Raw genomic sequence first — 230,148 nt, forward strand, 5'->3', positions numbered from 1 at the left:
TTTTCTGCAAGCATCCCTGAAGCTGTAGCAGGCTAGCTTATTAGCCTGAAAGTACTATAACAGCTCACATCCTTCACAGTTCTTGACATTCTTCTGTCTGATAAAAGGCATCTATGAAAAACCTACAGCTAACATCGTACTGAATGGTGAGGGGCTGACTGCTCCCCCCACCTCCATTATGAATAAGCCAAGAGTATCCCCTCTCACCACTTCTATTCAATACTATCTAACCAGTTCAGTAAGGCCAAAAAAATAAAATAGAAGGAGGAGAAGGAGAAGAAGGGGGATAACTAAAGGGCATACTCCTTGGAAAGGAAGAAACCACCTTTATTAACAGACAACATGACTGTGTTGGTAAAAAACCCCAAGGAATCTACAAAAGGCAACTGGAACTAATAAATAAATTTATCAAGACCTCAGGATACTAAGTCAATATTTTCAAAATCAGTTGTACTTCAATATATTACCAACAAACTTGGAACGTGAAATTTAAAAAAATACCATTTACAGTAGTATACAAAAAATGAAATACAGAGGAACAAATTTAAATATGCAATTGTTGCAAAATATGTGCCAGACCTGTGCAATGAAAACTACAAAACATTGCTGAGAGAATATAAGAAGATCTAAGTAAATAAACAGATATATTGTTTGAGGTTTCAAAGACTTAAATATTGCTAAGATGTCACTTCTCTCCAGACTGATCTATACATTCAATTCAATCCCACCCAAATGTAAAAGGCTTCTTTGAAGAAATTGGCAGGCTGATTCTAAAATTTATATGGAAATGCAAATGGCTTAGAAGAGCCTTAAAAACAAAACAAAAAAAAGGAGTAACCTAAATAATTGCCAAAAGAAAAAAAAAATGGATGCCTTGTGCTACCTGATTTCAAAATTTATTATACAGCTATAATAATTAAACAGCATGATATTTGACATAAGTTTAAATATAGAGAGAGATGGAACAGCATAGTTCAGAAATAAAAGCTATACATATGTGAGCAATTGATTTTTGACAAACGTCCCAAGTTAACTCAAAGGTTTAAGGATAATTTTTTTTTAACAAGTGGTGTTGCAACCATTGGGTAGACATGTGAGAAATGACAGACTTTGACTCTTACCTCTCAGAACACATAAAAATGTATTGGAAATCAATGATAGACCTAAATGTTAAAACTAACATTGGAAGACTTTTAGAAGAAAACATGGAAGAAAATCTTTTTGACCTCAGAGCAAGCAAAGATTTCTTAGAACACACAAAGAGAAAAGAAGAGAAAATAATTACACACTGATCTTCATCAAAATTAAAAACTCCTACCTCTGAAGGACACCATTAAGAAAATGAAAAGGCAAACAACACATTGGGAAAAAATCTTCACAACACATATATGTGACAAGCACTTGTATTCAGAATATATAGAGAGCCTCTACAACTCACTATCAAGGAGACGCAAACCCGGTACAGAAACAGTAAAGGATTGAAACAGACATGACAGAAGAAGATATAGGAATAGCTAATAAGAGCACGAAAGCTGCTCAACATCATTAGTCATCAGGGAAGTGCGTGCTGAACCCCCAGTGAGGAGTTTCCACACATCCAAGAGAAAGTCTGAAATTGAAAAGTGTTAAAAGACAAAAGTCAATGCTAAGTGTTTTGTTGTTGTTGTTTTTGTGTTTTTTTTTAATGTGGAGCAATCATGAGACATATTGCTGGTGAGAAGGGAAAACGGCACAACCACTTTGGAACGCGGTTGGGCTGTTTCTTGTAAAGCTAAGCTTGCGGTTCTCATATAGCCCACTGTATCAGTTTGCTAGGGCTGCTGCGATAAAGTATCCCTGACTGGATGGCTTAAGAACCAAAATTTATTTTCTCACAGTTCTGGAGGCTAGAAGCCCAAGATCAAGGGGTCCAGCAGGTCTTGGTTTCTTCTGAGAGTTGGCTCCTCGGCTTGCAGAAGGCTGTCTTGCTGTGCCCTCTCGTGGCCTTTCCTTCGTGTTTGTGCACCCCCAGCATCTCCTTTGTGCTTCTTTTTGTCCAAGTTCTTTCTTCTCACAAGGATTCCAGTCGGATTGGATTAGGATCCACTCTAAATGGCCTCATTTTAACCTAATTTCCCATCTCCAGGAAGGAGGTAGGAAGGCCCTATCTCCAATACAGTCACATTCTGAGATCCTGGGGGTTATGCCTTCAAGATACGAATTTGGGGGAGGGGCTATACAGATCAGCCAAGAACACCCAGCAATTCCACTCTCAGGTATTGACCCAGGAGAAGTGAAAGATTTGTGTTTAAAGGTTCACAGCAGCCGTATTCAAGATGGCTCCAAAATGGAAACCACCTAACGGCTATCACCAGGTGAATAAACACATCGTGGTGAATTCAGAGAAGAGAGCACTACTCAGAAGTAAAAAGAAACAAACCACTGATGCTAGTAACAATGTAAATAAAACCGGTCTTAAAAGAATACAGACCACGTGATTCCAAGTACGTGGAATTTTAGAAAAGACAGATGGAATGATTCAAATGTTGCTCATAGTAAGAATTTTTGTTTTTACAAGAATGTTCAGTACAGCTTTGTTAATGGTAACATATTTGCAAACAACCTAAGCATTCATCAGCAGGTCAGCAGGGTGTATTTGTACAGGCAATGCTCTTCAGCAAGAAAAAGGAATGTACCACTGCTACTCGGGACAGCATGGATGAATCTGAAGAACATGCTCGTTGAAAGAAGCCAGTCACAAAAAGTCCATACGTATCATTTTTATGAAATTCAAAAATAGGCAAAATTAATCTATGGGAACAAATCAGCATAGTGGGTCACTTGCGGCGGGGAGGAAGGGGAGGAGGATAGAGTAGAAATTCGGGGCTGTGGTCTACACCTGCGCTGGTAATGTCATAGCTATTAGCTACATGCGACTAGTGAGCACTAGAACTATGGCTGATTCAAAGTACGACACGCTGCAAACGAACACACAGCAGATCGAAGCCTTACGAGACACGTAAAATACCACATGGATAATATTTTTAAAATCAATTCCAGATTGAAATGGTAGTATTTTGGGTATATTGGGTTAAATAAAACATACTTAAGTTAAAAAAAAAAAATGAAAAGACAGATGGAATCTATAGGGACAGATCAGTCAACTGCCCAGGCCGGGGTGAGCGTGTGTGGAGGGGGGTGTGGGCTAAGAACTGTCCACCTACAGAGGAGAGAAAAGCTGCTTGGGATTCGAATTTCTTTTTTACAAAAAAGTTCTGTTTGAACTGCAGAGTAAGGAAGATAATAGAAATGCGTTAGTAAGCAACAGATGAGAAGTTGAAATGCATTCAACAGCTCTGTTACTTTCAGAGCTGAGAGTTGAATAAAAACCTTGGTTTTGGCTCAGGTCGTGATTTCAGGGTCCTGGGATCGAGCCCCGCGTCGGGCTCCACACTGAGTGTGTAGTCACCTTGGTATTCTCTCCCTCTCTGCCCCTCCCACTTGTGCTCTCTCTCTCTCTCTCTAAAAATAGACGAACAAAAACAGAGAAACGAAAACCTTGAGATCATACTGATGGCGGCCACGTAGACTCTGACATGCGCTGGGAGAGAGAAATCTTAAACAGTTTTTGGAGAGAGTTGGGTAGGTGTGGGGGACCAGTTGCTAGAAGTTTAATGGCTCTTTTTACAAAATTAAATGAAGACCCACCTGAAGCTGATTTACTAATCTGTGAGGGGTCTGATCTGGAAAATTCTAACTACGGACTGAGTATTTTCTACTCAACAGCATGGTGAACACTAAGCCAAGCATTTGGATGTTGCTTGTTATCTCATTTAATCTTCACATCAACTCTCTGAGGTTAATGAGGTAAATGCCATCATTTGTAGATGAAGATATCCATACCCAAGAAGCTTAAAGTGCCTGTGTTTACACGCACTAGTAAATGGATTAAAAACCAAGTGTGATTCCTAAATGTCTGCCTGCATTGCCAGGTGTTACTGCCTCTAGTTTACAGGAATATTTAGGTGCAAGAAGAATGCTTGACCTTCTATTCATTTATTCCACACATCTTCACTCAGCACTTGTGAGATGCCCATCACTGGGTTAGGCCCTGGCGGTTTGCAGTGGACAAAACAGACAAAAGTCTCTGCCCTCGTGGACCTTACATTCTCGTGGGAGGAGATTGACAAGATAAAAATCCGAAATTCAATTTCTGTGGTGGTAAGTGCTCCGAAGAGAACTAAGGTGAGGAAGAGGAGGGAGAGAGGTGACAGCTGCTATCTTAGAAAGGGTGGACAGGGAGGACCACTCATGCAGATGGCCTTCCAGGTAGGGAACAGGGAAGGCTACAGAGCAGGGAGTGGCTGCAGCCTGGAGATGTTCCTACAGCATCAGCAAGAGGAATGGCGGGGGTGCCTGGAGCATCGTGAGCAAAGGAAAGGCTGGAGGAGACGACCTGAGGAGTGTTCAGGTGCCGGGCCGGGCAGAGCTCTGCGAATGCCCTGGTAAGAAATGAGTATCTCAGGCTGGGGGGTTAATGGGATCAAATGTACATGTTCAAAGGATCGCCATTACACCTAGAGATTTGAAGATTGGTCATCGCAAATCGTAGATACACATTCTTAATTAAATACCTTCAGACAAAATGCTACATTCTGCACCCTGTAACCTGATACAGTTACCCTTCAAGCCAAAATCTTCCAAACCCAAGAAATGGGTAATCCAGGAAGTTAAAAAAGAAGGGGTTGCTGTCTCTAAACTGGTACATATATGAGCAAGATGTTTCATAGGATGAAAATCTTACCACTTTTTATTAGTGTAAAGGTCAGCCTACATTATTGAAAAACCTATTAAAGTACATATTTATTACTTTTTTAAATGTAATTGGATCTAAGCCATCCAAGTTTTTTAGGATATTAAGGGAGTAGAGAAGAATAATTTTATAATTAGCCCTCTGACAGGTTTCATTAAGTAATTCAAGCATTCCCTTAAGATCTTGTTTATAGTGTTAAATCTCTTAATAGGTAGAGCAAAAGAAAATATAAAACTGGGGGCGCCTGGATGGCTCAGTCGGTGAAGTGTCTGCCTTCGGCTCAGCTCAGAATCCCCGGGTCTTGGGGTGGAGCCCCACGAACCCCACAGGGCTCCCTGCTCAGCAGGGAGTCTGCTTCTCCCCCTGCCCCCCCCCCCCCGACTCACTCTCTCCCTCATGCTCTCGCGCTCTCGCGCTCGCACTCTCTCTCAAATAAATCAAATCTTAGAAGATAAAAGAAAATATAAAACTGAACCTTGATCAAATTTTAGTACTATCAGTTCTCTATCACCATAATTTACTGCTACCAAGCAAACGCTTGAAGAACACAGGTGTTTGCTGTCTTTCTTGTCAAATGAGCAAGAACCACGTCAGCTGCAGAACTGTCCCCTCACGTGTATCAAGATTTCATTTAAAAGAATTCACACCCTCTTTCTGCTTTCATTTGCACACCAGTCTCAATTCGTAAAGGAAATTATTTATGAAATTGGTTTTTCCTGAATGTGTTTGACAATTATTCTGAGACTAAGTGTTGCCTTGTAACTCAATTCTGTGTCAATATGATCTTTCCCTTCTTTTAGATGAATTTTCCCCAGGAAATGTTCGGTCAGCTTTAATTCACTTTAAGAATAATGTTGATTAATCAAATGAGAAATTACAATATGCAATTACAGTATGGAATTGCAGCCAGCTCTTGGGAGAGGCAGTGGTGTACTTACACATTTCAGCTGACATACTACTGGTTCTTTATCAGTGCAGGTAAAAGCAGGGCCATATATAATTTATTAGTACTCCCTCTCTCTCTAATTGCTTTCCAGTAGAATTGCAGGAAGGAATTTGCTCTCTCCTGTTTCCCAGGGGGGCTTGCCTTTGTTATAGCTCAACTATAAGCTTTATGGGACTTGTAGCTTTCAAAATAGAGCATTAATTGAAAGCAATTATCCAATTATACCAGCTGTGACTATGCTGTATACTGAATATCTACCAAGAAAAGAACGCATTTAACAGATGATTTAATATAGCAGCCTGGCATAATGAATCTGCAACCGACACTTCAATCACATAGCTAATGTCTTCAGTGGCTGAAATAGTCAAGAGTGTGCAAGGAGCTCAAGGCAGTGCAAAAAAAGAAAATAAAGACCATCAGGCTTGATTTTCAAAACAGTGCAAACACGTGTGATGTGAATTTCAAAGGTAATCAAAGAACTTATGTTTGTTTATTATCTACAATGCGTGAGAGTTCTCCAACTGCTTGATTTTAAAAGTAGATGTGCTTTCGACTTTAATTTTCGACTTTTTTTTAACTCTTTTGATGCCTTATGTAGGTGCCCCGAACTCTTAGAGGGCTGTCCTTGAAACCGATGCTTTGGAACCACTTTAGGTACTTCTCAGATACGCACCAAGAAGAACCTGCCCTGTGTGAAATTCCACTCTGCAGCCAGTGGTGTGATAATGAGCTGCGGGATAGTCATTTTCTGCCTGTCATCTCTTCAGCTTCTCAAGTGCTGACCAAGTGCTAGGAGCGAAAAGGCTTCGGCGCAGCCGGCCGCTGATTAAATGGACTTGAGGATAATCCACAGTATCAAGGAATATTTTTATGGGCAAAAATCTACTAACCCTTGCAAAATGGGCTCTGCAAGAAATGGAGACAATGTTTCATTAAATGCGTTCGCTCCATATTAAAGGAACAAAACAAAGGAACCACAACACTTTGCTACCAACTCTTGAGTCTTATTGGTGCTGTCTTGACAAAGAGATGCCGGTCCTCTATGTGCTATGATGTCACCTTTGTCCAATCATAACCTTCCTTATGAGAGTGGGGGATAACTCTCTGGAGACAAGGTGAGTGACAGCAGCTAGCAATGCAGCAGTCACTAGGCAACAAGATCCAGCCTTCGGTGGAGGAGAATTCTAAAACATTAACCCTCACGCTGTCAGGACTTTCTGTTGCTGATGTGGCAGTAATCCGTGGACAAAAGCCCTAATGTGAATACTGCCACTTTTTTCTAAAGCTGTGCCCAGTAAAGGCAATTCAAGGACACTTCCTATTTAGAGTAAGGACATTATTCAGTTTGACAAGATTGGTAAAGTTGGAAATGTTTACAACCTCCTTTTCACAGCGGTTACAGTTTAAGCCACATGCTTATCTCCTCAGTATGTTGGGACCTGTTAGCTGATGGCTCCCCACAAGCTGGGCTGTCATACAGGTGTGTAGTCGTGCTGCACAAAATCATACCACAGGGAGGGTGAGCGGAGCCGAAATCAGCCTGTGCTCCATTTGCCAAGATGCACCCTCGTTCCGGCAGTCTTCAGAAAGGTCCTTTATCAAATGTGTTGCCTTGATGAGGCGCCATGTTGTAATTTGTCTGCCAGGAGATGCTGCTTTTCCCACTTTGCACAAAGTTGCTGTATGAGCTTGGGGGTGGGGGGCACGGCTACAAGTACCTCTTATTTTTCCAACTAGTCAGAAAATTCTGCAAGATTGTCCCTCCTCTTTCACTCGACTCTGCTAGAAAACTTAGTGCGGGTCTGGACAGACCAAGGTGCAGCCTGGTGGTATTGTTTCCATACTGGATTTCCATCAGCTCCTTCAGATGATTGTTTTGGTTTGTTTCGAGGAAAATTTGGAATTTTTCTTGTAAAGCTAAGTTTTTTATTGATTTGAAAGATCTAATAGTTTAACATTTTTTTCTGTAACCCAACAGTTACATAGTATAATGATTTCCTCAAGAAGAGTATTCCTTTTTGTTTTTTCTTTAGCCAGATACTAAATCGCTTAGCAGACAGTTTATGGGTTGGTTTTGGTGGGGGTGAAGGGGCTATAGTTTATTATTTCACTTTTTGTGTTTTGTTTTGGTTTTGTTTGACACACAATGCTACATTAGTTTCAGGTGTACAACATAGTGATTCAACAACTCCGTACGTTGTGCTCCTCACAAAAATAGCTCCCATCTGTCACCATACAGCGCTGTTACAATACCCTTGACTATATTCCCTATGGCGTGCCTTTTATTCCTGTGCCAAAGGGATGGGGGTGGACTGATGGGCCAAATGGGAGAAGGGCAGTGGGATATACAGGCTTCCAGTTAGGGAATGAAGAAGTCACCAGAATCAAAGGTACGGCAGACACTTTAAGTGAGTTTCTTGAGGACGGTGGGTACCATGTTTTCTCTAACAGTGCCTGGCACGTAGTACATCCACATATATCTTTGCGTGAATGAGTTAATTATTTAATTGATTAATTAGTTAATGGGATTCACTTCCGGGGGGGGGGACCCAACAGGAGAGTTATATATGTTAAAATTGTCAGACGCCTTCCACGTTATCTAGTACAATGCTTATTTTGCAGTTGAGTAAACAGAGACCCAAATAACTAACCAATCAATATATCTAGTTAAAAGCATAGCCAGGTTTCCACTTCCCTATAATTAGGTCAGTGAGGAGACTAATTTAGATGTCAAATAAATACTTAAAAGAATAAAATAAATATGTAGCTATTAAAATATAAAAAAATGTTGATCTGTGTGCCACCTAAAATTATATCAAGGCTTCAGTGATCATTGTAGCACTCTTTGGAAAATATTACATAGTTTTAGATGAACAATGATATTAAACAGAATGAAACTCTGAACAATGCTTTGGATTGTCCAAAAGAGGAAAAAGCAATGCTGACTACAGTTGATTTAATCTGATTCTAAGAAACCCTGCATGGAATTATGTAAGATATTATAGTCTCATGTTCAAATTTAGCTACTGGCTTGATGTTTGTTCCTAAATGGTGGTCCTTGCACCCGTGTATTTCCTCATCTGTCCTAGAGCAGATTAGATTAGACGAACTCTGCAGGCTAACATCCTATGAGCTATAATCATTTGCATTCCTTATGAATCCCTCCAGTTAGATAGAAGAGCCCTGAGCACAGGGAGATCCATATAATGTAGTAGAAACAGTGACCACAGTAAATGCGAACATATTAAATTCCCTATTGAAGACTTTCAAATGATTTTTTGAAAAGAGCAAAATTAAGTATGGTAATGAGACATCCTTAATTAAAAAAAAAAATTAAGTAGGCTCCATGCCCACAGTAGGGCTTGAACTCACAATCCTGAGTTTGAGACTCGCATGCTCTGCTGACTGAGCCAACCAGGTGCCCCAACAAAACATCCTTAAACAAAAACAAAAACACTGGGGTGTCTGGGTGGCTCAATCGGTTGAACATCCCACTCTTGGTTTTAGCTCAGGTCTTGATCTCAGGATCACTAGTTCAAGCTCTGTTTGGGCTCCATGCTGGGAAAAAAACAATCAAACAACACACACACTAAAAATAAAGAGCTGGACAAACCTCACACAAGAAAAAAAAGGTGGTAAAATTAGTATCAGACAGGACAGAATTTGAGGCAAAAAGGTAGGATAAAGAGGAATATTTTATTTTTACAAATATATAGTTCATCAAGATGTTATAATATGTTGCAAATATTTGTGGACAAAATAAAGCAAAAATTGGTAGAAATATATAATTTGACAAAATCACAGTTATAATGGAAATTTTAATAAATATTCCTCTGCCTTATACAGTACAAAGAACAAAAGGAGATAAAGTTTGGATTATATATAGTTAGAAAGCTTGAATTAATAGATACGTATAGGACTTTGTATGCAACAAAAATCTCTATCCTTATCAAGTAGATATTTGAAAGGTAAAAATTATACTGTCAGCTTCTGACCACAGTGAAATAAAACAAGAAATTAGTAAGGAAAAACCTTCCTCCCATCAAATTAAATTACTCAGAATTATTCATACAAATTTAAATCAAAGAGGATATCAAAACTGAAATTATAGATAATTTAGACAGTAATATGTGAAAATACACAGTAAAAGATATATTCAGGGGAAATTCATAAAATTAAATGCTTTTATTAATAAACATGAATTGTTGAAATAGAAAAAGTAGAAAGAACAAAATAATATGGAGGCAAAAGTAAGAATTAATAAAAAGATAAAAGAATCTAATTTATTAGGGAAAAAAACAACAAAAATAAGCTTAATATATAAAATCAAGAATTATTACTTTGAAGGTCAATGAAATAGAGAAACTTCTTGCAAGTCAGTCTGATTATGGAAATAAGCAAAACCACAAATACACAACATTAGAAGTGTAAAAGGGAGGCAACAAGAGGCACAAAAATTTTATAAGAATACATGCAGTTTTATGTCAGGTAATCTGAACATTTAGAGGGGTGCCTGGCTGGTTCAGTCAGTCAAGCATGTGACTCTTGATCTCAGGGTTGTGAGTTCAAGCCCCACATTGGCTGTAGAGCCTACTTAAGGAAAAAACAATCTGGGGGCGCCTGGGTGGCACAGCGGTTAAGCGTCTGCCTTCGGCTCAGGGCGTGATCCCGGCGTTATGGGATCGAGCCCCACATTGGGCTCCTCTGCTATGAGCCTGTTTCTTCCTCTCCCACTCCCCCCTGCTTGTGTTCCCTCTCTCGCTGGCTGTCTCTATCTCTGTCGAATAAATGAATAAAATCTTAAAAAAAAAATCTAACCATTTAGATAAAATGAATAATTTAACAGAAAAATTGAAAATCCAAAAAGACCAATTACCAGAAATTAATGGAAAGTTTGTCAAATACATTCCCACCTCCATTCCCCAAAAGAGTACCAGACCAATGGTTTAACAGATGGACTTTACCAGTCTTTCAAGGAGCAGATAATTTCTCTCTTATTTCAACTGTTCCAAGCAATAGGGAAAGAAGGGAAGGAAAGTGTCTTAGTTTATTTTACAAAGTTATAAAGCCCCAATACAAAAACCAGCAAAATATCACAAAAATGCTATAGATTAATCTCTGAAATAGTATAAAACTGGTAAATTTTTTGAGGCTGATGTAACTCGATGTTGGCTTGGTGTTGATAGGTATATACATTGGTATAACCTTTATGGAGAGCTGTCATTACAACTTGTTAACGTTCCCATTTAACCTAGAAATTCAATTTTTAAGGAATTTATCCCTAGAAAATAATAGGATAAGTGTGCAAAAATGTACACGTATTTTTTAAAAGTTCATTATGGCATAGTTTACAATTGAGGAAATTTGGAAATAACTCAAATGGCCATCAACTGGGAATGTTAAGATCAATTATATTGATTACAATAAAATACTATGAAATTTTCTTTTTTTTTTTTTTAAAGATTTTATTTATTTATTTGACAGAGAGAGACAGCCAGCGCGAGAGGGAACACAAGCAGGGGGAGTGGGAGAGGAAGAAGCAGGCTCCTAGCGGAGGAGCCTGATATGGGGCTCGATCCCAGAACGCCGGGATCACGCCCTGAGCCGAAGGCAGACGCTTAACCACTGTGCTACCCAGGCGCCCCTACTATGAAATTTTCAATAGGGACCAAATATATACATTGACATGGAAAAACATCCGTGGTCCACTGTTGAGTGCAAAAAGGAGATTATAGAACAGAATCTGTAGCACTTATTTATTTAATGTAAATTAAACCACCATGTTTATATATGTGTTCGTATACCCATTCAGAGAAATCTAAAGTATTCCTACAGAAATTGTAAGAGGTTATCTCTTGGGTGTGAGGCTAATTGACAGGAAGCTACTTTATATAGTTCTGTATTGTTTGAATTTTGCCCTGAGTATAAAAAGGTAAACATAAGATTAGCACTTTTGTAAATAGATAAATAGATAAATAGTAGGTAAGCAGGTAGATAAAAAATAAGCACATGAACATATAAATAGATAAAGGTGTTAGATAAAGTGTTCCTATCTCTCTTATTCTTACCCCTTGAGATCAAATGTAACTTTTGACTCTACTAATTTCCACTATTATCATTATACCAATAGCCTTGCTTTTTTTTTTTTTTAAGATTTTATTTATTCCTTTGAGAATGAGAGAGAAAGAGAAAGAGGGAGAGCATGAGCAGCGGGGAGAGGCAGAGGGAGAGGGAGAAGCAGGGAGCTGATGTGGGGCTAGACTCAGGGGCTGGATTTGGATCTCGATCCCAGGACCCAGGACCCTGGGATCATGACCTGAGCCGAAGGCAGATGCTTAACCATCTGAGCCACCCAGGGGCCCCACCAATATCCTACCTTTTCTCTTCCTTTTCTTGATTCTTCTTAGGGACACAAGGAAGAAGAAATAGCTCATTTGATGACCCACTTCTGAGAAGTGATCCTCCAACTTCTTCCTGAAATTTCTTTCTGTTTTTTCGGTTTTCTGATTATTTTAAAGTCATTTAATACCCTGTAATGCATTTTTTGTTTCAGCCAGTTAGAATGGATTCTGTTTCTTCAACAAGACCCTGCACAGTATTGAGAGTAATTAACACACACAACAAAAATAATGGTTTGCAAATTGGGCTTATTTTGCAGATATGCTTACAGTTGCATCATCACAATCAATAACTGAAAAACAAAATGGACTTATTTTACTCTAGGGGAAATTTGCTACACTAGCAATGAAATTTCAGAGCTGGATGAATGGTTGCTTGCTGCGATTGTGAGTTATGAGATTCCTAGAGTATGTGTATTCACTGAAATTACGAAAACAGTAGTTTAAAAAATAATGTCAGCAAAGTCTTTCCTTGTGGAGAAATTTCGTTGATCAATTAGTTTTTCCTAGAGACAGTGGAAGAGCCCAACCAGGGATTCAGAAACTCTTTGAGTCTGTCATGAAACATAGGTGTGGGAGGCAAAATAATGCCTCCTCAAAGACGTTTCTATTCTAATCCCTGGAACCTGTGACTATGTTGCCATTACGTGAGAAAGGGGAATTAAGTTTACTAATCAGCTGACTTCAAACTGAGAGCAGCCTGGATTATTCAGGTGTGTCTTCCGGGTCCTCCTGTGGAAGAGGAAGGCGGACGAACCTGGAACCTTCGTCGGAGCGGTGTGGTGGGAGAAAGGCTTGCCGGTCATTGCTGGCTTTGCAGAAGGACGGGGGCCTGAGCCAAGGAATGCAGCAGCCTGCGTGATTGTAAGAAAATGCCATTTTCTTTTTCTTTTTAAGATTTTATTTATTTATTTGAGAGAGAGAGAGAGCGCGCGCGGGCACAAGTAGGGAGAGCAGCAGAGGGTGAGGGAGAAGCAGACTTCCCGTGGAGCAGGGAGCTGGATGGAGCGGGGCTGGATCCCAGGATTCTGGGATCATGACCTGAGCCGAAGGTCAACGCTCAACCAACTGAACCCCCCAGGTGTCCCCAGTACGCGTTTTCTAAGCTATACCTGGAGAGTAGTCTGAAAGTACGGGACAGGATCCCTTCTGTGGTGATATCCTAAGCTTTTCTCCAGCAGTGCTAATAATGCAGACTCAACGCACCTCATCTGAAATAATCTATTTCTGTGAGTCTGGGCCTTAAAATGTATTATGGCATCAAGAAAAATTACTTGCATGTTGAACCTCTTCAAGTTTTTCCTACTTTCCGAAACTAATAATCTTCACGTATCAGCATCTTTCCCGTTAACCAATGTCAAAGGTTGCAGACCACCCCCAGTTCTTGTCAGGTGGTCATTGTAACCCCAGTGCTGGCGACCTGGATGCCCTTCAGTTCCCCAGTTTTTCTGAGATCATCTTATTTAAGTTATGTTAGTACTGAAGTAGAATTGGCCTCACTTCTACTGAAATATCTGATGGGATTCTGAGTCCATGATAGGTTGTGTAGAAATGTGTTTTTTGTTTTTTTGGTTTTTTTTTTGCTAGAAATATCCATCTCCAAATTTCTACTGACCTTTCTTGATCTCCACTTCGCATTTTGCCTCCCACACCTGTCCCCTATTTTATATACCGTGTGACCCAACTAGATATTTTGCTTTCCAATGTCTTCACCCTCCTGAATACCACCATGACTCAAGGCAACGGCCACGGCAAGCTTTATTAATAGTTTGAAGCAAAGGAGGGGTTGCACTGAATAAAACACAACCACTTCATGCTGAATATTAGAACTCCTTATCTTTAAATGCACATTGGCCGTTTTCAAGACGGTGGGACATCTCGTCCCTCACTTTTGCTTGTTCTGTGACTCTGGGTTTCCTCTCTTCTTCCTTATCCCCTTTTTCCTCTTTATTTATTTGTAAAGATTTATTTATATAAGAGAGAGAGTGCACTGGTGGGGAGGGGCAGAGGGAGACGGGAGAGAGAATCTTAAGCAGGCTCCACAGCCAGCACAGAGCCCGATGTGGGGCTTGGTCTCACAACCCTGAGATCATGACCTGAGCCGAAATCAAGAGTTGGACGCTCAACCAGCTCAGCCACCCAGGCGCCTTTCTTTTTCCTCTTTAATGCAAAGCTCCCAAGATGCCAAACGACTGCTCAGTTTTCAGGGAGCGCAGTTTACCTATGTCTCTGTCCCCATGAGGCCATCCAGCTACCTTAGAAGAACCTCGTCTTTTTAACAAAACTGTGCCAAGAGGGGACATGCTAAGACAAGACAGATCTCTTGCTGAGAGGAATTCTCTTGTCAGCTTGCTGCAACAATTGCTTTCTCCCTCTACCCAAGTATTTTAAAACTTTTTACATTTAAAATAAATGTCAATTTAGTAGAATATAAAATCCATCTGAATTTTTGAAGTAAAATAGGAAACTCAAATATCTTTATTGTATCGGAGCTCCTACTCACTGTACCCCGCAAATTCTCCTGGGGCAGGAGTACTTTTGCTTTCCTTTGCATTCAAAGGTACATACATGGAAGCTTAAGAAACACTGGTTTTTTTCTATCTCACCTTTTTCGTAATAAAAGTTTTCAAGCAAACACAAAAGTAAGGCACAAATAAATAGGATAATGAATTTTCATATATTTGTAACCCAGCTCCAAGAATTATCAACATATGGCCAATCTTTCTTTTTTCTCTAAGATTTTATTTATTTATTTGAGAGAGAGAGAGACAAAGAGAGAGCATAAGCAGGGGGAGGGAGAGAGGGAGAAGCAGACTCCTCACTGAGCAGGGAGCCTGAGGTGGGGCTCAGTCCCAGAATGCCGAGATCATGACCTGAGCCAAGTCAGACGCTTAACTGACTGAGCCTCCCAGACACCCCTCAACATGTGGCCACTCATGTCCCAGATACACCCACCTCATTCTCAGATATCCCACCCCCTCCCACACGGGATTATTTTGAAATGAATTGCATACATCATATTCTCTCCATAAATAACTTCATTATGTGTATCTAAAAGATAAGGAGAAAGATCTAGACAGTGTTCAAATACCCCAAATGGCCTCACAAAAGTCTCTTTACAGTTGTTGAGAAGTGCTGTTTCCAGACCTTGTCCCTGTTACAATCCAGAAACGCACATACTCATCAGGTGCTTGCATGAGAGTAGTTGCCACTTGGTGAGGAAAAGGACCTCTTGTTTCAGGGTGCCTGGGTGGCTCAGTGGTGAAGCATCTGTCTTTGGCTCTGGTCATGATCTCAGAGTCCTGGGATCGAGCCCACGTTGGGCTCCCTGCTCAGTGAGGAGTCTGCTTCTCTCTCCCTCTGACCACCCCCACTGCTCATTCTCTTTCTCTCTCAAATAAATAAATAAAACCTTAAAAAAAGAGAGAGAGAGAGAGATAGTGTTTCACTATCTCTGTCACTCAACAGCAGGGAAAGAACTTTGGGCTTTTAGAAAGTCTGTGCCTCTAGGAGGCAAAGAAGAGAGCTGTGCAAAGGCCAGCTGAACCAACTGTCTCCAGAGAGGCCGGGCCACCAGGTGGAGGCTCCTTTACCACCTGCAAAACTGGCCAGATGCGGTCCATTGGAAGTCCAAGCAGTCCTGACGAGTGGAACACACCCACCATTTGCTGGAAGCTTTGCCAGGCAGATACCGTCATGTTAGCTGCCATGTCTGCAGTGGCTAGCCCCACAATAGCACATAGCAGACCCTTAGGGAGGCTGAGAGGCTCCAAGTGCTGACCGGTGCCCTCCTGCAGCTGGGCAGGGATCCTGTGCACTGGAGGAATTGGGGGCCTTGCTGGGGAGGAGGTGCGAAAGGTGGTAACAAGAGTGGGCAACTTGAATTGGGCAGGCCCAGGGAGCATGACATGGGGGTGCCCTGTGGCTCCAGGTCTTTGGGGTGAGGCAGTTAGAGGTGAGATACAGATGCTAAGAGGATGACCAAAAAGATTCAATGACAAAGTTTGCATTTTAAAATGTGCCCTGCTTTGGCTAACCCTGCAACCAGATCTGTCGTCCGGATCCTGGAACACAAACCCACACTCTTGGTACTTGAGTTAAGTACTTTAACCTGGCTCTTGTGGGAAGACCGAGGACCTGTCAGAACCAGGGTGAGGGGGTTGGGAAGGTGGGTCACGTTAGGCAAGGTGAAGACTGGGAATCTAGACAGCCATGCAGGGGTAGTTAGTTGAGAGATGGGCAGATGTATGACTGTGTGTCTGCCAGTTCATCCAAATGAGACTGGTAATCAGTTAACTTGCAGGTAGAATTAACAAGCTACAAGGAGCTATCTCCGGGTGACACTTTTGGTGGCCTGTGGGAGGATGCTGCACACCCCTGGCCTCATTCACCTGCTGAAGGACATCTTGGTTGCTTTCAAGTTTGGACAATTATGAATAAAGCTGCTATAAACATCCATATGCAGGGTTTTTGTGTGGATAGAAGTTTCCAGCTCCTGTGGGTGAGTACCAAGGAGCTCAAGTGCTAGATATACAGTACAGGTATGTTTAGTTTTGTAAGAAACCACCTGTCTTCTGAAGCTGCCGTACCATTTTGCATTCCCACCAGCCGTGTATGAACGTTCCTGGTACTCCATATCCTCACCAGCATTTGGTGTTGTCAAGTGTTCCAGATTTCGGTCATTCTAATAGGGATGTAGTGGTATCTCATTATTTTGGGGGGGGGATTGGTTGGGGTTTTTTTTGAGGTGATACTCACGCTTTATTTAACATAAATATAATACATTTTTAAGAAATCAACAGATATTGTACAGTTTTTCAGAAATCATTACTCATATGCTGCTCCTTGGTTAGATTTTTAGAGTTACCCAAAGACTTCAAGGGTAGGGCAAGGGGAAGAAAAAGATTCTTTCGAGTAGCCTTTTTACATGTGTTTCTCACATTCTCACCACACATGTTTGCATATATAGGGCTTGCCCCAGTCCTGCCTCTTCTGGGTCAGTCATATGGGCTCAGGACTTTCTGTATCCCCAGCGTGTTGGCAGTGGCTACGCGCTCAAAGGTCCGGGGGTTTTAGTTCTTCTGTTTTTATTCCTCTTGATCTTTCTGCATCTTCTCTAGAGTCTCATGGTTTTTGGTCTTTGCTGGGAAGGGCAACAAGCTGGTCAAGGAAACATCATATCTCTGAATTCACCACGCCCACCCATCTCTACTGTGAGACTGCCAGGCATCCTTCACGGGAGCCACGCAGTGATCAATGGCCTCTTGGCCAACCCCCATGGGTTTGTCCCATACCATTGCAGGTGATGGACTTGAAAGGGGCTGGTACTCTCAGGCAAACGTGTTCCTGAAGTCCATAGAGCGGTGGATTGTCAGGAGCAGGTATTCAAAATGTCCCAAAATGTAACCACCAGCCAGGGCCAAGACTGTAAAACTGCCTTCTCTGAACTCAGGAGCTTCAGTACAAGGTCCCCGGATGTTGCTCAAGTTCTCTTCTTCCTTTTGGCATGGCCCTTCCACCAAATCAAAGCGTGGGCTTTGCAGGAATGAAATATCCTCAAAAGTTGGCACCAGGAGCAGCGTTATTAGGCCAGAGCTGGTAGGCGGGGCTGCCCCCAAATCAGACAGCGGTGCTCAGAGGAGTGGCTGCCCCGGCACAAGCCAGCAGACACTGCATGGCCACATGGGTCTGGCCAGTGGGGGTGGTCACAGCCACCGCAGCAAGTAAGTCCACCAGGGAAGAAGGCGGCGCCCCGAGAGCCCTGGTGGAATCAGCTCAAGGCTACTGGTATTATGTTGATTTAATTTGCAATTCCAGGGACGCTGGGGTGGCTCAGTCAGTTAACTGGCTGCATTCCGCTTGGGTCATGATCCCAGGGTCCTGGGATCGAGCCCTGCATTGGTTTCCCTGCTGAGCAAGGAGCCTGCCTGCCCCTCCCCGCCGACTTGTACGCTCTAGCTCTCTCTCTGTGTCTCTCAAATAAATTTTTAAAAACCTTAAAAAAAAATTGCCATTCTCTTTAAAAAATAATAATTTGCATTTCCTGATGACCTATGATGTTGAGCATCTTTTCATACGCTTATTTGCTCTCTTCTTAGATGAGTTGTCTCGTGAGGTCTTTGGCCCATTTTTTAAATCAGTTGTTTTCTAATTGAGTTTTAGGAGTTTTCAATGTATTTTGGATAACAGTCCTTTATCAGAGATGGTTTTTGCCATTATTTTCTCCCTCTCTGTGGCTTGTCTTCTCATTCTCTTGATGCCCTCTTTTGCAGAGCAGACTGTGTTCATTTTAATGAAGTCCAGCTTGTCAATTATTCTTTTCATGGATCATGCCTCTGGGGTTGTATCTAAAAGTCATCACAGTACCCAAGACCACCCACATTTTCTCCTGTGTTTTCTTCTAGGAGTTTTAGTTTTGCCTTTTACATTTAGGCCTATGATCCATTTTGAGTGAATTTTTGTGAAGGGTGTGGTATCTGTGTGTAGGTTTTTTTGTTTTGTTTTGTCTTGCACATGGAAGAATATTTTCCTTTTAAGAATAGTTTTTCTTTTAAAATGTGTTCAGTGCAGGTATGGATGAAGTACCGATAAGCACAAAAGAGGAAAACAGCTCTATGACCTGAAGATAACTGATACCATTTTGCCGTGAAAGCTTCAGAAGGTACCCGTCTACGGGAATGTAACAGGAGGTTAAAATGGGGCTGTTGTGCGTACTTTTGCCTGAAGCCCTAAAGGTTGATAACAGTACAATAGATAGCCAAGGACCCCATATCCCAAATATCCTAATTAAGGTGCTATGAGTTCTATTCAACTGACACAGGGTGAACTGAGAGATTATGAAACAGGCTCTCAGTTTTGAGCAATTCCCCCCTCTAGCATCTAACAGTGAGGGTTGTGGAGCAGTGAGAGAAAATTCCACGGAGAGCCTTGTTGGTGAGCTGTATTCCATGTCACCTCCCAAGGGGGGAGGAGTGCAGCCCCTCATCCCAAGGCAAGTGAGAAACTCTTGAGGAGACCCACTCAGAGAACTTGATGTGTGCTCCTAGAGTTTGGGGACTGGCGTCTGCCTTTTGCCAAGAGATGCCCATAGGTGAGAGACTATAGCTGTGCCCAAGTCTGCCCAACCACAAGGGGCAGGCAAAAATGTGGGAGCTTCACCGGGGGCCATGGGAATCTGAGGAGGAGCTGGCCCGGGTTGTTTTAAAAGGGAACCACACCACAGGACTCTTGAGGGGGAGGGCAAAGGGCCCAAAGGAGAAAGTCAGCGTAAGGGAGACTGCTGAGACCTCACGGGCTGAGAGAAGAACAGGAAGCTTCCAGCTGCGAGAGAGACAGCATGCTCTGCAGAGAATCCTGGGAGCAGCCTTCAAAAACACCTGCCAGACAAAAAGGCAGGAGCCAGCCATGGTCCAGGACTGTGCCTGCTGTTGAAGACTGCCTTTCCCCAGTCTTATCCCAGGGGCCCAGCCTTGGAGGAGCAGGTATGAGAAGAAACCCTTCCAAGATGCCGAGCTCTCAGCAGCTCACCCTGAAGGAGAAGATTCCCTTCAAGTAGAGAGAAGTTCAGATTGGACTGGACGTTTTAATTCTCAAAGTAAGACTGCCCAACTTTCTGCAAGGGACCAGAAATACGAGATCTGCCTGAGATTTCATCCATGGGCAGCAAAAGGACAAATCCAGAAAGCGGGTTTGACGTAAATGTGGGAGAAAGAAAACAGTTGCTTTATTTTTTGCACTTGTGCCTATCTTGTTCAACAAAATAGTAACGAATATAAAAATTATTTTTAAGCAAGCTTTGGATCATATTGTTTTTTATTTTTTAAAGATTTTATTTATTCATTTGACAGAGAGAGACAGCCAGCGAGAGAGGGAACACAAGTAGGGGGAGTGGGAGAGGAAGAAGCAGGCTCCCAGTGGAGGAGCCTGACGTGGGGCTCGATTCCAGAACGCCAGGATCACACCCTGGGCCGAAGGCAGACTCTTAATGACTGAGCCACCCAGGTGTCCCTATATTGGGTTCTTATATAAATAAAATGACTAATGTCTGTAAAGCTCCTAACATGATGTTTGGCACATAATACATGCATTAGTGTGTTATCTACTATTATCATCATTATGATTAATGATTTTGTAACCTGCCTTTTTCCATTTAATGATATATCCTAAATATATTTTCAGGTCAATAAATACAATTATGGCACATAGCCAGAATGTGAGATCCACATTATCTGTTTATTCAGTAATGTGCCCTTCTATTTTAAACGAATAATTTCAAGTGGATGCAGTGTTGTTGTATGGAAAGTACTATAGTCACTGATCTTTTATTATTGGTTAGAAAACATTGCAAACAGCCACATCTAGGTGCTTTCAGAGTTATAAACCAGACTCTAAAAATATCCTTGTTTTGTATCTTTGTGTATATCCTTAATTATTTTCTTGGTATAAAGTCTTAGAAGAGGAATTTCAGGGTCAAAGAGTATAAACGTTTCATTAAAACTTTGAAAATTCTTGCCAAATTGCTCTCTGGAGGGATTTTGAGGCTAGGGAAGAACTAGGAATTTCCAAGTACAGAGATTATTTTTTTTTATCTTTGCATATCTCTGGATATTTCCCAGTTCCAAGAGTTTTGGCATGGCTTCAACACAAGAAGGGTTTCTGCAAGGTTGAAAATAAAAACATATTTCAGAAACTTATTCTAGGGCATAGTTGACTGAGTGAAATGGAAGGAAAAACAGAGCATTTGGCAATAGAAGCGTGGTGAGTAACTCCTCAGCCTGGGAAGCCTCAGCCTGGAAGAGCTCGGATTCGTCTCCAAGCATCACAAAGAAGATGACAGGTCAAAACGCCACTATTTATTGAGCACCTACTACGTATAGCACTGCACTGACCACTTTGGAGTGCAGTGGCCTGTTGCTGCCATCCCTCGGTCCCCACCCCCCACACCCAGGCTGTCAGCTCTCCAGGGAAGAGCCGCTGTTGGCTTCATCTTACATCCTTGGCACGCAGCAAGAGAAAGGCAGTAGACGCAATACATGTTTGTAAGACTGAACAAAACTCTTCTAGGAAAATTCTAGAGGGGTTGGCACCAACTCTGGAAAGCAAACACACGTACACACACTCGAATAACTAATATCAAATATAAGAAACTAAACCACTGTCATATTGAGCTCTCACACTAGAAGCTCCGGCAGATTTTGGGTTTTGAGCCCCTGCTCAGATTAGTCTGCTGTCCTCAGATTTGTTCAGTACCAGTGTCTAGTCAGAACTGATCATTGTAATGAGGCTTCACTGAGCTCCCTTGGGTGAAATGGCAGACAAAAATGGAAGCCATTAGAAGCTTGAGACCCAGAGCCAAAGAACTCAAAAGGTTGAATACCTCTCTTAGGATCTGTGTGTTGAATCTGCATTTCGGCTTTGGCAGGTTCCCTGGATATTGTCAGTGGGTGAAAGAAACAATATGGCAGGAATGGCTGTCTGCCTACCCAATGTCTATTCACTCCTGCTTCTTTACTATAGAACCCAATATTATTATTAGAGACAGCAAAGCACCTAATTAAAAATTACATTTCCAGGCCAGTTTTGAGGGCAGATATAAAGGGACTTTTTGGGTGGGACGTCCAGAAACATTCCTAAAGGAGGCTTATCCTTCTTCCTGACTTCCTCTCTTCTTTCTTCTTCATACCCACATCGCAGACACAATAGCTGGAACTCCAGCAGCCATTTTGCAGTCATGAACTTGAGGTTGAAAATCGATACTAGGGAAGTTAAAGCAGAAAGGATAGGAGACTTGAACAGAGCAGCCCAACATTGCCTACTTTCAGCTTTATTTTACTTGAGAGAGCAACAAACCCCTATTTGTTTAACTACTGTCACTTGAGGACTCTGTTAGTAGAAGCTAAAGGTAATTGCTAATGGAATGACTTTCTATGGGGTAAAGGGCCCAGTAGTACCCCCTGGGAGCATTTTGCAGATTTTGGCAGGGGGAGGTGTATTTTTTGTTGTCACAATATATGGCACGACTTGTATTTAGTTGACAAGAGTCTGAGGTAGTTTGTCCCAGATATTCATGTAGATTTAAAACAACAACAAAATGTTTATAATTACAGGTGCCTTAAACATAATCATGTTTTATAAATAAATAAAATGTATTTTTTGCATGGCTTCGGACACACCTAATTTTCCAGGAATGTGACTGCCATGTAAAACAAAAATTTTGAGGATGCCTGGGTGGCTCAGTTGGTTAAGCATCTGCCTTCGGCTCAGGTTATGATCTTGGGGTCTTGGAACCGAGCCCCGAGTTGGGCTCCCTGCTCAGTAGGGAGTCTGCTTCTCCCTCCCTCCCCCACCCCCTCCCCAGCTTGTGTTCTCTCTCTCTTTCTCAAATGGATAGGTAAAATATTCAAAAAAAGTTTTTTTGTACTCTTTTTTTGGAACTTTATAAAGATTTGTTCACTATATGCAAAATTATATCACCAATGGACACACCAGTTGTATGCAGTGTAACACACTATACTGATCTAAGTTTATAGTTGTCCCATTCATGGTGAATGTATGAATAATTACAGCCCCGACTCCTTTGTTGTATCTCCTATTATAGTTGGGCCCAAGTATTCCCATGTTGAAATACATATTTCTTTATTACAAATTACCACCCTTTTATTTCTTCTTTGAATCTTTCCAGTCAAGGCATTATGCTGATTTTATTTTTGAAAAGGTATGTACAGGTAGGTTATATCATCTATACATTTCACGTCAGGATCATAAAGTATGTTCCATTAAGCGCCGAGGAGGGCATGGGTCTTGGCAGTGCCTGTCGTCCTAACTGATGAGACTCGTACACACGCAGCCTCCATCTGCCTTCTCCGCTCTAGTGAGAAGACACAGAAACGACTGGCAGTAGAGAGCTGAGTGTTTGGGGTCTGCATGTCAAGCTAAAAAAGGCGTGTTTTTTTACATTTATCAATTGCAAGCCTAGCTTTAGGCACAAGTGCAGAAGATGCACCATGCTCAGTGCCAGTGGAGAGCCAATTATCTCTGAGAGAGTCAAGTGTTAATCCATGATCCATCGCCGACAACTCTGGACACATTAGTTTTTCAGAGGACACAGAATTAGGACAGAACTCTGTTGACAGAGGGGGAGGGAGAACAAGACACAGTTCTGGAACTCCGGGGACTGAGAAAGGAGAGAGAGGGGAGGTAAAGAAACCACAGTGGCCATCTGGGGTAGGGGAAGAGTGCCAGGGGCAACAGCATGGCCAGGACCACTGAGGGGACCTGCAGCCAGCATGGCCAGCCCACGGCTTGCCTCAGTCACCCCTCTGGAGTGACTGAATTAACCACATCTCACACTCCTTAATTGGAGCAGATAATTGGCGAGCTGGCTTTGTGCACAGGAAGTGTGTGCAGTTAGATTTGGCGGAGCGGAACAGGAAGAATGGGGACCACCTGATTTCATCTTGTGCCAAGGAGGGCGACACCAAGCGGCAGTGTCTCCTGTAGAGCTTGGCCCAGGCCAAGCAGGGGGACAGAGAGCCCCGCGCAAACTGGCGGGTGAATGGGGTCTTCCTGGGAAGATCACTGGAGCAGATGACAGTCAGGAGCTCTAGGACTGGGCTCAGTGGTTAGGCTGCTTTGTGACTTCAGGCAAGTGATTTAACCTCTCTGTGTCTGTTTCCTCATCTGTAAGGCAACTGAGGAAATAAAAATCCCCCTTAAAATCCCATCACTCCATTCCCTCTGATCCCCAGATGTGGCTTGAATGCCTCCTCTGTGTGTACAGCTGTGCCAACTGTGCCCGGGGGGCTATGCCTGTTTCCTTGACACCCATGCACCCCTCTCCCCCCGCCTCCCCCTTTCCCCCTTGCCTGCCCACGGGAGTAGGAGGGGTGTGAAACAGACAGATATGAACAATCCTTGGTGGGAGGGAGGCTTAAATCTTTACCTTCTCCCCAGATAAATCTCAACCCACTTTTATTTCAGGTTGGGAGATATCTTGGTCTAACCTCCTGACCCAGCCCTTGGTGGGTCTTCTCTCAGAGGTGCCCTGATAGGCACTGGTTAGAGAGGGCTGTTGCCAGGACAACGGAAACCAAACACTGGCGGAAGTGTCATTATTTCTGAGGATGTGGTAAGTGAGGTATTCACCTGATGACCATCCCATGACTGTCAGGCTTGTTTTCTAGCTACTTTTTGGAATCTTCATTCTTAGAAAGCCCTTTGTTATGAAATGTGCTCAGGTCCGGAAAGGAAATGAGGATCAGTCAGCAATACCCGCAGTGTGAACTCTGGAAGAGCATTTCCTTTGGAAAGATTCATCCTCATTTTGCTCCTGGCTTTGTGCTGGTGTTTGATGACTGTGTTTCCTGGGGATTTCCAACCTGAGCAGCAAGGGGCCCGGGCCCCAGCTTGCTACCACACTGAAGACAGAGACGGCTGTATTTCTTGCGTGACTCTTTCTGTCCCATGGTGGTAGACAAAGGGAGTCAAGAGACCGTGCTTGTGTGACCCTGGGTGAGTCTCTTTAGTTCCCTGAGTATCAGTGTAGTAACTGAGGCATTTAATAATTTCTATTCTTGAGGGAAAGTTGAGGACAAGTTACCGAAGCACCCAGAATACCCATTTGTAACAGACATTATTATTTTTATTATTTTGCTTTTTGCTCAAAATTTATTTTTCATGACCTAACAATTATACAAGTGACCAAATGATTTTATAAAGTCATAAAATTTTAGTAAAACCATTTGGCCTGGAGTTATTAATGAATAACATTATTATTCATTAAAAATGTTTAAATGCAGAAATGCATTAGTATTGTTCTTATTAAGCTTGGTCATCCCACATAACTTGGTCTGAATTACAGACAGTGTATTCTCATAGAAGTGATAAAGTGTAGGGGCATCTGGTTGGCTCAGTTGGAAGAGCATGTGACTCTTGATCTTGGGGTTGTGAGTTCCAGCCCCATGTTGGGTATAGAGATTAATTAAATAAGAAAAGAGTGGTAAAGTGTAAAAAATGTGGCCTAGCTGTAAAAATCATCCAACATCTACAAAGAGAAAATGAATCAGAAAGCCTCATGTCATTCCCACAACTAGCCTGTAGCAGATTTATTAACCAGAGAATCCAAAATAACATTTTCCTCACTGGGCTGCTGTGAGGATTCAATGAGAATATCAAGTTATTGCTGCCCAATGGGCATCTAACAAATGATAATTATTAATATGTTTCTACCCTCAAAACAGACACAGCTACAAACAGGCACACATCTTCTCTTCTGGTTCTTTTACAGACTGTCCAACTGGTGGAGATGGATGGATACTCTCTTCAGAGTGTGAACACGAGAGGCAGTCATCTATTCGTTGCTTTTGGGGGTATGGGTCATTATCAGAGATGAATAAATATCCCTTAGTGCCCCCAAGAATCAAGTCCTGGCTAGGTCAGCTCCTGAACTCACACTTCCAGGCTATCTGGGGACACGAACCTTGTAAGTACGAACAACAATCCAAGAGTGCACTTGAGTAAGTAACAGCTGGATTTGGTGGTGTAGGTGGGGTTTGGACTTCATGATCCATCTGGAACAGTTTACGGGTCTGTGCTACACGTGCTGTGCAGAGAGTCTTTATGGAAGAGGTACACATGTGCTCTGGCCTTGTAGGAGAAGAGAGGCCACTCATGTGGCGGGAAGCAATGTGAAGGACAAAAAAAGTCCGCTTTCTCTGGGAAAGGTGGACCATGAGGCTGATGACGGAGGTTTATGGTGTTATAAAAAATGGTGTCTTGGGACAGTCTTACTATCACTTTGGTAAGAGACAAATCTGGGCTCGGTGTGTCTTGTGTTGTGGGCCAGTCACCAACATCGGGTTCCTTCTGCTCCCATCACATACACTTTAAAGTGTTACTTCAGTTGAAAGATTTGGATGTTACACATAACCCCAGCAGTGTGGATTTTCAACAGCAAACTAGTGGGTCAAGTTTATAAGTTGTTGTGTTCTGTCTACTCCCCTTTCCTCTGTCTGTCCTAGCCCAAAACTAATGGCTTCTTCTCCCACCTAGAAATGAGGGCCCGGTCTAAGGAAGGGCTCTGTGCTCTGTCATTTACACGGTAAAGTGAATCAATATGGCCAGTCGATAGGTATATTCATACATCCAGGGAGGTGCACAAATGTGTACAGTTTGAAGAACCTTTCTATGGGTACACCTGTGCAAACACCCCCTAAACCGAGAGTGAGAACACTTCCAGATCCTTCACAGGGGCATGAGCATTTGAACCCTATTTTTATATAATGAATGTATTTGTCCTTTGGAAAAGACATTTAACTTGTGAGATAAGTGCGGGGATGGGAGGAGATCTGTGAGGATAAGACTCACATCAGTTAGCTGATTAGTTATTGAACAATCATGGACAGAGTGCCCACTGTGTTCTGTGATCCACATACGTTCAAGGTTGGCTTTGGAACTGGTACCGCGACCCTCAGACTCACCTCTTCCTCTTCTCTCTAGCTTTACCACCACTGTCTGGATGAGACTCTCACGTCTCTCCTGGACCAGTGATACAGCTACCTAACTGGTCGCACTGCCACCAGCTTCTCTAGTTATTTTTTAATATTATGAACCTAATCACATACTTCTCTGCTAAAACCCCATTAGTGGCTCTCTATAGCCACAGCCTGGGTCCTGGCTTCTCTTTGCAGTGCTCCTGGCTGGGAGCCTCTTCTCCAGCCGTTTGCTGCCTCTGCCCTCATAGCCACATGACCTTGTTTCTCTTCCCCAAATACATGGCTTTCACATGCTGTTCCCTATACCTGGAATGCCTTTCCTCACATTCCCCCCCAAATCTTCCACTCAACCTCAGAGCCGTCCTGTATTGCTTTCTTTCCCTCTCGCCCCGCATCCAGTCTGCCAAGAAATCCAGGTGGATTTCCATAAATCTACTTCAGAATACTCCCAAAATCTGTCTAGGACTTGCGGTTTCCACTACCGATAATCTCTGAGACCAGCCCTCAACTTGATTGTGATGCTAACCTCCTGAATGGCCCCCTGGCTTCTATCCTTGCCCTTCCAGCCACCCATAGCCTGCTCTCAACACAGCAGCTAAAGTGACCTTCTTAAAACACGTGTCAGATCATGTCATATGTCTGCTCCAAACTGTCCAAAGCTAGAGTGGGCACAATGGCTTGTCCCAGCCGCGGAGAGTCACTCCTGCACATACTCTCCCTGCTCAGTGGTGTCACACTGGTAGCCTGGACTGGGCCACGGCGGGAGCATTTACACCACAGAAATTGGCAAATGCTAAAAAACCAAGATGACGACTTCCTCTTCTTCTTCTTCTTCCTCCTCTTCTTCTTCTCCTTCTCCTTCTTCTTCTTCTTCTTTTTTTTTTTTTTAGACCCAATCTGCCAGCACACCACTGCTCCAATGGTGACCCATTTCTCTCAGGGTAAGAGCCAAAGTTGTCATGACTGCCTTCAAGGCCTCTGCAGCCTGACCTTGTCTCCTCTTTCTCCTTTCTCCAGCCGCACTGGCCTCCCTGCCCTTCCTCACACACGCCAGCACCCTAGGGGCTGTGTATTCCTTCTCTTTCTAGAAGTCGTCGCTCACTACCTGACCTCTTCACCAGGAATTCTAACTCCCACCTTAGCTGTTCTATTCCCCCCCCCCCCCACCACAGCATTCTAACTACTACAGAATTTACTTGTTGCTTATATTTATTACTTACAGTCTGTGTCTCCCCCTCCCCCCGCGCGCCCGCGCCCGCACGCACGCACACACAGCCCGCAGAATGCCGTTTCCATGAGGGCAGGGATTTGGGACTGTTTCCTTCCCCGATGTGTTCCGGTGTCCCCCAGAAGGCAGTCAGAAAGCGTTCCTTGGCTGACTGGCTGACTCAATCTCCAGATGCCTACTCCTCTGTAATAAACCTTCCCGAAACTTCGCACTTTCCCCTCTCCATCCGCTGACGGTCCTGATTCTATGTCACACCTGCAGCTCCTGAGGCTCTTCTGTGGTACCGTGACGGTTTCTTACGGCCGCCTCCCCCACCGGAGGGCTGGCTGTGGGCTCTTCGAAGGCACCCGACACGTCTGCCTGCACACGGCCCCACTGCCAGCTGTTAGACGAACGCGCGGGCGCACAGGAGCGGTAAGCAGCGTGGTTCACGGACTCGGCTTCTCATCCGGAGGCCCCTCGCGCTGGCGCTGCTGGGAAGGCCTGAGGCAGGGAAGGATGGGGGCGAGCGCGGAGAGAGAAGCAGCCCGGAGCGCGGCGGCAGAAGGCAGTTCTGTCCTGAGCTCTGAGCGGACTGGGTATTATTTCTTTCTGTTACGCTCCTCACACCCTCCCTCTCCGCGGCCGTTTCTCTCAGCTTTCAAACCTCTGATCTTGAACCCCAGGTAGGGTCAGCTTTAAGTGCAGGGAGAGAAGACAGCTGCCTCGGCGATGCGATCCCGGGGCTTCCGGAACAGTCTTCACTCTGGGGCCGCTTTCCTCGGGTCTTTTCTTTCTTTTTCGTTCAGTTTCATTGAGATATACTTGATCCATAGCAGTGAATAAGTTTAAGATGCGCGGCATAATGACTTGACTTACGTATATTATGAAATGAGCCCCACAATTAGTTAAAATTCATCATCTCACATAGATACAAAAAAAAAAAAAAGGTTTGGATGTTTTTTCTTGTGATGAGAACTCTTAGGATTTACTCTCTTAGCAACTGTCCAACGTGCACAACAGTGTTAGCCGTACATTTTATCCCTGGTCCTTATTTATCTTATGACTGCAAGTTTGTGCCTTTTTACCGCCTTCTCCAAATACCACCTCCCCCTGCCCCTGGGTTAGCCACAAAGCTGATCTCTTTTTCTATGAGTTCCGTGTTTTGTTTGTTGTCTGCTTTTTAGATTCCAAATATAAGTGAAGTGGCCTAGAACCCACTGGTGTCTCAGCAAGTGGCCACACAGAACCGAGAGCCCGGGAGAATCGGCTCCCAGGGTTTCTAGAGTACATGGCAGTTTAGGGCAGTTCCCAGCCTGGGGTCTTCCCCACACAGAGCTTCTGAAGGCTGTATGCTGGTGGCCTCAGAGCCCGGGAGCAGGGAGGGGTGGAGGGAGACTCGTCTGTCCCAGTGAAGCCCTTGTCCACAAAGACCAGCTCCACTTCTGCTCTGCTGCCCAGCCTCCCCAGGACAACGAAGGGGCTGCCCTGTGGGGAGAGGGGTGGCTTGTCTCCTTTCCCAGCCATCAAGTGAGGAAGAAGGGTCCACACCCTAACTCTAAGCGTCAAGGGAGTACAGGATGTCCCAACACGTCCTGTAGAACGACTTAGTAATTTTCCAGTTACTAATTTGCCTTACCTGTTCTGTTCGAACAGGCTAATTGTTTCCTCAAAAAGGCTCAAGTGTAGTGGGATGAGGTCACCAGAGACATGCCTAAACAATTACATGGTCATGGGCGTGCCAGGAGACTGGTAACCAGCTCCTCCAGACTGTTAGTCTGATTTTATCTTTCCTGAAGCAAATTCGGTGAGGACGCGCCCCCTGGTGGTGACATTCGATTATGCCAGGCCGGAAGAATCTCCCGCAGTGACTCCTTCCCTGGATAGAATAACTGGGTGTAGGTGCTGTTTTTGGAACGTTCTCAGTAGGGCATATTAATGTTATTTCTCAATAACTATTTACTGATTGAAATATGAAATAAATGTGATTAATATAATCCATTCATACTTGTGATCTTGGAAGGTGTGAATTTTAATCAAAGCAAAAAATCTGCCAAGGCAGAAAAGAGGGAAAATTGATCTTGGGTCTGATAAGAAAAGAGAATATAATTTTGAGAGCTTCCATATACTTTCTGCTTTTACATTGTGGGTATTATATTCTCTGTTGACTTAGAACAGTTCAATTTTTTATTACAAAAATTGAAATATACCAAAAAGTAGAACGATAAATCCCCATATAGTCACTACCCAGGTTCCAGAGCTACCAAGATTTTGTCATGCTCACTTTTTATATCCCACTAAATGTTTTTAGTTACTTTTCCCCCTTAAATATTAAAACCCAGACATCATATTACTTTACCCTGAATATTTCAGTATGCATTTCTAAAAACTGGGCATTTTCTTACATAACCACTTGCCATTTTTACATCTACAAATTCATAATCCTTTGGAGTCATCTACATGCCCATACAGCCCACATTCAAGCTTCCTTGGATATAAAACTGTCTTTTTGCAATAGTTTGTGAATCCAAGATGTCCACACATTGCATTTGTTGTTTGGTTCTCTCTCTCTCTTTCTGTTTCTCTCTCCATTTCTCCTTCTCTCAATCTCCTTCACTTCTTAATTAACTTCTCTCGATACAGAGAGAACTGCACAGGTATTAAGCACACAGTTTGGAGAGTTTGGATAAATGCGTACACCTGGTAGCCCACATCCTTATTGAGATAGAGAACGTTTCCCTTATCTCAGAAAGTTCCCTCCTGTACCTCCACAGACAGCTCTCTCTTTGCCCCCAGCCACTGCTCTGACTTCTCTCACCATGGATGAGTTTTGCCTGTTCCTTGTCGTGTGTAGCTACTTGCCCTCAGCATAATATTTTGGGGGCTCATCCCTGTTGTTGCGTGTTCCTTTTATTGTGAGTTATATTCCGTCATCTGCCTGTACCACAATCTGCCTGTGTACCTTCCTGTTGCTGGACATCGGCATAGTTTCCAATCTGGGCTACTGGGGGAAAAAAAGCTGCTATGAATATTTTTGTATGAATCTTTCGGTGGACATATGTTTTCATTTCTCTTGAGTAAATACCCCGGAGTAGAATAACTTGTCACAGTGAGTGTGTATGTTTAACTTTGTAAGGGAACCCTGGGTCTCTTCTCCTGAGCACACCCTCTTTACCACTGTCTGGTAGTCTGCATTCTGCATATGGCCAGCAGCTTCCCTGAGGTGTCACCTAACTTGTCCCTCTCGCCCCTGCATTGCCTATAAACTAGAAGTTTGATTTCAGACTTCATCCTACCTCTTGTTGGAAGGGACCAAAGTGACACGGTTACTTCACTCTTAATTCAGACACTGAGACTGATCAGTGGACCCAGGGGGTGGCAGCCTGATCCCCCCAGTGTCAACTTCCCACAGCAACCCTTCATCTAATGGTTTTGAATGCTCTTTACCTTGTATTTGTGTTAGGAATTGCAAAATGTTGGTTTTTAAAAAATTCTGTCAACTCTCCACATTTTATCACATGGGATTCTTCGGCAAAAAGGAAACTTTCTTTCGCAACCTTCTCTCATGGTTGTAAAGGACAGGCAGGAAAAATACTTAACTATTTGTCTTTAATTTGCTAATGAAAATTTTTAGTTTGGCTTATGTGTTGTAAGAAACTTTTAAGAAGGCTCCGACAAAAAAAAAAAAAAAAAAAAAAAAAAAAAAAAAAAAAAAAGAAGGCTCCGACAAGAAAAGCTCTCCCAGTCAAGTATTACTCAAAGCATAAATATAAGAATTCCCTCACTTTGCTTGAAGAAAAAGATGCGTAATATAGAGGAGCACTGACATGTCAATGGACCTGGAGAGATTGTGAGCTAAGGACTAATAATTGTTGGGGTGCCTGGGCAGCTAGTGGGTTAAGCGGCTGACTCTCGGTTTCCACACAGGTTATGTTCTCAGGCTTCTGAGATCCAGCCCCATGTCGGGCTTCCCACAGAGCGTGGAGTCTGTTAGAGGATTGTCTCTCCCTCTCTCTCTCTCCCTCTGTCCCTCCCCTCACTTGCGTGTGTGTACGCTCTCTTTCTAAAATAAATAAATACATCTTTTAAAAAAAAGAGTAATAATTGTAATGATAATAGTTACTAACATTTATGGAACATTTCCTATTGATTTAATGAAGTAATAATGAAATTTCACTCATTTTCAAAATAATTAGTTACAGAGAAAATAAGAGTGCTAGTCATTGTGTAACCCAAAGAGCCTTATTCAGGTTAGGTTTCACTTTTTTTTTTTCTTTTTAAAGATTTATTTATTTATTTGAGAGAGAGAGAGAAAGACAGAGTGTGAGTGGGGGAGGGGCAAAGGGAGAGAGAGAATCTCAAGCAGACTCCACCGCTGAGCACCTGAGCCCTATGCCGGGCTTGCTGGGGGGTGGGGACTGATCGCAGGATCCTGAGATCATGATCTGAGCCAAAATGAAGAGTTGAATGTTTGACTGACTGAATCACCCAGGCGCCCCTACATTTCACTTTTAACCTCGAAGAAACCACAGATTCATCTCTTTATTCAGTTGACATTTATTGAGCACTCACTCCTTCAGGAAAACAAAGCTGAATTAGACCAGACACTGTGAGGCCTCAAGGGGCCTCGCAGATGAATTTTGCCTCAGTGGTTCCTGGGACTTGCCTTGCACAGATGTTCATGGCCTTTGTTACGAGACACACAAAGAACACACTGAAGTCGTAGGCAACACTCCAAAATCAGATACCACTTGCCCTTATACACATGTGGCAAATGTAACTGGTTTTGGTGTTGGGGGAAGCCCAGATCAGTAGTATCTGCCTATATCCCAGCATAAACTGTATCAAGCTACCAACATCACGTTGCCGAATGCAGAATTACAAACCTGTGTGTAGCACACCATTATATAGTAACTTCATCATACAGATACAATAAAAGTAAATAACTTCAAGAGCACAGGTAATAGTTAACTTTAATATAGTGAAATAAAGAAGTGATGAGTTTTAAGTATTTATCTTCGTAATGTAACTTATTTAATTATATGTTTATATAATTTAATTTCTATTAATGGTTGTATTTAATAACTGGCTTGCACAATTTCTGAAAATTTGACCATTGGCCCTGACAAGTTAGCATGAGTCGGCTCCAGCACACCACAGTTTTACACATGGCAATACTGCAGTGTAGCCTTTGTAATATACAGCATGTGCCTGAGAACTTGGAAAAATGTGGCTGGGACGATACTCTGAGCCCGGGATTTTCAATGGCCTCAGGACACAGTAGAAGAAAGGAGCTAAGTGTAGCATTAGGAGTTATGTCCATATCTCGGCAATGGGGGTTATAATTTCCTGTTACTGGTGTGACAAATTATTAGTGGTTTAAAATAATACAAATTTGGGGCGCTTGGATGGCTCAGTGTGTTAAGCATCTGCCTTCGTTTCAGGTCATGGTCCTGGGATCCTGGGGTCCATGTCGGGCTCCCTACTCAGCAGGGAGTCTGATTCTCCCTCTCCCTCTGCTCCTTCCCCCTTGTACTCTCTTTCTCTCTGTCTCTCAAATAAATGAATAAAATCTTTTGAAATAAAATGAAATAACTCAAAGTTATTATGTCACAGTTCTGGAGGTCAAATGTCAGAAAGGGGTCTCACTGAACTAAAATCAATGTGTTGGCAGGGCTGTCTTCCTTTTGGAGGCCGTAGGGAGAATCCTTTTTTTCCTTCCTCCAGCTTCTAGAGGGCTCCTGCATTTTCTGGTTTGTGGCCTCCTTCCTCCATCTGCAAAGCCAGCCGTGTTGGGCTGATGCCTTGTCACACTGCCATCTCTCTGGTTCTCTCTTTGGCTAGCTGATTAGCAGCCTTAGTTCTCCTTTGCCATGTAACCTGCATGTACTACAGACTAGAATGTGGACATATCTGGGAGGTTTTTATTCTGTCTAGTGCAGGGTTGTTGAGAGATACTGCAACTAGTTCTCCACAGACAGCACCCCTAGAGGTCTGCTAGAGAAAGTACGTGGAGTCCTACAAGGTGAAATGCAAGGTGGATTTCATAAAAGCTGCTGATTTGCCTCCAGTGATTTCAGGTAGCAGTTAATATTATAAAGAAAATGCAACAATAGAGCAGAGAGAGCTGGAGGGAGGTATTTTAGTAGATGGTCAGAGAAGATCTCTCTGAAGTGGTGATGTGTGGGCTGAGACCTGAGAGGCAACCACGTCCAGATCTGAGAAAGGCTGGCTGACTATAATGAGCAATAACACCAAGGAAGAGCTGCTGGGGGTTGGGAGCTAGCACACTCAAACCATCCCCAAAAGTACAGTGTGTTCACCGTCCAAATTCAACTTTAAATAAGTCTCCTATCCAGTTCCCTCTTTCAACCACATCTGTCCTCCTACATTCTTCCTACAGAGAAATTCTGGCATGTCACTGGAGAAAAACAAGTACAAAGTTTCTGAAGATTGGCATGTTTTGAGAAACAGGAAGAAGAGCAGTCTAGAAGATGAGGGGTAATAGATTGTTCTAATACTGGACCCCAGTGGATCAGGCTTCCCTTTGTCCACATCGCTTTGCAATGAATGTTCCTTCTCCTTCCCTCAAGAGGTAGTGTGTCTTTCTTCACTCCATGAGTCTGCTCTGGCTGTGTGACTTGGTTGTTTTGTTTTAAGATTTGTTTATTTATTTGAGAGAGAGAGAGAGTGCCAGAGTACATATGGGGGGGGAGGGGCAGAAGGAGAGGAACAGAGAGAGAGTGTCTCAAGCAGACTTCCTGCTGAGCATGGAGGCTGATGTGGGGTTGATTCCACACCATGAGATCATGACCTGAGCAAAATCACAAGTTGTACACTCAACCAAATGAGCCACCCAGGCACCCTGACTTGCTTTGATCTATAGAATATGGCAGAAGTAAGGTACAAATTCCAGAGCCTGGACCTTGAGGACCCTTGAGATTTTGCCATCACTCTTTTGGAACCTCTCTGTGCTGCAGAGAAGCTCACTAAGCTTACTAGCTTACGAAGAGGCCACATGGAGAAGAACTGAGGAGCCCAATCAATAGTGAACACCAACTGCCTGACAGACAAATGAGGCATTTGGACCCTCTGTCCACCACTGCACCGTCAAGATGACTGCAGCTGTATGAGTGGTCTTAGGAGAGACCAGCAGAAAAACTTACAGAATCATGAGAAATAATAAAGCATTACTGTTTAAAGTCACCAAGTTTTGGGCTGTTTTGTTATGCAGCAATGGATAACTGTTACATGAAGTTGGGAGGTCACAGGAACAAGATCATAGAAAGGCTTATTAGCATGGTAAAGAATCTGAATTTTGTCCTACATGCTCTGGGGAATCATGAGGGTTTTAAGAAGAGTGGTATGTTTTAAAAGATTACTCTGGGGGTGCCTGGGTTACACAGTTAAATCAGTTAAGAGTTTGACTCTTGATCTCAGCTTGGGTCTTGATCTCAGGGTCAGGGGTTCAAACCCTGCACTGAGCCTACTTAAAAAAAAAAAAAGATCACTCTGGGTGCTGTGTGGAGAAAAGATCGTAGTTGGGTAAGAATGGAAGCAGGGAGACCAGCTGGCAGGCTTTTTCAGGCATCCAGACAAGAGATGGGATAGTGGAGAAATTTGGGTCCTGCTAATGGATTGGCTTGGAAAGGAAATAGTGAATAACAATCTTCTTTTTTGAAATGCAGGGCTATATAAATATATGTACTATGTATGTGGCAAGTCAGGACTTTTTTTCTGGGCCATTGGTGGAGAGGGGGAGTTCTTGGCAAGCAAAAGTAAAAAGACAGAGACTTGGTAGCCTGACAAGCACTAAAGTTATGTTTTGGGATACAGTCAACGTTAGCAAATTTTTTCTTAAATAAAAGAAAAAATAGATTGCCTTGTATGTGCACCGCTCTGAAGAATCTGACAGGCCAAAGACTCCACGGAGCTCATGGAACGGAGTGCTTGCCCCAGGAGGATGGGCCTCTGTAATGGAACCAAGAGTGGTGCAGAGGGGAGCATGTGGGAACATGGAGGAGGGGCAGTGGAGAAAGGAGAGGAGAGGAAGACATCCCAGAGTGGGAGGGCAAAACTGGAAACCTACCCAAGGCAAAGTCTAACTGGGAGACACACAATGGGGAAAGTAAAGAAACGCTTTGTGTTTGTAGGAGTTTGATGGCACTGCTTTCCTTCTGGTGATGGACTGCCCTGCAGGCCCCTGAAGGTGCTGCAGGCACATCTGGGGCTAATCTGAATGTGTGTGTATTCCCAGCCATCACTGAGTGTGAAAGGCTGAATAAGATACGGTTCTTGTATTAAAGTTTTGCAGTATAGTTGAGGGCACATGTCTTAATACTTGATATAGTAATAATATAAAGAAAATAAATGCTGAGCTTTTGCTGGATTGGGCTGGTTGGCTCTTGCTATTGTGGTAGTGACCCACTTAACCCATCTTGCTGATGTTCTTTTTTTTTTTTTTTTTTTAAATAGGCTCCATGCCCATCATGGAGCCCAACATGGGGCCTGAACTCACTACCTCAAGATCAAGACCTGAGCTGAGATCAAGAGTCAGACACCTAACTGACTGAGCCACCTAGGGACCCCCCCCCCCCCATCTTTCTGATACTCTTACATCTTCATATTTCTCTAAGCTCTTCCACCTAGATACATAAACCTGGACCTTTCTTACAATCTTGCTCTTTCTTTGTTTGTTTTTTTCCCTCTACCCACAACTCAGTATCATGAGTGTGGATCCAGCTCGGCCCTAATGCCTGCCTGGCCCCGAAGCACCCAGTTCTAGGGACTCTTGCCCAATGCCTGAGATTTATGGGGTTGAAGAAAATTATGCATCTTTGCAAATGTCATCTGCGGAGATACCCCACATGGAGACAATCTCTCCTCTTCTTTCCTCAGTGGATCTGCTTATTCAGGACAGCCCTGATTCTTTCACCAGTCCCAGAGTAAAACTATGACCCGCTTCTATAGAGGAGAGCACAGTGAAGAAGGAAGATCCAGCCCAGGGGAAGAAACAGAAGATCAGAACCGTGTTTTCTCAGACCCCACTATGTGTACTCAATGATAAATTTTAGAGACAGAAACACCTCAGTCTCCTACAGATGCAAAAACATTCCAACATTCTGAACCTTAGCTATAAGCAGGTTAAGACCTGGTTCCAGAACCAGAGAATGAAATGTAAGAGGGGGCAGAACAGCAACTGGCCAGAGAATAGCAACAGTGTGACTCAGAACAGCTCAGCAACTACTGAAAACCCAGGCTTCTCTTCCTATCACCAGGGATAGCTGATGAACCTTCTGGAAATCATCCAATATGGAGCAACCAGACCTGGAATAACCCCAATTGGAGCGACCATTCCTGGAACAGCCAGACCTGGTGCCCCCAAGCCTGGAATAACCAAGCCTTAAACAATTAGCTCCACAACTGTGGAGAGGAATCTGTGTAGCCCCAGATCTAGTTTCGGCAAAATTTTGTCTGCGATTTGGAGTCCATCTTAGAAACTGCTGGGAAAAACCATAGTGTAGTGCAGCAAGCTGATAAGTATTTTAGTATCCAGCAAATAATGGATTTATTCTGTGAACATACAGCCTGAAGATATGTGACGATGAGTATAGTATTTAATCTCAATTTGGGCTGTGCTGTATTACTTCTCCTAGGATTTGTCTTCTAGGGTCCTGTGTCTCTGCTTTGATATTCTGTTTCTCACTATGCTTATTTTGTCAAATGAGGAGGTAAGATTGGAGTCTAATCAAAGAGGTTTCATTAGCATTGGCTGCTATGGGCACCATGATAAAAGATGTTTCTGGCTATAGATAACTAGATATAATACTAATTTGGATATCTTTAGGCTCCAGAATCTAACCTCAAGAACAGGAAGTAAAAATACAAGACATGTACTGAAGGATTATTTGCATTTTCTGACATTGTGAGGCTTTACTTGTTAATAACCTCAGTTGTTACCGTGAAGGGTTAAGCTATACTGTGCTTCACTGATTTCCTCTGCCCCTTGTGCTCTTTTACTACAACTCCTAATTTATTCAGTATTCTAGTATTTGTAGGAAGATATTTTGTATTTTAATTTATCATGGTAACAGTACCAGTTTGGCTGGTTGGTTTATAGGTTTAAGTACAAATAAGTAAAATACCCACTTAAAAAAAAAAGAAAAAGAAAAAGAAAACAAATGCCAATAGTGGTCCAGATTTTTAAGATGCTAAAGGATTTAAAAAGGATAATTAAGAAAGAGGAGAAGGAGTTAATGTTGTGAAGCATTTGTCCCGATGGTGGGGAGCAGGGAAGCCATTTAGAGTAAGAGGAGGGGTGCACACACAGACAGGAGGATACTGGGGAGGCTGGTTCAAAATCACAAGCAGTGAAGCAGAGTGTGGGAAAGGTGGGTAGGGTCCAAGGATTCAGGTGTTTTCCTATGGGAATAGGAAACTGTTCCTATTGCTATGAAGCTAGCAATCTGTGGCAATAAGAAGGGTGGCCTAGAGTCAGGGAGGACAGTTTGGAGGCCATTTTTAGGTAGACCGGTTGCTTTAGCGGAGGCCTGCTGATTGGTCCTATTTATAGAGCTCTACCCCTCTGAGTGACACTGGCAAGGAATAAGAGGGTGAAATTTGCAGTAGAGTATGCAAATAAACAATGGGCAAAGGTAAAGCATCTTTAAAAATTTAGGACATCAATAAGCACATGAAAGGATGTTCAACATCATTATCTTTAGGAAAATGCATATCAAAACCACATGAGATACTGCTTCCTACCCATTAGGGTGGCTGTTATTTAAAAAAATGTTTATTTATGCATGAATGGATAAGTATGGTGTGGTGTATTATTCAGCCTTAAAATGGATTGAAATTCTGACACATGCTACCAAGTGGATGAAACATGAAGATCATATGCTAAGTAAAATAAGCCAGACAAAAAAGGACAGACTGTAGAATTCCATTTATACGAGATACTAGAGTAGTCAAATTCATACAAAAAGAAAATAGACCGGTGGTTGCCAGGGGCTGGGGGAGAGGGGAATGTGGAGTTAGGGTTTAACAATATGGAGTTTCAGTTTGGAAAGATAGTGACGTTCTGGAGATGGGTGGTGATGATGGTTGCAGAAAAATATGAGTGTATTTAATGCCACTGAATGTGCACCTGAAAAATGGTTAAAATGGTAAATTTTACCTTATGCATGTTCTACTACACACACACACACACACACACACAGTGAGGATGCCCATACTGCAGAATTCAGGAGTGGACTTTCAGAAATGTGAAAGTTAAATCTTTACTTTCCACGTCTTCTACCTCCCCTTGCCAAAAGAGCCAAACTTCAAAGCTAGTACATGAGGTACCTGGCTGGCTCAGTTGGTAGAGCATGTGACTCTTGATCTCAGGGTCAAGAGTTCAAACCCCATATTGGGCATAGAATTAAAAAAAAAAAAAATCCAGTGCATCCTGTCCTCCCATTTCTGGTTTTAATCATCCATTGTTCCTCAAAATACATCTTTTGTTTTATAGCCATTGTATGGGCCAACACTCCAGAGAGAGAGCAAAATCAGAATGTAAAGGCAGAAGCATGGAGAAAGAAAAGGCTCCACATTTAAGCAAATGCAACTCTTTAACACCAAAGTCTAAGATTATCAAGATTAGCATCTAGTACATTATCAAAAGGATCAAGATTAACATGTTGCTCATATTGCCCTTGATGTGATATATGGTACGTTAAGAATGGCACCTTACCTCTTTGATCTTCTTTCCAAAAATCTAACCCCAGTCTAATCATGAGAAAACATTAGACAAATCCCAACTGAGGCACACTTGACAAAACACTTGACCAGTACTCCTCTAAACTGTCTAGGTCACCGAAAACAAGGAAAGTCCGAGAAAATGTTACAGTCAAGAGGACCAGAAAAAGGACATTAGGAGATGATAGCCACACTTGTGGGGAGCACAGCATGATGGATAGACTTGCTGAATCACAATGTTGTACACCTGAAACTAATATAACATTGTGTCAACTAGACTTCAATTTACAAAGATATGTATTTGAATTTGAAAACTCTCTTGCCAGAAGAGTAAATAAAAAGTTACAATATGAGGGCACCTGGGTTGCTCAGTCTGTTAAGCCTTTGCCTTAAGCTCAGGTCAAGACTTCAGGGTCCTGGGATTGAGGTATCCAGCCCCTTTTTGGGCTTCCTGCTTCCCCATCTCCCTCTTGATTTCAGCTCAAGTCCTATCTCAGGGTCTTGAAATCGAGCCCTGTGTTGGGCTCTGTACTCAGCATTGGGTCTGCTTGAGAGTCTCTCTCCCTCTTCATCTGCCCCTCCTGTTCATGCTCTCTCTCTCAAATAAATAAACAAATCTTTTAAAAAATAATAATAATACGACATATGGGATTTGTTTCAAATTAATCAAGTGGGGTGGGAGAACACGGATGGGGTTGTAGGTCAGAGTTGATCATTGTCAAAGCTAGGTTATGGGTACATGGGGGCTCATTATATTATTCTCTCTTCTTTTGTATGTGTTTTAAAAACTGTCCATAATGACAAGTTACAAACTTAAAAAAGATGTAATAGGTTAATTTATAGAAACCTGGGTGCTGTTCATGACTATTTCCTCCTATAAGACAGGGAGGCAGAGAAAACCAGTCTTAAGAGAAGGGAAAAAACAATAATGAAGCGAAGACACAGGGGAGCAGTGGTAAAGTAAGGCATGAGCAGTAAAATATTTCTGTTGCTGCTTCCCACCCGCACTTCCTTGCCCCCAGACTTTGCCCTTGGATTATGTGAGAAACCCCTGAATTCTTAGACCAGCCCCTGCCCCTTTGTTTTAAATAGCTCCAATGGTATATATTCCATGAAGGTACAAGTCCAAAATAAATACCAAGATGTATAACACACCTTTTGGCATCCTCACCCCTAATCTAGGACTCATTCACCTTCTGATTCTTTTTATTTTATTTTATTTTATTAGTTTAATTTTTTAAAAGTTTAAATTCAATTGATTAACATAAAATATATTATTGGTTTCAGAGGTAGAGGTCAGTGATTCATCAGTCTTATATAATATCCAGTGCTCATTATATCACGTGCCCTCCTTAATGCCCATCACCCAGTTATCCCATCCTCCTACCCACATCCCCTCCAGCAACCTTCAGTTTGTTTCCTAAGATTCTCTTACGGTTTTTCTCCCTCTCTGATTTCATCTTGTTTTATTTTTTCCTCTCTTCCCTGATGATCCTTGGTTTTGTTTCTTAAATTCCACATATGAGTGAGAGCATATGATAATTGTCTTTCTCTGATAGACTTATTTCGCTCAGCATAATATCCTTTAATTCCATCCGTGTTGTTGCAAATGGCAAGACCTTCCTTCCTTCCTTCCTTTTTTTTTTTTTATCACTGAGTAGTATTCCATTGTATATACATATACCACATCTTTTTTATACATTCATCTGTTGATGGACATCTGGGCTTTTTCCATAGTTTGGCTATTGTGGACATTGCTACTATAAACACTGGGGTGCAGGTGCTCCTTTGGATTGCTCCATTTTCATCTTTGGTGTAAATCCCTAGTAGTGCAATTCCTGGGTCATACGGTAGCTCTATTTTCAACTTTTTGAGGAACCTCCATACTGTTTTCCAGAGTGGCTGCACCAGCTTTCATTCCCACCAGCAGTGTAAGAGGGTTCCTCTTTCTCTGCATCCTCATCAACATCTGTCATTTCCTGACTGATTAATTTTACCCATTCTGACTGGTATGAGGTGGTATCTCATTGTTCACCTTCTGATTCTTTAAGTTAAATAGCAAAAGGTTTCTTACATGTGGGCACTTAACCTAGCTTACAGAAAATACAGCCTGTAGTAGAGACAAGGGACCTGGGTTCTGGTTATGATTCTGCCAGTGTTTGCCATGTGACTTTGGACAAGCCATGTGTTTATTCTGTCATTCTTCTGTCTTGCTGTGACTGAGGGAGGCAAAGCATTAGGGCATAGCCAAAGAAAGGAGTTGCAAAACTACAAAGTCCAGAATTCCTATTTTTAGTAGATCTCCTCAAAGTTGCAAATCATCAGATTCTGTTCAGATTTTGCCTCACTGAGCACTCGTTACAAAACCTGAACTTTGGAGCTAACTGCTCAAAAGAAAATCAAGTAGAGGAAAGTTCTTTTCTTTCTTCCCCTTCCCTCCACCCCTTCTCTAATTTTACTGTACAGTGATATACATTTCCCCCCTGGGTTAAAAATATAAGTAACACAAGGACAATATGCCATAAAAAAAGACCCAAAGTTTGCCTTCTTTAGTCCTTTCCTTATATCCACTCATGCAAACTCTGTTTTTTGTCTATTATCTCAGTAGTCAGGTGTGGTGACCAGCCATGGGGATTGTGAAACTAGACCAGAGAAAATTGTTACTTATCTTAATGCCTGTGTGGGGAGATGCAGGTGGGGCTAGCTGGTCTTCCAATGTCACTGTAGGAGCTGCTACATACAGCAGGTTATTATGAAGTAAAATGTATGATTTCAAAAGATAGAGCTTTGAAGATTGAAAGAAGCTCTTGATTTTCAGATATATGCTAAGATGGAAAACATATGACTCTATTGCACCAAGAAATAATGTGCACCTAGAGATTGACAATATCTTCTAAGTAACCCCATGGCATAATTGGTCACTGTGTGACCAAGGGAAGTTCCACGTTGTTCTCATTCTATATACATTACATTTGATTCCCCTTACTTGGCAATAGTTATGTTCTCAAATTGCCATACACACTGAATTAGCAATTAACGAGGTTAGAAAATACAGGCTTAGGTTCTTGCAAGAATCTGGTCACAACACTTTCATCAATGAATCAATAACTTTATTTTAGGTGTGTTTCTTTAAAGACCCCTTATTTAATATATAATTGTTTATTCATCAACATTGAACTAAGGGCCAACATCTTTGTTCTCCATCATTATCCTTTCATGATGTATAATGAAGTCCCAAGTCTTGTTTTAAGTCAGATCTTTTATTGTTCAGGATGGAGTTTGAATAGCACAAACCAAAACTTTTTCTTGCTTATGCTATGTGACCATAACTGACTCATGGTATGCTTAGATATGCAGAGAAAATGGAGCCTATCCTTTCTCTATGGCAGATCTGTTCTTCTCACAATCTCCTCTGCATTGGAAGGGGAAAGCCTATTTCATCAGTTAGTAATTTCCCAGTCTCTTCAGTCAAAACTGTTGTTTAGTTTGTTTGTTTGTTTGTTTATTTAGGTTTACAATAGTCCCCCCTTTTAGGAAATACTCATTTATTCTAAGTTTTGGCCCCTCTCTCTCACCTCCCAAGATGGCTTCTGGGTGTGCGGAGAGCACACTATGCCCTTGAGGGTGGGGCAAGGGACCTTGGATCAGCATCAAGGGGTCCCCAGTGTTGCTTTCTGGCCCTTACTGGTCTCTGTAGTCATGTGTCCCTTGCTTACCCTGGTGGCATCTGTCATAGAAGTCTTCATTTGGGGAAAGAGTGATCTAGTGTCTAGGTTTGGTCAGGGCCTAGGGGGTTTCCCGGCTGACCTGTCCATCCTATGTGACTGAGAATTCAGGTCAGAGCTGATGGAACCAAGGATGGGCATCTCACCCAAGCTGTCAGAGACCTTCCCTAGGATTTTTCAAACTGGAACTAAACAGCCTAGTTTCTCTTGGGAGGCAGAGTTGTGAGATGGGAGCCTTAGGACCAGTGGGCCACTTGGTTTTGGTAGCTCACAGAAGTAAAGGAAAATATGGGGAAGGAGTACATGTTGAGAGTGTGAGAGTTGCAAAAACAGATCCCTGGTCTAAGTTGTACTTGAGATCCTGTGCTCCTCTTTTCCCTGTTGTTCTGTGAGCTATTCACATACCTTTCTAGTAAATTCCCCCTTTGGGTCTAAGCTAGTTTGAGTTCGATTTCTCACACCTGCAACTGAAAAAAATGCTAAAACAATTACGTTTTTAAATAATTTAATGATCATCATAACACTTGCATATTTACAGTAATTCCAAGCAACCTTCATTTACACACCCCCCATAAGTATGTTATCTTTACAGGTTGGGAACTATTGCTAGCAAGCGTATGAGATAATTGAGATTTAAAAAAGAAAAATGTGCTATTGTGAAATGGAACACTCATAGAAAAAATACACAAACAAAAATGTACCTGATGAGGAGTTATCACCAAGTTAACACAGAAACAACCGTGCCATCACCCCCAAAGTCCATGTCATGCTCCCTTAGAGTCAGATTTCTCACTTTTGTGGTTATCACTTCCTTATTTTTCTTTCTAGTTACATTACCCCAGCATACATCCCTGAACCTTGTAATTGAATTCTGCCATTTTTTAACATTATGTAAATGAAGTTGTACAATATAATTTTTTGGGGGGCGGATCTGGCTTTCATTCTGGATTATATTTTGATATTCATCCAGTAGTTAGCTGTAGCTATAGTTCAGTTTTTTTTTAAATTGCTGTTTAGTATTCCATAATACGAATATACAATCATTTATCTATTCTGTTGATAGATTTTTTTTGGCTCTTATGAATAATAGTGGTATGAATATTCTTGGTGAATACATGCACACTGTCTTTTTTTTTTTTTTTTTTTTAGTGTATACCTAAGAGTAGAATTGGTAGATCATGAATATGTACTTTTTCAAGTGAGTAAATAATACTAAAATCTTTTCTTAAATGATTTTTCCAGTTTATATTCCTACCAGCATTTTCTAAGATCTTCTCCTGTTCCATATCCTCACTAACACTTCTCAATCTTTTTAACGTTAGCTATTTGTGTGGATGTGCATGGTGTCTCACTGTGATTTTAATTTCACTTTCTCCTGATTGCTAATGAAACTGAACATCCTTTTATATGTTTAATGGATGTGTGTATATCTTCTTTTGTGAAATGCCTGTTGAAGCCTCTTGCGTATTTTTCTTTTTGATTGCCTTTCTCTGTTGATTTGTAAGAGCTCTTTATATATTTGAATAAGAGACTAAGAGAACTCTGTTGGATATAAATGTTGTAAGCATCTTCTTCCACTCACTTAATGGTGTTGCCTTTTCACTCACTTAATGGTATCTTTTCACTCACTTAATGGTGTTGAGGGAGAGAATCTTTAATGTATTCAGACTTAACTGGGATTTGAAAACAGTACATCTGACAGAATAACTGGACCAAGCAGTGGAAAGTAAATTTCCCAATTCAGTAAAATGAACTCACACAGGTTCTCTAGCCAAAGTTGCACATTCTTTCTTTGGAATGTTGTTTCTGAAATGACATTTTATTTTTAAATGATTGAAAATTCCATTACGTTACAAACCAGAAAAATGCACTTAACAATATTTAATTCTGCCGCTTGGTGGTGTCATGGAAAACTAATAATAATAATTTAAAAGGATTGTTCTGAAAGTTTGCTGGACAGTAGGGCTTGGCTATTAGCAAATTTAAAAAATGTAAACAACATTTTTTAAAGTTCGTAGTCCCCTTATACACTACAATCACTGAAAAACACATACAGGCTTAGCTTTTCACTAAAAAATCCAAGGCTTACTCATAGCCAAACAAGAAACTAGGATGGCACAGTTTTGTTTTTTTTTTTAAGATTTTATTTATTTATTGACAGAGATAGAGACAGCCAGAGAGAGAGGGAACACAGTCAGGGGGAGTGGGAGAGGAAGAAGCAGGCTCATAGCGGAGGAGCCTGATGTGGGGCTCGATCCCATAACGCAGGGATCACGCCCTGAGCCAAAGGCAGACGCTTAACTGCTGTGCCACCCAGGCACCCTGGCACAGTTTTTTTAATCATGGAAAGTTTCAAGAATCCTAAAATGCCGGTATAACTAAGATCCCTGTACCTGGTAGGTAGGTAATGTTTACATCCTGTCATATTTGGTTTAAAAAATTAGTTTATGGCCCTTTGTTCTGCCGTTTCATTTCCCTTTCTTTTTCCCACTAGAGGTGACCACCCTCCAGAATTTGATGTGCATCTGTCCAGTTCTTGTTTTTCTATTTTTCGTACATGTTCACGTGTTCATGAACAATGTAAATGTTTCCTATTTTTAAATGTATCTTTTCATCCTACGGTGTACTACAATTTGCTAACATCGTATTTTTTCCTGTTGATACATACAGATATATACAGACATGGAGATCTAGGTCGTTAGTTTTAACAGCTGTGTTGTAATTTATGACAAACATATACTCTAATTTTATTTATTCATTACTCTATCAATGAACATTTTAATGTTGCAATAGAGGCAATACCTAGAACAATAGCGAATATACAATAGAATCTCAACAAATATTTGTTGAATGGAGGGAAGCTTTTAATTCAAGAAAAGCGGTATAAAATATCTCAGGCCGACTATTTTTTGCTTCAATTCTCCAGTTATTTGTTATCATCCACCCTATCTGCATGCGTGGTAGGAGGCATTTCCTGAAATTTCCTAAAGGCTTTTTACTCAGTCCACTGAAAAAGGCTCTGATGTGGTATGCGTATGGGGGCAGGGGTGTGTGGATAGAGTGGGTAGAGAATCGACACAAAGAAACTTCATGTCAAAATATTAGACAATGGTTTCTATGGTCTGGAGTAGGGGAGGGGGCAGCAGCAAGCGTTATAAATCTGGGGGAGGTCTGAGAGTTTGCAATGCAGGGCATGTCTGGTGCTAACATATCCGGATAACGAGATAGAGGAATATAAAGGTCTTTCTCCCGGTGTACCTTCTGAAAACTATAACCATCAAACGCCAGACGTTGCCATGGGAACCAGCAGGGGGAGGGGGAGAGAAGATCCGCCAGAATTCTTGATGCGCTTAGAATATTTCTTCTTCCGGTCCTCTGCTCTTTGCAACCACCGCCCCTCTCCTCGGTTCTCCTCCCCTCCCGGCCCCCCGCCCATTCTGGGGGCTCTCATCATTCTCTTCCTTTCTTGATTCTCTCCTTCCCCATTCTAGGTCGCCATCTTGGGCCATGCGTCAAGATGGCGCCTCTGGTCCCAGAGGCAGAGCCCTGGCGCTCCAGCGAGGCTGCGCACGGACGTGCTCAGGCGCGGGAGGGTGGGGCGGTGGCGACCAGACGCTGCCCCGCCCCCGGTAGTCGCCCCGCCCCTGGTCCCACTCCGCCTTCCTCCCACCGGGCGAACCCGGAAGTGGAGGAGGAGGCGCGGCGGCGGTGGCCGAGCGGGCAGGCGCTGGCGGAGCCCAACCGTGGAGCGTGTCTGGGGTTGGGGGCGGGGGGCGGGGCTGAGCGGCCTGGGCAGCCAGGCCCGGACGGGGCGGGGGAGGCCATGGCCTCGGCAGAGTTGCAGGGGAAGTACCAGAAGCTGGCTCAGGAGTACTCGAAGGTACCCATCGTGGGCGGGGAGTAGGGGGTCCCCGGCCCTGCGGCCTCGGGTTGCCTTGGCAGCTACTCGTCGGGACGGAGGGGAACGGCGAAGGGGGCACGCTCGCGTGCCCCTCCTCTCTGCCTTCTCTGTCCACCATTACCATGCCTCCACCTGCAACTCCCAGGAGATGGGGCCGGGCCGTGTCTGGGTCCCTGTGCGGTTCTGCGGGAAGGAGCAGGAGTTTGATTCCTCCTTCTCACTAAACTAGCGGGCTTGGAACTGGGGTGTCCGAATCCTAGCTTCTGCCTCTGGTGGTGGTCGGGAAGGGAAGGGAAGGGTAAGGACCAACCCCTCCACTGCTGCTTCCTCAATTTTCCTAGACCAGTGATGGGAAAGACCAAGCTTTCTTCCTTCTTACAGGAATGAGATGAGGATAAAGATATTTATGTGTCCCCAGGCAGTCAGTTCGGGAGGGTAGAGAGAGCCATTCGTGTAAACTGTTTCACTGGGGATGGGTGGTTACGAATGTATTTAGTGCGTTGGCAAGATGTTGTCTGGAGATGATTTTGAAAGCTTGAGTGCTAGGGCTGTGTCCTTTTTTCTGTCTTTTCCCTCGGTCACCTGGAGTGGGGCAGAACACCCAGGTGCTCAATACATGTTGAATTAAGCAAATAGGAACCTGCCCCTTTGTCATATTTATGGCATCCGTCTTTAAATGATGGAACCCTTTCCTTGGAAAAGGGCGGTGCTGCTTCTAAGGTGTTGCTGCCTTAAGAATATTCTAATGAAGTTATAAAAGAATCCCACATCCTCGGAAGTTGATTCAACAGCCATTAAGCTTAGTTTTCAATGATCTGGCATCATGGGAGCATTGGGAAGACTTAGCCCCCTTTTGACAATTTGGAGAAACGGATGCACATTTTTTCCTTAGGGTTTCACTTAACACATATTCAGCAAGGTAAAATGAACTATTGTTTGAAAAATAAAACCTTTGCCTAAACATACACACTTACGTTTTTTCACCATCAGATGGGAGCCTTTTGAGATACAATACTTATTCCAGCGGTGCTACCATCGGCAAAACTTCTTGCATTTACATTTGGAATTGTCTTAAGAGCCTGTAGCACAGTGTCAGTGGATGGCAAGTTTTCAGCCTTTGAAAGAGTATATTTTCTTGTTTGAAAGGGTCAGAAGTTGTTTGGAACAAATCCATATGATGAAGGAGAGTGGGTGGAGAATGTCAATACTCAAAAGTTGGCTCTACTGTTTTGGGTGAAAATGTTTTATGACTGTAAAGTAAGGGGACTGATTTTCTTCTCCAGAGAATAAACAATCTCAGAAGGCAATTCCAAATGGCAAAAGAGAGTTCTAAAAATGTTTTAAGCAGTAACTGCATTGCTGAAATAGTTGTATGGCCTTCCAAAAGTATCAAAAACTTTGGAAGATTTTATTTTTTTGGATATATATGCTTTTTTGTTCAACAGACATATATTATGTGCCTCCTGTGAACAGTCTGCCAGGGTCTGTTGAGTGAGGCAGAGTTCCAGTTTAAGGAGAATCCTTTAATAGAATGTTCAGACGTTGTACATAATTATGATACAGTATGACGAGTGTTAGTTCTGTGGGAACACAAAAGAGATGGAGGGTGAGAGTCGAAGTTACTCAGATTGGGAAATAGGGAAGAGGGGGGGTTGGTAGCATCCCAGGCGAAGGGAACAGTCCATGTTTGCAGTCATGAAAGCACGTTAAGGTACACAGCAGAGAGTGGTGAAGTAAGGTTGGAGAGCTGATTTGGACCTGATCATCATAAAGGGTTGTGGATGTCAAATAAGTTTGAACTTTATTTTTTGAATAATAGAGGTCAAAGGTTTTTAATTTAGGAGGGGAACTGGTAACTATGTGGAGGATGGATTGAAATTGGGAAAGATTGGTGAAAAGAAGACCAGACTGTAGGCTTTTGGAATAGTTTTGGGAAGTGTAATACAGAACTAATTCAAATTAGTGACTGTTAAGATGGAGAGGAGGGCCTAGATTTAGGACTTAGGGTTAAAGTACCTTTTTACTTACATCTTTTTTTTAAATTTATTTTTAAAGATTTTATTTATTTATTTTAGAGAGAGAGAGTGCGTGTATGAATTGGGAGGTGCACCGGTGGAGGGAGCAAGAATCTGAAGCAGGCTTGCACTGAGTGCAGAGCCCCATGCTGTTTGATCCCACGACCACGAGATCACAGCCTGAGCAGAAACCAAGTGTCGGTCGCTCAGCCCACTGAGCCACCCAGACGCCCCTGGTTACCTCTATTTTGTGTGCACTTTGTAGCACTAAACTTATGAAGAATATAGTGTATGAGGCACTCCTCCTTGTGTCTTATTCATTCTGTGGGATGTGGTGAGTGAAGGGAGACCGAAGAGTTTATCGTGCAGTTCTGAGATGAAGGGACATGACTGCCCCTGATGGATGCCACTGATGGGAAGGCGAGCCAGTTTAGAGCAAAGGGGTGTATTAAAGGTTAGATGCAATTATAGAATTTGAAGGTTGCAAGGCACATTAAAGTTATCTTGTTCACACAGTAACTTGAGGTATTGTTGGGGTAACTGCTGCAAATTTCTAGTGGAGATGGACTGGCTAAAAGTCAGGACAAAGGCCAGAGCTTTTGCAATAATTCCTGTGAAGACAAGTACTTGAACTGCAAGAGTTAATCAGGGTGGAACACTTTAGGTAGACTCTTTGGGGAACACCTGTGGGAAGGGTGTCAAGGAAGGAGGAGATGCTAAGGAGACTCTAGGAGGTCTGCCAGACTTGAGGTTATTTTTATCTCAGATTGGGCTAGATCATTTTTCATCCTTTTAATTGCAATGTGATGGAAATTTCAGAACATAAGAGAACAGAGATTGGTGAAAAGATTTCATGTGCTTTTTATTCTCTGTCAATTCTAGTGCCAAGCGATTTCTAGATAGCATCTATGCTACCTTCAGCCCTGAGCCTGTGGAAGGGGCACTCTAGCTTTGTGTTACCTTCCCTGGTGCAGAAACTGTGGGCTGATGTTGAAATCCAGTTAGGTCTTTTTCCTTATTTAGGATACAAAGACAGTAGAGTTCCTCATAAACATTAGAAGGAGGCTACGTATCAAGAGCAACAAGCATGATCCCTAAACGAAGGACATTTACAGAATCTCCTTGTTCTGATTTAGTGCAGATCTCAGCCTGTTTTCCAGGAAGGAGCCCATTTCTTGCTTAAGAACTGTGGTCATAATATTCTTTCCTCCCAAGAAGGAAAAAAAATGGCCTGAGGAGCTCCCATTTAAGAGACTGAAAGTTTAGTTCGATAAAAGATGGATCATGGGAGGCCAAAGTAGATGAGAATTTCTGAGGCATACATACCGCTAAAATGTAAAGTGTTATGGACAGGCCAGTAAAAGTAGAGATTAAGACCCTAGTAGGAGGTCATTGGAGGCTTTTGAAACTTCAGGTTTAATAAAGTTTAGGGGAGGGGAAAGGTGTATGCAGCTGGTTTTCAGAGGTTTATGAAGGTAATTGGTAAGCAATGCAAGCTACTTCTTTGAGATGTGAGGGAAAGCTAATCGGGACCCCTGTTACTGCACCCTGTTACTGTAGATTAAGAATCACAGATCGGTTCTTACATGGTGTCTGGGTCAGTGGTTCTCTAAGTGTGGCTCCTGGATCAGCATCATCTGTATCTGGGAACGAGTTAGAAGTATATGTTCTCAGGCCCACCTGGGACCTACTGAATCTGAAACTGGTGGTCAAACCCAGCAATCTGTGTGTAACAAACCTCTGCAGTGATTTGGATGCACGCCAAAAGTTTGAGAACCGTTGCTCATGGCATAGCTTTTTCTCAGTTAATCTTTTCAAAGCTCTTTTTGAGGCAGTGAAAACAAGTGGGAAAGTCAGACATCCAGTATTTCTCTTAACAGTTTACTTAGCAATCGATGCTTCTTTTAGTGATGAAGGAGATTGCCTTTGGGAGCTTTTTAGATTTACACTCTTAGGAAATAGCTGTTCATATTGGTGAAGGGTCAGTTTTGACTTGGTGTCTTTGCTTTCTAGATAGCAGAGCTTGGTGGAACCCGATTAATTGCCCCTTCCTGTAAGAAAAATTGACTCAGGAGCTGGATTAAAAATGAGTATCGTTTGAATTAAAATCTAGTATCAGCCCCCCCTTCCTCCCCCCCGCCATGTGTAGAGTTTACTACTAAAGTTTGATTGGAAAACAGCATTGTGTTCAGTGCTGTTCAATGGAACTTTCCATGAGAATGAAAGTGTTCTGTATCTATGCTGTCCAGCAGAGCAAACCACTAACTGTTTGGTACTATTGAACACTTCCAGTGTGGCTAGAGCAACTAGGGAACAGAATGTTAGATTTTATTTAAATTTGAATTTAAATAGGCACAGGTGGCTTTTGGCTACCCTGTTAGAAAGTGCTAGCTTAGCCCCTAGGTCAGTTCGTCACAGACACAGAATGTCTCTGTGACTCACCTGAAGACCTCGTTGAACTGCAGATTCTGGTTCAGTAGGTCTGGGGTGGGACCTGAGAGTCTGCTGCTCCCAGCTGATGCTGTGTCTGCAGACCACACTTTGAATAGTAAGGCCTTAGAAAAGCCGGGGGTGTCCGTCCTACTCTTCCTCTTTAATCCAACTGATCTAGTCATCCAGTCACTGGTGAGGCAGCTAGACTGCAGGGGCTGTGGATAGGGTGTTGTCCTAAGGAGTTGCCCTGGATGGGAGCAAGAGAAAGGGTTCTGTCTGAGGCAGGTCTGAGAGAAGATGTTTCCTGCCTCATTGACAGAGTAACTCCAGCCACTACTACCTGGTACTGCAGAGCCTACAGGTATTCCTCTATGTGGTCCTACTGGACACCAAGAATCCTCAAAAGGCCTGAATCTAAATTGCTAAGGACCACTCTGCAGACCGCTGTACGTAACTCTGGTTCTGGAACAGTCAGGCTTATCACAAAGCTATTGCTCTAGGGACAGAGAGTGGTGGTAAGTCAACTATGATCTCTCCTGCCGCTTTGACAATCTATGATGGGATAATGGTTCCAAGATTAGAGATTTACTGCCTTCAATCACGGACTGTTGGAAGAGTTTGTGGAAAAAGAGAGATGAATCACATAGACACATTTTCTCATCTTATCCCCAACAGTCTTCTGTGTTAGAACCACTCTTACATAACTGTTTCCTCCAATGGACATTTTGACATTTTACAAGTTTTACAACCCTATAAAACAAACTATTAAACATATAAGCTTTTCTTCATTACAAAGTAATGTGTACAATATATAACCCTAAACCCATTTCTAAGCCTCACCCAAACCCTGATTCGAAGCTTCAAAATACTGAAGTCATCTGCAGATCCCAGCTTCAGAGTCCCTGGCCTGGATGATCCCTAAAACTCCTTCCACTTCCACCATTTTCAGTATTCCAAAGTGCTGGGAATACCAGTTGGTCTTTCTCTCTACCTACTTGCTTGTACCTCCCCCTGGACGGGGATAAACTACCCGTAGGCTCTGCAGTACCAGGGAGTGGTGTCTGGAGTTATCCTATCATTGAGGAAGGAAACAAACCTTGGGGAAAGGTCAGAGAGGGACTGTTAGAGTAATGAAGCTTTATAGCTGTATGATGCATTATCTTCAAACACCTTTTATATACAGTATTTAATTTGATTGGTTAACTAAACATTTATTGAGTGCCTTCTCTATCCAGGGTTTTGATCTTTCACTGTAGGCAGGACATACAGGAAGTAGGCTGTAGTCTCTACCATGAGCTGCAGTTTTATTGGGAGATGGGAGATGAGTACAGAAGTCAAACATAAATTAGTAAATGTAAAATTTACTACTTTAAAAAGTAAAATTAAAGCTGACCAGTTTAATAAGAGATGTCTTCTGACTAGTTAGGTCCCAAAGAAACAGACGGGCAAGCTCCCTGCGGACCACAGGGAGTGGTTAGGAAACATGGACAAAGTAGGACCAGAGGCAGTAAGTAAGCTCCTAGAAGAACAGCTGGGATTTGGTTGATCAAAATAAGGGCTGTGCTTTCAAAGTAAAGTAAAGCGAATCAGAAGATTACAAGACCATGAAAAATGAGGTTTAAAAGGACTAAGGGTTTCAGAGCTGGGCTGCAGAGCTACTCTTCCTCTACTGGATGGAATAGAAGAGCTTGGTGCACAGCTGCTTGCAAGGGAGCGATATCATTTTCTGGAGAGTTTTTCCTAATGAAGACTTCAGGGCTGTTGTTTCTTAGTTAGGCCCACATGCATTGGAGCCTCCATACGTATCTCCTGGAGGCATTAGTGACCATCTGGTGATCTTGTACCTATTTCTAAAACAGAAAACTGTGCATTTGCTTCCCCACTGTGGTGAATGCTGGTGAGGAGAAAGATGGATCCTAAAAGACCAGACTGATCACAGCAGCATCAGCATTTGACAAGCTGCTGGTTCACTAATGCACTAGTGTGGCCATAGTGATGCTGAAATGCAGGGAGACGCCACATGCCAGGAAGTGTAATTAACATGGCAGTGGTGTGTGCTGAGCTTATGATTGTCATCCTTTTCTAGCTAAATATTTCTAAAGGAGCTGCATTTTCTGCGAAGCAGTGTTATTGAAACCATGTTTTTGTTGTTGATCAGTTTAGCAAATAGTATTTTCCAAAGGAATATCCAAATCATTTTTTGTTGTAATCAGATTGAATTCTATACAGCAGTAATTTAAGAGTTTTGTTTTGTGGGATGCCTAGTGGGCTCGGTTGGTGGACTGTGGGACTCTTGATCTCAGGGTTGTGAGTTTGAGCCCCGTGTTGGGCATAGAGATTACTTAAAAATAAAATCTTTAAGAAAAAATTTTGTTTTGCTTTTTAACAAAGTAGGCTGTTCAGTTTGCTTTAAGTAGCTTTTAAGTGTGTCTTAGAAATGAAAGTTAAGGTTCTTTTTTTTAAATTGTCGTGGTTCTGGTCCTACAGAAAACGATCAGTTCAGTAGATTTCAGGCTTCACCTGTAGTTTTTTTTTTTTTTTTAAGATTTTATTTATTTATTCGACAGAGATAGAGACAGCCAGCGAGAGAGGGAACACAAGCAGGGGGAGTGGGAGAGGAAGAAGCAGGCTCATAGCGGAGGAGCCTGATGTGGGGCTCGATCCCATAACGCCGGGGTCACGCCCTGAGCCGAAGGCAGACGCTTAACTGCTGTGCCACCCAGGCGCCCCCACCTGTAGTTCTTGAAGCAGTCATTAGGATCTTCTAAATACCCCAGAAAGAAGAGAGATGTAGGAGATCACAGGCCAAAGTTAGGACAGGGGCATGAAATGAAACCTGAAGCCCAGAGTTGTATTGCTGTCTTCTGGCTCTGTGGATTTGAAAGTATTTATTGAATTCTGTTACCTAGGTAGCACATTATCCAAGAGTATGGTGATCCTGTTGCAAAAGAAAATTCTATGTGATGGAAATCAATATTAAAGTGGTACTTCTTTTTTCTGAACTTGTAGAGCAGAAGTGCCCCAACTTTTTCTGTAAAGAGACTATTAGTAAATATATAAGGCATAGGGCCGTACATTTTCTTTGCAACTACTTGTCTCTGTCATTGTAGGTCAAAAGCAACCCTAGACAATAGAGAAATGAGTGTGGTTCTGTTCTAGTAAAACTTTAAATTAGGTAGGGGCGCCTGGGTGGCGACTGACTGTTGGTTTTTGCTCAGCTCAGGCTGTGATCATCAGGGTTGTGAGATTGAGCCCTGTGTCAGGCTCCATGCTCAGTGTGGAGTTTGCTTGAGATTCTCTATCCCTCTCCCTTTGCTCCTCCCACCCCCCACTCACTCACTCTCAAATAAATGAATCTTTTTTTTTTTTTTAATTTTAGTTATTTATTTGACAGAGAGAGAGAGTGCACACACACAAGCAAGGGGGGGTGGCAGACAGAGGGAGAGGGAGAAGCAGGCTTCCCTTGGAGCAGGGAGCCCAATGCAGGGCTTGATCCTAGGACCCTGGGATCATGACCTGAGCTGAAGGCAGATGCTTAAGGCATCCTTCAAATAAATGAATCCTTTAAAAAAATTGTTTTTTAAATTAGGTAGCAGGTCAATATGGCCCACAGGCCTTAGTTTGCAATACTTCTTGCAGGGAATTTAAGTAGTAGTAAGTACTGCTAGTTATCTTGTATCGTCCCTTTTAAATTTAAGCTCTTGGCAAACCACTGCTTTTACTTCTTTCTCTCCTCCATATCCTTTAGCACGATGCCTTACACCAGGCAAGTTATGTTATCTATTATCCCTTTGATTCTAGTGTAGTAATAAGAGTTCTGTTTCCATTTTGGGGGCCCTTTAACATTTAGAAAGTACTTTGACATAGGTTTCTTATCTGGTTCTCACAACAATGTCAGAAGAAGGAAGATAGGTTAGATGTATTCACCCATTTTATAGACCGTATAACTGAGGCTCAGAATGGTTAAGTGAATTTTTCAAGTTTAAATTGTCTACTAAATGGCAGAGCAAGATTTGGGTCTTCTTTCTGTCGTGATAGTGAGCTGTTATCTTTAACTTTCTAAAAATAGAAGAAACTCATTTTTTAATCTGTGTTTTGCTCAAGCTATTGGATTCTTAGATTCTTAGCTAAATTTTCTATTGAATTCCACATACTCAGTTTAAGGTTTAGTATTTAAATATTATTCTTTTGGCACAGAGGAGGGTCATTTCTGTTCTCAGGAGACAGATCTGAATTATGCAGAATTAGAAGTAGATTTTTTTTAAGCTCACAGATAAAATCATTCTATTTGTTCAGTTTCTCAGAGAAGAACCTGGTCTTTCATGGTCTCTGTACTGAACCCTCAGAATATGAGTCTGTAAACCTTTTGCTTTGGCTACATAGGACTTGTATATTTATACTTACATGCTCAGTGTTATCCTTGCTGAGAACTTTCCTCTTCCTACAGAAGTGGATTTTATCTTTCGAAATCCTGCAAGTGGTGGTTGTATATATATACACACATACATACAATTCATTTAGCTGTAGAATTCTTGATTTGTATACTTTATTTAAAACAAAGTTATACCTCAATTAAAAAAAAAAAAAAAAAGCCCACGTCCTGCCTCTTCAAAGACTTCCCCAAGCTTTCCAGCTTACTTTTCTCTCTTATACGTAGCTTTAGACAGTAGTAGCCAATATTGTCTAATGGTGTTACGACTCTGGAGTCAAATCTGCTGGGGTCTGAATCTCAGCATTGCCACTTCACTTCTCTGTACTTCAGTTTGCTCATCTGTAAAATGGACACAATTATAGTACCTACTTCATAGGATTGTGAAGATTAGTGAGGTAATACATGGAAAGCACTTAGGACAGTGCCTGGCATATGATGAGTTTTCAAATGTTACCTGCTACTACCAGCTTCTGGATTGAGTCTGCTTCTTTGTTGCTTTCATACACTGCCTTAGCTGATGTCTTATTGCAAGTCTAGCATCCTGAGGTTATTGTGGGGGATGATATTTGTGTCACTAATATTAGGCACCATGTCCTGCTAGGTATGTTTAATGTCCTACACTTTGATTCTCTGTAGAGTTCTTATTTTGTAATTAGTCTGATTCTATGTATTTTACAAATGAATGTGTGCCAGGGTTTCAAGGAAAATGGCATACACGGTACCCTATTATTTATTATATTAGTTTTTATTAGTTTATTGTATTAGTATTTAGTATTAGTTTATTGTATTAGTTTTTATATAAGGAAGAGACTTGGTTTTACAGAAAGAACCATGTCCTGGTTGGAAGTCAAGAGACCTGGATTTTGGTGTTGATTCTGTCACTGATTAGTATTATGTCATTGGGCAGCTCAGCCTCTGTGCTAATCTGAAAAATGGCAGAATGGTGGTATCTACTATTCTCTTCCATGCTAATATTTTTATCCTTTTATATATGTGAGAAGATGGTTACTCAGTGTAATCATTCCTATGAAGTAATGGTAAGTGATTTCCTTGCTACAAGTGATTGCTTTATATTAAAAATTAACTATTGCTTTGTACTGTTTTCAGCTTCGGGCTCAGAATCAGGTCCTGAAAAAAGGTGTTGTGGATGAACAGGCGAATTCTGCTGCTTTAAAGGTATGAAACAGGTTATGTGTATTGTGAGGGTTAAGTTAGTGTTTGGTGATACTCAAAGCAAGGAATTCAGCTGGTTTTCTGTGTTAAAGTCCCAACTATGACACTGATTCACTAGGGATAGGTGAAGGTAATATAGTTTTTTTGTTTTTAATTTTCTTACTTGCTTAGGTATGAATGTGATGCACTTTGATTTCCTTAGCTAAAAACTAAAAAAAGAACTATTTGATTTTTATCTCCTGCGTTTTTCTTATACGTCATAGCCTCTCTTTAGCTAAATTCATCGGGATTAATGGAGCTTCTTGTCTCTCTTCATCACTAGACAGCACTCTGAAGGGGCCTATGTCATATTCATATTTATATGCCCAGCATTCAGCAGATGGTTGTCCCGTAATGAATGGATTTGAAAGTGTGAATCATTTAGTCTATTAATCTTGCTTTTGGGTTGAGCTACTTAATAGTAATAACCTGTGTAAATCAGGCTACTCTGTTTGAGTGATACATTTTTATCATCAGCATCTTTACTGAGGGGAGAAATACAATAGGAGATGAGGAAATTTGTTTCTACCTCATTCTGGTAGGCATGTCATAAATTTTTTTTTTTTTTTTTTTTTTGCTTAGTGATCTTTTTAATTGGATAAATTAAATTAACTCTAGGATATAGATTTCTTCTTGGCCTGTTTCCATTAAATATACTGTCTTTGTCATTCTTCACCTTCTCCCTTGCGCCCTGTTGAGACAAAAGGGATTACTATTCCCTTTACTCTTATCTCTTTCTGAAATAGCTCCTAACCAGTGACCTATCCAGTGTGATTCCACTCAGGTAGCCCAGAAATATGTCCTTTTACCTAGCCAGTGTTGGGCCCTACCATAGAGAACTCTGTCTTGAGAATGTCCCCCACTCAGGTGCTGTTGCACAGACTTGGCTGAGGCGGCTCAGATCACTGTACCCATACTTGCAAAGCTCTCTGAGCCCAAGCCAAGATTATTAAAAATAAGCTTTTTTTGTAGCCAGGATTTGTTAGTCAAGTTATTATTGCCTTAATCATTGAAGAAATAATCATTATCTCTTAACTGTGTTTAAAACCTATGACTGGGAAAGGTATTTCTTAGTGTGTCTTAGTAGCCCACTATGGGTGTGTGACAGCGTCACATGCTGGTTGTGGTTGTGTTTGATTAACTCTGTGGTGGTGGCAATGGTAGTAACATTGGTGATGGTGACGGCAGGTTCTGTTTATTCAGTTCTCACTGTGTGTCAGGCATTGTGCCAAGCACATTACATCCACTCTGTCAGTTAATCTTCACACAAGTCTGTGAGGGCAGATAACATTATCATGGTCCCCATTGCAGAAACTAGAGTTTGCAGAGAGGTTGAGATAGCTGTCTTCTGAAATCAATGACTGGTTAATGGAGTAGGAGCATTAGTCAGTTGGTGATGAATTCTGAGGATGTAAAGAAATTACTCTTTGCTTTACTATTCATTGTGGTGGTCATTACAGTTCAAGTAAGAATGGCAATTTGCTGGTTTGCTCAATGGGAAGGTTGGGATGTCTTCTGTTACGGCAGGCACATAGATTGGGTTTGCCTCTTCAGTGAGTTGTTGGAGATAGTAAGCATTCATTGATTTGGATTTCTTTAACTTGAAATACAGGATAATTTGGATATGGGCTGGGTCTATATTTGCCATTAAGCTCCAAGCAAAAATTAAGGGCTTACTAAAAAACAATAGAAAAGAAAAATGTTTCTCTACTTAATGGAAACATTATTCTATCCTTCTGGCTGCTCTCAACATGCAGATAATGTCAGTAGCTGGCAGACACCAGCCTTTGGTTTCTAGGTTGCTGTTTCAATATACTTCTATCACTTTGTCATTAAAGCTTGACCTCGTCTTAGCTTTGCAGTGGTTTTTCAGTGAAAGTAATGTAACTACAGTTCTTTAAATATACAGTAGGATATGGTCATCTGTGTTTGATTACCAGTGAACACAAAGTTGTCACAATATCGTAGTAAAATATAGTGAGAATAATATATTTTTTTAAAGATTTTATTTATTTATTTGACAGAGACAGCCAGCGAGAGAGGGAACACAAGCAGGGGGAGTAGGAGAGGAAGAAGCAGGCTTCCAGCGGAGGAGCCTGATGTGGGGCTCGATCCCATAACGCCGGGATCACGCCCTGAGTCGAAGGCAGACGCTTAATGACCGCGCTACCCAGGCGCCCCTGAGAATAATATTTTTTTAAAAATAGAGCTAAATTAAATATTTCTCTAGTTTTCCGCTTTCTTACCTCATTGTGGTGTAAACGGTACAAAATGGGCAGTAGAAGATACATTGTGTAGATTTTAGATTTTGTTTCTATTTTTACTTAAGACTTTAAGGTGAATTGATGCAGCATCTAAAAATATTCTCGTGTTAGGATAATATTGATTTTTATCTTTGACAAATCAGAATACTTTAAAGTAAAATTAAGTATAGTGGAAGGACTTCATTTTGACTGACTTAAATTCAGGGAGGATTTATTGAAAAAAATGAATCCCAATAAATTGCTTCCCATTCTTACTGAAGGGCATCATCAGTGAGTAGGAGGTTCTCTTTCACAATTCAAGTTTATAAAATTGTAGCCTCAGGCATTGTGCCTCCTCACTGCCAGACACCCATATAACAACATTATGGAATAATACAGAGTTGTAGATATTTTACTTTAAGTTGATGAATGTCTGTTACTTCAGTAGATATACTTTTTTAAATTTACCTGTTTGCCCCAAAAAAATGGTTTTGTCACAAAACAGAGCTGAAAACATGGGAACTGGCATGATCAACATGCAGTGTGAATTCCCAAGAGGTTTGATCATATTTTAGTGAAACAAAAATAATTTCATTATTTGAAACCTTAAGGCTAAATTATAAGGAATGGTCTGTTTTCACTATGATGTAGGAACAACTGAAAATGAAGGATCAATCACTGAGAAAACTACAGCAGGAAATGGACAGTTTGACATTTCGAAATCTGCAGCTTGCCAAGAGGGTAGAACTACTTCAAGATGAATTGGCTCTAAGTGAACCCCGAGGCAAGAAAAACAAGGTAGGTCAAATAAAAGCAAGTTAGTGAGACCTTGTCTCCTAGGTACAGACATCTACAGGCCATCTGGTTTTAACAGAACACCTCCCCTCCAAATTCCCTAATGTTCCATTATTATGCTTGGATATGGGGTCAAGGAAACAGACACTTACAATTAATCTATGTGGTAATATTAGAGGCATTTTTATGCAAAAGTAAGTTTTGAATAATTTGTTAGAAGCAAACATGTGCATATTAGATTTAGTGTCTGAGAAAAGTGAAAGGAGTAACTCATACTGGTCAAAATTACTGATATCTCTGAGTTACACTAAGATGCCATTAACTCAAGGTAGGGCAAATAGAGAAACAGTGTGGAAGTGTATAACAAGTCATGTGAAAGTAGCAATTGAAATACTTATTCCTTAAGTTTGTAAATTTGCTGCAAATATTTCTTAGTGTTTATTTTTATGAGGCTGATTTAGTATTCTTGTCTGGTCATGTAAAAATAAACTTTTTCCATTATGGTTAATATAGTGAGACATGATTCTCATTCCATAAGATGGATGGTCTGGTATTTTCGAACATTCCGTGATTAAGAAGTTGCATTTTTTTAAGGGTAGGGGCTAGTGATTGAATCTTTAAATCTCATGTGTATAGAGAGCAGCACCTGGCAAATGTGTGGATTGAGGCAGTAAAAGTAGAAGGGGAGGAGGGAAGAAGAAGGCACACAGTAACTCTGAAGCAGCACGGTATGGAGGGAAGAGCACGGGCTTTGGGGTTAAGCCCAGGCTTGAATTCTTTGTCTGCATTTTAGCTTTGCAACCTCAGTTTCTTCATCAGCAACATGAGGATAATACTCTCAGTCTGTTGAGTATTAAATGGGATCCTGTAAAGGTGCGTAGGACTGTATTTGCCATATTATGGGCAATCAACATAATTCTATGTTAGTACCTTTCCATATACGTGTCCCCCACATAAAAGAGTTCTCTAGAGTGGTAATTTTCAAATACATGGGGAATAGAGAGGGCAAAAACAGGTATGTATTAGAATCACTTGGGGAATTTTGTCAAAATACACATGCTCTGGAAATTCTGGGAGACCTTTGGGGAAGGAATAGCCAGCCGTACGTACTTCAAATGTGCTCCCCAGGTTAGTGAGATCCTCCCCCCAGTGCTGTTTTCATAGAGGCTTGGGTGTAATACTTCTGAGTTAATGTTAATTAAAGTTTCCAAATTTGGAAGCACTAATGACCCAGAATGCCCAGAATATGTCATTTGGCTGTCTTCCTCGTGCAGCTCTTGTGTCCCAAATATGATGGAGGTTTAATGTTTTGTTTAGTTTCTATTTAGCGTTTTTTTTTTTTTTTAAGATTTTATTTATTTGAGAGAGAGCACACGCACAAGCGGGAGGGAGGGGCAAAGGGAGAGGGAGAGGGAGAGAGAGAATCTCAAGCAGACTCTGTGCTGAGCACGGTGCCCTACGTGGGGCTCGATCTCATGATCTGAGATCATGACCTGAACCGAAATCAAGAGTTGGCCACTTAACTGACTGAGCCACCCTGGTGCCCCTGTTTTGTTTTGTTTTTAATATAGCTGCTGCATTTTCAAAGGGCTTTTTAATCATTGGTTCACACTGGATCAGTAAGTAACTTCATTTTAAGTGAGGAGTGAGGGCACAGGAAAGGCAGAGAAGGGTGGTGACTGATGTCCAAACACAGTTTCATTGTTAGGCCATCCGTGGAATAGTCTCAGCTCTTGTATTCCATGAAAACAAATGTTCATTTTTGGCTCTCTTAAATAGTGCTATTCTTCTATGTAGAAAAAGTTAATATTGGTAAAAAAAGGAAAAGGAAGGTATTTCTCATGATTTTTGAGCTTTTTCCTTCTGTTCATTCATGGTAGCTTTATTTTATATGGTTATATATATATTTTTAAATTAGAAATTTACGTAAACTTGTGTATGAACTTATCGTTGTGAATTCTAATTAATTTGTTACATTTTCTTAAAGGAGTTTAACAACTCAGACTCATGGAATTGCTAAAGCTGATTGCCCAAACCAAAAGATCAACTTAAAATGATATATATTTTTTATTTTTCTAAATTTAAATTCAATTGATTAACATATAATGCATTATTAGTTTCAGAGGTGGAGGTCAGTGGTTCATCAGTCTTATGTAATACCCAGTGCTCTTTATATCATGTGCTCTCCTTAATGTCCATCACCCAGTTACCCCAGCCCCCCAGTCCCCTCCAGCAACCCTCAGTTTGTTCCCTATGAGTACGAGTCTCTTATGGTTTGTCTCCCTCTCTGATTGAAATGATATATTTTAGCATATTTTCATGGCTAGCTTTCTGGACCTGCTGTGTCTTCCAGTAGAACTATTCCTGAATTCATCTGCAAAGAATAGTGAGCCGTACCTGTTCTTTATTCTCTCTCTCTTTTTTAAGCTTTCCTGCCCATTCCTATATTTGCAGTTCCTACTTGTGTCAGATAGGAAAAGTTAAATGATGGATTGTACACCTTTTGCAGGATTGTTTGAGAATGGTGCACACGTAGAAGAGACAAGCTACTAAGGTGATAGAGAATCTGTGTACCTTAGGATGTTTCTCTAAAGGATGAAAGTTATGTGGACCTAACTTATTCTTTCTATCAGAAAAGTGGAGAATCTTCTTCTCAGTTGAGTCAAGAGCAGAAGAGTGTCTTTGATGAAGATCTGCAAAAGAAGATAGAAGAGAATGAACGGTTGCATATACAAGTGAGAAAATCTGTTTTTCCCATAAATTAAAAATGGGTCGTGTGGAATGTGGAAAAACCAATGCAGGATAGAGTGTTTTGTGTATGTGTTTTAATGTTTCCTGTGGTTGTTAGGTGTATATGTCACTGTCATTGATTCATTTCTTAAATCTCATTCATATCTTAATCTGCATGTGTGTTTTGAAATATGCATTTGTTTAGAGGACGGCAGAGTAACTTTGTAATTTAACAGTACAGAAATATACTAGGCACTGTTCATTTTATCTAGAAAATGATTAGATGGATCGTTTAGATGGGGGCTTATCAGTAAGTAGTGTTTGGTTTTTAAATTATTACTGTTTAGTTGGTTGGTATTTGTTCACCTGTTATTCTGTAAGGTCTATTCCGGTACACACCATGTCGGTTTGTATGCCTTCCCCCTGGACAGGGTCTTATTCATGGCGGGAGCTCAAATATTTATGAAATGTTGAATAATTAGTGTTTACCTCCCAACATCCAGCATATTTAAGAGTCGTAGTGTAATGTCTCCGACCATGCCTCCTGAACTTTTTGTGAAATGGTGAGCATAGTCAAATGGTGGAAAATAAATATGCATTAATTCTCAGTTTAACATTTTGCAAATATAAGAAAAATGAGCTTTTGACCTCAGTGCATTTTGTGTTAAGTATTCATTATTCTTAATTAGTGCTGGATTCTTATTTAGTAAAAGAGCTTTACCTGTTTTAGGGATAACCTCTGTTTGAATTTTGATTACTTAATTGTGGAAGTTAGCGTAACAGAAAAGTTATACCCTGGTCAGTTGAAGTCTCTGTGTGCCAGAAGTTGTTTGGAAGAAATCTTTGAGCCTGAGAGGAAGGAGGTGTAGGCTTCAGTATCGATCTCCTGTGTTCAGATCTCATTTCTACCTCAGGCAAGTTGAAGCTTTGGTTTCCCCATGTGGAAAGGAGGGATAACTATAGCACTACCTCTGACATACTGTGAGGATTCTGTGATATCATACCTGTGTGGGTGTTGCGTAGTGAGTGTATGGAACCATGTGGAAATTGCTCAATGAATAGTCACTGCTGTTGCTTTTCTCTCCATTTGTATATATTTGGATATTGTGAGAAGAGAAGATGATCTTTTCTTTTCAGTTTTTTGAAGCTGACGAGCAGCACAAGCACGTGGAAGCAGAGCTGAGGAGTCGGCTGGCCACCCTGGAGATGGAGGCGGCCCAGCACCAAGCCGTGGTCGATGGCCTGACACGGAAGTACATGGAAACTATCGAGAAACTGCAGAATGACAAGGCCAAACTAGAAGTAAGCCCCACTGTTGGGGAGAGCACGTTAAGAGATAGACAGGGTTCTTGTGAATCTTCTGTGTGCTTTACGGAATTCACAGTCAGTCATTCAAGGGGTGGCTTGTTACCTCCCAAGTGTGTATCCTAAGTGTGCCCTCATCTGTAGCCTGAGCCATCTGCTTTTCTTTTTCTTCTAAAATTCAGGTAAAATCTCAGACTCTAGAAAAGGAGGCCAAGGAATGTCGGCTTCGAACAGAAGAATGGTATGTGGAAACATGAATTCCAAGGGGTCCTGAAGTAAATATTAAAGACCTGAGTTCTGGTTTAGCAGCTCCTCTCTCTTAATCTCACATTTGAAGTGAGCTGGGAGCAGGCCATCTCCAGGGTCCCTCAGTTCTGTTATCCCTAAGGCCTGACACACTCTTGGTCAGCTGGCTTGTGCATTAATTCTCAGCCTGCAGATGTTTGTGGCCATGGCAGATGGCGTTCTGGGGCTCCTGTCCTGAGGATTGAATGCGTTCTGTTTCAGGCTACACTGAAGAGAGAGCTTTCTGAGAGTTCCAGGCAGGAAAACTGACTCCTTTTCACTGTGCCTTTTAGTGATACATTTTGATTAAAACAGAGGCTACAGGATCTAATTTGGAGATACCTAAATCTTAAAATTCAAATATGATGAATTGATGGGTGGTAAACGCATAGTCCAGCCTTTAGTTGATAAATGACGTAGTACTTTAGGTTTCAATAGAATCAGTCACGTGAATTTCTTCAGTTTAGTTGCATTGGTAGAATTACATGCATGGTTTAGGTGTATACCTACGCTCATAATTGAATCAAAAACAGAAAAATTATCAGATTTTGAGCCCAAGGGGGGGAATATCTGATACAATACTTAAAAAAGAACTTTACTGTAATACTTGAACAAACATTTATGTTGGCACATAAGAAAGATAAAATTTGTGATTTTGAAATGGCTTTAAGATTACTTTGCACTTGGGGAAGTAAACTGACAAGATTGTATTAGATACTGGGACTGTGACAAAGTCTGACAGTCTTAACATCATTGAACAGGAGTCTCAGGGGCTTCAGAATTGAGGATTAGTATTTTTCTTATCTTCATCGTTTAATAAGTATCTACCACCTAGAGTGTCCTGATGTCAGGCACAAGTCTCTGAAAGCTTGATACCAGCTGTTGTGGTAACAAGGAAGTGAGGATCCACTGTCTGACTGGTGATCATGTGGTTTTTTTTTTTTCTTTCAGTCAATTACAGTTAAAGAATCTTCATGAAGATTTGTCAGGTAGATTAGAGGAATCCTTATCAATCATCACAGAAAAAGTACCTTTTAATGATACAAGTAGGTATTATGTACAGTTTTCCATTATTTGCAACTTTGAACCTCTCTCTCTGGTAACGAACTAATTAAAAAAGTTTTTAATTTATTTGGCAAAGAATTTCATTGGCCCAACAGAGGGTTGCTTTCTTTTTGTTTTTTTGATTAGCTGTGGCCCTCATATATCATAGGGAGGCTGACAGTCAGCCTTCTTGGAAAAAGCTCTTTATTGCACGTATGGAGCATATCTCTAGGTTAAAAACCAACCTGCACATAAAGTACTTGAAAATTTGTATAAGAAAAGCTGTTCATGTTGGGAAAGTGGGGAAGGGCGGTGGGAGATGGATCTTCTCAGCCTGGTATCTCCTGTACCTTTGGTGATCTCCACTGATAGGGAGTTGACTTGGGTAAGTCCTCCTTCCTATTCATCCTGAGAATGGTCTGGTAATTTACATAGCCAAGAGTGAGGAAAAGAACTTAAAAAAAAAAAATCACCTTACATGTATAATAGGTGCCAATTTTGTAATATTTAGAGAAAAATTAAATCAGAACCTTGAAAATAAAGAATATGCTTTATTTAATTGCTTGGAATTTTGAAGTTTATCTTCAAACAAGTACAGATTTCCTTTTTTACAGCCACATGATTAACATTTTATACTTCCCCTAAATTTTTTTCTGGAAGACCTAAGAAAAGAGGAAAGAAAAGACACCAAAGAAAAACAGTTTGATCTGACAGTGAAATCAGCATATGTCATTATTTTATCAAAGCCTAAGTTCCTCTGAAAATAACACCTGTTTCTAGTTTCTACATTAATGTAAATAGCGTTAGCATACTTTGATCCACTAGACTTGAAATCTTGGCATTTCATTTTCCCTTTAATCCTTCTATCAATTAATCATCAGGTTCTAATAATTTCCTTCTGGATCTCTTTTGGATTTATCTTTCCTTTTCCACTACTAGTTGTCACCCTGCTTTAGATCCTTATCATGTCAGTGTGAGTTACTTTTAGTTCTGCAAAATTTAGAGATCATTTGTTGAGTGCCCAGATGGATGGGGAGCACAAGGGATATAAACATTTCTAAGGCAAAAATCTCTACCCTAAGGGAATTTATGTCCAGAAGGGGAGAGATAATGTATGGAAATGTCTAAAATATAAGTTAACCTGTTCAATAAAGAGACTCTTGGGGTTTCAGAGGAAGGACAGATTATTGCTGGAGGAGTTGTTTGGGGAAGTCTTCTGGAAGAGGTGTGCTTTGAGCTGGGCCTGCATATGTGAGTAGGTTTTATTGGGCAGAGATGCAGGAAAACGAACCAGGGAATTAAGTGGAGTGTGGTATGTGGGACATAAGGTGCGTCATGGTCTATGGAGCAGTAATTAGCTAAATGTGACAGGAGTCTAGAGTGGGTGGGGGTAGGAAAGTTCTGAAAGGGTGGGTGAAGCTAGACCCTAGAGTTATGGGCCAAGGAGTTGGGACTCAGTTCACAAGATGGTGGGGGCATTGAAGCCTTTGATCCAGGAAGTGTCACAAAGAAATCTGTGCACTCACAGAGTTAGTCTGGCAAGGGTGTAGACTGCCCTGGAATGGGGAAAGGGGACCAAGACTATTGTGATGCTAGTCCTTGATGTGCTGTTATGGAGGCTGGAGCCTGAGTTGTCAGGGAGATAGATGCAAGCAGGCAAGGGAGCTGGAGTAGGCAGTGTGGGGGAAAAGATGTGGTGCCATTGACAGAAATCAGAGAGGCAGACGAGGGGCAGGTTTATGGGAAAGATGATGAGGCTAATTTATTGTTTAATATTCTGACAGATCAGTTTATATCTGTCTTTCTGTTGTACGCATTTCTAAGTAAAAGCCTAGACCGTGGAGAGACTGGAGTTCACCCCATTGGGATGGATGGGCATTGAGAGTGGTGGGAATGAGGGGTACAAAGTACAGAGAGGCCCGTGCAGTGTCCTTGGAGAGTTCTCCCTCACAGGGGTCAGGAAGGAGAAGGGCTAAGGTGATGGAGGTGGTGAGGAGCTGGGGCAATGAGGTGCCGTGGAAGCCGGGGAAGGGAGTGTTCAGCCTGGTGGTGCTGGGCAGTTCTAGCAGTGCTGTGGGGAGCTCAGAGAGGCTGAGGTGACAGTAAAGGTAGCTGCTTTGGTGACTCTGAGGAGAGTGGTTCCATGCTGGTAGAGGTGGCCAGCAGGTGGCCAGCACGAGGGTTAGAGGTGGATGGTGCTAAGAAAACAGGCAGAGACATGCTGTTCTTTGAGCAGGTGGGAAAGGATGGGAGCTCAGCAGATGATTCAGTATGATAGAGTAATGGGGAAGAAGTCACGGTGGAGATAGAATTTAAAAAGCTGCAACAAATGCTTTTTTTGAAGGTAATTTTGAAGATATAGGGAGGAGGAGGGGTGGTTGGTGGATTAGGCCCTGAGGGGCCAAAAGGAGATATTGCTGGGGACCCAGGAGGGGAGGTTTGAGTGGCTGAAGTGGTGTGCAGAGATTAGTAGAGGGGACTGAAGTGTGAGATCAGGTGTCGGGAAGCTATCAGAGGTTGGGTACGGAGTCTGGGATAGAGAGGAGGACTGTGAGAAAATAAGGAAGCCAACCCAGAAAAGTTAGGATTGAGTCATTAGGATCAGCAGTAGCAGGCAGTGGACTGTCAAATATTCTAGTGTCATGAAAACCGTGGTATTTTTGGATGATTGGTATGGCAGCTGTGTGCAGGGCTATTTTAGAAGGGAGCATGACTGAACATGGCAAGAACGTCATGGGCCTTCCTAAGTAATCTTGATAGGCCTTAAGTTTTTGAAATGATTTCTTAGAAATAGAAACTCAGGGTTTGGTTATCCTAAAGTTAAAAAAATTGGGGGGCCCCTGGCTGGCTTAGTGGGTAGAGCATGCCACTCTTGCCTGGGCCATGAGTTCAAACCCCATGTTGGGCATGGAGCCTACTTAAAAAAAAAAAAAATTAGAAGTATTATTTTATCTGAGAAACAACTGATTCTATATAAATTCCGTTATTCTCTTATACTATGATTGTGGCCTTGATCATTTAAAATTCTTATGTAGAGCTGATTTTGCCACAAAGCATTCATTATTTTTCAGTTATGCTGTTTTCCTGTAACGTAAAATGACTTAATGTGCATCCATTTTTGTTTTGTAGAATATAGTCAGTATAACGCTCTGAATGTTCCCCTCCACAATAGGAGACATCAGGTAATGATGACGTTTTTATTTTCCGTGATGTGTATGTCAAACTTTTCAGAAACAAGAATTTATTGTTTGGGCCTCTGTTTAGTGCACTAAACCGTTGTGTTTAACTTTGGCTTTACTTTCTCATACATTTTTCAAAAAATTGCATCACTTGCTATTTATTGGATTCAGAAGTAATACAGACTTGCTTTCATCTGGTACCATTAGAACTGAATTACGGGGTACACTTACTTTGTGAGCCATATCTTTCTTCTAGGTGGTGGGCCTCGCACTTACACGGTCTAGGTTAAGTGGAGGAGGTCTGTTTGCCAAAACTGCTGGCTTTCTCATTTACTTAGATGGGAATATTAAAATCTGAGTGGGAGCAAATGAATTTAAAGTCAGGATTAATTATCTTAGAATTTAAATGTTTTCTCTAAAAGCAGACTTACGTGGAAGTTGCCTGAAAATAGTAATTGGATAGTTGACTTTATCTACTTTTCATTTAAAAGCTGAAGATGCGGGACATTGCTGGGCAGGCCCTGGCTTTTGTTCAAGATCTTGTGACGGCTCTTCTGAACTTTCACACCTATACAGAACAGAGGATTCAGATTTTTCCTATTGATTCTGCCATTGACACTATATCTCCATTGAATCAGAAGGTAAATTTAACTCAGGGTATGTGTTCTTTGCCCAGAACAAGTAGGAAGACATGTTCTTTCTTTTCAGACCACTACTATGCATCAGCCAAGTGCTATGGGGGACGTGGAAGAAAAATAGAATTCACGGTCTTTAACCTTAAGATAAAATGTGGCAAACATGGAGATTCTTAAGAAATTAAATGCCGGGGAAGTGTGGGTGGTGAGGCCAGTAAGGGATGTGAGGTCCTCAAGGAGGGGAGATTGCTGTTGGTGGTAGTGTCTGGGAAAGAGTCTTTGGGGATTTGAATGGGTTTTGAAAAATGAGCAAGATTTGAAGAAGAGGAGAGAAATAGGATTGGTTTTTTTTCCTCCAGAAGAGGGCGAGACATGAGCAAAGGCCCGGAGTAGGAAGGCATAAGGAAGCGGGTGGGGGCTGGGGAGGGAGCAGGGAGCAAACTGTTTTGGCAAGAGTGTGAAGTCTTCGAAGTAGAGGATTGAAAGGTCAGGTTGCAAAGAAAAAAACATGGCTCCAGACTCTGGAAGGCCCCTGGGCTCAGACCAAGGCCCAGACTCTCAATTTGTATGTAGAATAGGGGCCTTTTGTAGTTTTTTTGACCAGCATGTGACATAATGCAAAGTGCCATTTTATTGTTGAAAAAGTCAATTTGCTGGCATTTTTCTCTCTCCCTGTTTGTACTCACTGTGTAACTTTCGTCACTGGGTATGTTTAAAAGCAAAAAAAAAAAAAAAAAATGTGTGTGGTATGGTTGACCTTCCTGCTGGGGTATGGAGTAGGAGTGAAACTGCTTCTCTGGTTGAGCTTTGGGGCATTTTTAGGGTATGTGAAGTTTAAATAAGGAATAAGAAGAGGGTTGACTGTCATTCCCTTCAGTCCATGTGCTTTTTTGGGGCCTGGCAAATTTTGCTCCTTTCTTTCCTGTTTTCTCCCCCAGCTAGTTCTAAAAAAGGATTTAAAGTAGCTTGCAAGACCACATTTAACTGAAAAGAAAAAAATAGTGTATTAGTTCTGTATTGCCGTGTAATAGATTACACCAAAACTTAGTAGTTTAAAACAACAGACATTTATTATTTCACACAGTTTCTGTGGTCAAGAATTCAGGAGAAGAGTATCTGGGGGGCTTCTGGCTCATGATCTTTCATAAGCTTTCAGTCAAGAGTCAGCTGAGGCTGTATTCATCTAAAGACTTGACTAGGGTGGGGCATCTGCTCACAAGGCGGGTGCGTTAGTGCTGGCTGTTGGCTGGAAGCCTTGGTTTCTCATTGAGTACACTTCTCCATAGGGCTGCTCGAGTGTCCTCAAGACATAGCAGTTAACTTCCGCTAGAACGAGTGAGCCAAGAGAGAGCAAAGTGGAAGCCATGATGCCTATGATGACTTAGCCTGGGCATTTAATATCATCCCTGCCACCATCTTGTATTGGTCACACAGACCAGCCCTGAAACAATGTGCCAGGGTACTACACAAAGCTCAGAACAGCCAAGGCAGGGATCATTGGGGCCATCTCGAAGGCTGGCTCCTACAGGGAAGAAATTGAGGGATCTTGTTAATGTATGCTCTCAGTGTCCCATAATGTGGCATTCTGAAACGAATCTGCCACTCTTCCTACTTAGCTGATTCTTCTTCCCAGCTTGTTTTTGCGTACCATGCAGTGTTTGAATAGGGTTTCTGTCCATGTGTCCTGTAAGTACCTAGTAGTATAGCAAAAGCTATACTCTGGAGTCACACTACTGGGGTCCAGCCACTTCCTGTGTCCCCTTGGGCAATTTACTTAACTTCTCTGTGTTTCAGTTTCCTGGTATTTAGAATGGAGGATAGAGTACACACCTCACGGGTATATATGTTTGAGGATTAAGTAGTAATACATGTGAGGTACTAAGAATAGTGGCTGGCACGTCGTAAGCCCTCAATAAAGGTTGGTTCTTATTATCATTATACCTTACACATAGGAAACCCTCAGGAAGTGCTTGATTTTCATCAGTTTTGATCAGACTCCACGAATCTATTGAAGTTCATAATAATTAAACTTTGGGCCTTTGAAATGCTTTTTAATTTCACTGTGGGCAAAAAGCTTTCAGATGACTTGGGTAGGGAAAACAGTACTGCAGCATTTTAATGTAAAAGTTATATTTTCTCTTATACTTCCTATAATATAAAAAAAAATATTTTACTCAATACTGGTTCTTTGTCCCTTTTTGGAATTTTATTTTAGCTTGTTGCCACATTATGCCAACACAGTGAGAATCAAATATGTTAATCTTAGCTGAAACACTTCCATCACTTTGAAGAATTCATGTATTTCTCAATATTTTACCTTTGGTGCTTTGGCCTATGAAAGGTTCTATGTGGTTTTTCTAATAAGTCTTATTATTGAATAAGTCTGTATTATTCTGAGATTCAGAAACCACTTGTTAAAAGATGACCAGAGTGTTTAGACTTGTTCCTAGAATCATAAAGTAGACATTTATGATTTAAGCAGAGAGAGATCAAGTGAGTTGCCCAGGGCCAGATATCTATAATTTGTAGTATGGCCAGTTGAATCACATTTCTGCATAATGAGATCTTATATTTCTATACTGAGAAATCAAAATTTGAGCCATTATACAATACTTTGTTAATTGAGATATTTCATAAGTGAAAATTAACTCTTTGCTTCTAAATCGTCTAAATGCCTGTAAGATTTTTTTTTCTGAATTTTTTCTTCACACTGAATTAGTTCTTTATAAATACTAAGGTATTGGTGACAGTTATAAACATTTTTTACATCCTCATTTTGGGGATATTTATATGCCTGGAATTTGTTAACCCTGAACATTGTACACAGTAAAAATAAGAAGCTGTCTTCAATAGACTGTTTTTTTAAAAATGAGATACATAACATAAAAATCTTTCATACAGTTTTGATTTTCTTTTTCTTTCTTTCTTTCTCTCCTTTATTTTTTTTCTTTTCCTTCTTTCTTTTTTAAACTGAGACCTCTCTAGAGAAGCAGGTGTTTGGGGAAGGCCTGTTGGTGCGGGTTTTAATGCAGTGTCCCCTCCGTATGTCCTCCCATGCCTGGTTGTTACTGATGTCACCCCTCTTCAAGTTCCTCCTTTTGGAATGAGATGGGGACTTGGGGATTGTATTTGGGACTGTTAGAAGTGTGAACATCTCTGTTTTGTAAAAGCCAAACTTAAAAAGTTTCCAAAAGAATTTAGGTTTATAACTCAGCGAGTCCATTTACAAATCTGTTGATACTTGTTATTTTCCAGCGATGTAACTCACAGTTCTTTCCCTTCTCTGTAGTTCTCACAATACCTTCATGAAAATGCGTCCTACGTCCGCCCTCTTGAGGAAGGAATGCTTCATTTATTTGAAAGTATTACTGAGGATACTGTGACTGTCCTGGTAATTTTCTTCTATGTTTTACTTCTTGGAAATGGAAGTTCCTCTTTGTCAAATAACACTATTAACAGGAAATTATTTTTCTTTTCCAGGAGACAACTGTGAAATTGAAAACTTTTTCAGAGCATTTAACCTCTTACATATGTTTTCTTAGGAAGATTCTTCCTTATCAGTTAAAAAGGTACTTCCCCTTGAGGCCAAGGAGCTTGGGAAATTGTGGGGTGTCCCCTGACCTGTGCTGGAGTTAAAATAACGATGTGTGCCCCTTGTGAGCTGCCTGATTTTTCTGCACCACAGTCGATTTGGACTTCTGTGAAAAAGGAAAATAATGGCTTGAGCAACATAAACTTATACTTAAGAAAATTGAATTGTAGTGCATCAGTTAGGGTTTTTTGAGTAGTTCTGTAGTGTGGTTACCGCTATAACCACATAATGCTGTGAATCAGTATTTTCAGTGATTGTGAATCACACATTTATTGAAAGAAATCTTCCAGTTTTATTCTTTTGCTGTAAACGTTTAGATGAGAGTTATAGTAATTAGCTTCTACAATTGGATCTATAATCATTAGGTTTCTTTGAAGTGGTATTTTCTTGTTTTTATTATTGGTGGTTCATTTAAGTTATAAACTAAAAACTTTATCTGCTCCAGCATTCATAGAAGATATCATTTGGTAACCTTAAATTTCTTTGTTAAGTATTTCTGGATGGGAAAGAGAAAATAATCTGTATAACTGGCAATTTGATAATATTGCTTGTATGTTTTGATACTTTTGGTCTATACCAAGACTCCTGACTCATCTAAATTTTCATCCTAAGATTTAGCCTTTTAAAAAAAAATCAAAGAATAATACAACTGGAACATAAGAGAAATAAGAACATATATGTATTATAATATATTGCAAGATAAGGTTTAGAAAATATGTAGATGAGTAACTTACAGTTATTGAAAATATACAATTATGGTTCATAAATCCTTATAAAACTAAAGTAGTAGGTCTTACCTTTTCAAAAATGTAAACTTTCACTATTTAAAAAGTTTAGTATGTGTTAAAAGTCATTTTATTTCCTAATTCTAACTTGACAAGGTATTTCAATAACCAAATTTTATGATTTGTGGATATGACAGAGTTTTAGGAATCAGAGAATTAGGACTTAGATTAATAATTATGAATTATAGTTTAATTCAGATTTCTTACATGTTATGGTTCAATGTAAAGTTTTTTGAAAATTGACTCTAGAAGTTTAAATAACATAAATTGAATATATCTTATTGATTTGGCTTATGTTTAAGAGGAATCTGTTTGAGATGGGGCGCCTGGGTGGCACAGCGGTTAAGCGTCTGCCTTCGGCTCAGGGCATGATCCCGGCGTTATGGGATCGAGCCCCACATCAGGCTCTTCCGCTATGAGCCTGCTTCTTCCTCTCCCACTCCCCCTGCTTGTGTTCCCTCTCTCGCTGGCTGTCTCTATCTCTGTAGAATAAATAAATAAAATCTTTAAAAAAAAAAAAAAGAGGAATCTGTTTGAGAGCCATTGCAAAGGTGGTATTTACTACTTGAAACAGTTACGCATTTTTATTTTACCTTATTCTTTCACTGTTGCATTTTTAGAAACTTTGGATAAGTCCTTTCTTGATCTTAGGTTCCTATCTTGGAATGTTTTGTTCTCTATCTCATCACGTATTTATGTTTTTAGGTAACTTTTCATCATTGGTTTAAAAACCACTTTAATTGGGCTCCTGGGTGGCTTAGTCGGTTAAGTGACCGCCTTCAGCTCAGGTCATGATCCTGGAGTCGCAGGATTGAGTCCCGCATCAGGCTCCCTGCTCAACAGGGGCTCTGTTTCTCCCTCTGACCCTCCCCTATCTTGTGCTCTCTCTCTCTCAAAAAATAAATAAAATCTTTTTAAAAAAAACCCACTTTAATTGACAAGATGATATGTTTTTTTAGTAGCAAATGGCTTAGTATTGAATGAAGCTGTCTGCTATAAAGTAAAGAAAGAGGAGGAAAGGGATATGACTGTCATTCCTATGTTAATAACTTTCCTAGCTTTATATTATTAACATAGGAATGACAGTGATATCCCTTTCCTCCTCTTTGCTCGATTACTTGCATATTTTTAATAAACACTGTTAAGAGTCCACATGTTTTTTTAACCTTATAATTGTTGTCCTAAGTAACCATTTAAAATTGAAAATGATACAATGTATTATATGAATGATAGCCACTGATTTTTAGATTTGAGTGTATAGATTGTTTGTTTCAGTCAGCTTGGCTTTTACAAATACATATACTAAAAAGATTTCTTTAGGAATTCAGTGTATGAAATATCTTTCTTCTCAAAAATAGCTTTTATTGCATTTTTTTCTTTTTTCTCTTTCTCTTTTTTAAAGTAAGCTCTGTGCCCAGTGTGGGGCTTGAACTCATGACCCTGAGATCAAGAGTCACATGCTCTACTGACTGAGCCAGCCAGGCACTGCTCCTCAAATTTTTTTTTTCCCCTCAAAGTATTTTAAAGGGAAATAATTTTGTGCTGCCCTTAGGATGGAAAGGTAGTGGGCACCTTTTTTCCCCCCCTCCTATTTAGTTCTCTATTAGTTATTTGTAGCAAACAGGTGTATGTATTGTGGTCTAGAATATGGAACTTATAAATGAAATCATTTTTTTTTTCTTGGAAAGTTTCCCTTTGGATATAGTTGTTTGAGAATTTCGATGATTTATTATAGCTATTTCAAAATCATTAGGATGCTCACTTTTGAAAAATCTGCTCATTCCTAGTTTAGAAGAAGAATGTGAATCTTCTCTTTGCACATCTGCATTGAGAGCCAGGAATCTAGAGCTGTCTCAGGACATGAAAAAGATGACAGCTGTGTTTGAGAAGCTGCAGACTTACATCGTTCTTCTTGCCTTGCCAAGTAAGTTTGTTGGTTGCTCATGTTCAACTTGAAGAACTGAGAGTACAAGAAGCTGAAGAAGGGAGATGTTTAGCTTGTTTGAATAGGACGAGTATAAAATCTGGAGTCAGAAAAACTTGAATTGAAATCCTCCAGCCCCTTACACATTTATGATCTTGGACAAATCACTGTACGTCTTTATACCCGTTTTCCCATTTATAAAATGGAGGTAAAGTGATTATTAAGTTAAATTAAGAAGATAGAATATTAGGCATTGAAGACATGTGTTAAATATTAATTCCCTTTCTCTCTATCCTCTTTTTTAAATGGAGAGGGGCAAAGCGTAAGAATTTGTAGCAACTTTCCAACAAGAGCGTAGGGGAGGGAGGGTTGGAAGTAAAAATGTCATTTGTTTCCCTTTGGTCTAATTTGAAGAGAGTATCTTCAGATAATTGAATGGATCTCAGCTTTAAGAATGCTGTGATTTTTTCTGGTACTGTGATTTGTTTTTTTGTAACAACTTTAATGTAATATAATTTATATACCATATAATCTACCCATTTAAAGTATAATGTTCAATGGTTTTTAGTATATTCACAGATATGTGCACCATTACACATCAAAGCTCATTTTAAAATATTTTCATCACCTTAAGAAGAAATCCTGTACTTTAGCTATCACCTCATTCCCCTGTTCCATCCCTCCCTGGCACTAAGCAACTACTAATAGTTTTAGCTCTATAGACTTTCTGTCTATAGATTTGCCTATTCTGAACGTCTTGTATAAATGGAATCATATAATATGTGGTCTTTTGTGGTCTGCTTTCTTTCACTCAGCATAATGTTCTCAAGATTCATCCATTCCTTTTTATTGAAGAATAATATCCCATTATATATCCTACCACATTTTATTTACCCATCAGTTGACGGACAGTTTGTATTGTTTCCACCTTTTGGCTGTTATGAATAATGATGCTATAGATATTTGTGAACAAAGTGTTTGAGTGGGCATAGCCTTCATTTCTCTTGGGTATGTATACCTAAGGGTGGAATTGCTGGGTCATATGGTAACTATGTTTCACTGTTGGCAGAACTGCCATACTGTTTTCCAGGGTGGTTCCCACCAGCAGAGTATGAGCGTTCTGATTTCTCCACATCCTCATCAGCACTTGTTCTTATCTGACTTTTTGATTTAGCCATCCTAGTGTTATTATCTGACTTTGTGAAGTGGTATCTCATTGCAGTTTTGATGTGTATTTCCCTGGTGTCTAATGATGTCAAGCATCTTTTCATGTCCTTACTGGCCATTTGTGTATCTTTTTTGGAAATAGGTTTATTCAGATCCTTTCTCTATTTTTCAATTGGGTTGTCTCTTTATTATTGTGTTTTAAGTGTTCTTTATACATTCTAGACCAAATCCCTTTTTGGATATATGATTGACAATATTTTCTTTCATTTTGTGAGTTACCTTTTCACTTTTTTGATGGTGTCCATTGAAGCACAAAAGTTTTTTATTTTGATGAAGTCCAAATTATCTTTATTTTATTGATCTTGCTTTTGGTATCATATCTAAAAATCCGTTGTCAAATGTGAGGTCATAAAAATAATCCCCTATGTTATCTTGTAAGAATTTTATAGTTTTAGCTCTTATGTTTAGGTCTGTGATTCATTCTGAGTTAATTTTTGTATCTGGTGTGAGGTAAGGGTCCAACTTCCTCTTTTGTATGGGTTTATCCAGTTGTCTCAGCACCATTTATTGAAAAGACTGTTCTTTCCCTATTGAATGGCTTTGGCACCTTATTAAGAATCAGTTGATCATAGATGTATGGATTTATTTCTAGACTCTCAGATTTATTCCAGTGATCTATGTATCTATCCTGTGCCAATACTATACTGTCTTGATGACTGTTGCTTTGTAGTTAGTATTGAGATCAGGAAGTGAGAATTCTCCTACTTTGTTCTTCGTTTTCAAGATTGTTTGGCTGTTCTTGTACTCTCACAATTCCATATGAATTTTAGAATCGGCTGGTTAGTTCTACAAAGAAGTCAGCTGGGATTCTGATAGGGATTGTATTGAATCTGTAGATCAGTTTGGGGAGTTTTGTAGGTTGAATTATGTCTCCCTAAGAAATATGTGAAATTCCACCCTGGTACCTATGTATGTAACTTTATTTGGAAATAGGATCTCTGCAGATGTAATCAAGATAAGGTGGGTTCTACTAGTTTAGGGGGAGCCTTATCAGCCCAATGACTGCCATCCTTGTAAGGAGAGATTTGGAGACAGAGTCACAGGAGAGACTCAGGGAGGCCATATGAAGATAGAGGCAAGGATTGGAGTTAATCCTGCCACAAGCCAAGAAACGTGTGGGGGCAACAGAAGCTGGGAGAGGCAAGGAACTATTCTCCTCTGGAGCCTTTGGAGGAAGTGTGGCCCTGTCTGCACTCTGACTTCAGACTTTTGGCTTCCAGAACTGGGAGAGAATTATCTTCTGTTGTTTTAAACCACCCCCTTTGTGGTACTTTGTTACAGCAGCCCTGGGAAACTAATGTGGGAGTATTGCCATCTTAATGATGTTAAGTTTTCTGGTTCATGAACCTGGTGTATTTTCCATCTAGGTAGACCGTCTTTAATTTTATTTTGTAGTTTTTCAGAGTAAGCACCCTGGTGGTGTTTCTTGGGGGTTCAGCCTTGGCCTTGCACACAGTCGCCCTGGGTGACAGTGGTTTTGTCAGGGCTCTTTCCCTGTTTTGTTTCTTTCTTTTTTTTTTTTTTAAGATTTTATTTATTTATTTGACAGACAGTGAGAGAGGGAACACAAGCAGGGGGAGTGGGAGAGGGAGAAGCAGGCTCATAGCAGAGGAGCCTGATGTGGGGCTCGATCCCATAACGCCGGGATCACACCCTGAGCCGAAGGCAGGCGCTTAACCGCTGTGCCACCCAGGCGCCCCTGTTTTGTTTCTTAATCTTAACAAGGATAAGCTCCACTGATTGCTGGCTGACTGCTGTCTTGTTTTTAATAATGCCTTGGGGGCATAAATTTCTCCACAGATGATCCAGTTGAATTTGGGCTTCTTTATGGGTATAGTTTTTGAGATCAGTGTTTGAGGTTTGTTATGACCCCAGGAGGGCTCTTCTTAGCTGTTTTTTTCCTCTGGTAAACCAGCCACCCTACAGTTTAACTTACATCTTTAATGAATCAACCAATTAACTGTTAACTGCTTTCACCACAAGCTCCATTATTTTTGAGAGCACCTTTAGACTTGAACTTTTCCATACTCTGTTGAGAATGAAATCAATTCATTTGGGAACAGATTCAGAGTTTTCTGTTATAAGGCCTATGCCTGCCTTGGGCTAAATCTCTGAGCCATGGTTCTGGTGCTGGAGATGGGGACCACGATGCACTTCTCAGAGTACCACTCTTGCTTTAGTGGCTGAGTGCTGGCCAAGAGTGGGTAGTGCCGCAGCCTCTGGTCTCCTTGGCTTGCCTTTTTCAGTGTGGTTAAAATGAGCTGGGGCAAGGGTATGTATGGAGAACCCCAGTGTTCTCAGCAGTACTGTGCTTGGGGTAGAGCCTCCATCCTACGAGTTGGGGCTGGGTGGAAGAACCCCCACCTCTCAGCGTACTCAGCCCAAACTTAGCTTTAGCAACAGGTAGCTGGGGACAAGGGGAGAAATGCAGCCCTCCAGCTGGCAGTTAGAGGAGAGCTGTCTTCTCGGCCTCACCAGTCTGGAGTGGGATTTTTAGCTCACTGAGCTGGTGAGGGGAGGGTGGGAATGGGTCTTTGTTCAAATACCACAGATTCTGGCCGTTCTTACTGAATCGTTAAAGATTTTTTTTTCTTTTTTTTATCCCTTTGTTTTTAAAAGATCTTCTAAAGTAAATGTTCTTCATTTGCTGTATGCACTTAGGATCATTTCCAGAGTCTTAAATGGTTGCTTATAAAATAATTTTCGGGGGCACCCAGTGGCTCAATTGGTTAAGCATCTGTCTTCGGCTCAGGTCCTGGGATGGAGCCCCATGTCGAATTCTCTGCTCAGTGGGAGTTTGCTTCTCCCTACCCGCGCCTCCCCACTCCTCTGCCTCTCTCATGCTCTCTTTTTCCCTCTCTCAAATAAATAAATCTTTTTAAATAAAATAATTTTCACCAGTTTTTTGGCGGAGTGGATCTGTGGAGCTGCTCATGCTGTCATGTCAGAAGTGGAACTCTGAATAATGGTGTTTTTAGTGAGGTTCAGCAAATAATGTGTGGGGAAAGAAGAAATTGAGAAATGTGTTCTGTAGTAACAAGGTGGAAATTCATGAACTCATTTCAAAAAGAATCATGAAGTATGTAATACTACTTAACAATTTAATTTTGATTCTTAACCATTAAAAATGTGGATGTGGATAATGCAAATCAGTTGACTGTGTCTATATTTATCACCATTATATCTGAATGTGTCTGCAAAGATTTCAGGAGCCACTATTTCCAACACATCACAGGCAGTCTTTATTCTCTCTCTTCCCAAAAGTGGAGGAAGAGGCTGGGCTGTCAATTTTTCAGGCGAAGAAGTCTTCTGGGGAAATACTTAGGCTTGTGATTTTGGTTTCCTAGGTACAGAGCCAGATGGACTCCTTCAGACAAACTACAGTTCGGTCTTAACAAACGTTGGTGCTGCTCTGCATGGATTTCATGATGTCATGAAAGGTGAGGTTTGAAAAGAACATAAATAAGCTGAAAACCTTCATCTTACTTTCTCAGATCTGCCCGAATGAGATTTAAACAAATACTGCCAAGGCTAATAGACCCCAGAAAAAGGCTTAGTAGCATTTGGCTTCTGTTGAAGTGCACAGCTCACTGCCGTCTGCTTTTTCCATCTGCTTCGTTTCTGAAGGTAAACAAAGTGCTGAAGAGAAACCCTTGTGCACAGTAGTTTAGCCAAAAATGCATTGCACTGATTTAAGGCAGGTGTGTGAATTTTATCAAGCCAGACATGCTATTCAGAGGCATTTAGCAAAATACTTCACACTTGTTACAGCCCAAGCATGAAGGAATTGAGGAAACCAGGGTTTAAAGTTCCAAGAAAGAATGTACTACCTTTCCACCATCCTGTGCATTTTTATGTTTAAAGTGCCCATTTTAAGTCCTATTTTGTTCAGGGAACCTTGAGAAGTGAGGGTCTGGTTTTAAGCTTTGGTCAGTGTTTAATTGCTACAGACTAAGAATATAGTCGGCTGAAGGACATTTCCTACGCTTCTTAGCTAACTGTGATTTTGTGTTGACTTTCTAATCTATAGGTCTGCATGGCTTTTAGGTTTTTTCTTCCTTTCTTTTCTTTTTGAAGACAGTTGGGGTAGGGGAAGGAGAAAAGGGCAGAAGCAGTTTTCAGAAATAGCCCAGATTAATAATAGCCTAGATTATTTATTGTGGTATGGAGGTAACAATTAGGGACCAGTTACTAGTTTCACAGAAAATAATTTTAAAAAACTTAACGAGTGTTGGAAAGCATGTACAAGGTGGGTATATTCAGGCCCTTCTATAGATTGGCATGTAACCTATGGCACTGGGAATCATTCATATTTAGTGCCAACAGTCTCACCTAGCACCATCTTACCATTCAGTATGGAGAATGGGCCTTTTTGTGGCTTGTCTTCAATTATAAGGAATTTTAAAAATTGCTGTACTTTTGGAGATAGCCCTGACTGCAGGAATCACAGCTTAAATAGACGGTCTTGGTGGCAGGTGACAGTAGTCAGCCCCAACCCAGCAGAACTAGTCTCGTGTGCGGAGAACCTGAGGGCCTGGTGCCTTTTTCCTGTGCAGCTTTTGGTTTGGGGAGTTCAGACCTAGCTGTGGTCTTTTCTTCCAGAACTTTAGTTAACCTAGAACTGGGCCATTGAAACCATAGGTAGTTCTGTCGCCACCTTTTTTTGGTTTTATTTTCTAAATTTTTGCTGTGCCAATACTATGATTTGTTCTCTCTAGTGGTTTTTCTTGCATTCCTATAAAGAAGGGGCTACAGCAGTAGAGGGTAGCTGTCCAGTGAGAAGGGTCTTAAAGCTTCCTTTACATTAAAAAAAATCTTGATTTTATTTATATTTCTGTTTTAATTTATCTATAATTGTATATAGATGCTTTTTTTTAAAGATTTTCTCTTTTTTTAAGTAATCTCCGTACCCAACATGGGGCTCAAACCTACAACCCTGAGATCAAGAGTTGCACACTCCACCAACTGAGCCAGCCAGGCTCCCCTATACAGATGCTTTTATTCATACCTTACATAAGATTAAGAGGACACCAAGTGGTCCAAATCAAAGAATGTTACTGTTATTTGAGGCATGAGCTGATGAAACTTATGGGAGGATCAGAGTCTGTCCCCGCCGCCCAAGCTCCCTTAGTGCCTCCACTTGTTTCTGTCCTTACACACATAATGTAAAGAGAGAATATTGGGAAACATGAAGGGTGATTGGCAAGATTATGGGGTCCCATTACTAGGTTTACAGTTCAAATTTGTTTTCTTACCTAGCTTGGAAGACTGCTGTGTATCTCTCAGAGATACTCAGAGTGACCATCAGCTGGCATTAACAGAGGAAGCTTTGTGTTTCAGATAACTCTCAAACCTCTTCCCTTCCTGCTTTGCCCTGAATAATTGCTTGATCTGAGTTAGAAAGCAGGCAGGCAGGTGTCAGTGTAAAAAGAGAGCTAGAGATTGTAAACTGTCTATCCTACATGGATTTAAAACAGGAATGAATTAATCTTTTAACAAAGGAATTCTAAGTGAGAATTGTTGATTTTTAGTCTCAGGTCTAAAGCAGGTAGACTCATAGGAAACATAAAAAGAAATCTCGGGGCGCCTGGGTCGCTTAGTTGGTTAAGGGTCTGTCTTTGGCTCAGGTCATCATCCCAGGGTCCTGGGATCGAGCCCCACATCGGGCTCCTTGGTCAGCGGGGAGTCTGCTTCTTCCTTTGCCTGTGTGAGCTCTCTCTGTCAAATGAATAAATCTTAAAAAAAAGAGAAAGAAAAATCTCTGGCCTAGGTCACGTGGTTTCTTTGTTCTTTTTGGATTTTAAAATTTAATGTCAAGGAACACCCTAAATAATTGAAATATTTGGACTCAATAAGGAGTAAACAATTGGATCAGGAAAATTATTACTGTCAAACAACAGAGGCACCATTCCAGTGGAAACCATGTCAGTGTTCATAGTACTGTATGACTTTCATAAGTATCTCAGTCATCTACGAGTCACCTAAGATCACCTGCCAACTAAGGTGTATGAAGCTTTGTGTACTTCCAGTAAAATAGTGACAACTTTCTGCGGTGTGTAGAAAGAAAATGTCTTTGTTAAGGGCTACCAAGTTCAGTATATAAAAACGTTCAGTGGGGCGCCTGGGTGGCTCAGTCTGTTAAGCGTCCGACTCTTGATTTCGGCTCAGGTTGTGAACTTGGGGTCCTGGGATCAAGCCCCTTGTTGGGCTCTGTGCTCAGTGAGGAGTCTGCTTGAGGTTTCTCTCTCTCTTTCTCCCCTGCTCTCCCTCTCTCTCTAAAATGTCTTAAAAAAAATGTTCAGTGTTCCAATTGAATTTTTATTCACTTGCATATCTTAGGAATATGTAGAGGATAATCATTTATTTTTAAAAATATAAACATAATAGTAATATACCAATCATTTGGGTCCTTTGCTGTGACAACTGTACCATAGTAATGTAAGGTGTTAACAGTAGGGAAAACTGGCTAAAGGGTATACAGAAAGCCTCTGTAACTTTTCTTTGAATCTAAAATTATCTTAAATTACAGTTTACATATATATGTATATTAAATATATAAATAAAACAATTCCCAGTTATAAAATTTTAGTAAAAATAATTCTACTCATAAAACAGTGATTTTGTGTTAAAATATCATGATCATATAAGGTTAAATCTCAAATGCCATTTCTTTCTAACTAGTCTTATTTCTTTTTAATTATCCATAGTCTAAAATCAACTAGATTCCTTGGTTCTGAATAAATGCAATTCTCTGCATACACACCTGTTATAAAAATTAATTTTTGTATTTTGTGATTTATTTTTAGCCTTGTTGGCAATGAAATTCATGCTTTTGTACCTGAAGTATTCTAAAAAATTCAGAGGAGAATGAATTGTGAACACTTTATTATTTAAAAATATAATTACCCTTCCTTGTAAATCAGTGTCATCTTAAGAATTCTTCCATTATCCCTTATTTCCGGGACAAAATCATTCTTTCCCAGAGACCCAGAAAACCCCAAGCTTAGTTGTTTGACCAGTTTCACCTACTGCAATTTCTTTTAACGTTTTTATATTTAAGTCTCTCCCCTGTGCTTTGCTAACCACAGGCTTTGTTGTAATATTCTGGGACTGGGGGCAGTGGCCCGTGAAGCCAGGCACCAGAATGTTCAGTCCTGGTGTGGCTGTACAGACCCTTGTCAGTGTTAGTTAGGGTGTGTACTAGCAAACTAGCTACAGTCCAATAAGGATTGCGGGACATTGTGCCTCTGTTGGTCGTTCTGTTCCAGCCTCATGGTTAGCTTATAGGAGTACAAGATAAATTCTCTTCTGTGCCTGCCCAGACTACCAAAACAGCGTTTTTAACTGGTAAATACTGGTCAGGGTCATTTACCCAGCACTAGAAGAAGGGCAGACACTCAAATAAGGGATAATCAGAGCCACAAGCTGGTGGCTGTAATAGAGACACCAGGATGGTGTTAAGAGACCCTCACTTGTCTCTATTCTTTCCACATGGATTGTGACCTAATTCATATTCAAGACAATCCTGATAGAGTTGGGACCATTTTTTGTTGTTGTTCAGATTTACTGTGTAAGTTGTGTGCAACTTGTATATGGATAGTAAGAGTTTTCATTTGATTGCTTTTATAGATATTTCTAAACATTACAGTCAGAAAGCTACAATAGAGCATGAACTTCCAACAGCAACACAGAAGCTCATTACAACTAATGACTGTATCCTGTCATCAGTAGTAGCATTAACAAATGCAGCAGGAAAGGTAAGTTTTCTCTGGTTTATAGTGACATTAAATTTAATTCTTAAGTAAGCTCCTTTTTTTTTTTCCTTGAATGACATAGGAAAATTAATCTGTAAAAGGATTTTGGAATACCAGACTTTTTTGTAAAATAAAGTTGTCTCCCTTTTCTTTCTCCCTACCCAATATTTAAAGCAGTATGGGAGCGATTGTTTAGTATTTATGATGAGTAAGTAGATCACTCACGGTTTATTTTTTAGGGAGATATTTGATGATCAGTATACATCTTTGTGTATATCGAATGTCTGCTTTATAGAAATTGGGAACTTCTATAAAAAGAGCCAATAAATCCTTAATATTTTGGTTTTTTCCCTCCTAGCTTTTTGTTTTATTAATACTTGTCACAGTGCTACTTCTGTGGTTTTGTTTCTTAGCAAGCTCTTTTAAGGTGACTTCAACATGTGTCTTTTCATTGAACCATTAATATTAGATCATGATTATTTGGGTCATTAAGCACTTAATTATTATTATAAACTGACCAAAATGCATTTTCTCTGAAAAGTCTCTCTTGTATATTCTGGTTTCAGCAGTTGTCACATTCTTAGTATGTGTTCATGTGCTTTTCCTGATTCAGCTTTCCCTGAGAACTACCCATATATGTGTAACTTGAAGGACTGTATTCAGAGCTACCTTAGCCCATTTATTTAAGCAGATGCAAACTAATTTCTCAATCTGTGTTTATATAGCATTATTTTTCTGACAGGTTGCCTATTATAGAAACACTTTTTTTTTCAGGTAACTAAGCTAATCAAAAGTGATCACAGATCGTATTATATATTCAGTGTCATCTTTCCCAGACTCAGACTGGTCTTTGTGACACTTTGCTAGAGCTCGGGGCCATCATTAAAAGGTGTTATCTTTAGGTTCTGTCAGCTCACAGATCTGTGCCTACAGCCAGAAGACCATCCCTGCTGCCCCCTCTTGAACGCTTGCATCTATAGGTGTGCTGTAGCTTTCTGAAGATGATTCTAACTTTGACACAGTTACGAAAAATTCTGGAAAAAGAAAACATGGGCATTTTAGAGGAGTCTCTGCATTTTTCAACTTTTATAAAAACTCTGAAATATTGAATGCGTAGATCCTTCACAGCTGTTTTTAGATTTGCTTTACCTGAAACCTTAAAATGTTGTCTCAAGGACAGGTCTACAATTGTCATTCCGAAATTTTTGTAAATGGTTTTTAACTGAAATAAGTATCTGAACTAATGTTAGTCGGTGGCAGCTTAATACTTGGCTAATGTGATTCAATTAAACTAAATTTTGTAGTTTATAATTTTTAAAAGCCCAGTAAGAAGATGTAACATATGCATATTGAAGAACATTTAGAACATGTAGAAATATTAGAAAGAGGAAAGAAAATAAACCTCACCATATACTGCAGTGACCTAAAACGCAAACCCTCCATGTCGTTTACAAGGAATATAAGACTCAAGAGTTGTAGAATCCTTTATTTTCCTGAATACTACCTAGTATAGAATTTCATTCGACATAGTAAAATGGTGAAAAATAAAACCTTTCAGATCATTAGTGTGATTCATTGCTTACTTTTTAAGCAGTTTCTGCCAAGGTGTAGGATATTTTGTTCTATAAGTCACTTCTTATTTATCAAAATAGGATATTCTTTAATGTATCCAACACTTTAATTTTTCTGACTAATAACCCTCTCAGACATTTTTATTTATATCACCATTTCATACAGCACTATGGATTCAAAGTCATGGCTCAGTCATGGATCTTCGTGACCTTTTACACAGATTTAACACAGGTTAAATCTGTTAATGACAGGGTCTGCTAAATTGCTAGTCTTTATTATATGTGTAAATCACAAATTGAGATTTGCAGAATTAAGTTTAAATAGAGTGAACATATTCCAAGATGCTGTGTCATGTCTCATGTTGGAATTTGAAGCATTCAAAGTTAAAATACGAATAGAACGTATAAATCCACACATGGATGTTTTGAGAGTAGTGGCAGAAATTAATGAGGTAAATAGCTCATGGACATCGTCTACAGAATAAACCAGAATTAGTCTTGGTTTTCAGGAAGAATAGAAATTGTTTACGTTAAGGCCTGTCGAAAGTCTGGTCTCAATCTTTCTACTGGTACTGTCTTTTTATTACAAATCATCGCCCTAGGTATTCTCCACAAATAAATAAATGTGAGCTTTGGGGCAGGTGTTGAAATTTCTTTTCCATTCTCAGTACCTTTAACTCCGCTCTGAAAACTATTAGATATATATGTTAGATATATTATTGCAAAACAAAATCTGTCTTCTTGTCACACTTGATTTAGATCGCATCTTTCTTCAGCAACAACGTGGACTACTTCATTGCTTCTCTGAGCTACGGGCCTAAGGCAGCGAGTGGCTTCATTAGTCCTCTCTCAGCTGAATGCATGCTGCAGTACAAGAAAAAAGCTGCTGCCTACATGAAGGCTCTGAGAAAGGTTTGTGCTGCTGTTGAATTTATATCAGAGGAAAAATTGGGAATCATTCCGGAGAATGGCAAGAGTCTTTGCACAGTTCATATTGTTTAGATTTTACACAACTGGGGGCACGGGTGGTTGGTGGGTATTGGGGGAGGTCTTTGGGAAGGAGAAGGTGACAGAGACCCAAACCTCATTTAACATGTGATCTGTGCATAGGCCATGCTGGACTCATGTCCCCAGGTATCTGGTAGGAGTGTCTAGAATGAGGCAGCCAGGCAGTCAGTAAGTATCAAACTTCAGAAATCTCAAACTTGTAGAAACATAAAAAAATGGAAATACATCTATAATTTTTTCCTGAATATAAGAATACAAGGTCATTGCAGAAAGAAATCAGAAGGCACCTGATGTGATGAACACTGGGTGTTATATTCGACTGATAAGTTATTGAACACTACATCTGAAACTCGTGATGTACTATGTGTTGGCTAATTGAATTTAAATAAATAAATAAATAAAATCAGAAGATACAGCAGTACATGAAGAAGAAAATTATAGTTGCACCAAATCCCACCACTCAGAGGTAGCTTCCATGAACTTTGTTAGAAGTATATCTGTATCCAAAAGAATTTTAGTGCATGTGTGCACACGCACAAGGAAACACATGCTTTTATATGCTATAAAAAGCAAAGTGTATCTGAATACATACAGTTTTATTTATTTATTTACTTTAAAGATTTTATTTATTCGTGGAGCGAGTGAGTGTACTAGCAGCTGGGAGGGCCAGAGAGGGAGGAAGAGAGGAAGCAGCAGACGCCCTGCTGAGCAGGGAGCCCGACCCGGGGCTCGATCCTAGGACCCTGGGATCATGACCTGAGCCGAAGGCAGACTCTTAACGAGCTGAGCCACCCGGGTGCCCCCATACATTGTTTCAGAATGTTTTTTTCCTCTTAGTGAATTGTAGATATAAAAATTGTGATTTTTAAATATTAAATAATATATGTCTATAAATATAAGTTGTTATAATATTTCATTCTGTAAATGTGTGATAATTTAACTTATCAATCTATTGCTCATGGATATTTAGTTGTTTTTTATTTTTCACTGTTACAGCAGAGCTACAGTAGATATTCTTGCACTTACAACTTTGTGCATTTGTTTTTTACCTTTCTCCCTTATTTTTTAAAACTTTTAGTTACATGTAATACATAATAAACACATTCTTATATTTCATTAGACTGTTACAGGTAAAGTGCAGTCCGTAATTCCACTTTCTCTCCAGAGGTGACTACAGTAATTAGTTTGGAGCATTTACATGCATCTATATAAACTTATAGACAATATACAATAAATAGAATTTTCTTTCTTTTTTTAACCTAAATGCATGTTTCATTGTGCAACTAGATTTTTTCATCTAAAATATTTTAGGGATGCTTGGCTGGCTCATTTGGAAGAGCATTCAACTCTTGATCTCAGGGTCATGAGTTTGAGCCCCACATTGTGTGTAGTGATTACTAAAAAAATAAATAAACTTTAAAAAAAATTAAAATGTTTTAGATGTATGGAATTACCGATCATTATGTTGTACACCTGAAATTAATGTAATATTGTTCATCAGTTATACTTTAAAAAAAAAGGAATAAAATTAAAAAATATGTTTTTGAGATCTGTATCGTTATAAATGGTGGCTACTATATTCCTTTTAAATACAGCATAGAATTCTGTAATATGGATATTCTGTGGCTCATTTAGGTATTCCCTTTTGGTGAGCATTTAGGTTCATTCCAGTTTTTTACTATTATGATAATACTGCAGTGGATAACTTTGTAAATGCCTCAGGCACATGTATGGAATATTGAGTAGTAGAATGTTCTAGATCATGTGGTTTGTACATTTTAGATTTTAATATTTATTGCAAATTGCCCTCAAGAGTAACTGTACTGTTTTACACTTCTGGTCATGTATAAGGCTACCTATCTCCCTATATTTGTCTAATTAATTTAATTATGTCTTTAAGATTGATTTCCCAAAATGGAATTGCTGGTTCAAAGTCTGTAAAGCTTTCATATTTTGGCACATTTCTTCCAGACTACACTTCAGAAGATTACCTATTTATAATTTACCAGCAGTAGAAGTATAAATTTAACCCATGAATTTAATATTTATCCATCTCAGAGACAAGAGGTTTCTTAGTGTTATTTTAATTTGCATTTCTTTGCTTATCGAAGTGGAACGTCCTTTCATAAAGTTATCATTTGTATTCATTCTGTCAATTCTCTGTTCATTGTTGACCTATTTTTAGCTAGATGTTCCTAATCAGGGTTGAAAGAGCTCATTATACTAAGAATTTTATTTTTTGAAAAATTTTTTATAGTAAAAATGTTAATCCTGTGTGTCTGTGTTGGAAGTATCCCCCCCCCCCAAGTTTGCTGTAGTATTTTTTTAAGATAAAAGTTTTAACTTTTATATCATTAAAGCAGTCTTTTTCTTTGTGGTGGTGATTCTCAGCTGGAGTACTTTTCAAGATTACAAAAATATTCACCTACATTTTCTTCCATTATTTTCGTGGTCTAAATTTTAAAAATTCAAGTCTTTAATCCATCTTGGATTCATTCTGTTATAGGTGTGAAACAGGGATCTAAATAGTTATTTTTCTAAATTATTAACTGGTTGTCCTTACAGCATTATCCAGTCTGTCCTTTCTCCATTGACTTAAAAAAATGCACCGTTTATCACATAATACATTTTTGTCCATGCTTTTGTCTGTTTCTAGATTTTCTGTCATCTTCTTTTGTCTGTTTTTTTGGTTTGTTTTAGAAAGTTTTATTGGGGATTTAATTGGCATACACAAACTTCCTTTATTTGAAATATACAATTTGATAGGTTTGGGCATATGCCTACACCCTTGAAATCATGGTCAAGACAATGTCCCTTAGTATCTTTACTCCTGCTTCTCTGCCCCATCTCCTGACAATCTGCTTTTTTTTTAATTGAGATGTAAGTAACATATAATATTATATGATTTCAGGTGTACAACATAGTTATTTAGCATTTATATACATTACAAAGTGATCACCAAGATAAGTCTAGCTACCAGTTGTCACCGTACAAAGTTGTTATTTATAATTTATATTCCTTAGGCTGTGCATTCATATCCCTGTCTTATTTATTTTATAACTGGAGGTTTGTACCTTTTAATCTCCTTTCCTTATTTTGCCCATCCTCCCACTCCCCTTCCACCCGTCAGCCATCTGATTGTTTTCTGTGCCTGTTTTTTTTTTTTTTTTTAAAGATTTTATTTATTTATTTGACAGAGACAGCCAGCAAGAGAGGGAACACAAGCAGGGGGAGTGGAAGAGGGAGAGCAGGCTCCTAACGGAGGAGCCTGATGTGGGGCTCGATCCCAGAATGCTGGGATCATGCCCTGAGCCGAAGGCAGATGCTTAACGACTGTGCCACCCAGGCGCCCCTGTTTGTTTTTTTTTTTTTTAATTTGTTTTGTTGTTTAGATTTCTCATAGAAGTGAAATCATACGGTATTCGGTACAAGTCCCTGTGGTTTTAGGTAGTGTAGATTATAACTGGAATGACAAGTCCTTCTTCGTTATTTTTCTTTAAAAAAGTTCCTGGTCATATTAGTAAAGGAAGTAAGTGTATGTTGGCATATATCTGAATTTATTATTGAGCCCCATTTAGCATTCTTATTTGTGTGGTGGGATCAGGGAATGATATGATCTTTTTCTTGAATTCTTATGATGCTTTTTCCGTAGCCACTCTTGGAGTCTGTGCCTTACGAAGAAGCACTGGCAAACCGCCGGGTCCTTCTTAGCTCTACGGAAAGTCGAGAAGGCCTTGCGCAACAGGTATGGCACCTGGCAAATCATGCTACTTGTTAAAAGAGCATAAATGTTAAATCCCCTGCAGAAGGCTTTTAACATAGAACAATTTAAGAGGCTATATAAGTAAACATGTAAAATTAATGGTTTAACACATGCTAAAAAGCACCATAAGTATAATTCATTGAAGAATGTTTGTTGATACTTTAAATAAGTCATCTTGATTCAGTTGGTGTTGTGGTTGCCACTAAAGTAATAGCAACACACTTGGGACACAGTGATTCTTTTTTTCTCTAGGCACTAGATTTAAATGTCAGGAATAATAAGGCAAAAAAGGGGAGGGAGCTAGAGACTCTGACTTATTTTTATTTCTCAAATGATCAGTAATGAAACATTTCCAATGTTCAGTCAGTTGGTCAGTTGAATTTGGGGGCTAGGTGGAGGTACGAGGGACTGACTTTTCCAGAAGTTGGTGCCCACTGACAGGGGTTTAGCTTTTGTCAGAGACTTATTCCCTTCAACGGCAGGCTAGCCTTAAGTTTTGTAAGTATTTATCTTAAAAGAGACTGCAGATAAATTCACCTGAGACTTTATTTTGTCTCTGCTGGCAGATATCACTTATCTTTTCAACATTAACATGCTGGGATGTTGGAACTGAAAATTTAATTCAGAGAGTAATTCCCGAAAAACAAAAATTCCTGGCATAAACAATCAAATGGAGAATACTTTAAAAATTGATTTTCAATTTTCTTCTTATTTTATGTAAGGAAAGTAAGGCTCAAAGAAATGAAGCAGCTTTTACCCAAGGTAGCTAGTAAGTGGGGAGAGCTGTCTGGCTTCAGAGCTGTTGCTTTTCCCAGGCCATGGTTGACCAGCTGCAGGCTAGTCTGATAAGCACTCCAGGCGTCACTTCCTGCCTCTCTGAAGTGAGGATAATATCTGCCTTTCAGGGTCGTGTAAGGATTAATTGAGCCAAGGGGAGGCAGTGTGATACAGTGAAAAGAATCAGAGTTGTGAGCCAGACAGATGGAGTACCAAATCCTTGCTCTGCCATTTGCTGGCTTAGCAGGTGGTTTAGCTGCTGGGAGCTTTAGTCTGCTCTTTGAGAAATGAGAATTGAAGGACTGTGAAGCTTCAGTGGGATAATGGCAGGAAAGTACCATGAACAGTGTCTGCTGCATGGTAATTGTTCAACATGATAGTTGGTAAAGCATTTGGAATTCACTGTAAGCTTGCTTTTATTTTCATGTAATTCTCAAGCTTTTATTTGTCCTGAGAATTAATTTTTTATACTAATTGAATAGAGTATAACATACTTTAAAAAAGCATACAAATAATTAATGTATAGTTGACCCTTGAACAATGTGGGGGTTTGGGGCATTGACACCCCCTCTTCCCCGTGCAGTCGAAAATCCATGTATAACTTTTGACTCCCCAAAAACTTAACTACTAATAGCCTACTGTTGACTGGAAGCCTTACTAATGAAATAAACAGCTGATTAATACATATATATTATGTGTATTATATACCACATTCTTACAATAAAGTAAGCTAGAGAAAAGATGTTAAGAAAATCATAAGGAAGAGAAAATACATTAATAGTACTGTACTGTATTTATTGAAACAAATTCTTATGTAAGTGGATCCATGTAGTTCAAACCTGGGTTGTTCAAGGGCCAACTGTATATCTCAGTGAATTTTCACAAGAAAACATACTGATGTGACTAGCACCTAGATAAAAGCTTTTTAAAAGAACATTTCTTTATGTAAGATATACCTTTAAAAAAAATTGCCAGAAGTCTTCCTCATGCTCCTTTCCAGTTATTACTCTCCCTGCCCCCAAAGAGAACCATCATCCTGCATCCTAGCACAGTGGATTAGTGGAAAGTTCGGTAAATGGACTTTTCATTCAATGAGGTTATATAATATGTATTTTTTCGGGTCTGGCTTCTTTTATCCAACATGTTTGTAATACTCATCCATGTTAGTAATTTTAATCTGTCCATTTTCATTGTTGTTTAGTATTCTACTGTGTGAATAGGCATTACTCTTTTTTACTGCCTATGAGTATTTGGGTAGTTTCAGGTGTTTGGCTGTCCTGGTGCTACCGTGAGCGTCCTTACACATGTCTTCTGGTAAACATGCGCACTGTTCTATCTACCTGGAAGTAGAATTGCTGGGACGTAGGGTATGATGTTGTCAGCTTTAAAGATCCAGCCAGTTTTTCAAAGTGTGTGTCCCAAATTCCAGTCCTCCCAGCACTAGATGGTAGTTGCATATTTGCTCCACAAATACGCCCACCTTTGTATTTTCTGTCTTTTTAATTGTAGTCATGTGGGTGGTTTTAAATTGCTTTTTCTTGATAGTGACATTGAATACCTTCTTTTTCATGTTTTTAATCTTGTTCAATGTCTGTTCAGGTCTTTTTTTTTTTTCCCTATTTTTCTACTGGGTTGTCTATCTTTTTCTTACTAATTTGTAGAAGATTCTTTATATTCTAGATAGTAGTCCTCTGTTGGATACATGCTTTGCAGATGCCTTCCATTTTGTGGCTTTCCTTTTCGCTCTATTAATGATATCTTTTGATGAATAGAGATTTTAAATTTTACTCTCCACTTTCTCAGTTTCTGGTTGTGCTTTTTGTATCTTGTTCAGTATTTCCTTTTCCCTGTTTAGCAATCAGGCTTTTTTGTTTTTACTTCTGGGAGGTAGTTGGGGGTTGATGTTCTGTGAAGCCTTTCTTGAGCCACTAAGTTTTATCTGCATCATCCTCTAAGGTGCAGAACTCTATTGCTTTTCAAGGTTCAGCAGAGTTTGGAAAAGATCTCTAAACTGGAGCAGGAAAAAGAGCATTGGATGTTGGAAGCACAATTAGCCAAAATCAAGCTGGAGAAAGAAAACCAGCGAATTGCAGATAAGCTGAGGAGTACGAGCAGCGGGCAGGGCCTCGGGCTGGCCCAGGAAAATGCCACGGGGGTGAATGTGGCGGGCCAGGAAGAAGCCTCAGCCAAGGCTGTGTTGGAGCCTGCTCAAAGCACCAGTCTGGTAAGTGTCGTCCTCTTTTTTTTAATGCCAGTTGTTAAGAACTTAACATAGTGTTTGGTGTTAACTGTCTAAATTTCATGTCAGTGAGGGGCCCTTGGGTGGCTCAGTTGGTTAAGCATCTGACTCTTGATTTTTTTTTTTTTTTTAAGATTTTATTTGTTTATTTGACAGAGAGAGAGAGAGACAGTGAGAGAGGGAACATAAGCAAGGGGAGTGGGAAAGGGAGAAGCAGGCTTCCCGTTGAGCAGGGAGCCCAATGCAGGGCTCTATCCCAGGCCTCTGGGATCATGACCTGAGCAGAAGGCAGACGCTTAACGGCTGAGCCACCCAGGCACCGCTGACTCTTGATTTTGACTCAGGTCATGATCTTAGGGTCATGGGATCAAGCCCTTCATCAGGCTCTGTGCTCAATGGGGAGACTGCTTGAGATTCTCTCACTCCCTCTCCATCTGTCCCGCCTCTTGAATGAATGAATAAAAATAAATAAATAAATAAATAAATAAATAAATAAATAAATAAATAAGTAAGTAAAATGTCAGTGTAAAACAGGTATAATCCACATGTTCTAGAAAGAGCTAGTGGCAAGCAGGATGCCTCCTTCAAAAAGCTATTCCGTTATATTTTCTTTGATTTTACATGAGACTTCCCCATGGTGAGGATGGACTGTATTCCTGGAAAAGATCTAGCAAGTAAAATTAAAGGTTTATTCTGTTTTTCCATAGAAACATTTGTAATATGGGGTTATGTTCTGACCAAGGGCTTGAATATCTACCTTTTCATGAAATGGCCACAAATACCATTTTAAACGAATTATATGGTTCCTAGAAAGTATAAAGCTTTACAACATACATATAATACAGAAATCCATCAGGTTATCTTACAACCTTTTCTTTCTTTCTTTCTTTCTTTCTTTCTTTCTTTCTTTCTTTCTTTCTTTCTTTCTTTCTTTCTTTTAAAGATTTTATTTTTTATTTATTTGACAGAGAGAGAACACAAGCAGGGGGAACAGGAGAGGGAGAAGCAGGCTCCCCACTGATCAGGGAGCCCAATGTGGGGCTTGATCCCAGGACCCTGGGATCATGACCTGAGCTGAAGGCAGCTGCTTAACTGACTGAGCCATCCAGACACCCCTGCAATCTTATATTTCTTGCTTTATTTTTAACTGCAGTGATTGAGAAGGTGAAGAAACATCAATATTGGAGCTATTAATTACTTCAAGTAACTTCAGAGTTACTTTAAGAAAAGTTTTCTAATTAAAATCTGCCTATAGTAAAAAAAAAATTTAGAAAATCTAGGAAAGAAGAAAACAGGGAAAAAAACCCTCATAATCAGAAATATGCCTTATTAGGTACATTTTCTTTCTTTCTTGAAGGTCTTAGGGTGAGCTGTAGTGCTTCTAGAAAGCCCTGTCCTAAGGCGCTTGACTTTACTCTCCCTGTAGCTCACTGATGCAATGGAAGGGCAAGGCGTGGTCCTTCTCAGATTTACCTTGCATCTGATTCAGGGCATCCCTGATAGTGAAACATACAAACCAGCTTTTATTTTCAAGATGTATATAGATCCTATTGCATTTTAACAGTGTCAGAAACTCAGTTTATTATTAATTTCCTAGATGTGATACTGGTACTATTATTTACAAAGTACTTAGGTAAGGTATCGTAATATGTGCGGTTTACTTTCAGATTGTTCAGAAAAAAATATATATATATACAGATAAATAAACCAAATATAGCAAAATGTTAATTTTTTTTTTTAAAGATTTTATTTATTTATTCGACAGAGATAGAGACAGCCCTAAGAGAGGGAACACAAGCAGGGGGAGTGGGAGAGGAAGAAGCAGGCTCATAGCAGAGGAGCCTGATGTGGGGCTCGATCCCATAACGCCGGGACCACGCCCTGAGCCGAAGGCAGAGGCTTAACCGCTGTGCCACCCAGGCGCCCCAGCAAAATGTTAATTATTAAGTGTAGATGGCAGGTATACAGATATTTCTTAAACTTTTTCCCCCCAACTTTCTGTGTGTTTGAAACTTTTCTTAATAAAATATGGGGAGAAAAAAAGAATTAAAATTTTTAGTAAAGCAAAAAAACATAAACTGTACTTCTTAGGGTTTTGACCTGTGTGGACACCATGCTCACAGGATGATCCTATAGTGACCCGCTGATCACAGGGCTGAGTCCCAGACACGAGTCCTGCACGTTGCCTCTGGCTAGGGGAAGTGGACTGACTGCCTAGGGCCACATTCAACACACATAGCGGGATGTTGACATCTGTTCAGGTACCTTCTGGGAAAGTGCAACCCCGCCACCACTCATCTTTGGATTTCCCTTCAGAGTCTGTGTCACCGATTGGGTCAGACCTTTCTCCCTCTGGTCTGATTTTTTCTTGCTCCCCCCTCTCTTTCGGCTTCCCTGCATCTGTTCCTTCCTTCAGCTTTCACTTGCACTAGCAGTAGAGTCGCTGGTTGGGCCAGACTAGACCAGGAAGAGTGCTTGTACAACAGTGATGACTGTAGTGATCATGCCCCAGCCATGGTGCTGCGGACTTTGAGTACGTTAACTAGTCCTCACATAGATCCCATAAGATTGTGGGTACCATCATATCTCTATTTTGTAGATGAGACTGGGGACAGAGAGGTAAAATAACGCAGCTGAAGTCACACACTTGATAAGTTACGGAACTAGGATGGAATCCAAGGTATCTGGGGCCATACCTCCCCCCGCCTTTAACCATGGCCTTGTACTCTGATCAGTGTCAGAAAACAGATCAGCTGACATAAACTCATTTGTTTATTGCTTGCCTTTCTTGAAGTGCTGGGAGTTGGCAGTATTGGTGTATTTAAGTCATTAATGTCAATTGCTGAAAGTTCATGACTGTCTTTATTTGAACATCTTCAATGGCAAGCATGGTTCTTAGGTATGTAAGTGAGAAGGATTTCCAGGGACATGGGAAACCTTTAGTGTTGAGCACTATTGGGCCATGAGTGGTGATGATATGTTTGTGTTTGGTGAGTTTGGAAGTCACTGTTACTTTAAGTAGTCTGTCCAGTTAGCATGTGTGTACATGGCCTTGATTTCTTCTGTTTGCATCTCTTAAGAGTCTCTTTCCTCCCACCCACCTCATAAGATGCTATCAGAGTAATTTTCCTAGAGTATATTACTGATTATGTACTCTCTTGTTTCTAGATTTCTGATGGCTCCCTGTATCTATAGAATATAATCCACTCATTTGTTTGGCATTCGAGGTCTGTGGATACCTTTTCCAGACTACCTTTCTTGCCCTCTCTTCTACATTTCTTTGTTCGAAGCCAAACTGAGCTCTTCGCTGATAACATTCTTTGCATTTTTGCTTCCCTGTCTTTGTTCAAGCTGTTTCTTTTGGTATCTGTTCATCTATAACCCCCATCACCTGTATACTCACATGCTTTTGCCTTCTAACTCCTCTTTCTTTCTCCTTGACTTTCCTGAATTCAGAATTCTAACCCTGATTTCAGGTACAGTTGAGGTGCCGCAGTTTCTGTGAACCCCAGTTTTGGGTATTGTCTATGATGGTTAGGATTAGAGAACTAAGACATGATGGGCCTCTTCTCATTTTTCACAGTCAGTCTTTGTAGCTTTCCATCTAAGGGAGCACAAGCATGAGTAGACATCTGTGGAGTGCTGTGGGGTCACAGAGGAGGCCGCTGGAGGGCTCAGGGAGCATGGCACAGAAGAGGTAACATGAATGGCTTTCAAAAGTGAACAGGAGTCCAAGGCAGGAGAAGAGTATTTCAGGCCAGAAGGGTTTCACCATGTAACTCTCCTTCCCTCCTGTAGTGGCAGATTCTTGCCAAAAACAGCACAGAGACCATTAAGATAAAAAAAACGATGGAGGGGCGCCTGGGTGGCACAGCGGTTAAGCGTCTGCCTTCGGCTCAGGGCGTGATCCTGGTGTTATGGGATCGAGCCCCACATCAGGCTCTTCTGCTATGAGCCTGCTTCTTCCTCTCCCACTCCCCCTGCTTGTGTTCCCTCTCTCGCTGGCTGTCTCTATCTCTGTCAAATAAATAAAATCTTAAAAAAAAAAAAAAAAAGATGGTGTTTTCTGTCTTCCTTGATGTTTCTCCTTTTCAGCCTTTCTTTTAGCCCCCTGCCCCCACCTGCTCCTAGTGAACTTTACTGAGCTAAGTACGCAGCTCAGTGTGTCCTTCCGTTCTCTCATCTTCCTTTTGGGTGTCAGGAGCAAGTCTGTGCCCATTTTAAAATTAACTGACTAAGGAAGCTCATCTTACAAGCCCCCGGAAGATTAGTTTGGTTCAAGCACCTTGGAGCTGAAAAAGTTACATCAGATAGAAACATACTTTCTAACCCTATGGCGCTTCAATAGTTGAATGCATAGTATTTGTCATTAAAATACCTGATAGTGTAATTTGAGCTTTCAGCCACCTGCCAGTTTATCATAATAAAAGATGGCAGTAACCTCAAGAAAGGAAAAGCACGGAATAATACACATTTCTGGTTCTTGCTGGAATTAAAAAGCACTCGTAGAATTTTAAATACATATTTTATGTATAAAGAGAGTACATGTACACTGTAGATAATTAAAAACTACAGAAGGGCAAAAGAAGAAAAAAGTTGACATGCTCCTGAATACCCAAGCAACTACCATTAACATTTTTCCTGCCAAATTTCACACACAGTTGATATTGCTATATAAAATTTCAGACCTTTTAGGGTAATGTGAATACACAAACATTTATCCTATTATTAGAAATCTATATAAACTTAGTTGTTGATTGCATAGTATTCTACATAAAATATACCTTAGTTTACCTGTAAATGGACATTGGTTATAATTTTTACTATTTTAAATACCATCTCCTTTTATGCATAAGGTTTTCTCTGCATCTCAGATGATGTCTTTAGGATGTATTCTCAGGGTTAGAGTTCACTAGGCCAGAAGGCCTGAACGTTTTAGAGTTTCTTGACCTTTTAATGCCAAACTGTTTTCTGAAAAGGTTGAATCAGTTTGCACTCCCATTAGCATCCATATATATGAGACAATGTTGAAATTATTTACGTCAGGTTTTCCTTCCATTTATATAATACCATTCCTTTGTGGGTCAGTGTGCTGCAACACATTCTCAAACCGTAACCTGGGAGTCAGGGGATAAGGGTGGGGAGACAGAATTTAGATGCACGTTCAGAGTTTCTTTTGCCAAATGTAGTCATATTTGAATATATAAAATTAAATGATTGGCGTGTTACCATAAACAGTTTTTAACTAAAAGAGAAAGACTAATTGCTACTTCTGCGTCAGTGAGTAGAAAATTATGGTTCTTTAAAAAAAAAAGTCTTATAAACGATCCTTTTTACAGCTAGGTGGGCATGACATTCATTAGCATACACTCAGTTGATACATGGTTCACCGTTCAGAGTAATACTCTTGAGATGATTTAGAATCTGTGAACACTCTTTATTGGGTATCAGCTGTGAGAGTATCAGAATCCACCGAAACTGAGTTTCCACGTTTCCTTAAGTTATTGTACCCAAGCACATGCCTTTCCACTTTGGACAATAACCTGAAATCCTCATTCATGACTATCTGTTTTTGAAATCTTAATCCACAAAAGCAAGCTTTAAAAAACTTGGCAGTACTTTAACATGTCTGAAATTACATTTTCTTTTTCATTAATTTAAATCTGAAATGAATACTTACTAATGTCATAACATTATATCAAAAGTGTATTTCTTCTTTCTCCTTTTGAACTTCAGCAGAGTGTTATTTGTGTTTTCTGTTTGGAATGTTCAGTTGTTATGGTCACCATAAAACTGTCTTTACCCCTTCTTGGCTACTGCTTTGGAAATAGGCATAGAAGTGACAAGATGAGTCAAAGCTGTTCTTCCTCTCTCTCTTCCCAGGCAGTTTGTTGGGTTTCAGTGAAAAGGACTACAGGATTTCGGTAGAGGATAGTGATCGTTACCCATTACTGGCTGACGGAAGTAGTGAATGCAGTTAGCTATCTGTAGGTACAGCCTCCTGGCAGGAGAAGACCATACAGGTGATCTTCTAGGTCTGCACTCCCAGTGCACTTACAAACAGTGTGAACTGAGAAGAGAGGCGATTACAAGAGTTGCAGCTATTGTGTTGGAAGTGAAAACAGTCTGTTCTAAAGCTTTTTTTCCTCTTATGTTCTAGATTGGGATTTTAACCAGGACATCTGACAATGAGGTAATGTGTGCTTGGCGTCATGTTTGTTTGTAAATATTTGGCTGTGTGTTTGTTCACAAAGTCCTGCAGAAGTCAGCTTTGTCAAATTGTTTTCTAACAGTTCTAGCAAATGTGGAGCCAGTGTTTTTCTCCTCCATCCATGGATCCATGTTGCTTTTCTTTCTGGTTCTATTTTAACTGTCACCAACAAATTATAGCCTGTTTTTGTAATTGCCTCATTGAATGACTTGGCTTGGCAGTTTGACAAGGTGTGGTGGGAGCTTGGCCATCAGCTTGGCTGGTATCCTGCGTGAGGCGGGAGGCATCAGCCTTCCCAGTGGTCAGGCTGGGGAGCAGGGCTTTTCAGGCCCTTGACCAACAGTGTGCTTGCAAGTTCTTTCCAGCCCTCAAGTGAGTGAATCCAGGTCAGATTTGGCTTTTGAGTTTGGAAATATTATAAAATGTAACTTTATAAATAACTGCTGAAGGAACTCTGAAGTTCTACAGCTTTCCACTCGGTGTGGCAAGCTGGTAAATATAGTTCCAGTAGGTTGGTAAATTCTTTCATTTCCTTATTGTCCTTTTACTTTAGGTAATCTTGAACTTCTGTATATATTTTTAAACTAAACTCCGTAGTGTACCATTGCTAGAGTAACTAGAAGAAACACTGGTCTGGGACATGGGCCATAAACTGTTCATTACAGAAATAGTTTAATTGGTTAGTGTGTTTAAGAGCGTTAGAGCTGTCTTAAGATAATTTGGGGAAAAAACGAATGTTTGGATTTTAGGGGTTCCAGTAAATGCTCCCTTTCCCCTGCCTTCTTCCACTGAGAGGAGGATGTAGGTGTCGGATGGAGATTTTGAAAGCCAGGTTTGTGGCTTATCAAAGTGGGATGGAGGGACATGGCCCCAGAGGTAGTGGGCCTCCCGGTACTTCACTTCTCCTCTGTTCTTTTGAAGCCCCAACCTTGTTCTGACATAGGCAGGATGCTGATTAAGAGAAATTTGGAATACCTGGTTTGTCTGAAGTTTCTTTGAGGGGTAGGGAAACTATGATTCCCCATCAGGTTTCACAGGAAAATGTCCAAAATGTCGTCTTTTTTTTTTTTTCTTCTTCTAGAGTGATGGCCATCTTTTCTAGAACTGCTTCATTTCACTGGCATTTATTTACTTACTTCTGTATGCTCTGTTTAGGTTCCAGATGTGGAATCTCGTGAAGACTTAATTAAAAATCACTACATGGCAAGGATAGTGGAACTGACTTCACAACTGCAGCTGGCTGACAGTAAGTCAGTTCACTTTTACGCTGAGGTGAGTGGAGAGTGAATGGGATTTGGTGGCTTTTCCCAATCCGGGCAGGAATTAGGTCACTGTCCAGGTCTCCTGCTGTTCACTGGAAGAGAGACGGCCTTGTCTGTGCATCCGTGTGAATTTGGTTGGAGTTCATATTGATTGGCCTATATCCAACCAAAAATCTTCATTTCAGTAAATACAGGACTGATTTGTCATTTCCAGGTTACTGAAAGATAGGTGAGAGGTCGCCTTTCCTATGGTCACAATATAGATGTTTGGAGAATTTTTATTAGTGATTACTTGTTAGAGAATTACAGGCAGGTAGATATTCATAAGTCAAGGAATTTTCATGCAAAGAAATTAAAAAGCAAAATATGCCTTGTTCTTCTTTTTTAAATACTCCTTAATTTCTAAGTGACAAGTAGTAGAAATGAGTTCCTATGAATGATGAAATGAAAAATGTAACCTTTTTAAACCTTTGCTACATAATTTATTTTATGTTACATTTTCTTCTTCCCTAACCAAATAATTTATTTTCTTAGGAGAATTAGAAAAAAAAAACTATGTAAGATACTCAATAAAATCATACACGGTTCATTAATTACAAGGGAGAAAATGAAGGAGAAAGTGCAGAAATCAGAGTACGAGACAAATGATAAGATAGAATGGCTGTCACTCAACATCTAAGAATACCTGCAAGGTATCTGATTTAAAACTTTAAAAGGTCAGTTACAGATGGAGACGGAGAATTATAATGCTTTACATTGTTAAAGAAATTGAGAAGGAAAAGACAACACCCTTTATTGGGACTGACTGTATGATTTTCTCCTGTACTGCATACATGGAGAGGCTGATAGGAGGCCAGTTGCTGGAAGTGGAGAGGGACCTTCTGCTTTTTTCCCTGCTGAAATAGTTGATGAGTCTAGCTCCGTGTTGCGCACAAGCTGCCATTACATACCTGTTTGGTAACAGCTGGTTGGGCTGTAGAAAATGGGGAGCACAGCAAACTGGCTGACCTACAGTGGAGCTGCTGTAGTGCTGAGCTTCTGAGCCTGGGTATCGTGTCCTTGTCTGGGTCCCTTGCTGCCTTCTGAGTTAATATCTCAGACTTGATTGCCATCGCCATGAAGACCCATAACTTGCAAAACTGTCTCCCTCCTTTTCAGGTGTGGTGCTGAGCACACAGTAGATGTTTGGTTAATAGATGGTGGTTGATTTGACTGGTTGAACTTTCCTCAAATTCTCTTGTGAGGAATGAAATGAGTAGCTGGGGAATATCTGAGGCTCTTTTATTTCCAAGAGATTTGCTTATCTTGGTAAATGTCTTCAGCACAATGTGCTACGAGAATTTTTACATCGTCCTAGTTTTTCCTTGTTTATAAACAGGAAGTGGTGACCCCTCCGTATGACTTTGCTGGAATGGTTAGTCTGAGCATCTGATGTCGACACAACATTCAGATATGTCTCAGCAGATCCTCCTTGTCAGTCACGTGGCCTTATTAAAAGTGTAGTGACCCTTTTAGTGGCACACCGTCTTTGAACAGTTGTGAGAAACAGAATTTTTTTTTTCCTCCTTGATCAGCTCTGTCTCTGTATAGCCTAGCTTTGGTAGAGAACCCCAAAGAAAGTAGCTGGGATCTTTGCATTCCTGCACTCATTACGTTCTCCCCATAGATTGAGCCTAATCTGTAGCCTGGGACTGTAAAGCTTTTATTGTTCTGTAATGTGGTCTCTAATAGAGGACTTTAAACACAAGAAAAGTACCTTAGGATTCATATTGGCATTGATAACTTTTGAAATAACCACTTCCATTTTCATCTGGTGTGAGTATAAAGGAATCCTGGGTAAATGTAAAAAAACTTCTTAAGGGGTGCCTGGCTGGCTCAGTCAGAATGTGCGACTCTTGATCTTGGGGTTGTGAGTTTGAGCCCCAGGTTGGTTATAGAGATTACTTAAATATTAAATCTTAAAACAACAACGACAACAAAAAACTTTTTAAGTTTTTTGTATCCACTGGTCATCAGGCTAGAACTAGGAGAAACCTTGATGAGCTTGGGTTAGTAGACTTTTTTGCTTATTAAAGTGGTGAGAGGAGGACCACATCTTCTGTGTACTTCAGTGTGTGGTACAGGCCTGAAGTGAATTTGGTTTGGGGAAATGCCCCCTGAGGTAATGGGATGTTTTTCTGATTTAACAGTGCCGAGCACTCTCAAAGAGACTGGCCTTGGCTGAAAAGTCTAAAGAGGCATTGACAGAAGAGATGAAAGTAGCCGGTCAGAACATCAGCAGACTCCAGGTGGGTTCAGAAGTGTCTCCTACTCGGGCTTAATACGGTTTTCACTGGAAGTGCTGGGGCGGCAGGGTCAGCATTTCCTTTCCAAAGTAGTGCCCTTCGCCCTCTAGACATACATTTTTCTAACCAGTTTATTTCTAACTCATTTTAAAGTAATATCTTACTTATGTCAGGTGAAAAGTTGTATATTGCTTGTTTCTCTGACTTGATTTTATTTTAAATAGCTGTGTAGTCAGCATTTCCTTAAATGATACTTCATACCCCCCCCCCCCCCATTAATCCCTGTTATGGCGGGCTGTGCTCTTGTTCTCTTCACATGACTCTCGTCCTTCTTTTTACTGTTCCATAAAACTGACCTAAACTGAAAGCTAGAGCTGCAAAATATTCTTCCTTACTTACTGCTTTGTTTTAAAGCCTTGTTTCCAGAAAGCCTATATTAAATATAAACATGATAGAGGTGGAGAAAAAACACATCAGTACAATAACCCCTGCTTCCTCCTAGTTTCAGTGAGTTTATCAGATTAGCTAGGAGCACAGGATTAGATTTTAAGGGGCTGGAGAAAGCAGAGAGATGGGAAGACAGACAAAGGGAGGGTCCTGCCCTGAGGGCTGAGGGCCATGAGCCAGCAGGTACTGGGCTGGTGGGAATGTGCCAGAGACAGACTTGCCCACCTCACCAAGGGCTCTGGAAAACTTGAAGGGGTTTGGAAAGATAATGTAGTCCTGTTGTTTCTTTGTGACAATTTTACACCTGATGTAGAAGGACAGTCTTTTTGCAAAGAGATTTGATTCAGAACATATTTGAAGGCTGAAAAGAAGAAAACCTTTCCTCCCATTTGTTTTAATTTTGTGCTCTTATTAGACCTGTGGCTTGTTCTTCATGTTAATTGATCAGATAGGGCATCTTGATAGGTTGCCTTTCTCAAATTCCTCTGTAAATTAAAAAACTTTGGAGTGGTGTGACTAGTGGGGTTTTGATTTTTCTCTTTTCCCTCTGTTCCTTTGCCATTTAGGATGAGCTGACAACTACCAAGAGGAGTTATGAGGATCAGTTAAGTATGATGAGTGACCACCTGTGCAGCATGAACGAGACATTATCTAAACAGAGAGAAGAGATTGACACACTGAAGATGTCCAGTAAGGTAGGGAAGGAAAGGGAGGGAGTCTCTCTGCAATATAATATGTAATGTATTTGATATAAGGTATTTCATTGCTGTGCATTTCAGGAGCAAAGGTTAAGAGATTTCAAGTTTTTAAATGATTTTTCTTCATATTATTTGTCCTCTTATCCAAAAGTAAAATTCAGTTTCTGTGACTGAGTTGTAGGTTGAGAGAAGTTCTGACCTCTAAGGCCTAATACTGTGTCCTTTGATTTTTGGCATTTTTGGCATTTCTGTTACTGTTTTATCATTTAAGGGGACTTTTAGGGAGGTTATGATGGGGATTTTTTTTTTTTTTAACAGGAGTCTAAAATGGTACTATTGAAGAATCACCTTCTTAAGCAGATTTATTTTCATACACATCCATATAACCTAGGAATGTCTTTTCCTTTTCCAGAAATTTCTTTTGATTTCATTTCCCATAAAGCCACTGCTTGTCCAGGCTGGGTCAGTAGATATTGGTAGTACCTGTATGTTGAAGTGTGTATCTGCATATCCTATGTCTATTGTTGGACATGATATGTATGCTCTTTTACCGGGAAAGGTAGGCTTCAGGAAGCCAGGGACTTGGTTTCATGCATCATCTCAGATGCTTCGCACATTTTGTAACTCAGACAGTATGTACCACTGCCAGCGGGGATATACGGTCTGTAACCTGTGCTCTTTGAAATCTACTGTTGCCTCTCACTGACCTAGCAGCCATGTACTGAGTTCCTTCTATGTGCTGGCGCTGGGGAGGAAATGGAGATGAACACACCATAGCGTGATTTTAGCATCGGCTAGTGGTGGTGAGGGCAGCGTTCTGCTCAGTTGGTGTCTGCTTGGAAGATCTGTCATGTGAGTGCATTGGAATCCGCAAATTGTGATATTGTTTTTCCGTGTAGTTTCATGATCTTGGTCGGCCTCTGGCTACTTTGGAGAGAGCAGGCGAGCATCTGTGATTCTTTCCTGGGGCATCTTGTGATGACTGTAGCCAGACAGTGTGGTTTTGATTATAGTTCTCTGGTTACTTGTGCTTCAGGAAATGAGCTTGGAGGCGATGATGAGTAGGGGAGCTGGTCCTTTTGAATCTTGCGTCCTGCAACTCCTTTGGCCTTTCTTGATGTTCCAGCAGGGCAACAGTAGTTCACAGGCTATATTCCTAGTCATGGTAGAAAGCACATACATGCATTAGTTTGAATATTAGGAGAAAGCCTGTTTTAACACCTAACATTTGGAAAGAAGTAATAGTGATTATAGGGAAGCTTTACAGACTCTAGAGCTGCAGGAGGCATTTGGTTCTGAACTGAGAAGGATTCATGTTGAGTCCAGCAAAGTTCATTGTCCGGAGGAGGCTGTATTGCAGCTACTTTAGAAGTTAGGGAATTTTCAAGTCCTCTCAGAACTTTGTAATCTAGTCCTTAAAATATGTGTCATTAATAAAACACAGAGCTCGTTTATTCTGTTAACCTTTTTATGATCAATCCATGATCCCCGTATTTTGCACCCTCCCTGCCCAGTTTGTTAGTAATTTAGATTGTTGGAGCATCATTTTATGGCAGAGTTGACATGGTCTCCATTGGATGCCAAGTAAACATCTTGGAACCATTCGTTGGCTATCATCTTGTTATTAATGCTTGTGTTCTGCAAGCATTAACCACATACACGACAAAAATGTATTTGTACCGAACAGTTAAGTATAGGAATTGAGTTACAATGTTTTCTTAAAAAGTAAACATTACTTTCTTAAAAAGAAAGAAGAGAAGTTACATAAAACTGGAAAGTCCAAATCTCCATATGTGGGGGGACTGGGAATGAGTTAAGACATCTGCCCTTACATCATTTTCAGCCAGTATCTGAGCTTCCTTTTTCAGATCATTACCACTGGGGGGTTAGTTGGCACATATTCAAAATTAGTATCTATTAAGACCTCTTTAGAAGGTATTTATTAAGCAACAAAGAAACCTGTTTAGGCTAAAAATTTTTATCCAGTGTCTGATATCAATAAACTTCCTGTCTTTGGAACAAAATGAATATTTGAGGTTTGATAAATCCTTTGTTTTCTTCCTTTGTCGCTGATCCCCAGTTCTCAGGGGCATAGCATCCATGGAAGTAGAGAGTGGGGGAGTTAAAAGTAACAGACTGCTTTTTGATTAAGTGTTTGGGACCCAAGGTTATCAGCTGTTCTCCCTCTTGGAAGCTAAAATTTTCTAAAGAGAAGTATGGCCTTCCAGACAGCTTGGCCTATAAAGTAGGAGTTATTTTTCTAGACATTTGTGTTCTTATTGTTGATATTTTTCTTTGCACAGGGAAATTCTAAAAAGAACAAGAGTCGATAGTTTACACATAGATGGTTGGCGACTTCTTTCCAAAGCTGCTACTGTTGCACGGAGCTCCAGGACCCAGACCCCTCGTCCAGTGTCCATTGCTGGCCGCCTTCAGGAAGCTGGGGTGTTGTTGGACCTAGTAAACTAGTCAGTGTTGTAAATGGCCTTGAAACATTTAAAATATATTTGTAACCAGTAAGGCAATTACAGAATTTAATGTTGACCGTTAAATGGAGAACAATACATGTACCATGGATATTGTAGGTTTCCTTATGCTGTTTTTACTGTGCACTTTTTAAAATTAGGTTTTAATTTCAGTATGTAAGAACAACAAATATTTTGTATATTTTCAAACTCAATTATATGGTAATCGATTTGGTATCTATGGGATAGATCTATGTTTCTGGATAAAATGCTTAAATTGTCCCAACTGTCATTACTTCTTGCTATTATTGAAAGCAGTCTCCAGATTCTTTTTGAAGACTTATTCCTACTCTCTCTGTCTCTCTCTCTCTCTCTCAGAGGGGGTGGGTCTTGCAGACTTAACTTTAGATCTCGTGGGTTTATTATCATTGTCTTCAGCTCTTCAGTACCTTCTCTGTGTTGGAATAATAGCTTAAGGAAATTGATGTCAATAAATTCGTACTTCTATCAAACTTCCAGGCTATGAAAATTTGATAAGGGAAACTGAAACCTATTAAAGTATGTTTTACAAAAGTTACAAAATCCCAATGGACTTAGATATAAACTTTCTAATTCCCCAGATTGTCACAATTGTCTGGTCAATCCTTAATTAAGGCTTTGAGTTTTGCCTTAACAGGTACCTGCCACCATACTTCAGGCTCCCCTTGGTTTAGTTCATCAGCATTGTATCATTTCCGTGTAAACCTCAGGGGTGTCTCTCCCAGCGTTCCCTAAATATATTGCTCCTTTCTTCTCAGCTGCTTGTTCCGGCCCATTCCACCCCATGTTCAAGTTCCCAGATTTGCTCAGGTGTTCCTACAACCCCTCCTCCGTGCCTCCCTACCGGCTGCATCTCCTTTGAGCCTTCCCACTAGCCAGTTGCTAGTCACGCTCCAAAATGCTTTATTCTGCCCTGCCTGATAGCTCATCACCAGCTTCCCTCTGTGCTCAGCACAAAGGCCAACCCTCTGGCTTCTGCCCCATGGTTTCTGCTGTCTGCTGTAGAGAGAGACCCAGTACTCATAGTAATGACAGTGTTGGGATCCCGCCTTGGGGACCTCTGAGTGAATCAACTTAGTCCCATTCTGCTCGGCCTGTCCGGGCTTGGCCCCTTAGCCCTTTCTGTTTTCATGACCTGCTCATTTCCAGTTCTCTAACAGTTGAACCACTGTTTCCACTGCAACTGAGCCTAGGCCCACAAGCACTGTGGGGAAAAGACCAAATAACCATTGTGATTATCTCCCTCATAAACTTAGGCTTTCTGCCTCCTGACAGGCCTTCAGTGTCCTGTGACAGTCCTTGTGGCATTTGAAGTCTGTTTCTCTTCCTCCTTTGGAGGATTTGGGACAGAGAAGTCCTCCCAGTGACTGCCTTATCCCTCTCCTTACCACTGCAGCCCACCTCCCAGAAGACGTGTCTCTTCTGTCTAGGCCTCTTGGGGCGTGGAAAGTGCAAAGTGAGAGGTGATTCTAGTCCAGGTGCAGAATCGGGACTTAGAGAGTTGCCTGAAGTCCGTGTAGGAGTGAAACTAAACTGGGGGGGGGGGGGGGTGTCTTTAATCATGCATTGCTTCCTGCAGAAGATGGAGTTTCCAGAAATTCCTGAAATGACATATTCTACTTTTTCCTGATGATGTACTACATGCTCATTGTTGAAAATCTGGAAAATGAGGAAAAGTATCAAGAGCGTACATCTCTCAGTAGAGATTCATCTATTAACATTTTTGTTTATTCCTGCTCTTTTTTCATGCATATGTAAAGATGTATGTTTTTAATTGAAATTGGGATTATACGAAATTCCAAATGAAGAAAAAAAGGCTCTTTAGTAGGAAGGGGGTAGTGGTAGCCGCTGCACAACTTAAGGGGGCACTGTTCACCTGGGCAGCCCTGGCTAGGATAGACAGACAGACCCTCCAGGCACAGCTTGAGAAACTGATGAACATCATGTGTCTTGTTCCATCGTCTTAAACACCACCCTTCATTACGTCGTTGTAAGCAATAGTGTTCACCTTTCAAGCTGATAAAACTGGATTCTCCATTGCTTTTGGTAAGAAACTAACTCTGTAAGTTAAACTAACATACTTTTAATAACAAGACCACTTTCCAAATTCATTATCCATTAAAACAAAAACGCAGCCACACTATTTCTGAACAAAAATGTGAGCAACAATAAGTAAAATGAGGAGCTAGTTAGCTAAGAAAGCCAGCAAAACAGCAAAAAAAACCTCTTTCCACAGGACTATGAATTAAAGTCTACTTTATAATAAAAATCCTCAGACAGAAAAATGTGCGGTTTATAGTTTTGTTTTATGCAGCATTAAACCTGGAAGTTGCTTCCAGCTCTTAAAAGCCTTCAAACTTCTCTGTAACTTTAACATATGAAGAGAGCCACTTGGTTGGTGATGGCTAAGAAACCATCTGGCAGAGCCACCCTGACAAGGAGGTGTCTGTTCTGTGATAGCGGAGGAAGCTTCTGTTCTCTGCTAAGGGCCATGTCCTCCGACACTGATAAATGGAAAGCTGGTCAGTAGATGGTTGCCTGTGCCTTAAATTTTTAAGCAGTTTAGTAATTAGCTCCACATTAGGAAATTAACTGGCAATCAAAGCATGCGAGCAGGAAAACCCATTATAGCTCCTCCAAATCTTTGAAAGGAAAGTCTATTGAGCATCAGAATAACTGTTTTCCTAAGAGGATTAGAATTGACTCCTGGTGGAAACAGGCTGGGGGCAGTTGTCTTGTTTGTGGGCATAGGGGTCTCGAAATGCCCCTCCCCCACTTCGAACCTTTGTGTTTGTTTTACCAGGAGCTTTAATCTGGACCCACTGCTCCCTAAACCGCAGTGGAATAGCTGAGTGGTGACATACCACAGGTCCAAGAATAGAAACCACGCAGTTTAGTTAACAAGGAACAAAATGTCACTCGTGGCTGGCTCAGAGGCTAGGGAATATTCACCCTCTCTCTTCAGCTTTATTTCTTCAGGACGCCTCTTCTGTTAAACTATCAACATACCTCGGACAGTCATCATGCCGTTTGCGGTCTCCCTGAGCAGCTTCAGATGCCGTGGGGCAGGAAGCATGCTCTTACCCGTGCTCTCCCACGGTGCCTCGCAGAATGTTTTGTAGCAGGTGGCCAAGAAGTGCTAATTGGATACATTTTAGGAAGCAGGCCGAGCGACTGGCCAACTGTATAGCTCAAGCCACAGCTGAGAGTGTCCCATCCCCAGGATAAAGGATAGCCAGCCTTGGGCCATTCTGAAGTAAGTGATTATCCCCGTAACTGTCATTGATTTTGATTGACGTTCTCAGTGAAGATGTGTTTATCTCTGGAAATTTCTATCCAAAGAGCATTCAGGTTTCCTCATGGAGAGAGTTGTTTAGAAATAGTGTGTTCTTCAAACATCAGGTCAGAATGCATCATGTATGTAAAATGGTGATTTCCCCCCCACCCCGTTTCATTTTTACTTTTGTCGAAGCCATCCACTGGGTAATATCTTTTTGAATATAATTTTCCAAAAGCCCTCCCTCTATCTTGAATGAATGTTGTAATATAAATAGAGATTTGTAAAGTTTTTAGAGAGGAATGTTTTTATCAAGCTTGTCCTAAATCTGAAGTCCTCACTTTTCCCAACCATGTCCCGCAGGCATTTCTGCAAACTGGTTTGAATTTATGTTAATGGATCCTGACTGTTTCAGCTGATTTGAGTTTTGTGGAATTCCAAGTTAATCTACTAGGTCATATCTGCAGACACTTTGGGGAGCCTTTGTTAAACAGCATGGAAGTTTTAAATGATTTCTGTGAAAAGTCTGCCAGGAAAAGAAAAACTGTTAATAAAAAGGAGAATGAGTTAGTCTGAGAGTCTACTTATTCTAGAGCAAGGAAAAGAACAGGAAGTGGAGTAAAATGGGCTAAAAACTGGTGATGGGGGACTGTGGTGGCTTAGCTATTGAGGCCAGGCTGAGCTGTATCGCCAGTTTTGGATACAAAGGGGCATTGCCAGAAAAGAGTCTTTGGAAACATGTGGTGGAGTGACAAGAAAGAATTCTGCATGCATGAAAGTGGCCACCTTTGGGGCAACGCTGAGTCACACAGAACGGGGAGGGACAGTCCCTTGTAAAAGAAAAGCGGTTTTCAACCAACTATATTTGGTCTTTAGAAGATGATAGGCCTGTACGTGTCAAAGTTTCCAAAGAGATTTCTTTCACCAGGTGGCCAACCTACTATTCAAAGCCATACCACTTATTCAAAGATGGTAGAATTAAAAAGGTGCACTCAGAACTCTATTTAAATGTAATGAGGATTGCCATTTGTCAAGTGTACTGTTGCTTCCTGTATGAGTCCTTTCTCAGGTTGTTACCTGGGCATTCTCTGAGATGGGTTGGCCTCCCCAGGAGGCCTCTTGGCTTGCTCACAGGACAGGAGGTTCAATGTGGAGCTTCTGCCAGAATGCCCAGGGTCAAGGCGCCTTTTTCTTCTCTTCCTCTGCTTCCCTCTTCCTTTGTCTTGCTCTGCACCTCTCTCAGCTCCTTACCAGGAGGCTGACTTGGGGCCATTACCAGTCTGGTTCCACAGAAGACTCTGAAAAGCTGCCCCTCAGTTGACTTTCCATTCTCTCTTTTGTGTGTCTCAAACCCTTGACCATCACTGAGACGGGAGCTGGAGGAAAGAGGGAAAAGAGGAGGACCTAGTCCCTTTTTCTGTTCATTGAGGATGTTTTAAGCCTAAACAAAACTAGACATTTTATCTGAGGATAAAAGTATCCTAAATAGATCCTGGCAGTATGACTTCAGGCACCCCTGTGCCCTGTCTGAATGTAGTTTCAGGCTGGTGGTTGAATAGGGTACTGAATATCTTTTCTGTTTCACCAAGGAACTCCATTGACGTCAAAAACAAGCCTACACCCCCAAGAGCATTTGAAAGAGAATCACATTGCTATGCAAAGGCAAGGAAGTGTCAGCAGAATTCCCTCATTCCCTTTCTACCACCCAGGCATAGCGCTGTAGGTTGACATGTTCACCAGGGCCTTCTAACTCTTCTCCTTGGGCTCAAGCTCTTTCTTTCCGGATAGCTGGTCTTTCAGACTGTTCAGTCAGTAGGCTTCAGTCGCCATTTTGAGTTCACAGGATTTACTGATACCTACTGTATGCCAGGCTCTGGGAATACAAAAGCGAATAGGACACCACCTGGATCAAAATATCCCTTTGCTTAAAAATGTTCATGGGTTTCCTATTTTCTGCATGTTCCACCTTCCCATCCAAACAGTCCCCACCTCCTGTAAGCTTTCCAGTCTTGCTGGACTCCAAGGCACTAAGCCCAGGGCCTGGAATGTCCTCTTTTCTCCCCAGTGAGTCTGTTCAAACCCAGTCCAAGCCTCCCATCCTGGGGTTGGATGTCCCACCAGGATAAAGGATCTCCTTTCATTCTGACTGGTTCCCAGGGAGGCAGCCCCACTTGCACAAGAGGCTGAGATGCCAAAGGACTTGCTTGGAGTCAGCTCCTAGCAGGTGATGGAGTAGGGACCAGAAGCCACCCTCTCACCTCTCCTGGGAGGACGGCTCCCCTTCTCTTCTGTACTCTGCCAGCCCACACAAGAGGCGTCTGTCAGTAGTTACCTGCTGCCCCCTCCACACAGCTCGGCCCTTCACGAGCCTTCCAGTGGCCTCCTCCTAGGTATTGACTCACCCAGGAAGCTGAGGCTCTGTCTGTACCTTTCATCTTACCCTGACTAGGGCTGGTGCCACCTGAAGAGAAAGGTGGAGGCACTCAGTAGAGGCTTCAAAAATGATTCTTCAGTTCTCCTAATCACAAGAGAAAATCAAAATCAACAACAACAATAACAACAACAACAAAAACCTCTCAATGAAGCAAGGTGGACACATGACCACAGGGACTCTCCCCCACCACCCCCATCATCCCACCATCCCATCAACCCAGAGATGATGACAAAGGCCCAGAAAGTGCAGGTTGGCTTCAGACCTGCCAAGGGCCCCAGCCATCTGCTTCAGGGGGGTGTCCTATACTCATATACTGTAGCTCACGAAAATCCCTCTCTACCAACTTCTGCTGGAGGAAGCATGCTCTCTCTCTGCTGGGGGCCGGAGACTCAAGGGAAGGAAGACGCGCCAGAGGGAAGAGAATGGAGAATCAGACACCAGAAAGACTTTGGGGGGGATCCAGGGCGGGAAAGAGGGCGTGAGGAGAGAAGGAGGGCCGGCAGGGAACGGGGCGGAGGTGAGGCAGCGACGGGAGTCTCTGCGGAGTGGCCGCCCCCTCCCCTCCCCGCCCCGCCTCGCCACTCCTGCTGGCTCCGGGCCCTCCCCCTTCTCCCCCTTCTCCGCCACCCCCTTCCTCCCCCTCCTCCTCCTCCCGCTCCTCCTCCGGTGTGGATGGCGGCGGCCAGAGTCGGAGCCCCGGCGGCGCTGCCCGTGAGTGACCCACCCCAGGGGACAGTTGGGGGAGGCATGGGGATCCCCCTCTCCAGGGTGGGGCCACCCCCACTTGGCTGGGAAAGTTTGCGGGCGGGGAGCTCGGGCGCACCCGGATCGCGGGCATCTCACGGGCTCGCTGGGCGCCCTCAGCGGGCGCCCCATCTCCCTCCCTCCGCCCCTGCCGCCCCCAGAGGTGTCCCAGGAGGGCCCCAGCCGGGCTTCCCCTCCGCAGCTCGGCCCTGGGGCCGCGGGGACCTGGGGCTGGCTCTAAAGAGGTGGGAAACTCAAACAGCAAAGAAAAGAACTCAGACACACTTCCGAGGGCGGGGCCGGGGGCTCGTACAAACCCGCGCGCGGTCCGGGCCTCCCCGACCTGAGTCACCCTCCCTCGGGGGCTCCGGATCCCCCCACCTCCGGGACTCTCACCTGCCTCCTTCCCGGCTTCGGTTCTTCGCGCTGCTGCCGCCCCTCCCCCGCCCCTTTCCCTGCGAGGCTCTGGTCCCCCAGCCTCCGGCCACGGCTGGTGTGTCCATCCCGGCTGTCCCCTCCAGCTCTAGTAGGCGATGGCCCAGGACGAGGGGCCGCAGCCGCAGGGGCCTCCACACTTGCCCCAACATTTCCTGCAGGAATGACCTTCACTGGGGTTTGGCGTTGGGTCCCCGGGACTCACAAACTCTACCTTGTGCGTCCAAGGGGAAGTTCAAATATATGCCTCCCTAGCATTTTCCTATTTCTGTTGGTTGGACAGTTTGGTTTTTTTTTAAAAGACTTTCCAACTCTCCTTTCTTCCAATAATAATGTTACCTCACCTAATTAGCCTTCCTAATTCTGAAAAAGATTAAAACCCAGGAAAAAAAATAATAAAAAGAAGAGTTAAAAAAAAAGAACGCTGGCTAAAAATAGTGAGCAGAACCTGATCTTTGGAAAATAAGTACTTCATTCCAGGCTTAAGTGTTGTGGGAGATGGGAGTTCAGTTTCGGCGTGTTTTCAGACTACCCCAAACAGACTGTGGGCCTCCCCCGGGCCAGAAGTTGTAATTTGCCTGACAGAAACCGCAGTGTTTGTTGGCATTCCCCAGCCTGGTGTGGGCGCTCTGCATGTTTCTCCCCTCTCCTGCGGGCTCTCCATCTCTCCCCCCCGCCCCCCAACTCCCACTTTCTCAAAAACAGTTGCAAAGACGAGGCAGTGGAAGAGGCTAAAATGAGCAGGACCACAAAGAAAAAAACAGCCTCGCTTATTTTATTCCTGAGGCTGTTGCTTTAGCTTGCCTCTGATTGGCTGGAAGAATGTTCAGTTCGTTTGTGTGGTTTTCTGTCGGTTCTCATTAGGGTTGAATCAGTGTTTCCATGACAGGCTTAGTTCTCTGGGTGCTTAGAAGGAGCTCGTTAATTCTCAGATGGGTCTGGACAGATCAAGTCTGGAGTCTGGAGGGTTTTTGTTTGGTTTTGTTTTAGGGATAGATCTGGGTTGGTATGGCAAGCCTCGGCCCACTCCTTCAGAACTGGAGGGAGGTGGGAGGGAGCCCAGCTGAGGTTTGTTTCCACATGACCAAGAAGAAAGAGCTTTCCTGAGAAGTGAGCAGGATCACAGAGGGTGTTGAACTTTTAGGGAGAAAGCTGTCCTCAAGAACTTGAGCCATTCCTGTTTTCTCTATGAACACTACATGCGGGTAGAACAAATGTATGAGATCAGGTGCTGAGCAACCTGTCAAAACAGGGCAAGGTATTGAACTATTTGGAAATAAAGATTTCTTTTTTTTTTTTTTAAGATTTTTATTTATTTGAAAGAATGCGAGCAAGCGTGGGGGGCGAGGAGCAGAGGGAGAGGGACAAGCAGACTCTCCACTGAGCAGGGAGCCCGGCTGCGGGGGGGGGGGGGGGGTTGAGGGTTGTGGGGGGTCCCTCCCAGGACCGAAGATCCTGACCTGAGCTGAAGTCAGCTGCTTACTGAGTCACCCAGGCACCCTGGAAATCAAGATTTCTTTAATTTTTTTTCATTGAAATAAAGGAGTTTAGTTTAAAAAGGATGTAATTCATTTTTCTCCACCGATTCAGTTTGACAGTTCCCCATTAGTATGAATTAGTAGGGTTTTACAGTGGTCTCAAAATGTCATTGATAAGGAAGTGCTGTTGACTTATTCAAGTAGAAAGCCTGTGAGTTTTGACCTTGTTTGGCCCAGTTACGTAGAAAAACAATGCACTCAGATAAAAATCTTTTCTTTCTTCCTCTTCCTGAGAATTTTTGATAGTGTCCTTAATGCTCTAGAAGTCAGCCTTATGCTGGTGGGAAAGAAATTGCCTTTCAGCCTCGTTTGGCTTTTGTGCCGCTTCACGGAATCTTGTTGAGCTGGGGGGTTTGCTGTGCAGCCCGGCAGGCTGTTCTGCATGATGGCGGCGTCATGCCGGCCAGGCGGGTGAAGGCTGAGGAGCAGGTAGTCTGGATGGTAAGAAGCAGCTGCATCCGCAGTTAGCCGATAGAAAGCAGCCAGTTGTCATCTGGAGGTGAGCTGGAGATGAGCTGGAAATACTTGAAGTATGGGGTCTGCGAGAGTGGAAGGAGGGCGGGGATGGTTAAGAAGTAAAATAACCCAAACGATGTAGCCTTTCAAAATCATATTGTACAAGAATATGGTTTTAAAAGCAAGTTATGAAATAGAAAGCACTGTAATCTCAGTCTTTGCAAATACATCCAGAAAATATTGGAATTAGACACATCAAAGTGGATGGTAGGACTAGAGGTGCTTTTGAGGTTTTTTTTTTTTGTCTTGCCAGTATTTGTCAGATTTTTTGCAGTAGTAATAGCTAACATTTGTTGAGTATAAAGCACTTGCATATGGTGTTTCATTTTAAAACTCTGTGAGGTAAGTACTGTTATTTTTCTCGTGAAACTATTATTCTCATGCAACTAAAATCAGAAGGGTGACTTGCCAGGGTTGCGTAGCCATTATGTGCTAGAATCAGATCTTGAAGTCAGGTCGGTGCCCAAAGTCTATACATCTCAGTCACTACTGTCTGCTATCTTCCAGCCATGTACTCTTCATATGATTTTAATTATAAGAAAAAAATATATATAGAAAAGGGAAGGCAAAGTATTCTGTACTTTTTGTACAGTAAGAACTGATACTTTGGTTAATTGTAAAATGTCTCTGTCTTCCATCTCTTCTGTCCCTCATTGTCACTTCTCTTTGGAAGTCTTGGGAATTGTTCCAGACTTAGTCAGAGGTAGCTCACCTTGGCTTGGGAGCCAGCTGTTCCTGCAAAAGGTATCCCGAATTCATTGGAAGCTTCCCTGGCAGCCTGGAGTTCCAGGAACCCCATGGGATTCCAGAGCAGTCCTGGTAGAAGGCAGGATTTTTAAAGTCGATCAGGCAAATTATGTCTTCAGAGCTCTGCCAGTATGGGCTTTCGTTGTTCTTGGCATTGTCAGGGGAGTGTGGTGGGTAGGAAGACCCAGGGGAAGCTCCCAGCTCCCATTTGCTTCTGTGTTATATAGAATATCAGGGTGGATAGGTCAAGGATTTACCATGGAACAGGAAAGAAAGAGAACAGCTTCTTACCTCTTGGTGCTTATTACTATGAAAGCACAATAATAAACTATTTTTTCGAAGCCTGGCTATGTGAGTGATCCCATGCATTGGCAAAATGAATTGGTTTAGTGGAGGTGGAAATATTTGGTGTGAGTGATTCTAGGGGTAGTCTGGGAAAAAATGCCCACATCCTGTCCCACCTTGTACCATCACAGGCAGCCAGGCTCCCAGAGGTCCCTTTATCCATCCTCCTCCTGGAAAATACCTAAGGATCCCCAGAAGCTTGGGCTTTTTTTTTTTTTTTTTTAAACACATGGTCATTCAAATAACACACCTCAAGTTGGAGGCTTTATCTCCTCTACAAGGAAGAGATTCTGGAAAGCTGATGCTTCTAAATCACACTGTAGAAAAACAAATTCTAAGAGTCAAGTACTTCTTTCCCAAATTATCATGCTTGGACCAACGTTCCAGATCTTGTGTCCACTCAACTATGTGGGAAAGGTCTTTCTGGTCTCGGGGTCAGGAATGGTTCTTGTCAGCAACTTGGCTGTTCTGTGGATGCTGTGAGTCCTTTAATGACTGTTTCCCGTTTCTTATTTGGCCCAAAGGAAGCACATAGCCAACTTAGTGGCCTGCTTCTCGCATGTGTATAGGATGCTACTAGACACCTTGTATTTTCTGCCTGTACTTTTCCTTTGGTCCTACTTTTCTTACCTATTTCACAGGCACCCCTCAGAGATTTGGTTCTGGACCACTTGAGCAAAGTGAATATTGCAGGGGCTCCTGGGGCTCAGTCGATTAAGTGTACGGCTCTTGGTTTCGGCTCAGATCATGATCGCAGGGTCCTGGGATTGAGCCCCGCATTGGGCTCTGCACTCAGCGTGGAGTCTGCTTACAATTCTCTTTTCCCTCTGCCCCTCCCCCCATGCCTGAGCACACGCGCACGCTCTTTCTCTCTCTCTCTCTCTCAAAATAAATATAATCTTTAAAAAGTGAGTATTGCAGTAAAGGGAGTCAGGTGAATTTTTTGGCTTCCCAGTGAGTAAAAATATTATGTTTACACCACACTATACTTTAAAATAAGGTGCAATATCATTACATCTAAAAAAAAAAACAATGTACAGACCTTAATTAAGAAAATACTTTATTGCTTAAAAATGCTAACCATCATCTGAGTTTTTAGTGAGTGGCAATCACTAATCACAGATCACCATAACAAATATAATAATAACGAAAAAGTTGGAGGGGCGCCTGGGTGGCTCAGTTGGTTGAGCCTCCAGCTCTTGGTTTGGGGTCAGGTCAGGATCTCATGGGTCGTGGACTGAGCCTCACAACTGGCTCTCTGCTCAGTGGGGAGTCTCTCTCTCTGTCAAATAAATGAATAAATCTTAAAAAATAATAATGAAAAAGTTTGAAATATTGTGAGAATTACCAAAATGTGTCACAAGGTCATGTGAGCAAATGCTGTTGCAAAAATGGTGCCCATAGACTTGTTCTATGCAAGGTTGTTGCAAACCTTCGATTTGTAAAAAATGCGGTATCTGCAAAGTGCGCTGAAACAAGGTATGCCTGTACATTGTTTTGTCTTATTTATTCAGTGCAGTTTGCTACTGCTACTTTGAACACCTCACTTCTTCCCTCTGAGTTCTTTTTTCTTCGTGTGAACTTAGGAGTTCTTTCATAAAAGGGCTTTGGTAAACTTGAAAGTATTGATATTCCTGAAAATATCTTTATTTTGCTCTTACAAAGGAGAGTTTGAGTGTAGAATTTTTTAGACTCACAATGATTTCCCCTGAGTACTTAGAAGACATTATACCGTTGTCTTCTTGCGTCTGTTGCTACTTCTATGGGTACCAAGTAACCTTGGGCAAGTTACCTAATTTCTCTTAGTCTCCTTGTCTATTAAATAGATAATAGTATCCACTTGGAGGATAATTGTAAAGAGATAATGTATACAAAAGGTTCTGCCATACAAGGAGGCACACACTAATTGCTAGCTCTGACAATTACTTTTAATTTTTTTTCATAATTTCTTGGCTTCCTTGAATTTTACTAGTTCCTATAAACCTTAGTTTGTCTAGTTGCCCACAAAGACAAAATTGTGTTGGGATTTTTTAATTGCAGTTACATTCACATTATATTGCAGGGAACTGATACCTTTACAATAGTAGGTCTTCCCATCTTCTCCTTTTATTCAGGTGGATGGAGACTGGTGATTTTTCCCTGTTAATGTCTAATACAATTTTTGCTGTGTTTATTTCCTGTGTTTTGTTGGTATTTTAGATGATATCTTTTTTCTTACTATGTTTTCAAATTGGCTATTTGCTGGCTCACAGAAGCGTTTCTGATTTGGGGATTTGATCTTGTATCTAGCTAGCATTCCAGCGGACTTCTCTTATTAGTTCTAAGAGTCTGTATGTAGGTATTTTTGAGTTCTCTAGGTAGACAATCACAAAACGATTCTGATTTTTTCCTTTTCATTCCTTATGATTCCTTATGATCTTTTTCTTGTGTTATTGCATTGGGTAGACCCTCCGGTACAAAGTTCAATAGTAGCATTGACAGCTGACCAACCAGTGTCCTAACTCACAACCCTGTTGAAAGAAGAGACTTTGTGGGGAGGTTCCTATTCCCTTTGGTCATGGAGATGACGTTCTCCCTCTGCTGAGCATTTGTGTTTACTTGTGTCTCTGACAGTGCAGACAGATTTATACTGAATGATTGATTCTATGTGACCGGCAGCATCTCCGGGAATGTTGTTTAAATCAGCAGAGCCTGTTTATGGGAAATATTTAAGGAAATCTATATAAGCATATCTTTCCCGTACAACCCCAACAAAACCTATTCATTTAAAGAAACTAGATCAGCAGATATCCTTGGCCTTCTCCCCTGGTCCTCACATCAGCTCTTTGTGATAATGGAAAAGAAATGAACTTTGGAGCCAGATCTGGGTTTGAGTTTAAGCTTTGCCACTAACTGGATGTGTGGCTATCTTAGTGTTTGGGCTGCCATGACAAAGTTCCACAGACAGAGTGGCTTGCGAACAGCAGAAGTCGATTTCTCATGGTTCTGGAGATAGCAGTCCAAGGGGAGGGGCCAGCATGGTTCTGGTGATGACCCTCTTCCGGGTTGCAGACAGCCTGCTTCTTACTACGTGCTTACACGGTAGGAGGGGTGAGGGAGCGGTCTGCAGCCTCTTGTGAGGGCACTGATCCCATTCAAGAGAATTCCACCCTCGTGACCCAATTACGTCGAAGGCCCCATCTCCTGATCCCATCACGTTGGGATCAGGATTTCAACATTTGAATTTTGGGAAGGCACACAAACTTTCAGACAATAGCAGTGGCCTTAGGCAAGTTACTTAACATCTCTGAGGCTAAGTTTCCTTTTCTATAAAACAGTGATAACAGGACCTGCCTTAAAAAGTTGTTGTGAAAATTGAGATAACAGGAAGTACTAGGGACCAAGTGGTTGACAAACGTTGAAGCTCACGGATGGTGGTCTCCTGTCATCTCCCCTCCTCTGCTCAATTTCTTTCAAATCAGGATTGTGCTTCAGACTAATCAGAAAGACTTCTGGGGCGAGGCCATAGGTATACCTTCTAATAACTTATGTTTTCTTGGTAATCAATGTAGATTTCTCTTGGATAAATTTCCTTAATACTTTGAATCACCATTTTGATTTTGCTTGTGTACCAACAGCTCTTAGTTGCCCTCCCAGCCTGTTGATGGACCTTACTGTTGAATAACCATGTTATTCTTTATGAACCATGCCTCTCTTTTTTTTTTTTTTTTAAAGATTTTATTTATTTATTTGACAGAGATAGAGACAGCCATCGAGAGAGGGAACACAAGCAGGGGGAGTGGGAGAGGAAGAAGCAGGCTCATAGCTGAGGAGCCTGATGTGGGGCTCGATCCCATAATGCCGGGATCACGCCCTGAGCTGAAGGCAGACGCTTAACCGCTGTGCCACCCAGGCGCCCCCGAACCATGCCTCTCTTAACCACAAGGATCTCTCTTTGCTTTATCACTTGGTGTTCCTGTCCTTCTGAAGATAAAAACGATTTCCTTATTGAAGATAACATTTTAAATGCAAAGACCCGAGGGAGAGTATATGAGAAGTGAATAACAAAATGACTTCTGGGACTGGGTTTTCCCAGGAGGGATCATGAAGTTCCTGAGCAATTGCAGGGTGGTTGGGGCGGGGCATTGACAAAGAAGAGGCAGCCATAGTGGGCAGAAGAACGGAAGGTATCCCTTGAGAGTTTCATAAGACCTAAAATCTGCCTATTTTACAACGTCGTTTATCTGGGCCCTGTGGAATCTTGTACTTGGCCCAGAGCTTTTTTTGCAAGTGTCTTATCAGGAATAATAATGATAGCAATGACTGTTCTTAAGTACAGGAAAAGAGCATCATGAAAACAAAACATAATTGGAATTAGGGGGATGTGCCTCCGTGTAAATATCTGGAGCACAAAAATAACTTTTCCATTGCAGAGCTCAGCCCAGAGCTTCATGGAAGCAACACTGAGCATCTAATCTCAAACAGCCATGGCCCAGACACTCAGACAGGACTGTCGCACTGGCCCGTGTTCCTCCCTTGCAGAGCATTTTTCCCTAGCTCAGGGTAACTCGTGTTCAGGGCCAGTTTGGAGGCACTAGAAGACAGTCATTGATGCTACACACCTTGCTTTTGTTGGCCTTAGTTTCACGTTCATACCAACGCAGAGAAATGTTTCAGTCTCACATCTTAACAACTGAGAACCGCCCCTCCTGCAGCTCCAGGCTTGTTGCTTCTTTGTGGCCTGAAGCAGAACCTCGTAAATCTCGTGACCCCCCACCCCCACCCCCCGTGGCTGCCAGTAGGGGCTTCAGTGGAAGAGACCCGGTGGGAATCATTGTAATAGCACAGTGGCTACTTCCCAGGTGCTTCTGATTTTCAGAAAATTACCTTGAGGGGAAAAAAAAGGAATCAGGTGTTCCCGGGAACTGGGTGATAATGTCAGAATTTCCAGTTCCAAGAAGGCTCAGACTTGCCTAGATGAGCATTTTTCCCCCATAAAGAAAGAACTTGTTATTTTAGGCTTCCAGTCTCATCTTCTTTATCATTCTTCTTTGACTCTGAACTCCCAGTGGCAATGGCTCTGTACCACACGTGATGGGGGTTTCCCCAGGTTTAAACAGCGCCCTGCTTGTCAGGATCTGCCTGCTTCCCACCCACACATTCCCCCCTCCTGCCAGATGTTCTCCTCGACTGCTCACACGTGCCCATCCGCAGGCACACGTGGGCTTCAGCCAGCCACGTGGGGCAGCCCGCTGTAAACAGCACTGACGGTAGCCTGCTTGTTGCCCGTCTGGCCAGAGGGGGTGTCTCCCCGGAGCCTCAGGAGAGAGCGCCGCAGGGGCTACGCCAACTGCTCTCTGCCTCAAACAGGAGACCTGCAGAATTTCACCACCTGAGACAGGCGCTGGCTCCTTTACGGCTTCTTACTTGGTCTGAGCTCTTTGCCTTCCATTCTTGTGAAGAGCTGTTTTTTGCTTTGTGTGTGTGTGTGTGTTTTAAAGATTTTATTTATTTGACAGAGAGAGCAAGCACAGGCAGGGAGAGCTGCAGAGGGAGAGGGAGAAGCAGGCTCCCCACCAAGCAGGGAGCCCGATTGGCATCATGACCTGAGCCGAAGGCAGATGCTTAACGGACTGAGCCACCCAGGCGCCCCTGTGTTTGTTTGTTTCTTTATTTCATCCTTCCCTTCCTTTCTTTTCTTTTCTTTTGTTTTAAATACCTTCCCTCTTAGAGTTTTTCTGCTTGTCTTGTTTCTGACTCGTTGCCTTGCTCGGACTTGACGTACCTGCGCTTCTGAGCCCCGATCTACTTCATGTAGCCCTCCCCCCACCCCCTGCTGATGGGTGTTGGTCCCGCACACAGTCACCACTCACTGAGCGGCGCTCTGTTGGAGGTGCCTGCACATCACGACTGGTCGCGATGCTACGGCTCACTTCGTTTTTCTGTGGCCACCAGGTCACGGTGGAGAATGGTGATGATGATGTCATTCTGCAAAGCTTTGGGCAGCTTGGCCCCGTGCCATGAGGGATGGACGGGAAAGGCAGTCTCTTCTCTCCTCTCCTGTTTCAGACTTGCAAACCAAGTGTATGCAGGCAGGAGCCCTCGGGTTCAACCCTAGTTTCTTTCCTGCATTCCGACTATTGCCTCCTGTCTGGTTACCTGCCTCCGACCCTCCTGCCTTCTAGTCCATCCTCCACGATCAGAGCTTTCTTTCTAAAATTCTGATCTAATCCTGTTTCCTTTCTCTAAAGTCTTTCACTGAATCCTGTTGCCTTTAGGATAAAATCAAGCCCCTTGGCATGATACAGAAGGGCTTCTGTAGCTTCCTCACCTCTCTGCCTCTTTCACGGCAGCACCCATGGTAAGTCCTGGCTCCAGCCGGGCTCGTCCACCTGCAGAATCAGGTGCTCTTCTGCCGCCCTGTCTCTGCGCACACGCTCACTCACCTCTCTCCCCTGATCAAATCCTATCAGCTTTCAGGATTCAGCTTAGAAGCCTGCTCTTCCTGAGGCCTTTTCAAACGTCCACGGCTTCATTCCCCCACCACAGGGACATACACATCCCAGTACATGCGCTTACTGCCATCACTCTCCCCGATCTTAACTAAGCATCAGGCTGTGGGTCCCCACAGAACCCTGCATTAACAGAACCTGTGGGGATTGTGCCGGACAGGGAATGCGCCGGGCTAAGGGACTGTGGCTGTGTTCCCTCGTACCAGTGTGGAGCCCGTGTTAAGGATGCTCAGCCATCCCTGGTGAGTGAATGTGTGCGTGCATGAAAGAAATAATCCGTACGCACGCTGCACGTTCACGCACATCGAGGTGTCAGTCCCTATGGGAAGCTTACTCCATTTCACTGAGAACATTTACAAAGCACGTAGTAGGCGCTTAGTGAATGTCTGTTGAGTCAAAGAAAGAATGAGTGCACACACACAAACTATGGAAAATTTACCCTGGCTGTGTTACCTGAGTGAATCCTTTTACCCCTTTGGCCCTCTATTTCCTCATCTGTCAATGAGGTCTTAGAAAATATATTTAATGCCTATGGAACATTCTAGATTCAGTCTTCTTTAGAAGGCCTAAAGTCAAACGACCAGCTGCTTTCTATGAAGTGGCATGAATTTGGGACTCTCATGTTTTGGTCTTCTTGTGGAGTATGTTCGTGACAAGCCCTTAGCAGTGAGAGCAGCAGAGCCGAGACCCTTTTGGACCAGAGTTTGCCCAAAGGGGTAGGAGGAGGCCAAGACCTAGTTGGAAAGCAAACAGCTAGGGGGTCATGGCCAGGATGAGATGCTCTGAGCATGGCAGGGGCAGCAGTCAGCGTCCCACGGCAGTCTGAGGTCACAGCTGGCCAGAGATCACCAGGAACGAAGCCTTGAAGCGGGCTTGAGAATATGCTTTCATGGGTGTGTTGAAAATGCATCCCCCTCCTGGGCAAGTCTGTGGGAAGACTCAGTGCAGATCAACAAGACCAGCTGTCTTCACTTGTCTGAGGATGAGTAGGTGAAAAAGTGATTAGACTTAGCATGTGTCCCCGCAGAGCATAGATGGAAGCAAGGAGGAGGTTAATTTGGGGTTAATAGGAAGGAGAAGAGTTTAATCCTGTCCAAATGATAATGAGATGAACCCACTTATAAAGTGATGTGGTCTCCATTACTGAAAGAGTTCACGCAGCAGCTGCATAATTCCTCAGCAGAGATGTCGTATTAGAGATTCCTCGCTTGGGAAGGTTGGACCAGACGATGTTCAGAGGGTTTTTCTGATTCTGAGAGAGCCTTTGCTTCCCATGTCCTCCCCAAATCTTGTTTGGGGACACACTTCTCAGATTTTGTAGCCCATCCTTCTGGGACGTGGTCTCAGCGCACCCCACTGTCCTGGTGACCAGCCTTTGGGAACTCTTTAGTCTTTGAATGTGCCCCTTAACATGGAGCGCTCCGGATTGGACATCATGTGCCAGGATGTGGCCTGCAGACATTACACAATTTTTGTAGGTAGTGGGCCTATTAATTCCTCTTCTCTCTCCTTACTCTGAGCTGAGCTGTGAAAGCAAACGCGCTGAGCCTCGGCTTCTGGTGGGTCTCATGCCACCGCAGGTGGTACATGGACTTCATTTCCTTCCGTCCACTTTTCTCTGCTGGAGTTGAACTTGATGTGTCTCTGAGGCGGATCTTCTCCTCCAGACATGGACCCTCAGGCGTGGGGAATACTTTCTGTACTGGGAACTTCCATGGCATTCCATCTGGACCTTCTCAGGTGCCTCCCATTTCACCCCAAATGTCTTCTTGCTCTATTATTTGTTCCTGGCCCCCCTTCTTGTTCCTTTCCCATCTCTTCTCTGCACTCCCCATGCCCGCTGAATACTACAATATTTCAACTTGTGCAGTGTTTTTCTTTTCGAATTCTTTGCCTTCTTGGCATCCTGGTGAATAGGAATGCGGATGGCTTGTCAGTTCCATTGTGCATATGAAGAAAAATGCCCGGCGAGGTTAAGTGATGCGCTTAATTTCCTGGCAGGACTGAGAGGCCAGAACCTGGTTTTCTGACTTCCGGCCCGGCCTCCCCGCTCCCCGCCCCCGGTCCTGGAACTCATGCCGCGTTTGCTCATGGCACTAGAGTCCCAAAGAACATCAAGTTTTGCTCTGTGTGTGGTCATCGTACCAAAAGAGTTTACCCGGGGAACAGTCCCAGGCCTCTAGAGACTCTTAATCAGAGACCACACTGAAATAAATGAACAAGCGTAAAAAGAGAAGAAGAATTTACAGAGGGCTTCATATTTTTCAAAGACACTTCTGTGTCCTTCATCTTATATGATGCTCCCCAAAGCCCTTAGATGTCATGTGAGCTGTCCGTTGTGTGGAGTCCAGACTTGAGGTGGGGGGAGGAGGCCCTGGGCAGACACTGGCTCCTGGTCCACAAATTTTCCCTGTGGCCATGCTCCACGAAAACCAGGAAAAGGGAATGAGTTGTTTCCCTCTGGTATCAAAGGCAGTGGAGACTTAGGGTGCAGGCCTAGGGTTCTGGGTTTGGCAGTTGGTCCAAGAAGCAGCCTCAGGCCATGATGGGAGGTGGGAGCTGGGCCACGGGGCTGGGGTAGGCGCAGCGGGGCAGACTCTGACCCTGGAAATCAGGCCGGCTCCCGCAGACTGGAATATACGGCCAGATGGGGAGGAAGCGTGCAAGCTGGGAGAGGTGGTTGTTAAGATAGGGGCGAGGTGGGCTCGGCCTCCTGTGGAGAGAGATGGCCTTCTAAGATCTAGTAGATACAGCGGTGGGGATTCTGGCGTGTGGAGAGGTACTGTTCTCACGAAATGTGAGTCTTGTTATAATTGCGGGGGTATTTGGCCATTTATTCTTACCGAACATAAGAAAATCTCTAGCATATTTAGAGTTTAGTTTTTCTTATGGGGACTTTCTTTATGTAAGTGCGTATGTATCTGTCTATATATCAATATATCATCTCACATATAGTTAGTCTCATTAAGCACTTAACCAGACCATGGGAGTACAAAGTATTTTCCTTCATTTATCATTATGAAACTGAGACCCAAAGAGGGTAATTAGTTTGCTTCAAGCCCCACAATTACTTAGAAGCTGAGCCAAGTTCAAAATCCATGTTTCTTGAACTCTTTTATTGGTGCTTATAACTGCTTTCCCCGTGGTAAGCAGTTTCTAACCTTCAAGGCGGAGGCTTTGAAGAGAAATAGAGAAAAACACCTTTGTAATTAATACTCAGGGTTTTGCTTTATCTTTAAAGGCTGGTCAACCTAAATGCAGAGTTGAACCATAATGCAAGCCCTTTTTGTTTCAATCCCGGGGGGGGGGGGGCATTGGTATGGTTGTTATTCACTCTTTAAGTGAACCAGAAACAAGTCCTCTTCTTAGATTTGGAATTAACGTCTGTGTGTGGTGCCTCCTGTCCTGTGGCCCAGCAGGGCAGTCCAGCAGGAAGAGAGCGCTGGGTTTTCTTGGCACAGTGGCTATTGAGAGGGCAAGGGTCATGGTTTAGCCAGCCTGGCTTCTCCTGTGGTGAAGGAAGGTCGCTGTCCTAAAGCTCCCAGGGTTCATATCTGTGATTCAGCTGCCCCCTTAGACCCTTACAGCCTGGGCTAGGGCGCAGGTGTGAGCGCCTTCAACCCCTCCTGCTCCTGTAATGGGCACACAAGGCTCTGATTGAGCCTTGGGAACTGAGTCCCACAAACTGCGCAGGGCCGACCCCAGAGATACCTGGTCCTATTGGCTCAGCCTGATACCCAGCATGCCCTTCCCAAAGGCCCTCCCTCCCCCAGGCGGAACCCACTGGGCTGCCTGGGTCAGGGTGGGGCTTCAATGGAGATCCTGTACTTCCTGGGAAGCCTGGGCCTGGGGTGCGTTTTTCCCTGTCGGATTGTCCTGATGCTGCTTCTTCCTTCTTCCCTTTCCAGCCAGAAGCAGCCTTTCTGCACTTTCTCTGGCCTGGTTCTTGCCCTACAGGGAGCCCGTAAGAAACTCTGACATGGCCCAGAACCTGACTTCAGTGTCGGGGACATTTTTCACTTATCCATCAAATGTTTATTGGGCCTATCACCCTATGCCAGGGCAGGGCACCCCGGCATGAAGAAGATCCTGCCAGTCCCTGTCCAGGGGTCAGGCCCCACCTCGAATGGAGACCCCAGGAGACACCCAGCCTGCGGTGATGAGTGCTACTCGGAACTCCAGACTGGATTCCTGGCCAGTCACCTCCTCGGGGGTGAGTGCCCTGGGGCTGTGTGTTTGTGCCACACTTTGTAGCTCTCGACGTCTGCTTTCGCAGCCTTGCTCTGCTGAGCCCGGGCTGCATTGCCCACTGCCCCACGTATGTATTGCTGTAGAACCAGCACTCCAGATCCATCCACTGACGGATGAATGGACACACACACTGGGGTATACGTATGCAGTGGAGCGTTTTTCAGCGTTAAAGAGGAGGGGAATCCTGGCATGTATTTCAACATGGATGAACCTTGAAGACAGTATGTGAAGTGAAATAAACGAGTCACAAACAAGACAAATATTGTACGATTCCCCTTCTATGAGGTCTTTAGAGTAGTCACGTTCGTAGAGACAGAAAGTAGAATGGTGGTGGCTGCCGGGGGCTGGGATGGGACGTGCACAGTTCGTGTTTAAGGGGGACACAGTCTCAATCCGGGAAGATGGAAAGTTCTGGAGATGGATGGTCGTGAGGGTTGCACAACCATGTGGTTGAGTGTACTAAATACCACAGAACTGCTCTCTGTAAAGCGGTTCAAAGGGTAGCTTTTATGTGAATGTACTTTTACCACACAAGAACGTGTAGAGGCTTAGAATCAGAATTTCGCATTCTCTCTCCTGGTTCTGTGGGTTGACTGGGCTCAGCTGGGTGGTTCTTGCTTAGAGCTTCTCATATAGTTGTAGTCAGATGGCGACCGAGGCTGGAATCACTGAAAGCTCAAGTGGCCGGATGTGCAGGATGGCATCTCAGTGTGGCTCCCCCACCCAGCTTGGGCTTTATGTGCGGTGGCCCAGGGCTCCCACAAAGCAGGAAACGCAGCGTCTGGGTCATTTCAGGCCTGTGGCTAGAATTGTCACAGCGTTCCTTCTGTCACATTAGATTGGTCTGAGCAGTGATGGGCCCACCCAGATCCAAGGAAAGGGGAAATAGAGCCTCCTTGCTCCATGGCATTCCAGAAAAGCATTAGATGGGAGATACTATTGTGGCTATCCTTGGAAAACTTCTATCCTGAAGCATGGTTGCAGGAGTCCTAACGAGTTTGGATAAGAAGGGGTCTTCAGGGTATTCGGAATTAAAAAAAAAAAAAAAAAAAAGAAGGGGTCTTCAGGGAGGCACATACTGTCTGCAGACCTCTTTTGTAGGAGAATTCATAGATTGCTAAGAGTTTGAATCTTCATAAATTGTTCAGACTTGTAGAAGCCACTTGCTAGCAATGACTTGTTCTAACTTACAGAGCCAGAATGAAGCAGAGTGGGCCCCAAACCTCCCAAGCACTGGCCCCCCGGCTTCCAGGCTGGCCAAACAGCTGTAGGGACCTCACCCAGAGGGACGTTTCTTGCTGTGAGCAGTAAGTAGTAGGAGGGGCTGGTGGAGAGAAGGGTATGGCGAGAGAGGCCCTGGCAGGGTCCAGTGGAGGCCTGCCCGTGTCTTAGAGCTGGATGAGGCCCTGGTGCTGGGCTGGACCTGTCAGGAGCTCGTGGGCCTCACTGGGCCTCACATACGCAGAGGCAATTGGGAGCTCTGTGAGGACACTGGGAGTTACTCATTTTAATGGAGACTCAGAGTGGAGAGGAAGGAGGCCTTTCTGCTACAGTGCTCAAGCTCCCAGGCTGATAGTAGAGATAGTAAGGCTTTTTTTTTTTTTTTAAGTTTATTTATTTATTAAGTAATCTCTACACCCAACATAGGGCTTGAACTCATGACCCTGAGATCAAGAGTCTTATGCTCTTCTCAATGAGCCAGCCAGGCATAGTTGAGATGTCAGTGGACAAATCTATTCGTTCACACCTACTTACATGTTTCTAATTCGACTTTGCTGTAAGTGCAGAATTCTTTGTCAAAAGCATGTAGTGGCCTTTGAAGTGCAATGAAGTTCACAAGTATTTTGCACGCACTCCCTGCAGACCGAGAGACACAAATATTATTTTTGTGTGTGATGTCTGCATTTGAGACTAAGAGCCCAAGTAAATGTTGATCTTCTGTACTTGTTTTATAAATAGGACTTTCATAAGTGATTTTTAAAACCTTAGGATTGCTCCAGGGAGCCTGGGTGGCTCAGCTGGTTAAGCATCTGCCTTCGGCTCAGGTCACAGACACAGGGTCCTGGGATTGAGTCCCGCGTTGGGCTCTGCTCAGCGGGGAGTCTCCTTCTCCTTCTCCCTCTGCCTCTGCCCCTCCCCCTTGGTCATGCTCTCTCTTTCTCAGATAAATAAATAAAATCTTAAAAAAAAAAAAAGATTTGCTTGGGTTGTTACATATGTACATTTGTGGAATTCCTGGGAGTGAGGGTTGAGCAAATGTGCTTTGGTTCTCTGTAAGTCAGTGGCTCCTGCCTATGTATTTGCAGTGATGTGGACATTTCCACGTGAGCTTGGTGGTCAGCAACAGCCCAGGACAGACCAAGGATAAACCAAAATGCATTTGACCTGAGGCTCGCACAGCCCGGCTCACTCTGACGTCATCTCTGGCTTATGGTCCAGTTTGGGCAGCCAGAGGGGATAACTGTGCATAACTGGGTTTGTGTCTGCCCAGTGTGGGGTGGATGAAGCCGGGCGGGGGGCTCTCCCTTAGCTGGTGTTCACTGGCACGTGACTCAGTGCACAGGAACATGGGCAGCGGGTACGTCCCCAGTGCCTCATCTGCCGCCCTGTGCCTCTGTTCTAGTAGATGTCCCCTCCCTGGGAGCCTCCCTGCCCCCGAACCCTGCCGTCCTCTCCCAAAGTCCCAGTGCGCTTTGTTTTAGCTCAGGAGGGTGAGCACATTTTGTCTTTGTTGTTTCCTCTGTTCTTCCCAACCAGATTATAAGCACCTTAGGAGCAGGGATCTAGGGATAACGGCCTCTCTTTATGCACCCGCCATCCTACAGGTGTGACTTTATTTAGTGTCACAAGAGGCCTGTCCGTTTGCTCTGGCTGCCATGACAGAAAAGCACAGCCTCTGGGGCTTAAGCAACAGAAATACGTTTCTCGCAGTTCTAGAGGCTGGAAATCCAAGAGCAAGGTGTTGGCAGGTTTGGTTGCTTCTGAGGCCTCTCTCCTTGGCTCTGTCCTTACGTGGCCTTTTCTCTGTGTGTCGGCCTCTCTGGTGTCTCTCTGTGTCCTGACTTCTTGCGAGGACAGCGGGCAGACTGGCTCAGGGCCGACCCGAAGAGCCTCATTTCCACAGAATCAACTCTTAGAGGCCCTCCCTCTAACTACAGTCACATTCTGAAGTATGGGGTATTAGGGCTGAATTTGGGGGAGGGCACCACGAACACTAAAGGTTAACTGTTATCATCCTTTTTTTCACACCCGAGGAAGGGGAAGCTCGGGGAAGTAACGTCACCTTCCCCCTGTCGCACAGCTGGTCAGTGGCGGTGCTGGGATTCACACACCGTCTCTCTAACTTCCAAACCCTTCTTTCCCCACCACGCCAGTCAGGTCTTACTGGTTTCTGCTGTCTGCCTGGTGTTTCAGCCAGGACCCAGCCCTTAGAAGATACTGTGACTGTTTGCTGAGCGAATGCACAGGGAGCTGGGGGACACAAATTTGTACCAGAACGTGCGGCAGAAGGGCCCCAGAGCCCAGCAGCCAAGGATCAAGGTCCTGGGTCTCTCCGAGCAGGTGGTGATGGTCCTTGTCAGACCATTCTAATCTGAACGCAGCATGATGGGCGTGTGGGAGGGACTCACATTCTAAAGCATTAAATATCCTTCCTGGGCCATTTAGCTACAGCTTCTTTTGAAAACACTAAAAGTAATTACATGGTAATTAAGATAAATTACTGGACCGATTTTCATAGCAGAGTGGTTGCTATTGGTTCCCTACCCCCCACCCCTAAATATTTAAGGCAGAGAGAGATCCTCTTTAGAGTTCTTTAAACTTCCAGGGCTTTCTGCTTGTTTTCAGGAGGGCCCCTGGGCCTGCAGAGAAGAGGGGAAAGAGGAGATTTGCATGTTTCAGATGTGTGATCAGAGCCAGGCCCCCTTCAGCTGACTTTATCCCACATCTTTTTCATGGTTGCCTTTGAGAATGCAGAATCGAAATCCGAAGAAATCCGGGAGCCACCCTCCAGTTACCACAGTGCCCTGCACCCCCGCCTAGCCCTGGGGGCCCCTGACGAGATAATGCCTTTTCTCATTTCCGACTCTTGAGCGCGCCTTGCTCTTTCCACTGGAGAGCCCACGGGAATATAAATACCAGAAGGCAGCCCTGAAAGCCGGCCTTGTTTGCCGGCCCTCTCCTGCCCGAAGGCTTGCTTGTCTGCCTCCTTCCCTTGGCCGGGGGCAGGCTGGATTTTTTGGAGAGTGGGAAGTCCTGGGGCCCTTTAGTGCTTCTGAGACCAGAATGCAGATAGGGTTCAAAGAGGGGGGTTGTTACTAGGGCTGCCAGGAACCAGTCCACCTGGGAGACAGTGCCACCCCAGAGCTGCAGAAACCCAGAAACTGGGGGCTGGGGGTTGAGGTGGCCAAGACACGGACCACTGAGCCCAGCCTCTGCCTGTGGGCCCGGGCATCTCTGTTACCTTTACTTCCACACGGCAGCCTGGCCTCCCCCCAGCCTCCACTGCTGAAATTGCTCCTACCCCCTTACCGCCGACCTGGTCAGTAAACCCAGAGGTCTCATCTCGGCTGTCCCTGCCCTCTGCTGCTCTTCGGGGCCCCAAGAGGACATTCTTTCCTGCCTTGGGGGTCCTTGTACCTCCTGGTTTTACCTTGGCCTCTTGGATGTGTCTCACTTTCTCCCTTTCTTTTCCGCCTCCTAGAAGGTGGCCAGTCCTCAGCTTTGGATGCCATATGGCCTTTCCTGTTCTCTCCTGCCTTTGGCTCTCACCCAACTCCTCATGGGTAGCCCCTGGTTTTTTTCTCCAAGTACTGTCTGTGTTTCTAGCTCCTTGCTAGATATTTCCAGTTGGAGCACCTCAGACCTGACTGATGCGTGTGGCCCTGCCCTTCTTCCTGCTGCTTCTGTGGCTTCACGTTTCTCAGTGGCAGACTCCCCCTTTTCCTGTGTTTTCTAGATCACGTTGGTGTCCGAGTCCTGTCAAGGTGACTTCTCTCCTGTTGCGATTTCTGCCCCGGTAGTCAGTGTGGTGGAGTGGAAAGAGCATGAGATCTGGGGCCCACACAGGCTTCGATTCTGATAGCACCCTTTTCTGGCTATGCCCCTCAGGCACGTTGCCCAGCCTAAGTGTCCAGTGCTTGTCTACACACTAGACGCAGGCAGAAGGGTGGGACACCTTGCGCGGCGTTCTCAGCTCACTGACCTTCTCAGCAAAGAGCAGGGTTTCTTGGGGGCCGGGTACTTTTCACCGTGGGGGCTCTGCTGTGCTCAGTAGGGTGTTTAGTAGCAACCCTGCCCCCTCCCCCCGCCCCCAGGCATGACAACTGAGCTTGGCCACAAACACGGCCAAGTGTCCCCTGGGAAGTTAAGTCATGCCCGTGGGGACCCACCGGGACAGAGCCGTGTGGAGCCTTGGGTGTCAGTGACGAGCGTGGTCCCAGGTTTTCAGCCCCGTGTGGAGAAGGACTGCGTCATTTCTGAGCCGTCTCTTCTGATGCCTTTCGACGTCCGCAGGTACTGCGCCGACTCGCTTAAGCAGTGCTTTTTATCTCACAGCCCAGCTCAGCGCCTTGGTTTTCTCTTGCCGGAGACTGGGAGACCATTCGGGGCTAGACCGGAGCCCCGGGGCCCTCGTCGCTGTCCCCTGCAGGCCTGGCACAGCCTGCTGCTCGGCCGGGGGCCGCTACGACGCTCAGCGCTGACTCGGGACCCTCACTCGTAAGCACTGCGCTAACCATTGTTTGAGTGCCCATGAAGTAACGTTTGACTTACTAACTTAGCATGAACGTATTTGGACCTTAGAAAGTAGGTGTTACTCGTTTCACTTTGTAGATGAGGACACTGATGATGTCAAGTCGCATGCCTCGGGGGTCATAAGCAGAGGAAGTGAGGTGAGAGGCCGGGGACTTGGACACGAGAGCCTATATGCTAGACCTCTGTGTTCTTCTGCCCTTGTGGGTTGAACCTTTGCTGTGACTAAAGGACAGGAGCCCATGAAGGAGGAACTCCTCTTAACTGTGGCTCAGGAGGTCCCCATCTTGCCACCTGTAGGTCCTCAGGACAGAGAGCAGACGTTTAGGCCGGGCAGACGGCTGGTTGAGACCATGAGTCCCAGCGTGGTGTCCAGCACCAGGAAGACTCTGACTGAGGTATCCTTCCTTCACACCTTGGATGACACTTGGCTATGGAATGTGCTGGGTGCTCACTCTTCCCTAGGAGAATAGCCCAAGAGTTAAGTGTCACTTGCTAAAGTGGCAGATGAGAGGCTGAGCCCAGCCCCATAGCCCCACACAGTGCCTTCCCTGACCCTCTGTAGTGGGAGGCTGAGGAGGGTCCCAGAACCCTGTGAAGGGAAGATGAACAGGTGCTGGGGCTTCGTGGGGTTGGGGAGAGATGGGCTGTGGCTCCATGGCCCCGGCCGAGTGTGCTGTGGACATCCTGCAGCATTGCAGAGCCTGATTTCCATGCGAGAGACTGAGGGTCTCCGGTGTGCTCCCTGCCTTGGCCAGGAGGGGCCAAGAGCATGTTCTGGAATGTTCTGAGGCAAACCATCCATGTGGATCTTTGAGGAGAGCTGCCCGTTACCCCCTCCTGGAGCCCATGAGAATGTTAGCATTCTGTAGGCTCTGGAAAGGAATGCTGTGAAGAGACCTGTAAACCCTTGTTTAACCAGAATTTGTCAAACACATTTGACCACGGGTCTTTCTCCCCATGCCTGTTAACTTCTCTCTACTTTGGGTGATGCCGTCTTCAAGGAGAACCCCTGAGCAGGCACAAGGGACTAAGATAGGAACAGATCACATCTGGAGAGCAGGGCAGATAGAAGCATGGTCATGTGCCAGACAGAATGGACACCCAGTTCTAGAAAAGGGTCTGTAGCAAGTTGACCTGATGCTAAAGCAACCTGCAGGGTCTGAGCATTTTCCTTTCTTCCTGACTAGAGAAAGGCAGGTTAGAATGGGGGGACAAGGGAAAGCAAACGAGGGAGAGAAAGAGAGTAGATATACCAAGTACCCATTATGTGGCAATTTATATATGAGGCAAATATCACCATTTTACCGGTGAAGAAACTGAGGCTGAGAGACCTCTGCTTAGCAGATTCCCATAGCGTTTATGACACTGACATGAACATGGTGTGCCGACTCTGCCTTGGTGAGAAGAATAACATTCTGAAATCAGAATGGCCCATCCAGCCCCCAATTTTTTCTTTGTTCGTATAAAGACCATCTCCTGAGACTGGTCGGTTTGGCTTGATGTCTGTTTATACTACTCTCTAAATTTCAGAAATGAGCAGATTATTAAAAGAAGGTTAAAAAAGTAGCCAGGATCCAAATTCATCCTGGAAAGGGGAAGGTTAAATCCATAGGGGAGGTGTGGGGTGGGGGAGCTGAGCTGGAACCGGCACAGATAATATTTGAAGGCACGGATAGGTTGGGCTGTGGTTTAGTATTTTACAAATGGTATTTCCTGTCACATAGCTGAACTAAATAGCACACATGTTCGTGATTAAAGAGGACGGGCTGCGGAACATCTGTGGTAATAGCGCAGGCACTCCACGCAGCGGGCACTTCTGTGACCTAAGGTGAGGCTGTGGGCTGCAAGGGTTTTCACTGCACGTAGGGTTTTGTGTTGTCTTAGAAGTCCTTTCGGTTTCAAAAGTTTGGTTGCCCCTTTAAAGGGAAAAATTCCCTAGGAAGGATATCTTAAACCCTCACATAGCAAACCTTTGTGAATGCGTTCTGTACACGGGCCGTCCCTGACTTTGGCTTCGTTTCTGGGACGTACTTCCCAGAATGGCAAGGAGGGTGACTAGATCGCGGACCTCCAACCCAGCAAGAGCCACAGGGAGGCTCTGCAAACGCAGCCCCCCTCTGGTTCCAGTGCTGCAGTTGAGGAGTCCAGCCCTGGATTCCTTCTTTGGGGGACGGCCAATGAAACCACACAGATACTGGCATAAAGACATTCTTTCTCTAGATTATGCAGCATTGTTGTGTGGAGTAAAAAAGCACAGGCATAAAAGGACTAAATCCAGCCCTTGCAGAGGCAGGACATCGCTGAGGGTCCAGATGTGTTCCTGAGGCTTGAGTAGGAGTCAGCCTGACAGTGACAGCCGGGTGGAGCTGATAGCAGGAGGTGACTGCTAGGTGCCTGTGATGCGTCCCTGAGTTGAACACCCCTTCCACGGCCGCCCTCCCCCCACATCTGGCGGCTACAGAGAGGCCAGATCCCAGGGACCGTCTGAGAGGGTGGTGTTCTTCACAAGTGGGGACGGTCTTCAGCTGCAGACGACCAGGAAGGCTCATGCGACCACCAAATGCATCTAATTTGATTTTGATCATCTCCAGGAAAAGGTAGAGCTTCATGTTTACACTGTGGTTTCTGAATGAAGGGAAGGAAATCTGCAAAGAACAGCAGGAATAGACCCTCGAGAGCAGTGCGGGGTGGGTGGTGTGGGCGATGCGGGGAGGTACATGAGGTTTGGGGAATGCAGCAGTACAGGATGGCCTCGTACTAGTAGGGGGGGCACCTGAGGGTATCCGCTGGGCAGCAAGGCTGAAAAACTGTTCATCGCTCGGGGTGGGGTGGCTGGTTGATGCAGTCTAGAAGGGACAGGAATTAGGACAGGCCGCGTTACGAAAGCCAGTCTCGGAATTGACCCAAATTGCTACTGAGCTGTTGTTCCTGAGCAATCATGGGGAAGACTGTCTCAGAGTTTGTCCTTCCCACAGCCTGATATCCAGGCGGCGGATATCTGTGGTGCCTTTGTCTAGAAATAGGCTCTTCTCAGGTGAGAACCGCATCTTGCCAGCTTAGAGAGTTCCTGCCTCCACTTAGGAATGGCCTTAGTGAAACGTAGAGTGGTGGGACGTGTTTGGAAATGAGAATTAGGACACCAACACCAGCAAGTCATTGGATCTCTTGGGACCTCTTGGGTGGTGGGTGTTGGAATCAGACAGATCTGCCTCTTTTGGGCTGGGTGACTTTAGACAAGTAGTTTAACCTCTCTGTGACTTATTTTCCTCTTCTACAACATGATATTATTACCTAATGGGGTTGCGAGGGTGAAATGCACACACAGCCCTTAGCATACCAAGAGCACATAGCAAGTATTTGATAAATGTTTGCTGGTGTGGTTAATTGAGTAAAATACTTCCAATTTCTGCCTAACTCTGAAATGTATGGTTCTTTGAACTGAGGAGGGCAGCATAGAGATTTCCTTTATGGGAAACTGAAAAGATTATTTAAAATGATTCACTCAAAAATGCATTGAACTGCCTAGTGATGTCAGACATTTGTAGACAATGTGGAAAATGCCCTAACGAATGAGACATAATCCCTCTCTGAAAAAGCTTCACTCTGACTCTCAAAAAACATATGAATTTTTCCTACAACAACTTGATGATTTTCATCCCCAGTTCTTTTGGTGAGATAATTATGCCATACTGTGCTACTTTTTCATAAGGCTTATTGCAATATTTCTAATAATATTTAAGGTGTTGCTATTTTTGAAAGATTTCCTTTTTAAAACAGTTTTGAATAAATTCATAATCTCCGTGATACCCTTATAAGAATTCCAGGATGGTTTCTTCAGTGAAAGAAAGGGGTGCAGTCCCGGGATTGTGTGTGAGTGCAGACTCTCGTGTTTGCTGTGGCCCGCCGCCTACCTTTGCTGATCCAACGTTTAGAAAGGTGGGGATAATTATTTCAGGGCTTCCCTCAGTATTTTGGGGGCAGTTCAACTCTGGTACACCCAAGAGAATGTGCCAGGCCCTGAATGCCATCTGTCACGTGTGTTGAGGTAAAAGGTTGAAAACCACTGTCTACCTGTATCCTCCTTATTCCCAGTCCGTAGGCATGTGCACGTACTTTTAATTTGTTCTTGAGTTCAGTGCACTCTGATGCTACTTCGAAAATGGGCAGCTCAGAAGGATGTCTAATAGTTTAAGGAGAAGCAAACACTCCTCTAGAAACCTTCAAAACCCAGAGATTGATTTCCAGCAGCTTCTACCATACTACATTTTTCTTCTCTGTCTGCACCTCATTTGGTCTTGGTGTCTTGCCCCATCTCTGAATTTTGTCTGGCATTGTTTTCCAGGAGTTAGCAGGATAATCCAGATTGACTGAAAACAGACCCCTGGAAGGATTAGGGCATGTGGGGGGGATGAAATCCACAGCTGAGCAAAGAGCCACGGAATCCAACCAGAGGCACCTTTACTTTGGGGGAAGGCAGCTGGGGACATTGTGCCTGGATTCCCAGCTCTGTGCTAAATGGATCCTAGACTCTGGAGAAGGTGCCCAGGTGCTGTGGTCTACTCTGGATTGTGGTAAATTTAAATGAGATGTTGCCTGTGACAGGGCTCTGTAAATGTAGGACTTGGGGCCCTCGGGGAGGCAGAGACCCATTGAGATTCTGCCCCATTTGCAGTGCTGAAAAAATCCTGAGGCTCATTGGGTGCTGCTGCTTGAATACTTTTGGTTCCCATGTCTTGAAGGAGGTGGGGTGAAGTTGCAGATGACTGAGGCAGGACACATTCCTGACCTCACTCTGGGCTTTTGCATCCCTCCCTGAGGCTCAGGGGGCCTTGGACAGACGGGGAGGCTCTGGAAAGGCTGTGGCCTTCTTTCCCTGCTGAAGGAGGGGGTGAGTTAGGAGGGAAGGAGGGGAGGGAAAGACTTGGATGGAATTGATTCTAGTTGTTGGCTTTAGGGAAACTGATGGTGGGGGCTTTGAGACTAAAATAGAAAGATGAGGTCATATGGGAGGAAGAGGCAGAAGAGGTCAGAGAGAAATGAAATGAGTGTGGAAAGGATTGATAAAGAAGGGCAGCAAGAGGGATATAGAAGAGGAGCAAGAAGAGAAGAGTGGGAAGCGCACCTGCCCTTGACCGTGGGTCGCCAGAGTCTTAGCCCGTCGTTCCAAGTCCTGCCTTTTCAACACGGACAAAGGTTTGGGCTCCTCTTGGGCACGATGCAAAATTCTGTTTGGTTGTATTAAACTCACATTACAGGTGCTGAGTCCTGCATAGGGGGGAGAGCACATTCTGCATAGATTTTGTGTTTAAGGTAGGTGATTTTTTGCAAGGTGTGCTTTTTAGAGTTCAAGGGTCGCTTAAAAAGTCATGAAATTGATTTCTTTATCTGGTTTATGGAAATTACTTTTTTTTTTCCCCATAAGAAGCAAAACCTCTGAAGAAACCAGTATCCCTGTCCGAAATTTTGAAGCTACCCTTAGAAAACAGATGAGGCAAAATGTTTGGTATAGGTCAGAATAGGAGTCCATCTAGAGCAGGCTGATTTCTTCTCTTAGTCTTCCTTTTTTCTCTCTTTTTAATAAAGCCAGCTGACATAAATATTTACATGATCGATCTCTCACCCCATATGGAGAGTGATTTTTGGCTGGCTTCCTTCTGAAGAGCATAGGGTAGGATGGGTCAAGAAATCCTGCTGCCGTTTTCCTGCCTCTCAGCCTCCCGGCGGTGTCTCATTGAAACATGGCTCTGCCTGCTTCGAAGGGAAAGTGCTTTGTGGCAGCTCCAGCCCAAGGGCAGTGACAGGAAAATGCCCTCCAGAGAGAGCCAGCTGGCCTGGACTGCTGCTCCACTGTGTCTGGTGCCCTCAGGAATGTGCGGATTTAGCAAATGACAACACTGAGCGTGCCCTGTCCCCAGTGGAGCCCCAGGCTTGCTCTCTCTACAGGCTGGCTCTTTCCCAGGCTTGAAGGATCGCACTGGTTGAGCCCTCATTGTCCACAAGGGGAAACGAGCAGGCCGGTTGGAGGGAGACAAATGCGCCGTTCTCACGGGCTTTATTCCAGCAGGTTTTGAGTTTTCATATCATAGAGTTTCACTCCTGGAGTTTTACTGTCTGTTAGTTTGAGAGTTTGGTCAAAGATCCCAGTGGTAACATAATTTCTGCTTTTGAAAAAAATGTCAATTGGATGTCAGCCAGCACAGAAGTATTTTCGTTGGGAAATGGCCTCAGAGATGATTCCGCTGTCATCACTGAGTGTCCACAGGGGCTTTGCGCACAGCTGGTAGGTGACAGACCGGCACCCAGCCAGCATCCTGGGTGCCCAGCTCTCAGGTCTCTGCTGTGGCCGTAGAGCTCAGTGCCTCTCCTGTCATTAGAATTATCTCAAGAATTCATGTTGTGTTAGATCAGGATGGAGTGACCTGTGCTCAAAATCTGGTTCTTTCCAAACTCAGGTATATACCTGACAAAAATGATCACCCAAAAACTTATATAAAAACTTATTATTCATAATAGCCAAAAATCAGAAAGAAACCAGATGTCCATCGACCAATGACCGACGGATAAACAAACCGTGGGCTATCTTCACTATGAAATATTATTCAGCCACCCAAGGGAGTGAAACACTGATACATGCTGTAATATGGATGAACTTTGAATGTCCAGACCAGGCAAATTAAAAAAAAAAAGTAGATCAGTAATTGTCAGGGGCTTGAGGGTGGTAGTGGGGAGAATGAGGAGTGACTGCTAATAGGTACAGGTTTTATTTTGGGATTGATAAGAACATTCTGGAAATGTGATGGCTGCGCAACTCTGAATATACTAAACGCTGCCGAATTGTCATTCTTTTTTAAAAGGATGAATTTTACGTGTGTGAATTGTATCTTAAAGCTGTTAGAAAAAAAAAATTCTAGTTCTGTCTCTTAACCAGTTGGGCAGCTTCAGGCAATGACTCTAAACCCACGCAATCTTAGTTATGAAATAGAAATGATGATATACACCTCCCAGGGTTGTTTTGATAAATTAGGTCATGACTTTGAAAATGCTTCGAAACAATAAGCCTTACGTTATTTTGGGAGCAATCAATGGGTTATAAGTTCATTATAAACTGGGTTTTTATCTTCTATATTTTCTACAACCCTAACAAGTTCTCACTACGTAGTCTTTCAAATAAAGACTTTCTGAATTGATTAAAAAGTGTTGCGGTTTTTAAATTAAAAAAAAATATTTTTGCAGTTTTTAACAATTTTTTTTTACCCTCAACAAACTTTTAAGTTTACAGTACAGTATTGTCAACTGTATGCACACTGTCTTACAACAGATTTCTAGAACTCTTTCATCTTGTACGACCAGAACTCTATACGCACTGAACAGCTAACACCCCGTTCCCCTCTCTTCTCCCCACCAGCCTCACCATTCTCCTCTCTGCTTCTATGCATTTGACTACTGTAGATATCTCATGTAAGTGGAATCATAGAGTATTTGTGTTTTTGTGACTGGCTTATTTCACTTAGCATAATGCTCTTAAGGTTCATTTATGTGTAGCCTGTGCCAGAAATTTCCTTCATTTTTAAAGGCTGAATAAGATTCACCATATGTCCCTATACCACATTTTCTTTACCGTTCGTCAGACGATGGACATTTGGGTTGTTTCCACCTTTTGGCTATTGTAAATAATGCTGAAAGGAAGATGAGAGTGCAGATATCTCTTTGAGGTCCTGTTTTCAGTTTTTTTTGGATACAGTTCCTGAAGTGGGATTGCTGGATCATATACGTGGTAGTTCTATTTAAAACATTTTTTGAGGAAACTCTATACTGTTTCTCATTTTACATTCCCGCCAGCAGTGCACAGGGGTTCTAATTTCTCCACATCCTTGTCAACACTTGCTTATTTTGTGTTTTTTATTTGTTTTTTGCTTTTCTTTTGTTTTGGGTTTGTTTGTTTGTTTTTTGGTAATGACCGTCCTAACAGGTCTAAGGTGATATTGTGGTTTGACTCGCACTCCTTGCTGATTAGTGATGTTGAGCCTCATTTCATGTACATGTTGTGTCCATTTGTGGGTCTTCTTTGGAGAAATGTTTGTTGAAGTCTGTTGCCCATTTTTAAATTGGTTTGTTTTTTTGCTGTTGAGCAGGAGTTCCTTATGTGTTTTGATATTAAACCCTTATCAGATACGTGGTTTGCAAATCTTTTCTCCCATTCTGTAGGGTGCCTATCACTGTATTGTTTCCTTTGCTGTGTAGATTTTGAGTCTGATGTAGTCCGATTTGTCTATTTTTGCTTTTGTTGCTTGTGCTTTTGGTATCCTATCCAAGAAATCATTGCCAAGACCAATGTCATCAAGCTTTTCCCCTATTTTCTTATAGGAGTTTTATAGTTTCAGGTCTTATGTTTAAGGCTTTAATCCATTTATAGTTGATTTTTGTATGGTATAAGATAAGGGTCCGCTGTCATTTTTTTTTTTTTCATAGGAATATCCAGTTTTCCCAACACAGCTTGTTGAAGACACTATCCTTTCTTTCCCTGTTGTATAATCTTGGCATCCTTGTGGAGAGTCATTTGACCATGTGTGTGAGTTTATTTCTGGGCTTAAGATTCTGTTCCTTTGGTTTGTATGTCTGCCTTTATGCCAGTACCATACTGTTTTGAGTACCATAGCTTTGTAATATATCTTAAAGTCAGAAAGTATGAGGCCTTCACCTTCATTTATCTTTCTCAAGATTATTTTGGCCATTCAAAGACCTTTGAGATTCCATATGAATTTTTGGATTGTTTTTTCTATTTCTGCAAAAAATGTCATTGGGACTTTGGTAGGGATTGCACTGAATCTGTAGGTTGCTTTGGGTAGTATGGACATTTAAACACTATATGTCTTCCAATCTACGGATGTGGGTTATCTTTTTATTTGTGTCTTCTTTAATTTGTTCCAGCAATATTACTTTGTAGTATTCAGTGTAAAAGTCTGCCCCTTTTGTTATTTCTAAATATTTTATTCTTTTTGATGCTTTTGTTTTCTTAATTTCTTTTGGATTGTTAATTGTTTATGTATAGAAATGCAACTGATTTTTGTTCGTTGGTTTTGTATCCTGCAACTTTGCTGAATTTGTGTATTACTTCTAACTGTGTGTGTGTAATTTTTAGGGTTTTCTATAGATAAGATCATATCGTCTGTAAATAGACAAAATGTAACTTCTTCCTTTCTGATTTGGATGCCTTTTATTTCTTTTTCTTTTTTTTTTTTAAAGATTTTATTTATTTATTCGACAGAGATAGAGACAGCCAGTGAGAGAGGGAACACAAGCAGGGGGAGTGGGAGAGGAAGAAGCAGGCTCATAGCGGAAGAGCCTGATGTGGGGCTCGATCCCAGAACGCCGGGATCACGCCCTGAACCGAAGGCAGATGCTTAACCGCTGTGCCACCCAGGCGCCCCTTTATTTCTTTTTCTTGCCTAATTGCTCATGTTAGGACTTCCAGGACTATGTTGAATAGAAGCAGAAGAGTGAACATCCTTCCTTGTTCCTGATCTTAGAGGATAAGCTTTTAGTTTTTCACCATGGAGTATGATGTTAATTATGGGCTTTTCATAGATGGCCTTTATTATTATTTTGAGATAACTTCCTTCTTCTTAGTTTGTTGACTTGTTTCTTATCATGAAAAGGTGTTGAGTTTTGTCAAGTGCTTTTTCTGGGTCTGTTGAGATGCTCAGGTGATAGTTACCCTTCGTTCTGTTGATGCGGTGCCTCAGTTTGACTGATTTTCATATGTTGAACCGTCCTTGCATCCCAGGGATAAATGCCACTTGACGATGCTGTATAATCCTTTTAATCTGTTGTGGAAGTTGATGTGCTAGTATTTTATTGAGGATTTTTGCGTTTGTATTCATCAGGGATATAGTATTTTTATTTGCTTGTAGTATCTTTGGTTTTGGTATCAGAGTAATGCTGGGCTCATAAAATGAGTTTGGAAGTGTTCCCTCCTCTTTGGTTTTTTGGAAGACCTTGAGAAGGGTTAGTGTTAATTTTTTTAAATGTTTGGTAGAATTCTCCATTGAAACCATCTGGGCCTGAGCTTTTATTTTTTGGGAGGTTTTGACTACCAATTCAATCTCCTTACTAATTATAGGTCTGTTCAGATTTCCTATTTCCTTATGATTCGGTCGTGGTAGATTGTATGTTTCTAGGAATTTGTCCATTTCTTCTAGGTTATCCAATTTGCTGGTATGTAATTGTTCATAGTGGTCCCTTATAATCATTATTTTATTTCTATGACATAAGTTTAATGTCACATCTTTCATTTTTGGTTTTGAGTGTTTTCTCTTTTTTTCTCAGTCTAATTAAAAGCTTGTCAGTTTTGTTGATCTTTTAAAACAAACCAACTCTTAGTTTCCCTTTTTTTTTTTCTGTTTTACATTCTCCATTTCATTTATTTCTACCCTAATGTTTATTCTTTCTTTCCTTCTCCTAACTTTGGGCTTAGTTTGTTTTTCTTTCTCTAGTTCCTTGGGCTGTAAAGTTAGTTTGTTTATTTGAGATCTTTCTTTCTTTTTTTTTTTTTTTAAGATTTTATTTATTTATTCGACAGAGATAGAGACAGTGAGAGAGGGAACACAAGCAGGGGGAGTGGGGAGGAAGAAGCAGGCTCATAGCGGAGGAGCCTGATGTGGGGCTCGATCCCATAACGCCAGGATCACGCCCTGAGCTGAAGGCAGACGCTTAACCACTGTGCCACCCAGGCGCCCCCTTCCTTCCTTTCTTTCTTTCTTAATGTAAGTGTTTACCACTATAAACTCTACTCTGTCTGCTGCTTTTGCTACATCCATAAGGTTTGGTATGCTGTTGTCACTTTGCCTACCTCAATATATTTTCTCATTTCCCTTTTGATTTCTTCTTTGGCCTATTGGTCATTCAAGAGTGTGGCGTTCAATTTCTACATTTGTGAATTTTCCAGTTTTCCTTCTCCTGTTGATTTTCAGTTTCATTCTGTTGTGGTCAGAAAAGATACTTGGTTATGATTTCAATCTTTAATTTGTTAAGACTTGTTTTGCGACCTAACATGTGATCTATCCTGGAGGATATTCTCCGTGTGCTTGTGAAGAACGTGTATTCTGTTGCTGTTGCGTGGAGTATCTGGTCTACCGTGTTATTCAAGTACTCTGTTTCGTTACTGATCTCCTATCTGGATGTTCTATCCATTATTGAAGGTGGGGTACTGAAGCTCTGATATTATTGTGTTGCTGTCTGTTATATTTGCTTCATATATTTAGGTGCTCTGATGTTGGCTTTATATATACTTGTAATTGTTATATCTTCCTGGTGAGCTGACCCTTTTATCATTATATATAATGTCCTGCTTTGTCTCTTGTGACAGCTTTTGAGGTAAAATCTATTTTGCCTGATATAGTATGGCCACCCCTGCCTGCTCTTGCTTCTGTTTGCACAGAACATCTTTCTACATCCTTTCACTTTCAGCCTAAGTGTGTCCTTAAATCCCAAATGAGTCTCTAGGACACAGCATATGGTTAGATCTTGGTTTTTGTTGTTGTTGTTGTTAATCCATTTAATCATCAGAAGTGTTAAAATTCTTTTTTTTTTTTTTAAAGATTTTTTATTTATTTATGTGACAGAGAGACAGCCAGCGAGAGAGGGAACACAAGCAGGGGGAGTGGGAGAGGAAGAAGCAGGCTCCTAGCCGAGGAGCCCGATGTGGGACTCGATCCTGGAACGCCGGGATCACGCCCTGAGCCGAAGGCAGACGCTTAACGACTGCGCTACCCAGGCGCCCCAGAAGTGTTAAAATTCTTAAGCATTTCTTTGAATTCCGTTCTTCTGCAAATCTGGTTGCTTTTATTTTTATTTTTTTAATTTTGAACTTCTATTTGTGACAACACTTTATTTTTGTTTTTTTTTAAAGTAAGCTCTATGCCCAACATGGGGCTTGAACTCACAACTCCAAGAGCAAGAGTCACATGCTCTACCAGCTGAGCCAACCAGGCGCCCCCTCGTTTCTTTTAAATCTAAACTAAAGTACTTTTAAATCTAAAGAACTAAAGTAACTTGAATTTCCTCCCCCTCCTCATTTAATATTCTTCTTGTCTCTTTCTCCTTTAACAGATGCAACACATCTGATTCGTAGACAAGACCACAATCTGATTCCAAAGATGTGTTCTACAAACCCAGGCAACTGGGTCACATTTGATGATGACCCTGCTTTTCAGTCTTCTCAGAAGTCAAAGAATTTACCTCTGGAGAATCAAGGCATCTGTAGGCCCAATGGACTTAAGCTGAACCTTTCTGGTGCTAAGGAATTTCCCAGTGGATCTTCCTCTGCCAACAGTACCCCCCTCTCCTCTCCCATCATAGACTTTTACTTTAGTCCAGGACCTCCAAGTAACTCTCCTCTCTCTACACCTACCAAGGACTTCCCAGGTTTTCCTGGCATCCCCAAAGCAGGGACTCATATGCTTTATCCTATCCCAGAATCCTCCTCAAACAGTCCACTTACAACACAAGGAGCAGGCTCTTCCTTATTGTCTGCTAAACCGACCTGTTTATCCCATGCTTCCTTACCCGGCGACCACTCATGTACACATCCAGCTCCCAAAGGGGGTCTTCCAGATGAAGTTGGCCCTCCCCAGGCTGAAAGCCTAGGGTTGCAAAGTGACGCCCCCCAGTTTCAGTATTTTCGGGAGGACTGTGCTTTTTCAAGTCCGTTTTGGAAAGAGGAAGGCGGTGCTTCCCAGTTTGCCTTTGATCCTTCAGGAAGCAGAAAGGTGTACCCATCAAGAGACAAAGAGATGCCTCTCGATCAAAAAAGCTTAAATCAGGGTTCACTTAACTACATCTGTGAGAAGCTTGAACACCTCCAGTCAGCTGAGGACCAAGACTCGTATGGAAATTTGTCTGTGCAGAGTCTGCGTGCTGAAGACACTGCCTCTTCCTTTGTCCCCCACACGCTCTTCCGGAGTCAGCCAAACCCTGGATGGTCTTTCATGTTGCGAATTCCTGAGAAGAAGAACATGATGTCTTCCCGTCAGTGGGGACCAATTTTTCTGAAAGTCTTACCTGGTGGAATTTTGCAAATGTATTATGAGAAGGGGTTAGAAAAGCCTTTTAAGGAGTTACAGCTCGATCCACATTGCAGGCTTTCGGAACCCAAAGTTGAGAGCTTCAGTGTGGCAGGAAAAATCCATACTGTGAAGATTGAACATGTGTCTTACACAGAAAAAAGGAAATACCACTCTAAGACAGAAGTAGTTCATGAACCAGACGTCGAGCAGATGCTGAAGTTAGGGTCCACAGAGTACCATGATTTCCTCGACTTCCTGACCACCGTGGAGGAGGAGCTGACCAAGCTGCCAGCTGCTTCAAAGCCGAAAAAGAACTACGAGGAACAAGAAATTTCCCTAGAAATCGTGGACAACTTTTGGGGGAAGATCACTAAAGAAGAAGGAAAATTGGTTGAAAGCGCTGTCATAACTCAAATCTGTTGCCTCTGTTTTGTGAATGGGAACACAGAATGCTTTTTAACCTTGAATGACCTTGAGCTGCAGAAGCGAAATGAACACTATTTTGAAAAAGAGCCGGAAAAGAAGGGGATTGATATTCTTGACCATCATTTTCATAAGTGTGTGAAAACACAAGAATTCGAGCAGTCGAGAACCATTAAGTTTGTGCCGCTGGATGCCTGCCGGTTTGAGCTGATGCGTTTTAAGACTCTGTATTATGGGGAGGATCTTCCCTTTTCCCTCAAGTCCGTGGTGGTTGTCCAGGGCGCGTATGTGGAGCTGCAGGCCTTCGTCAACATGGCCCCACTGGCTCAGAGACCATCGTGTGCCAGTTCCTTGAGGTCCTGTGACAACGTCATGATACACTTTCCTGTCCCGTCACAGTGGATCAAGGCCCTCTGGACCATGAACCTCCAGAGGCAGAAGTCCCTGAAAGCCAAAATGAACCGCCGGGCATGTCTGGGGAATTTACACGAACCCGAATCGGAACCTATTATACAGGTCACGGTGGGGTCAGCAAAATACGAGAGTGCCTACCGGGCCGTCGTATGGAAGATAGACCGGCTTCCTGATAAAAATTCAAGTAAATATTCAATACCCCAAGTTGCCTCGTCAAGTAGCTTCAGTGTTTTCACCCTCCTCCTCGGGTTGAAACCAGGCTGAGACACAGGATAACGTCAGTCCCCTGGGGCCGTGCGCGCATTGCCCGGTGGGAGGTGCAGCATTTAGTCGAATAGCGGATTTAATTTGTCCTCTGTGCCTATTTCTACCAGATAAGTTTAACTTAAAAAAAATCTTTTTAACTATCATAAAAAAATATCCTAAGCTAAGATTTTCTTGTGGATGGTGGCACTGAGGGAAGTTTCCTCGTTGGACTTTTTGACATCAGCCACCAACCTCAAATGTTAAAACTATTGCTCACAGAGCTTAGACTCCCTAATTAACCTTTAAAGATCGCCCATCCGTGAATACACCTGCACTTGTCTGTATTCTCAGCCAGTACCCCCGTCTCCTTAGGTTTTGCGCCCTGCTCTTTGAAATAAGACTGCCTTGCATTTTTACCCAAATTGATTTCTTTTAACTGCTTTAATTTGGCCATCTTGACTAGTTGTTTCAGAATTAAGTAGACACAACCCAAGCATTAAAAATTCAGTTAATTTTCAGAATGTTTGCAAAGAAAACAATTAACCTGGAAGTTCAGAACTTTAAAAAGACAGTCCTAGCACCACATTTATTTCAGGACACTAACTTAGTCTTGGGTGTCTATAATAGAGCAAAAAAGCAAATTTTGAAATTAAGGCTGCTCCCTGTTTTAGTTCAGTTACTTCTAGCAGAACACTGGGTTGTGGGGGCAGATTTGGGGATCCGAGTTGATGCGTCACTCATTCAATCAAACCTTTTTTGAGCACTACTGTAAACCGAGTACCACATCAGGTGCTGGGGCTAAAGATGAATAAGATCCCGTCCCTGTTCTAAATAGTTCACAGCTGGTCTAGTCTGTCAGGGAAATTTAATTTTGTCTTAGGACACTTCAGGCTGTGGACTTCCGGGGAAGCATTTTTATTGGGGTGGACCTATTGCAGTAATTCTCAAACTTGGCAGTATGTTAGGACAGCCTGAGAGCTCTTGGATAATTTTGATGTTCAGGCTCTGTTTACGCCAATTAAATCAGAATGTCTGGGGGAGGGGCCAAGCACCCGTATGTTTTGAGCGCTCCCCAGGTGAACCTAATGTGTGCCAGGGTTGAGGGACATTGCTCTGTAGGCTTTGGAATGTTCTGGAGAAGGAAGAGCAAACCCTAGACTATACTGGACTTGAGGGGTAGCATGGATCATGACCTTGGGTCCAGGACCACCCTGTCTGACTTGCGGTTTGCTAACTTAACATCTGTCTGCTGACTGTAGCCTGGGCAAAGGACAGGGTCCAGCGGGTGAGAGACGAGCTGGGTGGCTGAGTCCCAGGCCCTCATGCAGAAGGGAAGCCCCTGCCCGGTAGTCCTCCTTGACACTGTCCCCACTGCTCAGTTGATGCCACATTCCGATCTGGAGCGTTCTTACGACTTACATTAGTTAGGGTTCCAGTTCCAAGGACTAGCAAGGACAGCTCAGGCTCCAGGCAGGGCAGGTGGTGGTTGGGGGACGTGGTCACACAGATGGCCTCTGATGGTGCCTCCTGGTCAACAGCGTGATGGGAGTATCTAACGTGATTCAGTCCACAGAGGTAATGTTTCCTGCCTTCTCTTATAACTTTGTTGGAGAAGCAAGTTAAAACCATTCTCGGGTTATCTTCATCCCAGGGAAACATTTTTTGAGGTTTTGAGTGCAGGGTTCCAAATGATCTGTTCTCGAAGTTATCTGTGGTACTTTTAGGTGAGCAGGCTTATAGAAATCATACTATTGCCTTTAATTTTGCTAAACACGAAGGGAAAGAGAGGAAGGCAGGCTGGAATGCCTGCTGTAGTCTCCTCAATCCATAGATGTCGCCTGATGTCTGGGTGATCACCCGACTCCTGCTTATGCCTCGGAGCGGAGCACAAGGGGCTCATCGTGCTGGTTGGTCCAGGTGGGGTCGGTGGGGCAGGCGGACGGGCTGGCAAGGAGCCCAGCAGCCCCTCCTGTTAGAGCCAATCAGTGCCACCGTGCTTATTTTTCAAACTGAGAGTCCATACAAACCATTCTTTTCTAATTTTGGAAGGGGAACAACGTGTAAATGTTCTTGTGAAAACGATCCTGTTTATAACACTGTATTTTCCCAGAGCTAATGGTATAGTTAATTGATTCGGTCACCAAGAATTTATTGAGAAGAGGGCTCACTCTTCATTCCACAAACACCACTAATTCCCTTAGGTACAGGCTTCTGTGCTTGGTGCTTGGGAGACAGCCATGCAGACCTGCTCCCCCCTCTCCAGAAACGTAGCAGCCGAGCAGGGGAGGCAGATCTGGAAGCCAGCACGCAGATGCGCTGGGGAATTGTGCTGTGTTCCAGGCATGAACAGAGCTGGCATTCCAGAGAAAGGAGTGTCAACTGCAGGGGGCGCTGCGGAAGTCTTTGCTGAAGAGGTGGTGGCTCAGCTTGGTGTGGAAAAATCGGGAGGATTCTACCAGGGATAGAAACGGCAGAAACAGGCCTGTCGGTGGGGGATCTTAGTTAAGTTCTGGGACTGAGGGAATGATAGGAGAATAAAGGGGCACATGAAGGACGTTGTGGGCCACGCTGTGGGGTACGGAGTTTGTCTGTCAGCTGGGCTTCCGGAGGGTTTTCAGGCACAACTGTGACAGAATCATCCTTTGTTTTAGGAAGTTGGGCATACATTGCAGACGAGAGATTCAGGAGTATAGACCCGGGGGGGCTTGCAGGAGGGGAGGTCTGATAAGCAAGGCCGGTGGCAATGGGAGCACTAAGAAGGGAGTGAAGGATGGTGAGGAAACTCGGAGGAGGTGCCCTCAAGACAAGGACAGATTACCTGTGGGCACGGGACGAGAGGGGTGCAAGCAGGTCAGGGGCTGTGGCTTTGGTGCATAGGTGGGCCACAGTGCCATGAGCTGAGATAGCCTGGGATCCTCTCACTGCTGCTTTTGAAATCTCCCCGCCCCGGCGGCACGCTGGAGTCCTTAGAATCATTAGAGCTTTAAAAACATCCCCATGTTTGGGCCCCATCCTGACCAGACTCTGTGGGGTGGGGCCCATGTATTGGTGCTTGTAAGAGGCCCTTCCACGCAGCCAGGGCCGAAAACTCCTGCCCTGGGAGCTCTGCTGTGAAACCTGTTATGGTCCCCTAGGCACAGGTCATCCCCCCGCTCTGTGTACCCTGCGTCGCCTAGAGCTCTTACTGCCTCCCGCCTGGATTTACTAGCAGCTGAGCTCGCTAAGAACTATTACAAGAGTAGATATTTCCAGAGAGGCTGGCCTTCAGGAATTCTTCTGGAAGACAGTCATAGCACCAGGCCTGCACAGAACAATGTTTTACGAGTATTCCAGTCAATTATATGGTGATAATTCATGGAATAAATCCTCTGGGATCAAAGATGCTTTGTTCAGATCAGATCTGTGGGCCAAAAGGGGGCTGAGACAGAAGGCAGTGGGCTGTGTCAGGTGGAGTCTGGGGGGCAGGGAGAGGCTGGGCTAGGACACTTGGGCTCCTGTGGCCTGTCCTGTGGTTTCTTTCACCACTGTGGGTGGGGAGGGTAATGCAAAGAGTGAGAGGGTGCCTGGCAGTTGGCCTCTGGAGCAGAAGCATAGAGTAAGGTCAGGGCAGAGTGGAAATTTTTTTTTTTAAAGATTTTATTTATTTATTTGATAGAGACACAGCGAGAGAGGGAACACAAGCACGGGGAGTGGAAGAGGGAGAAGCAGGCTCCCAGCGGAGCAGGGAGCCTGGCGTGGGGCTTGATCCCAGGACTCTGGGATCGTGACCTGAGCTGAAGGCAGACGCTTAACAACTGAGCCACCCAGTTGCCCCAAAGTGGAAATCTTTATCCTAAGGTAGTGCTTCTTAAACTTGTGAGTGCACTTGAATCACCTGAAAAAATGCAGATGGATTCAGCAGGTGAGGCCCCCCCAAAGGGCTTTCCACGCTGCTCAGGTGACGCCAGTGCTGCTGGCCCACGGACCACGTGTGGAAGAGCAGTTTCTTTGACTGCATCTCTGTTTTTTCTATATAATTCTTAAATCGATTGGGTGTTTAGAGAACAGGATTAAAAAAAAAAGTCTTTAAAACATTACCCTTTTTTGAGGCACCAGGGTGGCTCAGTCAGGGGAGCGTCCAGCTCTTGGTTTTGGCTCAGGTCATGATCTCAGTGTCGTGAGATCGAGCCCTGAGTGGGGCTCCACACTCAGTGTGGAGTCTGCTGGAGAGTCTCTTTTTCCCTCTCCCTCTGCACCCCCCCAAATAAATACATAAATAAATAAGATAAAATCTTACTTCAAGCAAGTTTCTGAAAAATTGGTACTGTTAGAAAAAAATATTTAAAAAGTGGAAACTGAAAGAGACTATATGAACTAGTCTACTGTGCACATCATTGAAAAAAAATTGTATGCTTTCCCTTCTGTGGCTTCCCCCCCCCCCCCCCAGGACCCAGAGATCAACACCTGAGCAGAGATCAAGAGTTGGTTGCTTAGTTGACTGAGCCACCCAGGCACCCGCCTCCTGTGGATTTTTGAGATCAGAATTGACCTTTCTTTTTCACTTCCATGTGATTTCGAAGGAAGTGGGAAGGGCTCCTGGCCCCTTAAATGTCTCTTTAACCAGCATGCCGATGCTTCATATTCCTTTAACAACGTGGGCAGGTCTTTGATTTTACAGCAAAGGTTGACCTTGGGCAGGTAGCTCAGATAGCTTATTTGCACTAAAGTGTAAATGACAACCGGAAACAGGAAACTTTCTTGAGCACAGGTTTTGGGAGGGGTGGGGGTGGGGGTGGGGGGAAGAAGGACAGATGAGAACACTGGTTATCCACAGGAGGTACAGACACAGCCTAGAATTAGAAAGGGGAGTGGGGGGGGGGCGCCTGGGTGGCGCAGCGGTTAAGCGTCTGCCTTCGGCTCAGGGCGTGATCTCAGTGTTCTGGGATCCAGCCCCACATCAGGCTTTTCCGCTATGAGCCTGCTTCTTCCTCTCCCACTCCCCCTGCTTGTGTTCCCTCTCTCGCTGGCTGTCTCTGTCTCTGTCGAATAAATAAATAAAATCTTAAAAAAAAAAAAAAAAGAAAGGGGAGTGGGAATGGTGGAGAGCCAATTAATAAATATATTTATCTCTACCTTCCCATGTTACCGATTTTTAGATAAAGCTTGCTTTTTTCATTGCTGTCATCAGCACATTGGTGGCTCTCTCCCCACTTGTGTCATCCTCCTATCATTCATTCCCTCCAACTCTCAATTCACTTTGAGATATGAAATATTTTGGTTCAAGAAGGACCAGATGTCAGCTCCACCCACGAAGAATTTGTGACTTGCCTTCCCGGTCCGAAGGAAGTTGAGAGTAGCAATTACCAAAGCCCAAGAGTGCCCCCTGCTGGAAGCCACTGAGATTAAACAACGTGATGGACAAATATCCGTTGAGCCTTAAATGTGCCAGACTTTGTGCTAAGAACAGACGCCATACATCTTCGCACGGAGGTCAAAGTCTGGGGGTGGGGGGCGGTGAGTATGTGATTAGACATTGCAGAGTATTTACAGTTTTTAAAAGCCAGGAAAAACAGGACAGAAAACTTGAAGGGAAAAACGCTCTCCTTTTTACCAATATTTTTAGAAGAGCAGATAGAAAAAATTTTGTTTTTAACGTTTTTGGAATATCACTACATCCTCAACTTGAGTAATTTTGGTTGCAAAAGTTCTAAAAGAATTCTTTCCTTTAAAATGGGGATATCAACTTAGACCGTCTCCGATATCATTTTCAGCTCTGAAAGTGTAGATTTCACAGTTTTATCAAAATTACAGTAATTAAGTAATAATAGTGGATTTGTAATTGGATAGCACTTTGCAGAGTCGTCTGTCCTCCACAGCCAGCACTTCTGTCCCAGTCTAGTTTACCACGGCTCTCCTGCTTTCTGTGGGCCAGCTTGTTGGTTCAGTCCTCCTGATGATCTTGTAAGGTTCATGTTAGCATCGCGGACATCATCACTCCCATTTTCAGATGAGGAAACGGAGGCTCAGAGACCTCAAGGAACGTGCCTAGGATCACACAGCCATTAAGTAGCAGAGTTGGGATTAGACTCTGGGCCATCTGGGTCCTGTGTCTGTGTTCTTACCTGCTGTGCCATAAAGGACTTGAGTGCCGGAATTAAGTTTAAATAAATGTACTGCCTCCTTGCTGCAGACAGAAGACTAAGAAAGGGTCATGGATTGTGGAATCCCCCCTGGGTGTGTGTGTGAATAAACTTATCACTTGCCTGCAGTGATCTGGGGAGCTTAGAGCACCTCAGAGGCCACGCTATCCTGCCCTCTGTGTAAGTGGTAGAGACAGCTAATGAGCATCTCTTGGTTAATTGATTGATGACTTCTCAAGGCCTTTTACAGTCTTACAATTCTATTAGTCCCTCTACAAGGAACAGGTTGTAAGGAGTGAAAGGCAATTTATCTTCTAAGAATTAAGTGAAATCCTTTAAACTCTTGTTTTTTGTGCCTAAAGCTATATTCTGATGGAAATGTTCTTTCTCGAGGTATGTCAGTGGTAAAGTAATTTAATCTGGCTTTTCAAATAACTGTCATCTCACACATTTATTTAAATAAAGATTAGCTACATTAGATATGTAGATGCTTGGACAACACAACAGAATCATGGAACCTTGTGGATTTACTACAGTGATTGCACTGGAAACATTTTTTACTCCATTGTAACATGTGCACACACACACACACGCTACAAGACCCCACTTAAAATCTTTGTGTATATCCAGTATCCCAGGGTCTGGCACCGAGCCTGGCCTAGCATGGAGTAGATGCTCAATATATGGCAAATCAAATTAAGTAGAAACAAATACTAGATTAAAACACTGAAAGCAATATGCCCATCTCAACACTGTACGTCTGTTCCAGGCAAAGCTTTGGGGGGAAGGGGCGGTGAGCAAGAATTACAGCAGTAAACAATAATCTGTTCTACTGAAGAAAGAATTCTTGGCCTAGAGTAGTTCTGAAATATAATACAATTTTAATAAGTTTAACTTAAAAAATTAGAATTTTTAATAACGTGACCCAATTTGGGCAGAAGTTTACATTTGCATTATCTATCGAGAAACAGTGGAAAGGAAATTAATAAGGTAAGAATTATTGTAAGAGCTTATTCAATCTACTTAAGGGAAAGGGTTTGTTTGTTTTTTTTAATGCATCCTGTGTACATTATAGCTAAATAATGATGCTTGATACAAATTAGTCATTTAATTAAAGAAACTTAACGTACTCTTAATTAAAAACACTTTAGGAGTTAATATATCATATATATAGTGATGAACTTGTACTTATTTTAAAGCGAGTACTTAAAAAATGCAGGTAGATTTCCCCTAGTTGGTGCAAAATTGTGAATTTTGATGGTATATTGTTTAAATAGAACTTACCTCCACAGTGCTAATGGAATTGTTTATTAAAGAGAGGGTCGAGTGCTTCTTATGTTCAAGAAAAATGTTCAATGGCCATTGAAATACTTTGACCATGTGATTTTTTTCTTCAAGGTCCTGATCATCCCCATTGCTTGTCATACAAACTAGAACTCGGATCAGACCAAGAAATTCCCTCTGATTGGTATCCATTTGCTACTGTTCAGTTTGGAATGCTGGACACCTGTGCCTCGAGGACAGAGGTCAGGTCTCTGGGGGTGGAGAGTGACGTCCAGCCACAGAAACATGTGCATCAGAGAGCTTGCTACAACATTCAGGTACGTCCCAAAGCCCTTTGGTTCCAGTTGAGGCTTTTGGAGCTGTGACCTGGTTTGGCTTTCGATATCTGTTTTGCCCTCTTCAGTGATCGTGTATGTGTATTTGTACGTGTGTTTATTTGACCTAGAAAAGAGCCCAGTCATGGGCAAGTTTCTCTCAGTTCTAGAAATCAGGAGCCTGAGCACACATGCCACTTAATTCTGCTCTCAATGAAAAACAGGGCCTTAAACACCAATTCACATTTCAGAAGTATCTTTATAATAAGAATTATGTTAGAACAGCATTTCTCAAGGTGTGTTCTATGGAACACGTATAATGATCCCAGAAAAAAGTAAGTTGGGGAATGCTGTGTGCTAAGTGCTAAATAACGGTTCTGAGAAGTTCTGCAACACAGAAACTTGTTAAACTTAACTCAGTTTCTCCCAACTCATTGATTATAGAATCTTGTCTCTATGGGCGTGTGTGTGTAGAACACCTATCAATAGCTCCCGGAATAGTATTCTGTGGAGCACCCTTTGGGAAATGCTGAGTTACTCTATTACAATGATTTTAAATGTTCACCATGAGCTCCTCCGTAGTTTTATGCCAGATGAGTTAATGAGTGACATACACTTGCACCTATTTCTAAACGTGCTTTTCCTTCTCATCTTCAAAGTTAGTAAATTTAGAATAATCTCTGCCACAGATTTCCTACAGTATCTTGAAATGGTGTGATTATGTAAGACATCATTAACACCAACCGGTGGTTTTATAATATAGTAATACAAGTCAGGGTTTTTTTTCTTAATTTTGGACCATCTGTTTATAAGCCTATGTGTTTGGGTCCAGTGATTTTTTTTCCCTATTGGTAAAATTATTGATGGGTGAGTGCCCTTGTGTGCACCCCTTTGGGACCTAAGGACTTATCTCTCCCAGGAGCTGGGAGTTGCCCTGTTGAAGAAAGCTGCCTTGCCCCAGGTCACACCGCCTTCTGTGGATGCAGGTGTATCAAGACCCTCTTGCCTGGCTTGGGGTAATTCTGCAGCCCTCCTAGCTCTAGCACTCCTTGGGGATCCGCTGAAGCCTTGATAGCGACTGCATTGCAGCCCAACATCTTCCATCTGCTTCCTTCCCTCCCCCACAGGTGCCAACCCCAACAGCGCTCCCCAGTACACTTCCTGCACACCAGTCTCCATCTCAGAGACTGCATCTTGGAGACCCTGACTGGTCACACTAGGTATATAAGTATTATGTGTGACTGGAGTGCAGGTCAAGTACAATGGAGAATTCATTCATACCTATTTTCCTGTGCATGGGCTGTTGCAGTTTCCTATCGTTTTAAGAGGACAGCTCAAAATTCCATAACAAAGTCTCTGCTGCTTTAATAGCATTTACTGATTGCACATCACTTGGTGACAGTCGGTTTCAAAATGTTACTTTCCATTTCATAAATATTTATTGAGCAATTTCAAAGTGCCAGGTACCACCCTGGATGCTGGAGACACAAACGTGAACAAGAGACAGGTCCCTGTCCTCCCGAAGCATACCTTCTAGCGGGGGAACAAAAAATAATTTGTAAGCAGATAAAGAGTTTCCAAGAGGGACGGGTTCTAAGAAGAGAATAAAATAGGGGAACAAGATAGAGAATGATGGAGGGCTTCCTTATTCCACGTGGTCCAGGAGGAGGGCCTCTGTGAGGAGGTAACATTTGAGATGAGATGAAAAAGATGAGGGACGGGTAGATGGTCCAGCTGGTTAACTAGCTTGTAAACTAGTTCTTTTTTTTTTTTTTTTAAGATTTCATTTATTTATTTGACAGAGAGTGAGCACAAGTAGGGGGGGCAGCAGGCAGAGGCAGAGGGAGAGGGAGAAGCCGGCTCCTTGCTGAGCGGGGAGCCCGATGCGGGAGCTTGATCCCAGGACCCTGGGATCATGACCTGAGCCGAAGGGGGATGCTTAACGACTGAGCCACCCAGGCGCCCCGTAAGCTAGTTCATTTTAATGAGATGATTTGGGGTGGGTTATAAACCTCAAGTGGGCCAGAGTCTACAGATATGATACTTGGGGGTATAATTGATCACATGTCTAGCCAGGACTCTAAAGGTCTTATCAATATATGTATTCTGTGTATTTTTTATAAACCCTCTGACTTAGAAGGGAGGAGAGTTTCAGTCCTCTTGAAGACTTTGCCCTAGAGGGAAGGATTTGGGGGGCTCTGTTGCCCAAAAGGAGAGCAGGCTGCTTCACTAGGAGCTAGCATGAGACGGTGGGGGCGCTGTGTCTGTGTCCAAAGGATGAGGTGGCTGCCGGCAGTCCTTGCGTCATGCGTGAAGTAGGACTGAGCAGTGTGAGTGCTGTATGTTAATGCTGCCGTGTTTTGCTTTTGCATACAGGTCGAAATAGAAAAGAAGAGGATTAAAATCGATGGAGAAGACCCAGATAAAGCTGGTGACTGCGTAACTCAGTAGGATTAGTAAGAGTCAATGACGACCCACTTTTCAAATGTGTAATTCACAGAAACCGCGCAAAGGTCTGCTTCTGTGTACTGGAAATGACTTCTGAATAGAGGGCTTAGGACAGGGCCAGTGGCCGTGTTCCGAGAAGTGAGGACCTGAAACCGAACTGCATATTTTATGCGCTCCAGGGGTTTCATCTAAAATGTGTCTACCATTTGTATGACGTTTTTACTTCCCATCAAAACTCAGAGTTTTAATGTGTTACGAGACAGCCAGCTTGGAGAAAGGGTTTTGGAGTTTTAATTACTCGGTGGCTGAGTGTTTTGCACTCTGGATCACGTGGGGGCCACATTTATCATCTTCCGGTCCCCAGCTCTTCTTGCTCTGTTAGCACCTGTCCTGGGGGGCGAGGCAGTCAAAGGGGAGACATAAGCCGAAATACTCAATCTTTCCTCTTGCCCATCTCTGGAATGTGGCTAGATGTGGGGTGATGCCAAAACCACGGGCTAAAATGGAGATGTGGATATATCTGATTTTGAGTCATTTATCTTCCTGTGTGCTCTTACTACATTGGTGAGTAATCATCGACTGTGTTTGGTACCTGTCTTTCCTCCATGGTGTTACCATTTTCAAAATGTGTTTGTATTCGGGTGTGTGTTGCAGAGAAGCTATTTCTGTGGGTATGCATATTTTAGTACAAGTCACTAAGACATATTGCCTTTTGCTTGGAGAGATTCCTTTCAGAATGGAATGGTATTGGACACTAGTTAAAATATTTATGTATATTAGAGATGAATTTTTAAAATTCATGAATATTGTCTCCCAAAAGTACAGACTCTAAGAATGTATTTTTGATATAAGTATTATTTGTAATTAACACAAGCCTCTCGAGTAGAAGTCTAAATCATATTATGATTATTTTATGCTGGTTCTGCTATCATGCTATTTATGCTAATTCTGCTTACTTTAGAATATCTCTCTTTCAAAGATAAAGAAAATGAAAGACACTAGATTATTTTACCTGGATTTTTAAGAGGTGACGTTTCTATTCTTCAAAGTCAGGTAAATGCTTGGTTTCTAATAAAAAGCCAATGGCATTAGCAGTTATAATTCTGTTTATAATGTTCTTTCAATATTTACAGTGAAAGGTAAGACTTAAAATTTATGAATTCTATCTTCTACATATTTTTTAGTCTGGAAAAACAAAGTCCTCCTTGGGGGATTAATACACCTTCAATTTGTATTGAATCTTAAATGTGATTAGGAGGCATATTTCTCCATTTACCAGATTTGTTTTGAGTCAAAGCTGATGATATAATAATGTTCTTCCAAACAGCATTTATTTTTGGGCCCACAGACTTGATGTCATATGTTTTATTTAATGTTGTATTTACAGTCATTTTAATCTGTTCAGAAACAGATTAAAACACGCATCTGTGATGGTCCGTATCAACCAGTGGATTTCATTGCTCTTCATTATTTTACGTTAAAGACAAAGGGTGCAGAAGTCGGCTGTTAAGACGAATTGATCTTGTTCTTAACTTCACTTGATGCATCGCTTGTAATGTTTGAGACTCACTGTGGATGCCTAGGAGGCTGAATCTGTGTGTGTGTCATTAAAAAAAAAAAATCCACTATCTTTCCCCATCATCTGGTGTGGCACGTTCTGGAGTGACCTCAGTCATGCTCAGAGCAACTATGGAGGCAGGCTAGACCTGTCGGCTGGGTTAACTACTGCCATTCCCTTTACATCTGTTTTATGGCATCCTGCCCATACAGACCTCAGTCTGATTCAGATGAACTTAATGAATATTTACACCTCCAAATAATTTCAGCAGAGGGTTCAGTGAATCACCCCTCACGTTCCACAGGTTGCCCCGTGTTGGTGGGTACCTCACTGCTGGGGTCATTTACCCCGAAGCCATCCAGCCTTCAGGAGCCTCTCAAGATTCCGTGTTGAAAATAGAGTAACAAAAGGCTGACTGAAGCCCAAATTGAGTTTCTGCAGCAATGCAAAGGTTGATAGCATGAACAGCGGGGTGCTACAGCATAATTGTTAATTTGCACATCTATTAGGGTCCTTAAATATTCATTACTTAGCATTAGATTAACATTCTGTGAAGGGAGGAGAGGCTTTTTAATACAATTCTTCTGACCTCAGAAATGGCAGAAGGTCAAATGTGACCATGGTCTAAGTGAAAAATCTGGTAGGGTTCATTTAGACTTACAGACTAAGAAGTAAAATTGCCTTTGCCAGAAAGTAAATGATCATCTTAAAACAACCACAAAAACCCCTGCTTTTGAGGTTGGGGAGGGAGGAAGGATGTGAGTGAAGGAGCAACTACTCCTTTCTAACATTGTAATTGAAGGACTTTAGATCAACCCTTTATGAGTCTGACCGTTTGGGGTCGGTCGTTCGATGGACGCAGTGGTGGAGAGCCAAGGAGTTGACCAGTCTGAGACTAGTTGTTCTGCTTTCGTTCTTCTGAGCTGGTTGCCTTACTAGTCAAAGGATCATATTAACCGTGTAAATGAATTTATGGCTTGATGGTTACCTGATCAATTGTACCGGTCTGAATTTAAGTACATTTCCTTTTTCTATGAGAATAAAAATAGTTGATCCATTAAAAATGTATAAAAATAATGGTTTTCCAGCACGTAAATAAAGGCTGGAATTTTTGACTTGATTTGTACATTAGACAGTTTTAGGGCTTTCCTTCATTCTGGAGCTGTCTTTATGATATAGCCCTTTTTCTTATAAATTCAGTTAGAAGGCCTTCCTTAATAATAACTAAGTATTATTATGTCTTACTCTCAAATATGATTTTTATGTCATATCAATACAAATAGAAAACAGATTGAGCCTTAATAATCATGTAACAAAGTATTTTGTAGATTGCATATTGATTTTTTAAAATTAAAGATGTATTTCAAATGGTTCTTGCTGTGTGATGGACTTACATCTTTTGCTGCAAGGTCTGGGGCTATTTTTTTTTTTCTTTTTAAGGTATGAAATCAATTTCAAGGATCTTCAACAATTGACTCTCTGTCAGGCAAATGTATACTGCTTCATTATTAAGAGTTCAGTGAACATGGCATCTTGGCACGTCCTGGAAAAATAATAACATCAGACTACCATCTGTGATGTTAAAGGATGAATTTTTAAAAAGAGGGTCTAGTCTTTACTCTCATAAAGAAATAATATGAGTATGTGCCCAAGGTTTTCGTTAACTCATTAGCTAATGAGGAAACTGGTAAGATGTTACCGCTGGCTTCAAGGACGATTCAAAGAGCAGAGACAGTTATAGGCAATAAGGATTCTGAAATTAATTTACAAATAGACGCAAAATGCATCTATCCAAGGGGCAATAATCAACCCTACCCCCACACAATTTATTTGCATTTGTATGGACACAGATCACATGCATTACTTTTTGTTTTCTAAAATTTACAGAGTTGGAAAATAAAGAAAACAAAAGGTATTGGTAACCCGAAAAAATAAGCTAATAGGGCACCTGCTGCCGAAAGTCTTCCCCAGTTTTTCCTGACAACCATACACACTTTGTCTGCCGGAGAATCCTGAGGAATTTTCAAACGTTGGCAACTACTATTATAGAAATGATGTTCGTTTAATGCATTTTTTTTCAGTTTAGAAAACAATTTTTATGCAATTGTACAGGATATATTTGAGATAAGGTGTGTGTTGGGTGGGGGGGAGGCCATAAAAGATGGGAAGATGTATCAGCTAAAACCAACTTAACAACCTCTCTACCTGCCCTTTTTGTAAGAAAGCTGCCACGTGTTGAGATTCAATTTTTATCTAGCTAGAGAAGTTAAATCTCAAAACTGCATCAGGAAATACACTTCATGGTGGCCGGTCCTTGGGCACTGTGTTAGCTACTGCTGGATGAACAGGGCTAGTCTCTAGTTCTGCAGGGACAACAGAAGAATCAAATGGCATAAACCGATTATATTTGTAACCAGATTCCTCAAATTCCCATCAATCAGTTCTTTCCTGTTTTGTCTGAACTCCACCCAGACTACCCTGCCCGCTGTGTGTGTAGACACACCCTGCGGTGGCTAGATTGTGCTGTGTCTCTCAGACCCTCTTGGTGCCCTTACCCAGGCTTCCAAACCACAGGGCTGGGGGTATTTGATGGAACCATATGAAGTGGCCAATATTTAATCATTCTCAATGGCAATTTCATGGGGCTCAACCTCATTCCCTGCGTATTTTCCCGGTTTACATGAAACAAAAGATTTTTCTGATTATAATTGTGTTAATATGTTTCTGCTTAGTTAGAACTGGCAGCTAAATATGAATTTGACTATATCAATTTTTAAAGCAAGACAGGATTGCTAATCAGAAAGCAAATGGTTGAGTTCCAAAGAATACCTTATGTAAAAGCTGCAGGTACTATTCTGCCTTTAAAATCATGTCTGTCTATAAGGAAAAGGAAAATGGATTAGACTAGTTAGTTGCTCCATCTTTCAGAAGATTAAAGTTCATTTCTCAGAGATTTTCCAGGGATGAAATGCAAATCACCATTAACCTCTGGGCTTGCAACTTTACCCTCATTTTCCCCTCCTCCCTGTTCCAGAACAGCCTGACAAACCTCAGGTGGGAGGACAGCATATTTAAATAATACGACTGTGTGTGTTGACATTTTCTTGAAAAGCCCATGTTGTACTACCCAGAATTGCTGTGAATTCCACGTAATGAAACTTGTGGTATACTTTTGAGACAGAAGAGGGCGCTCTCAGGCAGGCTGCTGCTCCCCGGAGTTAGAAGAAACCGCGTTTGAGTTTGGTGGTGCTTGTATTATGATTAATAAAAGATCTTGGGGGCATTTTGTAAAGCATTTCAAAGCATTGTGAGTCCAGTGGAGTATAATTAAAATTAATGCAGTAGACAAACAATTTAAGTATTCTTAATGCCCTGTCTAAAAATGCTGTTGAATACAATTTTACACATCCCAGAGATTTAAATACCATGCTTATCTCTAAACATTTCTAAGTACTAAAGAGACAAAAAAATGGTGCCTTCCTTCTCAACAGATTTCAAACAGTTTTTGTTTAATGAGAGTTAATAAACTCTAAATCTGCCTCCTGTAAAATATTTATAAAATATTACAAGGAATCCATCCTGTTTGACTTCTGTGCTTCCGGTTGTCATGTCTCAACTTGCATGTGGTCTGTAGAAAGTTCTAGCCCAGGATTGTTACCTTTAGGTTCTGAGGTAAGCAAATACTTGCTTTCAGGAGAATATTCCATACCGCCTTGACTCCTGGACCAGCCTTCACCCTGTGTAGTCCTCAGAACCCAGTAATGAGCACGGTCTTTTCAAGACGGGCTCTGTCTTTCAGAAATCTTCCTGGATGGATGTTGTCATTCTCTTACAAAGTCTGTTAGAATAATATATTTCCAAATATTCTACGGCCTGAGTAAATGCATGAATGTGGCTAAACACGTCAGGCGTCCCCAGAGGCTCCTTCCACGCTCTGAAGTACAGAAGGCTTGCTTAACATTGGCTGCCTCAAGTGGTCACTTCGAATCACCTCAAAATGGTATGTGACCATTGTTCCAACTCATTGTCTTGCTGAGTCTAATGTTTATTGTGTGCTTACTGTGTGCTTGCATTTTTCTAGGCACTGGGGATAAGCAATCACCAAATAGCAAATTCCTGTTCTTGTAGCGGATATTTAATAGTGGAGGAAGCTGGACAATAAACAGATATTGTGCTGCAATCATTGCTGGGGGCGGGGGGGGGGGGGGAAGGGGAAGCAACAGAGTGGCAGAAAATTGAAACCTATTTTAGATAGGCTGGCCGGGAAGTCCTCTCTGATGAGATGACATTCTAGCGGAGACCTGGAAGAAGTGAGGAAGCGAGTCACCAAGATCTCCCAGAGGAGGTTGTGTCCAGCAGAGGGAAATGCTGGGGCAGAGGCACTGAAACCGGAGTGTGCTTAGCCTCTCGGAGAAACAGAGGGCAGATGGCTGCTGGGTGGTGGGAGCAGATGAACAGGAAGATGGTTGGGAGAGAGATCAGAGAGGTTGTGGGTGGGTGAGGGAAGCAGATCACACAGGGCTCTGTGGTCTTTGGGAAGGACTTGGATTTTATTCTGAGTGAGACAGGGGCCCCAAGAAGGTTTGTGCAGATGAGTGACAGGAACTGAATTGCATGTTAAAATGATTCCATGGACGTAGAAGGGGGTAGTGGCAGAAGCAGCGTGTGGTTGGGAGGCTACCGCAGTAACCCAGGTGAGAGGTGATGGTGCCTGCGAGTGGTGATGGGGGAGGAAACATGGCTGGACACGTCTGAAATACAGAGCCAGTAGTGTGGGCTGACGGATTGGATCGGGCTCCCAGTGCGGTGTGGGGGTGGGGTGGGGACAAAACTGAGTCCCAGACTTTTGGCCTGAGCAACTGAAAAAAGGGCCCTGTCTTTTATGGAGAGAGGAAGAATGTCAACAGAGGAAATCTGGGGAGAAAGATCAGAAATAAATGCAAGTTTGGGTGTGTTGACTTGGAGATGCCTATCAGACAGACATCCAGGTGGGTACACCAGGCAGGAAAGAGGGTCGGACCAGAGATGGGACGTTTAGAGATGCTAGTACTCAAAGCTGTGAGACTGGGTGAGACCATCTAGGAGTGAGCATAGGGAGTAGAAGTAGTCTGAGCAGTGGGCTTTTAGACTCTAACGTTTAGAGATCAGCAAAAACGAGGATGATCCCGTAAAGGAGATGGAGGAAGAGGAGCTAGCTAGACTAAGTGTAACCAGCTGCCTCGAATGCCGCTGATCCTATAAGCTGAGGAGTAAGAATTGGCCATTGCATTTAGTAGCATGGAACACATCTGTGATGTTGACAGACAACTCAAGTAGGAGTGGAGAGGTGAGTAGACAGCTCTTTTGAAGAACTTTGCTGTAAATAGAAACAATGGGACAGTGACTGGTGAGGATGAGATCTTTTTAACGCCCCTCCCCCCTTAAGACCAAAGTCTTGGTCTTAGTAGTGTCTGTAGTCTCCATCTTTTTTGTCATTGTTTTCTTAAATCTGATTGATGTTGACTATTGCTAAAATTTCCCCTCTGTTCCTCATTACCAGTACTTCTCAAAAATAATTCCTTGTCAACTCTCGGTCCCTTGTCATCTGAATCTCGCGTTGTTTCAAGCAGGTGCTTGGATGTGCCCACTTGCATTCTTCAGAGTTTCCATTAACTGTGTGTGTGGTGTTTCAAAATAAATTCAGCCGTTGCTTTAATCATCTCTTGCTTTGCTTTAAAATTTTTCTTGGTTGGGTTCCACCAGCCAATGTTATTTCATGTTGGTATGGAGATCTCACTTCAGATTTTGTTATGAAATTTAGAACAATTATGAACGAGTTGCTGGTTTCACAATCTTGTGAACACCCACCAAATTCCTCTCAAGTCCCCGCAGGATGAAAACAACACAACTATTTATTCAGTAGTTTTTATATTTACCCAACAGTTTGTACTTTGGTTGTGTGTTACAGTCTGGTATAATAACACTCTATGTAAATAGTTGTCCAGTAACTAATACATGAATTTTAATAATACAGAAATATCTGCAGTAGGTACAATCTAGGCAACTGCTAATTTAATGCTTTATTTGCTTAATTCTTCGATTTTTAAAATAATTAATGATTAAGATAGAAGAATAAACTTCAATTTTAAAGGTCCTGTTACTCAAATACAATAAATATTTCATGTGTGAAGTAACCAAACAAAAACTTCCTAAGCAAAAATATTACATCCTGCCATATACACTCTGTTTCACTCTTTTATTTTTACTTATTTATTTTCTAAGTTTATCTCTTTATTTTTAAGTAATCTCCACACCCCATGTGGGGCTCAAACTCACAACCCTGAGATTAAGAGTCTTATGCTCTACTGACTGAGCCAGTGGCGGGGAGGAGGGGTGTCCCACTGTTTTACTCTTCTAAATTTAAAGACACAAATAGCAACTCCAAATGGTAACACAGAATGACAAAAACGAAGTAACTCAAGTTTTATTTCTTCATTTCACGATCACCGTTGATTGTGGATGGATGGCTTACACCGTGGGATCTGTAATGCCAAAGGGAGTGAAGACAGGAATGCATCCGAAGCAAGTATGAACGACTCTGGACCATTATGAATTCCCCAAATGAGTATGGATATCTGAGTCCACATGTGTCCTGGGTCCAACTGTATACCTGGAGGGTTTTCAGATGAACTATGTAGACTACAAAGTTCCTTAAACCCTGAGACGTTAGTAGGCACCGATTTGACGTTTACGTAGGTATTATTAAAACCCCACAGTAATTGCAGGAATTGTTTAGAACACTATACCCACAAAGAGTTGGGGTGGGGGTGTTTTATCTCAGACATTGCTTTGGATTGCCAGCACGTGGTGATAAGAGCAAGCAGACCGACTTCCTCGTTTTCCTTCTTGTTTGTAAGTTTTCTACAGGCAATGCCCATGCCATTGCCCGCACCCAGGACCGACCGCCCCCCTCTCACCCTTGCTATACCCTGGGTGGGGGATATCTGTGTGTTGGCAGTGATCCAGCAGCAAAAGGAAAATGGATGATGCCAAAGACAGAGAGAAAGAGAGAATCGCTAGGATCACATCCCCGAGTAGACCGAGGGGATGGGCTTTCAGGTGCTAGCGAGGGAGGCCTGATTTGGGTTAGGGGGCATGCACGGTTCACCCGTTGCAATAGGAGGGAAGGCAGAGCGACTGGGTACAGAGACAAGCGGGCCTATTATTTTTTAGTTTCTTTTCCAGAAATGCAATTGCATTCAGAAGCTTTTCACCCTCCTGCAGAGGGTGGGTGTCTTGGACTCCCTTTCAGGGCACTTTAGGACTGACTTTAATTTTTTTTCTTGAAGACTTGGGTTGTATATTTCAATTTATGTGTTCTTTACTGGTAGTAATGCTTGGATATCAACTATACTGTCCCAAATGGGAAATCCTTGTGATTTTGGAATTGAAGATTATTACCCCCCCCCCCCCCCCCCCGCCCCAGCAGAATAGTTGTTCTGATTGGGGAAACCCAGTTGCAAACATTGTAGAATTACTCCTTTTCTGCGCCCTGTCTCCGAGAGAGATGCTGGAGGTCTGTGAGTGGCTGCGTGGGGGCGGGAGATGGCGCCAGCAGCCACGCTTGGCCTTTCCTGTGGGGCTTTATTTTGATATTTTCACACTGTTCAGAGAGAATTCCACCCAAAGGTCCTCAAGTGCCATGAAAAGGACAAGGAAAGAGCATCTTTGAACAGTGGCATTGTTAAATGCCAAGAGCCTGCCTCTCCAGTGGATAATTTTGAGACCTCCTGAAACACTTTTCAAAGGCTTTGCTAAGTACTCATTGTGGAAAAGGACAAATTCTATATTAAACTCACGCTGGGACCAGAAGTGGCCTTGGGTAAAATTGTGAACGAGATGATGTTTGTTGCCCTCTTTTTATTGCCCTTTCCCTGTCAGTAGATCTCCACCCCCTTCCGGGAAACTTGCTGAAGTCTCTTGGGGTCTTCCTCCTCGCTTCCTCTTTGCCTCCTGTGATTGAGCACCAGGAAAGGACACACATCAGTAACTTTGATCTGTTCCTCCTGTGGACACGGCCTCTGCTGCAGGCTTTTCTTTCTTTCTTTCTTTCTTTCTTTCTTTCTTTCTTTCTTTCTTTCTTTCTTTCTTTCTTTCTTTCTTTCTTTCTTTCTTTCTTCTTTCTCTCTTTCAGGATTTTATTTATTTATTTGACAGAGACTGGGGGAGAGAGTAAAAGTGAGCACAAGCAGGGGGAGCAGCAGAGGGAGAGGGAGAAGCAGACTCCCCACTGGGCAGGGAGCCAGATGCGGGGCTCCATCCCAGGACTCTGGGATCGTGACCTGAGCCGAAGGCAGACACTTAACCGACTGAGCCACGCAGGCGCCCCAATTCTTCCTTCTCCACAGACTTGTAACTGTTCCTCTGATTCTAGTGGCTGTCCTCCAGTCCAGGCCCCACGCTGCCATCAGTGGGGAGCACCCAATCTGACACTGACCAGCCAGCCTTAGCTTTGCCTAAACTTGTCTTATTCTCCGTCCTGTGGCCAAACCGACCTGCTCTCATTTCCTCAAACCCACCACATCCTCCCTCATGGCCCCAGCGTCGGCTTGTACAGCGCCCTCTCCCTGGGACACTCTTCCTTTATCCCTGGCTCATTCCACAGTCTAAGTTGAGGGGTCCTACTCCAGGAAGCCTTCCTGATTCTCCCCTTTCAAATTAGGTGCTCCTCATGAGTAATTTTTAGTACTAATTTCGTTACTTTGTAATTGCTTGCATATTTTTCTTTCCTCTCTCCCCATCTAGGATTTTGTTTGGGACGACTCCGCCTACAGTAATTTCCCATTTTCTGGGAGGAAGCCTGAAGACAGGGGTGGTGGTAGGTGATGGTTGTATCAGTGTCAATGCTATGGTACTGATCCCTTAGCCAGAGTTTATGACCTATATGTAAAATAAAAAATATTGAGTGAATGAATTGAGATCGTCACTACTTCTCCTATGGATAGTTTCATTTTTGGTCCCTATTCCCTACCCCACCCCCCCAATAGAAGAGAACTTCTGTTTTATAGCAGTTTAATGATAAAATCAAATTGATAATGTTTAATGAATGTTTTCTGCAGTGAAAGTACTATGCTAGGAACTCAGGGGGCATATAGGGATAATAATATACAGCCTCAGTCCTCAAGAAATTTAAAGTCTATCACACTTACAAATATACTTTTTTATAATAAACACACATATATCTTCAAGGGGCTGAAAAAAATAAAGTGTTTGTTTTAAAATTTGATTTAATCTTATTTTTGAAAGCTGCTGAAAATGAAGAGGAAGCACCTTTAGGCTTTTAGCGTCTACTCTGTGCCAGGGGTCACGTTTTCTCATCTAATACCCAACATCCAGTAAAGTGGTACTTTCGTGTGAAATGAGTGTATCTGTCTTTTGTTAAACATATTTTGGAACCATTTGGTAGCTTCAGAAGGTTTTCCCCCCTGTATTTGAAACAACACGAGGCACTTAATTTCCTGGACCTGCCCCATAAGGATAAAATGCAATTCTAATTTAAAATGAAGAGTTACTGTTTAGTGAGTACAGAGTTTCAGTTCTGCAGTATGAAAAGACTTACAGAGATGGATGGTTGCACAACAACGTGGATGGACTTAATGCCACTGAACTGTGCACTTAAAAATGGTTAAGATGAGAGGCACCTGGGTGGCTCAGTTGGTTAAGTGTCTGGCTTTTGGTTTTGGCTCAGGGCATGATCTCAGGGTCATGTGATCCAGCCCCATGCCCAGCTCTGCGCTCAGTGGGATGATGTCTGCTTGAGATTCTCTTCCCTCTGCCTCTCCCCGCATCTCTTTCAGCCTCGCACTCTCTCCTTCTCTAAAATAAATAAATAAATTCTTTGAAAAAATGGTTAAGATGGCAAATTTTTGGTATGTGTATTTTACCATAATTTAAAAAAATTAGGTCCACCCTAGAGAAGAGAGCCTCCCTTGATTCCTTGATTCCTTCTAACAGCTTTCTTGATGACTAGATCTCATAAAATTCACCTGTTTTAAGTGTACAGTCAAGATTTTTAGTGCATTCACAGCATCGTATAACCATCACCCACAGTCAATTTTAGACCACTTCCATCTCCCCCCAAAACTTCCTTGAGCCTGTTTTCAGTCTCTTCTTCTTCTTCTTCTTCTTCTTCTTCTTCTCCTTCTCCTTCTCCTTCTTCTTCTTCTTCTTCTAAAGATTTTATTTATTTATTTGAAAGAGAGAGAGCACGAATGGAGGAGGGTGGGGAGGGGGAGAAGCACACTCCCTGCTGAGCTGGGAGCCTGAGGAGAGGCTCCATCCCAGGACCACGAGATCATGACCTGAGCGGAAGTCAGAGGCTTAACTGACTGAACCACCCAGGCACCCCTTCAGTCACTTCCTATTTTCATCCCAGCCCCAGGCAACCACTAATCTAATTTCTGTCTCTGGACATTTCACATAAATAGATTTAAACAATGTAAGTGTTTTGTCTCTGGCTTCTTTAACTTAGTATCATGTTTTTGAGGCTCATCGATATTGTGTATCTGTGTTCATCCGGGTTCATGCATGTATCAGTGCTTCATTCCTTTTTATTGTCAAATAGTATTCTGTTGTGTGGCTATACCATATTTTATTTACCTATTTCTCATTTGATAGGCATTTGGGCTTTCCCCACTTTTTTGCTGTTATCAATAGTGCTGCTATGAACATTCATGTATCAGTGTTTGTGTGGACATGTTTTCATTTCTCTAGGGTATGAGTGGAATGGCTGGGTCATGTGGTAAATTTATATTTAACTTTTCAAGAAACTGCCAAAACTATTTTCCAAAGTAGCTATGCCATTTACACTCCGTGTTCTTGCCAACACTGGTCTGTGCTTGTCTTTTTCTGTTTCTTCCCTCTGCTCTTTATTTCTCTTTTCTTTTCCTGCCTTCCTGTTGGTTTCTTGTGCAATTTTTTAGAATTCCATTTTGATTTATCTATAGTATTTTTGAATGTATTTCTTTGTGTAGCTTTTGTTAGTGGTTGCTGTGGGTATTACACTCTACATACATAATTTATCCATCAACATTTTTCCAGGTCCAGTGAACTGAAGAAACCTTATCTTCCTCTGTCCACCTCCACTGGTAATAGAATTTGAGAACTATACGAGGCAATGTTACAATTTTTGCCTCAACTGTCAAACACACTCAAAAGGTCAAGAGAAGGAAAAGTCTATTACATTTAGCCGTTTTTTACTTTTCTTTCTCTCTTCTTTCTCTTTCTTTCTTTTCTTTCTTTCTTTCTTTCTTTCTTTCTTTCTTTCTCTTATATTCTGCCTCTTAGCATTTCCTTTCTATTTCAAGAACTCCCTTTAGCCATTCTTTTAGGGTAGTTTTGCTGGTGGTAAATAATCTTAGTTTTTTTTCATTTGAGAATATTTTGATTTTCCTTTTTTCCCTGAATGATATTATCACTGCATTTGGGATTGTGAGTTGACAGTTCTTTCAGCCCACTTCCTTCTGGCCTTTATGATTCTTGACAAGAACAACACATATTTGAATTGTCTATTTTTCTCTTTGTTGTTCAAATTGGGCTGTTGTTCTATTTTCAAGTTCACTGATTCTTTCCTTTGTCCCCTCCCTTCTGCTCCTGAGCCTTGTATCAGTTTCCTAGGGCTGCAGATGAACTGAACAGACTACAATGAACTGAAAGTTGAAATAACAGGAATTAATTGTCTCCATTTGAAGCTTGGCTAGAAGTTTGAAATCAGGGTGTTGACACAGCCATACTACCTCTGAAACCTGTAGGGGAGAATTTCTTCCTAGCTTTTTCTAGCTTCTGGTGTTTGCTGACAGTCGTTGGTGTTCCTGGTTTGTAAATGCATCCCTCCAATATCTGCCTCTGTTGTCACGTGGCTGTTTTCTTTCTGTGTGTCTTTGTCCTGCTCTTGAAAGGAGATCTCTTAAAAGGATCTTAACTAATTCCACCTGCAACGACTTTATTTCCAAATAAGGTCACATTCTGAGGTACAGTGGGTTTGGACTTCCACGTATTTTTTGGGGAGCTATAATTCAACTCATAACAAGCCTATCCATAGAGTTTTTTATTTTGGTTATTCTATTTTTTGGTGATAAAATTTCCATTTGGTTCTCCTTTAGGTCTTCTATTTCTTTGTGGAGACTTTCAATGTTTTCATTTTGTGAAATTCATTTCATTTCATTTCATTTCATTTCATGTCATAAGTGGTCATTAAATTGCTCACTTAATTGCTCATCAAAGCAGTTTTAGGAAGACTGCTTTAAAATCCTTGTCAGAAAATTCCAACACCTTAGTCATCTCTGTGTTGGTGTCTACTAATTGTCTTTTCTCAGTCAAGTTGAGATTTTCCTGGTTCTTGGTTTGACAGATGATTTTCAGTTGCTTGCTGAACATTTTGGTTATTATGAGACTGGATCTTCTTGAAATCTGTTTTGGCAGGTCTCCTGTGACACCAGGTCAGTGGGGGAAGGTGAGAGTGCCATCCTGCTATTGAAAGGTGGAGGGGAAGGGCCTGTTCTCCGCTCAGCCTCTGTTGACACCACAAGGGAGGGAGGAGCTCTCATTACTGTTGGGTTGAGTAGTAGTTCAGGCTCCCCACCAGGCTTCCACTGACATCACCCTGGCTGAGATAGGGAGCGGTGCTTTGTTGCTCCTTCTCACATGGCCTCCATTGGTGCTGCAAGGGGCAGGTCCCACTATTGCCAGCAGGGCCTTCTCTGACACAACCCCAGTGGGTGGTAGGGTGTCTCATTATAGCTGGGTGGAGTGCAAGTCCAAGCATCTCATGTGGTCTCCAGTGACATTGTGGGAATGGCTGCACCTCATTACATGTGGGCAAGAGTAGAAGTCTAAACTCCCTACTTTGCCTTTGCTGACAGGTGTGGGGTGGAGCCAATCTTTTCTATGTGTTTGACTGCAGTGGAGGAGTGGTGTTTAAGAATTTCCTGTCTTGCTGCCCCTTTCCTGATACTTCGGCTAGATAGAGAAGGCTTTCGTGCTTTTTTTTGTCTGTGACAATTGGTGTTTCTGAGTTGTCCACTTCACCAGCACCCAGTTTGGGATACATGAGGCAAAAAGAAACCAGGGAATTCACTGCTGTGCCATTCTCTGGGTTGTAAAGTCCCTAACTGGTCTGGGCTCTTCTCTTTGCCATTCAGGGTCTTCTTATGTTTGTTTTATATATACTATCCAGAGGTGTTTTTTTTTTTTTAATTAAAGATTTTATTTATTTATTTGGCAGAGAGAGAGACAGCCAGCGAGAGAGGGAACACAAGCAGGGGGAGTGGGAGAGGAAGAAGCAGGCTCCTAGCAGAGGAGCCTAATGTGGGACTCGATCCCAGAGCACTGGGATCACGCCCTGAGCTAAAGGCAGACGCTTAACAACTGCGCCACCCAGGCGCCCCTATCCAGAGGTCTTTAAAGCTATATTTAGCAGGAGGAATAGGAGGAATTGTGTCAACTCCATGTTTTCCCTGCCCCTCCTGATATTTGAAGCACCTAAGGAAACAATACAGAATATTCAAGATGCTGCCATTTACCTCTTATAAAATGAGACAAATTATGAAGAAAAGTACAGTTATTGTGGGAACAAAGCTAGTTTTTTTTCTCTCCAAATCATAGCCTTAAGTTCAGTTTTATTCGTCTTTACTTCTATCTTCTCTAAGTAGAAATTTAGGTTGGAAAATTAACTGGAGACAATGGACATTATCCTTGCTAATATTTCATGTTCATGTATGATTATACACATTGTGATTTAAAGAATGAAAATGGAATCATTTGTTAGCTAGGAAATTACTGAATCCTTATCAGACCCTGATGAGAACGTTGAAAAAGTAGCCATGGGGAAAATTGTGTTTGAAGTCATCCTCCACACTTTCAGTGAGTTAATTATAATCACTAATTTTCATATGTACACAATGTATACATCTCTTTAATATTAAAACATTTTGAAAGAGGCAGTAATGTGATCATTAAGAATGTTCCACTCTGTGATAAGAGCACCAGTTGGCCATAGCGTTGTGGCACAGTTATTTTAACTGAAACCCTGTTGAGGTGGGGAGGGGGAATTCATCACGGTGAAGCAATATCTGATGTTCAAATACTGTAAGTTGATTTTGGATTACAAAATGGAAAATGTTACAAAAGTACAGAATGTAAATGAATCAGAACTAGCAACATTGTACCATTTCAAAGTTACAAGGTGAGGCAAGATTATCTGCATTTTCATTTCCTGGAAGATGTGAAGGATGAAACAGGCAGAGAAAAACAATACTGCTGGCTTTAGTGCACTGGTTGCAAAATGTTCAGAAATTAATTATGAGTATTTGCTGCCTTAAGCCCTATGCCCCTAGACTAACTTGTATTTTTCATTACTGATTAAATATATTATTTAGAGTCTATACAGTTACTGAAGTACCCTGTATTTGACTGTAAAATTAATATGTAAAAGATAGTGGTCTGTCTCCGAAATACCTTTTTTTTTTAAAAAAGTTCTCATTCAGAGAAAGGACTTCACAGATCCGGCCTTTTCTCACAATAAGCAAAGTGAAATTGTTTCTTTACTATTGTGGTAGTATCACTGAGATTTCCAGGCAAAAATAATGAGAATATACAGAATACAAAGAAATTAGTCCGATTATTAGATTTGTTTAAATGTTACAAAACTTGTGTGTGTTATAAATGAAATATGATATTGTATAGTCCATAAACAAAGCAGGGGAAAATGAAAATCTGATGCTCTGAATTGTGACGGGCAGCTGGAGGAGAGTTTTGTGGTCTGCTGCAGGTGTAATTTCAAAGAACTGAGTGTTCAAAGAGGGACCAAAGCTCAGCATTCCTTTTTTATTTTCTATTTACTAACACAAAAACAGTCACTGAAGACTGCCTCACGGAAGCTTTGGGATCTTGAAATTTCACTTTTAGCATCAAAAGTGTTTTGTGTATGCAACACACTTCCCTGATGGGTTTGAAAAATTGACAAAAGAAATACAACCATCACATAACTATAAGAGTTTGCTTATTTGATGATAACCTGCGATCAGTGCCACCAAATATCAGTCTATAAAGATTCCTTTACATACTTTTCAAATGCTCTTATGATTGATGAGGGTATTCAAAAAACTTTAAATGCTGAGATTACAATGAGAGAAAACTAAACTTTCGCTAGTCACAATCCAGACAATGGGTCCTGTATTAGTTATCTCATGCTGTGTAACAAATTATCCCCAAATTTTACTGCTTAAAATGGCATGTATTTACTATCTCACACAGTCTCTCAGGATTGAGAATCATGAAATGCCTAGAGAGTGGTTCTAGTTCAAAGGAATGCGGCCAAGTTGTCAGTTGGGGCTGCAATAAATAATCTGACGACCCAAATGGGGAAGGATCGATTTCCAAGCTTACTCGTGATCGTCTACGGGCTTCTGATCTTTGCTGGCTATGGGCTGGAGTCTCCGTTCGTTGTCATACAGTCCTCTCCACAGACTACCTCAGTGCTTGAGTGTCCTCACAACATGACCGCTATTGCCTCCCAAAGTGAGTGATCTGAAGGAATCTCAAGGAAGGAAGCCAGTCAGTTTTAACCTCATTTCAGAAGTGATACAACATCACTTCTGCTTTATTCTATTGACCATCCAGACAAACCATGGTATACTGTGGGAAGGGACAACACAAGGTTGTGAATGAAGGAGGTGAAGATCATTGTAGGCCATCTTGGATGGTGGCTACCACAGGTCCAGAGCATATTTACAACTTAGATTCACCTAGAATTCACCTAGAGTTTAAAGTATACCTCCTCTAAAAGCTATTGTTTATTATTGGAGAAAAATTACATTTGAGTCTACTCATAACCATCCAGACAGACTGCAAGGGGCAAATGGAAAGCTGCTGACATTTCTCCACCGAAGTTACATAACCTCTCTGCGACGTGAGTCTACTAAGTATACTAAGCATTAACAGTTCAACTCTTAGCCACACTTTTTATGGGGATTAAGGGCCAAATTTAATTTCAGAAATATGTATGAACTATAATATAGCTTCAAGAAGGGTAAGATATATAAGGAAGTAATATAAAACAATATGCTGTTAGGTGATTACCAATCATATGCATGTAAGAATAAGGTTTTAAAACTTGACTATGAAAAGTTGGAAAACAAGGGCCCTTTCAGGTTTCTTATTTCTCAGCTTGAATAATTTAATTGGATTTTATAATATCAGTAGGAATCAATGACTGCTTTTAGCTTTTCTATTTTGGGTGACAGATAAGTCACTTTGAATACTTCTGGTAATAAATTGCCAGGTAGAGATACAATCATTAAAAATTACTATATAAAATTCTTGGCTTTTTGTAGAAGAAATTTCAGATAGTTTTTAATTTCAGAAAGTCTTCTAAAGGACTTCATATAAATCAGCTGCTTGAAACTCACAAGTCATAAGGAAGCTGACCCAGGCAAAGCAGATACAGAGCGGTAGGGCATAAATAGCTCTACTGAATTTATACATACAAATAAATAAGCAGCCAATTTTAAACCTAATATGATTTTTAAATCATTAAATAACCTACCCATCTGGTTAAGTCAGGACCTATCTGCAGACTAGAAAGGCTACTTACAAGGCAAAATAGTGGCAGTAGATGACTTTTTCTTTTTTCCTTTTTTTTTTTTTAAAGATTTTATTTATTTATTTGACAGAGAGACAGCCAGCGAGAGAGGGAACACAAGCAGCGGGAGTGGGAGAGGGAGAAGCAGGCTCCCAGCAGAGGAGCCTGACGTGGGGCTTGATCCCAGGTCTCTGGGATCACGCCCTTGGCGGAAGGCAGACGCTTAACGACTTCGCCACCCAGGCGCCCCTAGAGGACTTTTTCTTAAGACTCCACGTTATCTATACTTAGATTTACTCTCAGCCCTCGTCAAGTTATGCTCCTAGACGCTCTACCTTTCAGGGGAGGAAGGGAATTACTGCAGGTCAAAAGACGGTGATTTCTACCTGAGGAGGAGGAGCCGGGCAGTGCCGGGTGTTGATAATTTTAGCAGTCGTTCTCCACCTAAGCTGCATAATAGAATCAGAGCCTCTGCAGTGAGACTCAGGTGCCAAATGTTTATTAAACTCTCCAGGTGATTTCACTGGGCAGCCACAGCTGAGAGTCTTTGTCTTGGGAGAGCAGATCTCATTTCAGCGACCATCAGAATCACCTGGAGAGCATGTTGAAATTATAGAATGCTGGGCCCCATCCCTAGAGTTTCTGATTAGGTAGGTCTGGGGTGGGGCCCAATAATTTGCATTTTTAACAGGTTCCCAGATGATGCGGATGTTGCCGTCCTACACTTTGAGAATCGATCTTAGAAGAGTTTGGCTTTTGTTGTATTTTTACTGGAGTTCAGCTGTGCGTGGGGCGTAGGGGGAGGGGTGGAAATTGGTAGAAGGAGAGGACAGAAGCCGCTAGTCTCCCCACTTTCCTGGACCAACCCCCTTCCAAGCTGAAGGTGAACTGGAATCTACCACTGCAATGGGTCTCCCCTATTTTCTCAGTCTTTATTTTACAGACTGAGGAAATAAAGGTTCTTCAGAGGTCGGTTGCACAGTCCAAAGCTGTTTAGACCGCACTTAATCAGCCCATTTTAGTGGGCTGCTTTGCTCATGCAGGCCAACCTCTTCCTTCTCTCCAGGGAACCCTCCTGCTCAGCCCACTAGCCTTTTTCTCCTCCCCCGCCCCGCCCCCAGCGTCCTTGCGTAGTTGCGCAGGCAACGTGCACGCCGCGTTCAAAGCGAGCGGTGAGGGGGCCTTGGTGGGGCACCGCGTGCCGCGCAGGCGCGAGAGGAGAGGCGCCGGAGCCGCTGTCATGGCTTGCGTCAACCCCGTGGTAAGGAGGATCAGGCCGTCCTCTAGGCCTGTGCTCTGTGCGGAGGGAGGGCCGGTCCAGGTATCACGGCAGCCCAGCCCTGCACACACGTTCTCCCCTCCCGGCCCTTCACAGCCTTTCAGAAACCCTCACCCTTAGTGGCCCCGGCTGTTCTCCGCGTTGGAGGAAGCCCATGAGGACCAGTAGTAGCTCAGCCGGAAGTTGGGACCGGCCCGCTGGAGGAACCACAGCCGCCGCCTCCTCTCCACCCTCACCCGCACTGAGGGTGTCTGCAAGAGGTGGTTAGAGCTGGAGCTCACGCTAACCCTCCCAGTTTCCTGTGTGTTTAGAAAATTCCCGAGTTCAGTGGTACTCTTATTGTAATTCTTACTTTCGGTGTGGCCATTGTTGATTCTGAGCGATGTTATTTACCTGAAGTAACAAGTGATGTGATACTTCGTGTTACCCCACGCATATTTTTTGAGTTCTCTCCTTCCCCCATTTCCCCATCCTGAATGCTTAAGCATACATTTGGAATTAAACACAAACCTTTATCTCCTACCCTTAAGGGGTACCCAAACCTCACAATGAGAATTGACAGGCTAAATGGCACTTGTGAAACGCTCTTTCAATTTTTAAAAAGCTGAATTAAAGAGAAAAACAAGGATTCACCTTTATTTTCAGCTCAGCTGAACAAACTTCTTATTTGGTGAAAGGCAATGTGCTTGTTGAGGTCTGTTATTTTATGGGTTCCATGTACACATATGCAACATAAACGGTCTATTTTTATAGACACATAATTTCAATGTGTACTCATTTTTTGATGTTAATGTATTTTAAAGTATGGAAATACTCAGGCTCGATTATAAGCTTACGATGTGTACCATTTTATCTGATGTTGAACTCTAAGGCGGGTATGTGTGTTTTAAATAGAGAAGAGGATAAGGTAGATTTCCTAGACTGTACATAGTTCTGATAAAGGTAACAGGGAAAGAATATAAAGTCTAACCTTAGTTCCAGAAGAGAAAGTATGTTCAATACCTATTTTGCTTTTGAAAAATTGTGTTCTAATGGTTTATTTTTGACAGCTACTCTTCTACTCAGGGTGGATCTTAAGGAAGTTTTTAGCCCTAGGAGTTTTTTCCTCTTGCTGTAAATGCCATCAAACTAGCTGGGATGAATGCTGAAGTATCACTTTAGTATGCCTTTATCAGGGTAAACTGAGAAGAAGCATCTCATCTAGGGCACTTAATCTTAATGGATATGCCTGTGAATAACGTTACTGATTGGCCTATTCATAAGCTTACCCGGGATCTTTAGAGGGATTAGTTTTAAACCTAACTACTCTTGATGTGAGCAGGAGTATTAAGAGTATTTACTGGGTAGTATGAAAAAGCAGTCCTGGAATTACACAATTTTTATTGCCACATCTCATGGAAGGGTATGGTTCATTCATGTCCTGGCTAGTGTCTGTTAGGAATCCATTTTGGGGCAGTTGTACTTTCGCTTGACAGTGGTTCAGAATATTTTTTTGGACTACATGTATTTTGGAAGTGGGATAGTCTTTGGTTATTGTAAGTGCTTGTCTCAATCTTATGGCTTGCAATTTATTCACATATGTGGAAGAAATATAGTGAACTCTAAAAATTCCTTTGGCCTCTTTGAGAAAAAAGTAAGTTGAAGACAGATTCGTTTCTACCTGCCTTAAATGAATTTATGCTAAGCGAAATAAGTCAATCAGAGAAAGAATTATCATATGATCTCACTCATGTGGAATTTAAGAAACGAAACAGAGGATCATAGGGGAAGAGAGGAAAAATAAGACGAAACCAGAGAGGGAGACAAACCATAAGAAACTCTAAGTCACAGGAAACAAAATGAGGGTTGCTGAAGGGGAGGGATGGGGAATGGGGTAACTGGATGATGGACATTAAGGAGAGCACGTGATGTAATGAGCACTGGGTATTATATAAGATTGATGAATCACTGATCTCTACCTCCGAAACTAATACATTATATGTTAATTGATTTTAATAAAAAAATAAAAGGAGGGGGAAGGTTAAATTCTGATAGAAAAACTAAATGTAACTGTAACCTACCATCTTGATGAATATTTTCTCATATTTGATTGCAGTTCTGTAAGTCAGCCTTGTAGATAGCCTGAGACTATGGGTCAGAAGCTAACACAATTTATGGAGAGCTAAGATTATACTGGGAGTAGATTGTACTTAGTAAAAATCCTTATGGTGGTTTTTCTTTAAACCATAAGAAAGTATACCCTGCATGTACACTGAATACATTCAAACTTGAGAGTTTAAAATGTTAACAATTCCTTTTTTGTAGCCTAAACTCTACAGATCTGTAATTGAAGATGTAATTGAAGGAGTGAGGGATCTATTTGCTGAAGAAGGTATAGAGGAACAAGTTTTAAAAGACTTGAAGCAGGTTTGTAGACAATACAAGTTGCCCTTTTTGTTTTTTCTTCTTAAAAAACTGATAAATTACACTTTTAACCCCTTAATTATACTTCAGTGCTTACCCATTCATTGTGCCATCAGCTGACATTTTTTAAAAAAGTTAAAGACAAAAATATCCTAATTTTTTTTTTAAACATTTTTTTCTCCGCAGCTTTGGGAAACAAAGGTTTTGCAGTCTAAAGCAACGGAAGACTTCTTCAGAAATAGTGTCCATTCACCTGTGTTCACCCTTCAGTTGCCGAACAGCTTGCACCAAACATTGCAGTCATCAACAGGTTGGATGCAGCTAGTAAATTAGTACTATTTTGGTCTTCAGAACAAATTCTCATTTGGTGGTGGTTTTATATTAGAGTAATGTTCTTAAGGTGAGAGGGCTTGGATCTCAAAACCATTACTATTAAATGAACACAGAATAAACCATTATCTTGTAATCATTGGCAACAAAATCAGGTTATTCAAGCTAGCTTTTCAAAATATTAAAGTCCACAAAAGTGACTAAGCGTTACTTCAGATGAACAAGTTACATCATTTGTGGGCTATTGGGAGTACCCACTAGTTACTTCAGAGAATTTGATTGGGTCGAGTCAAGGAGTAACCCAGCCACCATTGCTGAAAAAGCAGAGGGAAAGATGGGTAGTTGCATGCTTGTGCATTCTTTCTCTTTCTCTTGCTTGTTGTGTATATTATAAATCTGCTATTGTATTGGAATCTAACTGGAAAGTTAACAAGAATATAGAAATCATTCAGGCTACTTCCCTGTTTTGGATATTATATAATGATGGCTAGAAATTAATCCTGTGTACTTCATTTCTTGGACTTGAAACCTTGCTTTTGGGGGAAATAATTTTCCATATTATGTGTATCAATTTAACCTAGAAAAAAGTAGCTAAGAAAAGATAAACGATACTGTGCTATCTTCTAGTCTTTATTCCTTCTTTTCTGATTGTTATAATTTTTATGCTACCCTAATGTGTGTGTGTGTGTGTGTGTGTGTGTGTGTGTGTGTGTCTGTCTGCATGCAGCATGCACACACGTAGGTTTTATCTGGTTTAGCTGAATTAGATTAACGTCTGCCAGAAGTGAGGGTAGATTTTGGATTAGATTGTCAGTAATAACTAGGTTGTTCATTGCACACTTGGGAAAATTCAAAGGAAAATCACATGGGCCAAGATGAAGAGAAAATAGTAAGAAGGCTAGTATCTTGTTTATTACAAAACAAGTGAGTTTAAGTGTGGCAGCAGTTATAACTTAAAAAATGAAATAACAATGAATATTGAATTATCGGATATAACTTTTATCTAATGTTATGCTTATAAAATATAACTTTGCTCTATAAGAATTAGCCACAGCAGTTTTAATTATTAAGTTGACACACCGAAACATTTTACATCAGTTTCTAGGGTTGGGGCTATGCTTTTGTTTTTAACTTAACTATTTTATTAGGTCATCCCTTTTATTTCTCTATTTAAATAACATTTTTTTTCTTTATTGAAGAACTTTAAAGTTTTTTTTTGTTGTTTGTTTGTTTGTTTTTAAACCCAGGAGTGACTTGGAGGGTGGCCAGTGTGGAGGAATGAAAGACTAGACTGTTTTTTAACAAAAGCAGTTAACACTGCTCAGGTTCTTTGTCATTCAAAATTGCAATACTTGATTTTGCCGCAAGATGGTAATATTACCAGTGATTTAAATCACAAAATAGTCTTGCAACTAATATGTCTAGCTGGCTTTCATTCCACACTGTATTCTTATTCTCTTTCTTGGAAGTTCGAATAATAGAAATAATTACATTTAAACAAGACAGTTTTTATTCTTTTCTACATCATTTATAATGAAAAGGTTTAGGAGGAAGTGCATGTATCCTTTAAAAATGCATTACAGGCCTTGTTTTAATCCCTCTTCATTTCTAGGTTCCCTACAATAAGATTCTTGAAGTAAATAGCCTCCTAAAATTGAAGTACTTCTTAATTATATCGTCTCATTGTAGGCTTTTAAAAGCCTGATTAGAATAACCTAAACTAACTTACTTCTACAACCTTTTTATCTCTTGATAACAAGTTCAAATTAAATCTACAATGGAGTAAGTCATTTGCCTTTGTTCCTTCCATCTTTAAAGCTTTTGGCTCTATCATATTTTCTTTGACTCTGTTATCATTTGCTTAATAATTTCCTGTATCTTCAGTTGTCAACTTTTTTTTTTTTTTTTTTTTTTTTGGTCTCAGGACCCCTTTACACTCTTAAAACTTGAGGATCTCGAAGAGCTTTCTTTTATGTGGGTTGTTAAGTATTTATTTACCATGTTAGAGATTAAAGCTGAGAAATTTAAAAAATGTTTTGTAAACTTAAAAAATTTATTATATGTTAACATAATAACATGTATTTGTTAAAAGTAACTTTTTCAGAACAAAAAATATTTAATGAGAGGAGTGGCATTGTTTTACTTTTCTGCAAATCTCTTTAATGTCTCCTTAATACAAGACAGCTGGGTTCTCATATCTATTTCTAAATTCAATCTGTTGTGATATGTGGTTTTGGCTAAGCATATGAGAAAATCTAGCCTTCCACAGATGTATAATTGGAAAAGGAAGAGTATTTTAATAGCAATTTCAGGTAACTTGATACTACACTAAAACTCAACAAGTGGTAGTTTCTGAGAGCTTAGCTACAAGGTGGAATCTGAAACTTTACAGTGGACTTTTTTTTTTTTTTTAAAGATTTTATTTATTTATTTGACAGAGATAGAGACAGCCACTGAGAGAGGGAACACAAGCAGGGGGAGTGGGAGAGGAAGAAGCAGGCTCATAGCGGAGGAGCCTGATGTGGGGCTCGATCCCATAACGCCGGGATCATGCCCTGAGCCGAAGGCAGACGCTTAACCGCTCTGCCACCCAGGCACCCCTACAGTGGCCTTTTTGTAATATTAAAGTTCACTGGCGTGTCCTGCACTCTGAATGACTCCTTAACCTGTGTGTGATTTTGTAACGTACGTTAGTTATTTGGAAAATATTGTTTCACTGAGTTATGCATTTGACACATTGTTATACAAGATAAAAAAAACACTATTAATATTACTGCATATTTCATCAGAAAAGTATTGGAAAGCTGTCAAGCTCACTGTGGTGGATATAATGTTCACAAAATTAAGATTTTTGGTTGAAAGCTTGAATTTTACCATTACCAAACAAATACTGTCAGTTTGTTTTCCTCAAAGTGATGGGCACACTTGGTTCATTAAAAAAAAAAATGACTGCCAAATATCCATGTCTGAATAACCATAGTTTGTGTCACTTATTCTTTCAAGTTAAAAACGTGTTTCTTAAAAATAAGAGGCTAGATCAGCTCTCAGCTTAAATAACAGCACCTGCCCTTTTCCACGTACTTCCTTGTGTTATCGGTATGCTGCAGAAATGCTTTGTGTTCTTCCCATTTCATCCCACAGAATATTAAAAGGAAGTATCCTTGAGGGTTGAAATTTCATAAAAATAATTCTTTATGGTTACATTCAGGAACTTCTTTAGCAAAACCATTTTATTGTTGCTGTTGTTTTTTATCTTTTTTACTGTGAGTGAGTGGTGATGGAGAACAAGTAAAGTGGCCACTAGTTGGGTTTGGTAATACTGCCTTAATTCATGCTAAGGTGCCTTCATTTTTTATTTTTTTTATTTTATTTTTTTTTAAATAGGCTCTACACCCAGCATGGAGCCCCATGCAGGGTTTGAACTGATGACCCTAAGATCAGGACCTGAGCTGAGATCAAGAGTCAGATGCTTAGGGCACCTGGGTGGCTCAGTCGGTTGAGCCTCCGACTGTTAGTTTTGGCTCAGGTCATGATCTTGGGGTCCTGGGATGGAGCCCCGCATCGGGCTCTGCACCCAGTGGTGAGTCTGCTTGAGATTGTCTCTCTCCCTCTTCCCCTCCTGCCGCTCATGCACACACAGTCTCTCTGTAAAAATAAAATCTTTAAAAAAATAAGCTGGAGACTTAACCGACTGAACCACCCAGGCATCCCAAGGTGCCTTCACTTTTACTCATCAGTGCTCTGCACTATAAGGGCAAATGTCAAAAAAGAACAAAAAATTTAGTGAGAAATGAAAAAAGATTTTTATTGTCTTGGTATAAAAATAGTTTGACTTTGTGAACACCCTGAAAGGGTCTCATGGACCCCTGGGGGTTTGCAAAGTACAATTTGAGAACTGCTATTCTATTCTTAGGGTGATTATACATAGTTTATAATCCACTTTTTAAAAAAGATGTACTGTTTGTAGAACTTTACATTCACAACGAATTTAAGAGACAATAAAGAGATTTCTCATCTATCTCTTGCCCCCATTCATGCATAGTCTCCTGAGTTATTAACATCCCCTACCAGAGGGGTACATTTATTATAGTTGATGAACCTATATTGACATATAAACACCCAAAGTCTATAGTTTACATTATTGCTCTTGGTGTTGTATGTACTGTGTGTTTATGCAAATTTATAATGACATATATCCGTTATCACAATATCATACAGAGTATTTTCATTGTCCTAGAAATCTTTTGTGTTCCTCCTATTCATCCTTTCCTATTACACCAACTCAGGGCAACCATTGATATTTTTATTGTCTCCATAGTTTTACCTTTCTCAGAATGTCCTGTAGTCGGAATCAGTCTTGTACTATCTAGCCTTTTCAGATTGGCTTATTTTACTTAGTAATATGGTGTTAGGATTTCCTCATATCTTTTTGTGGCTTGATAGCTCATTTCTTTTCAACACTGAATAATATTCCATTGTCTGGATGTGCCAGTTTATCCAGTTGTTCATCTACAGAAGCACATCTTGGATGCTGCCAAGGTTTGGCAATTAGGAATAGAGCTGCTGTGTGGAGGTTTACGTGTGGTTGTAAGTTTTCAGCTCCTTTGGGTAAATACGAAGGAGAGTGACTACTGGGTTGTATGCTTAGTTTTGTAAGGAATTGTCTTTCAAAGGGACTGTGCCATTTTACATTCCCACCAGCAATGAGTGAGAGTTCCTGTTGCTCCACATCCTTGCCAACATTGGGCCTTATTCATGACTTATGGTATGGAGCATCTTAATATGCTTATTTGCCATCTATATCTTTTTGACAAAGTGTCTTTTAAGGTCTTTGGCCCATTGGGCTGTTATGGTTGAGTTTTAAGAGTTCTTTGTGTATTTTGGATAACAGCCCATTGTCAGATATGTCTTTTGCAACATTTTTTTCCACTGTGTCTTTTCATATTATACTGACTTTTCTTCAAAGGAGTTTTAAATTTTAATAAAACCCAGCTGATCAATTATTTCTTTCATGGATTGTGCCTTTGGTGTTGAATCTAAAAAGTCATTGCCATACTCATGGTCATCTAGATTTTCTTTTATCTTCTAGGAATTTTGTAGTTTTGCATTTTACATTTAGGTCTGATCTATTTTTAGTCTTTTTTTTTTCTTTCTTTTGAGGGGTGTTAAGTCTGTGTCTAGTTTCATGTTTTTGCATTGGTTAGCCAGTTCAGCCATTTGTTGAAGAGACTGTCTTTGTGCCATTGTATTGGCTTGGCTTCTGTGTTAAAGATCACATGACTATGTTATGTGGGTCACTTTCTTGGCTCTCTGTTCTGTTCCATTGATGTATTTGTGTTCTTTCACCAGGTAACACTGTCTTGGTTACTGCAGCTTTCTAGTAAGTCTTGAAATGGGGTAGTGTCAGTCCTCCAACTTTTTCTCCTTGAATATCACATTGGCTCTTATGGGTCTTTTGCCTGTAATCCACTTTTGAGAGAGAAATGGGATTCCATTAATAATAACCTCAGAATAATAGGTGTAAACTAGGACTGTCCTAGGTTAACTGGGACATAGAGTCACTTTGTCTATGACTGCCCTATTTCTAGAGCAGTTCAAATCTGTGCTATTTGGTCTTCATGTCACAGTCTTTTTGATGAAGCTATCATCAATCACTGTTTTGAGAGGTTTGTGATGGCTTTCATCTTTGAGTATTCAGACTCCTTCAGGTACAAACTATATGTCCAATTGTTTTTGAATTTAGATCTGGTGAAAATTTCAGCAATGCTGTTGGTTCTTGATGTGATTTGAGGTGGAATATTCAGTTTGGTTGTCAGAGATGTGCATATGCTAATGAGTAGTCACAAAGAATATTGACCAGTCTTTGCACCTCTTGAGTCACGTGACTTGGATATTAAGATTTGGAATGGTTTAAAGCAGTACCAAGAATTGTGAAGTTATTAACTGCCTTAATGTATCAAAGCCTTCTTGGTGTATAGGAAAAAAATACCATTGTAAATGTTATTATGTAACATTACCTTTTTCTTAATTTATACTTCTTACCTTACATTTGTGGGATTGAATTCTTTCTATATGGTAACGCCTTTTGTTTGTGAAATTTATTATTTCTCGAATATATACACGAAGACCAAAATTCTAACACTTTTAGTTTAAGTAAAGACACATATTCAGTTAAAACTTAATTGGTTATTGAAACCATCTTGAATATTTTAAAAAGCGTGTTTCAGGCACATATAATGGTATATATAATTTGTGAAAGTATGTAAATGGTGCATTTAATATCAAAATTAAGTAGGAGCTGCATGAAGCTTCACTATAAAACTGTTCAATGCTTTTATTCTGATGACTATAAAGAAACTCTTAAACTCTCTTATAGCTCTGTTTGATTTATATAAGATTAGAGAATTATCCTTTAGGATTTATTGCAAGGTATTTAAAAGAGGGGGATCGTTGCTATTTTTCCTCAAGAAATTCGTTTAATTGCTTTAGACAGCGTGTTAACAGATTTTTGTTTCCTCTCAGGCTAGGCTTCAGCTGTACCAGCTTAAGCTTCGCTCACTTCGGCTAATTAAGACTAATACCCTTGTGTTCCTGCCACACCAATTCTTTCTAATTTAGCCTTTCTAAAAGAATGCCTGTTAATAAGCAAAGCCATAGATGAACAGAGGATAAAAATAATTTTCTGCTTCATTAATCACCAATCTCTGTAGCTTCACTTCTCTTGTTCTAATGCGGGCAGAATAGTTAGTTTAAAAAAAATATTTGCTCTTCTGAGTGACTTGTTGTTTATGATGGAGCCATTCTAGTGTCAGAAGCAAATCTTTGGGACAATTTACTTTAATGTGGTATGTGAAAAAATACCATAATAAGCATTACATTTAGTATATATGTGCTGCATAAACATGCTAAAACATTCTCTTTTTATTAAAACGCAAAATGATACTATAACAGTCATGTTCAGCTAGGTAAAATGAAACTTGAGGTAAAGTTTAAGGTTAAGTTGATCTATTGAGGTCTTTCTACTATAGTTACTATTTGTTCTTTACACTTATTTTTTTAATGCTTCCATTTCCAACCATTAGGTCAACATTTTAGGTGTACTATAAACAAAGAGATAGCGTAGAAAATTGGTAGATAATAAAAGATATGTGAGATTGCAACTTTAATGCAGGTTGGGGTGGTCTTCTCCTAGGAATATGTTCTCTTGTATTTTTCTTAGGAGTTATACTTGTTTCATGCAAAGACTTGTGGAGACATGTTCTTATTCATTTATTCCTAAAACTATGTACTTGTGCTGGCTTAGTTGGCTAAAGTATTATAAATAACTTTTCATGGAATGAATGGATTGGAAATTCTTTTGAGCCTATAAAATTTAAAATGGTTTATGTTGGGTTACATATTTTTGCCCAATAGTACAGTCTTTTGGAAATGTGCTACTTGAGTAAATACTCCTTTTTCTCCCCTATGAAAAGTTGTAATGGAGATTTAGTGCTACATTGACTTAATAAAAATAGCCTAGGTATTTTCTTACGGATGTCTACACTACGGTATTCTTGATAACAGTGAAATATTTTCTTTTGGTACTTAAAACAGGTTAGTTGTAAAGTCTTTATCTGAAGTTTTTTGGGGAAAAAAATGTAATTAAATTCGTTTACCTCACTTGTAATTAGGAAGTTTAGAATTCACCATGGTCAGACATGTTAGTGATGGAAAACATTTTTTTTAAAACAAGCTATACTTAGCAGCTTTATTAAACTGGTAAATTGTAATGAATGTATAATGTTTATTTTGTTTTCTATACAGCATCATTAGTTATTCCTGCTGGTAGACCTCTTCCTAGTTTTACTACAGCAGAATTGGTATGTAGCCTATTTTGGATATATTTTAAAATATATGTCTCACTTTTAATGAATGGTAGCAGAAGGCTGGGCATAGATGTAATTCATAATCCCCCATTTGAATGAGAAAAGATGTAGTAAGCGATGGGGTGACAGGATTAACTTCTAAAACAGATAAAACTGAGGAGTTTCAGAATTAACATTTTCTTTACCAACTTTTCCTGTCTTCCAGAGCAGTTGTTAGCACCTGCCAGTAGTATCTGTAAATACTATTGTTAGTATCTACAAGGTCAGGAAATTTCTGAAGTTAAATTCTATGGAGTTTTAATAGACGTTATAATGTTATCTACTAGGTAGATCCTAAATAGATGATGTTGATATTTTCTGATTTTTTTTTTAACGCAAGTTGAGCCAAATAATAGTTCTTTTTATTTAAGTGGAGTATTTTGGTCGCTTTTTATCTTTGTGTTGTAGAGATTTAGAGTATAGGTTTCCCTCGAAGATTTGGGGCCGAAAATAAAATTACAACTTGTATATAGAAAATTGAGTAGTTTTCAGGTAGGGAAAAATAGCACTTTTTCTCTTTTACCTTTCTTCATTGGTATATAATACACTGTTTTTCATCTTCTTTCAGCCCACTTTCTGGGCCAGAAGGTTTGATGGGCCATTAATTTCCATTTCTTCATTAAAAACAAAATCACACCCCTTACCAGGATTTTTGGGAAGAATGGTGCTGCTTATGATAGGAGACCAATGAAAAATATCTCTGCCTTTGAAATTCTTGGGACTACTTTTTCTCCTGGTTAAAAAATAATACACTTCTAAATAGTAAAACAAACAAATTTATAAGGTAAAAAGTAAAAGAGTCCTGCAGTATCGTATCCCAAAGATAACTGTTTTAGCTGTTTGTTATATATCCATCTAGCATTCTTTTGTGAGATTTACATTAATTTTCATGGTAAAAGTAGACTTATCCTTGGTATTGGTTCTGTAATGTTTTTACTTAGTAATATAGATGGATCCTTTTCACTGCCAGTTAAATATTGACTAACCTTAGTGGATGTATCAGTTTCATTAACTGATATTTTATTAATGGACATATACATTATTTTTAGTTTTTTTCCTAATTGATTATACTTGTAGATATGTTTTTGTGTATTTATGTGATAATCAGGTAATGAGGATAAATTCCTAGAAGTGGAATTTCTGGGTCGAAGATTATGCGTGTTTTCAATTTGGTTATATATTGTAAAATTGACCTCCAAAAGGATGGTACGTACATACTCATATAAGCAGCGGTCTGAGAAAATTGGTTTTTATCACATCCTTCCCAACATTGGGTGTTAATAATTAATCTTACAAATTTTGTAGGTCTGTTAGGCAAAAACTTCTTTGTCTTTTGATTTAGCATTTAAAAAAACGAGGTTTAATCTAAAATAAAAATTATACACTCTTCTATTATCTAATTTAAAGTACCATTAGTGATCAACCTACGGACTAGAGGACCCCTATAAACAGCTATGGTCCTTGTATCTGACAACTTGAGAATCACGGACTCAGGCAAAGCTGTGTAGCGGGCAAGTGATAGGAGTCACTGTACATATCGTTTCCTAAGACTTTACTGGCTTCATTGCTGATAGCCGTAGAACAGAATTCTTCTTATCCTTAGTGAGATGATCTAAATCAAAAATTGAAAAGCTGGGTTTTTTTGTTTTTGTTTTTTTAAAACATTTTATTTATTTATTTGACACAGAGAGAGCACAAGCAGGGGGAGCAGCAGGCAGAGGGAGAGGGAGAAGCAGGCTCCCCGCTGAGTAGGGAGCCCAATGTGGGGCTTGAACCCAGGACCCGGGGATCATGACCTGAGTTGAAGGCGGACACTTACCCGACTGAGCCACCCAGGTGCCCCGAAAAGCTGTTTTAGTCAAAGAACTTAGCCCCAATGTTAAATGTTGTCTAACCATTGTTCTGTTGTCCCAAATCAGATTTTTTTTTTATCCCCATGAGATCAGGAAAAATAGATAAAAGGAAAGCCCTTTTCTCACTTTCTAATTAAATTTCTCATATCCAGGGCACCTCAAACTCTAGTGCAAGCTTCACTTTTCCTGGTTATCCTATTCATGTACCAGCAGGTGTGACACTACAGACTGCATCTGGTAAGAGTATAGTCCCCATCCATTTTTTTTTTTTTTCTTAGCATTGGTACTAACTGCTGGATGTTAATTTTCATGATTTTTTAATAGACCGTATACCAGAAATTATGGAAGTTGCAGGAACTTTTAATACAGCTTATTTTAAAAACAATAATAAGTGGTAGTTATTACTGTTGTGGAGGCAACTTACCATAAAAGACACTGTGCTAGGTCTGTCCTGTAACTTATTCCCATGTCTCTTTCCCAACATTGTAGAAGATTCTTTATACAGTTTCTTTAATTCAAATCAATTATCTAAATTTTGGCAAATAAAAAATAACATATCTGTGTAGGGTTAGGGTTAGGGTTAGGGTTAGGGTTAGGGTTAGGGTTAGGTTAGGGTTAGGGTTAGGGTTAGGGTTAGGGTTAGGGTTAGGGTTAGGCTTGCTCTAATCAAGAAAAACTAAAGGGGCGCCTGGGTGGCACAGCGGTTAAGTGTCTGCCTTCGGCTCAGGGCATGATCCTGGCGTTATGGGATCGAGCCCCACATCAGGCTCCTCCGCTATGAGCCTGCTTGTGTTCCCTCTCTCGCTGGCTGTCTCTATCTCTGTCGAATAAATAAATAAAAAAATCTTAAAAAAAAAAAAAAAGATGACATTGATCAACCGTTTGCTCCTTTCTTACTGGAGATCATGTAATAGAATATCCAAAAAGTTTGGGGATTAACCAAAGTTTGCTTTTCAGAGTACTATGTCTTAATTTGAAAGAGAATCATATCTATTCTTTAGTTTTTTGCAAAGTTTAAAGCACCTAACTCAGTGCTCAAAAAAAAAAATAAATTTCTTCCTCCTCCTTTTTAGTGTTATTTTAAAAGAGAAGGGGGAATTTGATGGCTTTTCAAATTACTAAACTCTTTTTGGATAGCATCATCTTACGGTAGTTACATGGTATCTTAGATCTTATATATGTGAAATACATTCTCCATTATTATGTTTGTTGAAATCCCAATTTGGGTTGGTAACATAGTAGTTTATCGAACAATGGGATAGGTCCGTGGAGTAAATATTGGTGGCCTGTATGTATCTCAAAATGTGCCATATAAGCAGTAGTGAGAAAAGGCTAAAGTTCAAGTGAGATGGCTTTGTTAAAAATAGAGTAATACATATTTATTTTAGAAAATATGTATTCTACAGATTCTGTATGTATTCTACAGAATCTGTAGAATACAATAAAAACTTGTAGAGATAACTGTTAACATATTGATGTATTTTTGGACAGCCCATTGTGCCTGAGGGTGGGTGGGTGGGTGGGTTTGTTTGTGTGTTTCTTTCTTTTTCTTTTCTTTTTTTAAAGGAAATTAGGTTTCTATCATACTTACGGTTTTGTTTTCTCCGTCTTGAGGTCACCTTTATAAAGTCAATGTACCAATTATGGTGACACAGACTTCTGGAAGAGCAAGTATTCTACATCCAATTCAGCAAGTATTTCAGCAGCTGGGGCCGCCTTCAATAATACAGGCCAGTGTTCCACGATTGAATCCATGTTCTCTCCTCGCGACTACTGAAAAATCACAGAGAATAGAAACTGTGCTCCAGCAGCCCACATTTCTTCATTCTGGGACAGTGGATAGGAAACATTTAGAAAATGCCATCAGTGATATACTTGCACCTCCTGGGAATGAGCGTGAAATCATGTCTGAAGCTTTGTTGAGTCAGCAGGAAAGCTGTCAGTATATCCGTCTTCCAGGTGTTGTGTTTCCTCCACAGGTCTCTCAGACAGATGTGCACGGGGAGCCAGTGCTTGGTGTTTCTGGCAGCATGACTCAAAATCTGAATGGTGGGCCCCTTTCCTCTGGCCGACAGGGGACCCAGCACCAGCACATGTCTGATATTGAGCTTCATGTTCTTAAAAATAGGATGTTTGGACGTAATTCTGTAAAGCAGCCAAGAAATACAGAGGAGCCCAGCAGCCTACCTGTCTCAGAGAAGGTAGTTTTCTGTTGAAGCGAAAGGTATTAGGGGACAGACAGTGGCCAGTGATTTGACATCCTGAGGTTTTTTTAAGCTGTAAGGTACTCAGAAGTATAAGTGTTATGTTCTGTTTTTTTCCTTTAGAAGAGTATTTATTACTGTTTTCAATATAGCTATCAGTTCTTATAAATGCCCAGCATTTCAAACTTTTAATTTCAGTTAATGAATTAGAATAGTCTTCAAAGAAAATGGATTCATTTTAAAGTAATCCATTTACTTCTCCCTTACATTGTGAGAATGTTTGTTTGCATGACAATTTAAAAGACCCAGAAATCAATCCGAGTAATAAAATGAACATAAATGAATATTTTGAGGTAATTCTTATACAAAAGGAGTCCAAAGTATTTTTTTTTTAAAGTTGCTCTACCAAATTTTCCTAAAATCCCATAAGAAATTTTTCCCTTATCTTGCTAGTACTTTATTTCTCCCTGATTGCTGAAATATGAGTTAATGTCTTTTGGGATTCAAACTACTAAAAAATAGCTTCTAATAAACTTTGCATATTGAAAATCGGTTCAAATTATTAATTTCCAAGGAATTCATAGTGGAGGCAGATTCATGGAGAATTTTGTATGGTAAAATTTTTTAAAAATCTTGCATTCTTTTTACAAATGCGAAATATGTATTACAGCTAACTCCATTTATACAGTTTCTGATGTTTGATGAAGCCTGTTCAAAATCTTGTAGCAAGTATAAAGATAAAATGTTTTTAGAGTATTTTTTCATTATATTTTCCACATAAGAGATAAAATTCAAGAAATGTAGGCTAAACTCATAATTAGGAAAATTTGTTTTTGAGGTAAAAAATAACTGTGAATTTAGAATAAGTGATTGTTTCTATCACTTAAAACTTTTGGAGGCATTTTTCTCTTGAACTCTGTATGAACTTTGCAGAGTTTTGGTGTGATGATTCAAGGACTTACTCTGCTGTTACTTATGAGATGTCACCTTGTACTTTGTTCTGAAATGGAAAAATAGATAAGTTAAGGGAGATTAATCAAGAATTGTTTAGGGGATAGTGGTTGAGAACTTAGGTTGAAGCCACAATAGGTTCAAATTCCAGATTCACCATTTACAAACAAGCTGTATAAAGTTACTCTCTGAAATTCAGTTGAAGTCCATAAACTGGGCATGAAACCAACCTCATAATTTTTAGAATTATCAAAGATGATTTGTATAGAGTTTGTAATAGCTTCTGGGACCACAATAAGCTTTAGATTAGTGCTGTTATGCTTTATGGGCATGTGATAAATTGGGTAACTTTTCATATAACTCTTTGGTTAGTTTTAAAATAGAGCTATATTTAAAACACAAACATCCAAATAGTCAAAAGTATTTACTTCATAAGGTGTTTTTTTATTAATATACAGCAGGGACTTTTCAAATAGTAGTAATCTGGTAAAGTTTATGCTGATAAAATTTTCAGAAGAATTATAAATAGGTTTTTTTTTAAGTAGCTTTTCAGTAATTCTTATTGCTTAAAGCAAATTACAATTAAGTATACATGTTTATTTATCCTATGTAGACTACCAGAGATCTAGTTTCTGTGTAGGTTTAACATTCTTACTGTTGCATAAAATATATTCCTGACAATCTTTGATGTGCTCCTATTTTAAAGTGCATATTACTATGTTAGGTTATTCTTAAGTGTGGGGATTTTGTTTTATAAACTTAGAAGGCTACAGAGAACTAGAAACTCAGGTCTTCATTTGAACTCCAAGAAGTAGGAGTAGAAGGAGAGAAATGGTATGGTAATGAATCTCGCTTTAACTATTTTTTATCTCTTGTGTGCTCTCCTCCTCATCATCATTACTCTACCTCCGAATATCGTCATTTCTGCTACCTCGTCTTTTAATTCTTTACCTGGCTGCAACCTCTTACCTTCTTTCTGAGGTCCTCTTTATGTTTCCGTCCTGTTTCCGAAGATTCTGTCCTTCCATTTCTCTTCTTACTTGAAGTTTTCTTTGAGCAGTCTCATGGATTATTACAGTTTTAACTTACCACCTATTTGTTGATGACTATGTTTCTAACCATATTACTCCCTTGAGCTTCGTTCTCATGTCTGTTTGCCCTCTAGACAGTGTTGCCTGAATGTCACAGTAATTCACTGGTTGTCATCAGAGGCACTGCGTGGTACGACTGCCCAGCTGGTCTCCCATGCTAAGGACTTACAATTAACTTTTGGCTCTTTTCCCCCCTTATTCTCCTTATGTGGTTTTTAGAAAATTATCTTTAAAATTGCTGTAGAATATATACAACATACACTTTATCATTTTAAGCATTTTTAGCTGTACAGTTTAGTGGCATTAAGTACATTCATGGTTGTGCAATCATCAGTACTATCCATCTCTAAAACTTTTTCATTGTCCCAAACCAAATCTCTGTACCCATTATATAATAACTTCCCATTACCCTTCCATTCAGCCCCTGCTAACTTGCACTTTCTGTCTCTATGAATTTGATACTTCATAACTGGAATCATAAAATATTTATCCTTCCGTGACTGGCTTATTTTGCTTGGCAAAAGATTATCAGGGTTCATCCATGTCATAGCACGTGTCAGAATCTCATTCCTTTTTAAGACTAAGTCATGTCATTTGATAACTTATAAATTCAGTACTAAATATTTTGGGACTCTCTTCCCTCTTCTCCATCTTTCCTGCTGTTGTCCTCATTGTCTCTCATTTAAGAATAGTCTCTTAACTATAATTTATTAGCCTGTAGTCTGCTTTTTTCACTCCACTCCTCCCAGTCCATCCATTTTAGAGGTTAAAGGCTTAGGCTTCAGGGGTCAGAATTATTGATCCCTTCTGTATCCCTTAATAACTATGTGACTTGGGCAAGTTATTATTTCCTCACTTGTAATAAAGGTAATGGTATCTACGTTGGAGTCACCGTGGGAGGATTGTGGGAGATGGTCAGGGGGAAGTGCTTAGCACACTGCCTAGCACATGATAGTGTTCAGAGTGTGTTAGCTGTTTTCTCATGGCTTCTTACGGCTACCAGAGATTTACCCAGAATGCAGTCTGCTAAACATGTCACTGACAGTTATTTACTGGCAAGGTAAAGTTCAAGTTCCTTAATGTGGCATGTAGGGACTTCCATGTTCTTCCATGCCAGAGTTTGTTACTTATTCTTGATTTCATGCCTACTACTTTGGTAGGAACACCAAACTGTGAGTGATTCTCTGTTAACCATGGTGTATCCACCTCTCTATTGCTTTTGTTATTCCCTCTGCTTGACGCCTGAATCTTCTCCCATCCTCCCTGTCCTCCCCATTCTCCTCTCTGGCTAATTGCTTCTTTTTTTTTTTTTTTTTTTTTAAAGATTTTATTTATTTATTTGACAGAGATAGAGACAGCCAGCGAGAGAGGGAACACAAGCAGGGGGAGTGGGAGAGGAAGAAGCAGGCTCCCATCGGAGGAGCCTGATATGGGGCTCGATCCCAGAACGCCGGGATCACGCCCTGAGCCGAAGGCAGACGCTTAACGGCTGTGCCACCCAGGCGCCCCTGGCTAATTGCTTCTTATCCACTTAATACTTCCTTCAGAAATTTTACTTCAGTGCCTCTCTATCCCTCCTTTTCATTTTTGGGTTTGCTCTATCTCTTCTCTGTTATCATTGCACCTTAAGCATGTGTGTGTCATAATGTAGCTGAAAGGTACAGTAAAGTGTCCTGTTTGCATTGAGAGGTACATTTTATTAATCTTTGTATACATAGCACCTAAGAACATATGCACATTCATGTATACTAGAATATACTGTGCCCAAGGTGGCGCTTGAGCTCATGACTCTGAGATCAGGAGTCACATGCTTTACCAGCTGAGCTAGCCAGGCACCCCTAGAGTGTAAGCTTTTAAAGAACAAGATGTATGATTAGTTATTTGGCTCAGTAGTTCTCAGTCCTGGCTAAGTATTACAATCACTGGGTTATTAGGGGCACCTGGGTGGCTCAGTCGGTTGGGTAGCTGCCTCCTGCTCAGGTTGTGATTCCGGGGTCCTGGAATCCAGCTGAGCCCCTGCCCAGTGCGGAGTCTGCTTTTCCTACTTCCTCTGCCCTTCCCCCATCTTGTGCTCTCTTTCTCACTGTCTCTCAAATAAAACCTTAAAAAAAACTTCATTGGAGCATTAAAAAAATGTTCGGGTCTACTCCAAGGGATTTAGATCTAGTTAGTCTGGAATGGGGTCCCCTCATTAGTGTTTAAGAGCTTTCTGAGGTGCTTGTAATAATGTAGTTAAGATTAGGACCACTGACTTCGATCAGAGTCAATGTATAAATGAAAAATGGATGGAGTGAGAGGTAAGAAAATACATAACTTCAAGAGATTTAATTTGTCTTTCAAATCCACTCTGATATACCTCTAAAAGATCAGTCATATCAGTAGTTGAATTCAGAATTTGGTTAACTGAGCAAAATATTTTTTGTCACTCTGTGTCAGTCCTAAATTAATATCTCTAAATCAAAGATTTTTAAACTAGATATGTGATATTTTTCTTTATAGGAAAAAAGCCAATTTAACAAAATACTTTTTTGTGTTTGTCAAAATAAGGTATATTTCATGCCAGATAAGAGTGGAGTGGCATGGGAGGCAATTGTGCATGGAGAGGTAATATATAATCATTATTGACACTCATTTGTAATGGTAAATATCTGGATTAAATTTCTGTTAAGAATTGAAGAAGATGTATCCTGCCATTGTGATTATAGGCAATTCAATTTTATGTAGTTTAGTTTGAAAATGTGAAAAGAAAGGGTGTTATAGCTTAGGTTTCTCTTATATTTATCCCCACATATAGGTGTGAAGTTCTGTTAATCCTTACTAGCCATTGGAAAAACACTCTTCTTTAATTAAAAGAAAGCTTAAATTGAAAGGATTTGAAGCTGGATTTGGCAAACAAAGCTTTATCTTGAAGCCTCCTATCCATTTGCTTATTTTATTACCCAGAGAAGCCATATACAATTGAAGAGACCTTGGGGAAGCTGAGAATATTGGAAATTACTGAGCTGCCTTGTTTTAGAGCAGAGAAAGAAAATTGAAGCAGTGCCTCTTATCAGATGACGTCATCTCACTAGAATTGTTGACATTTCTTCACATTCAGATGGAATTCATAGAAGAATCAGCAGTAACTTTCCTTTAACATTCAACAGGATAAAACTATTAATGCTTCTCAGGGCAGCTAGTGTTTGATTTTAATCATCATTGGTATGTTGGCACCATCAAAAAACTTGCTATGTTGTGAAACTTTTTATTATTATTTTTTCTTAGCAAAACTCGGTACTGTCTGTACTGATGGAGCCTCTGAGATGGTTGGCAACAAATGGTTTTGCCGCTTCAGGAAAGAGAGCATTGCTATCTATTTCAGCACATGGCATACATTAATGCTAAGACACAGCCAATAATTCTAAAAGAAGTCTCATCAGCTGCCATGAAACTCAGATACATTAGAGCAAAAGTATTGAATTATTGCCTTTTCCAAGACATTTGTCAAAAAATGTGGGCAAAATGTTAAGTTGTTCTTCATGCAGAATTTTTCTTGCTTTTCAAAGGACAATGCTTGAAGTTCTTAATTGATCCTTGGGGAGACATTGATTATTTTTGAGAGAGAATGAAAACCCCCTTGTACGAATTGGACAGGGAGTACTCCTTTGATGATGTATGTAATGGATGTTTGGCCATATGAAAGACTTAAATCTTTGTATTCATGATCCTGTGCTATCAGTTTTGGATGTTGCTGGCTATTTTGGTCAAATTACCACCTTAGAAGAGAAGATTGGAGTCAGATAAGCATATGAACTTTCCAGTGCTTGGTGGAAGTGCTTCTGAAGAAGTTGAGAATGACAAAACTCTTGCAGTTACGATATTAAATTCGTGTTTGTAATCTTACTCCTCTCCCAAAGTAAACAGGACCTTACTGATTTAAGTAAGATAAAATGATGCTACATGAATTTAATCAGAAGAGTCCTAAAATCTCCAATATTCCTTAATCTTAAAATTTTCTTGCAAAGTACTATGAGAGCTCTGATTAATTTTGCAACAAAAGATCTTGTGGGTTGAGGTTTTCTTGTCACCATTAAAACCAAAAGCCAGTTCCAACGTGTGATTTAGGCCTCGGACTAACCTGATCATAATTTACTGACATCAGATTTATTGAGGTGGAATTTACATAGATAAAGTTCATGCTTTTTTAGGTACAGTTTGTAGGTGTACGGTATGAATTTTGACAAACACTTGCAGTTATATAACCAGTACCAAACTGAGATACAGAACATTTCTATTACCCCAAAGATGTTCCTCATGCCCCTTTGTAGTCAATATCCTATCCTTCCCTCCCTCCAGTCCCTGTCAGTCATTCACTGATCTGTTTTCTTTTGGTATAGGCTTGCCTTTTCCAGAATGTCAAACAACTGGAATCATACAACATGTAACTTTAGCATAATCCATTTGTGATTCATCCATGTTGTTGCATATATCAGTATTCCATTGTACCACAGTTTGTTTATTCATTCACCATTGAGACATGTGGATTCTTTCCAGTTTTTGGCATTTGTGAATAAAGCTCCTAAAAACATTCATGTGCAGTTTTTTTGTTGTTTTTTGGTGTGGTTGCAGATTTTCTTTTCTTTTGAGTAAATACCTAAGAATGGGACTTGTAGGCCATAATATACATGTATGCTTATAAGAAACGACCACACATTTCCAAAGTGATCGTATTTCCACCAGCAATGTATGATAGAATTTTTCATTTCTCCTAGCAATGTATAAGATTTGTAGCTACTTGACATCCTTGCTACTTTAATACTGTTTTGTGGAGTAGTTTGTGATTTTGATGAAATCTACTTATTTTTTCCTTTTGATTTCTGTTTATGTATCTTAGCTAACCAAAGGTTGCAAAGATCTCATGCGTCTTAAAAAATTTTTATGGGTTTTACATTTGGGGCTGTGATCCATGTTGGGTTAATTTTTGCGTATAGTACAAGGTTAGGTTCTTTGTTCTTTGCATGTGACTGTTCATTTGTTTTAGAATCATTTGTGGAAAAGACTAGCCTGTCTCCATTGAGTTGTCTAAAGCTCATTGAGTGTCTGAAGCGCTTCACCTTCAATGCAAATCAGTTGCCATATGTGTGTTAGTTTATTTCTGGACTTTCACGGTTTGATGAGTTCATGTGTTTATCTTTTCAGTCATACCACACTGTCTTAATTGTGGTATGTTTATAGTGTGTCTGGATGTCAGAGAGTACAAGTCTTTCAACTTTGTTCTTTTTCAAAGTTGTTTTGGTTATTCTAATTCTTTTACTTTTCCATATAAATGTGAGAATGAGTTTGTCGATTAAAAAACTGCTAGGACATTGATTGAATTGTTTTGGATCTGTAGATCAAGGGAAGAATTGACATCATCAAAATAATGAATTTTCTAATTTATAGATATGACACATTTCAATTTATTTAGGGTTTTGACTTTTCTCATTAATGTCTTGTAGTTCTCAACATACACAAAATGCACGTGTAATTTTTTTATCTAAGTATTTTATGGTTTTGGGTGCAAATATAAATAGTACTAAAGATACTATAAAGAACAACTTTATTTATATTTTATGCTTCATTTGCATTACTTGTAAAAAAATTTTTTTTAAGGGTAGGGTTATTGAGAAAGAAAATTTCCGTGGTTCTTCACATACATTGCCACAATAATTTCAAAAGGTTATGCCAGTTTTCCTGCCACCAGCACTCTGTATCGCTGTATTTTATTACATACTTGACAGTTCATTATCACCATTGGTTTTGTTCTATTTTTTTCTCGTAAAAATTAACCATTTTAACCATTTTTAACTGCACAGTTAGGTGGCAGTAAGTGCATTCACATTGCTGGGTAACTATCACTAGCATCCATCTTCAGAACATTTTAGCTTTCCCAAATTAAAACTCTGCGCCTGTTAAATAACTCCCCATCCTTCCCTCACCCCATCCCTGGCAGCCACCATTCTATTTTCTGTCTCTATGAATTTGACTATTTCAGATACTTCATAGAAGTAGAATCAGATGGTATTTGTACTTTTGTATCCCTTGTCACTTAGTATAATGTCTTCAGTGTTTATCCATGTTGAGGCATGTGTCAAAACTTCCTTTCTTTTTAAGGTTAAATACTACTCCATGTTATGTACATACCATATTTTATTTATCCATTCATCTGTCCATGGGCACTTGGGTTGCTTATACCCGTTGGCAATTTTGACTAATGCTACTGTAATTTTGGGTGCACAAATATTTCAAATCTCTGTTTTCAGCTATTTGGGGGATATATAGCCAAATGTGGAATTGCTGGATCATATAGTAATTCTATTTAAACTTTTTAAGGAACTACTGTACTATTTTCCATAGCAGCGGTACCATTTTACATTCCCACCAGTGCACAAGGGTTCCAATTTCTCCACATGCTCACTAGCACTTGTTAGTTCCTGCTGTTTTATTCCTTTGATAATTGCCATCCTCATGGGTGTGAGGTGGTATCTTATTGTGGTTTTGATTTGCATTTCCCTAGTTACTAGTGATACCGAACATCAATGTGCTTATTGGCTATTTTATCTTCTTTGGAGAAATGTCTATTCAAGTCCTTTGTACGTTTTTAAATCAAGTTGTTTGGTTTTTTTGTTGTAGGATTTCTTATATATTTTGGATATTAACTCCTTATTTTAATGGCTTGTAAACATTTTCTTCCATTTTGTAGGTTGCCTTTTCACTCTGTTGATAATGTCCTTTGAGATATAAAGATTTTTATATTTTGATGAAGGCCATTTTATCTGTGCCCCCTCCCCCTTTTTTTGCCTGTGCTTTTAGTATCCTATTTAAGGAATCATTTCCAAATCCAACATCATGAAGATTTTCCTCTAAGATTTTTTCTATGAGTTTTATAGTTTTGGTTCTTTTGTTTAAATCTTTAAACTTCATTTTTTTTGCATGTGGATACCTAGTGTTCCCAGTGCCATTTATTGAAAAGACTGCCCTTTCCTCATTGAATGTCCTTGTCATTTTGTCAAAAACCATTTGACCATAAATGTGAGGATTTGTTTCTGGGCTCTTAATGCTATTCCATTGGTTTTCTTGTCTGTCTGTATGCCAACACGACACTGTTTTGACTACTGTAGTTTTGTAGTAAGTTTTAAAATCAGGATGTGTTAGACCTCCAACTTAATCTTCTTTTTCAAGATTGTTTTGGTTATTCAGGATCCCTTGAGATTCCATATGAATTTTAAGATGGATATTCTATTTCTACAAAAGAAATTGGGATTTGGATTTTGATAGGGATTGCAGCAAATGTGTAGATGGCTCTGGGTGACATTAGCAATATTAACTCTTTTAAATTCATGAACACGGAATGTCTTCCCATTTGTTTCTGGCTTCTTTAATTTCTTTCAGGGAAGTTTTATAGTTTCCAGTGAGCAAGTCTTTGGACTCCTTGGTTGTGTTTACTCCTAAGTATTTTATTCTACTTGACGGGATATTAAATGGAGTTGTTTTCTGCATTTTTTAAAGTTAATTGTTCGTGTATAGAAATACAACTGATGGTTGTATGTTAATTTTTGCCTTTTGCAATTTTGCTGAATTCATTTATTCTAACATTTTTATGTGTGTGGAATCTTCTGGGTTTTGTACATGTATGAAATAGTATTATATGCAAATAGGTAATACTAGTTCTTTCTTTCCAATTTGGGTGCCATTTGTCTGTCTGTCTGTCTTGCCTAATTGCTCTAGCTAGGACTTTACAGTACGTTGTTGAATAGGAGTGGCAAGTGGGATCACTTTGCCTTCTTCCTGATTTTAGAGGAAAAGCTTTGAGTTTTTCACTATTGAGTATGCTGTTAGCTGAGGACTTCTCATAGATGGCCTTTATTATAGTGAGGCAGTTTCCTTCTATTCCTAATTTTTCTTTTTCTGCATCAGTTCAGGTGATTGTGTGTACCCCCCTTCATTGTGTTAATATGTTATATTGATTGGTTTTTTTTCATATGTTGAATCATCCATGCATCCCAGGAATAAATCCCACTTGGTCATGATGTGTGGTCTTTTCAATGTGCTGTTGAATTCTGTTTGTGTTAGTATTTTGTTTAGGTTTTTTGAGGATTGGTGTTAATTCTTCTTTAAATGTTTGGTAGGATTCTCCAGTGGGGCCATCTGGTTCTGGGCATTTCTTTGTTGAGAGATTTTTGATGACTAATTCTATCTTCTTATAGATCTATTCAGATTTTCTATACATGATTCATTCTTGGTAAGTTGTGTGTTTTTAGAAATTTGTCTGTTTCATTTAGGTTATAAATCTGTTGATATACATTTCCTAGTATCCTTTCATAATTATTATGTAAAATCAGTAGTAAAGTTTAATTTCGATTTTAGTTATTTGAATCTTAATTTTTTTCCATCAGTGTAGACAAAAGCTTATCAATTTTGCTGATTTTTTTGAAGAACCAACTCTTAGTTTTGTTTATCTATTGTTTTTTTTCCCCTGTTCTTTTTTTTTTTTTTTTAAGATTTTATTTATTTATTTGACAGAAAGAGAGACAGCTAGAGAGAGAGGGAACACAAGCAGGGGGAGTGGGAGAGGAAGAAGCAGGCTCCCAGCGGAGGCGCCTGATGTGGGGCTTGATCCCATAACACCAGGATCACGCCCTGAGCCAAAGGCAGACGCTTAACGACTGAGCCACCCAGGCGCCCCATTTTCCCTGTTCTTTACTTTATCTCTGCCCTAATTGTTATTATTTCCTTCCTTATACTAGCTTTGGGCTTTGTTCTCCTTTTTCTAGTTCCTTAGAGTGTAAATTTAGGTTATTAATTTGAGATCTTTTCTTTTTTAATGTGAACATTTATAGCTGTAAATATTTTCTTAAATTCCACATATGAGTGAAATCATATGGTATTTCTCTTTCTCTGACTGAGTTTGCTTAGCATAATACTCTCTAGTTCCATTCATGGCAAGGTTTCATTTTTTTGGATGGCTGAGTAATATTCCACTGTGTGTGTGTATGGATAAAGAAGACTCATTCATCAGGTGATGGACATTTGGGCTCTTTCCATAAATTGGCTATTGTTGATAATTCCGCTATAAACATCGGGGTACATGTATTCCTTCAAATCTGTATTTTTGTGTTCTTTGGGTAAATACCTAGTAGTGTAATTGGTGGATCGTAGGGTAGTTCTATTTTTACCTTTGCAAGGAGTCTCCATACTGTTTTCCAGTGGCTGCACTAGTTTGCATTCCCATCAACAGTGTAAGAAGGGTCCCCCTTTCTCTGCATCATCTCCAACACCTGTTGTTTCCTGTGTTGTTAATTTTATCCATTCTAACAGACATGAGGTGATATCTCATTGTAGTTTTGATTTGTATTTCCCTGATGAATGATATTGAACATCTTTTCATATGTCTGTTAGCCATCTGTGTGTCTTCTTTGGAAAAATGTCCGTATCTTCTGCCCATTCTTTAATTGGATTATTTGGTTTTTGGGTATTGAGTTTTATGAGTTCTTTAAAGATTTTGGGGGTACTGACCTGTTATCAGATACATCATTTGCAAGTATCTTCTCCCATTCTATAGGTTGCCTTTTAGTTTTTTTAATTGTTTCCTTCACTGGGTAGAAGGGTTTTATTTTGATGAAGTCCCAATAATTTATTTTTGGTTTTGTTTCCCTTACCTCAAAAGATGTGTCTAATAAGAAGTTGGTATGGCTGATGTTAAAGAGGTTACTGCCTGTGTTCTCCTCTAGGAATTTGATGGTTTCCTGTCTCACATTTACATATCTTTCATCCATTTTGAATTTATTTTTATGTATGGTGTAAGAAAGTGGTCCAGTTTCATTCTTTTGCATGTTGTTGTGCAGTTTTCCCAATGCCATTTGTTGAAGAGACTGTTTTTTTTTTCCGCATTGGATATTCTTTCCTGCTTTGTTGAAAATTAGTTGACCACTACATTAATGAAAGAAAGGATAAGAACCATATGATCCTCTCAATATATGCAGAAAAAGCATTTGACAAAGTACAATATCCATTCATGATAAAAACCCTCAATAAAGTAGGGTTAGAGGGAACATACTTCAATATAATAAGGGCCATATATGAAAAACCCACAGCTAATATCATCCTCACTGGGGAAAAACTGAGAACTTTTCCTCTGTTGTCAGGAATAAGACAGGAATGTCTACTCTCACCACTGTTATTTAACACAGTACTGGAAGTTTTGGCCTCAGCAATCAGACAAAAAGAAATGGAATCCAAATCAGCAAGGAAGAATTTCACTATTTGTGGATGACATGATACTCTATATAGAAAACCCAAAGACTCCAACCAAAAAATTGCTAGAGCTGATACATGAATTCGGCAAAGTTGTAGGATACAAAATCAACATGCATAAATCTGTTGAATTTCTATACACCAATAATGAAGCAGCAGAAAGAGAAATCAAGGAATCAGTTCCATTTACAATTGCACCAAAAACCATAAGATACCTAGGAATAGACCTAAACAAAGAGGTACTCTGGAAACTATAAAACACTTATAAAAGAAATTGAAGATGTCGCAAAGAAATGGAAACACATCCAAGCTCATGGATTGGAAGAACAAATATTGTTAAAATGTATATACCACGCAAAGCAATCTACACATTTAAGGCAATCCCTATCAAAATGCCACCAGCATTTTTCACAGAGCTAGAACAAACAATCCTAAAATTTTCATGGAAGCTCAGAAGACCCCAGATTGTGAAAACAATCTTGAAAAAGAAAAGTAAAGCTGGTGACATCACAATTCTGGACTTCAAGTTCTATTAGAAAGCTGTAGTGATCAAGACAGTATGGTGCTGGCACAAAAATGACACATAGATCAATGGGACAGAATAGAAATCCCAGAAATAAACCCACAACTATATGATCAAGATTGATTTTTTTGGATTTCTTTTTTATTTCCTCTTTGACCCAATGATTTTTTGAGTTTGTTGTTTAATTTCCACATGTTGTGTGTTTTCCTTCTATTTCATTATGATTAGAAAAGACACCTTGTGTGATTTCGGTCTTTAAATATTAAGATTTGTTTTGTATCCTAACATACAGTCTTTCCTAGAGAATGTTCTGTGTGCACTTGAGAAAAACGTGTATCCTGCTGTTGTTGGGTGGCATGTTTCGTATATGTCTATTAGATCCAACTGGTGTATAATATTCAAGTTCTTTATTTCCTTATTGATATTTTGGCTGGTTCTATTCATTACTGAAAGTGGGGTATTGAAGTTTCATACTATTATCATAAAGCTATATATTTTTCAAATTCTGTCAGTGTTACATGTATTTAGGAGCTGTAATGTTTGGTGCTGATATGTTTATAATTGTTAAATCTTCTTGGTGAATTGGTTCTTTTTTTGATTGTATGATGTTTTTCTTTGTTTCTTCTAATAGTGTTTGACTTAAAGTCTATTTTTCTGATAGTAGCATATCCCAATTCTTTTGGTTGCTATTTGCATGAAGTATCTTTTTTCATCCTTTTACTTTCAACCTATGTGTGTCCTTAGATCTAAAGTGAGTCTCTTGTAGACAACATGTAGTTAGATCCTGTTTTTTATCCATTCTGCCAATTTGCATCTTTTGATTAAGGAGTTTAATCCATTTACATTTAAAGTAATTACTGATAGGGTAGGACTTTTGCCATTTTGTTACTTGATTTCTGTGTGTCATTTAGCTTTTTTGTGCCACATTTCCTCCCTTACTGCCTTCCTTTGTATTTAGTTGATTTTCTTGTAGTGACACATTTCGATTCCCTTTTCATACTGTTTGTGTATATTCTATAGATATTTTCTTTTTGGTTACCATGGGGATTACTTGTGGCATCTTAAAGTTATTACAGTCTTGAAGTGATACCAACTCAACCTCAGTCTCCTATAAAAATTCTGCTCCTCTTCAGCTCTGCCCTCCCTTACTTTGTTAATGATATCCCAAAATACATCTTTATATATTGTGTTCCCCTTAATATAGATTTATAATTATAATTTTTTTGTACTTTTGTCTTTTAAATCTTGTGCAGGAATAAGAAGTAGAATTACAAACAAAATTATAATACTGGTTTTTATATATCTTTATGTATTTTTACCAGAAAAGAGCCATATTTTTGTATGGCTTTGAGTTATTGTCTGGTTTCCTTTCATTTTAATTTAAAGGACTCCCTATAGGGAGTCTTGTAGGGCAGGTCCAGTGGTAATAAACTCCTTCAGCCTTTATCTTAGAATTCCTTAATTTTTCACTCATTTTTACAGGACAGTTTTGCCAGATATAGAATTCCCAGTTGACAATCTTTTCTTTCAGTACTTTAAATATGTATCATCCCACTGCCTTCTGGCCTTCAAAGTTTCTGCTGAGAAATCTGCTTGTTACCTTAGTGAGGATCTCTTGTATGTGATGAGTTTCTTTTCTGATGCTGTTTTAATTAGTGCTGCTTTGATTTTTATTTTTAAAATTTTCAAAATTTATTATTATTTTTTGCACCAATGACCATTTATTGAGTGCTTCTGTAAAGTAGGCATTGTGCTAGATATTCACATAGAGACTCACAGAACACCCAAAACTGTATGAACTATGTCCGATTTTAATGGATCACCACCCCAACCTCACCTCTGCGTCTTTACTTTTGGGACAGTCTTGTGCTTATTCTTAAGCAGCATTCTTGCAACTTGTGCCTGGAGTCACAGGGAAGTGAAAGATATTTCCTTGTTGGTTTCATGGTGTTAGCTGTAAGACACCTCTTCTCATATATAACCCAGAAATTGCACCCCTAACTCAAGCTAGTCTATTTTTACAGACTGTGGGGGAAAAGGTCCGTGAATTTCTACACTTGCCTGATCTTACTTTCCTTATCACACTTAAGTGTGTTTCCTAGTTTCAGTTAGGACTGAAAGCAATGTACCATAATCCCATGAGCATAGCTTCTCAGAGTGCTTCCCTCTCCACAGAGGAGGCAGTCCTTCATCTCTCCAAGGAGGTCAAGTGCTCATTAGACTTCTTCCCATTTAGTAGATAGGCAGACTCTTAAAAACTGGGCAACTTTTTTGTCATCATGAGCACTGGGTATTGTAAGTAAGTGATGAATCACTAAATTCTACTCCTGAAACCAGTAGTACACTAGATGCTGAGTAGAATTTAAATAAAAACGTAACCCACAAAACTTAAAAAAAAAAATCCAACTGGGCAACTTTTGGAAACTTCTCTAAAATTTGAGGTAAATATTTAAATTAATGCTGTTTTTAAATTTCAATTTCCAATCATTTATTGCTACTACAGAATTTTTGTAAACTGACTTATATCGGTCTGAATGGTCGTGTTCCCCTGCCTCCCAATTCATATGTTAAAATCCTAACCCCCAAAGATGATGGTAGTTAGGAGGTTGGGTCTTTTGGCAGTGATTAAGTCAGAGTGGAGCCCTTATGAGTGGGACTAATTGCCTTATAAAAGAGACCCTAGAGAACTCTCTAGCCTCTCTGCCATATGAAGTGAGAAGGCACTGCCTGTGAACCAGAAAGTGGGCTCTCACCAGATACTGTGTAGTTGGTGTCTTGATCTTGAACTTCCCAGCCTCTGAAACTGTGAGAAATTAATTTCCATTTTTATAAGCTACCTAGTCTATGGTGTTTTGTTATAGCAGCTCAGATGCCTGAAGACAATTTCCTTATTCTTTTAATATCTTCAGATCTGTGGCAACACCCCTTCTTAAATTCCTGATAGTATTTGTTTATTTTTTCTCTCTTTTTCTCTCTCTTTTTTTCTTGTCAGTCTGGCTAGAAGCTTATCAATTTTATTGATCTTTTTAAAGAATGAACTTTTGGTCTAACTTTCTCAATTTTTTCCAGTTCTCAATTTCATTTATTTCTTCTTATTGTTTTCTCCTTTGCCAGGAGCTCAGTTCAGTCTTCTCTTTTTAGTTTCTTATGGTAGAATTTTAGGCCATTGATTTGAAACTTCATTCTTTTTGAATATAGTCATGTAATGCTGTAAATTTCCCTCTAGGCACTGCTTTAGCTACATTTCACAAGTTTTGAAATGTTATGTTTTTGTTTGCATTCAATTAAAATTATGTTCTGCTTTCCCTCATGACTTACTCTTTGATCCATGGGTATTTAGAAATGTGTTAATTTTTAAATGTTAGAGGATTTTCCAGATCTTTCTGTTACTGAGTTCTGGTTTAATTCTTTTGTGCTTAGAGAACATGCTTTGTGTGTGTTAAGTTTGTCAGGATTTGTTTTAGAGCCCAGAATATGGTCCCATTTTGGTGAACATATTATGTGCACTCTTTAAAAAAGTGTTCCTTTTGCTATTTTGGGATAGAGTATTCTGTAAATGTCGATTAGGTTAAATTGTTTGATTGTGTTTTTTAGGTCTTTTACATCCTTATTAAATTTCAGTCTTTTTCTATTGTTCACTGCGAGAGGAATGTTGAGTTCTCCAGCTATAATTATAGATTTGTCTGTTTCTCTTTTCACTTCTATCAGTTTTGATTTCTTTTTGTTCTTTTGTGCTTGGCTTATTTCAGCTCGTACAATCCTTTATGTTTTTCATTTATCCATTGAGCATAATATCACTTTACTTTCTACTTTGTTGAATTATTGTTTAAAATAAAATGAAAGAGTTAAAACCTAACAACTACTGTACAAATTTAAGGATGTATATACAAAAACTGGCAGTTACTACCTGAAACTAGTAAACTCATTTATTGTCTGAGTATAAGTGTGTTTACTTTATTTATGATTTAAAACTTATCCCCATGTTGCATAGAAATGCTGGGATTGTTCTAAAATATAAAATTAGGGAACACACATTGGAAAGGAAAGAAATGTAGAAAAGAAATATATTTTAAGATCACTTGTGAAATGTTTAACTAATTTTATATTTTGTGTGATAAAATGTTTTATACACCTTTTTGACTTGAAAAACTTTATTTCTTTCTCTTTCTAGGATTCTAATTCTCAGATGGATTTAAGCATTCAGGTAACCGATGATATTAATGAGATAATTCAAATAGATGGAACCGGTGATACATCTTCCAATGACGAAATAGGAAGTACAAGAGATGTAGATGAGAATGAATTTCTAGGGATTATTGATGCAGGAGACCTGAAGGTACTTGAAGAAGAAGCTGACCATATATCAAATGAAGATTCAACTGCCAACAGTAGTGAAAATGAAGATCCTCAAACAGACGTTGTAGAAGAGGTGAGGATCACTTTGAGGTGAAACTGTTTTTTAAATTGAGTTTATAGCATTTGTACTTTAATATACTTCTAATATACTTTGTTCTTTAATATCCTTTGATATACAAGAGAAATCGCAATTAAGATTAACCCTGTCTTTAGTCTTTTAAAATGAGACTTATTTGTACCCTAGTATTTAAACTTTTAATCTTAAACTGTAATTCAAACTTGTATTAAGTATTTGGGAATCGGCTACTATGTTTGTTGGTCCTAACTAGAGATAGTGGGAGGTTTAGAGGATGGGAGTGGAGGTACAGAAGGCAGCCAGGTTAGAAGCATATAGTATCTGCTCTGATTCTAATAATTGCAGTAAATTTTTGTGGTGTGGTAAGTAGTACTATCATTTATGATGGCCTTACAGGTGAGCCAGGTACCACGCTAAGTCTTACCTGCTTTTTGTTATTTAACGTTTCTACCACCCTATGGGTCTTATTACTATCCTCATTTAACAGATGAGAAAACTGAGATATGAAGAGATTTAGTAAATCGACAAAGGTCAGTCTTGTAGTTACTAAATGTCCAAGCTCGGATTCAAACTCAGGCTATTTGACTTTTTAAGTACAATACTATTCTCTTTCCAAGTTCCTTTCTTTCTCTCTCTTTTTAAAAAAGATTTTATTTATTTATTTGAGAGAGAGAGCAAGCAATGGAGAGAGAGAGAGCGCACACAAGCAGGGAGGAGGAGGAGAAACAGTTTCCTTGTGAGCAGGAAACCCCCTATGGGGCTTGATCCCAGGACCCTGAAATCATGACCTGAGCTGAAGGCAGACACTTAACCGACTGAGCCACTCAGGTGCCCCACTAAGTTCCTTCATTTCTACATGTATCTCTGTCTTTAAAAAATTCAGAGCATCATGAAATTCCTTAATGGGACCATCTTCCATCTTTAGGACCCTTTAAATTCTGGAGATGATGTGAGTGAGCAGGATGTGCCAGACCTGTTTGACACAGATAATGTAATCGTCTGCCAGTATGACAAGGTACTGTATTCACCTTTTTAAACTTTGGGTTTATTAATTGCATTTCTGGTAGAAAGTTATGTAAAATAATGGACAATTATGATGATGAATTACAGTTCGTAGTTAATCATGAAAAAGTTCATTAATTATATATATTTTGTGTCTAACACTGTGCTGTGTGGTCTCAGTGATACAAAAAAAGTGATAGTTCTTATCTTGAGGTGACAATCTTATTGAAACAAGATGTTTCTGTATGTAATAAAAGAATGGCATACAATAAGATGGTCGGTAAATCAGAAGCTAAAATATGTGACAGGCAAATCAAATGCTAAAATACATGGCATATAAATCAAATGCTAAGATATGTGGCACAGACAGTAAGTCCAAAAACTAGCTAGGAAATACAAGAAATCATTTGTAGTTGGAGTTCTCCACAAATCCTTCATGGGTGATGTGGAGCTTTGAAATAGGTCTTAAATGATTTGTAAGATATAGGTAAGTGTAGAGAGTAGACATTCTGAGTGGAACCGCTTAATACAAGGCAGAGAAATGAATGAATGTAGAATGTACAAGGGGGCAGTGAAGAGACAGATCTGCCTTAAATGAAGTGTTCTTTTTTTGGATTTATTAGAAAATGAGGCTGGGTTGGGGACAGAGTTGGCAGCAGATTGGAAAATCCAGAATCCTGGTAGGAGAAATTCAAACTTGATTTGATGGATGTTAGCATTCTGAAATGTTACTGAGAAAGTAAGTTTAAATCTGGCTGTCTTTGCTGATTAGGCAGAGGCAAATGGTAAGAACAGGGATAGTGCAGACATGAAGTAACCAGAGCCTGGGCCAACATGGCAATGTGGAACATGAAAGATTTAGAGATGGAGACTTGGGGATTGTTTGGACATTAGAGAATGATGAACAAAGAGCTTTGAGGGGCACCTGGGTGGCTCAGTCTGTTAGGTGTCCAACTCTTGATCTCAGTTCAGGTCTTGATCTCAGGGACATTATTTCAGGCCCTGCATTGGGCTCCACACCTAGTGTGGAGCCCACTTAAACAGTTGAAGGTGTGTCAGTTTTCAAACCTAGAAATTACGTTAGAAGCAATTTAATTTTAGCAATTAAAATAGAAGACTGCTTTTTTCTTCTTTTTAAATACTGTATCTGTGATTATGTGTAGAATAGTCAGCTTTGTCTTGAATTCCTGCATATTTACTTTTTTGTTTTTAGAAGCTTTGAGATATAATTCACATCCTATAGAACTCATATTTACAGTGTACAATTCAGTGGTTTTGTATATTCATGGATATGTGCAGCCATTAACATAGTCCATTTTAGAGCATTTAATCACCTCGAAAAGAAACACTATTCGCTTTAGTTCCCACTCCCATATCTCCCCATTTCCTTTCATCCTTACCCCAGGCCTAAGAAACCACTAGTATACTTTCTGTCTCTTTAGATTTCCGTATTCTGGAGTTTCATATGAAAGGAATCCTATAATAAGTGGCTTTTTCTTTTTCTTTTTTTTTTTGGTGCCTGGCTGCTTTTCCTTCACACAGTGTTTCAGGATGCATCCACGTCATAGCATGTAACAGTTCTTCATTCTTTTTTTATTGCTGAATACTAGTCCATTGAATAGATATACCACATTTTGTTTATCCAGTCATCTGTTGATGGACATTTGGGTTGTTGCCATTTTTTGGCTTTTATGAAGCATGCTGATTAGCATGTTTTAAACATTTGTGTACAGGTTTTTGTGTGAACGTATATTTTCATTTCTCTTGGTGTATACCAAGGAGTGAAATTCCAGGGTTATATGGTAATAGTTTAAGGAAATACCAGACCCTTTACCAAAGTGGCTCTGCCATTTTCCATTCCTACCAGCAGTGTATGAGGGTTTAGATTGCTCCACATTCTCACTAACACTTGTTAGCTGATTTTCTGATTCTAGCCATTATAGTTGGTATGAAGTGGTATCCCATTGTGATTTTGATTTGCATTTCCCTGATGACTAATGCATATTTACATCTTGCCTTTTTTTCAGTAACAATTCCAATATACTCTGGAGAAACAGAGGATGGTGTTTTGAATTGCTATAAAAATAAATCCTTTTCTCTAAAAATAAGATCATTTTCTCTCCTGTAACATTTTATATAGACAGAAAATAGCAATTTAGATGCTGGTAAACATAAGCATAAGAAGGAATAGGTAATAGAAAAGAGACCATTCTTAGTTTGAAACTTATTTTAGTTTCTTGTAAACAGTATATTGCCTTCTATGAAGAAAACACTATAAGACACTAAGTTATATATGCATTCCATAGAGTCATGGAGAATTTTCTAGACCTTATGGATATAGTATCTTTTGTTGTATTGCATTGTGGGAAACAGCTTGTAATTAATTACATAGTGCTTTGTATTTTTCAAAGTGTGTTTTCATACATTGTCTTCGCTTCTTATAGGGCAGATAGAAAGAGTGATATTAGGTTATAGTGTTAACAAATCTAGCTGTCTGAGAATCCTCTCTAATTGATGAATCTTTCAAAAACAGTACTAAACATTTTAAATGAAGGCATTGGGGCGCCATTGAATTGTTTTTAAAAGGGACTGATGAAATTAGAAGATAGCAAAGAAAACGTATCTATAATGTCAAAGGAGGATGCAAGGAACCACTGCCAATAGTGGATTTTATGAAGGAATAACTTCCCCGTTCTGGGCATTGGTTGGCTCATTTCAAGTAGTACTTTATTTTTAAAAATTTTAAATTTTTATTGTTAACATTTAATGTATTATTTGTTTCAGAGGTACAGGTCTGTGATTTATCAGTTGTACACGATACACAGTGCTCGTCATAACACATACCCTCCCCAGTGTCCATCATCCAACCACCCTATCCCTCTCACCCCCCTCCACTCCAGCAACCCTCTGTTTGTTTCCTGAGATTAAAAGTCTCTTACTGTTTGTCTCCCTCTCTGGTTTCATCTTGTTTCTTTTTTTCCTCTCTTCCCCTATGATCCTCTGCCTTGTTTCTCAAATTCCACACATCAGTGAGATCATATGATAGTTGTTGTTCTCTGATTGACTTCTTTCGCTTAGTATAATACCCTCTAGTTCCATCCACATCATTGCAAATGTCAAGATTTCATTTTTTATTGGCTGCATAATATTCCATTGTATATATGTATATATATACATACCACATCTTCTTTATCCATTCATCTGTTGATGGACATCTGGGCTCCTTCCATAGTTTGGCTATTGTGGACATTGCTGCTATAAACATTGGGGTGCATGTGTCCCTTCGGATTGCTACATTTGTATCTTTGGGGTAAATACCCAGTAGTACAATTGCTGGGTTATAGGGTAGCTCTATTTTCAACTTTTTGAGGAACCTCCACACTGTTTTCCAGAGTGGCTGCACCAGCTTGCATTCCCACCAACAGTGTAGGAGGGTTCCCCTTTCTGCGCATCCTTGCCAACATCTCTTGTTTCTTGTTGTTAATTTTAGCCATTCTGACCCATGTGAGGTGGTATGTCATTGTGGTTTTGATTTGTATTTCCCTGATGCTGAGTGATTTTGAGCATTTTTTCATGTGTCTGTTGGCCATTTGTGTGTCTTCTTTGGAGAAATGTCTGTTCATGTCTTCTGCCCATTTCTTGATTGGATTATTTCTTCCTTGGGTGTTGAGTTTGATAAGTTCTTTATAGATTTTGGATACTAGCCCTTTATCTGATATGTCATTTGCAAATATCTTCTCCCATTCTGTTGGTTGTCTTTTGGTTTTGTTGACTGTTTCTTTTGCTGTGCAAAAGAATTTTTATCTTGATGAAGTCCCAGTAGTTCATTTTTGCCCTTGCTTCCCTTGCCTTTAGCGATGTGTCTAGGAAGAAGTTGCTGTGGCTGAGGTCGAAGAGGTTGCTGCGTGTGTTCTCCTCAAGGATTTTGATGGATTCCTATCTCACATTTAGGCTTTTCATCCATTTTGAGTCTATTTTTATGTATGGTGTAAGGAAATGGTCCAGTTTCATTCTTTTGCATGTGGCTGTCCAATTTTCCCAATACCGTTTAAGAGACTTTTTTTCCATCAGATGTTCTTTCCTGCTTTGTCGAAGATTAGCTGAGCATAGAGTTGAGGGTCCATTTCTGAGTTCTCTAGTCTGTTCCATTAATATATGTGTCTGTTTTTGTGCCAGTACCATACTGTCTTGATGATTACAGCTTTGTAATAGAGCTTGAAATCTTGTCTTGTGATGCCACCAGCTTTGCTTTTCCTTTTCAACATTCCTTTGGCTATTCGGGGTCTTTTCTGGTTCCATACAAATTTTAGGATTATTTGTTCCAGTTCTGTGAAAAAAGTTGATGGTATTTTGATAGGGATTGCATTAAATGTGTAGATGGCTCTAGGTAGCATAGACATTTTCACAGGATTTGTTTTTCTAATCCATGAGCATGGAACATTTTTTCATTTCTTTGTGTCTTCCTCAACTTCTTCCATGAGTATTCTATAGTTTTCTGAGTACAGATTCTTTGCCTCTTTGGTTAGATTTATTCCTAGTTACCTTATGGTCTTGGGTGCAATTGTAAATGCAATTGACTCCTTAATTTCTTTTTCTTCTGTCTCATTGTTGATGTATAGAAATGCAAATGGTTTCTGTGCATTGATTTTATATCCTGCCACTTTACTGAATTCCTGTATGAATTCTAGCAATTTTGGGGTGTCTTCTTTTGGGTTTTCTACATAAAGTATCATATCATCTGCAGAGTGGGTGTTTGACTTCTTTGCCAGTTCGGGTGCCTTTTACTTCTTTTTGTCGTCTGATTGCTGAGGCTAGGACTCCTAGTACTATGTTGAACAGCAGTGGTGATAGTGGACATCCTTGCCATGTTTCTAACCTTAGGAGAAAAGCTCTCAGTTTTTCCCCAATGAGAATGATATTCGCTGTGGGTTTTTCATAGATGGCTTTTATGATATTGAGGTATGTACACTCTATCCCTACACTGTGAAGAGTTTTAATCAAGAAAGGATACTGTACTTTGTCAGATGCTTTTTCTGTATCTATTGGGAATATCATATGGTTCTTGTCCTTTCTTTTATTAATGTAGTGTATCACATTGATTGCTTTGTGAATGTTGAACCAAACTTGCAAGCCAGGAATAAATCCCACTTGGTCGTGGTGAATAATCCTTTTAATGTACTGTTGGATCCTATTGGCTAGTATTTTGGTGAGAATGTTTGCATCCATGTTCATCAGGGTATTGGTCTGTAATTCTCCTTTTTGGTGGGGTCTTTGTCTGGTTTTAGGATCAAGGTAATGCTGGCCTCATAAAATAAGTTTGGAAGTTTTCCTTCCATTTCTATTTTTTGGAACAGTTTCAGAAGAATATGTATTAATTCTTCTTTAAATGTTTGGTAGAATTCCCCTGGGAAGCCATTCTGGTCCAGGGCTCTTGTTTGTTGGGAGATTTTTGATTACTGCTTCAAATCTTTGCTGGTTATGGATCTGTTCAGGTTTTCTATTTCTTCCTGTTTCAGTTTTGGTAGTTTATATGTTTCCAGGAATGTGTCCATTTCTTCCAGATTGCCTAATTTGTTGGCATATAGTTACCATAATACATTCTTATAATTGTATTTCTTTGGTGTTGGTTGTGATCTCTCCTCTTTCATTCATGATTTTATTTTTTTGGGTGCTTTCTCTTTTCTTTTTGATAAGTCTGGCCAGGGGCTTATCAATCTTACTAATTCTTTCAAGGAACCAGCTCCTAGTTTTGTTGGTCTGTTCTACTGTTCTTTTGGTTTCTGTTTCATTGAATTCTGTTCTGATCTTTATTATTTCTCTTCTTCTGCTGGGTTTAGGCTTTACTTGCTATTCTTTCTCCAGCTCCTTTAGGTGTAGGGTTAGGTTGTGTATTTGAGATCTTTTTTGTTTCTTGAGAAGGACTTGTATTGCTATATACTTCCCTCTTAGGACTGCCTTTGCTGCATCCCGAACATTTTGAACAGTTGTGTTTTCATTTTCATTTGTTTCCATGAATTTTTAAAATTCATCTTTAATTTCCTGGTTGACCCATTCATTCTTTAGTAGGATGTTCTTTAGCCTCCATGTATTTGAGTTCTTTCCAAATTTCCTCTTGTGATTGAGTTCCAGTTTCAAAGCATTGTGGTCTGAAAATATGCAGGGAATGGTTCCAATCTTTTGGTACCAGTTGAGACCTGATTTGTGACCTGATTTGTGATCTATTCTGGTGAATGTTCCATGTGCAGTAGAGAAGAATGTGTATTCTGTTGCTTTGGGATGGAATAATCTGAATATATCTGTGAAGTCCATCTGGTCCATTGTGTCATTTAAAGCCCTTATTTCTTTGTTGATAGTTTGTTTGGATGATCTGTCCATTTCAGTGAGTGGAATGTTAAAGTCCCCTACCATTAATGTATTATTGCCGATGTGTTTCTTTGATTTTATAATTAATTGGCTTGTATAATTGGCTGCTCCCATGTTAGGGGCATAAATATTTACAATTTTTAGATTTTCTTGTTGGATAGACCCTTTAAGTATGATATAGTGTCCTTCCTCATCTCTTATTACAGTCTTTGGTTTAAAATCTAATTTGTCTGATATAAGGATTGCCACCCCAGCTTTCTTTTGATGTCTATTAGCATGATATATGGTTTTCCACCCCCTCACTTTAAATCTGGAGATGTCTTTGGGTCTAAAATGAGTCTCTTGCAGACAGCATATCAATGGGTCTTGCTTTTTTATCCAGTCTGATACCCTGTGTGTTTTGATTGGGGCATTTAGCCCATTTATATTCAGGGTAATTATTGAAAGATATGAATTTATTGCTATTGTATTGCCTGTAAGGTAACTGTTACCGTATATTGTCTCTGTTCCTTTCTGGTTTATGTTACTTTTGGGCTCTCTCTTTGTTTATAGGACCCCTTTCAATATTTCTTGTAGGGTTGGTTTGATCGCAAATTCTTTTAGTTTCTGTTTGACCTGGAAGCTTTTTATCTCTCTATTTTCAATGACAGCCTAGCTGGATAAAGTATTCTTGGATGCATATTTTTCTCATTTAGTACCCTTCAGGTAGTACTTAATATAATCAAACTCAAGTAAATTGAAAGAGTTTTCAGTAGTCTTTCAACAGCTTTACTAGTCAGTGTGTTTTGAAGGCTAGTATCATCAGTTTGCTTGGGAGAGTGTTACAAATGCAGACTTTTGAGTCTTATCCCAGAGTATGGCATCAGAGTGTGCATTTTAACAAGACCCTGGGGTGGGGTGCCTGGGTGGCTCAGCCGTTAAGTGTCTGCCTTCAGCTCAGGTCATGATCCCAGGGTCCTGGGATCGAGCCCTGCATCTGGCTCCCTGCTCGGTGGGAAGCCTGCTTCTCCCTCTCACACTCCCCTTGCTTGTGTTCTCTCTTTCTGTCAAATAAATAAATAAAATACTTAAAAAAAGAACAGCAACAACAACAACAACAAAAACAAACAAAAAAAGACCCTGGGGTGATTTGCATGCTTATTAAACTTAGAAAAGTGGGTTTTTTTATTTTTTGTTTTTTGTTTTTTGTTTTGTTTTGTTTTCTTTTATGGTATATTTTATCTGGCTTTGATTATCATATGGAATTTATCTTTAAAATTAGTAAGTTAACAATTGGGGAAAACTTTGAAAATATTTGGATGGCCATGAAAAAGGGTTAAATGAAGGTCATTGGTTACCATGCTGAGTGAAGAATTAAAGGATATAATCATGTTATTTCAGAGGCTTAGAGAATGTCTAAGATTAATATAAAGGTTAAAGTAATAATAATATAGAGAAGATTAATGGTGAAATACAACCTTTTACTATAGGTGGAAGTGTTCTATGCCATAATTGGACACTATAGTGGAATGTAAAACTATTTGAATATGTTGCATCTTCATGTAACAGGTTTGCAAACTTTAACTTACTCATAGCTGGCTTTGTCTGTTAGATGCTGGTACGGTGAGTAATTGCTAGGTGTGTGACAGTATCTTTCTCTTTATATGTATGCTTTGTTTTCTAAATAGATACTGCATATGTGCCTGGTAAAAAATCAAAGCACTATAAAAGGTACACCATGAAAAGTCTGGTTCTTACTCCTTCACTGTTTGTGCTTCCTACCAGTAGCTTCCTGTCCCTTCCTTGAGTGTAAAAATGTAACCAGTTATAATAGTTTAATATATTCACCGGGTCTTTTTATTTAATTACAAGCCTAAAAGATAGCATAGACAACACTGTATTCTGCACCTTATCTTTTCAGACAATATATCTTGGAGATCTTTGTCCTAACATATAATTTTCCATTGCAGAATTATTAAAATTTATTTCATTGATCTCCAACTGATGAATATTTAAGTTATTTTTCAGTCATTTGCTATGAATGACCACATCCGTTTCCTATGTGAGCAGTTATATCTATTTAAAGAAATCCCCTGCAGACCTCCTGGCTGGCTCAGTCAGTAGAGCCTGTGACTCTTGATCTTGGGGTTATTGTAAATTCAAGCCCCACATTGGTTGTGGAGATTACCTAAAAATAAAATCTTTAAGAAAAAGTCCTCAGAAGTGGGATTGCTGGGTATTGCTCTCCTAGACTATATTCCAGTATGTAATCCCATTACAATATTTGAGAGTGCTGCTTTTCTTACAGCCTTGCCAATGGAGTGTAATGAAATATTTGAATCTTTGCTATTATAAAAAGTGGAAAATGATGTCTTGGTGAAATTTTTAACTTTTCATGTGTTTGAAGACTATTTCTATTTTTATATGAACTGCTTGTTCATAATAGTTGTCTATTTTTTTAAAAAATTGGGCTATTGGTGTATTTACTGATTTCTAAGAGCTCTCTATTGTTTGGGGGGAGATTAGCCCTTATATGCAGAAATACTTTTCCTCAGTTATTTGCACTCAGTGCTTTTTCTTTCTTCCATACAGGTGTTGTGTTTGTCAACCTTAATTTTTATGGCTTCTGATTTTGAGTCATGAAGAGAAAGCTCTTAAGATTTTAAAGGGATTCACTTATGTTTTCTTGTAGTATTTCTTTGGTTTCTTTCATTTTTTTTTTCCAGGAGGCTACCCAGTTTACCTAACATCACTTAATGAAAAGTCTATTTTGTCCACACTGATAAGAGAATGATTCCTTTATCACCTATTACATTTCCCTCTATATTTAGGTCTACTTCTTGATTGTCTCTTTTGTCCCATTGGTTTGTCCATTGGCCTATACTACATTGATTTAATTAAAGTTTTTAATATCTGGTAAAGTTAGTACTTCTTCATGAAGCCAAGTGAGGAAAATATTTCAAAGAGGAGAGAGCGTTGAAGGGTGCCAATAGATCAAGTATTTTAAAAATTTATTGCTAGCTGTTTTATCTCTTTTGTTGCTGTGGTAAAAGGGTTTTTTCACTGTCTCTTCTAACCAGCGCTTATATACATGAAGGGTATGAATTTGTGCACGTTAATTTTGTATCAATACTGTAATCTTATTTAGTAATATTTTAAAAAGATTTATTTATTAGAGAGAGAGCATGTGTGTACAGGAGTGAATGTGGGAAGAGGCAAAGGGAATCTCAAGCAGACTCCATGATGAGTGTGGAGCCTCAGGTGGGGCTCGATTCCACAACCCATGAGATCACTGCCTGAGCCAAAACCAAGGGTTGGATGCTCAACTGACTGAGCCACCCAGGTGCCCCATTATTTAGTAATTTTTTAATTGATTATCTTAGAGTTTTCAGACATACAGTCATTGCATCTGCAAATCTTTATCCTTTCCAACTTCTATACCTCTACTTCTTTCTTCTTGTTTACTTGGTCCACTGCAAGTTGTATTTTCCTCTTACCTAATTGTATTGGCTAGGATCTCTAGAACAAAAACTTGGATAATCCTTGTGTATGTCTTGATTTTAGTGGGAATACTTTTAGGGTTCCCCACTAGCCACTAAGGCAGCTTTTAGGCTGAGGTAGATATGTGTGTGTGTGTGTGTGTGTGTGTGTGTGTGTGTGTGTGAGATACAGTCTTTGATTCTTACTGAGTTAAAAAAAATCTAAAATTCTTTAATTTATTTAATGCTTTCTCAACATCATTGGAGATTATTATATGATTTATCTCCATAGGTCTAATAATACAGTATTTATATTAATAAATTCCTAATATTGAACCATTGTTGCATTTCTAGGATAAACGTATTATTTATGCACTATTTCTAGAATAAAGTTACTACAATGAGTTGCTGCTGCTGCTATTGTACTCCTCCTAGTTATGGTCAGATTTTATCACCTGTGCTGAATTCAGGATTCTGAACACTCTCAGGGACTTTTAAGTATGTCCAGGTGTAAATTTGGGAGTCATACTCAGAAGAAATTTTCTGTTATTAGGACGTCTTTCCCCCCCACACAAATAGGGGTTTATCATTTGTATTTTCTTATGTTTCACAATATGCAGCTGAATATTGGTCACAGGTTTTTTCTTCTTTGCTTTGACTATTTGCAATAAACATCTGGGTTTAATTTTTACCCTTGATTTCAGATCATACATTTCTAAGGTTTTTAAATAGTCACTGGTGGTTTACCCAGAGGTAACAATGATCTTATGATTTCTCACCTCTTGAAGTACTAGGATTTTCTAGTTTTTATTTTGTCTGTATTTAGTCTGATTTATTAAATCCAAGGAACTTCCAGTAGAATCTAATAGATTATAAGCTGTATCTCTTGACCTTGCTCAGTACTTTAGTGTAACTTTCTCCTTCAAAATGAAATTCCGTTTTTTTTCATTCCTGATAATATTAACTACATCCTGTTTATTCCTTTGTAGACATATTGCTCTTTGCTGTTCTTGAACAATCCAGATATCCCCCGTCCTTGGAACTTTGGTGCTCCTGTTCCCTTTGCCTGGATTGCTGTCTCTGGTTAATATCTTCCTGGATTTATCCTTTACTTTCTTTAAGTCTTTGCTCAAATGTTACCTCATAACTCAGGCCTATCCTGACTTTCTTTTTTTTTAATTTTTTTTTAAAAGATTTTATTTATTTATTTGACAGAGATAGAGACAGCCAGCGAGAGAGGGAACACAAGCAGGGGGAGTGGGAGAGGGAGAAGCAGGCTCACAGCGGAGGAGCCTGAGGTGGGGCTCGATCCCATAACGCCGGGATCACGCCCTGAGCCGAAGGCAGACGCTTAACCGCTGTGCCACCCAGGCGCCCCCTACCCCGACTTTCTTATTTAAAATTATAATGCACCTCTGTATTTGTGATCTTCCTTTTCCTGCTCTAGTTTTCATAGCACTTAGCACCTTTTAATATTCTTTATAATTTAGGTATTTATTAGGTTTCTGTTTCCCTCATCCTTACTAAAATGTAAACTATTCAAAGTTGGGAATTTTTCCAGTTTTTAAAAAGATATCTATATATCTATATATATCTATATATATATAGATATCTATATATATATGAATTTTTTTAAAAGATTTTATTTATTTATTCGACAGAGATAGAGACAGCCAGCGAGAGAGGGAACACAAGCAGGGGGAATGGGAGACGAAGAAGCAGGCTCATAGTGGAGGAGCCTGATGTGGGGCTTGGTCCCGTAACGTCGGGATCACGCCCTGAGCCGAAGGCAGACGCTTAACCGCTGTGTCACCCAGGCGCCCCTATATGAATTTTTACACATATATTTTACATATATTTTTACATATATATATGTATTTAAAAAGATCTATCTATCTATCTCTCTATATATGTATTTTTTTAAACTGATTTATCTGCAGTGCCTAAAACAATTCCTGACACACAGGAATTCAAATATTTGCTGGATGAATGAATAAACTATCTTGAAGAGGTCTTATTTTTTAAAGAACTTATTTTTAAAGAACTCCTATTTAGGGTCAGAATAATCCCACGTGACGTGTAAAGAATTGTAAATGATACTTTAACTATAAAATTATTTAATTTAGACTATTTTTCTCCCTCCAGATTCATCGAAGCAAGAACAAATGGAAATTCTATTTGAAAGATGGTGTTATGTGTTTTGGAGGGAGAGACTATGTATTTGCAAAAGCCATTGGTGATGCAGAGTGGTAAAACTTAAGAGCTCGATAAACCATAAACATCAATGGGACTATATTACATATTGTGAAACTTATTTTTATTTAAAATATAGTCCAGTACAGAGCTGCTCAAAGTTTTAGTTCACTGTATGGAATTAATAAAACTATAATTCAGATGCAAATACAAAGATACAATTTTATATTTCTTTCATTTCTTGTTTTAATGGGGTTTCTTTTTTTTAAAAGCCCTCATTATCTATACCATTATGAAACATAAATGAATCAGATGTGATGGAGCATGAAGAAATATCACATTTCTTTAATCTTGAAGTAAAATTTAGGTCAGACTCCAATTCCCCTTCATGGTAAAGTTGGTATCGGTTATTAGATTGGGGCTGGTGTCCTCCCATCTCTCCCCGAACCATGTTACAACAGATCCTGGAGAGTTTTGTAATTAGAGGGATATTCAAGAAGGCTTCTCTAGGTCTTCAGTCTATACTGATCACTAGTGATATGCTGACTGTGCAAGCCCAAATGGTCCCTTGGAAGCAGATGTCTGTTGAAACCATACTATACTTGAACATGGAAATCTGTGCTGAGCCCAGGTTCTCTGGGGCTAAGGATCAGCCTCTCTAGGCTTATCATGTGATTGGACCATTCTTCTTCATATTCTGCTATCTCCCTGAGATTTGTGAGGAAGTGGTTAGGTTCCCATTCTATTTCTTGAAACTTCATACTTCCATCTTTTTAGTCTTGGTGGGTTTTTCCTCCATTTGTATTTTTTTTCTTGTATTTTTCTTAACACTGGGATATCACTTTGCAGGCTCCTTTCCCTTGAAAGATAACATCTCTTTTCCTTTGCCCTCACAGGGAATTCCCTTACTGAATTTAGGGTCTAAATTTTAAGTTCTAATTTTACGTTTCTAAAGTGAAAGTTAAGAAGAGATGTTCTTTTCAGGAACCTTCTGTTTCGGCCAGGCAATCTCATTTGACACAGGAAGACCTAAAAAACTGTCTTAAAATCAGGGAGAGAAAACACAGTGCAAAACACAAATAGCTCTCATTTTCCTGCAGCAATAAAAACAAAGCAAATTAATATCCCAGTAAACTGTTCTGTAATACTCTTTTCCTTAGTAGATTCAAATTCATCAAGGGAATATTTCCCCCATCATTCTTCTTCTCTTAACAGGTAGAGTATACATGGTCTCTAAGATCCTACTTTCAGCCCTGAGTAGTGTTCTCTAGGATGGTAACTCTCATACAAAAACCAGTGCTGAGATGAGTGGGTTATGGTCTCGGAATCTCCCCAAAGATTAGATACCTCCGTTTGGCTGATCACAGGGTGAATCCATCCATCCATCCATCCCTCCTTCCTTCCTTCCTTCCTTCCTTCCTTCCTTCCTTCCTTCCTTCCTTCCTTCCTTCCTTCCTTCCCTTTTTAATTTAGTAGTTTTTTTTTATACAATTTTTTTTTTTTTTTTTTTTTAAAGTAGGCTCCATGCCCAGTGTGGGGCTTGAACTGATGATCCCGAGATCAAGTGTTGCATGCTCTACCGACTGAGCCAGTCAGGCACCCTGAATTCCTCATTTCTTTTTCAGAGGCAGCCTCATTTGGAGAATTTAATTTATTGCAGTACTTTTCCTATCGTACCCAAGGGATTCAGCTACTGGTAGATCTTTTCAAAGTCTGGATTAATCTCTTCTGGGCCTTGGACAACATTTGTGGGGTACTGTCTTTGGCCTAAAGTTGGCAGCTGCAAGAGGGTTCAGTTAGTACTAGTGAATGTGCTGCTCTCCTAACCAGATTCTCCAGCTATGCCCTCTTCATCCTCAGAGTAATTATCTTTTCCCTATGACCCCCACTGTCCCAGATCCTTATCTGGTTTGTGAGAACTTCCAGGAGCTATGGGTCCCCTTAATGAATGTTGTCCTTCATGAAATGTCCATGTTTTCTACACGGAAGGTAAAAAGACAGTACTTACTTGTGTTTATCCCTAAAATGTACCCCATCCAGGACCAAAGAATATACTTTCTAGTGTTCTTGCTTTCTTCCTCCGAGCATTGTCCAATCATTCTGTGTTTGTCCTAAGCAAACCTTACTGCAAATTAAGGGCCGAATTTATTGAATAGATGCATTCACTTGGGAGTTGGGGTTTAATGTATTGATTCAAATTTTTGGGAGAGGCAATAACAATTGTTTCTAAAATTCTTTTCCTCTTTTCCACTGTGGATTTTAAAATCTCACTTTGCTTCAGTGATTTTTTTTTAAATGGCATATCACGAATACTATTGTATTTGTCCTCCTTATTTATGTGGTCCTCTTTATTTTTTATCATTAGAGAAAAAAGTCACACTTGTTCCATTGGTGTCTCTACATGCTTTCATGCCCTGATCTTTTAAAATTGCAAAAAATCAATTTAAAACTAAGCTTAGCACAAAATAAAACAAAGCCAACAATAATCTTGGCATGCTAATATAAATGATAGTTTTGGTGGTGGCTGCAGGGAGAATTAAGTGATTCTCCAAATTATTTTGGAGCTGGTGCCCTTTTATTGCTTTCAAATAATGCCAGAAAAAAATCCTACTTCCTGAAAAGTCAAAACCAGCAGTTTTGAAAAAATTTTGACTACAATTTACACTAAGAAGTTAACAACCAGTATACATTTGCATGCATGTAGATATACATAATGCAAGTTAAATAAAAGTTTCAGAAAATCATGCTTACCTCTAGCACACGATAGCCTCCCTGTATTTTCGATTTGATTCTGTTCTGTTGCATTAAAAATTGGCGGTCTTGACCCACTAAATTGATTTCACTACCTACTGATAGGTCATGACTCATAGTTAAAATATTTTCAACTCGTGCTAAAGAGAGCAAGACAAATCTTACTAGTGCATTTTAAAAGAACAAATTATTCTATAAACCCTATAAAGTGGTGTTTGAGACTTGGCTTTGAAATGGTACTACTTTTACCTTCAGAAACCCTTCATCATGTCCAAGCTGAGCTTTTCTTGTATATTATAACAAAATTCCATAAGGTAGGTTGTAAATACAGTACCTTGGCAAATGTCATCCTGCACCCTTGTATAGGTAGAGAAAGTGCCGCTATTATAGACGTTACGATTTGCTGTGTTAAATGAAATTTGTGAAAGTATCATGTATCCTAATTCCTATTTCAAACTTTTTCTCATGCTTGCAGACTACAGTGTTTTTTACATATTTTCCACCTCTCCCTACAGTCTAAGAAGATCTTGCTGAATTTGCAGTTAGTCTCTTAGGGACTGACCAACTGACCTTGCCTGGAATGCCTTCTTTACCTATTTTATTCAAAGTGCTATAATATGTGTTACTAACCATCTGTACAGCTCAGACTCCACAGGGCAATGAGGTTCCAATTCGGGCTGAGGCACTGAGTTTCAGTAATTTTAGTTGTGTAGGAAAATGAGTATCTTTACAATGAATAGCAACAGTTAATTGAGGTGGTAAGCAGGGGAATTTAGTGGGGATTTTCTTTTGACTCCTGTTATTAGGTTAATATTATGCTGCCTTCATGTAAATATACTGTAATATGCCATGTGGGAACTTTGTGATTTATAACTAGAAAGCTAAATTATAAATAGGAAGGGTATGGTAATAACTCTTAGGAAGAAATTCAGTATTAGTAAAAAAATATTGCACATTTCAAAGAAGAGTATTTCCAATTAGGAACACATTTATTGAAATCCTTGTGACATAAAGATTCTTAATTTACATGTGGACTTAATACATTTTTTAGGAAACTAAAACCAGGCCCTTTACAGCAAATGTCAGGAGTGAAGGACAAAGTAACTTTTAAAAATATTTCGTAAGTTTAGATGAGTGATTCTTGACTTATTAATAACCCTTCTTCGTCATTTTGCAAACTGCCAGTGATAATATGGAACATGGTAAACAAAAACAAAAACAAACCTACAAGATAGAAATAAAATTTCTTGAGCATTTGATGTTTTTATCATTTATGTATGAAGGATTACACAGATTAAGAGTACACGAGACCATCTCATGAGGGAAATAGTTCTTCATAAGGATTTGTCTTATATTTCAGTTATAAAAGTGAATCAGCTGAAAAAAATTATTAATCACCTACCATGTATAAGACTCGAGGATAGATATAGTGGGAGATGCAAGTAAAAGGGATGAATTTATCACTAAAGAAATTTATAAGCTAGATGAAATAAGAGGTGTATGTGTAAGGATAAAAACACCCAGGATGTAGCATAAAAGACAGTTGAGTGATAGGGATGACAAGTGCAAAAGTAGTCCAGAGTTGTTGTGGGTCACATATTTATTACTTATGCCTTACTTTATTTCAAGTAAAGGAGGTGTCTTTAATTTAGTGGATTAGGGAGGAGGTGGATTAGGAGAGCTTGGTAACAAAGCTAAACCTGTGGCTGGGGTCTTGCAGGGTGCAGAAGGAGGGCAGGTAAGGAAGAAGGTCTTCTGGATGGTAACAGTGGCACCCACACCAGAATAGATATGTGTGGGGCATGGCTAGGGAAAAGCAAGGGTGACAGTTTGTTTTGTGCAGAAGAACAGCAGGAGACCAAGTGAGCAGATTTGAGAATGGATTTTGGAGCTCTTTGAATGTTAGTCTAGGAGCTAAAATTTAAATTTATAGGTACTGATGAGTGGCTCAGGATTTTGGCAGATACATAATAGGATGAAATAGGATTTTAGCAAGATTAATAAGTGGTTGGTATGAGAGTGTGGACATGGCAAAGATTGGATATGAATAAAAATGAGGGAGATACGATAGGACTTCTGAGGTATAAGGGGGAATGGCCTGAAGTGTGGGTGTGGCAGCAGGAATGCAAAATAAAGACTTGATGTAGAAGACATTCGAAGACGTTCAAGAACTGGTAGGTCTTTGTGGATGAAAGGATATGAGGATGAGGGAGATAGTAAACTCTAAAAATTGGTATTTGTGGAAAAGGCCACAAAAGTTATTTTCAGAGGATATATACAAGTACTTTGACTCAAACAATATTTAAGAAGACATAATTTAGAGTGTCTTCACAAGGGTATATCTTACTTTTTTTGTTTGCCTTTCTGCTTTTTTTGCTTACTTAGTTGTTTTGGTTCTGGGATTTATGAATTAATCAAAAAGTTTATTGTGTATGTGTATAGCAACACGACTAATCAGTATTTGCTCATATCACTGAGACAACTTCTAGAACACTAGCTTACCAGAGAGGATTGCATCTGAGTAAAGAGAAATAACTAGTTCTACAGCAGAAAAGTCAGAAGTGTGAAAAACATACAGAGAAGAGATACTTTGTAAAGCGTACGATCTTTTATAGGCTATTTTGAATCACTTTGCACAGTGACATAAAGGTTGAAGGCAGATTAAATACATAGTCCAGTTGAGACTATATATTTATTTAATAAAATGTCAAAGGAGAGCTAAAAACTGGAAATAGCCCAGATACCTATCAGTAGGAGAATGGAAAACAGTGTTAGAATCCTACAACTTAGCAATGAAATGGAATGAACTACTAATTCGAGCAACAGTGTGGATGAATAGCAAGAACATTGTGTAGAATCAGAGGAGCCTTACACAAGAGTGTATACTGTATGATTCCATTTATATGAAGTTCTAGAACAGGCAGAACTCATCTATGGGGGAAAATATGAGAACCATTGTTACTTTTGGGGGGTGGGAGTGAGGGATTAACTAGGAAGGGGCACAAGGGAATTTTCTGAGGGTGATAGTGTTTTATGTCTTCACAGAGGTTTGGAGTCACATGGACGTACGCATTTCTCAAAACTCATTAAATGGTATGCTTCGTATTTGTCCATTTTACTTGTCCATGTAAGTTTAACCTAAAATGTAAAATACTGAGCCTTGGTTAGTGATAAGCATGCTTGAAGTGTTTAGGGTTGATGAGTACTGATGTCTGCAACTTGCTTTATTTTTTAATTTCTAATTTTTTTTGCTTTCAAAATTTTTAATTTTAATAGACTTTGTCAGAGCAGTTTTAGGTTCACAGCAATATTGAGTGGAAGGTACAGAGATTTCCCATATACCCGCTCACCCTGCCACACAACGCACAGCCTCCCCCATTGTCAGTATCCCCTACCAGGGTGGCACATACACTACGATTGATGAACCTACGTTGACTCCTCAGAGTCCGTAGTTTATGTAAGAGCTCACTCTTGGCGTATGTTCTGTGGTTTTGGATAAGTATATAATGATGTGTATCTACCATTATAGTATCACACAGAGTATTTTAATTTTTTTTTAAATTTTTAAGTTTTTAATTGTAGTATAGTTGACCCTAAAACATTGTATTAGTTTCAAGTGTAAAACAGTGATTTGGACAATTATATGTATTGCAAAATGCTTACTTACCACAATGAGTGTAGTTACCATCTATCACCATACCAAGGTATTACAGTATTATTGACTATATTCTCTGTCGTACTTTTTATCCCTGTGACATATTTATTTTATAACTGGGAATTTGCACCTTTTAATCTACTTTACCTATTTTGTCTGTCCTCCCACTCTTCTTCCCTCTGGCAACAACCAATTTGTTCTTTGTATTTATGAGGAAGTTTCTTTTGTGTGTTTGTTTTGGTTTTTAGGTTCTACATGTAAGTGAACTCATAGGTATTTCTTTGACTGACTTCACTTACACCCTCTAGGTCCATCTATTCATAAATGGCAAGATTTCACTCCTTTTTTTATGGCTGAGTAGTTATTTCTTTCATTCTCTCTCTTTCTTTCTACCTCTGTGTGTGTGTGTGTGTGGGTGTGTGTGGGTGGGTGGGTGTGTATTTTCCAAACCTCCTTTATCCATTCATCTGTCAGACCCTTGGGTTGCTTCCCATATTTTGACTCTTGTAAGTAATGCTGCATAAACTTAGGGGTCATATATCTTTTTGAATTAGTGTTTTTGGTTTGTTTTTGTTTTTGTTTTTTTGTGTTTTTTTGTGTTTTTGGATAAATACCCAGAAGTGGAATTACTGGGTTGTATGATATTTCTATTTTGATTTTTTTGAGGAACCTCCATACTGTTTTCCATAGTGGCTGCACTAGCTTACATTCCCACCAACAGTGTATAAGTGTTTACTTTTCTCCACATCCTTACCAACACTTATTTCTTGTCTTTTTGAGTCCAGCCATTCTCACAGGTGTAAGGTGGTATCCCATTGTGGTTTTCATTTACATTTTCCTGGTGATGAATGATGTTGAGCATCTTTTCATGTGTCTGTTGGCCATCTGTAGGTGTTCTTTGAAAAA

The 230,148-nt window shown here is 40.8% G+C and overlaps 3 protein-coding genes, 2 long non-coding RNA genes and 1 pseudogene across 8 annotated transcripts; 5 read left to right on the forward strand and 1 right to left on the reverse strand.

The window, feature by feature from the left end:
* The first annotated feature begins 17,798 nt into the window (after positions 1 to 17,798).
* On the forward strand, positions 17,799 to 19,927 carry LOC130543158 (uncharacterized). Its single transcript, XR_008958285.1, has 2 exons — positions 17,799 to 17,923; positions 18,702 to 19,927. It is a non-coding gene; the product is annotated as an uncharacterized LOC130543158 (long non-coding RNA).
* A 16,634-nt stretch (positions 19,928 to 36,561) lies between these two features.
* On the forward strand, positions 36,562 to 37,437 carry LOC113268912 (homeobox protein NANOG-like; annotated as a pseudogene).
* Positions 37,438 to 47,083: 9,646 nt separating this feature from the next.
* On the forward strand, positions 47,084 to 108,031 carry PPP1R21 (protein phosphatase 1 regulatory subunit 21). Its single transcript, XM_026486252.4, has 22 exons — positions 47,084 to 47,182; positions 57,191 to 57,259; positions 60,190 to 60,336; positions 62,967 to 63,068; positions 64,201 to 64,365; positions 64,551 to 64,609; positions 65,605 to 65,699; positions 68,827 to 68,879; positions 69,368 to 69,517; positions 72,801 to 72,902; positions 72,992 to 73,080; positions 75,676 to 75,812; positions 80,387 to 80,479; positions 84,669 to 84,796; positions 87,124 to 87,276; positions 91,025 to 91,117; positions 93,894 to 94,136; positions 100,312 to 100,344; positions 101,518 to 101,634; positions 103,814 to 103,912; positions 104,923 to 105,051; positions 107,358 to 108,031. The coding sequence occupies exons 1-22, from the start codon at positions 47,126 to 47,128 to the stop codon at positions 107,385 to 107,387; spliced, it is 2,343 nt and encodes a 780-aa protein (XP_026342037.1). The 5' UTR covers positions 47,084 to 47,125; the 3' UTR covers positions 107,388 to 108,031.
* A 2,357-nt stretch (positions 108,032 to 110,388) lies between these two features.
* LOC130543120 (uncharacterized) lies at positions 110,389 to 113,355 on the reverse strand. The gene is made up of 2 exons (XR_008958173.1): positions 113,276 to 113,355; positions 110,389 to 112,211 (listed from the first exon to the last, which is right to left on the reverse strand). It is a non-coding gene; the product is annotated as an uncharacterized LOC130543120 (long non-coding RNA).
* A 542-nt stretch (positions 113,356 to 113,897) lies between these two features.
* STON1 (stonin 1) lies at positions 113,898 to 161,333 on the forward strand. Of its 4 annotated transcripts, XM_044378185.3 has the most exons (5): positions 113,913 to 113,980; positions 133,893 to 134,054; positions 146,199 to 148,175; positions 155,755 to 155,957; positions 158,331 to 161,333. In XM_044378185.3, the coding sequence occupies exons 3-5, from the start codon at positions 146,246 to 146,248 to the stop codon at positions 158,403 to 158,405; spliced, it is 2,208 nt and encodes a 735-aa protein (XP_044234120.1). In that variant the 5' UTR covers positions 113,913 to 113,980; positions 133,893 to 134,054; positions 146,199 to 146,245; the 3' UTR covers positions 158,406 to 161,333. The 4 variants fall into 4 exon arrangements, with proteins under 4 accessions (XP_026342016.1, XP_044234120.1, XP_048078605.1 ...); XM_026486231.4 differs by lacking the exon at positions 133,893 to 134,054 and having other exon boundaries at positions 113,898 to 113,980; XM_048222648.2 differs by lacking the exons at positions 113,913 to 113,980; positions 133,893 to 134,054 and adding an exon at positions 136,430 to 136,687.
* A 14,022-nt stretch (positions 161,334 to 175,355) lies between these two features.
* Positions 175,356 to 211,639, forward strand: GTF2A1L (general transcription factor IIA subunit 1 like). The gene is made up of 6 exons (XM_048222706.2): positions 175,356 to 175,515; positions 177,093 to 177,228; positions 180,447 to 180,570; positions 209,560 to 209,817; positions 210,746 to 210,835; positions 211,595 to 211,639. The coding sequence occupies exons 1-6, from the start codon at positions 175,356 to 175,358 to the stop codon at positions 211,637 to 211,639; spliced, it is 813 nt and encodes a 270-aa protein (XP_048078663.2).
* The last annotated feature ends 18,509 nt before the right edge of the window (positions 211,640 to 230,148 follow it).

This window comes from Ursus arctos, unplaced genomic scaffold (assembly GCF_023065955.2).
Source record: "Ursus arctos isolate Adak ecotype North America unplaced genomic scaffold, UrsArc2.0 scaffold_8, whole genome shotgun sequence".
NCBI lineage: Eukaryota > Metazoa > Chordata > Mammalia > Carnivora > Ursidae > Ursus > Ursus arctos.

What these genes read in the sequence shown, in the direction of transcription:
- PPP1R21 (XM_026486252.4), top strand. Translation starts at nt 47,126, where the DNA reads ATGGCCTCGGCAGAGTTGCAGGGGAAGTACCAGAAGCTGGCTCAGGAG. An exon ending in ACATGAAGGCTCTGAGAAAG is followed by an intron (nt 87,277 to 91,024) that starts GTTTGTGCTGCT and finishes CTTTTTCCGTAG; the next exon opens with CCACTCTTGGAGTCTGTGCC. An exon ending in CCAGGACATCTGACAATGAG is followed by an intron (nt 100,345 to 101,517) that starts GTAATGTGTGCT and finishes TGCTCTGTTTAG; the next exon opens with GTTCCAGATGTGGAATCTCG.
- STON1 (XM_044378184.3), top strand. Translation starts at nt 141,521, where the DNA reads ATGCATTTGACTACTGTAGATATCTCAT. An exon ending in GACTACTGTAGATATCTCAT is followed by an intron (nt 141,549 to 146,198) that starts GTAAGTGGAATC and finishes CTCCTTTAACAG; the next exon opens with ATGCAACACATCTGATTCGT. An exon ending in GAGCTTGCTACAACATTCAG is followed by an intron (nt 155,958 to 158,330) that starts GTACGTCCCAAA and finishes TTTTGCATACAG; the next exon opens with GTCGAAATAGAAAAGAAGAG.
- GTF2A1L (XM_048222706.2), top strand. Translation starts at nt 175,356, where the DNA reads ATGGGGAAGGATCGATTTCCAAGCTTACTCGTGATCGTCTACGGGCTT. An exon ending in GACCGCTATTGCCTCCCAAA is followed by an intron (nt 175,516 to 177,092) that starts GTGAGTGATCTG and finishes TAAACTCTCCAG; the next exon opens with GTGATTTCACTGGGCAGCCA. An exon ending in AAACAGACGTTGTAGAAGAG is followed by an intron (nt 209,818 to 210,745) that starts GTGAGGATCACT and finishes TTCCATCTTTAG; the next exon opens with GACCCTTTAAATTCTGGAGA.